Source organism: Eptesicus fuscus, chromosome 6, assembly GCF_027574615.1.
Source record: "Eptesicus fuscus isolate TK198812 chromosome 6, DD_ASM_mEF_20220401, whole genome shotgun sequence".
NCBI classification, from domain to species: Eukaryota; Metazoa; Chordata; class Mammalia; order Chiroptera; family Vespertilionidae; genus Eptesicus; species Eptesicus fuscus.
The window spans coordinates 36,338,223-36,626,580 of NC_072478.1; the positions used below are offsets into that span (position 1 = coordinate 36,338,223).

General features: G+C 40.4%; 4 protein-coding genes, 1 long non-coding RNA gene, 1 other non-coding gene and 2 pseudogenes across 11 annotated transcripts; 4 read left to right on the forward strand and 4 right to left on the reverse strand.

Annotated features, from left to right (window-relative positions):
* Nucleotides 1-16,078: 16,078 nt before the first annotated feature.
* SCRG1 (stimulator of chondrogenesis 1) lies at nt 16,079-23,018 on the forward strand. The gene is made up of 3 exons (XM_028130713.2): nt 16,079-16,216; nt 21,129-21,381; nt 22,844-23,018. Exons 2-3 carry the CDS (start codon nt 21,143-21,145, stop codon nt 22,896-22,898), a joined length of 294 nt encoding a protein of 97 aa, XP_027986514.1. The 5' UTR covers nt 16,079-16,216; nt 21,129-21,142; the 3' UTR covers nt 22,899-23,018.
* Nucleotides 23,019-33,148: 10,130 nt separating this feature from the next.
* Nucleotides 33,149-39,253, reverse strand: SAP30 (Sin3A associated protein 30). The gene is made up of 4 exons (XM_008155239.3): nt 38,622-39,253; nt 36,902-37,027; nt 36,405-36,503; nt 33,149-33,484 (listed from the first exon to the last, which is right to left on the reverse strand). The coding sequence occupies exons 1-4, from the start codon at nt 38,940-38,942 to the stop codon at nt 33,362-33,364; spliced, it is 669 nt and encodes a 222-aa protein (XP_008153461.1). The 5' UTR covers nt 38,943-39,253; the 3' UTR covers nt 33,149-33,361.
* A 1,154-nt stretch (nt 39,254-40,407) lies between these two features.
* On the reverse strand, nt 40,408-58,090 carry LOC114227668 (uncharacterized). 4 transcript variants are annotated; one of them, XR_003613744.2, is made up of 4 exons: nt 57,452-57,876; nt 50,845-51,045; nt 50,010-50,108; nt 40,408-40,492 (listed from the first exon to the last, which is right to left on the reverse strand). It is a non-coding gene; the product is annotated as an uncharacterized LOC114227668 (long non-coding RNA). The 4 variants fall into 4 exon arrangements; XR_003613746.2 differs by lacking the exons at nt 40,408-40,492; nt 57,452-57,876 and adding exons at nt 44,744-46,404; nt 57,964-58,090; XR_003613743.2 differs by lacking the exon at nt 40,408-40,492 and adding an exon at nt 44,744-46,404.
* Nucleotides 58,091-58,132: 42 nt separating this feature from the next.
* HMGB2 (high mobility group box 2) lies at nt 58,133-60,782 on the forward strand. The gene is made up of 5 exons (XM_008155238.3): nt 58,133-58,252; nt 58,834-59,002; nt 59,278-59,423; nt 59,506-59,680; nt 60,242-60,782. The coding sequence occupies exons 2-5, from the start codon at nt 58,853-58,855 to the stop codon at nt 60,395-60,397; spliced, it is 627 nt and encodes a 208-aa protein (XP_008153460.1). The 5' UTR covers nt 58,133-58,252; nt 58,834-58,852; the 3' UTR covers nt 60,398-60,782.
* Nucleotides 60,783-67,879: 7,097 nt separating this feature from the next.
* On the forward strand, nt 67,880-68,024 carry LOC114227680 (small nucleolar RNA SNORA48; annotated as a pseudogene).
* A 5,586-nt stretch (nt 68,025-73,610) lies between these two features.
* On the reverse strand, nt 73,611-204,218 carry GALNT7 (polypeptide N-acetylgalactosaminyltransferase 7). Of its 3 annotated transcripts, XM_028130709.2 has the most exons (13): nt 204,044-204,218; nt 132,281-132,741; nt 100,898-101,064; nt 95,696-95,826; nt 95,367-95,446; nt 92,815-92,997; nt 92,486-92,668; nt 89,619-89,736; nt 86,738-86,860; nt 83,729-83,947; nt 79,642-79,740; nt 78,577-78,705; nt 73,611-73,969 (listed from the first exon to the last, which is right to left on the reverse strand). In XM_028130709.2, the coding sequence occupies exons 1-13, from the start codon at nt 204,167-204,169 to the stop codon at nt 73,832-73,834; spliced, it is 2,157 nt and encodes a 718-aa protein (XP_027986510.1). In that variant the 5' UTR covers nt 204,170-204,218; the 3' UTR covers nt 73,611-73,831. The 3 variants fall into 3 exon arrangements, with proteins under 3 accessions (XP_027986510.1, XP_008153458.1, XP_027986511.1); XM_008155236.3 differs by lacking the exon at nt 92,815-92,997; XM_028130710.2 differs by lacking the exon at nt 92,486-92,668.
* Nucleotides 204,219-227,930: 23,712 nt separating this feature from the next.
* LOC114227679 (small nucleolar RNA SNORA38) lies at nt 227,931-228,064 on the forward strand. The gene has a single exon (XR_003613751.1). It is a non-coding gene; the product is annotated as a small nucleolar RNA SNORA38 (small nucleolar RNA).
* A 27,970-nt stretch (nt 228,065-256,034) lies between these two features.
* LOC129149233 (E3 ubiquitin-protein ligase SIAH1A-like) lies at nt 256,035-257,107 on the reverse strand (annotated as a pseudogene).
* Nucleotides 257,108-288,358: the final 31,251 nt, after the last annotated feature.

Below are 288,358 nucleotides of genomic sequence, written 5' to 3' on the forward strand. Positions count from 1 at the left end.
TGGGACTCGAAATGGCTTCAGTGTATCCCTGGTCCTCATCTCAGGTTGGTCTGACTTGGGCAAATATGGGCTTCATTTTATTTACAAATGAGATGCCATTACTGTTCTCATACTTCCTGAATCTTCAGAAGGATCTGTTCTGTAGCTGCAAGGGACACACTAAGCAAAAGAAATGGCAATGTTAGGTTTTCAGTAACTTTGCCAAGACAGTGAAGGCCAGAAGTTCACTCAGTCAACAAATAATAGTTATTGAGCAGCTGTGCTAGGCACCAAAGATACACAACAAAATAAAATAGACAAAAACTGACTTATAGAGCCAACAAGTGTTTGCAGGTGGTGCTCCTTATTCAAAGGCAAAGGATAGATGGAGCCAAGGAGAAAGCTGCGATCTCATTTCAGCACTGTCTCCTGTGCACTCTGCCTTCCTTGGGTTAGTCATTAGGACATTGTGATTAACATCACAGAGCTAGGAGCTAATCTACTCTGAGACAGTGAAGCAACCATCCAGTATCTAAATCTGCCATTAGAGAAGCATTTTCCAAGTGTTCCTTGGAATCCAGTCCTTCAAAATGCTTAGTTTAAAAAAAAAAAAGATTCAGTGCTTAAACAAGTTTGGCAACACTTCTGCTCTTAGAGATTCACAATGAACTGTATGACCTATTAAATACTAACTGTATGACCTCTATTAGTTTGGGATTCAATATTTGGGCATCTGTCTTTATTTATTTTTTTAAATATATTTTTATTGATTTCAGAGAGGAAAGAAAAGGGAGAGAGAGCTAGAAACAACAATAATGGGGGAGAATCACCAATTGACTGCCTCCCACATGCCCCCCACCGGGGATCTAGCGCACAACTCGGGCATGTGCCCTTGACCAGAATCGAACCTGGGACCCTTCAGTTCACAGGCTGACACTATCCACTGAGCCAAACCAGCCAGGGCTGTCTTTATTTTTTAATTACTTGCTTAAGTATTTAAAAATAAATTCATTCTTCTCTATTAAAAGTTATTCTGCGCCTAAACCGGTTTGACTAAGTGGATAGAGCGTCGGCCTGCGGACTCAAGGGTCCCAGGTTCGATTCAGGTCAAGGGCACATACCTTGGTTGCGGGCACATCCCCAGTAGGGGGTGTGCAAGAGGCAGCTGATCGATGTTTCTCTCTCATTGATGTTTCTAACTCTCTATCCCTCTCTCTTCCTCTCTGTAAAAATAAATAAATTAATTAATTAATTAAATTAAAAAAATAAAAGTTATTCTGTATCTCTCTTAAAGTCTCCTCATTCCCCAAATTGTCCATAAATCCTGGAAACTTATTTAATCCAAAGGGAGCAGTCTTGTTTCAAAGTATCACATGGAAGGAACTGGTTAGTCCATTAAAAGTTCTGATTTTAATCACTTCTGCATGGTGTCACTGTTGAAAACTGGTTCCAACAGGCTCAAAAGAGTCCTTGTCCTGCCCTAAGGTTGTCCTTTCTGCTGCAGAACCCTGTGTAGGCAGCAGGCTGTCACTGAGGACAAGGACTCTCAAGATGACAGCTTATTGGAATTATGCTCACACAATCAGCCACTGTTCCCAAACACGACAGCTCTGCCCAGGGGGCCCCATATAATTGGGTTTCTAACCACAGGGGCACACTGTGCCTAGAACATGCTGTCTCCCACAAACCTCAAGGCCCTGGTGTTGAGCCTAAGTCACTGAACCAGACTCCCTCTTTTTTCTTGGGGGAACTTGAATGTTTTTTGCTACCAGGGGACCTCTGTCAGGAATACCCCAGCCATTTAGAAAGCTCTAATTAAGTTGAATCTCAAAAGGGAAGGAGATAGGATCTTTAAAAAAATAAAAATAAAATAAAACAAAACAAAGCAAAACAACAATATATATATATATATCAAAGAGGAAGGGAGAGGGAGAGATAGAAACATCAATGATGAGGGAGAATCATTGGTTGGCTTCCTCTTGCATGCCCCCAGTGGGGATTGAGCCCGCAACCTGGACATGTGATCACGGAATCGAACGGTGACCTCCTGGTTCATAGGTCAACACTCAACCACTGAGCCATGCTGGTCAGGCAGGAGATAGGTTCTTGATCCCTTTCCTTCTTGAGGATGCTTGGCCATAGGTGAGTTTAATTTAGCACCTATATTAGGTTTCAAATCACTATGAATGTTTCTTGGTTGGAATGCTTAAAAATAATGACTAATTTGGCCCAAGTTTTGATTTGAGAGGTAGCTAAAATCTGGAAGGATATAGAGCATGGCACTTATAAAGTTTCATGGGAGCAAAGGATGGAAAAAGATTCTAGTATATTGGAGGCAGTCAAGTATCTGAAGGTTCCCTGGTCACATGGGGGAAAGATGAGCAATGATAGAGACAGAGGAAGATTTTCCCCTATTATACTTTTATATATTATAAGAGGTATTATCTATCTCATACATCATAAGGTGTGTTCTCCTTCAGAGAGAATTAGACTTCCAAGAATTCTCTCTTGAATTTCTTCCACGAAACTAAAAAGCCCTAAAGCCCTCCAGGCTTCTTGAAAAGCCAGTCCTCATCTCAATGATACAGACTCTTATGGTAATGAATAAATCTCAGAAACTTTTGGGTTGGGGAAGAAAATCCAAGCAGTTACCAACATGGCTTTAGACTCAATTTTTGGACACCAAAAAGGCCGTAATTTCTATGGAGAGGAGAAATACATTGAACAAGTATGATATTTATAAAGTCCCTTATTCTCCCTGGTAGTTGGCCTTCTCTATTTTCTCAAATATTTTACATTAAATACCTTAAGACACAGAATAAAATGTAGCATACACTGTTAAAGCTTTCTTGATACCAGGATATTTTATGCTCAGCCTTACTGGACCAATCAACACAAGTCACTTGGTCTATAAGGTGGTAACAATGTGGGGGCAATTTTTATTAATTCATCTAAAAAAGGAGTCTCTAGAACAGTAGCATGAAAGACAAAGACTAACTTGCCATTTGATACAAGATAGTGCTATAGAAAGGCCTTTTATTTTTTTGTTATGTTTAGGTTTCTAGGGACACATTTGCCTCCCACTCTAATGCACACCCATATCCTATGGAATAACAAGTTGTGTTTTAATAGGATTATGCTGTAGGTAAAACACATCATGTGTTTAGAAATGAAATATCCAGGGAAATTATTTTCATTTCTTACTATTTTGTGGCATTTCATGTGTTCTGTCTGATATGTAGACACATAAAGGGAGCTGGTTTTAGTTATCTAATACTGTGTTGTATTTATTACTTCAACTTGCGTATGCTTTTATTTGGATTTCCAAACATGTAATTTTTAACATGTTCTATTAGTGAGGTAGCAATAAAGGAACTATTTGTAGCTAAGTTAACACTTACAAATTTCCCTGCTTGTGATGTAAAAGAAATGGCAACACCAGACCACATATTTCAAAGAATATTAAATGTAAATGTTCTATATTTAAATTTCCCTTATTCCATAAAATATTATAGATTCATTGTTTATACTTTTATAAAAAATGGTGCTTGATTATGAACAGATTTGTCACTTGAAAGTGTTTGTTATTTTTAAATAGCTATATTTGAGAAGTCGTATAAAAGCCAGATGATTACAAATCAACAATTGTAATCAATCTGAAAACTAAATGTTAAACAGATACTGATCAACTTATTTGAAAACATATGCCTACACAAAACCTGCACATGAATGTTTATAGCACCTTTAGTCATAATTACAACTGTAAGCAACCAAGATGTCCTTCAACAGGTGAAAGGATAAAAAACATGTGCTATATTATTATTATCTAATCTAATAATAGACAAATATGCAAATTGACCGCACCTTCGCTACACCTAAGCCACGCCCACCAGCCAAGCCACACCCACCAACCAATCAGGACAAGTATGCAAATTACCCCAACAAAGATGGCGGCTAATTTGCATATCAAGACAGCGTCCAAAGAAGCCAAGAGCTGCAGAAGGGAGTAAAGCTTTGAAGAAGCAAGCAAGCCGGGGAGGAGGAGAAGGGCGGGGCGGAGGCGGGGCCGGGGGCGAAGCGAAACGCGGGCGGGCTGGAGGAGAAGGCGGGGCGGGGGACAAGGGAGGAATGGAGGCGGGGTAGAGTGCAGCAGGAAATCCTATTGCAGGATTTTTCCTGCAACGGGAAAGCTAGTTCAGTAATAAAAACAAATTAATTATCAAGCCCTAAAAAAATACATGAATGACTCATTTTTAAAAAATATATATATATATTTTTATTTCAGAGAAGAAGGGAGAGGGAGAAAGAGATAGAAATATCAATGATGAGAGAGAATCATCAATCAGCTGCCTCCTGCACACCCTCCTCTGAGGATCAAGCCCAAAACCCAGGCATGTGCCGCAAGCAGGAATCGAACCGTGACCTTCTGGTTCATAGGTCGATGCTCAACTACTGAGCCACACCAGCCAGGCACATGGATGACTCTAAATACATATTGCTGAGTGAAAGAAGCCAGTCTATACAAGCTACATACTATATGGTTCCAATTATGTGGTGGTTTGGAAAAAGTAAAAGGATATGAATGGTAAAAAGGATCAATGGTTACTAGGAGTTTCAGACAAGGTGAGGGCTGAGTAGGGTGAAGCACAGGAGATAGTTTAAGGCAGTGAGACTATTATGTATCATAATGTAATGGTGGATACTTGCATGGTGGATGCATGTGACAGAAACCCATATACCTTCACAGCACAAAGACTGAACCTGAATGCATAAAAGTATATTTAAGAGATTGGGTATCACAGGATGGAAGGCAGAATGTGACAAAACAATCTAACTATTACAAATGAAAGAAACCACCTCGCTAAAGGGTGTGGTGGTGGGAAAGGTGCTGACATGAGTAACTTTGGAAATGGGGTCTATAAAACTGAAGTCAGAAAACACTGTACATAAACACTGTACTCTGGTCAGTAAAGTTATTTATTGCAGAATATGAGTTAGCAATTCTGATACTGTTCTCTGTGTTTGTATACGGGAAGTGAACAACTAAATGACAGATGGTGGGAGACAGGCTTCTTACTGTTGGAGTGGGAGGTTACAGATAAGGGGAGGAGGCTAGAACATTTCATGTAGTAATGGATTGGCGTTGGAGACAACATAAACTCATGTTTAGCTTGATATAGGTATAAACGGTTACACAGAGAAATATAGATAGATATGGGTTCGTATATACAGATTAGTATACACATATATCTTTCCTTGCTCTGTCAGCTGAGAGGGCCTAGAAGTTGGGACACAGCAGAAGCAATGAGCCCACCTAGTGCTTCATTAAAGCAACAATTTTGCAGGCACCAGGGTTCCTTGGAGAAATGGATGATTCTAGGACTGGAACAGGAAATGTGCAAGATAAGCCTGGAGCATCCTGTAGTGCCAGAAAGTAAGGAAGTGTTTGGGGGATAAAAAAACAAAACACCTGATGAGAGTGCATATCAAAAGAACACAGGATTAGTGATGTTGAGCATTTTTTTCATATGTCTCTTGGCCATCTGTATGTCCTCTTTGGAAAAATGCCTATTCAGGTCCTGTGCCTATTTTTTAAAATTGGGTTATTTGTCTTCCTTTTGTTGAGCTGTATGAGTTCTTTATGTATTTTGGAAATTAATCCCTTATCAGATGTGTCACTGGCAAATATATTCTTCCATATAGTGGATTCCCTGTTTATTTTGATGATGGTTTCTTTTGCTGTGCAGAAGCTTTTTATTTTGATATAGTCCTATTTGTTTATTTTTTCCTTTGTTTATCTTGCCCTAGGAGATATATCGGTGAAAATTCTGCTATGTGAGATGTCTGAGATGTCACTGCCTATGTTTTCTTCTAGAATGTTACGGTTTTGTGACTTACATTTAAGTTCTTTATCCATTTTGCGTTCATTCTTTTTAAAATATTTTATTGATTTCAGAGAGGAAGGGAGAGAGAGCTAGAAACATCAATGATGAGAAAGAATCATTGATCGGCTGCCTCCTGCACACACCCTACTGGGAATCAAGCCCGCAACCCTGGCATGTGCCCTTGACCGGAATCAAACCTGGGGCCCTTCAGTCTGCAGGCCGATGCCCTATCCACTGAGTCAAACCAGCTAGGGCTTGAGTTCATTCTTGTGTATGGTGCAAGTTGGTGATTTAGTTTCTTCCTTCCTTTCTTTCTTTCTTTCTTTCTTTCTTTCTTTCTTTCTTTCTTTCTTTCTTTCTTTCCTTTCTTTCTTTCTTCCTTCCTTCCTTCCTTCCTTCCTTCCTTCCTTCCTTCCTTCCTTCCTTCTCTTCTTTTCTTTCTTCCTTTCTTTCTTTTTTTTTGTATGTACCTGTTCAGTTTTCCCAATACCATTTATTGAAAAGACTATCTTTACTCCAGTGTATGCTCTTGCCTTCTTTGTCAAATATTAATTGACTGTAATGATGTGGGCCAATTTCTGGGGTCACTGTTCTGTTCCATTGATCTCTATGCCTGTATTGTGTCAATACCAGGCTGTTTTGATTATAATGGCTTTGTAGTATAGTTTGATATCTGGTATTGTGATTCCTCCAACTTTATTCTTCTTTCTGAAGATTGTTGCTGCTATTTGGGGTCTTTTTTGGTTCCATACACATTTTTGGAATATTTGTTCTAGATCTGTGAGATATCAGATATCACTAATCATCAGAGAGATGCAAATTAAAACAACAATGAGGTATCACCTCACACCAGAATGGCTACCATCAATAAATCAACAAATGACAAGTGCTGGAGAGGATATGGAGAACAGGGAACATTAGTACACTGCTGGTGGGAATGCAGATTGGTGCAGCCTCTATGGAAAACAGTATGGAATTTACTGAAAAAAATTTAAAATGTAACTGTCATTTGACCCACAATCCCACTTTTAAGAATATATCCTAAGGAGCTGGAAACACCAATCAGAAAGAATATATGCACCCCTATGTTCATAGCAGCATTATTTACAATAGCTAAGATCTGGACACAGCCCAAGTGCCCATCAGTAGATGAGTGGATAAAAAAGCTGTGGTACATTTACACAATGGAATACTATGCAGCTATATCAAAGAAGGATTTCTTACCCTTTGCAAATAGCATGGATGGACCTAGAGAGTATTATGCTGATTGAAATAAGCCAGTCAGAGAAAGACAAATATCACATGATCTCACTTTATAAGTGGAATGTAATGAACATAATAAACTGATGAACAAAATAGGTCCGGAGGCATGGAGACATGGAACAGAGGGAAATGGGAAGAGATTAACCAAAGAACTCATATACATATATGCATAACCAATAGACACAGACAATGGTGTGGTGAAGGCCTGGGGTGCAGCAGGGCATGGGAGGAGGGGGGTAAAGGGAGAAAATAGGGGACATCTGTAATACCGTCAACAATAAAATAAAATTAAAGAAACAAAAACAGCCGAAACCGGTTTGGCTCAGTGGATAGAGCATTGGCCTGCGGACTCAAGGGTCCCAGGTTCGATTCCAGTCAAGGGCATGTGCCTTGGTTGCGGGCACATCCCCAATAGGGGGTGTGCAAGAGGCAGCTGATCGATGTTTCTCTCTCATCGATGTTTCTAACTCTCTATCTCTCTCTCTTCCTCTCTGTAAAAAATCAATAAAATATATTTTTAAAAAAAACAGGTGATAAACAAAAGGGCTCTCAATGGCTAAAGATGGAACAATTTGAGCAACAAAAAAACATTAAAAAAAAATACTGAATTATAATCCAAAGTATAAAATAAATATCTATGAGTTCATACTGATGTAAATAAATAAATTAGGGGAAACAGACAAATCTCACATGCAGAAGAATTTTTTAAAATGTATATAGATAGTCTGCCCTCAAGGAGGTGGACCATAACCCTTCCTCCACTCCTTAGGTGTGAGCTGGGCACAAAGACTTCCTTTCACAAAGTGCAGTCAGAAAGGGAAAGAAGAGCCACTTTAGAGTGGAGAAACCTACCAAACACTGCTCCAGCCAGGTGAGCAAGGTTCCTACTGTCATTGATAAGTTATGTTCAATGTATGCTCCCTTGATATGCTATGATGAAAATAGCACTTTAACTATGGGGTATCCCCCCCCAAAACACATACTCCAAGTTTAATACTAAGATAAATATTAGACAAATTTCTATTGAGGGACCGTCTATAAAACACCTACCTAGTACTCTTCAAAACTTGTTAAGATCATCAAAATCAATGAAAAAGTAAGAAGAAACAGTCACAGTCTATAGAAGCCTAAGAAGACATAACAAGTAAAGGTAAGGTGGTATCCTGGAGGGAATCCTTGAACAGAAAAAAGGACACTCATTTCTCTCTTTTTTTAATATGTTTTTTTTTTTTATTGATTTCAGAGAGGAAGGGAGAGGGAGTGAGAGATAAAAACATCAATGATGAGAGAGAATCATTGATCGGCTCCTTCCTGCATGCCCACTACTGGGGATTGAGCCCGTAACCTGGGCATATGCCCTTGATTGGAATCAAACTGTGACCTCCTGGTTCATAGGTCAATGCTCAACCACTGAGCCATGCTGGCCTGGCGAGGACACTCAATTCTTAATAAAAACTGAGAAAATTAATAAATCATGGACTTTAGTTAATAATGTATCAATATCAATTCATTAATTATAACAAATGTACCACATTAATGTAAGGTACTAATAAAAAATCAACTGGATGTACTGTTAGCAATTTTTTTTCATAATTCAAAAACTATTCTAAAATTTTAAACTCTATTAAAAAATGATATTGAGAATCATACACTCTTTGAAAGTGGAAAATGGAAGGGACTATAAAAATCATCAATTAAGCCCTTTATTAACAAGAGAGAAGACTGAGGATTTACAGAAGGATTTAATAGCCTGCACTTCAGAGATGGCCTAGAGAAAGTGGTGTCTACTTGCTGAACTACATCCTTAGTGACACTACACATCTATCATAGTACACAGTAGACCCTCGATAAGTAACCATTGAAAGGTGAATAATTCCCCAAAACCTAATCTCTATGCAAGTATTTCATCCATTGCTCACTTATTTATTGACTCATTCATTCATTTAATAAGTATTTACTGAATGTCTGGCACTACGATTTTACTTCTAGAATAATAATCACTTAGGAACTCTACTCAAATGACTGACATTTTGGCAATTTTCCACATCTGACTTTGTAGAAAACTCTATTTAGCTGATTCAAGTTTATATGTCCAAGGAAGACTTTGAAAAACTATCTCATAAAACAATGTTGTTCGCATTAAATAAGCCAACACTTCTAAAGTGTTTAGTACACTTGGCAATGACATTATTATTGGTAGTATCAATACTGTTATTGTTATCATTGCCAACCAACCAGATGCTTGTACCTGTGGAAAAACTTTGGGAAGCTTAGGACAAGAACTCAGGATCTGCAAACGATCACATGTTGGCACACTTAAGAACTCCTTTGATCTTTCTGGGTTTGATAAGTTGGTCCTTTCCAACAAACCACAAGATTATTGTTGGGATCCGGGCTGTGATTTCATTCACTGTTAGTCCAATGTCCCTTTTAGATTTCCAGAAAACTAAAGGGGTTATGTTCAGGTTTCTTTCCTTCTTAATACATTTCACTCCTGATGTTCATTTTACTGACTTTATTTCTATTGTATTTAAAGATCCTATTCTTCAGGGTGTCACAACCTCTATGTAGAAATGCTGTGAAAAAGCCCAGCACTCCCGGTGGACGTCATCCTCTCCAAGCCCAGGTAAAAGAGGTCTTGTGTTTACTGTTCTGACTAACAGTTTCTGAGCAAGAAGACTCCCCCTCTGATCATCATCACAGCCACCGCTGCCTGTCTGAAATCCAGCAGTTCCCCAAGTACATCAGACCTTCAAAACTGCTTCCCACTATGAGTGCCTCTAGAAAATAGTTCTCATCCAGTAGTTGTCATGGCATCAGCTCAACATCTTACACAACAGCTCCTGGGGGATCCGGCTCTTTCCTCAAGGGCCTCACTTGAGACTCCTCAATGGAGTCTGTTTCCTTAAGTCTCACTTCGGTGGCAGAAAGCTAAGTTTGGGGAACAGAGGTTATCTTGTTCCACCCAGCTGCATAACCCATTCTCAGCACAAATGTTCCAAGTTCAGAGAAAATCTTAAGGAAAACTTTAAATAGTTTTAATAAAAAAGAATACTCTTTTACTGAGTTCAAAAATAATAAAGTTTGATAAAACAGGTTAATTGTTTCCTTTTAACTTATTTTAAAGGAATTTTAAAAGGCAATTTCGTCTGTAGCTCATTATGGTTTCAACAAACATGCCGTGAATTAGGTTTCCATTAGCCTTATTATTAGAAATCCTTTTGTCAAGGAGACTCACATAAAACGGGTCCTACCTCTCTCCTGGGAAGAACCCATGAAGGTTGAAACCTGCTGCTGCTTCTCGCCACACCGCCACTCTCGGCGCCTCCTGCAGGATTTAAGCCTGAGGGAAATGAGAGAAAGGGGTCAATTACGGAACACAGGAGCAGCAGATTCTAAATCAGGTCATATGCATGAGCTCCCAGGTGGAAATGAGGGGAAGAATTTATGTGTTCCCATTTTTTTTTTCCTCTCACAAGATTAAGATGTTGGATGTCTACAATTATTTAGATGCAAAATATCTGCTGAGACTTCATCTGATTAGAAGGATTTTAATGTTGTTATTGTTTGTTTGCTTTTTAAGAAATGCTAATCAGCTCACTTTTCAAATGTAATACCAGCACTTTTTTTAATGCCAGTACTTTTAACATAATTGCTTAAGTTCTAGATCAAATTGCTTAAGCTCTGTCATCAATTTGTGGGGATTTCCTATTTGTAACAAACCTGATTAGACTTGATATGATAAAATATACCTATATAAATAAAACATGCACACATAGAGAGAGAGACTGCCATATAAAAATACAGCAGGACATGTTTTCTAGAAATCTGGACAGTATGTCTGAATGGCCTTACCTATCTCATATAAAAGGTTTACTTTGGGAGGCTATCTCAGAGACAGATGGTCTCCAGAGCAACATAAATCGGGGTTCAACAAAAGGTCTGAGTTATAGGCAATCAGGAGAGAAAACAAAACAAAAATGCTGAAGTTTCTACATACAAGAAAACAAACAGTGGTTTCAAATTGGAGCCCTAAATTGAAAGTCACAAGGGCAGCCTCTGCAATCGCAGGTCTTGGTTTGCAATCAATTGCTTCTCAAATGGGCAGCTGCATGGAATAGACATCAGGATGAATAGCAGCAGGCACTTTTTCATTGATTTTTATTTTTTTAACCATTAGAAAAAATGTTTTTCTTTATTGATTAAGGTATTACATATGTGACCTTTTTCCCCTATTGCCCCCCCACCCTCCCACTCATGCCCTCACTCCCCTGGTGTCTGTGTCCATTGGCTAGGCTTATATGCATGCATACAAGTCCTTTGGTTGATTAGAGAGAAAGAAAGGGAGAGGAGAGAGAGATAAAATATCAAAGGGAGAGAAACATCTATTGGGGATCGAGCCTGCAACCCAGGCATGTGCCCTGACAGGAATTGAACCTATGACCTCTTGGTGCATGGGATTATGCTCAACCAACTGAGCCACACCAGCCGGGCAGCAGCAGGCATTTGAAATTTTAATAATGTTGCCCTAGCTGGTTTGGCTCAGTGGATAGAGCGTCGGCCTGCGGACTGAAGGGTCCCGGGTTTGATTCCGGTCAAGGGCACATGCCTGGGTTGCAGGCTCAATCCCCAGTAGGGGATGTGCAGAAGGCAGCTGATCAATGATTCTCTCTCATCATTGATGTTTCTGTCTCTGTCTCCCTCTCCCTTCCTCCCTGAAATTAATAAAAATATATTTTAAAAAATTTAGTAATGTTCAACAATTCTCCCTTGAAATGATGGGAAGCCCAATTAGTAATAAGTAAATGTTTGACAGGCAACAGGGACTAGGAAACCAAGATCCAAATGTGCTTTTTAGGGGCAATTTTTTTCTAAGTAACTAGGAACATTATCCAGAGGCAGTAGGTAATTACCAAAGAGGTCTTGGGTACCATATGAAGCAGGCATGCAAGAAACACAATGCCAGGTATATTTCTGGTATTGTATAGATTTGAATTCTGCTTCAAATGAATATAAAAATGAATTCAGCCCTAGTAGATTGCTCAGTGGTTAGAGCACCGGCCCTCAGACCTAAGGGTGTAATTGCATAACTCAATTAGTTATTTAGTTGACATTTAGTTGACCAGTTAATTCTAACATTCTAGCCCATTCTTTTTTTCTGTGCTCCATGTACATTTAACAAACTGCCGAGAGAGAAACCAAGATGGCGGCATAGATAAACACCTAAACTGCTGCCTCCCACAACAATTTCAAAACTACACCTAAAAGACAGAATGGACATCACCCAGAACCACAGGAAAGCTGGCTGAGTGGAAATTCTACAACTAGAAGTAAAGAGGAAAGCACACGGAGAATCAGAACTGCAAAGGACTGAGGTACGAAGACGCGCATATGGAGAGGAAGGGCAGCTGAGTGCCTGGCTGGCGTTCTCTGGCGGGAGAGGGAAGGAAGCCTCCGACTGCACTGAACCCCAGTTCCGACTGCACTGAACCTCAGTTCCAGGCGAAACGCCATGGACCCAGGCTCATACGGGGGGAGTCTGGACTGTCAAGTAGAGAGAAAGGCACATGGAGACTCAGAGAGGAAGTCGCGGTGGGCAGGGGTCTGGAGGTACGCATGCATGAGTGCACGCATGACTGACTGCTGAGGTTGCTGCTAGCTATCCCTAGGGGAAGGGAGTCAGAAGCTCCTGACTGCACTGAACCCCAGTTCTGACTGCACTGAACCCCAGCTCCGACTGCACTGAACCCCAGTTCCAGGCGAGCCTGGGGAATCTGGACTGTCAGGAGGAAACTCAGGGGAGCGCGGAAGGCAGAGGTCTGGAGGCGCGTGCTTGCAAGGGCAGGGCTGATGGGAAGCCAAGACTGTCTGCTCAGCCCTGAGACTCCGCCCCATCCAAGCTGAGCACAGAGGCTTTTGCAATTTTGCAAGTCTGGTCCTATAAGGCTATGTCCAGCACAGGTCTCCCGGTGTAGACACAGCTGATACACATAGCCAATTGGCCTGGAGGTCAATTCATCCCAGTGATACCAACAACAATCAAGACTTAACTACAACAAGGCTGTACACACAGACCACAAAGGGGTGCACCAAGAGTGTCCACCTCAGGTGACTGGGAAGGCTGACCCACTGGGCCATATAGGAAACTAGCACACAAAGCTACCCTACCAACTCAGGGAAGCAGTGAAAATGCGGAGACAAAGTAACAGATCACAAATGAAAGAAATAGAGGAAAATAAATGACTGGATATAGAATTCAAAACCACAGTTATAAGGTTTTTCAAGAATTTCCTAGAAAAGGCCAATAAATTTAGCGAGACCCTCGAGGATATGAAAAAGGACCAACTAGAAATTAAACATACATTGACTGAAATAAAAAAATAATATACAGAGATCCAACAGCAGACTAGAGGAACACAAGAATCAAGTCAAAGATTTGAAATACAAAGAAGCAAAAAACACTCAACTGGAAAAGAAAAAAGAATCCAAAAAGTTGAAGATAATGTAAGAAGCCTCTGGGACAACTTCAACCATACCAACATCAGAATTATGGGGGTGCCAGAAGAAGAGAGAGAGCAAGATACTGAAAACCTATTTGAAGAAATAATGACTGAAAACTGCCCCCCGCCCCCCACGGTGAAAGAACTAGACTTACAAGTCCAGGAAACACACAGAACCCCAAACAAAAGGAATCCAAAGAGGACCACACTGAGACACATCATAATTAAAATGCCAAGAGCAAAAGACAAAGAGAGAATCTTAAAAGCAGCAAGAGAAAAACAGTTAGTTACCTACAAGGGAGCACCCATACAACTGTCAGCTGATTTCTCAACAGAAACTATGTAGGCCAGACAGGAGTGGCAAGAAATATTCAAAGTGATGAGTAGCAAAAACCTACAACCAAGATTACTCTACCCAGCAAAGTTATCATTCAGAATGGAAGGTCAGATAAAGAGCTTCACAGATAAGAAAAAGCTAAAGGAGTTCATCACCACCAAACCAGTATTATATGAAATGCTGAAAGGTATTCTTTAAGAAGAGGAAGAAGAAAAAGGTAAAGATAAAAATTATGAACAACAAATACATCTCTATCAACAAGTGAACCCAAAAATCAAGTGAATTAAAAATCTGAGGAACAGAAAAAACTGGTGAATATAATAGAATCAGGGGCATAGAAGGGGAGTGGACTGATAATTCTCAGGGGGAAAGGGTTATGGGGGGGTGCAGGAAGAGACTGGACAAAAATTGTACACCTATGGATGAGGACAGTGAGGGGGGAGGTAAGGGCAAGAGGGTGGGGTGGGAACCGGGTGGAGGGGAGCTATGGGGGGTGGGGGAAGGAGAAACTTTTGTAATAATCTGAACAATAAAGATTTATTAAATTAAAAAAAAAACTGCCTACTAAACATTCCCAATTCCATCTAGGGCTCTATAAATCCAACATTCATTCACTAACTCATTTCTATCTCCCACACCTGCTCCATCCCAAACTGCTCTTTTTGCATTTTTTCCCCTCAAAGATGAAGAACAGCATTGTTCATCCAAGGGTCCAAATTTTTGAAATTTAATAAAGTCTCCTATCCTTCTCTCAGCTACCTCTGCCCTAAACATGAACACCTAATTGGTCACCAGATCTTTTCAGTGTTGCTTCCTGTCTCCTCTCCTGTATCACCGCAGGAGCTCCCCTTCTCCCGTTTCCAGTCTCTTTCCTCCCACACCATAATTCTTTCATTCTCCAGTCAGGGGTTCGACCTCTTTAATATGTGTCATCATCTTTCCATTTACCTTCAGGATAAAATCCAAAACTTTTAGCACAGTATATGAGGTACTTCATCAACTTGTCTCTCTCTCTCTCCCTCTAATCTTATCTTCCACCATCACTAGTTCCAGGACACAAAACTACCTGTGATCCCCAAACTTGTTACCCAGTCCTTCACCTTCATGCTTTTGTCAATACATCCTAGAATGACCTCTTTTCCATTTTCTGTCTAGATAATCCCTGTTCTATTATAATATTTCCAACTCCAGCAACACTATTCCAAATTGAATTTTTAAAAAATATATATTTTATTGATTTTTTTACAGAGAGGAAGGGAGAGGGATAGAGAGTCAGAAACATCGATGAGAGAGAAACATCAATCAGCTGCCTCCTGCACACCCCCTACTGGGGATGTGCCCGCAACCAAGGTACATGCCCTTGACCGGAATCGAACCTGGGACCTTTCAGTCCACAGGCCGACGCTCTATCCACTGAGCCAAACCGGTTTCGGCCCAAATTGAATTTTTTAAAAACCCGGCAACTGAAGGATAGTTCACAGACGCTACAATTCCAGTACACTTTGCTCAACACAGAATGAAATTCCTTTTGTGCCTTTATTCCTGAGACACAGAATAGATTTCTTTTTTAGTCATTGTACGTTTTGCTTTCCATTGGCTGGTTATGAGATTTGGAATATACTTTCAACCAAAATGTTATAACAAGGGATCTAGATGGTGAAGAAAACTTGGTGACAAAACACAAAGAAACCATGAAAGAGGAATAGGTGCTCAACTGTTTTCCTAAATCATATTAGCCATTTCGCCATCTCCTTCTCCCCCTCCTTCCCCCTCTCCCTAGCTCTCGGTCCCTATCTCTCTGTTTGAGTGTCTCTCTGTCTGCGTCTCTCACACACATATGTGCCTGTGTACACACACTTTGCTTCAGGTAAAAGAAAAAAATGACTCTCTGTGTGTTCTTTATAAATCCCTCGGGTTTAATATTTTATTGCCCCAAGTCTGCCTCCCTGAGGTTCTTGTATAGACTCGTTATTTCCCTCTGTAAAGAAGCTGTTTAGTCCATCTTCGCCTGGTGTGTAAGAACCCCAGGGAGGCAGTTCTTGCAGCCCAGTCTTCCCCTCCCCTCCCCGAGAGTCTTGGCTGGAGCAGCCAGTCTGTCAATCCCAGGCGGGAGACAAGGCAGACAAAGGTTCATTTGTGAAGAACCTCCTTCCAGCACCTCCTCTCTTCTCCTTCTGCCCAAACTCACCCAGCGAGTTGGAGCATTTTAAAAGAGTCCTCTGACAAGAAGACCAAAAGGAAAGAAGAAAAGGGTATGTAACTTTTTTTCTTAAAAACCATTTAATGTCATTTATTCTACTCCACACTATCGATTAGAGCAGAAATGTATTTATGCGAAGAGAAAGACAGACAGACAGAAAGAGACCCTCTAAAGAGATGATGTATGTACTTTGAAAAACAAATGCTTCTTAGTATAAAGGAAAAAAAATCAGGTTAAGAGAATAGATACTGGGAAAGTCACTTAATCATGAGGCTCGGAAGAGGCAGCTTCCTCTCTGTTATTTCTTATGAATACACAGGTCCACTCTGAATTTGGTCCACACAACAGGACCTTATTCCACGACTCAGAACTATTTGAGGATGATGAAGTATATACTTTTTTTTAAAATGCAGTAGCTATATCTGTATATTTTACCTACTCAATATGAACTGCAAGGTCTAAGAACACAAATGTCTCTTGCTTTTTAAAAATCCTGATTCCTGAAAAGAAACTGGTATACATGTGTGATACAAAGAGGGAATTCATTGAATTCATCCTTGGTGTTCCCATCATGGAACACAACAAGGTGTCTGTACTGCTAAGATAAAGGGAACCCTTTTTCCCTTTGGGGGGTTATAAAAATTTCTCTTTAACATTCCTTAACTTAGGTACACAGTCTATGAAAAGCTCTCCCAAATGCTGGCCCTTTTCTCCATGATGATGATCTATTGTGACCAGGAAAACATTTTAAATGATGCAAGACTGAATAGCAATATGATTTCCTAGCATTCTTTGAGCATCCTGAAGGCAGGTCGCCTTCAGGGAGGATACGGACTTCATTTGTCCACTGATGAATGGCTTTTGGCTATTTGGGCTGATCATGTCTGTTTTAATGATGTTTGAAAGGCTTTTCCACTTTCTAATACCACTTTGATTCCTTTAACATACCCTTAGAGAAGTTTCACTCCAGGACTCAGTCATTCTAAGATAAACCTCTTGTATCACAGTTAATAAGAAAGAGAAAGAATTTTTCAAACAACAGTGAGTTTCATCCTCCAAGAAAGATGATGGAAAACATGACAGGCTGGACAGCAATTTTAATCTCTTCCAGCTATAATTTTAAATGTCAGGTTCTGGGCTGTACTTTTCATTTGCTTTAGCAGCTTTTGCTTCTCTTTTGCTGTGTTTTGAAAGAAATCTGAAAATGGACTGCCCTTTCTGTCTAATTCATCAACTCTGTCTCATTCCACTTTTTAAAATAGCAGTTCCCAGAACTGACATCAGCTGCCTATATGAGCATTGCACCATAAATGTCTCAACACTTAAACTACATAGCCCTGTTAGTTTTGGCCATTACATGAGATAATTTTTCTTTCTAAGTCTCCATTTAACTCCAACCATTCAAAAGCTTGCTAGTGCCAAATACCCTTTACACAATCAAGATTTGCAATTCCCTACCTATATGGTGGTGGCAATGATTTATTGCTTAATTGGAAACATTTTGCCTTTAATTCTGTATGCTCTGCCTTGATCTTTTAAATATTATGCCATTAGCCCTGGCCAGTGTTTCTCAGTGTTTAGAGTGCCAGCCTCTGCACTGAAGGGTTGCGGGTTGGATTCCTGACCAAGAGCACGTAGCTGGATTGCAGGTTCAATCCCTGGCCCCATGCAGGAGGCAACTAATTCTCTCTCTTCCCCGCTTGTCCCCTTCACTGTCTCAAAAAAACACACAAACACAACGAAAAACAAAAAACTAATGGAAAAAATATCCTCAGGTGAGTATTAACTATATATATATCTATATCAAGTGGAACAATGGCAATATATATGACATATATTTCCCATTAATATCATGCCAATCTATTAAATATTGGGATATGAATGGTATCATACATAAGGAACAATATTAATTACATAAAATTTAGCCCAAAAATCCAATAGATAACTAATTGAGGGTCCCTTGCTTATTCCTTCAGATATTCAGCTTTTAGCTTTGTTTTCTTTTATAATTTGGATGTACTCCAGTAGGAATTTTATGTGCATGTACTTCAACTGAAAGAGAAAAAAATAGAGCAGTTTGCTTCAAACTTGCCAAAGTCATTTCATCTTGTTGGAACTTGAAAATATATGGTCTTGATGGATTGCCAAGGACTAAGGTTGGTGTCTTCTAATGAAAAAAACCAACCAATGTATCACAGGAACATTCAGACATTGTCCCACTGGCTAAATAAGAGTTAAAGCTATTTATCTGCACTTAAGTAAAAGAAGAAGAGAGATGTCAGTTCAAACATGTAATTTCTAAAGTGTTAAAAAAAAAAGAACTACCAATAAGTGTTTGCCAGATGTGGAACTTTCCATCTTAGTATGTGACTGAGACTGTGACAGAAACACTATTTTATGCTCTGGCATGAACACAGTCAGAAGAGGTGTGTGGTATGGCAGCATACAGACTTACTTTTCCTGCAATTTATTTTTCACTCCAGTGAATATTTTTTGAATACTTACCATGAGCCCAGCATTGAAGCAAGCGCTCTCAGAAAAGAGGCAAAAAAGAAAAAAAATAGAAGTTACAGTCCTTGCCTTTATGATGCTGGCATCTTCTCTTCCAGTCCTCTGAGTGTTGGCTCAGCCTTAGTCAGTTCTTTGCCTCTTCTCTTCTGAATCTATACTGATTACCCTGCCAGTCCCATAGCTAGAAATACTATCAATAAATATCCTGATGACTCTCAAATTTGTATTTCCAGCCCTGACCTTCAGACTCATATTCAACTGCCTACTCAACATCTTTACTTGAATGTGTAGTAGACATCTCAAACTTGACTTGCCCAAAAATTTACTCTTGCATTACCCCCAAACTGACTCCATTCAATTCTTTCTCAGCTCAATAAATGTCAGTAGCATTCAGGTAAAAAATGTAAGCGTTATTCTTGATTCTTTCCCTCTAGTGTCACATCTTCCATCTACTTTTGCCTCTTTTATTCTACTTCCAATTTTGTCCCACCATAACACACCTTCAAAGAGCTAAAAAAAAAAAAAAAGCTAAAAAAAACTTTTCAAAAAGACATAAATAAGATCATATTACTATTCAATAAAAATCTTCCAATGGTTTCTCAATCTATATATATAAAAGCCTAATATGCTAAGTGTCTGACCATTTGACCGTTCGACCAGTCGCTCTGATGCGCACTGACCACCAGGGAGCAGATGCTCTAACTGGTATGTTAGCTTGCTGCTGGGGTCCGGCTGATCAGGACTGGGTGAGACAGGCCGGACATGCCCTGGAGCCCTCCCATGGTCCCTCCCCAGCCCCGATCGTGCACTAGTGGGGTCCCTCAGCCTGGCCCGTGCCCTCTCACAATCTGGGACCCCTTGGGGGATGTTGGAGAGCCAGTTTCGGCCTGATCCCCACAGGCTGGTATAATCAATAAAATCTAAAGGCCTTATCATGTCCTATAAGGCCCTTTATGATCTTTCCAAATCTTCCTTCCTGGTTCTAGGTAAATCCATAAAATGACCAATTCAATAAGTGGTCAAATGGCTTTCTGTGAATTTCCCACTCCCAGCTGTAGCCATATACTCCATATGGTTCACTGGCTTATGAAAAATGCTGACAATGACAAGGCATTATTTAGTCAAATTCACAGTTCTTGCAGTACAGATTATATACATATAGAGCTATGGAAATAGAGAGCAAGGGAACTGTTAGAATGATATGGGCTATATAAGAAAGGTTTCTTAGGAAAGATGAGTTTGAGGTTTGTCCTTAATGGATGGTTTGATCAGAAATTAATGTAAAGGTAAGAGGTTAGCGGGGGCAACAAGGCAAAGACATATGTGTAGGATTGAAGAAGTTTCAGGTCTGATGGCCTACTAATTGCAATAATGAATGATTTGTGTGGAGGAGAAGTGGAAGGAAGACTAGAGGATTAGCCCTAAGAAATTCACAGTCTTTTAGATAATATGAAACTTCTGTAGGCGCTTGCTCAGGATTAAAAATATGTTCTCAGCCCTAGCCGTTTTGGCTCAGTGGATAGAGCATTAGACCATGGACTGAAGGATCCCGGGTTTGATTCCAGTCAAGGCCATATACCTTGGTTGCAGTGTCAATCCCCGGCCGGGTTGGGGTGCGTGCGGGAGGCAATCAATCGATGTGTCTCTCTCACATTGATGTTTCTTTCTCTGTGTCTGCCCCCCTCCCTTCCACTCTCTCTAAAAATCAATGGGAAAATATCCTCAGGTGAGGATTAACAACAACAACAAAAAAGTGTGTTTTCAGAGAAGCACTTACTAATACTAGAAAAGTGGGCCAAGTATTGTATTAGCCATTGGGTATGTAGTGATAAAAAATAGACTGCCCTGGTAAAGCTTTCCATCCTAGAAATTTGTCAGTTTTATCACATTAAAAAGCAATTTTTCTGCCTGTTCAGTGTGGTTCAATGGTTGAGTCAACCTATGAACCAGGAGGTCACAGCTCGATTCCTGGTCAGGGCACATGTCCGGGTTACAGGCTCAATCCCCAGTTGGGGGCATGCAGGAGGCAGCCAATCAGTGATTCTTTCTCGTCATTGATGTTTATATCTCTCCTTTCCCTCTCCTTTCCTCTCTGAAATTAATAGAAATATTTTTAAAAGCAATTTTTCTCTATTGAATATACAAAAAAAATTACTTTGAGTACTTAAAAATGCAAATTCTGGATCTTACTACCACCTCTTTCCTTCATCCAGCATTTCTTAATCAGTATTTCTTTGTGGAACCAAGGCATTTAATTTTTAACAAATATCCTAAGTGATTTTTATTGTAGATGGTCTTTAAACTACACATTGAGAATCACAAAGAAGAGAGTAGAAAAGATCAACTCTTTCTACCCAGGAGTGTATGAGAATGCTAAGAAGTTTACGTTCAGACGAATTCCATCTTTAAAAACAAATTAACACTAACACATTTTGGTTTTTCTTCTATCTCAGGGCCAAAAGCCAAAATGAAATTTATAGTACTTGTCACCATTGGGCTAACTTTGCTGCTAGGAGTCCAAACCATGCCTGCAAGTCGCCTCTCTTGCTACAGAAAAATACTAAAAGATCGCAACTGTCACAGCCTTCCAGAAGGAGTAGCTGACCTGACAAAGATTGATGTAAACGTCCAGGATCATTTCTGGGATGGAAAGGGATGTGAGATGATCTGTTACTGCAACTTCAGCGAATTGCTCTGCTGCCCAAAGTAAGGAAATGTAATCACAAAATATATTGCTATGAAATGTATGGATAACGATTCTTTTTTGACACCTTTATAATGAGTTTGCTGAAAATAATCACCCTTTTTAGTAAAATCCTGTTCAAATCTCAGCTATTTGCTAGAATCATCACCATTGTGTATAGAACTAAATGTTTTCATTTGAGAAACAGAACTTGGCAGATTTTAATAAAACTAAATGAAATCCAGAAAATTAATAACACTCCAATCTATTAAAATCTAAATTCCCTATCAGATTTTACCACAAAAAAAATCTACCAGCAGCAGCGGTCAGCTTCAAGGTTGATATTTTAAACCAATCTGAAAACTAATAAAAGGCTTTAGATAAAAGATGTCAGCAAACAGGATCAAGTAATTAACTGGATCGAAAAGTTTGGTAATGGTCAAAGAAAAAATTTCCAGCTCTGTGTATGAGTTAACCAGAAATAAACTAAATAAAAGTTTCTCACTGACTTGGAAAGTAGATGTATTTTAAGTATAATATAATAGTAGATAAGTCAATAAATATTTCCAACGCTTGATTTTAAACCCTTGGTTCCTGAGAAATCTTTCAAATACTATGATCTTGGCTATTTCATACCTAAATTAGCCTTTTCAAATTACTTGTCATCATATTTTCATTTTTCTAAGAAACCTGTAAGGTAGAAGAGGCAGATATAACCATCTGATCAAGGAAAAGGTACAGAGAGATAAAATGTCCAGCACCATCCTACGTGACTAGTTAATATCAGCACTGGCACTAGAACTCAGGTCTTCTGATTTCGACCAGATTTTTTTTTTTCTACCAAGCCAGTTGGTTCTTAGTGTGCGGTTCTCAGAACAGCAGCTTCACTGTCACCTGTGATCTTGTTAAAAATGCATATCCTGCCTGGCTGGTGTGGCCCAGTGGTTGAGCATCAACCTATGAACCAGGAGCTCATGGTTCAATTCCCAGTCAGGGCACAAGCCCAGGTTGCAGGCTAAATCCCCAGTAGGGGGCATGCAGGAGGCAGCCAATCAATGATTTTCTCTCATCATTGATGTTTCTATCCCTTTCTCCCTCTTCCTTCCTATCTAAAATCAATAAAAATGCACTTAAAAAAAAAAAAAAGAACATTCATTAAAAAAAAGTGCATAAACATTCTTGGGCCCCAGATCAGACCTACTATATCAGGGACACTGGAGGTGAGGCATAGCAATTATGGCTTAACACTCTTCCTAGGCGATTCTGACGTATGACGACGTTTCAGAATCACTGTATTAATGATGATATCAAGAACTTGAGTTAACTGATTCCACAAAATGATTTAATTTTTCCCAGACCAAATAAATGAAATACCATCTAATATTAAAGTACCATCTTTGCTTTTTTGTAATTGTAAGACTTGAATCCAATTTACAGAAATGCGTTTGTATTTATTTCATGATATAATTTTATATATTTTTTCAGAGATATCTTCTTTGGACCAAAGATCTCCTTTGTGATTCCTTGCAACAGTCACTGAGAATCTTCATGTATTCCGGAGAGCACCATCGCTAATCTCCCAGAAACTAAATTTCTACTTTCTACCCATGCAATAAAGCACAGATTTTATAAATTCTCACTTGTCTAAGACAAGTAAACTTGTGTCAAATAAGTAGTAATAAAAATTAATTCAATTTAATGTTTCTCTGTGGACTTTGTTGGCACTGGTTAAAAATATTGGCTAGAAAGTTTTCATCTATGAGGTGTTAACCACGTTCAATAAAAGAATTTTGTTCTGCAGATGAACAGACATAATGCTGGCTCAAAGAATGAGATCTTTCAGTTCTTAGTTGACAGTTTTTGACCATCTAATACTTAATGGAAAGAATCACATATAAATTGAGATTCTTAAAAGGGAAACTAGGAGTTTTCTAGTAAGAGGGGGAAAGGAAGCCAGTACTTGAGTATATATTATGCAGGCCAACTATTTTAAGTACAATTTCATTTTATTCTCTTAAAAACAGCAACAACAAAAACCTTCAAGGTAAGCATTCTTAAACCTATTTTTCAAATGCTGACTTAAGTTTAAGATATTTGCTAAAAATCAAGGCAAGAATTTGAACAGGTCCCTAATTCCAAAGCCCATACACTATACACACTCACACACAACAGCTGTATTCTTAAAACTATGATGCATATGCCCAATGTATCAATTTTTCCTGAAAACAGCTCATATTAAAAAATCACACATAATGGATGAGAATTAAAAAGTTAAATGAGTTTTAAAAGGAAATAAAACAGATGCCTTCAAAAATATTTTCCAATTGTCAGAGACAGTTTTGGACTATGCCCTCATACCTTAGGAGGTATGCATTGACTAGTGGCCTTAGTGGTGATTTCAGAAAGTTCTTCATGCAACAAAAATTGATTAAATGCTTGCTAAGGGTCAGCTATTATTAAGATGTGGGCACATAGTAATGAATAAGATGGATTGCCTCTCGGAAATTGTATAACAAAAGTATAATAATTATATACAAATTATTTATAAATGTGAAGCCTGCTACAGAGAAGAGGTATAGGATGCCATACAAAACATTGTGGAGAAAGGTTTGAGAAGCACATTACCTGTAGTAAACTTAGATATTTCGTGAATAAAAGTTACATTATTTAATGGAAATAGATCCTTTGAGGTCCCTAATCTGTTTATGAAGACCACTCCCAGGACAGTATCTGGCATCTATTCAATATTCAGTAAGTGTTACTGTGCTGGATCAAACAGTTTTGAGGTAGTCAGAATTCAGTTCCTCTTAAAATTCACACAAACGTAAGTTACAACCTGATTTCAAATAGTATTGCCTCTTACAAAAATGCATGAAGTGGAATTGTTTTAAAAAATCAAATTTCTTATCAGTATAACATGCTTTGATTCAGGTTTCTTCCTCCCCTGAAGTGACTGGTATTAAAACAGGACTAACTCAATAATGAATGTCGTATGTCCTTTCTGGAACAGTGCATAGAATAGGTAAATAAAGAAAATCAGCAGTAAGCCAGTTTAATTTTCTACTTGGTATAAACTCCCTTTAAGGGAGAAAAAAAATGTGGTAAAGATTCAGTATCTCAGCATGAGGGTATATATGTGGCAAGAATGGCTTTTGAATAAGTTTTCCCTTATTATTATAATCAAAGCCTGATGAGAAAAATAGTATTTGAAAAAAAAGCTAAATATTTAATAAATGGAATTTTACAATTATGATTATTCTTCATCATAGTCTCTCTTTTCAGGAAATAACTTTGTAATATGCAATTCAATGGCATTCTTTTATAAATGGATTACAGAACCACACATTCTTCTTTATACTACTAAATAAATGTAAAAGCATGAATGTTCACACACCTTATTCAACATTTTTCTGATGACGTCAAAATGAAATGTTGGCTTTTAAAAACAACATTTTTAAAAGCCAACATTTCATTCAAGCATATTAATGAATAGATCCTTTATTTTTTCAATGGCTTTCAGTTACAAGAAAAGACAACTAAAATTTTATAAACATTTGCTATTGTTCCAAATATTGTCTTACAACTGGATGAGGTTGATACTATCATGGTTCCTATTCTATAGCCAAAGTTTCAAGGTTTAGAGAGATTAAGTTTAGAGTTATATTAGTAGAGCAGGAGAGCCAAGTTTTAAAATATGATCAGTCTTCGCACACTCTCCCTCCAGGGAGCACACCTATGTTATTCCCTTCCTCCTCTCCCCCTGCCAGTATCCCCTAATCTCCAAGGGACCCCATGAAACTTGCAACCAGTGGAGCAATGGACAGCGGTAGCTCATCCCAGGCTAACCCCCTGAACCTGTCTCCAAGGCTCTCTTTTCCCCCCTTTTCTCTGACTTCCCGGTGAGCCAAAGCAGCCCAGTCTAGGCTCTCCTATTGCTTCTTCTATGCCCTTCCTTGTTTCACTGCCCTAAGTATGTGTTTGCTGTGCTCAATAAATTCGTGCTTGCTTTTCTAAAAGATAAAATAACAAAATATGGTCAGTCTTCCTCTAGCATCTAGAGTCTTAACCACTCCATCATTTAATAGCATCATCTAATCTATTTTCTTTTTAGGAAAGCAAACCTTTACTTGTATGGGACACATGATTTTACATTTCAGATAACTCCTATATGCTAAATACTTACTGAATAATAATTTCTGAATTTTCTATTTGCTTTTATATATCCTTTTCTTACTGTGAATCCCATGGTGCTGAGCACAAAGTTACAGTAATACTTACTAATAGCTCATGTCTTCTTCTTCTTTTTTTAAAAAATATATTCCATTGACCTTTCACAGAGAGGAAGAGAGAGGGATAGAGAGTCAGAAACATCGATGAGAGAGAAACATCGATCAGCTGCCTCCTGCATACCCCCCACTGGGGATGTGCCCGCAACCAAGGTAATGCCCTTGACCAGAATCAAACCCGGGACCCCTCAGTCCCCAGGCCGATGCTCTATCCACTGAGCCAAACTGGCTAGGGCAGCTCATGTCTTCTTGATAACATTTCTCTTTTCCTCATCATAATCCACAGGGATTCCTTAAATATTTTTGTTTGTTAGGATTAGGTACTAATCCTAAAGGACTATTAGTTTGGGGAAGCATGAGACTTGGTTGGAAAGTTTGTAAGGAGGACATTCCGAGAAAAGGGAAGTGTGCAGAAGGCCACCCGTCCTGTTTACCGGAATTCTGACTTAGGGGAGACTTAGGGGAGAGCCAAAGGCGGTGCCCCTAATTATTCCTTGACCTTTCCAAACAAGTCTGTGCATGTGCAGACCCCCGGGTGTTTACTGGAATCCTTATGCTTAATCTTTGGGTGTCCTTGATTAAAGGACACTACAAACATATGTGTCTTCCCAATATTACTTACCCTACTGATTGTATCTAAAATATAAACTTGATCTCAAACTGCTGCTACAACAAAAGCCTAACAAGGCAGGCAATCAAGGCTTTCTGGTTCCTTTAGCCAGTCAGTCCCTTAGGCCTCTCTTACACAGCAAATGTGTCGGAGTAATCCATTCATCCGTCGCTCAGGGTCTGCTGGTCAGCCCTGACATCCAATATAATAAAAGCCTAATATGCTAGGTAACCAGTCATCCGGTCATCCATTCAACCAATCAAAGTGTAATATGCTAAGGCTGCTCAACCGCTCGCTGGGGCAGACAGTTAGACCAGTCGCTATGACGTGCACTGACCAGCAGGGGGCATACGCCTAAACTGGTAGGTTAGTTTGCTGCTGGGGTCCGGCTGATCAGGACTGAGTGAGATGGGCCAGACATACCCTGGAGCCCTCCCGCCGTCCCTCCCTGGCTGGCCAACCTCCCACTTTCCTCCTTAGCCCCAATCATGCACCAGTGGGGTCCCTGGTCCTGGCCTGCACCCTCTTGCAATCCAGGACCCCTCAGAGGATGTTGGAGAGCCAGTTTCAGCCTGATCCCACAGGCCAAGCCGAGGGACCCCACTGGTGCACAAATTTGTGCACCAAGCCTCTAGTATTAGATAATTGGAAGCAACATGAAGAACCAAAACAATGAGCAACAACTATTGGATGAAGGGAAGGACAGATAAGAACATTTACAGATCATTTTGCAACTTTAATTCCTTATAATTGCCAGCAGGTACATTTGAGTTCTTTCCATAACAAATCATTTTTGCAAAATATTATGATATGTGCTTTTAAAATGTAAATAATTCACCCAGCTGGTGTGGTTGAGTGGTTGAGCATCAACCTATAAACTAGAAGGTCACAGTTCAAATCCTGGTCAGGGCACATGCTCAAGTTGCTGGCTCAATCCCTAGTAGGGGGGCATGCAGGAGGCAGCTGATCTATGATTCTCTCGCATCATTGATGTTTCTATCTCTCTCTCCCTTCCTCTCTGAAATCAATAAGAAATATATATATTTAAACTTTATGTAAATCCATGTAAATAGTAGCCAAGAGAGCTGGTGTGGCTACACTAATATCAGACAAAATAAAGTTTAAATAAAAAGGTTCAATTTGCAACAAGATATAAAAATTATAAACATATAGGCATCAAATAACAGAGCCAGAAAATATATGAAACAAATATGGACAGACTTGGAGAGAAATACACAGTTCTACAATAACAATTAGAGATCTCAATAACTTATTCTAAATAATAGAAAGGCATCTAGACAGAAGCTTAATAAGGAAATAAAGGATTCAACAACACTATAAACCACTTAGACCTAACAGACATACAAAGAGCACTCCACCCAACCAAAGCAAAGTACACATTCTTCTCAAGTGTACATAGAGCATTCTTTAGGATTAGTAATAAAAAAAATTCTCTCTAAATTTAGAAAAATTGAAATCATACAAACCATTTTCTCTAACCATGGTGAAATGAAGCTAGAACTCAATAACAGGATAAACACTGGAATACCTGCAAATATATAAAATTAAATAGTGCATCCTTAACAACTAATGAGTCAAAGAAAAAATCACAAGAGAAATCAGAAAATGCTTTGAGATGACTGAAAACAAAATGTACCAAAACTTATTGGATGCAGTGAAAGTATTCAGAAGGAAATTCATAGCTGTAAACACCTACATTAAAATAGAAGATCTCAAATCAGCAACCTAACTTTACACCTTAAGGACCTAGGGAAGATTTTAATCCAAAGCCATTAGAAGGAAGGAAATAATAACAATTACAACCAATATAAGTGAAATAGAGAATAAAAACACAATAGAGAAAATCAGTGAAACCAAATTTAAAAAATCAAAAAAATTGACAAACCCTTAGCTAGACTACTAAGAAAAAGACACAAATGGTTGTGCACTGCTTAACAATGAGGATACGTTCTGAGAAATGTGTCATTAGGAGATTCTGTTGTGTGAACTTCGAGTATATTTACACAAACATAGATGGTATCACCTACTACATACCTGGGTATATGGTATAACCTATTGCTCCTAGCCTACAGGTCTCTACAGCATGTTACTGTACAAAACAACATAAGATTAAATCAAGCACAAGAGAAAATGACACAATCAAGAGACTCGATAAATATGAGATGTGTGAGGTTGCTGCCAGTGTAACACACCATACTGTTTTACAGCAAGTTTTTACACAGCAAACTTGTTTTTATAAATACAAACAGTATACTCCAAAATAACAATAAAAAGTAGAGTAAATACATAAACCAGTAACATAAAGGTTATGGCAAAAGTAGGTTTACATTTGTTTATATGGAAAATATTGCAATAATTAATAAATAATAATACAAGAATAAACTCAGTTTTGCATATTCACAATTGTAAAGCTACTTTTGAACCACCCTTGGTTATCATTATCAAGTATATGTACTGTACATAATTGTATGTGCTATATATTTAGTGACTGGTAGCACAGAAGGTTTGTTTATACCAGCATCACATATGTGAAAACCTATACACAAAAGGACATATACAGTTGACTCTTGAACAACATGGATTTGAACTGGGTAGGTCCTCTTGTAAAATTTTTTTTTCAATAAGTACTATAAGTGTATTTTCTTAATAACATTTTTTCTCTAGCTTACTTTATTATAAGAATACAGTATATAATACATATAACATACAAAATGTGTTAACCAACTATGCTATCAGTATGGTTTCTGGTCAACAGTAGGCTAAGTTCAGGATTTACAGAGTCAAAAGTTATATGTGGATTTTCAACAGTGAGGAGGGTCAGTTCCCGTAAGCCCTGTGTTGTTTAAGAGTCAAATGCATTTCAAGGCTATTCACTATATACACATCCTCAGAAAACCACTGAATTGTATACTTCAAAAATGGTTAATTGTATATTATGTAAATTTTGCCTCAATTAAAAAGGCCTTATCTGTATATATAAAAGCTAAGCAACCATTACGAGCGGTCGACTGAACAACCAGTCAACTGGTCACTATGATGACACACTGACCATCAGGAGGCAGATACTCAATGCAGGAGCTGCCTCCTGGTGGTCAGTGAGCTCCCAGAACCAACCTCCCATGGCCGGCCAACCTCCTGTGGTCCCTCCCCTGGGCCAGCAGGCCCTGATCGGCCCCAATCGCCAGCCAGGCCGAGGGACCCCACCCGTGCATGAATTTGTGCACTGGGCCTCTAGTGTAAAAATAATAGAGCTTGTTTTCTTAAATATATTTCAGGTACTAATTTTTAGCTTTTTCCTAAATTGTTCCGTAAAAGATAGTTACTAAATAACTTACTCATTTCTTGAACCCCTGCTACTCATTGTTTTCTTTCTTTTGACCCAAAGGCAGTCTTTCTTCTAATGCTCTAACATTAAAAGTAACCTCTACCCTTACTTATAGAGATATGAGTTTGCATTGAAATTTTGTTTTGATATAGAGAAATAAAAGGATTTCTAGTGAATTCACTATTTCTATACCCAACAGCAAAGAATTTAGAATTTTAGATAAAATAGATGTTTTTGTTGCAGTTTCTTGAGTTCCTCAGCTTTGATGAGGTTCTTAAGTTCTCAATTTTTATGTTTTAAACTAGAAGCCCGGTGCATGAAATTCATGCATGGGGGGGGGGGGTCTTTCAGCCCAGCCTGCATCCTCTCACAATCCAGGACCTCTCGGGGGATGTCGGGCCTAAACTGGCAGACATTCCTCTCGCAATCTGGGACATTGCATGCACCAGTGACCATACTTTTCATACAGGTGAAAGGCATCTTGCTGTTGTATGGGCAGCTACATTTTTTTGCCCTGATTATAAAAAGTAGTACATAACATGACCCTTCTGAGGCAGTAGTACCATTTTCCCCATCTTATGGGTGGAAAAACTGAGGCAGAGATAAGTTAAGTAATTGGCTTTGTCACACAGTTGTGTCAGGGCTGACCACAAAATGTGCAAGCCAGAGTCCATGCATGTCATTGCTGCATCATCCTGATTTTTCAGTGTTAGAGTAGCCTTGCCAGGTTTTAATTTTTAAATCTAAGAGACTGTTCCCAATATATAGGGTAGGGTCTTTAGGCCTGGCCGGCGATCAGGGCCATCTGTGGGGTGACCAGTGGGCAGGGCAATTGGGGGCCCCCACTGGCACCTGCCTTGGCTGGCGGCCTGGCACTGCCCCGCTGACTGGCCCTGCCACCACACTGCAGCTCCCCTGGTGGTCACTGCACATCATAGCAACCAGTCGTTCTGCCATTCGGTTGATTTGCATATTAGGGTTTTATTATATAGGATTATTCTAACAAGAACTTAATTTTTTGGGTAATCAACACCCAGAACTCTTATTGACTCTTTATCCAACTACATTTTATTTAAATAATTAGCTATATGAAAAGAACATTGCTAGTCCAAGGTTATATTCATAGACACTTTAATGTCAGTAAATAAACTTTTTTCACAAGAATGGAGTGTGTTTTATAGGAAAAAGTAAGTCAACAGTCAAGTTTTTATTAAAAAATTAAGTCTTCCCTTGGCTGGTGTTGCTCAGTTGGTTGGGCATCGTACCATGCACCAAAAGGTTGCCAGTTTGATTCCCAATCAAGGCACATGCCAGGTTGCTGGCTTGATCCCCGGTAGGGGGTGTGCAGGAGGCAGTTGATTGGTGCTATGCTCTCTCATCAATGTTTCTCTCTCTCCCTTCCTAAAAATAATCAATAAAATAGATATTTTTAAATTAAATCTTTGCAGGTTAAGGTAAAAATACTTTAAATAAGAAACATCCCTTATTCTTAGAATTTAAACCTCCCAACATAGCTTGTGTTTCAACCAATCCGAAGCTAGTTTATCTAGCCATACTAACCTTTCCCCCCTTTCCTTTAAAAAAAGTTTAATGGTAAGATCTATCCTGAAAGAAATTCAGTATTAACTCATGTCTACATCACTGGGGTTAAAACTTCCAGCCACCCAGATCCGTTAGAGATTCAGAAGCAGCAGACGCCCAGCTGGGGGGTGGCTTACGGAGGAGCAGCTCCAGGCATTTCCGGGGCTTAGGAACAGAGGGAGCCAGGGGCTTGGCGTCTTAGGTGGAAGATGGCCCTACACTGGTCTCTTCTGTATAAAGTCCTCTGTGGTCCAGTGACCTCTATCTATAGCTGTAGAATACGTCTGCACAGTTCCTGTAGGTGAGTCTAAAGTTTTAATCTATGCATTCAGAGAAATATTTTTATATGCTGTGTAATTTATAACAAAGGATTTTTTTTATTTTTATTTTTTAGCTCTGTTAACTCTGAATTCACCCCTCCTCCTCCACTGCGTATTTAAAGCATGTATTCATACTATGGGCAAACATCCTCTGAAGATAATTTTCTTTGTGCATTGCTGACTGTTCAAGCATAACAAGTATTATTAAAATTAAATATTAACTGAAACAAATTTGGAAGTAATACTTTATCTAAATAAACCAACATATCTTGTTGCTATGTGGTTCATTTTCATATAGCTAAGAAAAAAAGTTCTCACAGAGATTTCTGGAATGTGAGATAGTGTCCCCAAAAAATGTACACACACTTAAAGCTGATAGCTCAAATTCTGTTTCTTTCTTTTCAGATTTAACCCATTGGAATTAATAATCATTCAAAGTGTATATACATTTTTGGGGATACCCTGTATGAGAGGAATCTATAATACTAATAATTATCACAGCCTCTGCTCATCAATGAAAAAACAAGTAAATCTTTAGTCATAGCAAAAAGACCAATTGCTTTGTTGCTCATCATTTTCTAGCTGTTAATACACTGAGAACACTAAAAATATAGACTCACCTTCTAATGAACCAGTACTTTAAATTTAGCTACATCAGTAGTTCTTAACCATGCTGACTTTGCCCCTCAAGGAATGTTTGGCAATGTTGACAGATATTTTTGGTTGTGACATCTTCAGAGTGCTACTGGCACTAGTGTGTGGACTCCAGTGATGCTGCTAAATCTATAACACACAGGTCAGTCTCTCACAGTAAGGAATTATCAGACCCAAATGTCAAGTTTGAGAATCCCTGAGCTACATTACTAGTCTCATCCATTTCCAGCCTAAAATCTACATCACAATCTCAAAATTCTTCACTGAAGCTGTTTTGTTTTAATGTACAAGATGTAAATTTGATTTGTAATTATAAGACCTTGGGTAAGCAATACAATCTCAGGAAGAAGAGGTTAAAAATATTCAATAGAAAACTGACAGAGTGAAATATAAAATAAAATAAAATATAAATCAAACCACAGCTATGTATGACCAAAATTTAAAGATCTCGTTAAACTTCTAATTTGCAATGTAAACAGTACAGGACATGACTGAAAATTAATGGGTATTGCAAAGGTTCATTCTATATTCATGGCATATAAATACCTTTCCTGTAAGACAAAATTTAAAGAAACAGCTATAACTAATTCTGCGTTCTTATTTCAACTTTCACTACTGTGCTTGCCTTTGCTGGCATATTAAGTTTGCTTTGGAAGGAGGTAGGCATTAAATTAAACTGTTTTTTCTTCCTGATACTATGTCAAGCAACAATAATAAAAAAAGGAAATAATAAAGAAGTTGCATTCCAATGGAATTCTATTTTTTTAAACTTCTTAGCACTAAAAAGCACTTTTAGGATATTTAGAGTATTCTTAATTCCAAATCAGATTGTCCCTTAATCTGTTAATTTCTTAGAATTAAAAAAAAAGGGGGGGGGGACGGACAAGGGGTAACAAAATGCTTTTTATATTAAAGTCTCAATTAATACAGATCCCTGAAAGTCATCTTAAAATAAAAATCAAGTTTCACAAAATAAATACACTGAAGCAACTATAATAGTAATACTTTTATTTAAAATACTTGTTAATCTAGGAAAGCTTCTTTACATGAGTTTCCAACTAATTATTAGAGTCAGAAACAAGGAAAATAAAACCAGAGAAAATCCTCTGTAGAAAAAATACACAGGAACATTTATTTCTACATGTGAAAAACAGTAAACAGTCTTAACATCTGCATATCCAAGTCTTAGTCTCAATTCCATCTCTCCTAGTGAATACCACTATCAACCTTGACATCTGATTTGTTCTTGTCATTCTTCACTGAATAGATGAAATATGTTAAGGTGTCTTTTTCATTCACTGGAATAGACCTAAAGTGGCAACCAACTATCTATGAAGAAAAAAAAAATTGAGGAAATTAAATTATAGGTATTAACAGATTTCATAAACTAGGTAAAAAACACTTTCATCAAAAGAAAAAGTACTATGTGATAATAAGAACTATTTCCATTTAAAAATAAATTGTATTCAACAAAATACCAACAGGACAAAAAGCATATAAGAATAAGATGTTATGAACAAGAGACAGTGTGATTTCAAAGGACCCTTCAGGCAACTCAATTAAATTAATTAGAATATATATTTACTTTTATTTTAAATTTTATAACTGGAATCTAGGTTAGAAAGCAGTATTTTTACTTTTTAAACTTTAAATATCAATGAAATAAAACAGAATGTAAGAGTCCACATGTATCATGTAATGGTTTAGGCCCTATTCATAGAAAAAGAATAAATATAAAGTTGAAAGTTTGGTACTATAGAAACAAACCATGAAATATGATACAAATATGTTTGCTATGAATTATGTTCATTCATTCATTAATAATATTCTCTGTTAAGGGGTCTTGAAAATTTTTCTGAATAAAAATTACAAATGGAAAATGATAGGAAAAAGAGGGATGTTCACTGAAGAATGTTTTCCTAATTTCTTGCTTTTTCACAAATCTAACATGTACACTGCAACTACCAATAGAACTAAACTGGGATGCTCAAGAGCATATCTAGATTCTGGAAGATAAAACTACTTAAAGAAAGGTTATCCAAATGATAAGTAAGAGACTTAAGGAGGATCATTATTCAATTCTGGAATCACTTATAAATATCTATATTTCTGACTAAATAAACTATAACACTAATAGGCTATTTGTTTACTTTTTTATTTATTGAGTTTAGAGAGAGGAAGAGAAAAAGAGAAAGGGAGAAAGAAAGAGATTTGTTGTTCCACTCCTTTATACATTCATTGGTTGATTCTTTTATGTGCCCTGACTGGGGATCAAACCCACAACCTTTGTGTACCAGGACAATGATCTGGGCTACCTGGCAAGGGCTACATTCATGGCTATTTAGATTATGACTATTTCTCATTAAAAAAAAAAAAAAGCTCTAGGAAAAAAAGTAATTATTTAGATTAGATTATCAAAAACTTCAGGTTTGGTTTACACATTTAAAAAAATTATTTCTTTGGTTCTGATTTGTCCTAAAACAAAGTACTTCCACTCGATTAGTATATGTATATTTTGGTATCGTTTCATCATGGAAGATAATAACTATATTTATGTTATACTAATGTGCTATATAATCCAAACAGACTAGATATTTTAAATCAGATTTAAAGACAACTTGATTTTTGTTGCCTAGCCAAGAAGAAAGAAAAAATTCTGGTTAAGAAATTAATATATTGGATCTTAATGTTAAAAAGCATTTCATTCTGCCAAACAGCTGTACCTGCTATTCATCCTTTATCTTATTCAATATGCACATTTTAGAAAATGTTGGATTATTAAATTAAATATAAAGAATATGAGAAAAATGATTTATATATTTACATTTTTATTCTGCCTAGATTAACATTTTTATTTTAAATTAATTAAAGTATAAATATGTAAATCAATAAACATCTTAATATAATACTTAGACTACCAATAGAAGTACAGACTTCTTGGTTCTATTTTTCCTGAGAACACACACACATAAACACACACATACACTCAACTTTTCAAAATTCACTAAAGGACTAGAACTCCTACATCAAAACAAACTATTTAAGTAAAAGCTTGGACACAGTCTTTGCATCTTCTAGATGTGAAGAAAACCTGGATGCCTAGCCCCATTCACTGAAAGGCCACTTGTTCAATACCGGATAGGTTACAGGTTCAATTCCTGGTCTGGGTGTGTAAAGAAGGCAACCAATCTGTTTCTTTCTTTCTTTCTCTCTCTCTCTCCTCCCCCCTTTCCCTCTTCCTCTCTCTAAAAAAAAAAAAAAACAAAACAATAAAAAGATATTTTTTTTAAAAAGAAAAGCTCGGCTGGCTGGTTGAGAACTGACTTATGAACCAGGAGGTCATGGTTCGATTCCCAGTCAGGGCATATGTCCAGGTTGTGGGCTTGATCCCCAGTAGGAGGCGTGATTCTCTCTCATCATTGATGCTTCTCGCTCTCTCTCCCTCTCCCTTCCTCTCTGAAATAAAAATATATCAATAAAAATATATTTAAAAAAAGAAAAGAAAACATGGATGTCTAAAATAAAACAAACTAACATTAACAAGGGCAAATTCTGAAACATTTAAATCAGAAAGTTATGGAAATACTGTTTAGGAGCTTATATGTAGACCTATTTCATTAGAAACTTTAAAAAATTCTGATAAAGACATCAAAGTTTATTAATTTATTTTATTATTCCTCAATTAGATGTTCAATAAATATTTGTTGAGTAAATGAAATTTTAAAATAAATTTTTAGAATAAAAAATTAAATATTTCAGAAACCTATAATTAGAAGATGCTTAGCCCTGACTGTTTTGACTCAGTGGATAGAGCATCGGCCTTCGGACTGAAGGGTCCCAGGTTCGATTCCAGTCAAGGGCATGTACCTTGGTTGCAGGCACATCCCCAGTGGGGGTGTGCAGGAGGCAGCTAATGGATGTTTCTCTCTCATCGATGTTTCTAACTCTCTATCCCTCTCTCTTCCTCTCTGTAAAAAATCAATAAAATATATTTAAAAAAATAAGATGCTTAGAAAACTATATACAATCCATTGAGTAGTCATTACGTAAAGAAATTTGCTAAGAGTCAGACAAAATTTCTAGGTAACTAGATTCTTCCACAATAGACTTCTTAAAAATTAACTTGAATCTTTCTAACTAAAATATATTGTTTTATATACCCGTTAACAATTGCATTAGCATGTAATGACTCCTTTTTTGTATGAACAGAGTCCTTTAAAGTTTTAAATAGTTTAAAACTCATAAATACCTCAACAAGTTGTGCTTTATTAAGTCCTGGTCTGGTTGGTAGTTTGAAGTGTCTTTTGTATCTCCTAAGTGTATTTACTTGTAATTGGTATAAATCAACCTAGAAAAAATTAACATATATGAATTAGTTCAAGCAATTTGTTAAAAACTTATCTTTGATATGCATAACATTTCAATTACTGCACAATAAAATTTTCACTCTATTATTTTATAGAATCAAAACGATAAATGCAATAAACATTTTAATCTTTTGAGGATAAATACTAAAAACTGTTTAGGGGGAAAAAGTAAGACCACAGAACTATAAGAATTGACAATTAAAAATATAACAAGTCAAATTGTGTAACTGTGTGTTAACTGGCTATATTTAATTTTGCTTTCATTTCCAGATTTTTCAAATGTTTTAAGTACTTTTCAAATGTGTTCATATCTTTTTTATAAAAGTTTCAGAATGGACTACTTAGGATTTACATTTAACATGTAAAAACTTTCCTTTACCTCAGGAGTATCAATATCTTGAACTGGTGAATCTCCTCCATCATCATCACTCCCTTTTCTCTTTCTTCTGTTTCGAACACTCTGAATTAAATTTTTATGATAATCACAAATGTAAAGATGCCTTACCTGAAACAGAAAAGTTTCACATACTATTTAGAATTACAGTAAAATACATCTATGTATTAGTAAAATACATAGACCACAGTGAATCATTTAAAAAACAACAGTCAAAACGGCATTGTTAAGGGAATTTTTTTTTCTAAAGTCCTGCACACAGTTAAAACATGCATGTCTGGCCATACTGTTAAGAGGCTTGGGAAGTGGGGTGGGGAGGGGTGACCGTCAGGAAGGAAGAAAGAAGGAGAAATTCCAACCCCCTAGACTTTGTCAGTGAGTTTCAACTAGATGAGTTAAATCATGATGTTTTGCTAACAAGGGGAATAATGATGTTGCCCACGATTTTGCTATTTGATAGTACTTTCTCTATTTAAAGAGCATATGTTAGTAGCATAATATGTTTCCTAACCTTTCTTCCTAATTTAATACTTCAAATATAAAACTATTCCTTTTTACAAATGAGCTATTGATTTTCACAATAACTATATTTAGATTTGAAATGATAAAGTTTCCTGAGTATTAAATGCATTTACCTGTAATACGTTTCCCCAACCAAAGCAATGGGAAATTATTCGAGTGTACCTAAAAAGTTTCTCATGAACATGACTGAAGAACCGTTTAAACAAGCAGAAGGTATCACAAACCTTCCAAAATGTTAATTACATATAGTTTTGAGAGCTGTATACTAACATGTGAAATCTCGGGCTTCATACAGTAACAGCTACTTCTTTAAAAAAAAACACAAACAATAAAGGACTGAGCTAACAGGCTTTTTACATGAACTTTTTTGCTAAGTGCAAGTTAAAAATGAGCAGGAAGCGTGCTAGATTCTGACCTCTTGTTCTTAATTTACTGCCTGCCAGAGCTCCGGAAAGCGGCAATGGTTGTTTCTAAAAGTCTCATCGACACAGATGGTCGAAATAACAGACGTGCAGAAGGGACGTTAAAGGAAATCCTGAGGGCAGGGCACAGCCACGGAGACTACGTGCTCCCCACGCCGGCAGCAGCTGCCCCAGAGGCGGACACCGCCGCCACCGTTCACAGCCCCGGCTCCCCGCAGAGCAGGGGGGCGCTCGGCTACCCTCTCTCTGTGCGCTCAGGGGGACAGGAAGCGGGATCTTCCTCGACTGCAGCGTCAGGTCCCTGCAGGATTCCCCTTTCCCGAGACCCGGGAACCTACTCCCTGGGGCCAAACGCCAGCTCGGGGCAGCACAACAAAGGCGCCTCCATTCCAAAAAGGAGCAGCGGGGCTACAAGAAAACTACTCCAGGCCCTCCCTCCGAGCGCTGGTTCCCTTTGTTTCGTTTCCAGTTCTCAGCGAAGGGGGGAGGGAGAAGACAGGGAGCGGGAAGGACGCGGGGGGCGGGTTGTGGGAGGCTGCGGGGGCGAGGAAGCGCAGCGTGCGCGTGTGTGTCTTTCGGGAGTGGCGGCCGGAGTTGCTGCGACTTTGTGGCTTGCTTCCTACCAGAGACCCCCCCACAACGGGTGTGCGCTGCTGACAGGTCCGGGGGAGCTCTGAATGCCCGGCCTAACAGCCCCAGAGTGAACCGCCCCCGGGTCCCCAAGGGGGCGGGCAGGGCCGGGCCGTCCCGCCGTCACTTACGCTCTTGTCCAGCTCTATCTTCACCTTCTTCTGGGAGATGCTCTTCTGGATCCTCTTGCTGAAGCTGGCGTTGCCTGCCGCCCGGCCGCACCGCTCTCCGTCCTCCCGCAGACAGCACAGTTGTCCGGGGCCCGGCCCGGCCGCTCCTGGGGGCCCAGCCGCCGAGACTGCCCCGGCGCCCGGCACCTCAGTTCCTGCACCCGCTCCGGCCCCGTTCCCGGCCGAAGCGGCGGCGGCGGCGGCGGCCGCAGCGACCACCGCGGCCACTGCAGCCGCCGCGTCCCCGCTGCGGCTCATCTCCTCCGGCGTGAAGCCGTTCATGCCTCCGCGCTCCGGGGCGCCGGCGCCCACAGAAATCCCCGCTCCGCCTCGCCGCTCCGCCTGGCTCCGGATACTCCGGGGTCTCGGCGGGGTCGCTCGCACCTGGCCTGGCGGCGGCAATTCACTCTGCACCCCGAGTCCTTTGGCAGCACAGCCGAACACCGGGCGCCTCCCGCCTGCTGGGGTCTGCGGGCTCCGGACAGTGGACAGTGCTTAGGGTCGGGAACCAGAGTCGGGCGGCGCCAGGAGCTGAAACCCAGCTCCCTGTCACATGGAGACTCTACAGCAGTTGGACCGCTGCGTCTCCGCCTCCCTCCGGCCCTTGGTCCAGCGCAAGCGCAATAAGCCCTCTACCGCCCCGCCCCTTCCATTCTACCTCAAGGCACGACGGGAACTGTAGTACTCTTCTGGGCAGTCAACCTAATCTCTGTCCTGATCCCGCGCCACGCGGGTGGGAGGAACTACTTATCCTAGCATGCATTGCGCCGCAATGGGCCGGACGTTTTATTATTTTTTTAAACCTCGGGGAAAACAAGGGGCGTGTTGTGGGGGTGTGCTACGTTTTCCAGTTTCTAAGCCCTTGGGGGAGGTTGGTTGGTTGGTTGGTTGGTGTTTAGCTCCTGGAATTTTGCAGAGTTGGCATTCTAGACGACGAGGTCACTCAACTCCGGAAGCGAAGTGCAAAAGGAGGCGGGCAGGGGAGGAGGAGAGTGAGGGTGCTGGAAAAAGTTTCGGGGTCGTTATCGTATTTGTGATAAAAAGAGTTTTCGGTGTGACCACGCTTTTGTGGGAAACCCGAACCAAAGACAACTCGGGCGAGCTGGCGCTTTGCGGGTCCGGGAGGTTCCGCAGCAAACACCGGGGCTGAATAGCCGTCCCATTCATTGACGCGACTTAAGAACGCCTGCTTAGGGGCAGGCTCCTCACAAATGCCTGGGCAGAAGGCCGTTTCGAAATTTTTTGCATGTCCATGCAAGGAACGCGTTTTATTCTTGGGCTCACAAAGTCTGCGGCTTCCTGAGGTGGAGCTACTGACTAGTTGACTATAACAGGCCTTATTTTCGCCGCCACCCCCAATCTTTTTCATTTCTCCTGGAATGGACCTGGAGAGGGCGGAGTCTAATGTTTTTAAAAAGGGAACGTGGAACCCTACCAATACCGAGTTAGTTTGAGGGCTCCTCAGAAAGTTTCTGCAGGGGAGAAAGAAACCGCGTTTCCTGGGTTGTCGCACGCGCGTGTTGGCGGTGTGTGTGTGTGTGTGTACATGGTTGTGCGTGCGTGCATGTGGGCGCGTGCTTGTGGAGAGCCGGGGAGAAGGATGGGAGTGGCACATACAAAAGCTGCACCTTTGCTAGTTACTGCATGTCCTAATCAGTAAGTATACCTTGTTTAAAAATCCCATTGTTTAAAGAAAATACAAACCAACAGGGTTTTGGTGGTGCTGTTTTTGAAAATTCACTTAGACTTCCTGAGTAAATTTAGTGATTTTTTTAAAATGTAAATGTCTTCTGTCCTGAAATTCAAAGCCATCCATTCTGTGTGCTTCCGTTCTACGATATGGCAAAGGAAAACAAAAGAATTAAAATATTACATAAATTGAACAGTCAAAAGAAAGATGCGAAATGGTAAGTGCCTTGTGTTATCTTTTCAATCTGCACTGGGTGTCCACTAGGCATATTGTGGCTATTGAACACTTGAAATATGGTTATTGCAACTGAAAAATTGAACTGTTAATTTAATGTTTATTTTAAATTTTAAAAACTGATTTCAGTTACTGAAAACTTTTAAGTATGTGTGGAACAACCAGAATGTATGAGTCTATTTTTTCAACTTTATGAAATCTAAATTCAGCATTGGAATTAAAATATGCTGTAAGTATCAACTACTAGTGGGATTTCAAAGACAGTAACAGAAATTTAAAACAAGGAATATTGAATAGCTTATTAACAATTTTTATGTTGATTACATGTTGAAATGGTCGTATTTTTGATACATTGGTTTAAATAAAATATCAAAGTAAATTTTACCTGTTTTTAATGGGGCTACTAGAACACATAAAGCTACACACATGGCTGACATATTTGCATTAGATAAGGCTGGCTTAAAGTGTTAAAACACAGAATAATACTACCTTGTTTATGGATATACTAGGGGCCCAGTGCACGAATTTGTGCACCTTGAAAGGAACCGTGAGGCTGTGGTGGGCACAGGGGCGGGTCTCAGCCCATCCTCCGCAGCCCCACCTGGCCCTGTCCCCTGTCTGCTGGCAGCCCCCGCTCCCGCCACTGCAGCTGCTCTGGCATGGAGCCACTGGGGCTGGTGCCAGCAGCAGGTGTGAGCGGGGGCTGCTACCCCGATCGCCCCTCAGGAGCAGGGGAAGATGGAGAAGCCCTCAGGGGCGATTGGGGCTGGCAGCCGCCGCTTGCACCCGCTGATAGCACCAAGCAATCAGCACTGGCACCGGCAGCAGGTACAAGCAGCGGCTCTGGCGCTGGCTGCAGGTGCGAGTGGGGCCAGCACCGGCAGCGTACCGGCAGCAGGTGTGAGCGCCGGGTGGGACTACAGCCCATGGGAGCAAAGAATTTCAGTAACTACCAGAGGCTCAACGTGATGACAGTGACCAGTGCCCCGCCTTGGTCTGGCGCCCCCATTCATCTGTTCCACCATCCTGCCGTGGCTGATGCCCACCATGTTCCATGCTCTGTTGCCTGCTGCCGACGCCCGCCATGTTCCGCATGCACCGCCTGGTGGTTAGCGCACGTTATAGCAATCAGTTGTTTGGTTGTTCCGCCATTCAGTCTATTTGCATATTAGGATTTTATATATAGATTTTCTTTTCTTTTTTTTTAATATTATTTTATTGATTTTTTACAGAGAGGAAGGGAAGAGGGATAGAGAGTTAGAAACATCAATGACAGAGAAATATAGAAACATGGATCAGCTGCCTCCTGCACATCCCCCTCTGGGGATGTGCCAGCAACCAGGGTACATGCCCTTGACCGGAATCGAACCTGGGAACTTCAGTCTGCAGGCTGATGCTCTATCCACTGAGCCAAACCGGTTAGGGCAATATATAGATTTTCTTAAATGGTAAATATGAGAACATATGGACAGGATGGATACACTCCAACTTCAGGGTTGTGGTCATCTCTCAGAAGGGAGGCCAAAGGATAGTAGAGAGATTCAAATAACTTGTATCTGAAAGGTCATCATCTCACTACTACTTTTTCAGTGATAGAGCCCTACTAAGCTTCTTTAGATGTTTTAAAATATCAAAGTGAATATTGAAGGGGAAAGCACAGGTAGAGAGCTGTGAGGAACACTGTGATCTTTCCTTCGCCAGAGGGAAATTCAGAATTAAAACTAGTGTGGCCAAACACTTTTTAAAAAAATATATGTTTTTATTGATTTTTAGATAGAGAGGAAAAGAGGGAGAGAGAGAGAAACATCGATGACAAGAGACACATCTATTGGCTGCCTCCTGCGTGCCCCCTACTGGGATTGAGCCCACAACCTGGGCATGTGCCCTGATCCAGAATGGAACCCGGGACCTCTTGGTCCATGGGACAACGCTCAATCCACTGAGCCACACCAGCTAGGCAACGCTTACTGTTTGTTTTTTTTTTCTGGTGAGTTACTATCCTACCTTATAATAGAGAAACATGCAAATTGACCGCACCTCTGCTATGCCCACAGCCAATCAGAGCGAACAAGATGGTAGTTAATTTGCATATGCAGGTGCTGAGCGGCCTGGGTCCAGGAAACATCCTCCGGACCCAGGCCGCTCCTAGCCTGTAGGCCCGTGCTTAGGTCCTGAGCGGCAGGGGTCCCAGAACGCCCCCTGGCCACTCAGAGCCTATGGGTGTAGGCGCCAAGTAACCTGTCGGGCGGAACATCCCCGGGTATAGCGACGCGGGGATGTTCCGCCCCGCCCCAGCGGCTTGCAAAGGCTCCTGCACAAAGTGGCGGTTTGGGGCCACGCCCCCAGCCAGGCGCCCAGGACTGGGGGCTGCCGCTGGCCTCCGGGGTGTGCCGAGACCCTGGCGGCCACTGCTGGGTGCTGCCAGGGATCCCTGCAAGCCCCCAGCCTGAGCGCCTGGCTGGGGGCGTGGCCCCAAACCGCTGCTTTGTGCAGGAGCCTTTGCAAGCGGTTTGGGGCCATGCCCCCAGCCAGGCGTCCAGGACCGGGGGCTGCCGCTGGCCTCCAGGGTGTGCCGAGACCCTGGCGGCCACTGCTGTGTGCTGCCCAGGGTCCCTGCAAGCCCCGAGCCTGAGGCCCATGGTCAAGGTTGGCTGCTGGCCTCCCCAAGCCACTTACAAAGGCTCCTGCACAAAGCGGCGGTTTGGGGCCACGCCCCCAGCCAGGTGCCCAGGACCAGGGGCTGCTGCTGGCCTCCTGGGTTTGCCGAGACCCTGGCGGCCACCGCTGCTTGCTGCCCAGGGTCCCTGCAAGCCTCGAGCCTGGGGCCCATGGTGGGGCTGGCTGCTGGCCTTGGGGCGTTTGGGGACAGGGATGTTCCTACTCCGCCTCAGAGGCTTTCCAAGCTCCAGCACCAAGTGGCAGATTGTGTCCATGCCCCCAGCCCAGTGCCCTCCACAGGGGGATGGCTGCTGGCCTCTGGGGTGTGCGGAGACCCCGGCAGCCACCACCGGGTGGCAGGGACACGCCCCTAGCCCAGTGGACACAACCCAGGGGCTGCATGAGCTGCAGAGGATACACCTTTTTAAAAAAAAATTTTATTGATTTTTTTTTTTACAGAGAAGAGGGGAGAGGGATAGACAGTCAGAAATATCAATGAGAGAGAAACATCCATTAGCTGCCTCCTGCACACTCCCCACTGGGGATATGCCTCCAACCAAGGTACATGCCCTTAACAGGAATCAAACCTGGGACCCTTCAGTCTGCAGGCCCACGGTCTATCCACTGAGCCAAACCAGTTTGAGAGTAAATACCTTTTCTGACAACTCATTGGCTAAGCTCCCTGTAGGCCACCAATTGCAGTGTTCTTGGTAATTTGGGTTATAAGAATCCAAGAAGGTAATCTAGGGTTTTTCCACCATACTCTTGAAGGAAAAAATGAAGGTCCCTTGAGGGGTCCCAGATTGGAGAGACTGCAGGCTGGGCTGAGGGACAACACCCCCCTGCTACCCCCCTTCCCCGCCGTGCACGAATTTCATGCACCGGGCCTCTAGTCTTAAATAATTTACTCCAAAAATAAAATGACTTTGTCTTGGCATTGCTACCCAAAAGGAGGAAAATGCTATTTAAAAAGTTATGACCGGTTTGGCTCAGTGGATAGAGCGTCGGCCTGCGGACTGAAGGGTCCCGGGTTTGATTCCAGTCAAGAGCATGTACCTTGGTTGTGGGCACATCCCAGGTGAGGGGTGTGCAGGAGGCAGCTGATCGATGTTTCTAGCTCTCTATCTCTTTCCCTTCCTCTCTGTAAAAAATCAATAAAATATATTTTAAAAAAGTTATGAATCACTGACTGCATAGAACAGAATACCTATTTAACAGTATTATTAGTTTATTTTTCTGACAATAAGAAGGCTGAGGCAAGATGGTTCCTTATATTGCTTCTGTAGTTCAATAATGTCAAGGATGGCATCTATGATTTTCTTGCTTTTCCCTCATGCTACTCAGGATTGGTTTGAACCAGCAATAATCTATCAATAACTTCTAATCAAGGTATTTTTTACAGTAAGAAGGAAGGAGAGAATGATTATTGGACAAGCAATTAACAATTGTCTACAATGGTCCAATGGTCTATATTTTTTTATTGTTGATGCTATTACAGATGTCCATTTCCTCCTCCCATTGCTCCCCTCCCCCCAGCCAGCCACCCACCTTCACCCCATTGTTTTCTGTGTCCATGGGCTATGCATATACTATGTTCTTTGGCTATTCTCTTCTAGTCACCCTTCCCGTCCTCCCCTCTGAGATATGCCTCTGGTCCTATTTTTTTCATCAGTTTATTTTGTTAATTAGATTCCACATGTAAGTGAGATCATATGGTATTTGTCTTTCTCTGACTGGTTTACTGGTATTTTGCTTAGCATCATAATCTCCAGATCCATCCCTGCTATTGCAAAGGGTAAGAGTTCCTTCTCTGTTACATTTACACAGTGGAATACTGCAATGGTCTAGATTTAAGAAATAGGATAGAAGGAATAGAACAAGACCATGCTACTTAAAATTCCTGAAACAGATAAAAAAAAAATCTTTCAGAAGTTAGCAGAAATGAGTTATGGATTTTAATGAACGTTTAAAAATAATTCTACCTTTTTAAACTTAGAAAACATGTTTAGGTGTTAATTAAATTGACAAATTCACTCAGTAAATATTTGTGCCAATGACATTAGTATATCATTGTACTAGGTCCTATGAGAGATATAAAACATGATACTCCCTGCCTTTAAGAAACTTCTACATAACTCTGTATTATACTTTCTACTTTATAAAACTCTTTCACAGGCACGAAATATTTGGAAATCATAACTCTTTAGAGAATAAATTTTTATCTGGTAAATAGTAGTTCCTCTAAATCCCTTCCTATACCTCTCTGGCTTTTTACCACTTTAATGTTCTAGGGCAGAGTTCAGCTGCAGGAATCTGTGTCCCTTTGCATTCCAAAGGTGGAAGAAAGTCCTACCCAGTGTAATTAGGGCAATTTGGAAGTGCTTGAGAATTATCAACCTCCCATCTCAGCATTCCTTATGCAATATTATACAGAAACCATTTTGCCCCTCACATGGGATAACTTTGAGGCATGTATTTCATACTATTTCCCTGAATTTTCCAGTGGGATTACACTCGTCGTTACTAGTGGCAGCTGGCTTAGTAAAGCACCCTTTATTTACTGCCTTCCCTTCTTTGTCTCACGTCCCCACCTCCTACAGGTGTTTCCTGAATCCTCCAGATAAACTACCTGCACTCAAATCCTTGTCTCAGGGTTATAGTGGGCATTTCCACTAGGTTATTTCCACATACCCACCCCTCAGCTATGTGTCAGTTCAATGGGTGGGCACATGATTCAAGCCAAGCCAATCTGAATTCTTCCCAGGCAATTTTGTTCAACCTGAAAAAGGGAGAAAAGAGACCTCTCCTCTCTTTTTAAAAAAATTTCCCCATTATTGTATTTCTAGTAGAACAGTGCCTGGCACAAAGTAGGAACTTGCTGATTATTTGTGGACTATTCAATTAATACAATTCCTACAACTTTTTTGCTGCTAACCCACATTTATGATAAGACATTAACTTTTAAATGTATGAAATACTCTTGTTACAGTATATCATAGTGTCACAGCATCATCTGTAGTAGTTAAGAACATGGACTCAGGAGCCAGATGCTTGAGAATTAACTCTGCCACGTGCCAGTTGTTAAACTGTGCTTGTTATTTGTTGTCTCTCAGCTCTTTTCTCCTTCTGCTCTCTCCTCTGTGTTGCAAGGGTACTGGAATCCTAAAAGAGACATTTCCCAGATTCACTTGCCAGTTGGTGTCACGTTCAGTTCTGCTAATGGGAGATTAAAAGGCAAGAGGAGGATAGAAGGCGTTTTTCTTCTTCAGGCTCCAGAAGCCTCAGCAGCACTGTGCTTCTCTACTCTGGCTCTCGGAGTGGGGGGCCTGCTGAAGTCAGCTGGCTTCCTGCAAAGCAGCCGCAGAGATAGTTCTAATCCTGCAGCAGTTATGTTCCAAAAGCTCAGAAGGACAGCATTTTGGATAACACTACTTTCTCTTTTGTTCCCCCAGTGCTAGAATAGTAGCTCTTCTGGTAGTTACCTCTGGATAACAATACCTCCCCCACCCCTTCTTGTTCCTCCAGCCCTTCTGTAAGGATTCCCTCAATAATAGAAGTAATATTCCCTCTGAAATAACCAAAGTGGTTTTTCTTTTCCTGACTGGATACTGACTGATAATGTGACCATGGGCAAGTAATTTATTCTCTTTGCTTCTGTGACTTCCTCTATAATATGAAATAGTATGTCTATCTCATTAGCATTATTAGGAGGATTAAATGGGCTAATATTTTTAGAGCACTTAGAACAGTGCCTGGCACAAAGCAGACACTATGTTTGTTAAATGGTATTTTTTCAGACTCTATTGTTAATGCAAATGGCATTAGCAATATAATTTTTAAAATCTAAGGTCTTGCTCCATATACCATCCCTTTGTACAGCCTGCCCCATAATCTTCCCTTGCTTATCACTATCACTTCCCTACCTATCATGCATGTCTTATCCTTTGCTCAGCTCTTCTGTCATAAAACAGCATGTATGTTTTTCAGTGTCTTTCTCTCACTTGCTTTAGACAAAATAGACATTTTGGAGATTAGTAGAATTAAATGTTTTTATGAATATTGTATTATAGGATGCTGCAGTGGTGAGAGGGGTATGCAGGGTGAGAAGCAACACTGGAAGTAGAAGACAATCCTATATAATAAAAGCCTAATATGCTAAGTGTCCGACTGTTCGACTGTTCGACCAGTCCCTATGATGGGCACTGACCACCAGGGGGCAGACGCTCCGACTGGTAGGTTAGCTTGCTGTTGGGTTCTGGCCGATCAGGACTGTGCAAGACAGGCCAGACACACCCTGGAACCCTCCACAGTCTCTGCCTGGCCCCGATCGTGCACCGGTGGGGTCCCTCGGCCTGGCCTGTACCCTCTCACAATCCGGGACCCCTCAGGCAATGTCGGAGAGCCAGTTTCAGCCCGATCACTGCAGGTCAGGATGAGGGACCCCACTGGTGCACAAAATCTGTGCACCGGGCCTCTAGTAAGTTATATTAGAACCTGAAGATGAATCTAGAACCTTCATAGTGGTTCTAGATTCATCTTCAGGTTCTAATATAACTTACTAGAGGGACCTCATGTAGGAGAAAACCTTGAGAAATAGATTCTTTTGGTTAAATTGCGTATACACTAAGAGTATCTTACACTTGTATGGAGTTATTTCATTGACTTCAGTTTTGAGATATTGAAAATATACTTGTTTTTGATCTCATACTCAGCAGGGAGAGCAGACTTAGATTCTAGGGCTACATTTACTCCATTACCGAGATCCTGAAGACAAGGCTCTCCCCACCCAAAAAAAACCCACAATCACCCAAAGTAGGAATGCGATAGGCTTAGAGATTACTGAATAGACAGAATTCTGCTGTCATTGTCCAGAGAATTTGTTTCAGAAATTCCTAGAATTTCTGTTGAAGTTTAACAAAGTAAACTTACTGTCCTTTAACCTTTTAGCTTGTCCTCCAAGATGTAAATACTTCTCTGTCTTTATTAATTAGTCCAATCTTCAATTATGCATAAGTGTATTTTTTAGTCTAATAGAATTCTAGGTTTTAAATATAGATAGATAGTTTTTAAAGTACATCTGAAAATCTCATATTGTTTGTGAACATATTTTTGAATACAAACTACTAAGCATTGTGACAAAATTTAGGGAATAAAGTATAAATATGTCATGAGTGTTTATACCAGAATTTGCAATTTTCAGTCATTACCAAATTTTAAACTGTCATTGGCTAGATAGAAAATCAGCATAGTGACATCATGTTACCTAAGGCCTATTCTCTGGTAGGCCCGGCCAAATCATTAGTGCCAGGACACTTTTCTTTAGTCCCCAATGTTCAATTCAGGAATTCATGCCAGTACATAAAGATAGCACAAGCAAGCACAACAACATTGTTCTGCATGTCCTTCCTTCCCTCCTCTTTAACCATAGACATAGAGCCTTCCTCAGCCCAAGAAGTAACCCGCTTTTGCAAGTGGAGTGAGCAAACATGTTCTGATCTTCGCGCTAAACTGGTAGTTCCGAAAAACTATCACCAACAAGGAAGTATATCACTTACACCAGAAGATAGCCAGCACACATTCCCTGCTAAGATCGAAGTAGAAATTTACTCACTTGAAGCAGTCGGCCCGGGCCCACTTGCAAGTGAAATCTGACTGAATTGACTGCTTGCAGAATGGACCAGATCTTATAATTTCCTTTATTAGATTCCATGTTCCCAAGACTTGGAGAAATGATCTCTCTGTTGCTGCCTCACTTGTATGATCAGCTGTATCCACTGCTTAGAACTCTTCATCCGACCTAACATCCCAGTTATCCTCAATAACACAGAGTTTCTGAGGATATTAGAAAAATATTTGCAAGTAATCCTTGCAGTTTCCTTCTCAGAGACTGAGTACCAATGTGAAAGGCTTGGGAATTTCATATTGAAGTTTTATCAGTCATTAATCTTAGCTATAGACAGGGAGCACATTTGCTTGCAGTTGCTGATACTTACAGAGCACATGTGCAGCTTTACCTCGCAGCCCTCATAGAAGATGCATTGCAGAAGTAGGAAGTCTCAATGTTAGATAAGGTAACTATATTTGTTAACAGGATAAATGAAATGGCCAAGAGAGGGTCATGACAACTATTTCCAGGCAGTCAAGTCTCTTTGGCCTCATTCACAAGGGTTGGTTATGCTCTATCATAACCAGCAGTTAACTAGTAATTTCCACTCTGTCACAGCCCCATCACTTGCCATTATTCCTTCCGCCTATTCTTCATGATCTTGCTAAGAATAATCCTCAAATGTGCCTGGAATTGTTTTCTGTATCAAAATGCTTCTTCTTCCCTGAAATTGACTTAGCTGCTGGCTGTCAGCAACAGTTTTACAGGATGAGGAGAGAAGTGGCAAACACAGCCCAGTTCAGGAAAATCAGAGAAGATATACTAGTACTTGCTGCATTCTGAGCAGAGTACATATGTGGCTATCTGAGGAAACATGCAGTTTGGCTGCCGGTCACACTCCTCAAGTGAGTTACTTGCTCTATACGAAGAGCTTCTGGAGAATGGCCCAAAAGAGGGAAATGGTGATACAAAGACTTTAAATATGTGCCATTAGAGTTCTCAGGTCATAGGCTTGAGTTTGAGCCTGATCTCAACAATATCGTTACAAAGCAATTATTGAAGACAGGAACTGGTGGATCTATGAGTACAATGCAGAAGCTTATAGCATGAAGCATAACAAAAAGATGACTCAACTTTTTAAAAATAGGTAAGTTATACTCACTTCCTCTCAAATGATTCCTTTATTTTCGGAATCATATTGTATTCTTCGGCTTTCATTGTTAAGGGCTAAATTGTTCTTGACTATTTTGAATGCAGTGCTCTGCAAGTGAAAAAATGTCATAGTCTTAAAAAAACAACCAGCATACACATTTTTAAGAGTGTGTGTGTGAACTTAGGTTTTCATTTCTCTTGGGTAGATGCCTAGGAGTGGAATCTCCTAGTGGGTAAATGTATATTTAAATTTTGAGAAACTACCAAACTGTTTTCTATAGTAACTATCATTTTACCTTACCACTAGAGATGTATGTGTTCCAATTTTACCACATCTTCAACAATACTTGCTTTTTTCTTTTTGATTATGGCCATCCTAGTGGGCACCAAGTGGTATCTTATTGCTTATTAGGGTTTTTTAATTAGCATTTCCCTAATGATTAGTGATGTTGCATGAATTTTCATATGCTTAGTAGCCATTAATCATTGGTTTTTTTAGCATAGACTAATTTGAGACTTGTATCCTATGAATAGGAGGATAAATTTTTGCACATGCACATATCTAAATATAAATATGAATAGGAGGATAAATTTTTGCACATATCTAAATATAAATTTTTGCACACCGCAAAGTATATTATGCTAGGCATATTACAACTTAATACAGATTATTACTTTTATCACTTTCAGAACAATGAAAGACACTTATAACAACTTAACTCCACTTATCCCTGTTATCTTTTGTACTATTGTTATATATTCCATTTTCACATTATAAAAACCCACAGGACATTATTATTATTGCTGTTTTAAACAAATAATACTCTTAAATTGTACATACTTACCCTGTATTCTTTTTTTCTTTCTTAGGATTTAGGACCATTTTCCTTAAGCAATAACTTCTCTCAGCTTTTGTTTTTCTGAAAACATCTGTATTTTGCCTTAATTCTTGAGAGTTTTTCCCCTGGATATAGACCTTGAGGTTAGCATTTCTTTTCTTCAGTAATTTAAAGATGTCATTCTATGGTCTTCTGGATTTCCTAGTTCTGTTGAACAATTAGAATTCAGACTTAGTGTTGCTTTTAAAGTTTACTAGGTCTTTTTTCCTTTTGATTCCTAAGATTTTCTGTGTTTAGTTTTCAAATTTTTTTTTAAAAATATATTTTATTGATTTTTACAGAGAGGAAGGGAGAGGGATAGAGAGTCAGAAACATCGATGAGAGAGAGACATCGATCAGCTGCCTCCTGCACACCCCTTACTGGGGATGTGCCTGCAACCAAGGTACATGCCCCTGACCGGAATCGAACCTGTGACCTTTCAGTCCACAGACCGACGCTCTATCCACTGAGCCAAACCGGTTTCGGCAGTTTTCAAATTTTTTATTATGACACACTCCAGATAATCTTTTCTACTAGAGCAGATTTGATCTTGCCTTTGTTAGGCAGAATCAACCCCTCTAGTAGGTAGAAGGATAAGGGTATGATTATCTAAAAACAGTGAGAGATTGAGCTGTATGTATCCAGGCTGGGTTATAAAGTTTTAGTAAGATCCAGTTCACCTCTGGCTTATTCCTATTCCTCAGACATTGTCACATGGGTTTTTTGTTTTTACTTTCAATTTTTTAAAATTATTGATAGTGTTACAGATGTCCCCCATTCTACCCTCCACCCCCCTTCCACCCAGCCTCCCTGCTTCCCCACTCTACCAGCCCCTGCCCTACCCCAGGCCTTCTGCCTGTGTCACACTGGCTTTTTTTTTTTTTTTTAACATTATTTATTTATTTCAGAGAGGAAAGGAGAGAGAGAGCGAGAGTGAGAGCAAGAGAGAGAAACATCAATGATGAGAATCATTGGTCGGCTGCCTCCTGCACACCCCCTATTAGGGTTCAAACCCGCAACCCAGGCATGTGTCCTTGACTGGAATTGAACCTGGGACCCTTCAATCCACAAGCTGATGCTCTATCCATTGAGCCAAACCAGCTAGGGCTGTCACACCGGATTTGATTGGGGTCTTGGCAGTCTCTGTCACCTTAGCCCTGAGAAAATTCATTCTGCCCTTTGGGGGTTTGAAGCTTGTCTCTCCACATTCCTATCTACACAGCTTCAAAATACAGCAAATGTTTTCAGAAAGAGACCAGTGATGTGCTTTTGGAGGCCTTCTCACTCCAGCCAGACTTTTGTCTACAAAGTTCGACGAAATCCTAGATTTCACTTTGTCTTTTAGAGGCTTCTGACACAATTCTCTAGCCTCTCATACCACCTGAGAATTCAGCCTATCTGTGTGGAAAGTAGATCATTATATTCATTTATGTGTCCTCTAGTTTCCAACTGATTGTGTTAACACCACATAATTGCTAAAAACTTAGTAGATTCTTCCCCTTTATAAAAGTCCTTATACTTGGGCCTAGTCAGATTGATTCTTGTACCTAAAATGTACAAATTGTCCCCCCAGATCATCAACATACCTATGAAGCGCTCTTCCCTGTCTGGAATTTTAGTTTGGATTATTTTCTGATTGCTTCAGAATAACTCCAATGTATTTTAAAACATGAATTTTGCAATCGGTCCACCTCCCCACCCCCGCCCTGCCCCAATTGTGGCAGGGAGGCTTTCAGAAAGTAAATAACTTTTTTGGTTGACATTTAGTTCATAATGATTCACAAAACCTAGGTAACTTTTTGTGTGTTTTTTTAAATATACTTTTATTGATTTCAGAGATGAAGGGAGAGAGAGATAGAAACATCAATGATGACAATCATTGATCGGCTGCCTCCTGCACGCCCCACACTGGGGATCGAGCCCACAACCCAGGCATGTGCCCTGACTGGGAATCAAACCGTGACCTCCTGATTCCTAGGTCGATGCTCAACCACTGAACCACGCTGGCCAGGCAGTTAACGTTTTTTGAAGAAAAACAGAATAACATTGCTTACCATTTTTTTTTTTTTCATTGAAAATGCTACCAGTGGGATGAGAGGTTTTTTACTTTTTCTTATCCTGGGATTTTCATTTCATTTATTCAAAAATACATTTTTTTTAACTATATCACTAAGAAGTTGAAACTCTAAAGTGAATATGCAGTTAGCCCTCAAGACCAGGGATCTCCCCCTAAGTGGATGTGCCTGTTTGATAATTCTTCAGTGTGCTTATCCTACTCTTCTCACTGTCTTTGAAACAACTTGAAAATATTAAGATTCATCTTTGAGAAGCTATTATATGGGCAGAGTTATGGTTTCAGTTTTTTATATTAACTATGCAACTTGAGAGAACAATATTTATATGCAACTAATCTTAGGTAGAGTATACTGCATTTTGGCTAACTATATGAGTTAATAATTATTGAGAATTTATTTACTACTCTGTGGTGGTGGTGGTGGGGTTATCAAATCGTATCTAATAAAAGAGTAATATGCAAATTGGCCATCACTCCAACACACAAGATGGCTGCCCCCATGTGGACAAAAGATGGCCACGACAAGATGGCTGGCAGGGGAAGGCAGCTGTGGGTGATCAGGTCAGCAGGGGAGGGCAGTTGGGAGGGACCAGGCCTGCAGGGGAGGGCAGTTAGGGGCGACCAGGCCTGCAGGGGAGGGCAGTTAGGGGTGACTGGGCTGGCAGAGGAGGGCAGTTAGGGGTGACCAGGCTGGCAAGGGAAGGGCAGTTAGGGGTTATCGGGCCTGCAGGGGAGGACAGTTAGGGGCGACCAGGCTGACAGGGGAGGGCAATTAGGGGTGACCAGGTCGGCAGGGGAGGGCAGTTAGGCAGGCTGGCAGGGGAGTGGTTAGGGGGTGATCAGGTTGGCAGGCAGAAGCGGTTAGGGGCAATCAGGCAGGCAGGCAAGCGAGTGGTTGGGAGCCAGGAGTCCTGGATTGTGAGATGGATGTCTGAGGTGGGATCGGGCCTAAATGGGCAGTTGGACATCCCTCGAGTGGTCCCAGATTGGAGAGGGTACAGGCTGGGCTGAGGGACACACTCTCCCTCTCCCCGTGCATGAATTTCGTGCACTGGGCTTCTAGTATATATATAATATTCTCTTTCACTCAGGATTTTGCTATCTGGTTTTATTATCAGACTAGAAGCGCAGTGCACGAAATTCGTACACTGCTGGGGGGGGGGGGTGTCCCTCAGCCCAGCCTGTACCCTCTCCAATCTGGAACCCCTCGAGAAATGTCCGACTGCTTGTTGGGATTGGGCCTAAACAGGCAGTCGGACATCCCTCTCACAATACGGGACTGCTGGCTCCTAACTGCTTGCCTGCCTGCCTGCCTGCCTGATTGCCCTCAACCGCTTCTGCCTGCCAGCATGATGACCCCCTAACCTTTCCCCTGCTGGTCTGATTAACACCAAACTGCTCCCCTGCTGGCCCGATTGTCCCCAAATGCCCTCCCCTGCTGGCCTGATCTCGCCCCCAACTGCCCACCCCTGTTGGCCTGATGGCCTCCAACTGCCCTTCCCTGCTGGCCTGATCTTGCTCCCAACTGCCCTTCCCTTCCAGCCTGATCGCCCCTAACTGCCTCTGCCTGCCTGATCACCCCTAACTGCCCTCCCCTGACGGCCTGATCTCACCCCCAACTGCCCTCCTCTGCTGACCAATTTGGTTCTGATTGGTCGGTTTCTATGCCAGTCAGCATCAAAAGCTCTGCCTCCTAGGCAGCCATTGGCTCCTCACATTTTACCCAGATTTGGTTCTGATTGGTTGGTTTCTATGCCAGTCAGCGTCTTGGGGCCTATCAACAGGGCCTGATCAGAGGTGGAGGCCTGGAGAGAAATGGAGGTGTGGCTGCTGGCCAGGCCGGGAAAGAAAGAGAGAGGCAAGTGCTGATCAACAGTTGCCACAGAGGCTATGGATCAGACCCTGCTTCTCTCTTCAGGCCTCTCTCCAGACCTGATTCCCAGCCCCCTCAGCAGTCAGTGCTGGGCTGCCACGGCAACCCAGTGCTGACTGCAGGACTGACTTCTGGTTGGTCGAGCCACTGGTCATTGTGGATGTGATGGACCCAGGGTTTATATAAATTAGGATTATGAAAAGTTCAAATTCTTAAGGTAACTGACTGAATAAGTGATAGGAATTTCAATAGCTAGCAAAACCCAGATCATTTATTTCTACACAATCCTGCCAGATTGACACTGCTATGGATGAATTAGTTTACAGAATAGCTACTTACACTTATAGGATAGGGGACCTACTTTGGAAATAGCTTCAAGCCTAATTCATAATTATTTTATTGCTAAATACTTATGTTGTTATAATTTGTGAGGTGCTGAACTCTGGCAAAGTCTGGCAAATAAAGTGCTATATTGGTATCATTTAGGAAGGGGAAAACTCTGGTAAGATCATTTTATTAGAAGACTAAGGTAACAGAGCAATATTGTATATATAAAGTTTGGTCTATATAGTTCATTACATTTGGATAGCTATAAACTTTTATGTAATCAAATACTGTTGTGAAGTAGCGGGGTTCACAACTAATTGGTGTTCATAACCAAAGAATTTCCTAGAACCCAAGTTATCTTTTAAAATTTTAATTATAATCTCTTGACCACCTAATTATTACAAAAGTTAAAATATGTATTTCCCCACATTATGATTACATATTCACAGAATTATAGAATCATAAATTTAAAAGTTGAATGGCACTAGATTCCCCAAAATGTCATTTTATAATTTCTCAATCAAAAGCCTAGAAATATTAAGTAAACTATTCAAAATCACAAGCCCTTGCTAGATTTTGATTTATACTTTTTTTTAAAAATGAAGAGCAATCACTTCCCTCTTTATCATCTTTAGAAAGATGCATTTTAATAAAAATAAACTTCAAAAATTATTTTAGAATATATGAAATTGATGTGTTCCTGAAAAGAAATGGTTCTAAAGTTGAGTTTTAGAAATACAATCTTATTTTCCCATTTAGAACTATAACAAGATTCGAAATGCAATGAGAAACACCTTTAGTATTACCTCTTTATAGGAATTTCAGTACTCTGCTAGTCATTTGTATGCCAGGTAATTCATAAGAGTGAACTAGGCTTCTTGTGTATTTAATCCATCTTTTCAGAACTGCATTTGGGATTAGATTTTGTTGTTTGTTCTACCAGATTCTGTATATAATTTTTATTTTTAAAAAGGGTTATTCTATAACCAACAACCGTCTATATCACACGTAGACCTTACTTCACTTTTCACTTCACTGTGCATCTCAATGTTATTTCTAGGTCAGGAAGTACAGCATGAGAGTGAAGTCTTGGAATCAACGGTAAAAGTAGATTAAATATAGAAATGTTTTCCTGTTCTCTGCTGTGATGGAGTCAAGAATGAATGTAAATTGGCTGGGTTGTCTTCACCTGTAGGTTGTAAGGGAAGGATCTATCCCAGGCCTTTCTCTTTAGCTTGTAGATGGCCACCTTCTCATTGTCTTTTCACATAATCTTACCTCTATGGCTGTATCTGTGCTAAATTTTCCCCTATTTATAAGGACACCAGTTATATTAGATTCAGTATGACCTCATCTTAATTAATTACATCTGCAATGAACTTAATTCTCCAATAAGGTCAGTTCCAATTGTGCTATAAAAACACACAAAAATTCAAATTGACCAAATCATACTACATTAAGTAGCAATAAGCAGATCACTAATGCATTACATTTTTCAAATTTATTTTTAAATTCAGAAACATTAAATACATGCATACTGTGCAACTAATATGTGTTTCCAGGGAAAATACATTTTAAAGAACCTAGTTTTTCTTTAGTAAATCTAGATTAGCAGTTGCTGGTTCCGAGTTTCTATTATGATGACTGGTTACCAACGAAGCTGGAGCACACAGGCCCCAAAGATCCCAGCAAACTTACTGAGAAAAATAAGACTATTCAAAATCTGTCAAAACCAACTGTCAGGGCAACATATGGGCCAGTACGAAAAAAAAAAATTGCCTTCAAAACGAAATACACTACAGAAATAGCCTACTGTCAAACCTGTGACACTAGAAAGCGCCAAGTTAAGGTCGTTTCGGTGCGCTCGCACTAACGGGGTGAACCTGGGCTCGGAGGAGGTCGGTAAAATGCAGCCGTTTGGGGAGTATGTGCAAGTGGGGTGGGGAGCATCATCCGTGTTGCTTTTATGGGACTCTCAAATGGATCTTTTATAGTAAAAACTTAAAAAAAAAAAAAAACCACTACACTATCACATTAGAGGGAAGAGACAGGGAATAACAGGGTGACAGCTGGGCCAGCCAAAGGTGCGGAGGTCACCAGGACCGCCTGGCCGCGCCGCGCCCGCCGCCGGGAATCCCGGCCCGGAGAGCGGGGTGGGGCCCGGGGAGAGCCGCCCGCCTCCGCCCCTCCGGAGTCCTTAGGCGCCCCGGTTTGTCTCTCGGTATTTGACACCCGAGACAAAGGGGGAAGGGAGGGAGGAAGCTTCCGAGGGAAAGTCCGCCGGCGGAAAGCGCCTTACTTTTCAGATCGGTTTGTAACACCCCTCGGGAGGCGGGCGCCGCAGTCCTCCCGCGCCCTTGCCCAGGTTCCCCGCCAGCTCTCGTCTTCCTGGAGTTGCACTCCAACCTCAGCGACCGCGGGCGGAGCTGGGCAAGCGGTCCGCAGGGCAAGCGCCTCAGTCTCCCCCCAGTTATCCTTCCGACGGGGCCGAGGAGCTCTGGGCCGGGAAGGCGGTCGGAGCAGGCGCAGGGCAGGCTGCCTAGTTACCTCAGCGACCGCAAAGCGAGTCGCGGCCGCCAGCCTTTGCCAACGACCCTCAGGCTCGCGACTCGGTATTTTTAAATCTGGCGGGGCTTTCCCTTTCGGGCCAACCGCTCCCTTCCCCCCACCGTTTACTGCCCTAGCCAGTCAGCGTCAGGCCCGCCATTTTTCAAACCCTCTTCCCGCCGCCAATCAGGATCTAGCAGGACATTCCTCCCCCGACCGGTTCTAACGGGTCTGGGAGTTAACGACCTGGGCGACCCACCGAACCTGCTAGGCTGGGGATGAGGGGACGGGCCCGGCGAGATTCCGACCAATAGGAGACCTCCGCTGGGAAGGGGCGGGGCTTCCACGAGTTTGAATAATAACCTGGCCCAATCACAGAGGCGGGGTGTGGCCTGCGGCGCAGCTCGTCAAGTTGCGGTGGCGCGGAGAACTCTGCAAAACAAGAGGCTGAGGATTGGCTTAGCGATAAACCAGTTCACGCCGGAGCCCAGCGAGGGAGCGTCTCGGTCGGACCCGGCCGCTCGGCGGGACTCTGAGGAAAACCTACCACCAGGCAAGAATCCCCCTCTGCGCCCCTGGGGTGTGGGGGCCCGCTGTTCCCTCCCCTCAGCCTTCTCGCCGGCCTGGACGCTGTGGCTCTGGGGGTTCTCCGAGGCGCGCGGAATCTCGGGTGCGGGCCGCGGAGGGCCAGGGGCTGTGTTGGGCGGGCGGGAAGCTCGTCCGCGCTCGGTTCCGGGAGTTTTTTAAAATGTCGGCCGCGAGACAACTTGGAGTGGGGCTCGCGATATGGGAGTCGGAGGACATTTCTGTCAGTAAAGGGGTTTCGAGGGCGCCCGCTGCGTTCCCTTCCTGCGCCCGGGCCCGGAGCGGGCGTCGTCGTCGTCGGCGTCTCCGGCCTCCGGGAGCGACGTAGGTCGGTCGCGCGGAGACTCGGTTGGGACGGCTGGGGCCGGGCCGCGGAGGACCGTGTTCGCGGAAGCGGTGTCGCCGCGGCCCCAGGGCGGGTGGGCCGGCGGGGCAGTCGGGCTCGGGCGGCCGCTCTCGCGAGGCGGGACGCGGGCGGGCGGGCGGGCGCGGATTTGGGCGGGAAGCCGAACCCCGCCGGCGCCCACCCCCTGGCTTTCGCCCGGCTAGGTGGACGCCGTCTGTCATCATGGGTAAAGGAGACCCCAACAAGCCGCGGGGCAAGATGTCCTCGTACGCCTTCTTCGTGCAAACCTGCCGGGAAGAGCACAAGAAGAAGCACCCCGACTCGTCCGTCAACTTTTCCGAATTCTCCAAGAAATGTTCGGAGAGATGGAAGGTGAGTCGGGAATACAGACGCGAGCTAAGGGTTTTCAGGTGTGTTTGGGGGCCAGGACATGAAGCAGGGCAGTTGACTTGTAACTTTCAGCTCTCTCTCCTGATGACTGGCTCGAATATTCTGTTTAGAGTTTTAGGCAGATTACTTTAGGTGTCTGCTTAAGAGTACTAAAGCAAAAGGCTGTTAGCTAAGGGAAATGGGGCCGTTTAGATGGGCTTTTGGATGTGTATAGCTTAGTTTTGCTGTGTTTGTAACTGCCCTCGTCATGCCCACAGACCATGTCTGCAAAGGAAAAGTCGAAGTTCGAAGATATGGCAAAGAGTGACAAAGCTCGCTATGACCGGGAGATGAAAAATTATGTCCCCCCCAAAGGTGACAAGAAAGGGAAGAAAAAAGATCCCAATGCTCCTAAAAGGCCTCCGTAAGTTTTTTGTTCGTTTTTTTAACATCGCTCAAATTGCCCCTTGGTTTTTCAGTTTATTAACTCTGTTACTTCCTTTCAGATCTGCCTTCTTCCTGTTTTGCTCTGAACATCGCCCAAAGATCAAAAGTGAACACCCTGGTTTATCCATTGGGGATACTGCAAAAAAATTGGGTGAAATGTGGTCTGAACAATCAGCCAAAGATAAGCAACCATATGAACAAAAAGCAGCTAAGCTAAAGGAGAAATATGAAAAGGTACACTTTTTAAAGCCAGGGTTAAAATTAGGTAGATATTTTCTGAAGTATGTTAGAAGTAGATAGATAGTAAGTGGTAGAAAGTTGGGAAGTGTAGATAATCATGTATTAGTAGCTGTCAGCTGTGCTTTGTACAACTTAGGCAGAACAAACTAATTGAGAAATCTCTCTTTTGACTGAAATCAGTGTTATGGCCCTGGTAGGTTCCTGCATAGAGACTCATTTGTGGTTATATAGGCCTCTTAGTTTGAAAAAGTGGAGGGCCAAATGTACTTTATGTAGATACATCAAAAATGTGAAGTTGAAGGGGCGGGGGGGGGGGGGGGAGCTAAGTGAGGTAAATGTATGTTAGTAGTGAAAGTATTGACATTGATCTCATACCTCCCCATAGTTTTACATCATAAGCTTCCTAAAGCCTAGAGGGAACAAATGCTGTCAAAAATAATTTTTTAGACAGTTGCCAGGGTTATTGGTCAATAATCTTAAGATTGTTTACACGTAGTGGTTTTCAGTTGAGAAATGACACCGGATGTTGATTTTCTTTTCTTGACAATATTTCAGGATATTGCTGCATACCGTGCCAAGGGCAAAAGTGAAGTGGGAAAGAAGGGCCCTGGCAGGCCAACTGGCTCAAAGAAGAAAAATGAACCAGAAGATGAGGAGGAGGAGGAGGAAGAAGATGATGATGATGAAGAAGAGGATGAAGATGAAGAATAAAGGCTGTCCTGTAATGATGTGTGCGGAGTATGTGTGTGTGCTCTCAGGCAATTGTTTTGCTAAGAATGTGAATTCAAGTGCAGCTCAATATTTAGCTTCAGTATAAAAACTGTACAGATTTTTGTATAGCTGATAAGATTCTTTGTAGAGAAAATACTTTTATAAAAAAAATGCAGGTTGTAGCTTTTTGAGAGGCTACTACATACAATTAGATTTTAAGGCTTCTGATGTTAAATGTTTCTAAATATTTAATGGTTTCTTTAATTTTTTGTGTATGGTAGCACAGCAAACTCATAGGAATTAGTATCAATAGTAAATTTTGGGTTTTCTAGACTGTTGCATTTTGTTTTTTTAAAAAATTTTTGTAATAAAATTATGTATATTATTTCTATTGTCTTTGTCTTAATATGCTAAATTAGCTTTCACTTTAAAAATATTTAGGGTCTGGAACCCTGTCAACTTCATTGCATTTCTGCCTCATCGTTCTTACACACACCTGAGTTAGTGAAATGTTTGGTTAAAAGAAAGTCAGATACACACAAGTCATCTACAAAGTGTTCTTTAAATATCGGATCTGGAATTTAAAGAACTTTAAAATTGTATGCAGTTTACAAAATGAATGTTTTTTTGACATTTCTATTCTTTTATTAGCTAATTTGTCCACAACTCAGGGTTGTAGTTTTTTTTAACAGTTTATCTTAAAGGCAACATTAATAATATGAAGCAGAGGAGCTAGTACAGTGAATCTATACCTATAAACAAATTTTAAAACATCATTAGTAAAAAGTTTTACATTTTCTGGTAATGAACTACTCAAGGTAGAGTACCGGGGTTAAATCTTTTGAAAATTGTTGTGGTCTTAAGCTTTAGAATTCTGGGTAACTTAAGAAAGCAATTGATAATGAATATTGTGATCTATAACAAATTTGACTAAATTTCACTAGGATTTATACAAGGGAAAGAAGATTTTTGAGAAATGTTCATTTGAGGAAGCAGTTTATATTTGAATTTAGGTATTTTGAGTAGTTATCAGGCTATTAGTGAAAGCTGACCATCTGTTGGCTAAATAATGTTAATTTTATAATTAAACCTGACAATCTTGGTTTCCTATCAAGTTTTAAAATAGCCAAAATTCATATCCAACCATGGGAGCCTTGGTTGTCATGCTATATGTGGAATCTATTTGGTAAGGATTATTTCATAAAGTAAAGTTTTAATTAGAAGTGAGGCATTAGTATAGTGACCAGAGCAAATGGACTCAAGTAGAACTAAACCCCTTTATAATTGCCCAATAGTAATCCTAATGGTTATATATTCAAATGGATTTTTGGTGATAGAATGAAATCTGATTTTATATTTTAAAAAATATTTTCTCTCATGTGACTTAATACTAAAAAATTGCTAATACTGTATATTTTAGACATCCCTAGGTCTGGATCCCAGTTCCCCAGTTCTACCAAATATTAGCTGCATGAACTTTACCTCAGCTTGCTTCTCCCCATTTGTAATTTGGGATTAATACCTACTTCACAGTGTTTTCATGATTAAATGAGAATGTTATAAAGTATTTAAAAAAAAATACAGAAGAAATGTTTAGGAGTTTTTAAAATTGAACCACAGGAAAAGTCTTGTTTCCCTAATGATTTCTAAGTCTATAGTTAGGTCAATGAGTCAGGCTTATCAGGTTCCTTGTTACCTTTTTTTACCTTTTGAGGAGCTTTTGTGCCTGCTTTCATTCTGTTTTCTACATAAAATATGTTTCCAAGTTAAGAATGACTTGATCACGAGCTGCTCCAGAATAAGCTCAGGGTTTCAGATGAGTCATGTTTTGTATTTTGTAAGGATGGATCAAAATTTCAAATCCCTCTAAAGATTAGATCAGTAAGTTTCCAAGACTAGGTGACTTAGAGTAGTTATATTGGAAAGTACTGAAATGGTAATTAGAATGAGGTTCTATCCCAGACCAGTATGTACTTGGAGGTATATTTATGAAGACCACTTTTTCCCTTTTATAGAATAGGTAATATCTTAATGGTACAAAATGTGAAAGGGCTATGTATTGGATAGTTTATATCCTTAATTCCCAGCTACATGATTCTCCCAGGAGGCAATCCCAGTAATGCAATAATATATCCTTTAACATAATAGGTCTATATATTAATATTCCATAAATTGAAGCTTACTATACATGTTATGCCCCTTATTCTCATCATTGTAGAGATTGTTCGTACACAGTCATTTAAATAACTATCTGCATAGTATCCCATTGAATATAATTTAACCAGTTCCCTAAAGTTAGGTTTTTGCGTTTTGTTTTTTGCTTTAAGGATAATGTTGCTGTGAATATCATTGTAGGTGATTTCAAACAATCCTATAAAAATATTTAAAAGTTTGTACATTTTGCCCTGGCCAGTTTGGTTCAGTGGATAGAGCATCAGCCTCCAAACTGAAGGGTCCCGGGTTCGATTCCGGTCAACGGCACATGCTGGGTTGTGGGCTCGATCCTCAGTGGGGGACTTGGGAGGCAGCTGATCGGTGATTCTCATCATAGATGTTTCTCTCCCTCTTCCACTCTGAAATCAATAAAAATATATTTAAAAAAATAGATAAAAATAAAAGTTCGTACATTTTAAAATTTGCTAATTCTGACAGCTAAAATCTGTACTTGGTTTATGCTAGAAACTGCTCTTCTGCTTTTACCTTATTGAAACCTGCCAAAATTTTTCTCAGAGGTTGTACTAATATATAATATATATTCCACAGCAATGAATAATAGCTTACCCATTTCCTCATTTCAGCAATGTAATAGTTCTCAAATTTAATCTTTGCTACTCTGACACATTAAAAATGGTTCCTATTAGGAATTTAGCTTATAATTGTTTAAAAGTCATTTGTGTTTCCTGTGGTTTTCTGTCTCATTGGTTTTTAATTGATAATTTGTGGGAATTAAGGAAAATGACCCTTTGTGACATGCATTGTAAATATTTTTGTCTTTGTTATTTGTCTTTGATGCTTTTATCATGCAAAGATTTATTTTTATGTAGGCAAATTTATTTAGTGGCCGTGGGAGGCCTTCCCCACTCAAATATAAAAATTTGTTTTCTTTTAAAAAATTATTTGATTCAATATTTGATCCTTTAGGAATTAATTTTGGTGCAAGGACCAAGGTAGGGGTCAAATTCATTTCTAGATAGCTACTGCTTCTGATCTTTTAATCTATAGAAACTGGGTGCTGGGTTAGAAGATCCTAAGAACTTTTACATATCAAAGCAGTCACTTGCAAACTTGCTCAGATGACAGTGTGCCTTTTGTGTTTGCTTTGTCTTAGGATAGTATGACTAGAACATTATCTTAAACCTGGCTTTCTATTACTATATATGCCACTGAAAGTGTTTTTTACAAAGCAGCAATGATTTTATTTCTTGGGGAATAGCAAGAAGAAAGCTAAAGGAACTGTGTTGCCACTGTATAACATTCAGTCCCTTTAAAAGAAAACACATCTCTGGAAATAATTTGTGGACTAGTTTTCATGAGATTCCTATTGGAGACTATGGATGAGGTGAAGTGAGGAGCAAGAAAGTAAGCTCTATAAGGACAGTTTTTTGTTTGTTTGTTTGTTTGTTTTTTGTATACTGGGGTCCCCTCTTACCTGGTTTCACTTTCGAAGTTTCAGTTACCTTTGGTCAAAAGTATTAAATGGAAATTTCCAGAAATAAACAATTCATAAGTTTTAAATTGCACTCCATTAAAAAAAAATTTTTTTTTTACTGTTGATAGTATTACAGATATATCCCATCCCACCCCCCCTTTACTCCCATCCTCCCAGGACCTAAGCCCCCACCCCTACCAGGTTTTACCACCTTATTGCCCATGTCCATGGGCTATGCTTATCTATACTAATAAAAGCCTAGGTGGCTCTTGTGTGATGACATCACAATATGGCCACCACAAGATGGCCACGTGCACAGTGGAGGCGGTCACTCTGTGTGGTGAGTCCTGGGAGTCCCATGGCTCAGTGTGGTGTGGAGGAGGCCGGTCCTGGTGGCTCCACTGCCTCGCGCAGAGGAGGCAGGTCCCAGCGGAGAAAGTGGGTTGCGTCAGGGGAGGGCAGTTGTGGGTGATCGGGCTGGCAGGGGAGGGCAGTTTGGGGGCGTTCGGGCCAGCAGGGGAGGGCAGTTAGGGGTGACCAGGCCAGCAGGGGAGCAGTTAGGCATCAATTGGGCCGGCAGGAGAGCAGTTAGGAGGCAATCAGACTGGCAGGCAGAAGCAGTTAGGGGCAATCAGGCAGGCAGGCGAGTGGTTAGGAGCCAGCAGTCCCAGATTGTGAGAGGGATGTCTGACTGTCGGCAGTCGGACATCTCCTGAGGGGTCCCAGATTGGAGAGGGTGCAGGCTGGGCTGAGGGATACCCCACCCCCCGTGAACGAATTTTGTGCACGGGCCACTAGTAAGTATATAAGTTCTTTTCTTGTCCCTCCAACCCCACATCAAAGTATGTCAATCCTGTTCCATGCCTCCATGCTTTGGGTCTTATTTTGTTGGTCAATTCATTTTGTGTATTAGATTCCACAAATTAGATCATGTGATATTTGTCTTTCTCAGATTGGCTTATTTCACTTAGCATAATTGTCTACAAGTCCATCCATGCTGTCCCAAAGGTAAGAGAGCCATCTTTTTTTATAGCTGCATTGTATTCCATTATGTAAATGTCCCAAAGCTTTTTTTATCCACTCATCTACTGATGGGCACTTGGGCTGTTTTCATATCTTAGCTATTGTAAATTGTTTTGCTATGAATATAGGGGTTCATATATTATTTCTGCTTGGTTTTGGGGGAGTTAGGATATATTCCCAGAAGTGGGATTGCTAGTTCAAATGAAGTTCCATTTTTAATTTTTTGAGGAACTCCATACTGTTTTCCATAGTGGCTGCACCAGTCTGCATTCCCAATAGCAGTGAACTAGTGTTCCCTTTTCCTCTGCATCCTTGCGAGCACTTGATTTTTTGATGATAGCCATTCTGGCAGGTGTGAGGTGATATCTTATTGTGGTTGTAATTTGCATTCCTCTGATAATTAGTGACTTTGAGTATTTTTTCATATGTCTCTTGGCCATTTGTATGTTCTTTTCAGAGAAATGTCTATTCAAGTCTTCTGCCCAATTTTTAATTTGGATTGTCTTTCTTTTGTTTAGTTGTAAGAGTACTTTATGTATTTTGGAGATTAAACCCTTATCAGATATATCATTGGCAAATGTGTTCTCCCTTACAGTGGGTTCCCTTTTCATTTTGATGGCAGTTTCTTTTGCTGTGCAGTTTTTTATTTGTATGGAATACCATTTATTTACTTTCTCCTTGATTTCCTTTGCCCTAGGAGCTGTATAGCAAAAATTCTGCTACGTGAGATGTCTGATATGTCATTGCCTATGTTTTCTAAGATTTTTATGGTTTCATGCCTTACTTTTAAATCTTTTATCCATCTTAAGTTTATTCTTGTATATGGTGTAAGTTGGTAGTCAGGTTTCATTATTTTGCGTGTGTCTGTCCAGTTTTCCCAGAATCATTTGTTGAAGAGACCGTCTTGACTCTATTGTATGTTCTTAACTCCTTTGTCAAATATTAATTGGCAGTAATAGTGTGGATTTAGTATCTGGCGTCTCTGTTCTAATCCATTGGTCTATATGCCTGTTCTTGTACCAGTAGTAGGCTATTTTGGTTATAATGGCTTTGTAGTATAGTTTGTTATCTAGTATTGTGATCCCTCCAACTTCATTCTTCTATCTCAAGATTGCTGCAGCTTTTTGGGGTCTTTTATGGTTTCATATAAATTTTTGGAGTATTTGTTCTAGTTCTGTGAAATGTGAATTGTAAATATTAGCAATGAATTCAAATGTCCAAAGAAAACATGTCTACAGGTAAAATTCTGCCCAAGGTTCACCAATTTGCCCCTTTTATAAATTGAATAGTATAGGTGAATATAAGATTATTAATATTTACTTGAAATAGGGTTGTTGAGAAAAGTTTATGTATGCCTTCCAGCTAAACATCTATCTATATAATAGAGGAATATGCAAATTAGCCGGGACACCATAACACCATGACCAAACAGCAGGACCTGAGGCTGCATGGCACCTGGCTGGGGTGAGGGACCTCAGGCCGTGCCCCCCGCCTCATGGGGCTTGACAGGGGACCTCAGGTTGTGCCCCCTGCCCAGCAGGGCTTGACGGGAGACCTCATGCTGTGCCCTTTGCCCCAGCAATGGGCCGGGGGACCTCAGGCTGCGCCTCGCGCCCGGCAGGGCTTGATGGGGGACCTGAGGCTGCACGCCCCCCCCCGCCTGGAGGGGATTGATGGGGGTGGGGCCAGCCGGGTCTGGGTCTCCTGCATTTTCGAAGCACATGCAGATGGTGGATGGGGACTTGACTCTAGGTCCCGTGGCATGCCCCAGACTCTGACAGGGGGGAGATTTTCATATACATTTTACTAATTTCATCTCTGACACTTCTATTATAGAGAAAGGGCAAATAGCAATATTAAAATATTTCCTCTAATTAATTCCCTTTTAATGTGCATGAATTTTGTGCACCGTGCCACTTGTTATTTTTATAGTTGTCTAAGAAACTCTCCTTGCCCTCAATGGAAACTCATCTATCTTCTTATCCTGTAGTGTAAACATAAACATAGACATTATTTCTGAGGTTGTAATGGAATTACCTTGTGCTCCTGGGCCTTTTTTCTTAAGGATTTACAGTGCAAACTTCTCTTTTAGTGAGCCTCATCCTGGGACTTACATCTACAGCATAGTGGCTCAGGCCCAACCAGCATGGTTCAGCAGTTGGGCGTTACCTATGAACTAGGAGGCCGAGGTTCAATTCCAGGTTAGGGCACATGCCCAGGTTGGGGCTCGATCCCAGTGGGGAGTGTGCAGGAAGCAGCCAATTCTCTCTCATCATTGCTGTTTTTATCTTTCTCTCCCTCTCCCTTCCTCTCTGAAATCAATTAAAAAAAAAAAAATAGTGGCTCAGGAGCACAATTAGGTTGCCACATTAAAAGGAAAAAATATTTTCTAAGCAATATGTAGCATCAAATTTCAGAACTGGAAAAGAGCTTTATATCAATTGGACCAGTCTCCTTCAGGGAGACATGGTGGTCAACTAGGAGAATGTCCTAGGGCAGTGGTCGGCAAACTCATTAGTCAACAGAGCCAAATATCAACAGTACAACGATTGAAATTTCTTTTGAGAGTCGAAAACCGACTTCTGCGCATGGGCTACGAAGTTTCAATCGCACTGTACATGCGCGCCCGCATGTGGTATTTTGTGGAAGAGCCACACTCAAGGGGCCGAAGAGCTGCATGTGGCTTGCGAGCCGCAGTTTGCCGACCACTGTCCTAGGGCAGCTGGTAAGAGAGAGTCAAACATTAATTCATTCAAATTTATGTGCTATTCTTTGATTCTCCACATTTTTCTAATCATGATGGGATCGCTACCCTCTGGCAATGGGCAAGGAGACACCTCATTAGTGGTGTTGCTCTTATATCAATCAGAGGAAAAGTAGATGTACAGTCCTTAGTTCATCCTAGCTTGATGCCTGTGTCAGTGGCCAGAGCTGTTTCATGCCTGAGGCACATAAAATGAAAAAAGAAAAGAAAGAAGAAAAAAAAAAGATGGGATCACTTATACAAAGAAAAAAATACTCATGTACAAAAGGAAAAACAAGGTTATGAAAGAAATTAAGAGTAAAGTAATAAAGCTTATACCTGGGAATTGGTTCAGAGTTGGGCTGTGTTTCTTTTTGGTTCAGTAACATCAGACAAGTCATGTAACCTTTCAGTTTCCCCATCTGTAAAATGAGAATTTTTTTTTTTTTTAGTATTAAATAAGGCATTGCATTTTAAACACTTGTCCTATTGGCCAGAAAAAGTAAATAGCCAATAAATGTTAGTTAAAAAATACATACCAATATTTATGGGTTAATATAGTTTTATGATAAGAATATTAGATTTAGTTCTGAGATTCTTGATAATCAAGGTGGAGAGGAAAACTGCAGTTAACATGGAAAACACTGATAGAAATTTATCCCACAGGGTTCTGAGGACATGGAATATTAGAGTTATGACTTTGGCTCCAATACTAAATTTGTAAGCTTGGACAAGTTTATTTAACCTCTGTACCACATATAAATAAGTGACTGGATGTTTAATTTTAGTTGCTTTTGATTTTACAGAAAGTGTTTGTTGAATAGTCTTTTGGGAATTGTCTTTGTCCCTCAACAGTATCTTAATGACTTATAGTATACTAGAGGCCTGTTGCATGAAATTGGTGCACTGGGGTGGGGGGGGGGGGTGTCTCTCAGCCCGGCCTGTGCCCTCTCGCAGTCCAGGACCCCTTGGGGTATGTCCGCCTGCCAACTTAGGCCTGATCCCCTTGGGCAGTCAGACATCCCTCTCGCAGTCCAGGGCTCTCACAGTCCAGGATCCCTTACACCTTACCGCCTGCCTACAGCAGAGGTGGGAGAAGCTCCCGCCCCCACCGCTGAGCTCACCAGCTGTGAGCCTGGCTTCTGGCTGAGCAGTGCTCCCCAGCGGGAGCACACTGACCAGCAAGGGACAGATCCTGCATTGAGCGTCTGCCCCCTGGTGGTCAGTGCGCATCATAGCAACTGGTCATTCCGCCACTCAGTCGATTTGCATATAAGGGTTTTATTATATAGGATGACTAGTTCATTCATGTTCATTGCTTTGTAACATTCCATTGTATGATTATATCACAATTTGTCCATTCCCCTGGTGTTCCTGGGGCTTTTGCTATTGTAAATGGCAGTGCTATACAAACTTCTGTGCAGGTCTCCTGGTGGTCAAGTGCACTCCTCTACAGTAACCTCTCCTGTAAATTCCAGCTGTCTCAGGGGCCCCAAACTCACTCTTCGCCTCCTTAGCGGTATGACCACTGTTTGAGCTCCACGTTCCTGTACCATGTTTGGTAGACAGACATGGTGAACCTGGGGTTTACCTGCTGTGCTTCCCTTCTCTCAAGTATCTCAGTCGGCTTTGCCTGTTATACAACTCCTGAAAACATTTGCCCCATATATTTTGTCCAGTTTTATAGTTGTTTAGGACAGGAGTATATGTCCAATACTCATTACTATGTATGGTCAGACATGGAAGTCTGTTGATCTCTATATTTTACTGAAAGTTTTAGTTTTGCTTTGTGCATTTGTTAGTACAGCTAGAGTTTACTTGCTCATATCAAAAGCCAGAGACAAATTTCATAATTTAAAGAATACATTCTTCAAGATGCACTTATTAGTAATTTTATCCAAGGGTTAAATTGGACCACTGAAGATTACATCCTACACATGCTATATGAATTGTGTGATAAACAGTTTATTCCCTTATTGAGCACTAGTTCACCCCCAGTTTAAGAGGAAGCTTAACTTTGAACTTCATTTCTTCACTTGTAAAGTAGGAATAATATCTCATATATGAAGCACAGGTATACACACACACACACACACACACACACACACACACTTATAGAAAGTCTGCAGTGTAGCTGTCTTAAATCTGATATTGACAGATTTTAAAACTTTGAAATGAGGTAATAATAGCTAAAATTTATATTACCCTGAATATATGCAAGAACTATTCTAGTACTTTATGTATGTTAACTTATTCAATCCTAGTAACAATCCTATGAAATAAGCACTTACAAAAGGGAAAACTGAGGCATAGAGGTTAAATAACTTATCCAAGGTCACACAAGTAATTTGTAGTGGAGTAGGGATTCCAATACAAAGTCCATATACTATACTACTATTCAGATGACCAGATGGAAACATCATTCTATTATGAAAATTGCAGAACCCTTTATCCCACCTCTGCTCAGATGCGGTTACCAGGCCTGATTCACTTAGAAAACAGACATCCAACAACCTTAATTATGGGCATTTCAAAATTTTAAAAATGAAAACTGCAAAGCAATTATTGAATTTAGAAATAGTCCCTCCTTTAATCTCTAGGGATAGCATTCCCCTCAAATCATTCTGACTTTTGTCCATTTTCTTGCAACAGATTGATTCTCATGAATAACATGCATTTTTATAATGCTCAATACTTTCTAAAAGTGTTTTTAAATGGATTGTCACATGCACAAACTGTTGGCCTACTGAGTATCTGGCTCAGGTCAGGTACTTGTCATATTTTCTACTGAATTATAAGTGGATTTTTTCCCCAATTACATTCTATCCAGAAATGAAATTTATTTCAAGATCCCCACGAGAGACTATCTTAAGAAATATGTGAGCCCACATTTACTCCAGTCTGGAGCTGCCAGTTTTTCTTATTTTTTAGGCATAGGAGCTGAGAATTGGAAGACACAATAGCAAAGTCAGTTTAGAGCAAGTTTCCCAAATCAACAGGGTCACTTACTTGGATGTTAGTAGCCAATCTTCTTGAGATGCCATGTGTTGTGCCACAAGGTCCTATGGCCTATTTCTAATTTCATTTTCGTAGGCTTCCCTTCTTTCTACTCAGTCAGTTGTAGAGAATTTTGACTTAAAAGACATTTTTGCTTTCAATAGGCAATTATATTGTAGAATATACTGTCAAAAAAGATGTATGTTGCTGGGGTTGTTTTTTTTTTATAATTGGATATGGGACTTAAAAAAAAAATTGCTACACATAAGTAACCAGAGGCAAAAATAAACCTTTGTTTCCTTCCTACACATACTGGTAGGTAAGGTCTGAGTATTCTAAGCACACTCTAAGAACTCAACCCCAAACTCAAGCACAAACTCAATATATAACTATGGCTTATGATATCTTAGCTATTCTACTTGTTTATCTTATGAACAATCCAGTTATTACTTCAAATGTGCAGTGATTAGATTTAGAAACGATTACAAGTACTGAAAAAAAACCCCATGAATTAAAATACAGTATTTTATTTTTTCTCATCTAAAAAACAAGCAACCCAGAATTAAGATATACATAAACTTCTCAAATTTATCCCTAATAAAATTCTGAATATTTATACAATTTCTACAGAAACATACAGTGTATCAAAATCTGCACAAATCAAATTTATAAAATGTGTAGAAATGCATAGTGATATTATCAACTTACAAAGCAAGGATATGGGAATTATTTCCAAAGCGGCCTACAGTAGAAAATAGTCATTATGGCAGCAGCTTCTGATGTTTTTTTTTCTTTTGTGTTTGGTAAGGTTTCTGATTTCAATATAGAGAATCATTTTCATAGATTATCTTAACGAATTGCACAAAATATCTATTTAAAATTTACATGCACAGTTTATGTGCCACCTTTCTTAGGCCTATGCATAGTTAACAAGGTTATAATTTATTCAACAAGAAAAATGGAGCCTATTTGCAAACACACAAGTAATTGTAAGTACCAATTCTCTTTCTTTCTTATAGTTGATTTATTTTGCAATTATTTAAGCATATAAATTTACTCCTTTTTAAACATCTCTAGAGATGAATGAAAGTTAAAATGGTTGATTATAGATCAGTAGCAAAATACAAATAGTTCAAAATTATAAATAAAATTCTGTTTAGGATATTTAACTCACTCTCCAAATTTAAGGACTAGCCTTGGAAGAAACAGATTTGTAGACTTTTAAACAAATGTAGGTGGTTTTTTTTCTTTTCTTTTATGAGCTTTAATTAAAAGTATTTCCCTCTGGCAGTAGTTTGTGAATTCCTTTCATTGTAATGATATCATGATTATAGGATCAAAAATGCTTAATTTACTTGCCATTTCCCAACTCATGTTATTTGCCCCCCACTTAACATAGCATTTTATTATTAAAAAAAGTATATTTTTATTGATTTCAGAGAGAAAGAAACATCAATGATGAGAATCATTGATTGGCTGCTTCCTGCCCGCCCCCTACTGGGGATCGAGCCTGCAACCTTGTGCCCTGACCAGGAATCGAACTGTGACCTCCTGGTTCAGAGGTCGATGCTCAACCACTGAGTCACGCCGGTCAGGCTTATTAATATAGCATTTTAATATTTTGAGTAAGAAAAGAGTATTTCGTTAGAAATAAAAACCTAACCAATCATCTCCAGTATTTGGTTTTCCTATACTGTCTTAGTAAATGTTTAAATCCAAACAAGTCTTCTATTTACTGGAAAAATACTAATAGAAATATACTTCCTAAAAAAATTAATAAAGACTGGAGGGGGGGAAATAAAAAAAATAAAGATTAGGGAACTAACACTTAATCTAACAGAAAGGAGTTCATATTTGTTAATGAACTGTATTTTTAAATAGCCTTTTTAAATTTTTAAAAAATGTGCAGGGAATTTCATTTGGATGAAGATATAAATAAAACATCCATTCACTCTTGGCTTGAAAGGTTGCACAGCTTAGGTTATAATACACAGGAGCTTTGTAAGGCTTAATTTAACAAGGGTTCGAAAATTCTTAATTCAGAATGAACCTTTGATGTTGGTTTACAGCAGTGTTTTGTTGTTTTTGTTACCTCCCCTCGCCCCCATTTTAAGATTTGAAACTGAGAATTATAGTTTTCTAAAATGACAGGTATTGGGGGAAAGTAAATTCCAGAGGTCAATGGTCGATTTTTCTCTAGTTGGCAGACCCTTCTGCTCTCTTAGTTGGTATTAACAGAGGGCAGTGGGAATGCCAGCAAGTAAGGAACTTAATGCCATACAATCTTCAATTCCTATGGGAATTCTTTGGGATTTCTTGTTATTTTTTTCAAGCCATACAACATTTGATCTCAGAGCAAATGGTAGCACATAAATTCATTTCTGTGTAGTAAAAGTATTTACTGGTGACCATTCCATCATTACCATCCTATACATTTCATTGAAAGCTCTTGAAATATATACTGAGAAAATGAAAGAGGCACTAAATGTGTTGAAATTCACCTTTCAAAAAAGCAGCATGACTGTGAAGGAAGGCCACCTTGGCTAATAACCTGTGGCAGTGCTTCAAAAAGATGTAAAATTAAATAAAGACACAACAGGTTGATAATCACCAAGTTATATATGAAAGTCTGGTTACTCCAACCTTTTTCAAGTGTGTTAAAAAAAAAAAAATCAAACTGCCTGTCAGACCCCTGAGTGTAATCCCAAAGAAGACAAAGATGCTTTTAGCTCTGTTCTGAACAGATACAAATGCACAAATTACCGACATCATCTTAAAACAAAACAAAACAAAAAGATGTAAACATCTATAAAGTTTAAGGTAAAAGCAGTTTTGTAAACAGTAACTGCAGATGACAATGTTATTGTAAAGTCACAGTTTATCAATGTCCTTCAAACCTATCAGGAGGTGCTGGGTTTGGAGCTGTACAGAGTTAATAATAGTTGCAGCAGGTTTCAGGCGGTTTTCAGTCCTGTGAAAATTTATGTGTCAGTAGGTAGGTTATTGGTTTCTTTTATTCTTTCTAAACACTATGGATGTTATTCATTTCCCACTTCTGAGTCATTTTACTGGAGTCACAATTGGAGAGAAACACTTGATGGAGGACATCCGAGCGGTCTAAGCACTTTCCGGAAGGAATGTGAGTAAACCTGTGCAGGTTCTGGAAAACACAGAAAAAAAGTTTTAAATTTGTACTTTTTTGATGTTACTGACATTAGAAGAAGTCCTTATTTGGCTTTCATACGAAGTTAATTCAAATCAGTAGGCCGTCTTGACGTTTTGTTGATGGTTTCCTTTGTTATGCAAAAACCTTTTAGTTTGATGTAGTCCCATTTGTTTATTTTTTCTTTTGTTTCCCTTGCCGGAGGAGACATATCCAAAAAAACATTAAGAAGAGCATGTCAGAGTTTAGTGCCTATGCTTTCTTCTAGGAGTTTTATGGGTCTTACATTTTAAGTTTTTAATCTACTTTGAGCTTATTCTTATATATGGTGTAAGAGAGTGATCTAGTTTCATTTTTTTGCATGTACCTGTGCAGTTTTCCCATCACCATTTATTGAAGAGACTGTCTTTACCCCATTGTCTATTCTTGTCTCCTCTGTCATAGATTAATTAATCAAGTAGGCATAGATATATTTCTGGGCTCTCTATTCTGTTCCATTACAAAATAGTCACAGGGATATAAAGTACAGCATAGGGAATATAATACTGTAATAACTATGTATGGTGTCAGCTGGGTACTAGACTTATTGGGGGGATTAACCATTATACTATACACCTGAAACTAATATAATATTGAATGTCAACTGTACTTGAAAAATTTTTTTTGGAAAAAAAAGATAATTCAAGCAAGATGGACAGGCTTCAACCAACCAACCATACATCAGACTTCAAACTTTTCTTGATCGTCAGTCTTCTAAGTGCTTTTATTGTTTATATAAAGACTTACAAGTTATAATGTACTGCTGGTACCGCAAGTTCAGTGCATACAAACCTAAATTCATTATCTTCCCCTCCAAATCTATTTTTCTAATTCCTATTCTGACTAATGACAATATCAGCTTTCCAGTCCTCATGATAGAGACATTCATGTTTTACCTTCCTTCCCTTCCTCACTTCCTCTCTCTCCCTCCCTTCCTGTTGAGCAGTCACAAGGTGTGATATTTGCAATATCACTGGTGTATATACCCTTTCCCATCCCCATTGCAATGCCTTAGTTTAGCCCTCATCATCTGTTGTAGGTTTCTTCACATACTTCAAGGCTTCTTACAGGGTGGTCCTCAGACTATCTCAGATTGTATCTGTAAGGTCAAAACTACTTTCGTAATAATACCAAGACCCCACTTGCCGTTTTCCTCGTATTGACTTTTATCTGACGGTGCAAAAGCAATGGTGGGTAAAAGTGCCGGTGCCTCAGCATAAGTTAAGCAGAGTCACTAAACTGCTCATAGTCACATTCTAACAGTTAAAGAAGGAAATGCCAGTTTCACTTAAGAATGTCCTCGATGAAGCTGTAAAACTTACTAGTTTTACTAAATCTTGACCCTTGAGTATACTTTTAAAAATAGTCTATAAGATGAAATGGGAAATATGCATAAGACACTTCTGTATAGTGATTACCACGGTTATCTTGAGGGAAAGTACACATGCAACTGTTTGACTTGAGAGTTCAACTAGCTGCTTTTTGAATGATTTGTCATTTTTTATTTCTAAAATATATTTTATTGATTTTTTACAGAGAGGAAGGGAGAGGGATAGAGAGTTAGAAACATCAATGAGAGAGAAACATTGATGAGCTGCCTCCTGTACACCCCCCACTGGGGATGTGCCCGCAATCAAGGTACATGCCCTTGATCGGAACCGAACCTGGGACCTTTCAGTCCGCAGGCCGCTCTATCCACTGAGTCAAACTGGTTAGGGCCATGATTTGTCATTTTGACTAGAAAGGTCAACTCACAGACAAACTACAATTATTCAAACTTTGTAGACATTTTCATGAAAAGGAAGTGAGCCTGTCCCTTCAAGAAGAAAAACAACAATCACAAAAAATAAATCCACAAATCTGACAGTATTTGTTGCCATTGCTACAAGTTGAGTTTTCAAGCAAAAATTAAGAATTTTTGAAAACTGGCGACCACCACCGTGAACTTGATAGCTTCCTAATATGTATATTTTTGACATTGCACAATGAAATGTGTCACCATTTACATGATCATGACTTAGTGAACCATGATTTTCTAAATGAGCAATGCATGATGTTACAAAAGCTGACATGGGTAAAAAATCCACTCAAAGACCAATGGATTTTAACATAGAACAGTGTTCACTTATATGGTTTCAGATTTTAAATGACAAATAACTTAAGAAACTATCACTTATAGACTTGTGTAGTAGCATCAAGGAATAGCCAAATTATCTGAAAATGCTATTAAATTATTCCTCTTTTCCAACTGCATGTTTATGTGAGGCTAGATTTCCCTCATCTACTTCAACTAAAACAAGATATAATTTCAAATGGAATGTAGAATTGGTATGAGAATTCAGCTGCCTTCTACTAAACCAGATAAGGGATTTGCAAAACTATAAAACAATGCCTTTCTCACTTTTTTGAAAAAGTTATTATTCATTAAAAGTATTATTTATAGCCAAAACCGGTTTGGCTCAGTGGATAGAGCGTCGGCCTGCGGACTCAAGGGTCCCAGGTTCGATTCCGGTCAAGGGCATGTACCTTGGTTGCAGGCACATCCCCAGTGGGGGGTGTGCAAGAGGCAGCTGATCGATGTTTCTCTCTCATCGATGTTTCTAACTCTCTATCCCTCTCTCTTCCTCTCTGTAAAAAATCAATAAAATATATTTAAAAAAAAGTATTATTTATATTAATATGCAATAGGGCTAATATTAGTTTTATATAAATTATAAATTAATACATAAATACCTGTACAATTTATTGGATTAACTTCTAATTTTGGGTATTTTGTTAGCTATAATCTACATAAACATAATCTGTGTGAGAAGAGTTTCAATAATTTTTAAGAGTGTAAACGGAATCCAGAGACCGATGCATTTGAGAACTTGTGATGAAGCGTTTCAGTTCATATTTCACAATGTTTCCAGAATTATTTTCCTAAAAATATCCATTGTTTCCTATCACTACATTCCTCAAATAATGCCAACTGCTCTCCTAAACTTACAAAGTGAAGTTCAATGTTCTGTCATATGGAGGGCAATTCTAAACATGATTCCTAGAATTTTTCTCTACACACTTTCATGCCATGCCTTTGCTCACCCATTTGTCTTACTTACTCTCCATGAGAAGTCTCTTTATACTTCAGTGATACTGGTACAATGATACTTCTTCTATGAAACTCATCAGAAATAATGCCTATTAATCTCTCTTCTGCTGTCTTATGGCATTGTGTTTATTTTAATTTCTACCTTTTCCCCTCCTTCTCTGCTATTGTAGTATGATGTGCTTATTTTTTGAAGTCACTACATCATCGGGCCCCAGTATTCAGGAGTGGGCAAAAGTAGATTTCACTATCCACTTTCATTGGTCATTAGTTAAATTATCAGCCATCATTACCTAAAAGATAAATTATAAGTAAGGATATGAAATAATAAAACCAACAATAATAATAGAAATAATAATAAATAATACAAGAATAAACTCTTTCATGTACTCACAACTATAAGCCTACTTTTGCCCACCCCTGTATGTTTAGTAACATCTGATGCACAAATGTATATTTAGTGCTGTGCCCTTTAAAATATCTAAAATATGCACATTTCATTTTTTATCTATTACTTCTCAATGGTAATTTCTGGTCTTTCAGCCTTCTTTTACTACTTTACTAATATTGTTCTCACTGACCCCATCACTTATTGCTATTATTCATTTCTTTGTGGAAATAAATGCTCTGTTCTTCAAGATTTATGCTGATCTTCTCCTTCCTAACTTGTTATAAAAAAATCAGCAATTGACGCACTCACCACTTTATAGTAATTATCTATGAATGTTGATGACTGGGAATATTAAGCTAGGTCATAATACATACCAACAGAGCAAACAAGTGCTTGCATGACAGTCAGGGTATGGTAACATATATTAAATGAGTAAAAATAAAGTTGAGGTTGCCAGGTTATTTCAGATTGGGGCAGCTTTCCGAACTTTATGTTTTGCAATATATTTATTTTAGCCAAGTGCATACTTTGAAAATTATACATAAATCCATCAATATGATGGAATCCTCAACTTGGCACAGAACTCTTGAATATTCACAGCTAAAATAGAAAAACTGTTCCTTCCCACAGTGTCAACTAAATATGACTTTTAAAGCAAGAAACAGGCAACATTTATCTAACTATTGTATCTATAAAACGATAAGTAACGAAGGCCTAGATTTCCAAGTGTTATTTGTCTGTCTCCAACGCCACCTGCTGGACAACATGAAATATAAACACAGTATTTTTTGTTACATATATTTGCCCTCACAGAACACTGATTTCCCGGGTTACTGACATTAGCGGGTCTTTGCGGATATCTCATGACCTCATTACATGACAATATTGCACCAGAGAATAAAAATGATGCTTCATTATGGAACAATGGAGTCATTAGTGCTCAGGAAAACAAATGACTAAATGAGAGGGCAATGCAAGTCAATTTGAATGCAGGTTTTAAGATTTATACATCTAAATTCCACAATGTAGGTGTTATTAAAATGAAATAGCATATAATTTTATTTTGGAAGTTGAAATGCAGAATACCTTGAAGTACTGCCATTCCTTATATTCATTTAGGTTACAGTGTGTAATCATGATTTTTGATCCATCAGGCCCCTTTGTCAAACACTGGTCATATTGCATGAGTTGATTTGCTTCGTTGATTCGGAAAAGCTATTAAAAAAAAAGAAATAAAAAAATAACAGAGGCACCTTCTCTGCTGATACACAAAAGCTAACTCAATGGCTATCTTATTTTTTTATAATATTTTTGTACATTCAGAACTATAAATCCAAAGACCGGAATTGTATTCATTTTGATGTTAATGAACTAACAATGGAAGGATTATGCTCTTTACCCTCTTAGATACAGAAGGGGTCATTAACACATATTTATCATGTACCAACAATGTGAGAAAATACAAGTGAAAACAGATCTGATGTCTTACAATCTAAATTGGAGGCAAGAAAAATACATAAGAAAGTAGGAAAATATATTAGGGGAATATACATTACTGGCAGTAACATTCCAGCTTATTGGGAGGAAATGTGGAATTCTGGATAATATTTACAGATACAATTGTTAGGGAGCTAGGCATGCAGAGTTATAGACTCACACAAGAATACATTCTAACTAGAGGCTGGTGCCTCTCTGTCAGTCGGACAGCCGCAGAGCGGGGAGAGGCTCCCGCTATTGCCGCTGCCTTGCCAGCGTGAGCCCTGCTCCTGGCTGAGTGGCGCGCCCCCTGTGGGAGCGCACTGACCACCAGGGGGCAGCCCCTGCATTGAGCGTCTGCCCCCTGGTGGTCAGTGTGAGTCATAGCTACCGGTTGTCCCGCTGTTCGGTTGATTTGCATATTACCCTTTTATTATATAGGATAGAATGTCTTCTATTAAATTCTAGATTGTGACTGCTTATGTGAAAAGCAGTGCTGCTATTATACCCTCATTTAACTAAAAGTTTTAGCTCAGTTTTTTCTTTTTTTACAGAAAGGTTTACTTTACCAAACAAAGAAAATTACCAAACTAAAAACCAAAGGAATTCCCAAGATCAACAAGCCTGGCAGCTCTCACTGCAGAACCAACTTAAATATGAAAGGAGGTAATTTACCTGGTTCCCTCCCATCCTGTGGCAGGGTCCTAGTTCAACGAAGCCTCCATTCGTCCTTCCCATGCTATCAATGCAGTAAGCAGATTCAAAGCCTCTGATCTAAAAACAAGGAACAAAGAACCAATAGCAGGCAACCGTTTAGTTTTTATTATGCCCTAACATCAGAGTAAAAGAGTTTCATGTTAAATATTGCAGTTCATAGTGGACATATGGGTATGTGTAATGCCAGGTTATTACTGTATTTATTGTTAGTCTTGGAATAGCTTAGAACATAGTAGTCACCTTTGAAATAATTGAGGGTCTTTAACTCAATATTAGAATAGGCTCATTCTCAGGAAGGGCACTGGCCTATAGATTTTGATAAAATACCACAGAAGAAAAAAAAAGAAAAGATAGTAACTATTAAGTACAATCTCAGACTCAGATAATTCACGTGAATAAGAAGCAACTAGAGTTACCTGACCACAGTGGTCACAGACACTGGCCCTAGATGTCCAGACCAGAACTGAATTTGTAGGGTAACTCCCAAATGGCTGAGAGGCACTTTGGTAGCTGTCTGCAGGGACCTAAGGGGCGAACGTTATGGCAGCCGGATCAGGCAGTGAGACTTTTCTCTAAGGATAAGGGAGATGAAAAGCCAACACAGTTTCCATCTTGGAAATGCATATTTCTTATAAAGATAACCTTTTCCCTTTTTAGAAATATTATATATCTCAGTTATAGATTACTATATGTTTTATTCATTTAGTCAGTATATACCCGTGACAATGTAAGAGCTTGAGAAGATACAAAGAGAAGCAAAAGGAAGTCCTGGTCCTCAGGACCCTCACGTCTGCAGGGAGGCTGAGGGGTCAAGTCAGTCAGGATGGAGGGATGGACGTTAGGAGGAAGAGCCCTCTCCCATAGCCGCCTGGAGAAATTCTGAAGCAGCTGGTGGGTGTTACCCTGAATGTGCAGGGAAGGCTGAAGAGTGAAACGTAAGGTGCCAGAACAGGAAGCGGTTAAATTCAGATTGAGACTGTAAAGGGAGGACAGAAAATCCCATCTATTTACTCACTTAGGCATTTATTTATTCATCCAATATGAAGTGAGTACTGTGTCAGGTATGTTGGAGGCTCTGATACACCCATGAATGAAACAGATAAAGACCCTTACCCCAGTGAGCTTATATTCTAGGGAAGAAAACAGAATTTAAGCCCAAGCCACAATAGAGTGATAGGCGCCGTGAAACAAAAGAAAAAGAGCAAGTTAATGAGGGCCTGTGTGGCTAGGAGTGTTTGGGGGATAGCAGGTGGCTCTCACTGAGAAGGTGCCATGGGAGCAGACTTGAGGTGTAGAGCTACGCATGCAGAGGGAAGGCGGTCCAGGCAGAGGGGGCAGCAAAGGCTGCCTGCAGTAAGTAAGGAGAACAGTGGGGCCGGAGTGAGTGAGGAGAGGAGTAGCAGATGAGGCCAGAGAGGAATAGGGCCAGAGATGCAGGCCCTAGAGGCTACTGGAAAGGACTGTGCCTTCCCTTTGAGGGACAGGAGGTGTCACTGCAGGTTTCTAACAGGAACACGATCATTTTTGAAAGACCACCCTGACTGCTGTGTTTAGAACAGGATGTAGGAAGGCAAAGCTAGTCTCAGTGGCTTAGACGAGAGTAAGAAAGGATCAATCAGAGTCGAACTAGATGTAAGTGAGAGAGAAGGAAAGGATTCAAAAGAGACTCCAAAGCTTTGGCCTGAGCAATCAGCAAAGATAGGCTGGGGAGGGGAGACAGGGAGGTCACTGTTGGATGCGTTGAGTTTGAAATGCCTATTAGTCAAATGGAGAGGTCCAGTAGGCAGTTGGATATACTTGTCTGAGCTCTGGGAGACAGATTTAGGTTAAAGATAGAAACTGGAGTCACCAGCATGTAGATGGTTTTAAAGCCACCAGACAGACAAGATCACCAAGAGAATGCCTTCCTTTTGCGGCATAGAAGGCACTATACTAATTAGGACAGTGGTCGGCAAACTGCGGCTCTCGAGCCACATGCGGCTTGCGAGCTGTGGTTTGCTGCTCTGTTGACTAATGAGTTTGCGACCACTGGGATAGGGGCTTAATCAGAAGGAACAACAACAGCCTGTAATTATTGGAATCGAGAGTCTAGGTCAGTGATCGGCAAACTCATTAGTCAACAGAGTGGCAAACCTCGGCTCCTGAGCCGCATGTGGCTTGCGAGCGCAGTTTGCCGACCACTGAATTAGGAGATTAAAAGATAACCAAAACTGGGGTCTGAACTGCCAGGGGCTATGGTCTGGTTGGGAGTTAAACACAACTTGCTGTAATAGCTCACAGAGGTGAAATAAGGGTATAAGAAAAAAGGTACTAAAATAAGAGGTGCAGAGAGAGTGGCATAGAGTCCTTTGTTGGCTTCTTGGAATTTCTTAGGAACGGACCCTGTCCTCTGTTTTCTCATCCAGCCCATGAAACAACCCCCTGCTGATGGCTCCAAACACACACTCTTAGATGTACCTTTGGCCTCTGTTCTGGGTTTCAGTAATACACGGCTTAAGATCTACTTGACAACTCCACCTGGGCCTTTCACAAGTCCAGAACACCAATAGAGAACTTGCTATTCCAGACCCCTCTCACTCATCCTGGCTACCAACTTCCTAATCTCAGATGCCACTTGGTCCACTACTCAAATAAAAAACAAAACTAGATGTCATCCTGGCCCATGTCCTTCGCATACAAATCCATCAGTGACCTACCTCCAGATCTTCACTTTGTATGCTTCTCTCCATCTCTGTCTTCACCACTCTCGTCCAAGCCCCCATCACTTCTCACTGGAAGTACCCTACTGATTTCCTAAAATGTCATTATTGTTTCTACTCTAAATTCTCACAGCAGTGTGATTAAAACAACAGCATAAATCAAATCACGTTACCTTTCTGTTTAAAAACCCTTGCATGGCTTCCTACCACCCTTACGATAAAAGTCCTCCCTCCTCACCTGCCTGTCACTTCACCTTATTAAACCTGCTCTTTTCTGCTCAAGCATGCAAAGCATTTCCTGGCTCAGAGCCTTCAAACTCATTCTTTTCTTTACCTGGAACACTTCCCTAGCTCTCTGATTTCAGATCTCAGATTAATGTTACCTCCTCAGAAAAGCCTTCCCTACCCTATCCTTATGTCCTCTTGAACATCACCTAATTTCCCTCATAGCCTTTACCACCATCTATCATTATCTTCTTTGTTTTTCCTGTTGTTTTTTTTTTTTTTTGGGGGGGGGGGGGGCGTTGTCTCTCATCCACTAGCATCTAAGTTTCCTGTGGAAAAGGACTTTGTTTGTCTTGTTTTCTTTCTATATAGAAGAGTGACTGGCTCAGCCAATATTTGTTGGACATATAATCAAGCAAAAACATATAGATGTGAAAGTTCGTGGCATGTTTAATACAGCGACGAGGCAGCACCCATATATATGGGTGGGTGAATCAGAAATGCACCCAGTTACAAAGGCAAGTTTGAAGAAACAAAGAAATGACAACAGAGATCAATGACTTTGATTTTAATTATTTCCAGTTACCATTCATTCATTCATTCATTCACTTGACAAGCTTTTTGAGGGCCTTAGTACATGGTGGTCTCTGCATTAGTTCACTGGGACACAATGGCGAACAAATACTGACTGGCTAAGAGAGAGGCAATTTTCAGTGTTATGAGAAATCATGCAAAAACCACAGGACTGAGTCTTTTGATGGAGTGGTAAAGAAAAAGAAAGACTTTTCATTGAGAAAAGCCTACAGTGGTAATTCCTACATTGAAAGCAGTAATAATAAGTTGTAATTAGCCAAGGAAGGGAGTCAGATTGAGGGGTAGAGAAGTGGCAGGAGAGAGTGGACAGTGTTCCAGACTAGAGGAGCCATATGTGCAGAGAGGAGAGGACACACAGTCAGCTGCTCAGGGTGGTTGTAACTGGGAAGGTGGGGGAGGTACCGGACAGATTTACCCAAACTTTCCCTCAAGATTCTTCTCCCTCGTACATTTCACCTTTCTCTGCATTCTCCCAAACTCGTCTCCAAACACATGCACTTTGATATCTGAATATCACTGATACTTACTTCTCCCCAGTCAACATTTTTGGGTGGCAAAGGGTAGTGTGAGGTGATATCATAAGCAATCTCTTCCATGAACCATTTGAAACTTTTGCAGTTGTGATCTTCTCGAAATTTTTTCAGCTCAGAGATATCCCCATATGCTAACGCCTTGGATTCAGGACGACTGGCATAGAAGTAGTCTTTATATTCATCCCACCAGACCTCAACAACTCTAACATAATTCTGTGGAGAAAAAAATTAATATCATTATAACAAATACAAATATTTGTAATGTCATAAACAGCTTATCTTAGACATCTGCAATATGACCAACATATGACAAACTTATCTCAATAAGACCTAATATTTAAACAAAAATGCAACTGAGCTAATGACTCTAATATGTCAACTACCAAGGATAAAAATCATCATGTGTGTTCAACTAAAAAGTGATGGACATAGACTCTTAGCTGCAATAAATACCTATTCTAAGAGAATATATTCTGTCCTGCTCCTAAAGGAAGAATTTGCTACCTAGAGGGGGTTTATGAGAGGCTGGCTAGACACTGGTGCTCCTCCCAGAATTATCTCCATACTACTAGCATATGCAGGGAAAAAATCCCATTTCATACAATAGTTTTGTTTAATAAAAACACATCTTTGTAAGAAAAAAATCCCATTTCAGAAACCATCACGAAAAACAATAACTTTAATAAAACACATCTTACAACTATAAAAGGACCATTTTACCATAACCCAGAATTAACTGGGTATTTTCCCCAGATGGTGCACTTTAAGAAAAAGTAACTAATGAACAATAAAAATCAGTTGACATTGTGATAACTGACAAAGACCTAACTTCTAAGGTTTTAGCGAATGCTGCATGTAGGCATGAATATATGGGACAGATTTAGTACATACTCAATCTAGTCTCTTGGTCTTCTCTGGCAGCATCAGCAAACTTTGTTGTAAAGGGCCAGAGAGAAAGCATTTTTGGCTCAGTGGTCCATAGATATCTCTGTTGTAACTACTCATCTCTGCTGAGAAAGTAGCCATAGACGGTGTAAACAAATGGGTGTGGGTTGTGCTCCAATACAACTTGATTTACTAAAGGGCTGGATTTGGCCCATTGTTTTCCATCAGGAGTAGGAAAATCTAGCATTCTTTTACATTTTTTTTCTACACTACAAGATAACTATCAAAGGGTGAATGTGACCTTGCAGGCATGTTATTGCAAAAGCTAGTGGCTTCAACCAAGTCTTAGGCAGCAGTCTCCTAAAAGAGCATGTAGTATAGCTAAGTATTTTGAATCCTTGCAAATCTATCCAAAATTAGACACAGTCCATGTCTTCTAGATGCTAATGAATGTGAAGAATTAAATGCACACAAATAAGGTTATAGCAACAAAAAGAAGGAATATTTGTTTGGGGTGGAAAGGGGCACCATGGAGGGATGCTGGATGGTTCAATCTTGAAAGAGTGGTTAATTAGGTGGGTATCGTATTGAGGGCAAATGAAGATGGCAAGTCATGGTGCATTTGGAGTCCTCCAAGTAGTTTGCCACAGGAGGAATGAATGCAGGATTCAGAGAAAACTGGCCTCACTTTCGTTTTAAGATGAGAATAATCATAGTCTTTATCTTTTAGTATGTTGTGAAAATTAAAAAATTAACCTATGGAAAGCATGTAGATTTGTGACTGATACCTAATAACCAATCAAAAAGTGTTAGCTATTATTATTATTATTTTTATGGACTTTGAGTTTTATCCTTTATATGAGAGTCATCAAAAGGTTTTAAACAGGAAACAGACACAAGGACATTGAAGCTGATGACAGAGAGCCAAGTGGGAGGCTGTTTAGTGTCCATGGGAGACATCTGAAGACCTGCACTAAGCATAGAAAGGAATGGACTTAAGAGATATGTATGAGGCCGAACTGTCAGGGCTTTATCAGGTGAGAGGTGAGTTGGACAACCCTAACATGCCCCCCAAGTTTTATTCATGAGCCAATAGAGAACACAGGAAAAGGAATCACTTTTGAGAAAAAGTGTAAAAGTTTGACTACGTTGAGTTTGAAATATCTAAGAGGATAATTCTAGAAGACAATTAACTATAAATATCTGAAGCTCAAAAACAAATGGGCTAGATTAATCCACAAAAACCATTGGCACCCTGGTGGTTGAAGTGCATGGTGCTAAAATTGGAGAAAAGGAAGTGCCTGGCACATTCGGGAATTCTCTAAGAATATGCCGAACATGACACTTATTGGGTAGTTTTTATGGAAGCTACAATTACTTTGTAGAGTGCTCTTGACTTGGTTAAGGACTCCAGAAAATGAAGGGCATCAGAGGGCTCTTAGAACTTACGACAGCAGCCCAACAAGACTTTCAACAGAGGCCGTTATCCTAGCAATGGGACATTTGGCCTCTGTATGGAGCTTCCCTGGTTTGTCCTGCTCTGAGGGACAAAAGATATTAATCTTTCACAAGCACTACTCAAAACTTGATTTTGTTTACTACAAAAACTCCTAATATAATTAATTTTTAAAATTAATTTAAATGTTTTAAATTTCACATGCTACTGTGAAATTAGGCCTTGTGGGATATGGCTGTTTGTCATTTTGATGTATTTTAAATAAATAAATAAATAAATAAATAAATAAATATTAATAAATAAATATTTATATATTTAATATTTATATATTTAATATATATATATATATGTAATATTTTCCTCATTTGTGACTAATAGAAGTTGGTATTTTCATTTCCACTACCTTCCTTTCCTACAGAGTGTCAGTCCTTTGGAATTTACTTACAATGTCTTTATGGAGAACATTCATGAATGGGATACAATGACTAATTTCAAAGAACAATAAGATATTTCATGAGTAAGTCTAGCCTAGAGTAAAAGTGAGGACCTGTGTGATTGCTTAAGAGATTGTCCTGTACTCTGACATGTACTCTGAGTACCACAGCATGTGGTACATAAATGTTAGTTCCCTCACCTTCTCCACTTTCAACCAGAAGACTCACCTTCATAGTTGGAGAAGACCCAACATTAATGGGCGGAGGATTCCCTTGCCAGCCCTCAAGACGGTAGATATGTCCCACACGAGAACAAGGGACAAACAGTAGTTTGCCGCCACACTGCCATATCTATCAAGAAAAAACACATGTGGAAGTTGTTTCAAATGCCAAAATAAATTACGGCTAAAAATTTGTCTTGTAACTGTAAATCTGAAATCTTAATTAGATACAGTGTCCACAGGGAATTTGTAAACTAAACAAATCTTAAAATAACTTGCCTGTTTTCCAAACTCCTATAATAACAAAGGAGGCAGTAGGAAAGCAGTAATATACTGCTGCTAAGGGGCCTTTTCCTAGGTACTTGTAGCTCCAAGCAACCTTTTCGCAGTGTAACCTTGCCAAACCATGCAGACTCTCCATTCCTAACATCATTCATCATTTCCATTGCTAATATAGTTCCCACCTGGGTGATTATAATAATCTCCTGCCTGGCTTCTTCACCTCTAACTTTTCTCTCTTCAATGCTATTCTTATTTATAGCAAGGGATTATTCTGGTTGAAGGGCAGCTTTGGGTCATGTTATTCCCTTGCTTAATATCTTCGATGGGTTTCCATTGCTTATCAAATTAAGTAAAAATCTCTTAGCTCAGCATGAAAGACTCTCTTCGGTATGGTCCTAACGTACCCGTCCACTTTACCTTCTTGGATGTCTGTCTTACTCATACTGCCAGATTCTGCTAAACTGTGCTCCTCACTGTTTCCTGAATACATGCTTCATGTTTCACCTTTGTACCTCCTCCCATTCTATTTGCTTAGAAGTCCCCCTCCCTTCCCTTTGAGGCAGGATAGTAAGAAGCCAGAAAAATTCCTTGGCAGGTAGAATGGGTAAACTGAAATAGACAGCTGATTCAAACTGGCCTCACCCAGCACCCGGATTTTCCTGCCTCCTCCCTGGCATGACCACTCTCTTAAGCATTAAGCCCTCAGGACAGTGAGTTTCTGATCAGCATCACATGATGTTAGGAACAAAGCCTCATGTTTGTTGACCACAGAGACAGGCCTCAGTTGTGTTTCAGCTCCAGGCCCAGAAAAGCAGCAAAACCAGACGAAGAAAGATCATGGTTGGCATCAGGACCAGATGCAATGACCAATGACCCCTAACCTAGCATGGACCAATTAATAGAGACCATGATCCTGACCCTGTATGCTCATGTTGATGGATCAGCATATTAAAGGACACACCTGGAAAGCTGATGAATATTCTATTGAAATCCTCCCCCCAAGACTTCCCTTAAAATTCCTGCTTTAGAAAACAGATAAAGAGACCTAAGACAAAGGACCCAGTGTGCGCTCTCAAGAGCACACACACATCTTCTTTCTTCAGGCATGTATATGTGCGTTCTCTCTCCAAAGCTCTTAAGGGTTCTCATGAGGCTTGCAACCAGGAGAGCAGTGGGCAGTGGCAGCTCGGCCTGGGCTAGCCTGGTCAGTGAATCTGTCTCCAAAGGCTTTTCTTTTGCCTATGTAACTTGTTTCCTGAGCCCACACAGCCCAGCTGGCTCACTTCTTCAGCCTCTGTGACTTTCCAAAAGGCCAAGGCAGCTCTCTGAGCAGCCAGCTCAATTTTCTTGGAGTCTACTTTTGATTTACATGCTAAATAAACTTCCACAATGCTAGAGTTCTTGGCTCTGAATTCTTTCTTTGCCAAACTCAAAAACCGAAAGGCAGCATTGCCAGTAACACCTTTATCTCTACTTATTGATATCATATCCATCTTGCTTGTTCTGCCTCAAATTCTTCCTCCAGCGAGATGCTGTTTCTTAATCACACCAACCAAATGGCATTCTACCTTCTTATCATATTATGAAGTTAAGTATACAGGCAGTCCTCAGGTTATGTCGGACTCGTCGTATGTTGTTTTGTGATTATATTGCCATCTCCCATTTATTTATATAAAAAAAAAAAGTTCCGTCATTTCGACGTATGTACATATGTGCTTTATGTTTTTTATTATTTATTTACCACAAATAAAGTTCAGGAATTGTTATCTTTCTTTTAAATTTTTTTTTTACTGTGTCACTTCATTACTGCTGTGTATGTGCTCCCTGTGAGTGACGTAGGTGCTTATGTAGGTGGGTTCCGACTTATGACGAAAACGAGTTACGAAAATCGCATTACATCCTGCCGTAGGAATGGATCTTGGACGTAACCCGAGGACCTACTGTAATTCTAATCTCTTACTGACTGTAAGTTCCTTGAGAGCAAAGACTGAGTTATGCTTCTTCCTCACAGTGCTAAGCACCAGATATTTAAGACAAGAGGTAGTGCATGTTTGCTTAACTCAAACTGTGATACAGTTCTGTTTCTCTCTTTTGGGAAATGAGGTGGTGTTGGAGCATGGAAGGCATTAGTGCGCAAGGCCTGGCTCAGTGACGGGGGTGCTGCAGGAAGGCAGCTGCACTGTCACTCTGAGGACGCACAGTGGTCGTTGGGATCTGCTTCTGTCCTGAGTCATGTGCTATAGTAATAAAGGGCAACTGTGTCAGTGGGTGGTCAGATGTGACCCCAACACATGCAGATTCCCCAAAGGGCTTCTATAGCAAAAGGCTCCAAAGTCCAGAAAGCTTTGGGTGCGGGGGAGGAGGAGGTATTTTTATTTCTGAAGTCCCCTGGCCTCAATTTTCAGACGAGCCATGTAAACATGTAGTACGTTTGGACCTTGTATTTTGCCTACTTTCCTCCAAAGGCATACATTTTGCTAGTCATTCCTTATAATTTAAAGAAATGCATTGAACAGTTTTTTCCCCCAAAGAACCCAGCCTTTACCTGAAAGTCACAAAAGTCAGTCACTACAGAGAAAACGCCATTTGTTTAAATGCATGGTTACCTTGTATGAGATCTCAAAGTTTTCACCACCCCAAATCTGGAGACCTGGATCATACAGACCCAGTTCAAAGAAGAACTCTCGTTCAATGGCAAATAATCCACCAGCCATGGCTGGGGACCTGAGGAAAAGAAACAGTTGAATAACTATTAAGGATAAGCCCCTTCACCAATAGACAACAAGCCCTTTTGGAACACAATCTAGACAGATAATGCATAGAAGAGATAAAACTGATGGCCAAACATGAAGAAATTTTAAAACCTTGTGAAATGATCTGTTCATAATTCCTCCATGAATTTACTGAAATTTCTAATTGAAATAGAATCATATAGATCATTTCAAATTAGAGCATTGCATCATTTCACCATTAGATGGAGCCTTGGTTCCTGTGTTAATTTACAAATTAAGCCTTTAGATTTAGTGGAAGTAGCATTTTCTCTTTCACTCCTAAAAATACGGAGCCATACAGCCCTGGTCTGCTAACTGCTCCTGCAATGATTCATGAGTCATTATGGGATGAGCAAAACCATACACCATGGAAGTAGTCTGTCGTTTTTTAATTTTATAGCTCAGGGGCTTGCCAAATAAGGGTGTAATTCATCTTAGAACAGTCACAGTTCATTCAGAGTTTGCAAATGCAGCGCAGAAACGACACAGAAGAATTAGACATGGCCATTTACTGTGCCGGGGGTAGGACTGCAGAAGGGCGATCTGTGCGGCCTCTTGAATTTGGAGTTTTTTAGGGACAAGAAAAAAACGACTGGGTAGCTTTTTACGGACAAGCCACTCACATCATTAGATGAGATATGGGACTAATTTATATCCTGTTGCCTGCATCTCCCACCCAAATAACGCATCATGATTCTTGAGATGCCTCTATTAAAGTACCTTTTTAAAAAATGACCACACCTAATATTCACTCTACCACTAGTTCCTATTAATTCTACCTTGAAAACATATCTTGAATCTGTCTACTTCTTTCCAACTTCACTGCTCCCTTCCTGGACCAAGCCACCACTGCTAGGACTGTTGCAGTAACTGTGTAACTTGTGTCCTTTATTCTCTTCTGCCCCCGCCCACAGGCAGAAGGGACTCAACAGGGGTCCCACATGCCAGCTCTCTCCACTCTGAGGCTCTGCTGGCTCCCTCGTCTGAGTTCTTCTTCCCTGCTCCGCTTGTGCCTTCAACTTGCCAAACTCTCTTCTGACTCAGGGCCTTCACCTGTGCTGTTCATGCTCCTAAAATGTTTTCCCTCCTCCTCCATAGGGTTGATCCCTCAACCTTCAGGTCTCAGCTCCGGTGACACTTTGTCAAGAGGCCGTTCGGGCCCTCCAGGATGGATGAGGTTATCCTTTCCATCAACTCTGTTCCGGAGTTATATGTGTAGTTTTCTGTTCAACTTCTGTCTCACCCGCTATGTAAGTGAAACAAGAGAACCTATCTTTTAAAAATTTATTCCCAGAAAATAGTGCCTGGCGCACAGTAAGTGCTCATTAAATATTTGTCGAGTGGATAAATAATGAATCAAGTAATATTTTCAATATTAAAGAAAAATCCCATTGGGGCAACGTTATTCTGTCATACCCTTTCTTCTTAGAGTATACTGCTCTCTAAATATTAGCACTATTACAATTTTGGTTACATTTTCATGTCACATTTATTTAACTGTCATTTAAAATTACTCTATTATAACTCTGCCTTTTTGATCTTTAAATATATTCCCACTTATCTCAGCATATATTTGAAAATGCACCTTAACATAAAAACCAGTGAGTTCTTTCCAGGGAAACCTCCCTTACATTTTTCTAACCCACTTAAAGAAATTTTTTTACTAGTCTATGGAATTGTCAGAAATAAAAAAACATAATCATTACCCCTTATTTTTTTTCTCCCAGGATTATATTAGTCAGGTAAGCAGGTAAGCAGTAAATTCCTGAATTATTCTAAAAAAACTTCAAAGGAAAATTTGGAAAATGTCAAATCAAGCTTAAAGTTCTATAATTTCCTTATGTTTGCCATTTCAGTATCTTGATATTGTGACATGCCCAAGTCCCACCAGCATTTGCATGACAGTGGAAACATCTCCCCAAAACAGAGTTCTAACATTATCAGCAGTATAACAGGGAGAGAGAGACCAAAAGCAGAACCATAAGATCAGAAAAATAAAATTAGGCACATTTAGAAGCCTACACTAACATTTGACTAAACAGTTCTTTTGGAGTCACTCTTGAAAGACAGTCAACTGTTGCTGATAAAGGACCCCAAAAGCACAGAAGAGCGTACATTGTTCTATTAGAAGAGTCACAGGAAGGACAAAGGCTGATTCTGGAATACAGTTTCCTTTTTACCAAGTGCTCTTCTGAGAAGGAAACAATAAAGGAGTGTATGCAACATTTGCCAAAGTCATGTATTTTTATCCATCAGATTTAACTGGTACAAAATTAGCATATAAAACAAAAGGAAGAAAAAAACAAAACACCTCAAATCTCTTGCTATTGCTTTCATTGCTAACATTACATCCAAGGCATCAAAGCGGAGATAAAACTTGGATTACAGGTAATTTATGCATTGTAAATTTACAGAACGATTATTCCTTTTTTGCTTGAATTTGGAACTAATGCCATATAACATCCCCCTTCTCCCCCCCCCCCCCCCCCGCCCCCCAAAAAATGTGGCACCTGCATTTAGGGAAAAATCAATTATAAAGAAGTGAATGTGAATTTAAACCTGTGAAATAGTGCGAGGAAAGAAGTCTTCAGAATCTAAAACAGCACCTACGGTTTTAATAACAAATGTTATAGCTTGGCAAGAGGTTAATAGGTTAGCAGCAAATGGAGAAAAGAAACACATGTAAGTGATTTAGTGATTACCGATATGGTTCAGTTTTTGTCTTTCTGATTCTCTTCTCTTGAGGGGTCAGAGGCACCCGTTTCCAGAGCATACTCCAATCCCATGCTCCTCGGGCATACCCATCTTCGTCACCACCCCCTTGGGGCACAATTTCGTATGTGTTGCCATTTATGACATCTATAATCGGCACAGTGCAAATGGTTCTGTATTTTGTTGATGATAGCAGCAAAGATGAAATGGAAGGGTATGCATGGACCCACATATATATACATGAGTACATGGGGAAGGAAAAAAAAAAAAAGGACTTAGATAAACATTCCACATAAGAAAATAAAGGAGTAATCTTTACCGATAAGGTTCAGTTTTATGTTTTCTTTTGGCCTTTTCCTTGTGGCTTAGAGGAATACGTTTCCATAGTAAACTCCAGTCCCAGGCCCCTCTGGCAAAACCATCTTCATCCCCACCTTGCTGTGGTTCAATGGAATAATCATTCCCATCTATGTAATCTATTAGAGGCACAGTACATGTAGTTCTGAAACATTTACAGAAAATGAAAAAGCATTTAAGAACCCAAAACTGACTAGTTTAGCATGCCTAGATAAATTATCTCTTTTTGTCACTGATTTGGGTTTTTGTTGTTGTGGGGTTTTTTGTTTTGTTTTGTTTTTTTTGGTCTGTTTGTTTTGTTTTTTGCATTAGGGGACTTAAATACCTAATGGGAAGTAGAAGTAAATGAATGGCCTATAAAAGTCAAAGAGCCCGTTTTCATAAGGGAAGGATAGAGGAAGGAGACTGTCCCTCAGCTTACAGACAAATGTCAGGGACAAAGAGCCATGTCTTTTAGCTTAATAGTGTTGTCTCATTTTCACCTTGGTCCTACAGGCAACTTTTTCTTCGTAATTTTGTATTGCTTACAAGATTTTCCTGCCTTTTCTTCCATAATCCTCCATTATAAAATAAGTGTGTGTGTGTGTGTGCGTTTGTGTGCATGTGTCTTATAAAAGGATAATACTGCTCCATTTTTAGCAGTTCTTCCAACTCTTTGTTGCTTTCTATTTCTTTAGAAGTAGTTATGAAAACCTGTTTCTGTACTTTTTCTTGATCTTTTTGTCCTACTTCTTTTTATTGCAACAAACAGTTTTCATTGCAAAGAAAAAAAAAAGAGTACTGTATTGTATTCCTACCCTTTAAAAAAATGAGGAAAAAAAGATCCCTCAAAACCTAAAGAATTTAAGTGTGGCCTGAGAATTTGGAGTAAAAAAAAATCCCTTGCATTTGACTTTAGGAAAATACTAGTACTATACAACTAGGTGCAGAGTCAACTCTACAAAGATAATTTGTTCTCCTGCTTTTTTCATTGCTCATTTTATCAGAGAGGATTTAAAATGCATTTCCTAAAATGGAAATTACAGTGCTTTTCAATGTTTAGAAACCAAGGAGAAGGGAAAAACGTTAGGTGCTTAAAATTTTGATATGGTGGAAGTGGATTTGAGAAGGGTGTTATTCCCTCTGGAATCACTCCTAGGAGACGGTGGAGGGTCACTGTGGGATCTGTGGCATTGCCACAAAATCCTGTGGAAAACCACTTCCTTACTGCCCCAGAGGACTGCTAGTTTCCACCTGGAGAGGTGAAGGTTGGTTTTCTTTCCTCACTTCTCCTGAGTCTCAGATTTCTTAATAAATGGTGCCGTGTAAGATGTCCCAGAGAGATCTCAGTTTCACAGTTGACTGTCTGATTTGGGACAAATTAATTAACTTCTCTAAGCCTCAGTATCCTCTTCAGTAAATGGAGCTAATAATACCTATCCTGCAGGGGTGCTGTGAGGATTAAACCAGACAGCTGGTTTAAAAATGGAAAAATCTACATATATAAAAGCCTAAGCAACTGTTCTGACCAGTCGACTGAACAACTGGTTGCTATGACGCGCACAGACCACCAGGGGGCAGATGCTCAACGCTGCCCCCTGGTGGTCAGTTTGCTCCCACAGTGGGAGTGCTGCTCAGCCAGAAGCTGGGCTCACAGCTGGCGAGTGCAGATGCAGTGGCGCTGGCGAAAGACGCAGCGGGGCCAGAATGAGCAGGAGCGGCGCAGGGCCTGGCCCTGGCTCGGGCTCCTCCCCAGCCACCTGCCGCTTGGCAGTGCTACACCCCTTGGGGGATGTTGGACTGCGAGAGGGTGCAGGCCAGACTGAGAGACCTCACCCGTGCACGAATATGTGCACCGGGCCTCTAGTTGTTTATAATAGGCCTTACTCTTCTGATGATTCAATCCTCCAGAGGGTGTCCTTTGAGACATGCCATTTGCCATAGGGCCATGTCTTATTTGCCTAGGTTCTAAAATAGTCACAATTCTGGACTAAAGGCAGGGAAGACTTTTGGAACCAGGAGATGAATGCTGTCTTCTATTGTTTAAGATATTTCTGTAAATTTCATGGGGATCACCACATTTCCATTGAATGGCTGCCCATTTCTAAACTTAAAGTTTCTATAGGATCTCAAAGCCTTGACACAAGTAAAACTGCTCCTTACTATCTGGAGTAATAATTAAAAAAACAATAAATAAAATTTCAAAGCCAGTTCCTTCAAATCTTTAGAATTGTTACTATGGTGTAGAGGGAGCAATCAATATTACTCTTAGAGAAAGCTTTTGGAGCTAGAGGCAGTCTCTCAACCACAGATGATTCTTGCATCAGACACTGTAGGCTTATAACTGTCTGCATCTGAATCAGCCCAAAGTATTAGTCTATCTCCACCCCGGGAAACAACTGGCTGAGTGATAACACTCGGAACAGAACACTTTATCTGTTGACTGGAACTGAAATCAGAAGAACGAGAATGTTATCTGTCTTAGGATGAGGTTTACTTTTCAACCAGGAAAGCAAAAAAGCAAGGTGATGTTACCTGTCCTTAGAAATGGGAGCTACAAGTGGTGCATACCAGTTAACTGCCACCTCACAGTGGGCATCAAGGTATATCAAAACCTTAAAAAAAAAGAGGCAGGGTGAAGAACACTCATATATGGCACATCATATATCACATACAATTTAAAGTTAGATACCAACATAAGTTAGCATTAGAGTCATTTTTAACATACTAGTATAAGTTTTATCTGTTTAGGCCAGCATTTTCATTTCAGTTTTTAAAAAAATACTTAAAACAAATATGATTGTTTAGTTACCAAATCCAAAATGATGACATTGTAAATATCAATAAGAAGAAATATTTCCTACCTGCCCAAGTTTAGCCTTCTGGGCACCAATACTTCGTGCTTGAATTAAACCTTCTCTTCTCTCATTTCGAAATACCTTTACTAGGCCATTCCATTGCTTAATATAGTCATCCAGTTTTTTTTTTAAGTGTTCTGTGAATAAAAAATTCAATCAGCATTATAAATTATATGTATGTATCTAAACCAATTAAACTATTACTTTTCTCAAAAAATAGAGACAGGCAAAGGTACTTTAGGCAGTCAATGATTTTACACAGACCAGATGAAATGTTTAATCTATAGGGAAATTGGGTGGAGGTAGTATTTGAGTTAAATTTTGAGCCTAATACATGTTGGTCAGTGTGGCTCAGTTGGCTGACATCGTTCCATGCACCAGAACGTGGCTGGTTCCCCATCAGGGCACGTGCCTGGGTTGTAAACTCAATCCCCAGTAGGGGCCGTGCAGGAGGCAGGCAGCCTATTGATGTGATTGATGTTCTCCCTCTCTACAAATCAATAAAACATATTTTTAAAAAATTAAAAAAACATTTTTGAACTTAATATGTCTTCAGAGAACTGGTTAGCATGAGAAAGATCAAACATCTCTCTGAAAATGAAATAAATGATAACTATGCCAATTAACATAAACACTTAAAAATTTTAAATTAAAAAAATTAAAAACTCAAAAATTCACATGTTAATGTCATATTTAAAGGCTTTCAGGCATGATATTTTGTTTGCTTTTGGCAGAAGCAATAGTTCAGGATTTCTGAAGATACACTGCTTATAAATAACATCGTGTGACTTCTTCGGAATCCACAAAGGATGTAGGAAAACATTTGTTTCTGGGCCATCTTTCTCCAAGTATAATCCGTATCTAAGGTTGTACTCTTGGTGTAATGAATATAGTTCCCATCAAGTTGGTAAAAACAATCGAGAGACCCCATTTTCTCTGCATTTTAAGCATCAACAGGAGTATTTATGTATGAATGTATGTATACAAATAAGTATACACACATTTATATCCTATATAATAAAGAGGTAATATGCAAATTGAGCATCACTCCAACACACTAGATAGCCGCCCCCATGTGGACACAAGATGGTCAGCAGTGGAGGGCAGTTGGGGATACCAGGCATGCATGGGAGGGTAGTTGGGGGGGGGACCAGGCCTGCAGGAGAGGGCAGTTAAGGGGGACCAGGCCTGCAGGGGAGGGCAGTTGGGGGGGACCAGGCCTGCAGGGGAGGGCAGTTAGGGGCGACCAGGCCTGCAGGGGAGGGCAGTTGGGGGTGACTAGACATATAGGGAAGGGCAGTTGGGGGTGACCAGGCCTGCAGGGGAGGGCAATTGGAGGTAACCAGGCCAGCAGGGGAGGGCAGTTAGGGGTGACCAGGCCTGCAGGGGAGGGCAGTTGGAGGTAACCAGGCCTGGAGGGGAGGGCAGTTGGGGGCGACCAGGCTGGCAGCAGAGGACAGTTAGGGGCAACCAGGCCGGCAGGGGAGGGCAGTTAGGGGTAACCAGGCCGGCAGGAGAGGGCAGTTAGAAGCAATAAGGCCAGCAGGGGAGCAGTTAGGTGTTCATCAGGCTGGCAGAGAAGTGGTTAGGTTGTGATCAGGCTGGCAGGCAGAAGCAGTTAGGGGCAATCAGGCAGGCAGGCAGGCGAATGGTTGGGAGCCAGTAGTCCTGAATTGTAAGAGAGATGCCAGTGGGATCAGGCCTAAATGGGCAGTCTGACATCCCTCGAGGGGTCCCAGATTGGAGAGGGTGCAGGCTGGGCTGAGGGACCCCCCACCTCCCATGCATGAATTTCGTGCACTGGGCCTCTAGTAATATATAATATTTATATATAATAAAAAACAATAAATATTTGCAATTTGATAGAGAAATTTTGTGTTATAAAAACAAGATACATTTGCCAAAGTTTCCATCTTGGCTTCCCAGTTGCAAGAGAATAGTTTTTGTTTGCATCACTATGAGCCCATGAAATTGGCTCATCATAGCCACAACTAGCTCCTGTATCCTTAGAGATATTTCTTGTGGACACAAAAATTATTTTTAAGTTGTTTAAACTTTTAGCCCATGAATACAAAAACAGATGAAAACATAGCTGTATTTAGTGATGAGCTAGTGGTTAAATGGGCAAATCAGACTGTACTTAATACTTTACTCATTTATAGAGAACTTATAATTATCAAGACACCCACACATGGATATTCAAAACTGAGGAGAAAAATATTTCCCTTTTTCTATTTTGCCATCCACTTTTAATGACAATTATAAACAAAATTCTCATGCTAAACTATATTTTTTCTTCCAGAAAAATCTAAGTAATTTTCCCTTCAACTTGAACTCTTTTTAAAAGCTTCCTTTTTTTTTTTTTTTAAGCCCAGTACAGTTGTTTTTTAAGGCCCTTCTGAATTGCATTAGGCGCTTTTATCTAAATAAATCTGTAACAATTTTTTACAGCCAAAACCAAGTTGATGGTGTGTTCTTCAAATTTAAATGTGTAGAAAGATGGCCCCAAAGGGAAATTAGTGAATGAAATGACTTCTGGCTTCTTTGGGATCTTACGCTATGGCAGACTGTACTCTATTAATGTTCAAAGTGTTCACCCCCTTTCCTTAGGGAGAGATTATCCTCCCCAACCCACTGATGTCAGGCTGGGCCATGCGATTTGCTGTGGCCAATGAGAAGGGGCTGAAAATGACTTGAGGTACTTGTGAGTGGAACTGTTAAAATCCCACTAGCGTGTCAACGCGTCTCTTTGTTCCCTCTGCTTCTTAGGCAGGCAATGTCTGAGACCAGGCTGCTCTGCCAGCCTGGGCCCTGTAGTGAAGATGTGGGGCAGACCAGGGCTGACCTGCAGGGAATGTATTGTTAGAGCAAGAGAACAGTACCATAACCCTCTGTTGTTACAAGCCACTGAGAGTGTGGGGTGCATTTTGCCTTGACCCCACTCAGTCTCAGCTGGCTGATGCACATGTGTACAGGGGGTGTGCTCTATTTAAAGGCCCCAAACCTTAGTTTAAGAGAATACTCTAATTTCCAGAAACCCAAGTGCTATGAGCAGCCAGCTCCTTTGTGAAGTTTTATATTAGTAAAGTATTTTGTCTTTAAAATAAGAAAACTTCTAACTCAAAGTTCTAGTTTCTGAATTTATTGGGGGAAAGAATGAACCAATTTTCACTCCAGTCAGATTTACCAAAGACTCTACACTTTTACTGAGGAGGGGACTGACAGATTTTAAGGTTGTTTTGAAATTGGGAAAATTAGTTAAAGCCCTCTGTACCTCTGTACTCCTACTGCTATAAGCTAAGCAGACCCTGCCCTGTGATGGACTTTACAATGTATAAGAGACCAAATATTAGAGGTTCATAATAACAGAAGCTCTGATCACAAAAAAATTCAAGTAAAATGGACCAAAAAAAAAAAAACTTAAGTCCAAAATTTTATTCTCCTTTTCTGGGGCCAAGCATTTATTTCTGGTGTATCATCACAATTTTTTTTAATAATATGCTAAGATATTACTTGTGTTAATAACATAGGACTTGTTAAAAACCAGAACAATCATAGACATGGGATTTCTCAGTCATTTTTATAGATTTAAGTTTTTCAAAATCTAAACTATTGTTGGTACCAACAATATCACGGTAAAACATATTTTTAAATACAGGGTGGGCAAAAGTAGGTTTACAGTTGTGAGTAAGTGAAAGAGTTTATTCTAGTATTATTATTAACTATTGTATTATTTTCCATTAGAACGACTGTAAACCTACTTTTTGCCTCACCCTGTATTTATCTTGAGAAAGGAATAGTATTTTTAATGACTACATTCCTGTCATAAAAGTTGCAACCAAGGTAAGATGTCTAAGCTAAAGGTATTTGATATGACTGAAAAAGTGCAAGTTATACATTCTCTAGTGTAATTAAAAATGAGTGGTTGAAAAAGTGATTAGCTGAACAAAAATGAGGGGAAAAGGAAATAGGCTATATTTCTATTTCTTCTCCATGCTAGCATATGTGAACAAGATCAAGATCTGGTCACATCCTTGCATAAACAGTAGAGGTTTATCCAGACAGTAGGAGCTCTACACGAAGTTTTGGAGGATGCTTTTGTAAAACCATTTTGAATGGTATTTTCATGCTACCCATGTTCTGTCTTCTCACATATAGTCAGTGGTATTACTAATTGTACACAAAAATTGTTGGCAAAACTTACTTGCCATAAAACAAATATCCTATTGTTACTTAGCCTGAGTTCTTTGATGAAATTTCAAAGGATCTAATTCAGTTTTGTGACAAGCAAAAAAGAATAACTGCCCAGATCTGGGTTTCAGCAGCACAACTACATTTTTTATTTAGGATGCTGCTCTGGGGTCTGAGCTGTAGCATTATCTATTTTTTGATACTCATGTCATTAAGAAGATATATTCTGCTTACAATAATTTATTTAAAGAAAAACATGTTAACTTAAACCCACTTATTGGGAAAAATCAATGCTCAATCTCAAAACTTAAATCCAAAATGACTTAAGTCCAAGATGAACCAAGACTAACCAATGCCTCCCTAAATGCTATAATAATAAAAAAACCAACCCATTTCCTTTTATTCAATATACTAAATCAAATATAAAGCAAAATAAATTTTAGTGGATACTGTCTATTATAAATAAAAATAGCCCATGGTTTCTGGTTAAATTCAATATTGTATTGTTAAAATGCAAATTATAGGCTATTAAATAGGTATATGGATTTTAGTTGGACAACTATGGTTGGAGCACCATGTGGCATTACAGTATATGTGCAATTACATTTTTTCAGTCTTTCAATAAATTACCTCCATGACAAAACTTTTGTAAAATCCAAGGCCCAAAGAATTGATATAGTGTAAGATGGTGGTTGAATACACAGACTTAGAGCCTGTAGATTTGAATCCAGCTATTAATTATTGAGAAAGGAATAGCATGTGACTGTTGCTAAGTTACTTAACATTTCTGAGCCTCATGTGTAAAATGAAGATAACAATATCCATTGCAAGGGTTATGGTCAGGATTAAACAAAATAATCATTACACAATGCTTGATATAGTGCCAACTTGTTGAAAATAGATGCTATCAGTAGATGCTATTACTTTTTAAAGACTAATTATTTTGAAATCACATTTTTTGCAATTACTCATAATTAACTTATTTTATGGACAAAATGTCAATTCCACAGCCATTACCTTTATTGCTGAAATCATCAATTAATACAATTTCTGCTAAATATTTCCTTGGAGTCCTTTTAATGACACTGTGGACTGTTCTCATGAGGGTTGACCATCCTTCATTATGGAAGACAATGACAACGCTGGAAACGAGCAGGTTTTCATCGTAATGCCAATACTTGCACCTGCAAAAGAAACATTTCATCATATTTATATAGCGATAACCTATAATGCTTGGATCCAAACTTATGATTATGTTTTCTGATTGGAATAAGTATTATTGACTTAACTAAGGTAAGTGAATGAAATACAACCTTTTACATTTTATAGAAACACAAGATAGAAGAGAGAAGCTGCTATGAGATGAAATTATTCATAGACAAAGCTACTTCCTAGATAAGTAATTTGTGAATTTATACTTCTTAGCTGGGATGCTTAAAATAATACTTACAGATATCAGGGTTTTTTATTGTTTTAGACAACATGACTTAGAACTCAGTTTATTCTCCTTTTTAAAACTTGAGCTTCTGGTGCAAGGCATTTACTTCACTTGCTATGAATAAGCCACTAAATAACTGTGTTTGAAAGGCTATCCTATTCTAATATGACTAAACTATTAAGAAAAACAATTTAAGGCTGAACCGTGGCATGTAGCAAAAATTAACATGAATGAATAAGCAAAGATCTTGTATTGTTTACAGTTATAGATTGGCTAAAGAGGATCTTTGGCTATTTGACACAGAATTATTTGAAACTGTAACAGGATTAAAGTTGCCAGAAACCTTTTTCTAATTGGAAGGAAACTCAAAACAGGCCTGATATAGACTCAAGGAGCCAGGGAACGCTTGGTGAGTTTCACAGAAGTGTGATATAGAATGCATTTACACATATATATGTGTGTGTGTCCCTGTGTGTATATCCTATGTACATGTATACCCACATGCTATATATATTTTTGTTTGGTTATTGGGGGAAGAACAAGAGAGTAAAAACAAGACAGACTAACAAGAAGGATTTGAGACCCACGTTCTTCCTGCAGGAGTTAACTTTCAGAATTAGCATTTGAAGCCTATGACCTTCTCCTTGATAAGTGGGAGCAAAAGGTTTTCCCTCTCCCTCCCTCCCCCAAAGCTCTCCGTGAACCAGTAAATAAGCTTGATCCCAAGATTAAATTTAAAACCATAAAGGCAATAATTCACTTTATCAGCCTGATAACCCATTCCAGCATTTAGAATAGTAATTGTTATCTAACACAGGGCCTGGTCCAAAGTACAGGGAGATAACCTTTTCTCCAGGTGATTGTTACCTTTCATGATTGTTCTAAACTGTGTTCTCAGAGGCTGTTTTTGTAGAAATGCAGACTGTCTGGTAATCCATCTGCATTTTTCCATTGAATGAGTGAGTAGTAAGTGCCTATTATGCCCATGGGAGCTGGGCACTGGAGCCAGAGCTTCCAGGAAGACACTCTTGGTCTCGCTCCTATGAGCCCACCCCCCTACAGGGGACGCAGGACCCGGAGCAAATATTCCCCTGACTGTGTTGGTGGGAAAACCCTACTTGGCCTCTAGACGTGTGGTCAGGAAGGCCTGGAGCTAGTGTGGAGGGTGAAACCAAAAGGATGATAAAAAAAAGGTACTGAGACCAAAGAAGCGGGAAGGGAGTGGGGAAGAAAAGATGAAAGCACAAGAATGACTCGTGTGCATATGATTCAGAAATTACGAGAACTTTAAAATACATAGATGGAAGATTTATATCTTTAGATGGTATACTTAAACTACGAAAAATAAACATGAGGAAAAAATTACCAAGAAGGCATTTGCTCTATAACAGCAAATAACAGCATATTCTTATTATGTGCCAGGCACTATTCTATTTGCTTTACTTTTATTAACTTATGTAACCTACCACCACCTCTCTGAGTTTCGTGCTATTAATCTCCCATTTGACAGATGAGGGAATTGAGGCTCAGAGATAAATGACTTGCCTAAGATCACACAGCTAGTAAGTCCTGAAGCCAGGAAATAAACCAAGGCTATAGTGAGTTTATAAGAAATCTTGTTAAACATGAACAAGGAGAAAAAAAAAATACTAGTTATACCTATAAAAATATAGAAGTGGAGGAATGCAGATCTTGAAAGAAGATAGTTTCTGGAGAGACACTAACCTGGGCAGAACAAGGTATGTCTGACTTTTAGATGGATAGGGATAATAATCCCCACCCCACCAACAAACTCTAACCCATATGGAGCCTCAGGCAACATTTTTCTGATTTTCTGTTGAGATGAGGCCATTGGGTAGAACACAGAGTAGAGCTTATCATAAACAAAGCCTTGATGTTAAGACTTAACATGGAAAGAAGCACCCATGGTATTGAGGTAAAACCCCCTATTTTGCATCATTTGTCTCACTTTACTGGCATAGAATTGGTCTTCCTTCAAGACCAACTGAGAATAGAATGTCACACTTAAATGAATGGGTTTTGGTACAGACTTTTGACTAATTTCTTTCTGCTGTCTGGCATCTCATTTTCCAAGAGAGCTTAAAAATCCTCTGACCTCAAGGACAGTAGTGCCTTAGCTTTGCCACAGAACTCTGGCTGCAAATGCCCACACTCAGGTTAAAGGCTTGCAATGATTAAAGCCATAAAGTTATTCCTAAAGTAACTTTACAGAACTTTTTCATGGTAGCTGTGTGGGCCAGGTGCTTGGGATCAGAAGAAAAGAAGGGAATAGAAAATTTTCATAGTGACTTTTCTGTAACTTAAAAAAGTAGATTTCAGAACAAAAAATGAAATGCCTGTGAATATTTTACTTGCTTTCTTTCTGTACCAGCTATATTCTTTAACATCTGTAGAATGATATAAAGCCTTGTTGTATTTGGTCTTTTTTTTTTTTAATTTCTTTATTGATTACGGTGTTACATATGTGTCCTTATTCCCCCATTACTCCCCCTATCCCCCCCTCATGCCCTCACCCCCCTGTTGTCTGTGTCCATTGGTTAGGCTTATATGCATGCATACAAGTCCTTTGGTTGATCTCTCTCCCCTTACCCCCACCCTCCTCTACCTTCCCTCTGAGGTTTAATGGTCTGATCGATGTTTCTGTCTCTGGATCTGTTTTTGTTCATCAGTTTATGTTGTTCATTATATTCCATAAATGAGTGAGATCATGTGATATTTATCTTTCTCTGCCTGGCTTATTTCACTTAGCATAATGCTCTCCAGTTCCATCCATGCTGTTGCAAATGGTAAGAATTCCTTCTTTTTTACCGCAGTGTAGTATTCCATTGTGTAGATGTACCACAGTTTTTAATCCACTCATCTGCTGATGGGCATTTAGGCTGTTTCCAAATCTTAGCTATTGTAAATTGTGCTGCTATGAACATAGGGGTGCATATGTCTTTTCTAATTGGTGTTTCTAGTTTCTTGGGATATATTCCTAGAAGTGGGATCACTGGGTCAAATGGGAGTTCCATTTTTAGTTTTTTGAGGAAACTCCATACTGTTCTCCACAGTGGCTGCACCAGTCTGCATTCCCACCAGCAGTGCACAAGGGTTCCTTTTTCTCTGCATCCTCGCCAGCACTTGTCGTTTGTTGATTTGTTGATGATAGCCATTCTGACAGGTGTGAGATGGTACCGCATTGTCGATTTGATTTGCATCTCTCGGATGATTAGTGACTTTGAGCATGTTTTCATATGCCTCTTGTCCTTCCTTCTGTCTTCTTTCGAAAAGTATCTGTTTAGGTCCGTTGCCCATTTTTTGATTGACCTTCCTTTTGTTAAGTTGTATGAGTTCCCTGTGGATATTGGAGATTAAGCCCTTATCGTTGATAACATTGGCAAATATGTTCTCCTATGCAGTGGGCTTTCTTGTTGTTTTGTTGATGGTTTCTTTTGCTGTGAAAAAGTTTTTTATTTTGATGTAGTCCCATTTGTTTATTTTCTCTTTAGTTTCCATTGCCCTAGGAGCAATATCAGTGAAGAAATTGCTTCGGCATATGTCTGAGATTTTGCTGCCTATGGATTCCTCTAGTATTTTTATGGTTTCCCGTCTTATGTCTAAGTCCTTTATCCATTTTGAGTTTATTTTTGTGTATGGTGTAAGTTGGTGGTCTAGTTTCATTTTTTTGCATGTATCTGTCCAATTTTCCCAACACCATTTATTGAAGAGACTGTCTTGACTCCATTGTATGTTCATGCCTCCTTTGTTGAATATTAATTGAGCATAGTGGCTTGGGTCGATTTCTGGGTTCTCTATTCTATTCCATTGATCTATATGTCTGTTCTTGTGCCATGTATTTGGTCTTTATAAACAAATAACCTTAATTCAGCAGACTATGAAAAACAACATTTTTAGGCTGCAAGTTCCTGCAACCCATATGTACTATCATTAATCTACAGTAATATGTGTGTGTATGTGTATACACACTTGTGTATTTGTGTGTTGAAGTTACTCATCTTGCCCCTTTTAAAGGTTGTATCTTACTCCCTTACTCCTGAGAGTCTCAATAAATAGAGTCATTTGGGATTTTCTCCCTTTAATTTTGCACTCTATAATAGGGAATATTCTTTAGGGATAGGAAACAATTTCTCAAAAGTTGGGAAACACTGATTTTTAAAAATAACTACACAATTTTATTTTTAAATAAATTGAGAATCTTTCCTGTGTCCATATAAAACCACTTTTACCCATTCCCATTATAAAAGGGAGTGGGAAAATACTTATAATTTACATGAAGCAGTGCTGCACCCAATGAACAAATTAGTAATATAGGATATAAAATTTAATTTGGCATTCAGAAACCAATATATATTTTCAATGTTAAACCCATCATTCAAGCTCAACAGATTGAGGGGAGTGGTTTTTACCCAAGTAGCAGTTCCTATGTACTTTGACTGGAATGATACCAAGTAAACTCCTTGAAAACTCGCTATGGGAGATTTTATTCCTTATAGTCCATTACACATAGCAAAATAAAGAATCTGAGCATCAAATAAATTTATAAATTAAACTTCCTGATCATCTGGATATGTTCCATTTTGTCAATGTATTTCCCAGAAGAGACTATTATAATAATTCATAATATTGCCAAATAGGTAAGATTACAACCCTTAGTCTGGATATAATCCTTTGAATATATAATTTAAAATTACATTGTCACTGTATTTTTTTTTTTTTTTTTTGCAACCACATCATATTGCTAGCTCACAAGTCCCTGGAACTTTTCTCTCCAAATTACTGTGAAGCCCAATGTTTCTCATTTTTTACTTCTCAGTTGAACTCAGCATACAATACCATGTTTACATTTATTGTTGGTTTAGATGCATGTCTAGCAGGTTTTGCTCTTTTGATAATTCTGTCAATTGCTATATATAACCATCACTCCTCATTTTTCTGTGTGTTGAAAATTGGATTAGTAAGATTGCTATCTCTGTATCTACTGTTTATGTGAACGAATATGAGATCAAAAATAGTGCTTTAAAGCTATGTGTAATCCTTGAGAGGCTGCTATTACTCCACTCACCAACTTCATCTAACTGCACTATCACTGACTGCATTTCTTTACCTGTCCGCAGGGATCTGAAGACTTTACTCAGATATCCTGCATCGAGGTGCGTTAGGATCACACAGTCTCCTGGTCCACTAGTGTAAAGCTCATTCTTTTCTTAGATAGGTACTTAGTTTGGTTTGACTCCTTTTCACAGACCTATGCTGGCACACAGTGACTGGTACTTCTTCTGTAGGTATAAGTGATCCTTCCTAGGATCTAAACAGTGCATCAACATCAAGTTTCCAGAACCAAACGTGCTCTTTCCCCTTTGGAAAATATAAGGCAATATTCTCCCACCTCCAGTTTCCTAAAACCTCTCCTCTTCTCCACAATACCTCTGGATTACTGACGGCACTTCCTCTCACAGTCATCTGGCAAGTTCCTCAATATCTAGTCCTATGAGAGGCTTTAAAGGTCTCAACAAGTTTAATGCACTACTCGAGTACTTTCTTATTCTGTGCTCATTATATTTAAATTTAATTCTCTCTTAGCATGATGGCTATAAAACTTTCAATATGGAGATCACTCCTGCAGAGAGCTAAGAAACATATCTGTATTTCACATACCTGTTTTCTCTCATGTGAAAATCATATAATATGCTCCAATAATCTGCCTACCCTGCCTTTTCTTTACTTTATTCCAAACATATTTTTTAAATAATATATTTTATGGTTATCTTTAGAAGACACCACTTGGAATGCATGTCGGGAATGGCTTCCGCTTCTCCAAAAGCTGCCCGGCACTCTCAGTCCTGCCCAGGCCCCTTTCTCTAACAGTCTCCTTAAACCAGAGTTACTGAGTAGAAGAGACCGCATGTTGTCATCCCCAGTCCAGCAGGATGGACTAGCAGGGAGCCCTTGTCCAAGCTGGGCCAATCAGAGGCCCTCTCCGGGGACTCTGGGCTTCTGAGGCCTAGCTGGTTTCTATTGCTCTTGAATGATATCATGAGGCAAGGGCTGGGCAGCTATTTTTATGGAGAAGCAGAGAAAGACAGAAGTAGTGATGCAAGTTCATAAACCCTCAGAGAGAAAGAGCGTATGATTTTGGTTCTAATTTTTCATTTTCTGATTCAATCAGGTATACTTCCTGACCTTGGGTTCTATGAGATACACCTATATCCTTTCAAGTGGTTGCTCATATCCCCCTCCTCCCCATCTCCCTTTTTAGCGAGCTGAGTAGATTTGATTCCAGCAAATAATCCATGTCTAATATGTTACTTTTGATTTTTTTCATTGTTTTTTTAGAGAGAGTGGAAGGGAAGGTGGGAGAGGGAGGGGGAGAGAGAGAAACATCCATGTGAGAGAGATACATCGATTGGTTGCTTCTCGAATGTGCCCCCACTGGTACCGGGGATCAAGCCTGTAATCGAGGTACATGCCCTTGACCAGAATCTAACCCAAGACCCTCCTTCAGTCTGTGGACTGACGCTCTAACAACTGGGCAACCGGCAAGGAAGCTTTTCACCATTTTAAATCAATAAATTTATTTAACAATTTAAGTATTAATGAAAAGGAGAATAATAAACCTTTCACTTCTCTATTGTGGTTGAAAGTAAAAAAAAAACTGATGAACACAGAATTAATGGTTGGGTCTTGCAAAAGTTTTTCAGGTATAACACCTTTCAGGATATAACTAGGTAACTGAGAAAGTTCAACTGTTTGCCATACTTGTTTTGGAGTAGACTGTGTGGTGCTGTACTTGGAAGGTAAGAAACCAGAATGGGTAGGAAGATAGGGACAGCGGTGACTTTAGCTCATCATGTCTGTGATCTCTACCAGGTCCACCCTCCCAATCAGCAAAATCTAAAAAAAAACAAAAGCAGCAGCAACCAAACAAACAAATAAAAATCATGCCATTTGTGCAAGGTTTTAAGACAAGTACCCCCAGTTCCAACCAGGTAGTTGCACCTAAACTTCTGGGATGGATTTCATTTTCTGAGGCAGAGCGTTGAGATCGAAAGATTTATTTCATGTTGGAGGAAAGGGGGACATTCTTAGCAGAGCAGAATGACCAGGGCCAGAAACTCTCTGGCTCATCATGGCTGGTTGCAAAGGCAAGAAACTGCAAACAGAACTACGAAAACCACTGCTTTATGTGGCGTATGTAACAAAGAATAACACCACTATCTGCCCAGACCACATGTGGCCTCCTGTAACTTAGGGCTCCCTGAAAAGCTTGCACCTGCATTTATTTCCATTTTCTCTACCTTCTCTGAGCTAGCCAGTTTCCTGGCACCCCCTCAGTTAGAGGGAGACAGCTGTCCAGTCGTTAGTCATGACAGCTCAGCTGCCAATGATCCTCAAACACAGACACAGAGTGGTTGGCACTCCCAGCTGCAAAACCGCCAGAGGCTTCCTAAAGGCTCACACCATCCCTGGGCCGCTCAGCTGGCGGTATCTGCAACCATTTTAAAATAACGTGCACACACTCTGGGGCAAACACTGAGTGTGGCTTTAGAGAACACCTCCATCTCGGCCATCCTGCTGATGCTCCTATTCATTCAGGGTTCTGCCAAGCCAACTAGGTATGCGGCGTGAGGGTGGGTCTCCATTGTGAGATACTAGAGAGATACAGGAGAGAACTGCACAGCTGAGAGGTGCCAAGAGAGATCACGCAGGGATGACCGTATGTCCCTTTGGTGAGGACATTAGTGGCACCAGGGACCTCGGGCCAAGGAGTTAGTGAGCACGGGAGTGAGTGCTCTATGTGAGCACAACAGAAAGCCCACTGCAGGGAGCCCTGGAGAGGGGACACGAAAGCCTGCCTGTGAGGAATCAATCCATGGAGACAACGTTCCCCGCATGCGGTCCACAATCCCCGCTGACTCCCAGGACTAGTTGGGAAAGTTTGAGGGAGCTAAAATTCTAGCACAGTGGAGCCAAAGAAATGGTGTTTTTGCTATTATTTATTGTGATATTTGTTATTATTGATTGTGATATTTTATCCCAGAGTTCTAGTAGCTCTTAGAGCGTCCAAGGCACCCTATGAGGTAGGTGGAACAGGCATTGGCATTATTTATTTTATACACAAGGAGACTGAGGCTACATTAGGTTATATGATTGACTGAAAGCCACAGTGACAGAGGCAAGATTTAAAATTAAACCTTTGACTCCAAGGTTCTTTCCCTTAAACCACTGTTTTACTACGAATTACTCACAAATATGGGCTTAAAGAAAACAGGAACATGAATTCCTTGTTTTCTCTTCGTACCTAGGGAATACATGGCCACTAACCGAAATGACTGCACACAGCTCTGTGGATTTCTGCCTGATTTTAAGGGTTGAGCATACGAAATACCTTGGGGCGAACTAACAATGTTGACCTATGTCATTGGGTTGCTGTCTTCAAGTATTCTTTTTTTGAAAAGGCAAACATACTCAGACAGATGTGTCCACTTAATGATCTAAAATGTCAAACCACAATTTAGAAAAAGATTCTGGCAGGGAATCCTAGGACTGGACATATGTTCTGGTACATTTCTTCAAAACTCCCTGGGAAAGGAAAAGGGATATTTCACAGTGTGAGCCATATGTTTATAGCTATATTGGACTCTCATTTCAAATGAGCTTGCATACCAGAGTCTAATTTTACAGAAGTACCAGCTTATCAAACACCAATAAATTTCAGCTGAAACAACCACCACCAGCAGGATTAAGGATCAAGCTTGGGGGCCGTGGCCTGGATATAACAGAATGAACCAGGACAAGATTGCATCTGCTGCTTAGTTATTAATTTGTGCCGCACCTTATTCCACAAAGGACTCCAGGCAGCTTACAGAGACACACAGAATGCAATAATATTATAAAAAGTAAAAGTAGCAGGGAGAAAATTTGCATAAAGAGAGACCGAGAAACAAAAGGAGGAACCAAGAATGAGACATTAAAAATGCATACCAGCCAAAGGACTTGTATGCATGCATATGAGCATAACCAATGGACACAGAAAGGGGGGGGGGGTGTAAGGGGAGCAGGGTAGTCGGGGAGAGGTCAATGGGGGAAAAAGGAAACATATGTAATACTTTAAACAATAAAGAATTTAAAACTAAAAAATAAAAATGCATGGGGGGGGAGGGGGCGGGTTCAAGGACTCCTGTGTGCATAATTCTGGGGCACCATTCACAAAGAATGCACTATGAATGGCACCACCCTGAGTTGGGCAATACGGTGGCCTCGAGGCTGCCCCCTGCCTCTATATTTATTATGGGTAGGCCATAGTTTGGCTTGAATTTTCTAGCAGGGAAATCTGGTCAGGACTGTGTTTAAAAAACCAGTTGTTCAGAGGGAGTACAATATTCTCGGTGTGAAGACCAGATGGGACTTTTTTCTAGGGGGCTTCCTTATGGTAAAGGCAGTAATGCGTTTCACTGAGCTGTGTTTCATGGCGGCTGTCAATGGAGACCAATGGCATGATACCAAAATATAAAAGTCAGTAAAAACAGTTGTGCAGAGACCAAGTTGGGAATTTAAGTTCAACACAGAGTTGAAAATCACACTTTGCAAACATTCCTTAAAATGTTTATTGAGTCATCTCCTATTCCATGCTTCATCACTCGGTGAAAGATTATAAGTCTTCTCAATGTACTCTGATTACTATAAGGAAATCATATTGACCGTACGGAGGACCTGTATTTCCAAAAGCAAATTCTGAATTTTGAAGAAAAGGTATCAACTTACAGTGGTAGCTGGTAACTTTAGGTTGGGGTTAGTAAATCATTTCCCAGCAGAGAAATATTAGATATTGAAGGAGCTACCAATATAAGCTGTCTAAAATATTTACTTATGGAAGTCTTAAACACTGATTGATACTAATGCTTCCACAGCAAAATGAAGAGATGCACTGGATCATTTTTTGAAGGCTCTCTCCACTGTAAAACTCTGAATATAGATGTGCAAAAGAGGACAAATCTATAATGGTTAGCATTTATTAATTCACAGAACAGGCAATTTCTGGGGCTAATAAGAATGCATTAACTATGTTTAGTAATTTATCTTCTTAAAGGTATTAGGAAGCCAGGTTGTTCATTTAGCATGTAACATAATTGATAGACATGAGATGTTTAATAAATATTGTGGAGGAGAAAATTTGGTGATAGCATTTCAAGAAATCATTAAAGTAGTCTGCCTCTTTTCCTGCATTGACTAAATTATCTTCACGTCTCTCTCTCTCTCACATCTTTGCTTCATTACTAATTTTCCAGAAAATCAAACCCTCTTGAGTCACAAAAGTGAGTTGGAGTTAGTTATCAAACGGCTTCTAGAACCCAAATGGGATGGAATTTTAAGTTAAAAACTGAAAGAGTATGTTAATTCTGACCCTGAAAAGGCAGATGCCAGGAAATCTCAAACCACGATTTTGGAAAACATTTTAGTTCACTAAAACCTGACAAGGAAACACAAGGACTAAACACATGTGGACACTGTAAGTGAGGTTTCCTACAGTCAATGGTCATCTCGAGACAGTATATATTACCAATCTGTTACCTTTTCTCCACAGAGGCCCTGGGTTTCTAATATGTCTACAGGCCACATGCAAGGGAGACTATCATTGTGAAAAAGAGAAAGAGAAAAGGAAAAGGGCAAAACAAGTCTGTGTGAGGTGAAAGCTGATGGACCAGTGTGGACCGGGGATATGGCGGACAATGGATGAGAGACTCCAGAGTCAAAAAAAATACTACCAAGTAAAAGGAAACAGTTTTTAATCCTTTGAGCTAGCAATCCCACTAGGAGTCGGTCCTACTGAAATAATCAACAGTGGGCACAAAGACGGAGCCACAGGCTTGCTCATCCCAGCACTGAATATGATAGTGAGGAGCTGGAAACAAACCAAATGTCCCAAAATAAAGGCCTGGGGAAGTCAATGGTGGTCATCCAGGCAGTGGAATGTCTATGTTAAAAAAAGAAGAAAAAAATCCTACTAGGGAACTTGGGTGATTTTTATGTTTTTAAAAATGGTCTGTTAAACATAAACACTTTCCTTTTGCAAAACACTTTAAAATAAAAACGCTACTCAAGTCTGCTACCAGAGAGCAGAACATTACGTGGCAGCTTCATAAGCAGGCCAAACCCCCGATTCTTCTTTTTTTTTTTTTAAATATTTTTTTATTAAGGTATTACATGTGTACATATCTTCCCATTGCCCCCACCTCCACCCCACGCCCATACATGCCCTCACCCCCCAGTGTCTTGCATCCATTGGTTATGCTTATATGCATGCATACAAGTCCTTCGGTTGATCTCTTATCTCCCCCACCTCTCCCTAACCTTCCTGCTGTGATTCTTCTTTTCTTATTGAAACAATCACAGCCGGGCCTTCCCTGGAACCAGAGCGCCACCTTACTCACGGAATGAGACCAAACTCGGGCATTCATTTGTCCGTGACTTGGCTGGAAGGCATCTCTTCTGAGGAGCTAGGGCACATTTTCAAAAAAACATTACTATTTCTACCCATCCTCATTTTGATTCAGTAGTCGGATATTGGACGGCTTTGCAAATTATACTGAAGGTGCCTCTGCATTTCACTCCTGCCAGTCTTTCCCCTCCGGATACCAGCTTGTTATTATCTAATTATATAACCTTCCAGATAGCTGCCGCCGCTCACACCAGCGGAGCGGGAGCCCACACCGGACAGCGCTGCCAAGAGGCCGCTGCTTCTCGGAGCTGGAGCAGCGAGCAGCAAAGATAACCGTGCAAACAAGATGTAAGAGCTCCGCCGGAAGAAAGCTTTTATGAGGGCCAGTTGCCAACTTCCAGAAGTTTATAAATCCAACTAGAAAAGCCGGCTCTTCTGAGTTCCAGGATAATGTTTCCAATATTATTACTAAGTGTGTTTAATGATCACCATTTGAGAAATAAAGTACTGCACGGGGTGGAAAAATTATACCTCTTGAAAACCTACCAAAAGCTGTAAAAATCCTAGGTATTCTGAAGTTTTGTGTTTGTTTTTTTTAACAGTTTAGACAGTCTGTGGCAATCAAGCTATGTTCAATTACGTTTTTCAAGAGAAAAAGAGCTTCAATTCCTTGAAATAACTATAAATGGACATCACTTCGCCCTATAATGTAATGCGTGTAGCTGACTTTCGGTCCCTCTGCCCTCTGAGCGCTCCTGACCCGCCATCGGGCCACCTGCTGACAGCCGGCTGGTGGTGGGGTCCACTCCCCAGATTAGTGTCACTGCCACGACCTCCGACCTCCGACCTCCGTGGAGATCTTTTACACTAAAGGCTTTCATGAAAGCAAAGAAGCTGATTCCCCCGCTTCCTCATTATCTGATGCATTAGAATGCAGAACACTTAAAATTTCATTCACAAAACACCGTCACCAAACATAAAATAAAATAAAATAAAATAAAATAAAATAAAATAAAAAGCACTTTAAAAAAAATCAAGTTGCTAAACTCAAGACCTCAGGAGCAATTTAACGGAATTCTCTGGCTACCTCTAGTCTAGTTTCCTGAAGCTGAGGTCAGTCTGTTAAATCTTGACTGGCGAGCACAGATAACTATAAGGGTTACTGTGATAGTTGAAAGGAAAAAAGAGTTTGTCTATAGTTACCTCCAAATTATTCCCACTTTAGTTTTAAAGATCTCTCCATGAAATAACCACATCCTTACATATTGCCAGTAACAGTAGCTCTGGGCCGCTGCAGAATTGTTAAAAGCGTGGCTATACTTCAAAGTACATTTTATTAGCATTTTATATTTCCAGGCTCTAGAAATATGCACACATTTGTATTATCTTGCTCTTTTCTTCATAGGACTTTTGTAAACAACTTCCCCATAATCAGCTGGGGGATAAATACGTGTACTTTTACTGATCCCAAGAGTATGTGAAAACCCTCAGCATCATGCCTGCAACTCTTGATCCTCAAACACCATTTCTTTTCCTGTGTTATTCCAATTAGACTTCCTGGCCAGTGTCTATTAGACTTTGCTGTATGTTTCTTTGAGACCAAGATTGCAGTAAAAAACAGGTGCGGAAGAATTTAAATCACTTCTCTCTCTTTTTTTAAAACATTTATTTCTTTATGGATTTCAGAGAGGAAGGGAGAGGGAGAGAGAAATAGAAACATCAATGACAGAGAATCATTGATCAGCTGCCTCCTGCACGCCCCATACTGGGGATTGAGCCTGCAACCCGGGCATGTGCCCTTTGTCAGAATCAAACCTGGGACCCTTCAGTCCACAGGCCGACGCTCTATCCACTGAGCCAAACCGGCTAGGGCTAAATCACTTCTCTTGAGGAGGAGGGGCGATACAATCTGAATGAATGTTTAGCAAGTAGCTATTAACATAGTTCATATATTCTGTTTAAGAAAAAAGTCTAGGCTAGTTACCACAGAATTAAACAGATCTAATACAGCATCTAACCCGTTAGGTAAGATGATGCGCTTGAGGTCTGCGAGTACGATGCTATCACATTTACGAGGGATCTGTACCTTTGCATTCAGATTAGGTCTGCTGATCAACAGAGACTATGTCAGCACTACATCTAATAAATATCCCCACAGAGCAGACACCTCCTGGGTTGCACTGGTCACTGACTGCGCGGCTTCTGTGGAGCACATCTTGGCTAGATTCCAGCATCCTTCCCAAGCCCGTTTTAGCAGCAAGACCTCCTGGAGGAGGTGAGGGGTGCGGGGCGGGGTGGGGAACGAGAAAGGAATGATGAATTATGGGGATACACTGAATAATAACTAGGCCAGTTTATTTCTGCTCTTTGAATGGAAGAACTTACTATTCTGTGCTTCTGGGTCTTGACATTTCTACAAGCCATTATCAGATTTTTCTTTTTGGCATAAATTAATAGGTAAAACATATTTGGCCTATTGGAATTACCATTTTAAGTGTTACTGCAATCTGCCTTTACTATAATGGGTATTGGACGACATTCAGTATATATTAACTATATATTGAATATTTCCGTGATTCATCTGTATTCTGTATTCAAATATAAAAACATGCAGTGAATTATTATTCGTGGATTCTGTATTTGTCTACTCCCTAAAACTTATTTGTAAGCCCCAAATCAATACTGGGGGCACTGCTGCAGTCATCCGAGAACATGCACAGGGCGGTGGAAAATGTGAACTACAATTTGAGATGCCTGCATGTAGGTATAAGACCATGCCTCTGCCTTCTTGATTCCAAACTGATACTCTAAATGGTGTCCTTTTCGTAGTCTATTATTCAGTGCCACGGTTTTCTCGTTTTTGTGCTTTTCGTTGGTTTCGCTGGCTCCAAACACAGTGCTGAAGTGCTGTCTCGTGTTCTAACCCTGAGAAGGCTGTGCTGTGCCTTATAGAGAAAATGTGTATCAGGCAGGCTTCCTGCAGGCCTGAGTTCTAGTACTGCTGGCCAAGAGGTCAATGTTATGGTTTAACAGCGTATGTTAAATAAGGCATTTAAACAGAAGCACACAAAACACAACATTATGTATTGATCAGTTGACCAAAATGGGACCAGAGGTTTGCAGGAACCTAACCCTGAATTCCCTCCTAGGAGCAATGCTTCTGTTTTCCTAATCCAGTGCTCATGATGACTTTATAGAACGCAACTACTTCAATATCAAGAACTGATTGCATATCAGAATGCACGTGCATTTTGACATCACATTCACCAATAAGAAAGGACAGTTACAAAAAAATCAGCTATGAAGTTTGTTGCCCTTTTGGACTGCCGACTATAAAGGGAAGTGTGCTAGGTGGATGCATTTCTATTCTATGGGCAAGTGCTCCGGGTTGTCAACGTAACCTGCAAGATGTAAGAGATGGAGACAATCACATTCTCTCAACTAAAACAATTACTATGCCAGAAAATAGAACTTTAATCAGTAAGGTTACAAAAAGTCAGGGTAAGTTGGGAACATTCTGTAACATATTCAGGGATGCCTTGTATGAAATGTGTCCTGAAAACTACAGGAAACTGCCAACAAAATAAAATAAAATGAGAGAGAGAGAGAGAGAGAGAGAGAGAGAGAGAAAGAGAGAGAGCGCTTGATAGCTGAGCAGCGGTAGTAACCAAGCACCAGCCACAGAGAAATGAGCCTGTTTCACTGACAAACCTCCGCTTTAAAAGGCAATGTGGTCTCTCGCTTAGATGTCAGTCTAGGCTTCACAGATTCTTATAAGAAATAAAGGGTAAAATTGGAAAAGAGATTTATGCTTGCAGAAATGACAAAGGTGTTTATTATTATGAAGTGTTTATTTACATATTAAACCCTACAGCCCTGATGCATCTTAATATTTCCTTTATTCCTCTTATTGATGCAATTCACAGACTCAGTCCCCCAGTACCTTCAAGCAGGTAGTTCTTCATCATATGGTGACATCAAGGGCCTCTTTGTGTTTTCTCCCTGTCTTTGGGACTTTCCCTCCTATGTAGTAGGGTGACAGGCTGAGACAATAATGAGGGTAGTACACTCTAAAGATGAGGCTGAATATGACACACCTGGCATGAGGAGAGCTACAGAGGAGGGAGAGTTTCCGGAGGGTTCTTGGTGCCACGCCAGGGATGAGGATGGCTTCCAACCACCGTGACCTCCAGCCAGTGGGGCTCACGTTCCCCACTGTGTTTGGTGGATATTTGCCTTTTATACATACTCTTTATCACATTTAATATCCACAATAACTGCATGAGGCAAACATTATTACCCACATTTGCCAGAAGCTCTCTACATACCAATGACCATTCTTTTCTTTTCAACTGTGTGGGATCCCAGGTATACCTCCAGTGCACTCAAGAACTCGGTGCCCACAGATGCCAGGCAGTGCCCCCCTTTTCCGCTAGCTCAGGCTGCCTGAGGTGCTACCCTGCTGCAAAGGGGCCTGTGATGCTGGCCCCACTGCTGTGCCCACTCGAAGGCAAGGCCACTGCCAAAGATGCTTGCCAGTCTGTGCCAGGGCCATGGTTTCCTGTTGCTGTAGAACCACTGGATGGTGATCTGCACACACTCTCAAGTGTGGAGAACTATCCTCCCTGAGCTCTGCAGACATTTTAGTGAACAGCTCTTCATAGCATCTCCTTAGCCTCCAAGGGAGATTTCCCGAAGCTGGCCTGGGACATATCTAAGTGACAGGCGTGGTACAATGCCCACTCCCTCCACATTGCCCTGGGACCACACCTCGGGGCCTTCTGCTCTCTTCTCAGGATGGGACCTTTCAACTTAGATTTACACAGAGGCCCTTGCTACAAACGGTTGGAATTTTAAGTGGTCACATTTAAAGAGAGAGTCACTATGGGACTGACTGACATACTCTGTGCTTCTAAATAAAATTTCTACTACTATAAAAATGTTTCATAAATGTATGTGGCACATATTACATTTAAAATGACTGCTCTGGCCCTAGCAGATTTGGCTCAGTGGATAGAGCATTGGCCTGTGGAACAAAGGATCCTGGATTCGATTCCAGTCAAGGGCATGTACCTTGGTTGCAGGCTCCTCCCCGGCACGGTCCCTGGTCAGGGCTCGTGCAGGAGGCAACCAATCGATGTGTTTCTCTCACATCGATGTTTCTCTCTGTCTTTCCCTCTCTCTTCTACTCTCTCTAAAAGTCAATGGAAAAATATCCTCGGATGAGAATTAAAAAAACAAACAAATAAACAACAACAACAAAATGACTGCTCTGGTACACAGATATTCCTGATCTTTTATCTGGTTTGGTGAAAGGCCCTAGAAGATGTGGATTCACTCCTGGCCATCATATAATCCTGGAGTCACTACTCTTTGGACTTGAGGTTCCCTATTTGCAGAATGAAGGAACAGTACCAAGTGACCACTCTGGCCCCCTTTAGTTCCAAACTTCTATGAGTTTATGAAATATTTAATACATTATGAGCAAGGTTTGAAGCGTCTAAGCCATTCCCATTGAAAACTGTCATGCAACTCCAAGCGTGTAATCTTATGCCCTCGCCTCCCATCCATTCTGATCAGCCCTTTATCTGGGCCATTGGAGGGGTGAGATGAAAGCAAAGAACTGGACTCAGAGGGCAGCAGTGGAAGAGGCAGGAACTGGGAATGGGAGTGTGGGAGGAATTCAAGGCAATTCTGGAGGGCTTGGGAGAGGGAGAGGGAGAGGAAGTGGGAGAAGAAAGCGTGACAGGGTGCCTACACCATCCCACTCTAAACAGTGCCTGCACCACCTCACTACTCTAAATAGCTGGCACTACTTGCTGCTGCCCAGGTGCCAGAGTGCTAACCATGGCACGGCCTGGAAGAGCTTTTAGAACACAGAACACATTTCTATGTTCTAAAAACCATGAGCATATGTATATAAATATTCATCAAACAGCAGCTGCCCCTGAAAAGGGAGAAGGGGGACTGACTTCTTGGGTGACGTGGCCAAACGGGCTTCCCAGCAGCTGGCACACATAAAGGTTAACGGGAGGAGACGGGCTCAGCGCAGGATTGTATTCTGAGATGCTAGCAGGGTTGAGCTTGGCAATGTGAAACGGCTGATTGTCTTCTCGCTACTCCATCCTGGTCCCCTTCCTGCTTCTGAGAAATCAAAGAAGGCTGAGCCTGTATCCTGGCAGCCAGCCCGATGCTCTGTCTGCCAGGTCGGGCACAGGGTGCAGGGGCTGGAGACCAAGCGCAAGTTTTGCCAAACTGCGGTCGGCTAAAGAGCCGGAATCCCAGCAGGGCTCGCCTCTGCACGGACACTGCACGGCCAAGGCAGTAGACATCCTATCTATTGTAACTTTCCAAGAAGAGGTGTCAGACCTGGCCCAGGCCCAGGCCCAGGGACAGCCAGGCCTCTCAGCCCTTCCAGGAAGCAGGAAGAGGCAAAATCCAAGCAGAAAGCAGTCCTCGGAGCTGGAGGGATAACAGCTGCACGCCAGCTGCTGGCGGCCTGGGCCGTTCTATTCAGGTTTCGTATCTAGAGAAACAGCGTGGGAGACCCGGGTGGGGTGTGGGAGGTAGAGACATACAAAAAATGAGTTTTAAAATGGAAGAGACCTTGGAAGATATCTAGTCTAGTGTTTTCCAAACTGGGTTGAGAAGCCAGGAGGGTGCAAAGAACCCAAGCACAGAGTTTGCCTACAGTGATGGCGAACCTATGACACGCGTGTCAGCACTGACACACGTAGCCATTTCTGATGACACGCGGCCGCATGCCGAGGATGAAACATTTGCTGCTCCTGAGGATGAAACATTTGCGACTAGAGTCTTGGAGTTAGTTTTTTCCTCAAAGTGACACACTACCCGAGTTATGCTCAGTTTTTTGGCGAAGTTTGACACACCAAGCTCAAAAGGTTGCCCATCACTGGTAGGAAGTCGTTTGAACAAAGGATTCTGGGTTTAACACAAGTTAAAAACACTGACAACTCCCTCTCTTCCTCCCCACAATGCTACAAATCCCACCTCTGGTTCTCATATTGTGTTGTAAATAACACTCCCTCCCCGCAGCCTCACCTTGATTGATCTTTTAGAGCAGTGATTCTTAACCAGGGGTGACTGCCGCACAGGGTGACTGACGGGTAGCAAAGTCTGGAGACACTTTGGTTGTCACAGCCAGGGACGGGGACGGGGTGTGTGTGAGTGGTACCTAGTGGGTAGATCCCAGAGATGCTGCTAACCACCCTAAAATGTGCAGGGCAGTCTTCATGACAAAGAATGTCAACAATGCTGAGACTAAGACTTCCTGCCTCAGAGGCGGGGAACTGCTCTGCAATAAGGAGACATAAAGCTTTCCCTGTTCCCTCTTTCTAACCTTTTCTCCTTTAAAAAGTTAAGGTACTGTATGTAGTGTGCGTAGCGCACCCCCTGGCCATTAGTAGAGCATCACTAAGAAGGTGATGCGGGGTAGGAGCCCCATTTGAAACTCAGTGCCACCATCTTCTAGTTCTATGAACTTCGGGTTATCTGCTTCTCTGAGCCTCAGTTCCACCCTCTAAAACCCTGTGGAAAAAAGATGCTGTTTCAGTGTGGTTATAAGGATTGGAGAGAGTGTATTCAAAACCTGGCACACTGCCAGACACACAGTAGGTGCTCAGTAAATGGACAATGACGCTGTTGACCTCCACTGTCATTTACTGAGGACCCCTCTGTCTTAAGGGACCCGAGCACCATCACAGTGACAGAGCGAATTATGTGGAAGTAGAAGACATAGTTTATCCCTCATTGAAAGCGAGTGAGAAATATTTCTCCCAAACCACATAAACAAATGTAAAAAAATGCCCTGGGGCTGGAACCTGCCTTTCTGGGTCGTTCTGTGTCTATGGGATATGTCCTAGCACAGTGGTCGGCAAACTCATTAGTCAACAGAGCCAAATACCAACAGTACAACGATTGAAATTTCTTTTGAGAGCCAAATTTTTTAAACTTAAACTTCTTCTAATGCCACTTCTTCAAAATAGACTCGCCCAGGCCGTGGTATTTTGGGGAAGAGCCACACTCAAGGGGCCAAAGAGCCGCATATGGCTCGCGAGCCGCAGTTTGCCGACCACGGTCCTAGCACACCTGCCTGAATCCCAGCCCTCCTCCCCAGCCCCAATGCCTGGCAGCTGACAGGGAAGGCAGCCCCACAATGACAGAATATAGGTCAAGAACCAGCCAGACCCTAATCTAGGTTGTTTCATTACCTGCTTAGAAAATAGACTCTTCTTTGATCTAAATAAGAATATCTGATGCTACTTTCCGAATATGTTGTTGCGCGCGCGTACACACACGCACACACACACACACACACACACACACACACACCCCCGAGCTCCTGGTTTTTAGGAGAGAGTCTCTCTCCCCCTCTCATTCCGAGAAGCAGCCGGTGTGAACATTCTCCCTAGGACGGCCCTGAGCGTGTTTGGGCTCTGGAGGGAGCTCCTGCCTCACAAAGGATGAAAGCAGCAGCTGGCTGTTCACATTCTCCTTCACTGAAGACTTGACAGCTCTTTCCTTTAAAGTGACGGTTGTGTATCTCCAGGGTCTTAAGAACGTGCAGTTTAAATTCTCAAAGCTTCCTCCACAGCCCTTTCTCCTGGACGCTGATTTGCTCACTGGGACTTGCTATTCTGGAGAATATTGGGTATTTTTCTTGTGATTAAAACGGCAGTGTTCTTTCTAAAATAAGTTACTAAGTTATCAAAAGTGTAATTTTCCTCCTACACATGAACTACAAGATTCAGTGAAGAGAAACCATGGGCTATTTCCCAGTGATACACTACAAGATACAACTGAATTAAATGATATTTTTATATAATTTAAACTCGTGTAGTTAGTTTGGCCTTTTAACTTTTTTAGTTTGTTCACCTTATGTCATAGGAATGGTGAAAGGGTAATTCTGTTTATAATATATACCAAGTGCATTTTTTACATAAAATGAACCAAGATAATTAACTTATAAGTGCATTCAAGAAGTTGTACAACAAATTATTCATATTACTACGTCCACAATCCTTGAGTAAGAAAAACAACTGGGCCCGGCTGGTGTGACTTAGTGGTTGAGCATCAACCTATGAACCAGGTCACAGTTCGATTCCTGGTCAGGGCACATGCCTGGGTTGCAGGCTTGATCCCCAGTGTGGGGCATGCAGGAGGCAGCTGATCAATGATTCTCTCTCATCATTGATGTTTCTATCTCTCTCTCTCCCTTTCCCTTCCTCTCTGAAATCAATAAAAATGTATTTTTAAAAATGAAAGACAATTGGTACTGATGATCCCTGCTTTATTATTTTTTTTACATATTTTTTTTATTGATTTCAGAGAGGAAGGAAGAGGAAGAGAGAGATAGAAACATCAATGATGAGAGAGAATCATTGATTGGCTGCCTCCTGCACGCCCCCCACTGGGGATCAAGCCCACAACCCGGGCATGTGCCCTTGACCAGAATCAAACCTGGGACCCTTCAGTCCTCAGGCCGAGGCTCTATCCACTAAGCCAAACCGGCTAGGGCTGATGATCCCCGCTTTACAGCTCTCTCCAAGGACTTGCCTTTCCCAGGGGGGAGCTGTCAAAAGTGCCCCAGAGATGGAGCTGTGGGCATCAGTTTGAAAGTTAACCTGAGAGGAAGGCAGGCTCTGACATGGTTCATCCACTTATAAAGACTCTTCTCTACCCTCCTCCCCCAATCCTACTTCTGCGGCTCTCCCAAACCAGCCCTTTTAGCAGCTATTTCAGAGAAAATCTAACGGTGTATATGTATGTGGAAGGGCTGAGGCTGTCACGTGGTGTTTTCACAGCCTGTCACGGCAGTAGTGAGGCCTGGCTCTACGCGGGTCAGTCTCTCCTGGATGAGTGGCCAATGTGAGTTCTCACTGACCGCCCATCTTTCAGAATGGCTGCTGTGCTTCTAGAATACATGGAAAGGCTGGGGTTCTTCTTTTTCTTAAATGTTGGTTTATACTTGGCTTAACAACTAACCAGCTAACCAGTTTCATATAACTTACTCAGCTCAAACGTGGAAAACACCTTATGATTTTGCAGTCACACTATGCCCAATGCCCAGCAGTTTTGGCTTCGACTACCCTACAGGTACAAGACAGATACTTCTCCTACCAGGCCATACATATTTTTTGTTCAGGGTAAACCTCTTTTGTTAAATTATGCTAAAAAAAAAAAAAAGAAAGAAAGAAAACGATAGGATTTGAAGGAAAAACAGGGATAGGACCAGACCACTCAAAACTGAGGGAACACTGGGGCCAGAGCCCTCAGGAAAATCAATCAGCACGGTTAAAATCGCCACAGACATTTGCAGTTTGCATCACGAACCTTTAAACCCAGGGATTTGTGTTTTCCTTTTTGTAGGTCCTTGGAGACATTCGCTCCTAATACAGAGTAACGTTACCAAAATTAAGAGTATGATCCAGAGAGAGCCTTTTTCATCAATCAATTTCCTCTCCGCTCCTCGGGCTGCACTGGCAGCTCCCCAGGCAGCTCAGCATAGTGGCAAGTGTAGTGTATCTTCAAGCCGCTAGACGCCTCCCATCTCATACACTCAAGAGAAACACTTCTGCAGGATTGTCGGCGCTGTTCAAAGTCCTCATGAACATGGAGGTCACTTTCACTGTGAGCAACCTCGCCCCTGATCACTTCCACATTCCTGATCACACTAACGTGCGGGAGGAAATCTAGAAACACCAGGGCTTTCACACTGAATTGACACAGTTTCCCTATTTACCAAACACAACGTGAGCCAATGTGCATCAAGGAAACGCACATCAGAGTCGCAGGCTGTGTCTAAGGGCCCTCCTGCATCCCTAGTCTGAGCCGAGTTACCCGAGAGGGTCCTGCCAACCTTCTGAGGGAGGGGCCTGCGTTCTGACGTCCACGTTGCACTGTGGCATGTCTGGGTCTACTGGCAGAGGCTCTCCCTTCGGTGAGGAATTAATTTTGCACTCGGATGTTGAGTGTGACTCGACACGGTTAGCATTAGAATAAAGGAATCGAGAAAAAAGCAAGCGAGTACAAAGGGTTAATAACCTTATAGCAGAGGACAATGACTAAACACCTTGAAGTGACTGTTAGCTCCAGAACTGAGATGCCCCAGTAGGAGAGGGTATAAAAAACACCCCTTAGGAGAGATCAACCAAAGGACTTGTGTGCAAGCATATGAGCCTAACCAGTGGTTAAGGACAACAGGGTGTTGGGGGCATGTGTGGGGAGGGGTGTGGGCTGGGAATGGGGACAAATATATGATACCTTAATCAATAAAGAAATTTAAAATAAATAAATAAATAAATAAATAAATAAATAAATAAATAAATAAAAAAGGACCTACATATTATGCAAGGCTGGGTACATTTCCAAGGACTTTTATAAAATAAAATAAAAAGACTGTGGAGGCTTATGAGGTGGAAAGAATGGGAATAAAAAGTATATAAAAAATAAACACATTTAAAGTGAGATAATAGAAATTTACCTGAACACTATTAAGATTAACTAGTGCTATAATTAAAACATACAGCACTATTAAGCTATAAAGTGTTTTAAAGCAAAGAATTACATGGAATATGCAGACTTAATTAAGACAGAAGAGCTGCTTTTTGTTTATTGTTTATTTATCATTTTATCATTTTTTCTTCCACTTACTAGATTTTATACACAATACATCCTTAAGAGCAGTAATTTTTCTTCACGTGGTATTTTTTACAGTGAGTCTTAGGGTCATGAAAATTCATTTTCTTGGTACACATAGAACCTTATTTAGAAGGTGTGAGCACTTAAAGCATTCAAATCCTTCCATCAGTTCTATCAACATGCCATAAAGAGCATTACAACAAGGTCCTTGGAAATGTACATAGTAGTCATGCAAAGAAATGGAGCCCACCTGGGCGGCTCAGTGGTTGAGTGTCAGCCTATGAACCAGGAGGTCACGGTTTGATTCCTGGTCGGGGCACATGCCTGGGTTGCAGGCTTGATCGCCAATGTGGGGCTTGCAGGAGGCAGCCGATCAATGATTCTCTCTCATCATTGATGTTTCTATCTTTCCCTCTTCCTTCCCCTCTTAAATCAATAAAAAATATATTTAAAAAAAACAAAAAACCACCCCTTAGTCTCTGTGTCAGTGCTCCTGTTGGTGGGAGCACTGGGGGGTAGGGAGGGGGGTTGCAGGGCGGGGGGGGGCGGGGGGGAGAGTTAAGGTTTTCCTGAAATTGCCTGTCAATGGTGTGGAATGTTATGGAATATCTAGTGGTGCCTCCATAAATATTTTCCTAACTAGCCTCCAGGGAACTTATTCTCAATTTCTGGTTGGGGGACAAAGGACTGTAAAAACAAACAAACAAACAACAAACAACATCAAAACCTAGAACCCAAGTTTACAATATTTTCTATCAGGCACACTTTATGCTTTGGGAGCATTGGTGGTGGAGTTTGGGGGGTAGGGAGGCTAAGGGGAGGGGAAATGGAGCTAAGTCTCTTTTTAATAGAGCAACTTGGAAAATGACCAGAGAGTGGGAAGGACCTTATCAACCATATGAGGTCTCCACATTAGAAGAATGTTTTCACTGAGAGAAGTGAGCCACCCTAAAATGCTAACACGAAGAGGGGGGATTCAAGACTGCTGCTACTTTCTAATGGTGGTTTAGAGCAACAAACCTCTGTTTCCATTTTCTGTAGGCTTACTCCATAAATGTGGTACCCTTCTAAAACTTCTGTGGAAACTGGGGTGACTTAGGTCACTATAATAATTTCAATTTGGCTAAATACATCTCGTTGGCAGCCAGGACCTTAAACAAAAGTCAGCTCTGCCCTCATAATTGAGATCATCCCCAAGGACAATGGCTGTATGTGTTTGTGTCTGTGTGTGTGCTAAGGAGGAAGAAGAAACCAGGCATCAGAACACAATTTTTCTTTAAAGTTAACCTGGAAAACCTCAGAACGCACAAGTAGCTTCTAAGAGTAACATTTTTTTAAATCTGGAAAACCTCTGAACTCACAAAAAGTAGCTTCTAAGAGTAAAATTTCTTAGGCCAGTTAGAAAATAATAATTTTTGGACATAAAGCAAGCAACACGTCCATCAAGGGTCATCTAAACCAATTTCAAATGTGCTTCCTACAGATTAGATCAAACAGCAGTTTGAGAGATGAGACATATTTTGGGCAAACTATGAGAGAAAAGGATCGCCTGTTAATAATTGTGACCAGTGTAGTTTAGATGGGGTCATATGGAACCACCATATAATCTGATAATAGAAACTGGGACAAAGTACTGAAATATATATGCATATATGTGATTCATACGTGTGTATGTGCGCACGTGCGCGCATATGATGTGTATTTATTCTGATGGTTTGTTTTAACCACTTTGAGCAAGTCCTTAGAGTTTCAGTGAGCTCTAACTGAAACCCCTGGGTCAGAATATGTAGAAACTGAAATTAAACAAGAATCTATAGCATTTCAATTAAATCAATGTTTTGAAAATAGCATCTATTCTGTAATTACAGCACTACTTTCTAAACAAAAGTATCAAAGAGAGCTTTTAACATGGATTGAGGGGGAAAAAGCTCATGACCATAATTCACCTTAAATAAAATTAAGAGTATAAAAATCAGCATTTTGAAATCAGGTAAGAAGAAAATTATCTGGTGTATAAAGTGTAAGTGTATTCTAAACTAAAATCTCCTTTTAAAACACCCCTCAATTTCCCACAAATGCAAGGAAGTTATTAATAACTAACATTTGCATAGCTCTTAGAATTTTTGAAGCACCTTAATGTCTATTATTTCACTTTGTAAATGCAACTAACATAACTTTCTACAAAATAGAAGTGCAATAGAGATGTAGGTAGGAGGAAAGGTTCAATTTTAAAAACAGATGAATTTGTTCAACAAGTCAAAATATTTAATTCATTTGTTTGAAACAAAATCGTTTGCATTATATGCCTCTGATTGTCTGTCTTCTTGGGCTGAAAAAAGGGCAAACCTAATTTCCATGAATTTGCATCAGCAGTTAGCTCACAGTAAAGAAAATGAAATCCCAAATTTTATTAGAAGAAAAATCTACTATATTCACAAACAGAACTTCCCACCTCTCCCCACAAACAGGCTCCTTGACTGGCTCTGTATGAACTTCTCTAAAGCCAGGGAACCAACTGATTGAGGCAACCCAGTTTTGGGCAGAGAAGCTTGTTCCATTCCATCCGCCCTATGTCTGTCAATGGCACCCTTCTTTGTGTTACTAGGCTTCAAGGCTTTGGATTTAGCTTTAATTCCTCTTTCCACTCGATCAGCTGCCAAGGCCTACTGATGCTAACTAACCCTGTTCTCTTACATTGAGTCTCTTTTTCTGGTTTGTGACCTTCACTGATGTTCCTACTGTAATGCTATTAAGCTTCTAACAGGTCTGCACCCCCAATTCACTCTAGACACCTCTACCACTCTGCTATTCCTAAAGTTCCCTTTATAAACACTCAGTGGGTCTCCCCTGACTACCAACTTCAGTACAGGCTTTGTACATGGCATCGTGGCCTTCTAAACATGATCCTACCTATCAGCTTTGTTTCTCTACACACACTTCCTGATCCAAGTAATCGATACTACTTGCTTTCCTCCTAGCCAATGCCTATCTTCACGTCTTCAATATTTGTAACCTCTTCTTGGGGGAACCTTACTTATCTTCCAGGGTCTGTCCCTGGAGACCCCTCCATGAATCATTTTCTCTTAAAAAATTTTTTTTTAAAATTGATTTCAGAGAGAAAGGGAAAGGGAGATAGAAACATCAATGATGAGAGAGAAACATTGATCAGCTGCCTCCTGCACACCTCACACTTGGGATCAAGCCCGCAACCGAGGCATATGCCCTGACTGGGAATCAAACTGTGACCTTCTGGTTCATAGGTCAATGCTCAACCACTGAGCCACACTGGCCAGGCAATGACTCCTTTTCTGACTCCCCTGTAACTCCACGTGGCTTCCCATTCTTCTGAACCATGCCATGTTGTTCATATCTTTCCTATTGCTTTTATATTATGGTATCATTTCCCCTCTCCAGGGGTAGATGATGAACCCCTTGAAGGCAGGGACTATATTTTTCTCATTGTTTCATCCCCCGATGGGCTAGCACAGTGCCTTGCTCATTGGACACACTCAATATCTGTTGAACTGTGAAGAAAATCATATGTGTTTTTTTTATAGAAAATAAGTGTGAAGGCAAGTGAAGTCATTCTTGGCTCAAGTTTTTAAAAGAGAGGGCCTCCAGTTCATGCAAAATACTGTTACTCACTCTTAACAAGTAATCAACAGCCAGTAAATTACTCAGCCAGAGAATGTAATTCAAAGCTGTAGCATACATAACTATGAGTCATGCTGGCAGCTGGGCAGTTCTGTCTTGCTTGTAAGGAAAAGAACATTCATCTGAAAAGACTATGGAGCAGCCACAAAAACGAACAAGTTAACCACAGTGTCAGATGTCACAGCTGGACAAACTGCCCACAGCAGTGGTTTCCAAGAAAGGCAGGTGGCACATTTATATGTCTGACAGAGGCGAGAGAACAAGGCTGATAAGGCCTATATTCTGAAGCTTCAGAAAGTCAGCAATGCCAAGCCAGTCTCTGAGGGGCTCCTTGTAGCATGCTCTCCACAAGGAATGAGTATGAAGGTATGAAGGAGGGTGTGTGTGTGAGATATGGATGTATGTTTTGTTTTTAACATGGTGCATGTTGCCAGTAAAAGCAGGAAAGTGCTAATGCATATTAAATAATGTACAAAACTTAGGGGTGTTTTCTTTGTTGTTGGCTTTTTATTTTTCAGAGAAAATTCTTGACTGTCCACATTCTCATTCATTAGTAACTCCTTAGAAATTATTCACTACTCTATACTGAATTTTATGTGCTCAAAGAGGAATGAAGCCTATTTCATTTTTTAAAAATTCTGAGAAAGAATCAAGTTTAAAAAATAATCTGTATTCAGTTTTTTGAAAGTTTCTGGGGGTTATCATGTTTGAGTATTTTGAAGTATAAAAAAAGTTTCTCACTAGTACAGAATTTTAAAGAGGGGTTTGCGAGCATCTGCTAAGATGGCCTTGGGTCCTTTGATTGGACACACATACATAGAGGAATGACAAACAGAAATTTGCAATAATCCTATTTCTAGGAACTGTTCCAGTTGTGCAAGAAAAAAGAACATGGGGAACAATTGGCAAAACATGGGAGGAAGAAGGAATGAAGGAAGAAAGGAGGGAAGGAAGGAAGGAAGGAAGGAAGGAGAAAAAAAGGGAGGAGAGAAGGAAAAAGGAGAGATGCACCATGGAAAGGAAGGAAGGGAGCAAGGGAGGGAGAGACAAAGAAAGACAGAAAGGAAGGAAATTGCAGGAGAGCAAGGAAGACTCGGAGAGCTGGAAGGGTTGCAACCGTTGTGTCTGAGATGATCCAAGGCGAAATGAAGGCTTCGCCATTGTGGAAGATGATGCAGATAAGGCGGTGTGTGACATTTATGTTTTCCAAAAAGCAACAGAGACATCAAAGTTAAATAGTAACTGAAAACATTCAAATGTGCCACATCAATATAAACAGCCAATAATAGTTAAGTTTCTAATGTCATTTAAGTATAATGCCAATCCTTAGAGACAGGTATTGTTAGACATATTTTAAGGATTACATAATTAAGGGTTAGAGAGGGTAAATAACTGGTCTAAGATCTCATATCTGTTAATGAAGCCAAGGTTTGAACCCTGAAAGATTTCATCCATCCATTTCATCCATCCATCCATCCATCCATCCATCCATCCATCCATCCATCCATCCATCCCCATCCATCCATCCATCCACCCACCTTTCCCTCCATCCTCTTGACAGATATTAACCAACTGAGAACTACCAACCTCCTAGTTGTCAGTTACTCAAGTAGCTGGTGAAGAAAACAGACATACTCCTTGCTCTCAAGAGCTTATCTTCTAGTAAGAAAGGTAATCAATAAACAACTAAATAAACCAATATCTAGTTACAAAAACTTGATGAATGCTATGAAAGAAATGGCCAGAGGGCAGTCATAGAAAATAAAGCAGGGCATTACCAAATTAGACAGCATGGCTCGAGAGGTTCACCTGGGACCTAAAGGATGGGAAGGCGCTGGCCTCAAGAAGGGAAACTCATTCCTGGAGGAGGGAAGAGCAGCCGCAAGGAACGGGAAGGGCTGACACAGCTGGAGCACCGTGGGCAAGGAGTATCATAGCAGACGAGGTTGGCAAGGCAGGGAAGGGTCCCGGCATGGGGACTGCTGCTGGTTAGGAATGTGGGTTTTATTTCAGGTTCACTGGGAAGGCAAAGAATGGTTTTAGATAAGCTACATTTGTGGGACTGAACACCACACTGGCTTCTGTGTGAGTAAGGTCGGAGGCAAGAGGAGAAATGGAGAGACCAGGAAGGGGGCTCCCGCAGGAGTCCGAGAGAGATGGGGGCCTGGACTTGGGTGCGGGCGGTGGAGATGAGAGAAGGGCACTCAGACATGATCTGGGACATGGTTTGGTGGCAGCAACAAGAGGTCTTGCAGACAGAATGGATGTGAGGGGTGAAGGAGAGGGAGGCATAGAGGATAACTCTAATCCTGGGTACTGCTCTGCCTTGTACGTCATTTGATTTTCTTAGCATGTTTCTTATATAGAAAAGTGAGCTATATTTATACTGGTGTTTGAAAAGATGTATCTTTTGTAAATAACATGTGCTAAAATCTCAGCTTCTACACCGAGCTCACCGTCGGACGGTAACACCGCACTGAGGCACACTGCCACACCTTGAGGTGTGTGCTGGAGAGAGAAGGGGCTCCCACACTACACCACCTGGGCTGGAAGCACAGCTGTACCGTTCTGCTAGGCAAACACAAAGAAGGCACAACCAAGTCTCAGACTTTACAAACACAGGTAAGAACTCTCTTACAGTTTCATTGTGAGAATGAAATAAGATAACGTATGGTAAGTGCAGGCATGTCGTGGAAAGTCAGTAAATGTTAGACCGTCCCCATCCTTTCCCCGTTACAGTGATGAGAATGCCATCAGCAGGCTCTTGGAGAACCTCTGTAACAGAGACGAGTGCTGTATTTTACTGGGACACACTCCAGAGGAGGGACTGCAGATCCTGTTATGGGTTCTAAAGGGTACGTGCAGGGCAGTTCTAGCTCTCTAAGAACCATCTTCACTATGCTGACTAGAAGAGTTGCCAAATAAAATATAGGACATCCAGTTAAATTTGGATTTAAGATAAATAATAAAATTTTTAAGAATAAGCATGTCCCATACACCATTTGGGACATACTTATACTAAATGTTTCTCATTGCTCTCTGAAATTCAGTTTTAACTGAGAGACCTCCATTTCCATTTGTGGAATCTGGCAACCCTATAACAAAGCAAATTTCTACTTTGGGTTAGGAATAAATCGATCCAAGGTTCTCCCTTTATAGTTCCTTAAGATGCTCTAACTCTTGTCCGTAGAAGAGGTTATGCCTCTCACCATCATGGCTCTATACTCCTACACCTTCTACATTTCACATATTTCACTCACCCCCCCCTCACTCTTCCAATAAACATTAACGTCCAAAGTCTACTGAGTAGCACTACATTAGGTACAAAATTTTACTTTGTGGTCGTAAAGAATGCTGCTGTGTGTGTGCGTGCATGCACGTGTTGTGTTAACCTTTTAAAATGAGGATTAATGAATAATGCATCATCAGGAATACATTTTGTGAGTTTTCTAGTAGCAGTGAATTAAATATGCATCCACATTACTGGGCACGATTTAGATCCTAGAGGAGTAGAACCAGTTATTGAATAAACTGAAAGAGAAAAGCTTTGAGTTCATTCAATAACTATCATCTATTGAAAGGTAAGACTTGGAAATCTTTTATTTTAAATTAAACTATATGAAAAGAATTTGAAAGTTTAGCCCATAATTTTATCTATCTGCATGCTCCCTTTGCATACTCAGGAGTTTTGGTGTTGAGGGGAAAAAATGAATGGACACATAAATACCTAGTTAATTGTATTAGGCTGGAGCAGTGTTACTGTTTGCTATTGTTCCACAACAAAATAAGGAGCTCGATCCAGAATGAAAAGCAACACACCAACAAAATTTTGTCATGAAGTTGTCAGTTGAACTAAACAAAGTATTTAATAGTTGATTTACATCCTGGTGCAAGCGCATTTTCTCATTGTGGACTGGTACCAAAAATCTCACAGCCTGATGCCAGTCTGAGGACCAGAGTCTGGGCAAGGCTCATGGGGAAGATCCCAGAATTCTCTACAACATACCTTCCATATCATAGCAGACATAAATGGAGAGCTCTCTTCCTTCTGGCCATTTTGTGGACCAAAGATCCTCTTATTTCCTTGAAATAAAGGCACAGATATTCTCTCCATTCTAAGCATCTGACTAAATCTCTATCAAACAACAGCGGCCCCCGTTTTAGAAAGAAGAGGACGTGTGCTTACTCTTCTTGCCGTAGGTCATTGACGCTGCGGTCCAGGGAGATCATGTCACTTGCCACCATGTTAAATCCAAACTCTTTAATGCTGGCTTGAACTGCATGTTTGAGTTCTGGTCCCAAAACCAATGGCTTGGCATTCTCTCCAGGGCCACCAACCACTCCATGAGGCTCAGGTTCTTTGGGTTCAAAGTTACCGAGGATCCCGGGGCGTAGCACAGGATCCCGGTAGGTGAATGTCTGAGGCTTAAAAGTGAGATACTGCCTCTGCATTATGTCTCTCTGGTTCTCTCCTCCAGCATGGTGCTCGTGTTCATTTTTGGCCTTGTTTTTTCTTCTAATAGATTCTAAGTCCACTTCTACTCCTTCAACATGAGGCCAGGGTACCACAGGTTTGAATCTGTCATCCCCAGGAACTAGTCCATTGCCTCCTCGGTTAGGCATGGGGTTATTGACATCTCTGTCTTCCTATACAAAAGGGAGGGGGATATACAATGAGTACATGAAGGCAAACCACAGCAGAGTTCATGATACCAATTTTCATGTTTTAAAAATGGCGGAGGCAACAATAAAACGGCTTAAAGCATGAAACCAAAGCAGGCCAGTAATCAGGACTTCCCATGAGAAGATTCCTTCCAGGGAGTGAAGGGCATTCCAAGAGATAGACTATTTCCCTGCCTTACCATCCCCAAGGAAATGCATTGTTTACTTCTCCCCTTCTAAAACCAACTCTCTACCAAAAACCTCTTAACAAAGCCCAGTGTTGTGGGGTAGAGCAGTGAAGTTCTAGGACCTTTGACAAAAATAGACACTTAATAGGTCACATCTATAATAATAAAAGCGTAATATGCTAATTAGACCGGATGTCCTTCCGGATGACCTTCGGGATGAAGCTGGGGCTGTGCGGGAAGCCCGGGTCCCGGGTCTTAGAGGGAAGCCAGTGCCGGCAGCTAGGGGAAGGAAGGCCTACTCTTGCATGAATTTTGTGCATCGGGCCTCTAGATGTACAATATGTGGTTTTCCCAGCTGACTGGTGTATGACAAATATAACTCTGTGTCAGTAATTCAGCCATATGGTGGCAGCGGTATTAGATGCCACCCGTCACTAGGCTGGCTACATGCCCCTAATGGCAGAGGAACAAGGCAGGCATATGCACCCAGCAGTCCCAATTTGGTATTTTCTACTCAGTGAAACCTCAGCTGAATTGAGAACTAAGTTTTTTAAAAGCTCTAATAACTGTAACCAAGTCAGTTTGGGCTTTTAAATCACACCCAATCTCTTCCTTTTCCCATTCCAGAGGTGGCCCAGGGGAAAACAGGTTCTGCATGTAAGGAGACTCAGTAAAGACTGCCCCCCGACCCCCTTCTGTGTGGACCCTCCTCATCACGAATGCTGCTCTTCCAGTCCGAGACTCACAGTGCTTTTGCTCCCAAGGTGCAGTATATGAAGTTTCTGCTAAAACAGTACTGTTCTCTGCATGAAGCAGTATTTTCAACCTGAGCATCATCCCAGTGGCTTTAAAATGTACCACTTTCCCACCCCCAGACTTTATGATTTAATTGTTCTGGGCATCCCGATTTTTAAAGGCTCCCAGGAGATTTCACTGTGCATCCGAGCTTGAGAACCTCTAGCTTAAAGGGAGAGCTGCTAGCTATAATTAGACCAGGGGAAGAGGCAAGGTGAATTTATAATGTGAATTTAGAACGACTGCAAAACAGGCTAACTGGTCTACCACCTCACTGTACACTAAGATTGTGATCCTTTAATAGATTCAGAATAGAATAGGTACCATCTGACCAAATGTTTCTCCAGTGTTGGAGTTACCTTAAAAACAGAGTTGAAAGCTTTGCTTTAAAAGGTACAGAAATAAGGCTCTAGGTAGGATGTTGACAGGTAGGTTGTTATGTACTGGAAGTTTATTAGGGACAAAGATCTTTCAGAGAGCCAGTTAATTCAAATGTGAATCTAGTGGATGTTGATGTTTTGGTAAGAACTAGCTAAGAACTGATTTTAGAGTTCAGTAATAAATTTTGAAATTTTACCTCTTTGTTTAGTTAATATAAGCATATAATACAAAATCCAAAGGATTCAAAAGGGCAAATTGTAAAAAGCAAGTTTTCCTGCCTTCCCTTCTGTAGAGGCCATCATAGCCAGCAGTTTCTATGAATTTTTCTAGAGATATGCCTGTATAAACATACATGTGTATATATAGCGAGAGAATTCTTTTTGCACATGGGACATAGAGTTCAACTGATTCATTCATTAAAAGGGAAATCCATAGATGTTATAACTGGTTGAAAGGTAAATTCAAGGAACAGACAAATATATAAACATCAAGAATACAGCAAAAAGGGAGCACTCATGACCACTTCCAGTTTGGCACTGTGAGATTGGAATAGATTGTTGGTCAATTAAAATCTCAACATTAAAAAAAAAAAAAGAGTACTGCAAAGAATTTATAAGTAGATGCAAAACTGGTAAAATTGGTAGCTATCAAGAGGGCAATAACCAATTGCATTCCACAGTACACAATTTCCTTTTCAATGAACAGGAAACTTTTGCATTACTTTCAGTTTTCTATCATTTACAGGGTTGTAAAAGAGCTCAAAGATAATAAAAGGGCGAGGTAACCTTAGAAAGCTGAGTCAGATAGTATACCCAGTAATCTTTTTGGTCCATTTCAAAGTTGTTTCACAATTTTTCTCTGATAACACAAAACTGAACATAAAAAATGCAACACTCAGCCTGATTCTATAAATATGATGCCTTCCTGTAGGCATGTGTTATAGGCAGATAAAGCTTCTGGATCAGGCATTTCTGATCAGCGCACCCTCCAGGAGGGACTTGGCTGGAGCCTGACCTGTGAGCCCTAATAAGGATCAGAGGTGAAGAGGTAAGAGGCAGTCCTGCCAGAAATCTTACATTCATGAAGTCCTGAGGGTTCTTTTGAGAATAACTCTTACTAAGGAGAGGAAGCCAAACCTCACTGTATTAGAGATGCATGCACCGAAGCTGAGAAGTGATTGTGATGTTGGAAAAAGTGTCCATTTCTCCAATTTATCTCCTGGCTCTTTCCAAAATTATACTCACTTATGGCAGTGTTGTAAACAAACTGAAATAGAGAAATCACTATAAAACTCTAAGATATTGGACCCCAAAAAGAAGAAACACATTCTCCCCCTTTTCAATTTTTTACATCAAGGCTCCAGTAAATCAGTAACTGGGGAGGTAAAAAATGAGGGGAAGGAAATGTCAAAAAATATAAAAAAGTAGATTAAACAGGTCATCAGATGTCAACATCCATAACCATAGCATCCACTATGTTGCCTAATATCTCATAGAGGAAAATTATATATTGGAAGAATGTGGAATATGATGGTACATAAAATCAAGATAGCCAAATTATGAAATACACTAGAGGCCCGATGCACGAAATTCATGCAAGGGCCTTGGCCCCGGCCCCCGGCCCTCGGCCACCACCGCCACGGCCTGGGGCCTCTGCTGCTTCTGCCTCGGCCCCCACCCGCTGCAGCTTTGTCTGGAAGGAAGGACGTCTGGAAGGATGTCCAGTCTAATTAGCATATTATGTTTTTGTTATTTTTTTTTTTTTTTAAATATATTTTATTGATTTTTTACAGAGAGGAAGAGAGAGGGATAGAGAGTTAGAAACATCGATGAGAGAGAAACATCGATCAGCTGCCTCTTGCACACCCCCTACTGGGGATGTGCCCGCAACCAAGGTACATGCCCTTGACCAGAATCGAACCCGGGACCCTTCAGTCCACAGGCTGACACTCTATCCACTGAGCCAAACCGGCTAGGGCAGCATATTATGTTTTTATTATTATAGATAGTACAGTGTAGGTTGGCCTATGCCTGCATAAAAATTGCACATTTAAATATTTCTCAAATTCAGCTACCTCAACAAGGGAATATTTAATGGACTCAAACTTCATGCTTATCTTCCTCCAAAAACTATTTTGATCTTTTCTTAACATAAGGGTTCTTTGTCTAAATTTTAACTATTGGTGTTCTCTACAGTTCTGTTAAAAGCCTATCTGTCATTCCACCTTCATTCTGCATTATATTGCTTCTAAACTAGACAACCTGATTTATACTTATCATTCCTACTTCCATTTCTTTAGCCCACACCACACTTCTGATCTTTGGACCTTATCATCAACTGCTTCCTGGTCATTTCTGCTTGTATCAACCTGGTACCTCAATTTAAGAAACCCCAAACTGAACTTAACATTGACCCTACATCATAAACCTGTTTCAATTACTGTCTTTCCTACTTTGGGGACTAGAACCACCATCCACTCAACTGACCAAGTACATACCTGCATTTCATCCTCACTTCCTATTCTCTTGTATCAACCCTACTGATATCCAATCACTCATGAATTCCTGCCAATCCTATCACCTGTATAGCTCCTGCATCTGCCCACTTCTCTTCTCTACCCTTACCTCTTAACAGGATTACCACAACAGCAATAATATTGACAATTACAAATACTATAGTTTAAGTGCTTCACATATATAACTTAATCCCCAGAATTAATTTCTATAATTACCACCCATATTTTACAGACAGAAAAGTTACCTAACATCAGAATCAGTACATAGTGGGGGGTCAAAATTTGAATCTAGGCCGTCTGTCTCAAGAGCCCATGCTCTTAACCAATGCTTTGTTTCGTGTTTCTCATTCTAACACATGCACTGTCTTTCTTCATTATTTTTCTACCCAGCAGCCACAGTGATGTCTAAAATACTTTCTCTTCTTACAACATTTCACCACCAGCCCACTTCCCCCAGGAGAATTCATCCTGCTTAACAAGGTTGATAAGGCTGTTCAGGTTCCCACTTGCACTTATTCCCCGCCCCATACCTATCAGAGCAGGGATTGGTTACTTTTATCAGTAAAGGGCCAAGTGGTACACATTTTAGGCTTTGCAGACAGTAGGGTCTCTGGTGCAATTATTTAAATATAAGCCTGCCATTATAGTGCAAAAGCAGCCTCAGACAATATGTAAATGAATGGATATGGCTGTGTTCCAATAACACTTTATTTACAAAAACAGGCGGTGGGGAATATTTGGCTCCTGACCCCTGCACTAGACTATAAATTCTATGAAAGGGTGCAATCATGCTTGTCACCATTGCATTCTCAATGCTTATCCTGGCATGTAAACCCTCAGTAAATATTTACTGAATAAATAAATGAATCCTGAAAATTCTTCTTTGGTTTGAGAGAGATTCTGAGAAGAAAAAGGAAAGAGATAATGGAGAATATGAAATGGGAAAGGGGAGCTTAGATAAGCTTTCTGGCAATACTTTATGGAGTCAGCAAGAGAATGGGACATAACTTTATATTCTCTGCACAGTATTGTACTCTTAATAATGCTATGTAATATTCAGCAGAAAAAATGAATTTGCTCACTTCTCAAAGCCTGTATGTTATTAAATCTGAAGGGAAAACCAAATATGAAACTTGTCTGTCTAGTCCCAAGTCAATTAAGAATAATCATGTCAAATCTTAATGTTATATGATTCAAAGAATGGCTATGAAGCTGTATAATCACTCAACTCCCCTGAGAAGGAAAACCACTTATTCCTTTCTGAGAGTGAATGAAAATTAGCAGATGCCTTTGTGACTCACTGGTACTGTGATGCCTTCATAAGCACCAGCTGATTTACAGTCAAAGTCAATGAATCACTGGTGACTAGAAATGGAAAAGAGAATCGGCAGATAATCTTCTAAGATCAGTATATTCATAAAGGTGGAGATGCACTAAAAAAATAAAATCATGTATCACCAGATGGAAATATGGGATTATCAGAAATCAGGTCAGTCTATTCACTTTATGCCTTACAATTTACAAAGTTCCTCCCTCACCCCTATATCTTACTTAGATGTGATATTTGTCCAAGGTGGCCATGCCTTTATAGAAAAGATATGAATATGAAGGGATTTAGAAAAATGGTCTTTAGAGCAAATGAAAGTAATATAGACTTGTTTGGATTTGAAATTATAGGTAAACCCTGAAAAACTAAGCCCTTCATGATAAGCTTCTGCAGTCTCACGATCTCTCGAGAAATTACAATTTAGCTATAGGAAGTGGCCACTGCTAACAAGATGTACACGATTTGGTTATCATTCTGCATGAGCCACAGAACTTGAAAACATAATAAGTCAAATTTAATTTTATGATTTAAAAACCCTCTTGATTAAAAAAACACCTTTATTTAGAAAACATCACACCCGCATCCTTTCTCTAGCTGCATGTACTCACCTTAAAGGAGAAGAAACAGGGGCAAAGAGAACAGAGAGGGAGGTGGTAAAAACAAAGAGGCGCTGGGGTTCAGAAGAAACAGGGTGAGCATGCAGGCTGGGCCTTCCCAGACTCTTACGTGTGGCAGGATGTGGGTGGGAGTGTGGGGTGCTCCAGGCACAGTACCTTTGTTTCTCTCTGGTTTCCTAGAGCTGGACTCTAAGTTAGTTTGTCCCCTGCCGACTTTATGCTAAAATAAGTCTGAAGACCATCCAGTTTTGCTCCTTTCAGAGGACGGAGAGTCCACCTCACTGGGAGCCAGTGGCCCTACTGCGCATTGGAAGAGGGGCAAGGGTCAAGTACTTTGTCTTTACTTAATCAGGGTTTCAAATGGATCGACCCAAGGTTAAACAGCGGCCTTACCAGTCCTTGAATAGTTAGGATGTCCTCCCTTATGGAAAAGTACCCTATTCCAAGTACACTTAAAGATCTGTAAACTAGGAAGAGATTGAAGGCCAATCAATGGTCATGTCTCTGTTGGCAACTAGGGCAGAATTGAAAATAAAGAAGGGTGTGGCTTATCAGTACGGAAAAACTATTACATTCTCATAGAAGAATTATCTCCTAAAAGAAACAACTTAGGGAGAAATTCCTATTCTTTTTCCCCCTAAATACCAGGCCAGGTTATAAGCCAACAGGTAACAGAATGGAGAAAACAGCATGGCTGACATCACAGTAATTGCTCCAACAAAAGAAATCAGGTCAGCAACTCTAGCACTATATATTAGACTTTGGCGGGGTAACCACTGGTTCAAGGCTAAGTACTACACAGTAAGCCAGCCCAACCCAGACCTACCCTAGGAACTGAATCACTGAGACTCTAGACTGTGGAGAGCTGCTATTACATAACAGCTAATGATTACTCCTTTTTTTTTCCCCTCTCAAAATTTATGATATACTATGGCAACCACAGTTACAAATGGGTAAGTTAGGGCTGCAGTTCTAACCACCTATTAGAAAGTTTTACCAGGTTCATAAAAGGGCACTTTGAGTCAATTAAATACCACCCCTCCTTAACCAAATAAGCAAAATATAAAATACAGGATATAATACAGATCTATCCTGTACTATGGTGAATAAATGGAAATTAGTATGTGTCTTCCTAAAATGTTGGCTGTATCACATTTTTGAACATTTAATCAGTCATCTTAATAAGAGGGAGATTTCCATAATAAAGGAGTCTCCCAATCAATCTCCCAGTTATGCAACTAGTGAGTTAGCATTTGCGGATTTGGATTTTCATTAGGTATTCTTTTTTAAAAAATATTTTTTTATTGATTTCAGAGAGGAAGGGCGAGGGAGAGAGAAATAGAAACATCAATGAAGAGAGAGAATTATTGATCAGCTGCCTCCTGCATGCTCCACACTGGGGATCGAGCCCGCAACCCGGGCATATGCCCTGACTGGGAATCGAACCATGACTTCCTGGTTCATAGGTTGACACTCAACCACTGAGTCACACCAGTTGGGCATGAATTTTTTTTAAAAATATGTATTTTATTGATTTTTTACAGAGAGGAAGGGAGAGGGATAGAGAGTTAGAAACATCGATGAGAGAGAAACATCAATCAGCTGCCTCTTGCACACTCCCTACTGGGGATGTGCCCGCAACCAAGGTACATGCCCTGACCGGAATCAAACCTGGGACCTTTCAGTCTGCAGGCCGATGCTCTATCCACTGAGCCAAACTGGCTTCGGCGGGCATGAATTTCTTTATAGAATATATATTTACTTAAAATGTTTTAGAGAAAAGAGGCTATACTAAAACGAAAAACTTTTGAAATATAAAACTATTGCAATTTTTATGTTTGATCTTTTATACTGTAGATTATTCCAGTGACTAGGTATAGTTTGAAAGTGGTTTTGACAGTGATATCACTAAGCATGGGTAGTAAAATCCATTACATTTCCTCAAAAGTAATATTACAATTTAAAACAAAATTGAGTTCAACTAAAGTAAGTGATCAAGTTGCTTAAAATTATGATAAAATTTTTAAAACCATGTCAACACACTGCATTTTTTTAAAGGTATCAGGGTAAACGGCAAATTTGTGAGTAATAAAAACTGTCAATTTTCAACATATAAATTAAAATTACAACTGAAAAAAAGGGAAATTTCACACAAAATCTATCTCTGTGTTCACACTACAATCTCTAATGTTCTACTGTGAAGTGTGAAATTAGCATTTCAGTACCCACTGGTTCAGGCCAGCAGTTCTAAACGCAGGGATGGGCTCCAGGTAACCCCCTGCCTCCTTCCAATCAGGTGAATGTTAACTAGCACTGCTCTTCCGGATCTGCCTTAGTATCTGTTGACATATTTCTCCCCGGTTAGACTGAGGGCTCTCTGAGGATTGTGAGAGTGTATTAATCTGTGTCCCAAGCACCGGGCAGACAGTGGGTACTCAGGGCATGTTTCTTCATGGACTAAGGAAATGAAGAACACCTCAATATAAAACTGACTTTGGATCCACTGTCTTATGTCACTGCTTGGCTTGGTTTAAGCTAGCATTCTGGGAATCCAAAAGAGATAACTAAAGAGCATTACTCTCCCTGCACATCTAAAATTTGAATAATCCTTTTTTTTAGTTTCTTCTCTTCTTTAGATTTGGATAAATGATGCATATCTGCAAGTGAAATCTGGAAAATGAGCACTTTGTTTAAACATGAGAAAGTTAATCTTCAGGTGTTAGTCTTGGTCCTCTAGGCCAATTTATCTTGTAAATGATTTACTGCTAAATTTGGTCATTGTTGTAAAACAGTAATAGGATAGAGATTCTAAGTCAGGTCAGAAAAATATCAGGAAATACTCAAAAGAAGAAACGAGCAATTAAAAGACCAAAATACAGGTTAATGTCTACAGTAGGAGGAAAATACCAACAAACTGATTATTCTTTTACTAAAGCATTTATTTGTAAGACTGTGTAATGGCCAGATCAAAGTTATAGTATTATCATCGACAGCTAACCAAAAAGTCTATGAAGCACATGAAATTTAAACATATTTGTTAAATCAAAATAATATCTGTTTTTCAGAGAATTTAACAAATATTTGTGCCTCAGCTCATGGACTGAATCATGTGTATACTTTACAGGTTGAAAAAGTCTTTATTGCAAATATTTAATATTAAATTTTTTGCTGAATCAAACATGAATATGAAACAAGTGATCAATAAATAATTTTGTGCCCTAACCTGTTTGGCTCAATGGATAGAGCGTTGGCCTGCGGACTGAAAGGTTCCGGGTTCGATTCTGGTCAAGGGCATGTGCCTTGGTTGTAGGCACATCCCCAGTGGGAGGTGTGCAGGAGGCAGCTGGTCGATGTTTCTCTCTTGTTGATGTTTCTAGCTCTCTATCCCTCTCCCTTCCTCTCTGTAAAAAATCAATAAAATATATTTAAAAAAATAAAATAATAAATAAATAAATAAATAATTTTGTAGTATATATCAAAAGGTGATGAAGCTTTCTTGTCAAATTTATGCTATTATTCAGTGGTAGGAGCACAGACATTAAGACAGGGCTATATATACAAGGTACACCAATTAATTTAAAAGCCCCATCTCCCAAAGGTAGTAAAAGGGAAATTATAATACCTCTTAAAATATAAAAAATATATTAAAATATATTTAACATGCATATTTTAAAATATATCATAAATGGATACAGTGGATAGATTTTAACTCTCTGGGAGCTAAGTAATGACTGAATTCTAAAAAGAAAGCTCCTGAATATTTTCATTCTTAAAAAAACATAACACAGAATATTTTAATAAAATTGTCAATATTTCATAATAAATACCCTACACCATTATTCCCACAAAATGACCTAAGAATAAGAAAGGTATTGGGGAATGAAGGAGCAGAAAAACATGAAAGCAGAGCAATGACAGAAAAATTATAAAATAAAATCTGTGAAGATTTTTAAACACATGAATAATTTATGTATGCATATATATTATGCATGCACATGGTGAGAGAAAATATACACTTTAAAACCAAATAGCTTAGTAGGATGAGAAATAAGAATAAGACCCTTCCACAGAACATCACACCATTTCATCAGGTGGAGAAAGGAGGAACTACTTAAACGCTGAATTGATTGAAATGAGGTCCCATCTGCTCCTCTTCTGCCCACACATAATGTTGTGGAACTTTCAGCTTGTGCCAACCAACTCTACTTTCTTCCTAGAAGATCTAAAACTCTCCTTTCAGCCCGGCCGGCATGGCTCAGCGTTTGAGCATCAACCTATGAACCAGGAGGTCATGGTTTGATTCCCAATCAGGGCACATGCCAGGTTTGCGGACTCCATCCCCACGGGATTGGGCGGGGGAAGGGAGGAGGGTTGGCAAGGGGAGGGCTGGTGAAGGAGGCAGCCAATCAATGATTCTCTTTCATCACTGATGTTTCTATCTCTTTTTCTCTCTTCTCTGAAATCAATAAAAATACATACATATATATATATATATTTAATAAAAATATATTTTTAAAAATCTCTTTTCATTCTCTTTACTAGATCAACTGTAAATATTTTAAGAGAGCAATCCCAGCATCAACCCTTGGGCCCACACTGTTAACACTTTTTTTTTTTTAAACCAGGAAAGTGCTTATGTAGTCCCATCCTTTGAATCTTGTTTCTAATCACAATGAATTTCATAATGTAATACCAGCCAAAGCCAAACCATGTAATTCTAATTCTGCTTCACATTGGGCAACCCAGTGAAAGCACCTAATGATTTCCAAAGCTTCCTGAAAACTTTATCAGAAATTATATCACCAACAGAATCATCAATAATTCTTAAGATAGTAAGGAAAAAACATTTACTGAGTGAGAGCAGAATGAGGTCAAATGTGGTATTTGTGTTTGGAGCGAATGTTTGTAATACCCTTTTGAAAGCTGAAAAAGCAATGTCCTATTATCCCTTGAGGGGAGAAATTCTAGGATGAATACATCACGCCCACATGAAATGTTACTACTTTTTGCAGCTGGAAATGCATAAAACAGCTTTTCCTCTAGTGCTTCCTTGCTCTGCCCTGGAGCTTGGCTTTTGTAACAGCTCATAAAAAAGTATTGCGATGTGAGCCTTTGGAACACGTACATTTTGATCGGGATAAGAATCTTCTCTTGCAAATCTAAAAAGAAAAAAAAATCACCTCAAAAAAAAAATTCCTCAAAGTTTTCAGGGCAGATATATCAATTTAAAGTGTGGAGCAACATTTTACTACCATGTCATGACTAGAAATTCATTTTAGGAGAGAGTGACAAGGAAACATAACTATGTGAGACAGAAAAAACACATTCAGAGTAGGTCACGGTTATTTATGTAATAAACCTGACATTTTACTGTTGGGCTATCAACAAGCCTGATCTCAGGAGCGAATGCTCAGTCAGCGATACCCTAGTTTGTCATGAGTGTTATTTGGCATTCGGGTTAGTATTTATCTGATTCATTAAAAGATAAAAGAACTATCCTTTCAGTTATCCAAATATTTATTACAGGCCCAATATCTGCCAGGCACTCTCCTGCCTCTGAGGGAGTGGGGGCGGGGATGCTTGAGAAGGCGGTAAGTGACATGATCTATGTTTCAAAAACAGCAGGCACTCCCCAGCACATACATGGTGGGAACGGTTGGTAGGGAAGGGCATGAGCGCAAGGGGGTTTGGCTGTCATCCGGGATGGAGGCAAAGGCACAAAAGCATAAAAGAACATGGAATATTCAGTCAACTCCAAATGGTTTGATGTAACAAGTACAGGGAACATATGGGATGGTGGCAGGAGATGAGACTGGAGACACTGGCAGTGCCTCTTAGGAAATGCCAGGAGGTTCAGACTTTATCCTCTTACAAATGGCAGCATGAGAGGGGAGCATGCCAGATCAGGGCTGAAAGCTGGAAAGAGTATTCTGATGGAGCAAATGAACGGGAAGAGGAGCCGAGATGTTTCAGACGGAGAAGGAAAATATTTAGAAATAGAACACTGGGAAAAGCAACGTGGGAGAGAATTTCAAGAAAGGAGTGGTCAACCGGGCTAAGAACTGCAGACAAGTTGTTAAACTGATGAGAACTCCCAGGCCTGAGGCACGGGCAAGGGAAGTATTCTAGTCTCAGCTCTGCAGCATGGCTCCATCAGCTCTGTGATGCACAACGCTGGGGGAGGCCCCAGGAGCTGGGTAGGAGATCAGGCTCCCAATGACCTCCTCCTCAGCTGCAGAGGGAAATACCCTACTATTTCCTATCCTCTAGAGTGCTAGAGGCACTTCTGAGACCCTCTTGTTCTGCCCTAGACATTTGAAAGGAATGTCTAACTGATGGATTGACAAACGTGTTGAGTACCTTCTCTGTACCAGGCTACAGGGGTACAAGGATGAGCAAATGCATCCCTGCTCTGTCCAGTGGGGGAGACATATAATCAAATAATCATACAAATACGGTGCTGAAAGAGCCTTTCAGGGGGGCTGATCCAATCTGGGAATTCAGGGATGGTTTCCTTGAGAATGACGGGATTACTGAGCAGGAGCTGAAGGATGAGGGGAAGGTAACTAGGTAAGGAGAGGAGGGAAGAGTATTCCAGGTAGAGAACATTTTGTGCAAAGTCCCTACAGCAAGAAGGCCTATGGTATGACTTCACTTCTATGTGGAATATAAAACAGAAAAGGAACAAATGAACTAACAAAACAAAACAAAAACAAACTCATAGATTCAGACAACAGAATGTTGGTTACCAGAGAGGGTGCGGGATGGAAGAGAGAAAACTGGATAAAGGGGAGTCACATATACAGAAGGAAACTAGACTTTTGGTTGTAAACAGGCAATACAGAGACACCAAATTATAAAGTTGTATGTCTGAAATTTATATAATATTATTACCAACTAGTGGCATGGTGCACAAAATTCGTGCACGGCGACGGGGGAGGGGGGGGGAGAGGGTCCTCTCAGCCTGGCCTGCACTCTCTCCAATCTGGGATCCCTCTCACAATCCAGAACCACCGGCTCCTAAGCGCTCACCTGCCTGCCTGATGCCCCTAACTGCCTATCTGCACTCCCCTCCTGGCCTAAACCCCCTAACTGCCTATGTGCACTCCCTTCCTCTTGGCGCCTTCAGACCCCAGTGCAGGAGTGCTGAGAGCTCTCCGCCGAGGCCCCGCCCCTGTCCTGATGCCCCCCCTCTGGGCCAGGTGGTGCCGCGGGCCTGTGCGCTTCCACTGGGGGGCCACCCCCAGCAGCAGCCTCACATCCTGGTGGCGCAAGTCCCCACCCCTGTCCCCGCCCCCCAGCTCCTGTGCGTGCACACCTTAGACTGGTTGTGACTCAGACACCATAATGGACAAATGAGCATATTCCCTCTTTATTATATAGGATGTCACCACAATAAACTTAAAAGAAATAAAGCTCTTGCTAAACAACAACAAAAAAAGGCCTAAAGTAAGTAAGAAGGACTAAGTGTGGCTGGAGTGCAGTCAGGGGGACCTGGTGCAGGTGAGGCTGAGGACAGGTAGCGGCCACGCCAAGCAGGGTCTGGTGTCCAGGGTAACGAGTGTGGTCTCGATACAAAAGCAATGGAAAACCAGTTCACAGTTTTAATGCTCCTGGAAGAGACAGCAGCATTTTGAAAAGAGCCTGAAGGAGGCCAGAGTGGATGAAGGCTAATTAGGAAATGAATAAATTTAATGATGGCCTGGATATGTCTGATGAAGGAGACGGAGGTGTTGGGGTGGCTTTAAGGTTTCCAATTTGAACATCTGGAAAGAGGAAACATTGAAAAAGGCCGAAATTGAAAATGACCAATTGCTTTTCGGATACGCTGAGTCTGACACATTCAAGAGAAGAAGGAAACGTATATTCTGTATCTCAGTGAAGTGGTCTGGACTGGAGACTAGAGATCTGGCCGACATCTTTATGCAGCTAATAACTGACATACAATGGAATACTACTCAGCCATAAGCCAAGATGAAATACTGCCATGTGTGACAGCATGGGATCTTGAGAATATCATGCTAATCAAAATGAGTCAGACAGAAAAAGTCAAGAACCATATATTTTACTCATATGTGAGATATAAAAATGAAAGAAATGAACAAGACAAACAAACAAAAACTCATGGACACAGACAACAGTATGGTGGTTACCAGAGGAAAGGGGGTGGGGAGAGGTAAAAGAGGAAAAAATATGGGTCTAATAATATATGGTGACAAATGGAGACTTGACTTGGGGTGGTGAATACACAATGTAATACACAAATAATGTATTATAGAATTGTACATGAGATATATGCAATTTTATTAACCAATGTCACCCCAATAAGTTTAACAAAATTAAAAAACAAACAAAAACAGGCATTCTCAGTCCTGCCTGTAGAGTTTGGCTCATACTGCCAACCCTGGCCTCCGGCACTGCCCTGGTTTCCTCCTCCTCGTTCTTTTTAGGTTCAGTTCCAATTCCATTTATAACGACTCAGCCCCTGCCATCTGTTCTAGTTCCAGGGATATTTTTTCTCTTATGAATTTCTGCTCCTTAATACGTTTATAATCCTCTAACTATTCTATGTGTTAGCTTTTTCTTCTGCAACCAGACTAAAAGCTCTAATTGAGGAGAGTCTCATATAGTAATGTATAACTTCTTGTCTCCTAAATTCTCTGACATTTCGATTTCCCTTATTCCTACACCCATATACAAAATAATCATACCTATTCAACAGGAAACATGATGTCTCCTTGGCTCCATATTTCTAAAGGAGAATGTAGTTTATGTTTTTTTTTTTTTAATGGGTCTTGGAGGGGGAGACAACAAAAAGGTTGACTTAAAAAAATAAAATAACTGGACTTTGTTAAGTATGTTACATGCTCCAGTCCTCATAACAATCCTATGATGGACTCTGTAGTTTTATTTTCACATTTTATAGTAGAGGAAGTCAAAGACTAGAGAGATGAAATAGCATGTCCAATGTCACCTAATTAGTAAATGCCCGATCTAGGACTTGAACCCTCATCTGTGTGGCTACTAACCCTGAGCATTTAGCCACAATGCTAACTGCTTGATGATGACTTTTCCTTTTAGAAATTAAAAAAATTAATTTGAGGGGCTTAAAAATGTCCAATTGATATACACTTTAATGGCTCTTTATTCCGCTTTCGATCACATTATAAAGTCTGTCTTTGGCAACTTCTTAGACATAAGAAACAGCCAATTCTGACAATCTACACAATGAGATATGCCTGGTCAAGGTTTTGTTTTGTTTTTGCTCCTTCAGTGTATTAGGTGATGATTTCCCTTGACAGCATACGCAATAGGAGGAAAGACATTTTGAATTAATTTTACACAAAGAATTAAATCAGTCTCCCTCTTAGGTAAACACTGACGTGTTCTTTTGCCTTTCTGAGCTGTTTAGACCCCCCACTAAAGGATACGCATGTCTTTTTGGGATCAAAAGTATTGTTGGGGCCATGGAACAAAATCAAATTGTTCACGATCAAGATCATGATTATGGCTTCATTGAAATTCTACTCTAACCAAAAACTTATCAAATAAGGGCTCCATGAGACGACAGAAAATAATTACATCATCAGAGAGGAACTTAGACATTTCTCAGACATGCAGCTCACACAGAAGACCAGAGCTTCAGTGTTTTTCCTTTCATGGGTAAGAGGTAACATTTAGGGAAAAGGAGAAGGGGTGAGCCCTCCTAATTTAGTCTCTGATTTATCATGCAGTGAAGGGATTATACTTATATGGGAACATTAAAAATATGATGCAGTTGTACCTCAGGTGCAGGTTCGATCCCCAGTCCCAGCCAGGCCGTGTGCAGGAGGCAACCAGTTGATGTGTCTCTCTCACATTGAAGTTTCTCTCTCTCTCTCTCCCCCCTTCCCTTTCACTCTCTCTAAAAATCAATGGAAAAAATATCCTTGGGTGAGGATTAAACAAAAATGATGCAGTTAACTTAAAATTAGCTTTCCATTTCTTTCCAGTTCCATTTCTTTTTAAAAAATTATTTTATTTTTTATTACAGTTGTATTCAACACTATTTTGTATTAGTTTAAGATGTATGGCACAGTAGACAGATAGTAATATAGGTTAAAAAGTGTTCCCTCCAATCATTCAAGTGCCCACCTGGCACCATCGTTACTACAATATTGTTAACTATATTCCCTACATTCACATGCCTATTTTGTAACTACCAATTAGTACTTCTTAATCCCAACACCTTATTTCACCCCAGCCCCCAACACCCCTCCCCTCTGACCTCCATCATTTTTTTTTTTTTAATTCTCACCAGAAGATATTTCCATGGAGAGGAGAGGAGATGAGAGGAAGAAGGAAAGAGAGAGAGAGAGAGATGTGGGAGAGAAACATCAATTAGTTGCTTCCTGTATGCATCCTGATTGGGGATAGAACCTGCAATCCAGGTACGTGCCCTGTCCAGGAATCAAACCAGTAACATTTTGGTTTAAGGGACGCTCCAACCAACTGAGTGACCTGGCCAGGGCTGACCTCCATCTGTTTTTTTCTCTGTGTCTATAAGTCTGTTTCAATTTTATTTGTTCATTTATTTTGTTCTTTAGATATATACCTCTTATACACACTCTGTATAAATAGCATCATATGGTATTTGTTTCTCTCTGTGTCTGCCTTATTTTACTTAGCATAATACCCTCTAGGTCGATCAACCAAATTAAAAAGTGGGCAGAAGACCTGAATAGACATGTCTCCAAAGAGAACATACAGATGGCCAATGGACATATGAAAAGATGCATGAGAAAAAATGCAAATTAAAATCACAATGAGATATCACCTCACACCTATCAGAATGGCTATCATCAATAAATCAACAAACAAGAGTTGACAGGCCTGGGGGAAAAAGGGACCCCTCATGCACTGTTGGTGGGAATGCAGACTGGTGCAGCTACTATGGAAAACAATGTGGAGGTTCCTCAGGAAAAAAAAAAAAAGGAACTGTCTTATGACCCAATGATTCCATTTCTGGGTATATATTTGAAGGAATTCAAAACATCAATTCAAAAGAATATATGCACCCCATGTTCACTGCAGCATTATTTGCAATAGCCAACATATGGAAGCAATCCAAGTGCCTATCAATAGACAAGTGGATAAAAAAGTGGGGGCAAATATATACAATGGAATATTACTTGGCCATAAAAAAGAAATCTTACCAGTTCCACTTTTTTTAAAAAATATATTTTATTGATTTTTTACAGAGAGGAAGAGAGAGGGATAGAGAGTTAGAAACATCGATGAGAGAGAAACATTGATCAGCTGCCTCTTGCACACCCCCTACTGGGGATGTGCCCACAACCAAGGTACATGCCCTTGACCGGAATCGAACCTGGGACCTTTCAGTCCGCAGGCCGACGCTCTATCCACTGAGCCAAACCGGTTTCGGCCAGTTCCACTTCTTAATCTTGCTAACCACTACCTGTTAGAAATTGGAAATAATGTTCTAACTTTATCATAACTACATTTTCATAACAGCTTTACTTCTTTCTACAACACCTTATAAATAATTAGTGATCACTTCATTTCAAGAAATTGTTTGGCGCTTTGGGAGAAGGAACCATAGCAGCTGGTGAGCAACAGGAAGCAATTCTATCAATTAGTAGAGAGAAGCCAGTCAAGCAGATATGCTAAGTTTGGCTGCTCTGACACTTTCCAACCCACCTCAGGTGGTTGCCAAAGTGGTACAACTGAAATCTGATACCCTTTTGTAACTAAGGGTAAAATTCTGACAAATAATATGCACAGTACTTAGAACAGCCAAATTTAACCAAACACGCCAGTTTTATTTTGCTACTATCTTCTGTTGATACTAAGTAACCCAATATTATTTTTTTTCTTTAAAAAATATTTCCTTCTTTTACCTTGTACAATGAAGGTAAGCAACACAGTTGTCTTGGTATTTATGAATGAACAGAAAAGGAAGTTCCTGCTACTATGGCACACACCGAAGACCATCTGCCCAGGTGTCAGTCAAAGCATTGTCAAAGTTAGCATGGAACCTCCAAAGGCTTGACAAGAAAAATAGAAGAGATAAAACAACAACAACAACAACAGGAAGTAAATCAATTTATCACGGAAAGTGTTTTATTTTATGCTGATTTCCAAGAAGAAGACCACAATGAAGATGATAATCACAGGATGAAGAAGAGGTAGAAGAACCCTTACAATGTAACCAGCACGGTTCCAACTGCATGACACCTATCTCTTTTCATCCTTGCATCCCATTCTGCAGATGAGAAAACCAAGGCACATAGTTTAAGTAACTGGCTGAAAGCCATACACTGAGGGGGTGGTAGAGGCAGAATTCAAACCCCGGGTCTCTGACTCCAGAGCCCATGTTCTTAACCACTTTTCTCTCTCCAGAGAAGGAGGCAGCCACAAGTTTTTCATAACTTTTAGGTCTATAAACTATCCTCAAGATTTTTAATATGCAAAAACCTCAATATATTCTTTATAATCACTGTTACTTTTAGTATGTTCATTTCGATAACAATGTCCTTTATTTTGAAACCAATACAATATTAACCAAAATTACTAATAAAATAGTTTAGAAAGGGCTAAGCTTCTGAAACTACTAAACTTACAATTAGTACTTCAAAAAATAGTAACCTACAGTGAGGCCCACTAGCCTAGGTAAATATCAGGCTGTAGAAAAATGCAATATACCTTAGAATGGTATACTCATCTCATGTGATTTTATTTCTACAGAGAAAATAGAAAGAAGTTCTCTCCAGTTCGTCACTTTAGCATATAGGAACACTAAACTGAGACGCTATGCTTGCAGTTCTGGTTTCGCTGAAACATGGAATGGTTTTCAAAAAATCTGTTTGTCTGCCACTGACAAAGGAAGTAAATAAAATAAGGTTTTCAAACTGACCCTAAGGAAGAGTTACCACCATTCCCACTCCCTGAGGCACCAGGGTATTCCTGGCGGGCATCCTCAGTTGTGATAACATGTAGGTCTCATTTCGATCATGTTTTCAACAAATTTCTGGCACTTTATTTCAGGCTATGCTTGTTGCTAGGCTTCTAGAAAGCCAATCGGCAGGATGACTTCAAGAAACATAAAATAGTTTTTTATAAACATACATCAGTGGTTCTTAACCTTTTTAGGGTGACAACGATCTTGGACCCTCTCCTAGAAAAAAATATAAACAGTATAATGTTGGTAGAGTCCTTTGTAGAACCATCTGGCTGTATGTATCAAAAGCCTCAAAAACATTCATCCCTTCTGATTACAAAATGTCAGAACTGGGAATATGTGCTAGAGAGATCATTCTAATTACAGAAGATTATGCATAAATGTTCACTGCAGCATGTACCACCAAATACACTAGAAACAAACAGAATGTCTATAGTAAGAGAAGGCAAGAAAATTATGTTGTACTTTAATGACTCAATAATACAGAACTATAAAACTGTTTAAAAATAATTATTATGGAAAATCCTTATGATATAATGTTATAAGGATTTTCCATAATAATTATTTTTAAAAAGCAGGATAGCCCTAGCCGGTTTGGCTCAGTGGATAGGGCGTCAGCCTGAGGATTGAAGAGTCCTGGGTTCGATTCCAGTCAAGGGCACATGCCCAGGTTGCAGGCTCGATCCCCAGTAGGGGGCATGCATGAGGCAGCCAATAGATGTTTTCCTCTCATAGATGTTTCTCTCTCTCCCTCTCCCTTCCTCTCTCTGAAATCAGTAAACACATATTAAAAAAACAACAACACCAATTACCAGTTTTACTAAATTTTTTATAAAAAGTGCAAAAAAACAGAATGCAATGAATTCAATTATTAAGCACTCAATCATCAATTATCAACTGCTTAAAAGCAAAGAAGAGTGAATTGTATCATATGACATCTTCTAAAATGAGACATTCCTGAGGCGGAAGCCCCAGTCCTACACCCTCAAGTACTTCATATGAAGACAGACCTCTTTTTAAAAAACAATAAATCCTTTATTATACTTTGTTCTCTACTGACCTCTCCTACTTATATTTGGTCCCAGTTCACCTTCAAGATACTTCTTTAAAAGGAGTTATATTTTAAAAATTTTAAATTAAAATTTTAAAAGAGGTTAAATTAAAAGTCCTCATCTTGATTTTTCTCCAAAGCAATAGGTATTCATAGTAAATTAGAAAGAAGGAATGGTTGAATTTTAGCATTAATTTTGAGGTCATTTAAAAAATTATATTGTCTTTTAACTAACCACATATTAAAATATATCTGACATGTGCCTAATTTTAAAGCACTTCATTTCTAGATTAGAAAATACTGTAAAGCAAAGAAAGTATGTTGTTGGGTGCTAAAATTCAGTGCATTGAGAAACGATTAAGTTTAAAAACTATATAACAAACATACTGAAAGTATTTCAAGATCCCCCAATCAAAATGAAGGCCAGAGATATACCTCCAAACTAAGAAGCTAACAAATAGTTCATTAACAATATACAATTCAATCAGGCATTTCTTCTGCTGAGGGCATCCCTCACACACTAGGGATGAGGTACACCAGGCACAAGGTACATGACGGGCAGTGATCAGTGACACCATATTTCATGCCTTGTATCCACAGATCCAAGTGAAAGTGGGACTCTGTGAACCGGGTGTAACAGAGCAGACAACCCTCTGCCTCCAGCTTCACAGAGAGGACAGGCTGTTGGGAGAGGTGGGGAGCAGGCTACAAAAGCGAGTACCTTTCTTCATAGGAAATCACGGGATGAAGGATGGATGCTGAGTGTTGAAAAAGAATGTTTTAACAAAGAAGGGTTTTAAGTACAGTTATTCCTAGAACTGAGAATTTGAGAAGCAATAAGTGCTGAGGCTAGAATAAAAAAAACTTTGAAGAATGATTCTCACTGTGAAAAAAAAATTATATTACGTACTATTGACAAAAAAGATTAGAGTCAGAAACTGGCAGTCTGGTGCTTTGACCTTAGCAGTAATTTTATTTAAAACACTGATGGAGGTCAATGATAGAAGGAGACGGATCTTAGCTCTAAATAGGAGTCAGAAATTCTAGTTTCCAGTCCATGTCTTCCACTAATTAGCTATAAAGTTTCAGAGAAGTCACAGTTAACTCGATGGCAAAATGGGGGAAATAAGAAGTCTCCAACCTCAGAGCCGTCAAGAGGATCAAGAGATAATGCCTGGGAGAGCACTTTACGTGAAAAGACCTATTTCAATGTAAGAGATTAAGGACTAGAGGTGGTGTAAAATTTCTAAAGAAGTGTTCAGCAGGTAAGAATTTTGACCATTTCATACCCATAACTTAAAAAAAATAGCTCATTTTAAAACAAATCAATACCAAATATAAGTATGGGTTATAGATTACTACAATCATGTTATCTTCTCTGGGAAACATACCCTCCATTATTGAGAGGCCGCTAAACATGTGTGGATGCTGTAGAACATGGAGACTGTGGGACCTGTGTTATGGATGCATAAGGCGGTAAGTAAAGAAGGTAAAAGACAGCATTTAGAAACTTTAAAGCAATCTGATAGCTTAATTTTATGTCTTCTGAAACCTAATTAAGGCTGCATTTTGCATGTTTCAAAATTTCCATTTTTCTATTGATTCACTTGTATTATATCGAAGTATTGATTTGTGACTGGATAAAAGATTTAAAAAAAACACACACCATACAAACAAACCACAAATGTGGTTCCTTCACACAGAGAGTTTGAGAAGCAGTACTATAAAGCATAAAGTGATGAAAACAAAGTGTCTGGCTCTTTTATGACTCATGGTAAAATTTAAGTCTATCTCTCACTAGATCATCTTTTTGAACAGTAGTAATTAAAGAATAGGTGGAGTCAAATCAATCCAAATGACACAACATTGAGGCAACTGCATTAATTAATTAATATCCTTGCCTATATAATAAAGTCTGATGTGACAGCAAAACTTGCCAACATTTGAGAAGTGGATTTTAAAGCTTTATTTTTCAAATAAAGTCAGTCAACTTAATAACTATTTAATAGTTAATACTATTGAATTATTATTGAATATTAAAGCTTTTAATAAGTCAAATGCTAAGTAAGGAATATCCCAAGTCTGAGTCTAAAAACTGCTACTTTAGAATGTATTTTTGTTATTTCTATTGGTGGTTCCATAACTTCAATTAGACACTTTTAAAAATCACCCTTCTTACATATACACAATAGAGTATTGGCCATAAAAAAAATGAAATCTTAGCATTTATGACAGCATGGATGGACCCAGAAGGTATTATGCTAAGTGAAATAAGTCAGTCAGAGAAAGACAAATACCATATGATTTCACTTATATGTGGAATCTAAAAAAAAAAAATTAACAATCTAACAAAATTGAAATAGACACATAGATACAAAGAGCAGACTGGTGCTTGCCAGAAGGGAGAGGGGTTGGAGGGACTGGGTGAAAAAGGTGAAGGGATTAAGAAATACAAATTATAGTTACAAAACAGTCATGGTGATGTATAGGGAACATAGTCAATAATATTGCAATACTAGTAACTATGGATGGTGCCAGGTAGGTACGGGAAATATTGGTGAGAGCACTTTGTCTGACCACTGTGCTGTACACATGAAAATAATACAAAATAATATTAACTGTAATCTGTAATTTTTTAAAAAATCACCCTTTCCAATTGAAAAAAGAAAATGATCTAAAGACCTTAACAGGCACCTCATCAAAGAAGATAAATCATTGGGAAAGAAGCACATGAAAAGATGCTCCTCATCATGTTATCAGGGAAATGCCAGTTAAAAGAACAAGATACCACTACATACCTTTTAGAATGATCAGAACCCAAAACACTGAAAACACCCAAGGCTGGTGAGGATATGGGTCAATAAGAATTCTCACTCATTGTTGGTGGGAATGCGAAATGGTACAGCCACTTTGAAAACAGTTTAATGGTTTCTCTTTTCTTTTTCTTCTTTCTTAAAATAAGGTGGTTTCTTATAAAACTAAACATACTTTTACCACATGATCCAGCAATCAGACGCCTTGTATTTACCCAGAGCAGCTGAAAACTTGTATTCACACAAAAACCTGTACACAGATATTTATAGCAGCTATAATAATTGCCAAAACTTGGAAGCAACCAACATGTCTTTTAGTAGGTGAATGGAGAAATAAATTGTAGTGCATAAGGACAATGGAATCTCTCAGTACTAAAAAGAAATGAGCAGTCAAGTCATGAAAAGACATCGAGAAATCTTAAGAGCATACTAACTAAGAAACCAGTTGTAAAAGGCTACATACTATATGATTCCAACTATAAGACATTTTAGAAAAGGCACAACCTTAAAGACAGTGATGTTGGTGGTTGCCAGGGGCAGGGGTAGAAATGATGAACAGGTGGCATGCAGAGGATTTTTAGGCCTATGAAAATATTCTGCCTAATACTGTAATGGTAGATAGGTTTCATTATATATTTGTCAAAACCCACAGAATTACAACACCAAGAATGAACCCTAATATAAACAATGGATTAGGGTTGATAATGATATCTCATTATAGGTTTCACTGATTATAACCAATGTGGGGGATATTGATAATGGGGAGGTTATAAATGGTGTGGGGTCCTTGGGACATATGAGAAATCTCTGTACCTTTCTTTTAATTTTGCTGTGAACCTAAAAGTGCTCTAAAAAGAAAGAAAGTCTATTTAAAAAAAAAACACCTCTAATTTTATTTTATTTATTAATTAGCCTCTCACCAAAGGATTATTCTCTGTACTCTTATGATTGACTAGAAGCCCGGTGCATGAAATTCGTGCATGGCGGGGGGTTGTCCCTCAGCCCAGCCTGTACCCTCTCCAATCTGGGACTCCTGGAGGGATGTCCGACTGCCTGTTTAGGCCCGATTGGGCCTAAACAGGTAGTCGGACATCCCTCTCACAATCCAGGACTGCTGGCTCCCAACTGCTTGCCTGCCTGCCTTCTTGATTGCCCCTAACCGCTTCTGCCTGCCAGCCTGATCACCCCTAACCACTCCGCTACCAGCCTGGTTGATGCTTAACTGCTCCCCTGCCAGCCTGTTTGCCCCCAACTTCCCTCCTCTGCCAGCCTGGTCACCCTTAACTGCCCTCTCCTGCAGGGTTGATCACCTCCAACTGCCCTCCCTTGCAAGCCTGGTCCCTCACAACTGCTCTCCCTTGCAGGCCGGGTGCCTCCCAACTGCCCTCTCCTGCTGGCCATCTTGTGTCCACATGGGGGCAGACATATTGTGTGTTGGAGTGATGGTCAATCTGCATATTACTCTTTTATTAGATAGGATAGCTCTGTTTTCTTTGAAAAGTTTAGCTCAGGATTGCTTGCTTCTTTATTTATGTTGTCTTTTATTATTGGGCTGCAGAATAACTTCATAAAGAAGAAGACTATTCCTAGCTTCCTACTGCCATAACCCTAGTACCCAACAGATCTGCAGGAAGTTGTTGATGAAAAGAAGTAAAAATAGAGCCAAAGTGACCAAGCATTTGGAAGCTGGTGGCTCCTTAAGAGAAGGGACCATGACTCGTTCATCTTTGACTGCTGAGCATCTAGCACAGTGCTAGGAACAGCAGGGGCCTCCAGTAACTGCTTGTTGAATAGAATGAATGAATGAACTAACGAATGAGTGAATGAATGAATGGGTGCACTGGGCAACTGCCAAAATGTAAAAGTACACACAGGCTTTTCGCTCTCTACTTAAAATATTTTAATATTTACAATGAATTCTGAGCAGAAAAATTTTATTTTGCTATTATTATTTGTACTGGATACTATCAATCCTTCTACAATCAACACAATGAAATAGTATAGCTCAAACTAAAAAGAAACAGGAAATCTAAGTGGCTGAGAAACTTGCCCAAGTTGTTCTTTCAAGTATAGAGTATTTCCTGCAAATAGCCCTTCATTAAAACACACACACATCCTTCTCAATGGCCAGTGCTGGATGTTGTCTCTATAGCAAAGGAAACAAAAAATTCAGGGAGAATTTTAGGCAAGTGTGATGCTATCATGTTCTTCATAATAAAAGAAAATCCTCTCAAATTGACTTTAAGATAAAGCTTTTGAGCTTTCAGAAAACCTTTCTCATGTTTCCTCATTTAGAGAAGTAGAGTAAAACCACTCATCCAACCCCAAATTCCAACAATCTCGTCTAAACCTGAGCAGTTGAATATGATTCATGTTTTTAAATATCAGAAGCCATTTTTCATTCACAAATGAAATTATTTCTAATCTACAGAAAACATCTATGCTAAGATTTGAGGATAAACCAGAGTTCGTAATCCATCTTTATTCTCATTTAAGCCTTTTAAGAAACTCTGCCAAGCCCAATGAATAGCATAAGGTATTGGAATTTAATTCATCTTCCTACCCTATCTCCAGAAGCCAGGAGAAAATTTAATGAGGCGATTCAGTTAGAGAAATTAAGGTTATTATGAAATTTAATCAGAGAACTCTCGGGAGCCTGATGACTGTATGAAGGTATTTTATAAACGACTGTCACCACCCTTAGCATTTTTTTTTTTCCTTTAAGGCAGAGCATCTAACAGCATCTATAAGCAAGGCTGCAAATTTATTGGCAAAATCCTTAATGACAGAACGAAGTCCAGCTGCAAAATATCTGTGCCTCACCAAATTGGAACAGAAGTTCAATGTCTCATTGAACAGACCGTCAAACCTCAGCGGGAAGGCAAGGGAGTTGGGGGGGAGGGTAAGAGATCAACCAAAGGACTTGTATGCATGCCTATAAGCCTAACTGATGGACACAGACAATGGGGGTGGGGGGGGGGGGGGGCGGTGAGGGCATGTGCTTGGGAGGTGGGAGTGGCCGGGGAGAGGTCAATGGGGGAAAAAGGAGGCATATGTAATATTTTAAACAATAAAGATTTTTTTTTTAAATCTGTGGTACATTTATACCATAGAATACGATGCAGCAGTAAAAAAGAAGGATCTGTTACCCTTTGAGACAGCATGGAGGGACATAGAGGGTATCATGCTAAGTGAAATAAGCCAGTCAGAGAAAGACAAGTATCACATGATCTCACTCATATGTGGAATCTAAGTAACAAAATAAACTGATGAACAGAGTGGATCCAGAGACATGGGAGCATGGAACAGAGTGTGGAATCTCGGAGGGAAGGTGGGGGAGGGTGGCTGGGAGGGAGGTAATCAACCAAAGACCTTGTATGCATATATACATAACTCATAGACACAGACAGTGGGGTGGTGAAGGCTGAGGGTGGGGGGACCGGGTGGGCTGGAGGGGATCAATGGGGGAAAAAGGGGGACATATGCAATACTTTCAACAATAAAGAATTATAAAAAAAAAAAAAAAAGTTCAATGTCTATTAAATTGCATCCTCACTGTGGGGTAGAAAGGTTTAAGAAAAAATACCAATGGCAAAATCACCTCCTCCTATCATTCAGGCAAAGAAATGTAGAAGACTAACACCTGAATCTTTGGGCAATTCAGATATTAAATCCAACTTAAAGAAGGGTATGCGATGTAATTTTAGTTGTTTTTCTTTTCTTTTGTAGAAAATTGTTTTAAAACGCACAACCTAAAGCATCCTTTTCACTTCAACCTTATACTCTTATAGATGTGAGATATTTACTAGTTAGTAAGGCAAATTAACCAACGGACAATTGCCACAAGAAATGAAAGTGATATTTTTTTAAATTAAAGTAGGATGTATAAAACACTTCATTTATTTAGTTTCTATTGCTTTGGAATTGTTTATTACTTACAAGGTTTAAGTTTACCTTTGCACTTTTTATGAAGTGTTTGCTGAAGTAAATCAGTGGTTGAAAAAATGTTATAGGAGGGAAAAGTTAACATACTGAATCATCTAACGTAGAAACAACATATGGCCATCATTCTCAGTAATCAATGAAGCCAGTCTCAAAAAACGGAATGTCTGTAAAAATGCAGTCGATATTGTCTAGCCAATCCTAATTATTACAACAGTTTCAAAAGAATTATAGTTTTATATGGCTCTATAATTGTAACATTTCATTAAGTAGAAATAAGCTTCTCAGTTAATAAAAAAGGTTAAGTTTTACTGTATCACATACCTGAAGAAGTCTTGCGATTGGCACCCTATCAATGACAGCTAAACCTAAAGCACTATTACATTTCTATACTCAAATGACCTTGCTTCCTGAATTTTTCATATCAATCCCACTTTCATGTAATTTTATCCTTCTCATAGGTGAAGGCGTAGGGCATGTTTTAATTTTATGCCTTTGTAAGGTTACCCAGAGAAACGGATTCACACAGGCTTCTTTTTTTGGTTTGGTTGTTTCGCTTGTTGTTTTAAATGTAAGATTACTGTCTTTACAGATAGAGGAAGATACTAATATTACTGCTGCTGCTGGAACTGTAATCCCAGCCCCTGGACCACCTCTAGAACTTTCTTGAGGAGCCAAAGAGCCGAGCCCCCGAGACGTCTTCAGAAGGCTCTTTGTTTTTAAAGAGCCTTGTATGTATCCTGCCTTTTGTCCTGAACTTTATTATCTAAAGGAATGCTCCCCTAGCTAGCAGCTCAGATCCTTACTCAATCCAGTTCCCATAAGACTCGAGGGTATTAAGCAGAGAAGACCTGGGGTTTGAGGGGACTAATTCAGAACCTTTTGGATAGTCAGATCTGCTTCTTCAACCTATTTTCTTTGTGCACCCACCACATCCCTAGCAGACTCAGCTCTGGAGATAACAGAGACAAAAGTCATAGCAGCTGCCTTCTGGGTGCTTCGACTCCGGTGGGGGTGGGAAAGAAAGCGGGGAATTATGATAGGGCTACAGAAAGGAACGGGTCCACGTGCCTAAACCACAACTTGGCTTCGGGAACTGGCATCTGGCCATCACTGAGGCAACCAATGTATTCCTGAAGTACGACCATGGGCTAGATGCCAGGGTGTGCTGGTACAGCCTCTGGTATTAGAGAGGTGATGAATACTAGTTTGGAAAATGCTGTCCAACTATTGGGGCTGGAAGGAATGTAATGAGAAAAAAAAAAATCCATGAAGCTTAAGTTTAGGAACAAATGAAAGACAAGGGAGACAGGTTACTACTTGATTCCATCGAGGCATTCTACACATGCTCGGCTGCCAGGTGCAGTAACCTAACTCTCTACCAGGCCTGAGAACTCGATTTGGATTGCTGGCTGGAGCAGCTCGAATCAGAGTATACATACTGTGTACATGGACCAAGCATTTCACTTTTCCTCAGGGCTCATCTGGGTCTATCCAACCCTTTGTTGTTGTTTAAAGATTTCTTAAAATCTGGTATTTCCTGAGTGCCCGTAGTGCCCTGTAGACTCGATTTAATCACACTGAGATCTTGCTCTTTCTCTTGGAACATACTTCGTGTTCCATGGGGAAGGCCAGTTAGAGATAAGCCTGAAACTACTGCAACCTTAGAGAATGATCTGGGTCAAACCACAAGTTAATGACTTCTCCAAATAAAGCTTCTTAGGTTATCAAAAGCCAAAGGCTAAAATACTTATCACAATATGGACTCTTTTAAGAGTTTTTAAAGAGCCTTGTATTTATCCTGCCTTTTGTACTGAACTTTATTATTGAAAGAAAACCCTTGAACTTCTACTAAAACATCAAGATTAAATGATACAGCCTAACAATTACATCTTAGTTTTACCTTGCAACCCCCCACCCCCAAAATATTGGGTTGCATGTTTTTTCCTAGCTATTCTGATCTTTTTTGTGTGAACCAGATATTGTTTGAGATTTATGACATTTGCCTGGAGCAATAGAAAATCCCCTCTATTAACTTTATAAAGTCAGACATACATTAGGAAAGTGCAGGGGTTAACATTTCAGAATCACGTGGTGGAAGAATACATTTCAATTTATCCAAAAGACCTCCGACTAAAATCAAAGTTGCTATAAAAAATTATGAAGAATCCTTTTTAGTAATAATAGGAAATTCATGTAATTCATTTAATGAGAAAAAAGACTTTTAAAGCTAAAGTTGGAAAATACAACTAGATTTGATGTGTTATATGCTTATTGGTGCTTTAATATTTATTGGAACAGAGGTATTTTTGTAAAACTCGTAATACTAAGTTTTATTCCAAATTTTTTGGTTGACAGACTTTCCAAAATTACAGGTTCCTTGTTTGATTGTGAAGAACAGTACATAATAAAATATTAATCTGGAACACTTCTAAGACAATGTATAATTATTCATATATGTCCATCATAGTCCAATTATCTTAGAGACTACTGCTCAATGCCTGACCACTCTTACAAACATTGCCATAGAAATCATAACTCTTTTTTCTTGCCAGCTTCAGTCTAGTTGTCCTTAACATTCTCAAATGGCAACTGCTTAGCTGCTAATGAACTCAAGGTTTATGGGGAATAGTTACTCACTGGGGAAACCTGAATAGCACACAGAGCCGAGGGTCAGGTTTATCAATTTTAATTCTGCAATAAAAACATTGTCCAGCATAAAAAAATACTACTGGATTATAAGAGAAATGCTATTTTTTCTTATTTAGATAAAGGAACTTGAATACTAAGAACATATCAGAGCACTCCCAATGAAAAGTCTTCTGTTTACCATTTGGTCAACTTAAATTATAACTTTTATCCTATATTTATTATATTAGATGTCAATTAGGAGCAACTGGTACTCCCTAGAGCATTATGTATATGACTATATACACTTGCCCAAAGTGAAATTTTTCCTAAATTGACCAAGTATGTTCAAAGGGAAAAAGAGGGTTGTGGTCCCACGTTTTAATATTTTCCGTAAAAAGGTGTCTTAAAAATTTGGCTCCTGCCTTCAGTCATAAGAAACTTATTTTGAAGAAATAATTATTCTCTATTTAATGCCCAATGGTAGAGGAACAGAAGGAAATATAGACGGAACTGTGAGACACTGAAGTCATGCTGCCATTGTCTTTATGCTATTGTCTTTGTAAACCCAACAGGTAGATCTCAAAATATTTTTAATCACTTTGTCATAGCATGTCACATCTTAATACGCTATTACATTCCAACCAAAAAAGTCATCATAGCTAGTGAAAGAGAAAAGTCAGTGAAGTGAGTCAGAAGACAGTGGCAGACCAGAAGGAATCTCTATGTGACCAGGAGTTAACCCCTTGATCTCTCTGGATCTCAGTCTAAATTTTCCATTTGTAAAAAAAGAATTAGAGATGGTAAAAAAAAAAAATCAATGGTGGAGGGGATGTTCTACTAGGTAGAACATAGAAAAATTTTAGGGCAGCAAAAATACAATGTAAGATACTATAATGATGGATACATGACATATTAGTCCAAATCTGTAGTAAGTGTAACACTGAGAGTGAATCCTAACGTAAACTGTGAACTTTGTGTGATTGTAGCATGTCAATGTAGTTTCATCAATTGTAACCAACACACGGCTCTGGTGGGAGATGTTGATAATGGAGGGTCTCTGCAGGTTTAGGGAGGGAGTGAGCAGGAAGTATATGAGAAATCTCGGTACCTTCCTCTCAATTTTGCTGTGAATCCAAAACTACTGTAAAAAAATCATCTTTAAAAAAGAACGACAGCCCTAACCAGTTTGGCTCAGTTGATAGAGGGTCAGCCTGTGGACTCAAGGGTCCCAGGTTCGATTCTGGTCAAGGGCATGTACCTTGGTTGCGGGCACATCCCCAGTAGGGGGTGTACGGGAGGCAGCCGATCGATGTTTCTCTCTCATCGATGTTTCTAACTCTATGCCTCTCCCTTCCTCTCTATAAAAAAATCAATAAAATATATTCTAAAAAAAATAATAATGAAAAAGAAAGATAGCCTAGCCGGTGTGGGTCAGTGGTTGACTGTTGACCTATGAACCAGGAGGTCATGGTTCAATTCCTGGTCAGGGCATATGCCTGGGTTGCGGGCTTGATCCCTAGTGTGGGGTGTGGAGGCAGCTGATCAATGATTCTCTCTCATCATTGATGTTTTTATCTCTCTCTCACTCACCCTTCCTCTCTGAAATCAATACAAAAAAGAAAGAAAGAAAATCTAGATAATCTATACTCAAAACTCAATTGGGAGCTATATAACCACCCTGATTACTGTTAAAAATCTGTTTAAGCAGTCTGGAACTTTAAAAATGCTTTCTAAAAGTCAAGTAGTTATTTGCAAGGCACTATAGATGCCATTATTTCATTTAATAAGCCTTGTTAATTACTTGCAATTTCTGTTGACTTAAACTGGTTTTTAATAAGCAAGGATATCAATGAAAGAACTATGAAAATACTTAACTGTTAAATTCATTTGCCTTAAATAAAACCGTTGGATGATCTTTTAAGTTTAGTCACTTCATACAAATTAGTGTTAAAAAGCAAGCATTAAAAAAAAAAAAGCGAACAATTTTTCTCCATATTGTCAACTCCTCTAAAATAATCTGCCATTACCTTTGGGTGACCTCTCTGAGATTTATGGTCTTTCAGTCAGAGCTGCTCTTGTCAGCTGTATGTGAGAGAGAAGAAAGCTGTTGTGACTCACCCTATAAAGAATCCCTATAAAATTACAGAGCAGTCAACCATACTGCCTGCTGGTATCTGGCCATCTTGTCATTAAAGAGATGAAATTTTAACCTGAAAACTGAAGAGTTCAATGTGTTTTTCACACTTTAAAACTGATAGGCTGAAGAACTTTTACATTAGGTCATGTTGTCCAGAGACACATTCAAATAATTGCAACAGACCTGATTGCTATTTTGATATATATATTTTAAAGGAACATTTTACAATTTAATTCTTGAACATTTTGGTGACTCTATCCAGTTAAAGCTCCAAAGGAATTTCAACAATTTTTAGTACTCTGCCATCAAATAGCTTGTTTATCCTCCCCACGGTTGAGCTTTTAGAGTTATAAAATCTATCTTTTCTGAGGTTGTAATGTCATAATACATGCATTTTTGAAGCATTGCGACTCTTTATGCCTCCTGGATCTTTCTGCTTGTTTATAAGAATTTCATTGTTATTCATGTGCAGATGGCAGGTGGCCCTATTCGGGGTTTTCTATGAACACTTCTTTCTAGATAGACCAGTATGTATGCTGTCTTCAAATCTACTCCTTCCCTTGGTGTCCACCATATTTTGATCTTGATATATAACTTTTTTTAAAGTAGTTTCAAAATAGCAGTCCATAATGTTAGACATCAAGAGAATGGAAGTACATATAAAATCCACACAGTGATGTCCATCATAATGAAAAGTCAATGAACAACAGCACTTAGACAATGTGTGTGCACATGCACACACTTGCACACGCACTATTATGGTATTTGACATTTGATTTTCTGGCAATCTAAAAATTCCTTTTGTTGCCAGTCCCTTTCTTGTTACTGAAAATCTATGTATAATATTAGTATGCTTTCTTACCCAGTATGTTAAAAATGATGAGATGCATGGTAGAGCAAAAAGGATGCCAGATTTGTCACTGGAAGACTCAGGTCTGTATCATTACTATCCACTACTGGGCCTGTTTAGTCATAGGTAAAATAAAAAAAACAAAAACTGAACTAGCTCAGTAGTTTTTAATAAACGGTACTGGTAAGAATCACCTATGTTTTTTAAAACGCACATGCCCAGCCTCATACACAGAGAATTGCTTTTAAAAAGAATAGTTTATTGATTTTTAGAGAAAGGGAGAGGGAAAGAGAGAAACATTGATGTGAGAGCAAAACATCAATGGGCTGCCTCCTACAAGCCCCCTACCAGGGATCTGGCCTGCAATCCACGTATGTGCCCTGATGGGGAATTGAACTGGCAACCTTGCGGTGCATGGATGACGACGCCCAACCAACTGAGCCACACAGACCAGGGCCACACAGAGAATTTTTACCTCAGTAGATCTAGTGGGGATTCAGACAGGAACATCTATTTTGAAAAAGTTTCCAGGTGGCTCTAACATGAGCACTCCTAGAGGTAAGTACTCCTAGAAATGGTTATTTCTGATACAAGAACAACTAAGATAATCTAAAATTTAGAAGATGATCACACATGTGGCTAATGAGCACTTGAAATGTGGCAAGTCCAAAGTGAGATGCTGTAAGTATAAAATATAAACCAGATTTCAAAGGAAAACAATTTAAAGTATTTCAATATTTTTGTATGGATATAATAGATACTAGTATATTGGGTAAAATATGTTCAAGTTAATTTCACTTGGGTGTTTTAAACTTTATAATATATATTTTGATTTCAGAGAGGAAGGGAGAGGGAGAGAGAGATAGAAACAATAATGATGAGAGAGAATCATTGATCGGCTGCCTTCTGCATGTCCCACACTGGAGATTGAGCCCACCACCCAGGCATGTGCCCTGACCTGGAACTGTGACCTCCTGGTTCATAGGTCGATGCCCAACTATTGAGCCATGCTGGCTGGGCAGGGGTGTTTTAAACTTTTTAATGTGGCTACTAGAATTTAATTTACATATGTGATTTGCATTTATTTATTTTTTTGGATAGCACTAGAATTGAGTTTCAGTCAAGTATTTTCTGCAGAAAAAATTAATTGTTTTTAACATTTTAATTTTTTGCTGAAGCATCAAAAAAGTATGTGACTCACAGAACCAATGTAAAAGAAAAAAGAAACAGTGTAAGCCATTTTCTGCTCTCGGTGGCTTCTGATAGAATTTGTGCAAAAGTGACTACTTCTCATTTTGCTCTGAGTATGTTTACGAAAGAGTCAATGAAGGTGAATTTCCGACGGCTGAAATTCTATCCACCTCGAACACAGGCTCCGTGCCCACAGAGACTCCAAAGCATAGGTTTCCTGGCATTCTTCCTGCCAGGAAACAGCACTCATTCTTCTGGCGGGAGCGAGTCATGTTCATGCTGCACTGTTTCTGTGTAAGCAGAATTCAGTAAGTACTTCTTGAATTGCTAGGTGCCCAGCTCTGCCTGAGAACAGAGGTCAGGAAGTTTCTGTGCTCACACCCTGGAAGGGAAGGCCAAGGAAGGGTTAGCAGATGGGGCAGGAAGGAACCTGCTGAGAAGGCCTCAAGGTCACCTGAGATTCCTGAGCGAGGCAGTGATGGAGGCGGGGGAGATTGCCAGAGATAGGGAGAGCAGATTAGGTGCCCGGAGGTACTGGCAGGTGCCAGGTGGTGGAAGCGCACGCCTGCGGTGTTGATAGTGAAATCAGGCTAAGTAACTGCTTTTCTTTTGGCTCCACGTTACTACACAGGAATGTCAGCGAAGGTGCGTGTTCACAACATCAGAGAGAGTTTGAGTTATTGGCAATGAACTGTATTTCTCAATCCCACTCTTGGGAGTGAGTGAAAACAACATCGAGATGGGACAGGGAACCAGTGTAATACGGAAATTCTACTTCTCCCGCCCAGCTGGAAAAAATGACTGAGGAAGAGCTAAGGCGTGGGCTGACCTACTTCAACCTCATTCAAAATGTACAATAATACAGGACACTTTGTTTCTTGCTGAAGGGAAGAGAGCACACAACATCAGCTAAGAATACTTGGAAAAAGAAGAGCAATGATGGGTGATGGGGGAGAGACTTGCCTTCCAGATATTAAAATAAATTTTGAAGTCACAACAACTAAGTTTGCCACCAGTGTAGACAGGTGACAGGTTAATGAAACAAAGTTCAGAAACAGACACAAATACAGGTAAGAATTTAGTATTTAATAAAAGGTAGTACTCTGAAACTTTGGATTATTTAATAAACTAGAGGCCTGGTGCACAAATTCATGCACTGTGAGGTCCCTTGGCCTGGCTGGCAATCGGAGCTGATCAGGGCCATCTCGCCCAGTCCAGGGGGAGGGACCACAGGAGGTTGGCTGCAGGAGGTTGGCTGTGGGAGTGCACTAACCACCAGGGGGCAGCTCCTGCATTGAGCATCTGCCCCTTGGTGGTCAGTGCACACCATAACAACTGGTGGACTGGTCATTCGGTCGACTGGTCATAAAGGTCACTTAGGCTTTTATATATATATAGATTATATTGGAGCAATTGGCTAACCATGTGGACAAAAGACAGATCTCTAAACTATTCCACCTACCAAAATACATTCTGGAAATTAACAAAGACTTAAATGCAAGAAAAAATTCATGGAAGTGCTGAAAGAAAACAAGCTTAAATTGAAGGACTTTCTAAACATGGCATCAAAGGTAGAAAGCAAAACATCATTTGTAGGTTTGATTGGAGAAAAAAAAAAAAGCTTGAATTTCATACTGCCAAAGCCACCATAAAGTTCTGTTCCAGATGGCAGGCTGGGTATAGCTGCCTCTCATCTTCCTGAGAACCCACGTAAAAGACGGAGGCAAAGAGAGGAAAACCTGAAACAGAGGAGAGAAAGGCAGAGGGCAGGAAGGAGTCTCCCTGGAAGATAGGAAGCAGGTGAGAGCTGGCTGGAAGGCGATTTTTAATTTTAAAATCAACTTCACTAGTAATTTAAAATATGAATTAAAAACAATGAGATTTCTTTAACTATAAAATTAACAACATCTGAAATGATAATACCCAGTATTGGCGAGGTTTCTAGTTACTGGTAGGAAGAGTAAACTTATGTAAACTCTCTAAAAAGCAAATTAATTACCGTATTTTCCGGCGTATAAGAAGACTGGGCGTATAAGATTTTCCTGGGTTAAAAAGTTGTCTTATACGCCGGAAAATACAGTATACACACACACACACACACACACACACACACACACCGTATTTTCCGGCGTATAAGACAACTTTTTAACCCAGGAAAATCTTATACGCCCAGTCTTCTTATACACCAGAAAATACGGTATTAGAATTGTATATACCCTTTGACCCAACAATTAAAAATTCTACAAATAATTAAAATCCTAAGGAAATCATGAAGGGATGGAGAGAAGTCGATGGTTTCCAACTTCTGTAATGTCTGCTATGGGCCGGACCCACAATGACTTGTGCTTCTCTTTCAGAGAATCTCACTCACCCTGGATGTCTGAGTAGCTTTCTTTAGTACCAGGCCACATTTCCGACAATGCGGACGGACCAGGAAAAGCACTTTAATGTTTGCTTCTCAAGTTTCCAGAAATACAGAAGTGTTACCTTTGCCCAAAACCCCACAAAAAATACCAGGAAAGACAACAACAATTAGTATCATACAGTACCGAGGTTGCTATGAAATAGCAATGATCATGATAAGAAAAAAGAAAAAGCAATGACTATTATGAACTTGATAAAGATAGGATCTGTGTGTATGTGTGCGTGTGTGTGTGTGTTTAAGAAAGATTTTTTCCTCTCGTGTGTGTGTGTGTGTGTGTGTGTGTAAGAAAGATTTTTCTCTTCCTCTCTTTAGAAGGTCAGACATTCATTTACAATAAAACTGTCACTTTTCTCAAAATTTCAAAAGCTACTAAGAGACACAGAAGCATGAAAATTCTCTACTTTCCTATTAAGGGAAGGCCACACAATGGCACCCTAATGGGAGTTGATAAAAAGATGTTTGTGGGGTTCTGGACGTCCTGGCTGAAACATTACTAAGCACCCAAGCCAATTAACACGGAAAGTTGTAGGACACAATCAGTAACTACTATGAAAAGGGTGCTTTTTCTAAGATGTCCTCTTTGATATTATTTGCTGGTGGTCATCTGCCTGAATGGGAGTTGGCAATTTCTCTAAGTTAATACAATGGTAGACTGAATCCTATAGACTGAAAATGAGTTTCTAGTTTGGCTCAGTATAGAAATAAAATATAACCCAGTTCTCTTTGCTCAAAATAGACTGCATTCTAGTCATACCAATAGCTGTGCACTCATTCAAAGCACTTGAATTTTTTTCTTTATTTTTATCTGGATTCCACAAGGTGCATTGGGAACAGCAACTACTTTGCAATTAATCATACGTGGGTTTATATTAATATTTTCATCTTCCATTTTCTACCCGTGTGACTCTGGCTAAATGTGTAATGAATTAATTCATTAATTTAATAATCCTAGCTTATACTGAAAAGGATATGAGGTGGTCTATTTAAAAACATATTGCAAAAATAAAAAAAAATTTAATATCAGGCAGAAAAGAGAAATGAAGATAGGAAAATTGGGGAAAAGAAGATACGCACAAAATTCATCCTTATAGGTATTATATAGTTACTAAGAGTAAGTAAAAAATTTGGCTCTGAACTTTAAAGACAATAAAACAATGTCAAAACTATAATTTATAAAACAATTAGGAAACATACTTATTCTGAACAAATTTATTTGAAGTGAGTAGTATCACAGATCTTTTTAAAAAATATATATATTTTTATTTATTTCGGAGAGAAAGGGAGAGGGAGAGAAAGATAGAAACATCAATGATGAGAGAGAATCAGTGATCAGCCCTCTCCTGCACATCCCCCATTGGGGATGGAGCCCGCAACCCGGGCATATGCCCTGACTGGGAACCTAACCATGAACTCCTGGTTCGCCGGTTGGGCACTATCACTGACCTTGAAGGTTGATTGTAAGAATTAAATCCTCTATGAAATCCCTAGCACACAGGAGCTGTCTCATGTTCTTTCGCCCCCTTTCTCTTAAGCTTTTCTGTGGTACATCTCTCTATTTTAAGCTGAGGCTCAAAAGTGATATTTAAGAAATGCTACTCTAATCTTTTCTCATTCAGAACATTAATTTTATCTCACTGAAATTAAAAGCAACATTCAACACACTCTATGATATAGAATCACAGGATTATGGAATCTTTGTACAAAAAAAAAGAAAGAAAAGGAAATAACTATATCCTGCAAAATAATTTCCTTCAACATCCTTTATGAGAATACGTTCACCTCCCACTCCTTAGCATACTCTAATGACCAGATAGGCATAAATAAAAAAAGAATAATAAAATTGCTACTAGCAAGTTGTGGAGAATGTATGCTATTCAAGTAACTAGAATAACAGTCTTGCATATAAAATCCTAAAATAATATGTAGGAGGTTGTCAACTCTCCAGTAGTGTGTAATTAGGATTCCCCAGGATAATACGTCAAGTGAGTTCATCATTTAAAAAACATTTCAGTGTAGAAACCTACAGATTTTGGAAAGCAGTATCCGAGAACAAAGGGGTCTTTGAACATGGCAGCACATATGACACATAACGATAACGGAAAACAATTTTAAGACAAATGAATCTGAGTGGCTTTCTTTCTGCCTTAAATCATCAAGGGGAAATCTGGTTTGCGGTAATGGAAAGACCTGACATGACATTTCGCTCTCTTGGCATGAAACTGTCATGTTACAAAAGGTGAGTGACTTTCAATAGAATGCAATTAGGTTAATTCCAAAGGGCTGCTTCAAAAGTTAGATATATAATTGGTTAGCTAAATGGCTTCTTCATGTACAAATATAATTTTTATAATTTCTTCAGCTTTATAAAAATCTCTCACTTATCTAAATGGTTAGGAAATGCGTTCTTCAGGTTTTCAATGTTTGCAGCAACTGAGACTTTCCTGTTCTATAAGTGGATTGCCAATTTTCTAAGACTTAGAAATCCATAAAATGCGAAAACTGTTCCAAATTAATTTTAACATTTGTTGACTGCAAGAAACATGGTATATCCTTTAGTGCCTCACAATCACTTAGGATAATCTGTTATTGTTTCAGAACTATGATTCACATCTAACCCAGTGGTCAGCAAACTGCGGCTCGCGAGCCACATGCAACTCGTGAGCCGCAGTTTGCCGCTTTGCTGACTAATGAGTTTGCCGACCACTGCCCTAGACTCTGGATTCCAATAATTACAGGCTGTTGTTGTTCCTTGTGATTAAGCCCCTATCCCAGTGGTCAGCAAACTCATTGGTCAACAGAGCGGCAAACCGCAGCTCTCGAGCTGCAGTTTGCCGACCACTGATCTAACCAAATCCTGCCAGCAAGTGGCTAATTGCAGATTCTGATTTGGTCCTCCCTAGTCTCAACCCTATTAGCACCTCTCTCCCTGCTCAAAATAGAAGATAACCAGATTTAAGACATAAATTCTCAAGAACTAATTTTTTTAATTGAAAAAATTAACGTGGGCAGAAAACAGGTGAAGCAAGTTTTACTCTCCTTTGCTGGGTAAGGATAGTGCCTGGGGCGGGGGGCGGTGATGATGTATCAGACTCTCATGGGCAAGCCTGGGCCCCAGTAGGAGGGACTGAAGGCATCTGGGCTGTGCTATGGCACTATGCGGTCTTCTGTGATGAAGATGATGATGGTATGAACATCACCTTCTGAGCCGCTCACAGGAGGACATTCTGAGAAGGGCCACACAGAGATGTATCTACTCTGAGCAACGCTGTGAACACTCCTTTAAGAAGTGGTCTTCTCCCCAAGCCCTTTTCACTACAGAAACAGGTTCAGTAATGTCACTGAAGCAAGTGAACAGCAGTGTTAGGGAGCGTATTCAGGGCTGAAAGGCTGAGTACTGTTGACTGATTTGCAGCCCCCCCCCTTCACCGCCCCCCCCCACCGCCACTTGATAAACTTCCTACCTTCCCTGGGTAAACTAAGTAAGACTACTCCCCCTTTTCACATTTTTATGAGTCTAAAAACTTAATACCAACCAAAAAAAGGGAGAGCTTTTCCTTCAGATATATATATATTTTTTCTGAATGGAGAGGATAAATAATAATAGCCAAATGCAAGAAGAAATATTTTACTCTCAACTAAAAGTGTTGGCTTGTATAGGCCACTTCTCTTCATTGTATTATTTTTCCACAGTTGTGATGTTATGGAAATTTGAGTTTTTAAGTTAGGGTGTATATTCCTGGAGACTTCTCACTTTCCTCCTTTCCTTCCTCAAATCTTCTGCTACACCAACCTGCATCTGCTTCCTCCTTCCTCTAACCACTCCCCAGAATGCCACAGGGTGAGGGAGGCCAAGAATTAACATGTAAACCATGCACTAAGCTCCATTTAATACTTTCCGAATCCCTGTGAAGGTGGTACAATCTCCACCCTACAGATCGGGGAGGGCGTGGCTCTGGAAGATTAGGTAAATATGCCCCAAATCACCTGGGAGCTACTGTCAGAGGGTGGATCCGGGCTCAGATCCGGCATCTTTTGGCTCCAAAGCCTAGCCACCTCCCGGCATTGTGCACTCCACTTCTTCACCTCCACCTTCTCTGCAACCCGAGCCAGGACATCCCTGAGTCTGGGCTTGGGGATGACCCCGAGTGAGATGGAGCAGCGCCGAGGAGAGCACACCTCGCCCTTGCCTACACTGCTGCTGGTACAATTCCCAGCCAAGAAGCAACTATGGTGAGAGCATTTGTTCTTTTTTTTTAATATTCGAGAACATTAGGTACTACGGAATCTAGGCTCAAAACAAAGTAAGAACATCTGATGACTAGTAGTATAATAATTTTTCATCCCTTTACAGGAAAGATTTGAGAAAGAGGAGAAAGACTTTTTTTCTGAATTAAGTTGGTTAGGAAATGAATTATTTGTATTATGCATGTCTGGTCCAGAATTTATCAAAACCGTTCCTAGCCTCTATTTTTTCCTCATATACATGACATTTCTTTACTGTTCTAAGAGAAAATGTTATAATAGCCTTCAGATGCAATATAAATTTCTTAAAGCTTAGGTTATAGAAATTTTTCATAGCAGTACTATTTTGTTTAAGACAGGAATAAAATTTCAGTGATAAGAGTTTGAAATTCTGGGGTTATTTTTCAGAGCCTGCAAAAAAAAAAAAGCATTCATGGAATTAGATCCCTACTACTTATATCCTGGACAATTCGGAATGACAGCTCCTTCTGCAAAAACCACAAAAAAGGATGATCTAAAAATTTCACCTTCTCTGAAACACAAATAACTCTCAAATGTACCTCTAGAAGTCTGGGCAAAGAACCTAGCTTTAATATACATCCATCTGATATTTAAACAACAGGAATGAATAAAGAGAACGTTAGAAAGCAAAGCAAAGTCCACAATATGGAAAGGGCTCTGAGGCTAAGCCATTATTACACTATTGCACCATAATCATCTAACTAATTTGTTATCATGACAACCAAAAAACAATCTTCATATTACCAACAAATAGTGCCTATGTCTGCTCCAAATTCCAAGTACTTTTTAAAAGGTTATGTGCAACACTTACAATGCTTCCATTTTAAACAACTTTACTAGTAATACATCCCAACTTCAGATTCTCTCTATTAAAATGTGAACTAGGAAACTGTAAGTTCTATGTAACTTAATGGGATGCATTGTGCAAGAGTTAATTTTGCCCTATTAATTATGGAATTGTCAAATAACTATAAATATCTCATTCACATCTGAAAGCAAGTAAACAGAGTTCTTAGTTATTTCCATATTAATTTGAAGACAGCTACTCTTGGCGCATTTTAGTTTTAGGGTTTAAATTAAAATGTCAACAGAAGCCACATGGTGATGTGTATTCTTTTCCCTCATTACTAAATCCCACATGACATTTTTTAAAGCTTCACTGGATTCCATGCCAGATCTAGCGTCTACTATCTAAGAGACTACGCATATGAGTAAATCAAGCAGAAGTTCCTTTCCCTACTTCATCCAAGTCATCAACTGATTTGCATAGCTGTGTAAGAGGAACAACATTCATTGTAAGCATGGGGTAAAACAAATTCTTAACAGTAATTACAGATTGTGCAAGAGATCTATCGGAGTAAGGACAACTATGCTCCTACACTGAGAAATTATCTACAGGATCTGGTGCTCCTCGGGAAGAAAACAGGTCTCTGAGTTACACTCAGATACTGAAGGCGCAAGGAAGTGTACAGAGTGGTTATGTGCCACTTGTGTTTCTTTGCAGAATGATCCCAAGATCCTGGAGAAGTTACCAAGTTTACTCCAGTGAAGATGGAGAACCAACTCAAGCATTTGAAGGTCTTTGGGAACGGACAGACATTAGGTCCAGAGAACTGTCCCAAATGGGAAACACTTCCAAGTTAGCCTTGGACTAGAGCCAGTCACTCAGATTCCCTTCAGTTTTTGGAAGATTGCTCTGCCTATCCCTTTTATAGTAGTTTTTTTTTTTTTTTTTTTTTTTTAATGAATCACAGACACTAGAAATAAACCAATTCAAGAAAGGCTCAAGGAAATTTATGAAGGATAATTTCAGAATGGGTTTTGAAAGGAAAATCTAAGCTGCATCCCTCATCTATGAGGATGAAAGAATGGAAGTCACACTCTCTTGCAAAGAAATAGCTGTGGCATGGGTATAAGACAGAATCCAAGACTGGGCTGACCACTATTCTCTCAAGAACTGTTGGACTCTAAACCTTCCAACACGAACTTTCCAAAGGAAAACCTTTTGTACAGTACTGTACTGTGTAGGGTAGTAAACTATTATCTCTCAGCTCCAAACCCACCCTTCTATATTCTGCTCTACAGTCTGGAACTCTGCAGACATTTCTCCTTTGCAACTGTCTGCCTGTTAGGCTTCAACAACAAGGGCTTCTAGAAGGTAGAAGAGATCACTGTTCTTTGGTTGCTGTCAAAGTCAAGACGCTTCACCATGGCAGTTGGAATGGTTCTAGTTTCTAGCACTTATCCAACCCAGCTCCATCCTCCAAACAGCCTCATTACATTCCAGAGAGCAATAGGCAACTGGCCAGGGCCTTCCAAGGCCATCCCTAGAGATCTGAACCCCAACTTGCAGGGCCCGTCCTGTAAGCTTCTAAACTCTGATAATCCCAACTTCTTTATTTTCCCACCCCCTCCACCCTAGGGGTGGTAGCTCTTCTTGCAATCACTATCTGTGTTTCCTCAGTATTCCCATTTTGCTTTGTCATTTCTCCACTACACTGTGCCCGCTGTAAGACCTACCTCTTAATGCTGCTATGGGAATCCAAACTTTGGCTACCTCCTCCAATGACCCATTACCCTTTCCATGGTCCCTTGACTGTCAGCAGTAAAGGGGCCTGAGAATGACTTGGTGATACCACATCTTCACCGGCCCTGAGGAGCCCATACCTCCTCTACATTCCTGGGAGTGGGTGAAGCATCTGATGCCGGAAGTAGGGACTGTTCCAGCTGGCAGAAAAAAAGACAAGAAACCACTGGTTCTATTCACACCAAATAAGCAAAAGAGGAAGAATTTTAATAACCCGTCATAATTCCATGTGATATAAATTTACTGAACACCAATATTAGAAAGCATTGCTTCTTAAAAAAAAAAAAAAAGAAAGAAAAAAGAAAGCATTGCTTGTTGATAATGGGTACAGACAAGAAACTCAAAACCTGGTCCAGTTGATGTGAACTTAGCAAACAAGTTTGAAATGAGTTTTGGAATCAACAGTTAATCAAGTAATAAAAAAATAAATTTTATGTTTGGGTGAGAAGACCAAACCTACACCTGATACCAAGAGCATGCTGACCTTTTCAGAGAAGAAAAAGTTAGGTGGGACTAAAATTTGAGCTAATGTGACTTTTGACCCTTGTTTTTACTTTATCACTAAAAAACATATGCTATTACCTTTTCAGAGAAGAAAAAGTTAGGTGGAACTAAAATTTGAGCTAATGTGACTTTTGACCCTTGTTTTTACTTTATCACTAAAAAACATATGCTATTACCTTAGGGCAGTGGTCGGCAAACTCATTAGTCAACAGAGCCAAATATCAACAGTACAACGATTGAAATTTCTTTTGAGAGCCAAATTTTTTAAACTTAAACTATATAGGTAGGTACATTGTTATTAACTTAATTAGGGTACTCCTTCAATCGTACTGTACGTGCACGCCCGCACGTGGTATTTTTAAAAATATTTTATTGATTTTTTATAGAGAGGAAGGGAGAGGGATAGAGAGTTAGAAACATTGATGAGAGAGAAACATCGATCAGCTGCCTCCTGCACACTCCCCACTGGATATGTGCCTGCAACCTAGGTACATGCCCTTGACCAGAATCGAACCTGGGACCCTTGAGTCTGCAGGCCGATGCTCTATCCACTGAGCCAAACCGGTTAGGGCTCCGCACATGGTATTTTGTGGAAGAGCCACACTCAAGGGGCCAAAGAGCCGCAGTTTGCCGACCAATGCCTTAGGGCAAAGACTACTATTCTTCCAAATATCCTTTCTCTCTTTCTTGCTCATTAATTAACCACCTCTTAACGACTGATTTTCAGCTATGAACATGGCCACCCAGAATAAAGATTTCCAACTTCCGTTAGATGACTACTTTTTGGCCAATGGAATGCAACTAAAAGTGATATATGTACAGATGGAGGAAGCAAACGCCCCTTTCTGTTTCCTTCCTTCCTACTGCTGGAGTGTGGACAAGGTGGGTAAATCTCAAACCACACACCTGAGAGCCACTCTCTGGGAATCTATATATATAAAAGCCTGAATGACTGAACGACCGAATGACCGGTTGCTATGATGCGCACTGACCACCAGGGGGCAGATGCTCAATGCAGGAGCTGCTTCCTGATGGTCAGTGCACTCCCACAGCCAACCTCCCGCGGCCGCCAACCTTCTGTGGCTGGCCAACCTCCCACGGTCCTTCCCCAAAGCCGGCCGGACCCCCTGATTGGCCCCGAACGCCAGCTAGGCCGAGGGACCCCACCCATGCACGAATTCGTGCACCAGGCCTCTAGTGACAGAATAACAATGGAGAATGTACATGGTCCCTGATGATGTCATACAGGGGGCTATGAAGAGCTGCCGGATCAGTTTGGGTGTTTATGTAAGGGAGGGGAAACCCTAACATTTTAGATGTCTGTCTGTTACAGTAGTCAAATCTGTATTTTAATGATATAAACTCCAAATATTTAGTTACCACGCCTTAACATTCACATTGAGCCAAAAGAGCCAACTGATCATTGAACTTTTGGTCTGCTCTTCCTGTATTTCCCAGGGAGGGTTGGGATAGTGGTGGAAATTGTCTGTTTCCCAGCAGATACCACACAGACTTCCAGAGGCGCTGTGCACCCTGACTACGGAGTGAAACTGGTCAAGACAGATGATGTTAATTTTGTACACAGAAGTTTCTTAGAGCAAAGGAAGAATATACAGGATTACTGCAGGGAGTTTCCAAAGGAAAAGGTGGCCCTTTCAGTGCAAACTTTATTAGACTCATATTTTAAGAAGCTTCACTCAATCTTGCCTATGCAGAAAAATGCACCCACATAACATACAAGGTATGGCTTTGGCATTTTATGTGCCTGCAAAATGTTTGTAAAAGCATTTATTTGGAAACCTGCTTTGAAATGAGTTTCTAGCACCTGAAACATAATTTAAACACTGAACATCTGTCTATTGCTATATGAACATAAATCTAATAACTATTAAAGTCATTTGTCTCCCAACCAAAGTCAAGGAACCACTTTGCTGGGATTCCCTGTGACAACAGAGAAATTCAGAGATGTCCTAAATTAAATTACAGCAGGCCAGAGAGTGAGAGAAAGAGGCAAGAGCTGTGGACCGATCAACAATAGACTGCACACATTCCTGCCTGTATGTTGGAGCTTTGAAACAAGTTCCAGGCAGCTGTCTAGAAAGAAGCAGAGACCACCAGCTGCCACCCTCCTGCATATGCATGAATTTTCAGAATTGTTGCCCACAACCAATAAAAAGTAGTAACTATTTCTTCCTTATGGACTGTGCATCTATCCCAGAACTGCCCCCACTTCACCTCCCCTCCCCCACTTATCTGTAGTCAATGTCAATTATTTCAAAACCACTTACATTTGTCTTCCCCAGAACATAATGCATGAAAGAGCCCACTGCCTTCTCCATCCAGCCCTGCAGCTGGGGGTTTCAGCCGCATGCGCCAGGACCAGCTCCTTTTCTGGCTAGCATCTGGCTCCATAAACCCTTTCTTTCAGAAAAGCTTTTGGTCTGTGAAAGATTTTTGTTTAACACCCATCCTACCTTATAATAGAAAAACATGCAAATTGACCGCACCTTCGCTACGCCCACAGCCAATCAGAGCAAACAAGATGGTGGTTAATTTGCATATGCGGGCGCTGAGCGGCCTGGGTCCAGAAACATCCTCCGGACCCAGGCCGCTCCTAGCCTGTAGGCCCGTGCTTAGGTCCTGAGTGGCAGGGGTCCCAGAACGCCCCGTGGCCACTCAGAGCCTATGGGTGTAGGCGCCAAGCAACCTGGCAGGCGGAACACCCAGCCGCTTGCAAAGGCTCCTGCACAAAGCGGCAGTTTGGGGCCACGCCCCCAGCCAGGTGCCCAGGACCGGGGGCTGCCGCTGGCCTCTGGGGTGTGCCAAGACCCTGGCGGCCACTGCTGTGTGCTGCCCGGGGTCCCTGCAAGCCCCCAGCCTGAGCGCCTGGCTGGGGGCGTGGCCCCAAACCGCCGCTTTGTGCAGGAGCCTTTGCAAGCGGTTTGGGGCCACGCCCCCAGCCAGGCGCCCAGGACCGGGGGCTGCCGCTGGCCTCCGGGGTGTGCCGAGACCCTGGCGGCCACTGCTGTGTGCTGCCTGGGGTCCCTGCAAGCCCCGAGCCTGAGGTCCATGGTCAGGCTGGCTGCTGGCCTCCCCAAGCCACTTGCAAAGGCTCCTGCACAAAGTGGTGGTTTGGGGCCACGCCCCAGCCAGGCGCCCAGGACCAAGGGCTGCTACTGGCCTCCTGGGTTTGCCGAGACCCTGGCAGCCACCGCTGCGTGCTGCCCAGGGTCCCTGCAAGCCTCGAGCCTGGGGCCCATGGTGGGGCTGGCTGCTGGCCTTGGGGCGTTTGGAGACGGGGATGTTCCCGCCCAGCCCTAGAGGCTTTCCAAGCTCCAGCACCAAGTGGCAGATTGTGTCCATGCCCCAAGCCTAGCGCCCTCCACAGGGGGATGGCTGCTGGCCTCTGGGGTGTGCGGAGACCCCGGCAGCCACCACTGGGTGGAAGGGACATGCTCCTAGCCCAGTGGACACAACCCAGGGGCTGCATGAGCTGCAGAGGATACACCTTTTTAAAAATATTTTTTATTGATTTTTTTTTTTTTTTTTTACAGAGAAGAGGGGAGAGGGATAGACAGTCAGAAATATCAATGAGAGAGAAACATCCATTAGCTGCCTCCTGCACACTCCCCACTGGGGATATGCCTCTAACCAAGGTACATGCCCTTAACAGGAATCAAACCTGGGACCCTTCAGTCTGCAGGCCCACGGTCTATCCACTGAGCCAAACCATTTTGAGAGTAAATACCTTTTCTGACTACTCATTGGCTAAGCTCCCTGTAGGCCACCAATTGCAGTGTTCTTGGAAATTTGGGTTATAAGAATCCAAGAAGGTAATCTAGGGTTTTTCCACCACACTCTTGAAGGAAAAAATGAAGGTCCCTTAAGGGGTCCCAGATTGGAGAGACTGCAGGCTGGGCTGAGGGACAACACCCCCCGCTTCCCCCCCTCCCCACCGTGCACGAATTTCGTGCACCGGGCCTCTAGTATAAAAGAAATTCCTAAATACAAATACTTAGCAGATTCACTGGGCTGCCGAGACAATGGAGCAAGATGTAGGTGATTGCCTAGCAGGGGCTATAGGATTTTTTCTGCAATTGTAAAATACTGTGTTTTATAATTTACAACAGACCTGAAATCATTTTTGATAAATAATACAGCAAGATCAGAGAGCGGTGTCCCATTGGAAAGCAGTAATGAGAGTATGACTATTGATGTCAGTGTTTCGTAAAATGATTGCACAAGTTCCTCAAGTCTGAGGATCAAGAATGAAGCGCAGGTCTCACTGGGGGGTCATGGCCAGGGAACAATGAGTATTTGTCAACTGAAAATAAGCCACTAGAACTTGAACCTCTCTTTTTTAGGAGAGTAAGACCAGAGGCTAATTAGCAGGGTCCCAAGGGAGTAGTGTAATACAGGGCCTGCTCTCCAGGAGCTTAGGGACCAACTGGGTAAGCAGCCATGTGCTAAAGAGTATTATGGCCATTTATAATCATGCACCATAATGAGGATCCTTTCCTGAGACTGGAGATATCAGTGTGGTCTAAAGTTGTTAAAGAAAGCTTCAGAAGGATATAAGAAGATTTAGATCAGGCATCCTCAAACTACGGCCCGCGGGCCACATGAGGGTGTTTTTGCCGTTTTTTGTTTTTTTTTTACTTCAAAATAAGATATGTGCAGTGTGCATAGGAATTTGTTCATAGTTTTTTTTAAACTATAGTCCAGCCCTCCAACGGTCTGAGGGACAGTGAACTGGCCCCCTGTTTAAAAAGTTTGAGGACCCCTGATTTAGATAGCTGATGCTATGCCAAACAGGGACATAGAGTCATGGCCTAAAGGCAGAATTCAGCAAGCCCAGGCAGTTAGATTCCTGCCCTGGAGACAGGTGCACCTATCCATAAAGCACTGGCTAGTAACATAACCCAGGTAACCCCTTACTCTGATTCAGCTATTAGCAAACTCTAAGACTGAGTCAGTGACCCTCCCTGCCTCAAAGGGTGGGCTCTGTAGTCAGCCTGGGTTTGGCTCCATTACCTACAAGGCCAGTGACCCCAGGCAAGGCATTTCACTTTTCTAAGCTGAAAATCTCCTCATCTGAAAAAAATGTCAGAAGATTAAATTGAGAAGATAAACATGCCTAACAGAGGGCACAGTAAGAATTCAATAAAAGTTCCTTATTAGTACTTGATGTTTACCCACCAATTTTCAGACACATTTTTGGCTCCCTTCATGGGTAGAAAGAGACAGTGCTGACCTGTTGCATAAGTATAAATAAATATGCAAACAAAACCTGTGTGTGGACTCAAAATTAGACTCACAGTCATAGAAAAGAAGCCACATCACTGTCAGTGAAATAGGTGTAGTCTAGTCAAGAGGTGACTAAACGAAAGGGCATAATTTTCATTCTTATTTTTTAAAATATGAATAATTTGGAGGAAAATATTTGAGATAATACAGAAATGGCTGAGTTATACGAGTAGAAAGAAAAATTCTTCACAACAATGGGAACAAGGTTAATAAATTAACAATGTATTTACCACACAGCATAATTAACCCCATGGCAGTGACTTAGATTTCTTAGTACTTAGTCTTTAAGCAGAAGCTTAAAAGCTTTAGAGTGTTCAGTAACTGCAACTCAAAATTAAGTTGTGGACTTTCCCAGGGCGAAGAATAGGAAGAGGGTGAAATAAATCACTGCCAAGAAAAACTGTTCTTTCAGTATTGTTCTCCCTCAGATCACTTCTGCTTTTCTCCACTTAACTGTTGGTTTAGCAAGGAAGCACAAATTAGTTTCAACAGCAACTTTTATAACCATCTTATAAAAGTCAGAATCATACCTATACATTTTGAAAGCAGCAAATGAAAAACAATTTTGCAAATGTGTTGTACACAACAATGTAGGAATTTCTTTTTTCCGGATCTTTAAACCACTCAATAATAAAATTACCAGATGTTAAAAGATTTATTTACAAAACAGTATATATCCTAGAAACAACATAGAAATTAAAATATTTCTACAGTAAAATAAAGAGGCAATCTACAAATTAATCTTATCTAATAAAGATGGAATATGCAAATTGACCATCACACAGTAACAAGATGGCTGCACCCACAGCGGAGGCAGGGATCCTGTAACACAAGATGGCTGCGCCCACAGCAGAGGCAGGGATCCCGTAACACAAGATGGCTGCACCCACAGTGGAGTCCGAGTTCCTGTACTGAGCCTTAATGAGCAATAAGCAGGGTCTTAAGGCTGTGTGGCACTGGGCCAGGGCAGGGGACCTGAGGCTGCGCCCCCCGCCTGGTGGGGCTTGACAGGGGACCTCAGGCTGAGTCCTCCACCCCGTGGAGCTTGACAGGGGACCTCAGGCCGCGCCCCCCTACCTGGAAGGGCTTGACAGGGGACCTCAGGCTATGCCCCCCGCCCAGCGGGGCTTGACAGGGGACCTCAGGGTGCACCCCCTGGCCCGGGCTGGGGGAACCTCAGGTCATGCCCCCGCCCCGGCGCCGGGCCAGGCGACCTGAGGCCGTGCCTCCCACCCAACGGGGCTTGACAGGGGTGGGGCCGGCCGGGTCTGGATCTAGTCCAATGTGGGTGGGGCCAGTGGGTCTGGGTCTCGTGCTATTTCGAGGCACATGTGGGCAGGTGGGGACTTGACTTTGGTTCCCATGGCGCACCCCAGACTATAACAGGAGGAAGATTTTCATATACATTTTACTAATTTTCTTTCATCTCTGACACTATTATAGAGAAAGGGCAAATAGCAATATTAAAGTATTTCCTCTAATTAACTCCCTTTTAATGTGCACAAATTTCATGTACCGGGTCACTAGTGTGTGTGTGTGTGTGTGTGTGTGTGTGTGTGTGTGTGTATCATCATGATAATTAGCTTTCAATAAGATGGATTATAGGTGATTTTTAGTTTCTTATTTGCTTTCACTTTTTTATATTTTCTACAATGAACATACATTTACTAGTACATTCAGGAAAAAGGACTACCATATTTTCCGACTGGGCATACAGAAGATTTTCCTGAGTTAAAAAGTCGTCTTATATGCTAGAAAATATGGTATATTTTTTAAAGTACACAAATGATAGCATTTTCCTCTTTCACCATATTAGAATGTTTGTACATTGAAGGACATGACATGTAAGCCAAATGCCTAGAGGTCCAGGAGAAAAGACAATATTCAACCCCTTTTCACTTGTAATTCAAAATAATGAATGCATAACAAATTTGCATAACTTCATTATTTTCATTCTTTTAACTGTTCTCGAAACTATGTACAAATTATAACTGCTCATACAAGAAGGGAATGAAGGGAAAACAACCTGTGTAAAACCGCCAGTTACACTCTGCACTAGGAGCTCTGATAAACTGAACCTGATGGAAGCAGAAGAACATGGCTCTGAAGTAGATTTTATGAGGAAAGGAGGCTTGGAGAGGTTAAGTCACTAGGTGACGCCCACTAAACTATTCACAGGGTTTCCACCAGGATTTTAACCCGTGTCAGAGTCCATGTCTACTTCTACTATACAATGATGTCAACTTTTATTTTTAATCCACCAGGTTGTCCTTAGGGAGCTGTATGTTATACAGTAAGTAAATTAAACATCAATATAACTTCCTCAGGATATTTAGTATTCATGGGGATTAATATTCAGAGTTTTCAACCCAATTATTTTTAAAAAGATGTATATGGTTTAGATGCCCTCATCCTTCCTACCCCTCTCCCCCAACACAAATGGTTGGCCTAAACTATCACCTTGTACTACAGCAAAGCTCCCTCTTTTTTTATTTATTTACTAGAGGCCCGGTGCATGAAATTTGTGCACGAGGGGGAGAGGGAGGCCTGCACCCTCTTGCAATCTGGGACCTCTCAGGGGATGTCCAACTGCCGGTTTAGGCCCAATCCCGTGATTGGGCCTAAACCGGCAGTCGAACATCCCTCTCGCAATCCGGGACCGCTGGCTCCTAACTACTGGCCTGCCTGCCTGCCTGCCTGATTGCCCCTAACCACCTCTGCCTTGGCCCCCACCGCCGCGGCTTTGTCCGGAAGGATGTCCAAATGACTTAGGAAGGTTGTTCAGCTGTCTGGTCTAATTAGCACATTACTCTTTTATTATTATAGATTATTATAGGTTTTAAAATATATTTTAACTAGAGGCCCAGTGCATGGATTCGTGCACAGGTGGGGTCCATTGGTGAGCCAGTTTTGGCCCGATCCCTGCAGGCCCGATCAAGACAGGAGGGAGCCGGATCCTGTGCGTTGAGTGTCTGCCCCCTAGAGGTCAGTGTGCATCATAGCGACTGGTTGACTGGTTGAATGGTCAACCAGTCACTTAGGCTTTTATATATATAGATTAATTTCAGAGAGGAAGGGAGAGGGAGAGATAGAAACATCAATGATAAGAGAGAATCATTGATCGGCTGCCTCCTGCACGCCCCCTACTGGGGATCAAGCCCTCAACCCAGGCATGTGCCCTGACTAGAAATCGAACCATGACCTCCTGGTTCATGGGTTGATGTTCAACCACTAAGCCATGCCAGCTGGGCACTCCTCCTTTTATTAGCACTTTCTACTCTACTTCCTACACACAAACTCTAATAAGGAATACTACAATCAATGTCAGTAGACCTTCCCTAGGAATCTTTTTTATTAATTATGGACCTATTTGGGTTTTTCAAATTCTCCATAAGACAGTGACAAAAAAAAAAAAAAAAGAAAGAGAAGAAAAAGAAAAACCACTAAAATATCAGATTATTCCAAAACCATGAGATTGCCGAATTTCTTGAACTTAGAGTTTATGTCTCTTACTTGACTAGCATACAGTTTGGGTAACCACCGAAACTGTTACCATTTACACAAGGACAAGCAGAAGCAGGAGATGGGAAGGCTCTAGGCTTACACAAGGAAATGAAAACCTCCCCAGCAGCCCTGATTTGACCTTCACTACTTCCTGGTAACCAGCCTACAGTACGAAATTCTGAGTTTAGTATTCCTGAGCTGCAGCTTGTGCTAAATCTCCAAAATATTTTAATTCATTAGGCTGAGTGGGACAGGAAACATTTAAGCAGTGTTACAAAATCATACAATGTAGTGCCTGTATTCGTAGATAATCATGAAATTCGCTCAGTAAATTACAGTAATCCAAGTCCTAACCTCCCCAAAATGAATTTTCCCACTTTGCTTTTTGCAAGTTACTGATCTTTACTCCTAGCCGTAAGTTAGGCATCTAAATGGCACTGTCCTTTCAGGATTCCAGGTGTCACTCCGTAAACATTTAATGAGGTCATGCCCACTACTACATGTTTCCACAGAGCAATGAAGAGAATTCAATCAGCCTAAGGCTTCTCTGGGCAAGAAATTGATTTGTAAATGATAATAAGCAGGTTGAAACGCAGCAAATTTCTCATGCTTTACCATAAACCAGTTAAAGCATGGTGGGTTTTGTTTGCTGTTTTACTTTTATGGGTGTCAGTCATCAATTACAAAAAATATGGTTTTGAAAAAAAATTTTATTGAATTGGGGTGACACTGGTTAACAGAATAATATAGGTTACAAGTATACAATTCTAGAATACATCATCTGTATGTTGTATTGTGTGTTCAGTACCCCAAGTCAAGTCTCTTCCCATCATCATTTATGTTTTTAGATATGTATTTGCATATCCTAAATAAAAACAGCCAGGACTATTCATACTGGCCCATGGATAGAGGACATAAAATAAGTAAATCAAATATATATTTAGATGGAAGGAACTAGGAATAAATCAGGAACCTGACTTCATGATGCGTTGTGTATGTTCTCATCATTTTTACTACTTAACTCTGAGAAGTGAACCAATGCTTACAGTCACCGATGAGAGGTGGTAGAAATAGAGAGGAGACTGATATTTCAACTTTCAGAATATTAACACTTCAAAGCAACAATAACACTGCTCTAAATCTGTTGTTCATTTTTTAAAAATTTATCAGAAAAATGTTCCACTTAGAAGTTTACATGTGATTTGATTTTCATCGCTGCATAGATGAGGCAATTTTTAATTGCCCATGCCAACCAAGGAAAACTTGCAGTCCTTGAACAGAAAATCTCTTGCAAGGAAACCAACTTTCCAGTCTTTCTTCCATTCCTCCTCGCTATTTCACAGGAAGCAAACGCTTCTTGAAGAATTCTATTTAAACAGTGAGGCACGTTTCCAGATCTTAGCTATTGTCAATTGTGCTGCTATGAACATAGATAGGGGTGCATATATTCTTTCTGATTGGTGTTTTGGGTTTCTTAGGATATATTCCTAGAAGTGGAATCACTGGGTCCAATGGCAGTTCCATTTTTAATTTTTTGAGGAAACTCCGTACTGTTTTCCACAGTGGCTGCGCCAGTCTGCATTCCCACCAGCAGCATACTAGGGCTCCCTTTTCTCCACATCCTCAGGAGCCCTGGTCATTTGTTGATTTGTTAAAGGTATCCATTCTGACAGAAGCGAGGGGATACCTCATTGTCATCTTAATTTGCATCTCTTGGATGATGTTTTCATTTGTCTCTTGGCCATCTATATGCACATCCCATGGACACAGACAATAGTGTGGTAAAGACCTGGGGTGGGGGTGGGTGCAGGCTAGATGGGATCCATAGGGAAAAAGGGGGACATCTGTAATACTTTCAATAATAAAGATAAATATAAAAAATAATAAATAAAAAGTGAGGCATGTGACAGGAGTTGTGGGAAGGGGGTACACAGAGATTACCAAAGGAGCATAAAGTTAAAAAAAAGTTCATTATACCTAATTTAGAAATATATTACTTTCTCATTAGGCCTGAGCCATCACAAGAGTTATGGGTATGACAGAGGACTGTGAAGCTTCAGTTATCTTTAATTAAAAAGAATTGGGACTATTCAGAAAATGCAACCCGAGTGTGTTAGAAAATTATGAGTAAGCTGCTAGCCTCATCCGTCAAAGGCTACATGCTGTGTGCCCAAATGGCAGGCTTGGCTTTCCTAGCTCCCATGGTTTATCTAGCTACATGACTGACATTTTTATTTTATTTTATTTTATTTTATTTTATTTTATTTTTTTATATATACATTTCTTCACTTATTTCAGAGAGAAAGGGAGAGGGAGAGAGAGATAGAAACATAAATGATGAGAATCATTGATCGGCTGCCTCCTGCATGCCCCCCACAGGGGATCGAGCCCGCAACCCTGGCATGTGCCCTTGGCCGGAATTGAACCTGGGACCCTTCAGTCCGCAGGCCAACGCTCTATCCACTGAGCCAAACCGGCTAGGGCATGACTGACATTTTTAACCTTGAAGGAATCATTCTCACATTTAGGACTCAAAGAAACTGACCAACCACTCAAACAAATGTCTCACAATCAAAGGAAGGGAATCCTCTGTCCAGAGGGAGAAAAAAAAGTAGTTCAATAGGTTGCAGTTATTTTTATGAAGTCCTGAAGGAACAGTAGGAAAGGTATCAAAATTCATTAAAAAACAAAAATAATGAACAGATAGCTATACATTATCTTTGCAATTATCTTAAGTTTCAGATTTTCTATAACTTTAAAAACCTATTCCTTGTCACTTACCATTTTCTTTTAGCTACTCTTTCTGCATTTTATCAGCCCTTCCAAGTCATAAATCATCGCATAAGAGATGTTTACTTTTAAACACAAGTACCTAATATTTAAGATTAAAAAAACACACGCATGCAAATCAGAATACATGCTTCAAGCCACTCACTTGATCGTCAGGAAGTAATCTTTGCCAACATATAACAAAGATTTTAACATTTACTTTCCTCTTGGTGTTAGCAGTTAATTGAGCAGAGGTCAAGGACGCTACCGGCCTCTTATGAAACATGATTGTACTACCGTGAAGCTACTTATTAAACTGTCGGCTGTGATTTTCTTCAACTTAGTCACAAGTATAGGATATGCTCAGGCCAGAGTGGCTGGCACTCTTCCTGCGGTAGCAATTTATGGAAAGTAAAATGAAGCCACATTCATGAAAACTGCCCTCAGAATTCCAGGAAGATGCAGGGGAAAGTAGTCTGAGAACACTGATGTGGCCTCTACACACTTTCACCCATACTTCGGACGACACCTGTTTCCCTCAAGAGCAGGACTGGAAAAGGGGTGGTATTTGGGGCTCTATTATCTCTGAATGTTTGAGATCGCTCTTCAAAATTTCCAAAGTTAACAACTGTGCTACATTTATTTTAAAATGCGTGCTGGGTTTTAGAGTCTAAATGTTAACTATGGAAAGAAGAGTAAGAGTTATTTTAATTGCACACAGAAAATGTACCAAGGTATTTGGAAGTCACCTTCTTTTAGCACATTTTTAGGATACAGAATTTTAGAAAACCAGTATCTGCTAAAAGCATTTTTCTCTTTACCACCCACTAGAACTTCCCTGGACTGTGAGCAACTTTAATTGGCCACCACAATAAAAACACTCTCCTTCAACCTTCTTTTACAAATACTGGACTTAGAATTTCCTCTGAGGCCACCACGCAGAGAGCAACAGTTAATGAAATTGCATGCCTATATTTCCCAATTCTACCAATCTTTGCTTAAATGTTAAAATGTAATTATATATTTTAAGTGATCAAAATTTCCAATCTCGACAGTGGTGTTTTAGCTTAAAAATGAAACACCCCACCATAGGAGAAAAATCTGCACGGTAAAGTAATAAGATTTTAGTCATTTCCAGGCCATTACATTAAAAAGCACTTTGTAGTCATTTATTCTGTACCATAATTGAGAGCTTATTTGCCAAAAATCTAATGGGTTTTTTATTCATTTTAAATCACCCTGGCAAGAGCCAGCAGACTTGCAAACAGTGGGTTTTAAATGCTTTCTTTCAAAAGTAAAAAATGAAACATATCTATCAACAATTGAATCTAAAAAAACACACAAAATAAACCAACAAGCAGAACAGAAGCAGACTCATTCTAGTAGATGCAGAGAACATTTTGATGGTTGCCAGATGGAATGGGAGTTGGGCTGAGGTGGTGAGAAAGAAAAAAAAAAGGTGAAGGGATTAAGAAGTACAAATTGGTTGTTACAGAATAGTCATGAGGGAGGATTAAAATACAGCATAGGGACTATAGACAATAATATTCTAATAACTATGTGTGGTGTCAGATGAGTATCAGATTTACCAGGATAATCACTTTATAAGTTATATAATGTCTAATCATGGGGGTGTACACCTGAAATGAATATAATACTGAATGTTGACTGTAACTAAAAAATAAAAATGATTTTTTAAAAAAACCCTGTAAATAGACTGTAAAGGTAACAAATACTAAGATGTACATGGGACACCTTCCTGTATTAGAGATTAAAAGACTTATCTTGTCGGATTAAATTTTAAGAAACATGATGATCAGATTGTCTGATAAGAATTTCCAGAAGAAATATTGGGGGTAGGTTGGATTTAAGTCATTCCAAGTAAGCATAACTAAAACCTATACTTAATAAGCCAAATACTTTAAGAGTCCCATGCTCTACTGACTGACTGAGCTAGCCGGGCAGGTGAGCCAAATATTTTAGAAAATGTCTAAATTAGGTACATGGGTTGATATTAACAGAGAACCACAGTATAATATACTGCATTGTAAATTTTTCTAGGCAAATATTTTCCATCACAAATACCTGTATTTCATAGCAACATTAAACAATCAAGCAAATAAAAATATCGTAAATTATTTAACCCCACCAGGCTGTTTCTGAGTCATTTTTTATTTATTATTTTTTAATTTCTTTATTGATTAAAGTATTACATATGTGTCCTCATGAGTCATTTTTTAAATGTTTATACAACTGACTAATAAACTATAAATCTAAATAGAAATAGAATCTACATATCATGCTCCTCCCTTCCAATTTTCTATATCTGAATATCTCTGTCAGGTATCTTTTATATATTAACTAGAGGCCTGGTGCACAAAAATTCGTGCATTCGGGAGCAGGGGAGAGGGGTCCCCTCAGCCCTCCCTGTGCCCTCTCGCAATCCGGGACCCCTCGGGGGATGTCTAATTGACAGCTTAGGCCCGCTCCCCAGGGGATCGGGCCTAAGCTGACAGTCAGACATCCCTCTGGCAACCTGGGAGCCCTTGGCAGGTGGGCCTAAGCCGTTAGTTGGACATCCTTAGCACTGCCATGGAGGTGGGAGAGGCTCCCACCACCGCCACTGCGCTGGCCAGCCATGAGCTGGCTTCTGGCTGAGCTGCACTCCCCCTGTGGAAGTGCACTGACCACCAGGGGGCAGCTCCTGCATTGAGCGTCTGCCCCCTGGTGGTTAGTGCGTGTCATAGCGACCGGTCATTCCCAGTTGTTCCACCTTTAGGGTCAATTTGCATATTACCCTTTTATTATATAGGATTCTGGCAAAATAAAATTTGCGTGACTCACTTAAGTATACTGATCCATTTGTTTTGTGCTAGGGCAACAGGGGACTATTTCTCCATTACAGATTTTAATAAACTATAAATGAAATATTCAAATTCAACAGACTAAAATTATTAAGCACAACAGTAAATACTGACAAGTAATGAACCTTTAGAGCACTTCAAACATCATGGCTTACAACTTTTTTATAAAAGTATAACTGTACTGTAGCATTCTATTTTTTCTATTTAGCTTTTCTAAAAAAGTTTATAAAAAGAGAAATTCTCACAGAAGCATAGAGACAGTGCACTGATGTTACGGCATCACTTCTTAACCAGTGTTCATTCCTAAAATTCTGTAAAACTGTTTCAAAGGGTCTCCTGCTACATTGAGAACCCGAGTCCACTGTTTCACTTCAATAGCTAGACTCAATGCTTCAGACTTAACAAGGGCTCCAGCTGGAGAAGGGTTAGGCATCCACACAGTTACAAAAGCAATTTGCAAACCTGCCTCACATGAAAGAGAACATCTCATCACAGGTTGTTTTGTTTTTGTATGTTTTTATTAAAAAGGAAACTCAAGATAATTACAGATAGTTTAACCCTTTGCACTTGCTTGCTTTTTTCTCGATTCCTTTATTCTACTCGGGATTTAATTTTTTAAATGCCCCAGATTTTACAAAGCGCGGCAGTAGAATAAAAAACTGGAGTTTCTTTTCATACAAACTTATTTATTTGGATTTTTTTATATTTCAAATTATTGATACATTCAAAGAGTATAAAAAGAGCTGCTACCGATGCTAACCGTGTCGAGTCACACTCAACATCTGAGTGCAAAAGGTTAAAAACCAGAAATGCTGATATATCCACCTTCTCATAGAGTGACAAAGTTTTGGTAATTTCCCAGCTAATATCTATTTAAGACACACTTATTCTTTAATTAATACCAATTCTTCTAATAAAGTATACACATACTACTAAATATATATTTTCATAGTAAGTACCTCAATACTTAAGCACTAACCCAAATCATAAAATATTTTATAAAAACAAGAACTACAAATTATGTCTAAGCCAAATAATCATTAATCATGTACATTTACTGTTGAAGAGAGTAGCATACCCTTTGAGGCCCAAATGTATTCTTAAACCCAGGGACTCAATAGAAGATTAAAGGTGGGGAAAAAAAAAAAAACTTAGGTCATCTATTCCATTCTAATCTAGAACAGAACTGCTCCCAATGGTATCTGATTTAATTTTAATTCATCCAGTTTAAAATATCCTTGGTAATAACAAATTCCAATTGCTTTGCTTGGAAGCCTATTAGCGGACTAGTTGGTATTGATATAATACTGCAGCTAATTGTACCTCTCGGTTTGGGAAACCAGGGTGCTCTGCAGCAAGTCCATCAACCTAATTAGATAATGCAAAGTTAATTTTTCCTCAAGTTGCAGTGTACCAGCTCTTATACTCAGTGAACTCAATCAGGTCTCCCTGTTGGCATGTTTAAATGCTTTCTCAGGAGCAACACTTAAAAATGCAACAGAGGCTGGGAAGCCCAGAAGAGAATTTATAATGGGGCAGAAATGAGGACATTTCTCATTTTGAAATATTCAGGATTCTTAGCCACTGGAAGTTTTTCCCTCTCCAAGAAAGATGTAAGCCCTGGGTAATTGCAGCTCCACTTGTCTCAGCATTGCTTTCGGGATCACTAGGCTAAACTGGAGTGCAGCGGCAGACCTCATTTTTTTAGCTAGCATTACTGAAATGCTGAGCATACTGTTTTGTTATTCTGTTTTTTCTTTCCCAACTTCAAATATTAAAGTGTTGTTCTAAGCACAGCTTTACAAGTTACTGGATTTCAGACTAAAAGAGTACAAAAATGCCTAATGTGTATTACAAGCATATTTTTAATATAATGTCTACATTACATATAGCATCTATATATATAAAAGCCTAAGGCCGTGGTCAGCAAACTGCAGCTCGCGAGCCACATGCGGCTCTTTGGTCCCTTGAGTGTGGCTCTTCCACAAAATACCACGGCCTGGGTAAGTCTATTTTGAAGAAGTGGCATTAGAAGAAGTTTAAGTTTAAAAAATTTGGCTCTCAAAAGAAATTTCAATTGTTGTACTGTTGATATTTGGCTCTGTTGACTAATGAGTTTGCCGACCACTGGCCTAAGGGGCCGTTCCACCATTCGACTGGTAGCTATGACATGCACTGACCACTAGGGGGAAGATGCTCAAGGCACAGGCATGGAAATATGGAACAGACTGATGAATCTCAGAGGGAAGTGGGGAGGGGAGAGGGTGGGAAGAGATTAACCAAAGATCTTATATGCATACTAGAGGCCCATTGCATGGATTCATGCACCAGGGGGGTCTCTTGGCCTGGCCTGTGGGGATCGGGCCAAATCCCTGCACTGGACCTCTGACATCCCCCGAGGGGTCACAACTACATGAGTATAATTCAATTAAAAATATATAGATTGGGGCAAAAGTAGGTTTACAATTGTGAGTACTCAAAACAGAGTTTATTCTTGTATTATTATTTACTAATTATTGTATTATTTTCCATACAAGCAACTGTAAACCCACTTTTGCCCCACCCTTGTATACACATATGATTATACAGACACAGACACAGACACAGACACAGAATGATGGTTGGGGGGAGGTGAAAGCAGAAAAGATACAACCCCAAATGGATTATGTTCCTCTTCGGTAGTTAGAGTTTTCTAAAAAATACCCGTCCTTCACCCCTTGAACTTCTGTCATGTGATCCAGTTTTCCTGGGTCATCTTATTTACTGATGCCAATGAAGAGGCTACTGTAGTCCCTCTCAAATACCACTGGTTAGTTTGGCAACAGGTGAACTTACTTCCACAGCCACTTGCTACATCCTTAATTCTAATCAGATCTTGCTCAAATATTGTAGCATCTGAAATTGTTGATGGGCCCACCCTTAAGGAGATTACCTTTTGCTCCTGTTTTCGAGAGGGCAATATTCTGTAAAGCATTTTACCTCTGCCTGGACCTTCTTAGCACCTAAAATAAGGCACTTTCCATGTTTCTTTTTTCCTACCCATGTTTCTCTCCTCCATCCACATGAGCTCCCTTAATCTATCAATCTACTCCCTGAGCTATAGACATCACGTTCCTGCCAATGAGCTAGGCCCTCTGCATCCAATACTGACTTCTATTCTGAGTTCCATCTACCTGGTGAACACCTTCACTTGACTGACCCAAGTCTGTAAAATACCATATGCCCAAACCAAACCAAAGTTTTGTTTTGCAGCCTCCAAACCCACATGTTCTCTACACCTGTGCTTCTCAAAACGTGATCCCTGGACCACTAGCATCAGCAGCACCTGGCAGCTAGTCAGACATGCAAATTCTCTGCCCCACCGCAAACCAACTGAATCAGAACATCTGGGCACGAGGCTGAGTAATCTGTGTTTGAACACATTCTCAAGGTGATTCTGATGCCTGCTGAAGTTGAGAACCACTGCTCCAGACAATTCTGGTCCTTCTAAAGGCAGCCTTCCTTTCCTATGCCATCCAGTAGGACTCCTCCTCTCATCAGCTACCCTGGGGAATTCTACTTTCATACTATCTCTCTCTTCATATTTCATGTTCTCAGCCCCTCTCCCTGGTTAGGTCTCATCATCTCTTACAGAGACATTTCTCTCCACATTGAAATCTAGCCTGCACTTGATTCCAGATTATTCCTTACTAGAGGCCCGGTGCATGAAATTCGTGCACAGGGGTGTGTGTGTGTGTGTGTGTGTGTGTGTGTGTATGTGTCCCTCAGCCCAGGCTGCACCCTCTCCAATATGGGATCCCTCTCACAATCCAGGACTGCTAGCTTCCAACTGCTCGCCTGCCTGACTACCTGATTGCCCCTAATCGCTTCTGCCTGCCAGCCTGATCACCCCCTAACCATTCCCCTGCCAGCCTGATCGACACCTAACTGCTCCCCTGCCGGCCCAATTGCCCCTAACTGCCCTCCCCTGCTGGCCTGGTCTCCCCTAACTGCCCTCCCCTGCTGGCCTGGTCACCCCTAACTATCCTCCCCTGTAGGCCTGGTTGCCCACAAGTGCCCTTCCCTGCTGGCCCAGTCACCCCTAACTGCCCTCCCTTGCCAGCCTGGTCGCCCCCATCTGCCCTCCACTGCAGGCCTGGTAACCCCTAACTGTCCTCCCCTGCAGGCCTGGTCCCCCCCCAACTGCCCTCCCCTGCAGGCCTGATTGCCCACAACTGCCCTCCCCTGCTGGCCATCTTTGACCATATGGGGGTGGCCATCTTGTGTGTTGAAGTGATAGTCAATTTGCATATTACCTCTTTATTATATAGGATTATATAGGATACCCTGGCTCTGACCATTCAGTGTTCAATTGTTTAGGGTTCAGGTTCTATTGATCTTTCTACGGTCCTCTCTTCCATCCCTCCACTCCCTCCTCCCATCTTCCAGCCATGCAGGCCCCAGGATTTGCTTCAATCTTTCATGCTTTTGCTCACAGTTCCTTCGTCCCTGCCCTAAGATGAGCTCTCTGACGGCAGACGAGATGCTGCTTGCTCTGTGATCCCACAGGACCCAGTGAACTTAGTTAATACAGTTTTTGTCACACCCATTGCAATTGCTATTTGTGTGTCTGGCCCACAAACCTGTGGCCAAACAAGTTATTACTCATTTTGTTTATCTAGGACCAGCTCACAGAGTGCGATGATCATATAATTTGTCATCCAACCCAGAGCCCTGCCTATATCTGCAAGCTCATCAAGTACTGTATTCCCTCCAAACTCGCCATGCTCCAGTTACATTGGCCTCGTCCCTCCCTCCCACTATTTTTTTTTTAATTGATTTTTAGAGAGAGAGGAAGGGAGAGGGAGAGGGAGAGAGAGGAAGAGAGAGGGAGAGAGAGGGAGAGAGAGGGAGAGAGAGGAAGAGAGAGGGAGAGAGAGGGAGAGAGAGAGAGGGAGGGAGAGAGAGGGAGAGAGAGAGAGAGAAACATTGATGTGAGAGAGAAACATCAATCGACAGAGAAACATCTGTCGGCTGTCTTCTACAAACCCCCTACTGGGGATCAAGATCAAAACGTGGGTATGTGCCCTGACCAGGAATCAGACCCCACCACCTTTCCATGCATAGGACAAACCAAGTCACTGAGCCACACCAGCCAGGGCACAGACTAAAAGGGTACAAAAAATTGCCTACTATGTATTTTAATCATTTTTCATATAATGTCTACATTGCACATAGTATATATTATATATTATCAAAACTACATGATTAGGATTCATTCTGTTTCTCAAACATACAGGCCCCTTTTTCAAACTCCGAGGCTTCACACTTGATGCTCCCTCTGTCTGAAATGCTCTTCCTCAGAACTGCATTACAGGCTCATACTCTGTGGGCCTCATTTCAGCCATCATCTTCTCGGACCTTCCCTGAGTGGTTCCTGCTGCCCCTTTCTCTTTCACATTGCCCTGTATTGTCTTCACAGTGATGGTCGCTATTTGAAATGACCTCTCTGTTGACCGTCTCCCCTTCTGTAGTCTGCAGGGTCTCGTCTATGCTATTAAAAACCATAGGCACAGGGTAAGGCCAGAGAGCAAAGCTCTGAAGTCAGAACACCTGGCTCTGCCACTTCCTAAGTAAAGGACCTTGGGCAAGGCACTTACCTCTCTGTAACTCATCTATAAAGTGGGGATTATATCAAATTTGCATTAGAGGGCCACTGTTTCAATGACACAACATAATACATCTAGAATGGTTAGCTGACACAAAGTAGGGATTCAATGTATGTTCTCTATTACCGTTGCTATTATTTACTACTCTATGGCATCTCCAATGCTTGGGACAATTGATACTTAGTAGGCAATCAATATTTGAAGTATTTGTTGAGTGAATTAGTGACTCAAGAGTTGATGAAAAAAATGAGTGCCACCAATCCCTCAACTCCTCTTCAAAACTTCCAAGGAGCTTTTCTATCTTGCTGGATAAAACCCCACCCCAGTTCCCTAGCCTACTACTTAATTCCCTGCAAAACATGGTCCAAACTTGCTTTTCCAATCCTAAATCTACCACTTTTCACCAGAAAACCAGACTTCTTTCTAGTCTCACCATATTCCTTTAGTCTAGAACACTGATTTTCAACCTTTTTCATCTCATGGCACACAAACTAATTACTAAAATTCTATTCACGTCAAACAATGCTTTTTTTTTTTTGCCAATCTGACAAAAAATAGATACAATTTTGATTCATTTGCACGGGACAGCTATTGTTTTGTTGGCTGTTGTCATTTTATTTGACAATCTAAAGGAAAGAAATCAGAGCCCCTGACTAAATAGTTATGTATTGTATTTTAAAAATCCTTGCAGCACACTGATGAAAAACCGCTGGTCTAGAATGATGTTCCCTTCATCGGTACCTGTCAAAATCCCACTGATACTCTAGGTCCAGCCAAATGCCATGATCTTCACTCTTGCCTCTGAACATACACATCCTACAGCTGTGTAAAATCTCCTTTTTATGAGTGTTCCATATTCACACCATTTATCTCACTTATGAGAGGAGATTGGAGTTTGTGTTCTTGCCTTCTCCAGCATCCAGCCCCAGTGCCTTTCAGGGAAGAAAGCCCTCAATACGTTATTTTGAACGTATGGATGGCTGGAGGTTGGGAAGTACTGTAAAAACACATCAAAAGAAAATTGCTGTTAGTACAGATATAACACCTACTGTGTGGTTGTCAGGTCAAGACCTAAGTAACATCTTTGTGATGTCAAAACTTTCCATCTCTCCACTGTTCAGTATACTATCTCCACCGCCTATAGCAATGGATGGGCATATGCCAGTGATGGGCAACCTTTTGAGCTTGGTGTGTCAAACTTCGCCAAAAAACTGAGCATAAGTCGGGGAGTGTGTCACTTTGAGGAAAAAACATTATTTCGCAAATGTTTCATCCTCAGGAGCAGCAAATGTTTCATCCTTGGCATGCGGCCGCCTCAGCGGCCGCGTGTCATCAGAAATGGCTACATGTGTCAGTGCTGACACGCGTGTCATAGGTTCGCCATCACTGGCATATGCTAAACAATAAATATCTGAAATATTCCTTGAGTGAATGAGTGCCATGTTTATAACCTATCTTCCGATTCTTACAAAGAAGTTTGTCCACACTGCTAATATATATTCCACCTTCTCACCGTTCTCCCTCTTCCACCATCCATTCTAACTATAAAATCATTTCTTTCATAGCCTCAAGCTATAGCCATTTTATCCTCGAAACTTTCACTTCTATACATGTGAGGCAAAAGTAGGTTTAAAATTGTATGTGAAACAGAGTTTATTCTTGTATTATTTCTTAATTATTGTATTATTTTCCAAGAAACAACTGTAAACCTACTTCAGCCACACCCTGTATTTAACTTCTTTTTCCCTTTTGTCAGATTATAAATGCATTCTTCTGGAATGAAAATCAGAATTCAAAATCGGTACAAAGACAACGATCTAGGTTAAAGTTGAAGATAGTCATTTTCTTACATTCAATAGCTATTTAAAACTTGATGTCCATCTCTTTCAGTAACTCTGAAGTTAGAATTTACAAATACTCTGTTTACAAATGGCCCAGCCTCAGAATTCTGATTTTCATTCCCACGATGCATTATTTTTTCTCTCTTGGACTCCAATTTACTATTAAATGATCTAATGCAGCTTATGCTAAACCCAAACTGTCACCCACACCTTATCTCCCATTCCATGCAGCTAGGCGAATACACAAAATAGTTATCCAAATTTGACTGTTCAATAGTTTTCATTCTTTCTTTACTAGTAATTGTGCTCTCCCTGAATAGCTTTTCCAAATCACCAACTGGTTTGGTTATTAATGGAACATATCCTTGTGATAGCTCTCATATTGTTTCCTTACACTGCTTGGATGAGGAAGAGGGGAAGGAACCCAGGCCATTGCCTCTTTCTCTTCCAGTAGGATGTGATCCCTTGAGAGCAGGGACTTTTACTTCACGTGTTCTTGGTATTTTCCAATGGGGTCTTACTGGGGGGAAAGGTGAGGGAGTAACAGGTCTGATGGCTGACTTTTGACCACTAAGTGGGAAACAGTTCCACAGAATGGACAGATACAGCAATTCTCAGGAATGTTTGCATATCCAGGTGTCCTGACCTATGGGGGTGTCATGAGTGAATGGTTGTGAATGACTAGCACCTTGGGAGACACTCCGTGAGCAGAAAACATGAATCCCGCCTCCAAATGGCTCAGTGAGTGGTTTACAGGCGCCTTTAGGAAAGGTGAAAGCTTCTGATTCTTGACTCAGAAGAATATATGTGAATATAAAAGTCTGCATTAATTTCAAGAGGTCTACAAACCTTGAATTTATTAGACTTGGCAACGGGGAAGTTTTTTTTTATTGCAGCATTGGGGGAGGACAGCGAAACAGAACAAAAACCAATCCCAGGCATTTTGCCTGGGGAACTGAGGCAAAAGTGTCCACTTAGGACTTCAGATACCATACTCTCTTGCTAAGTGACAGCTCCATCCCTAATAGTATACGTGGCACTTCCCTTGGAAATAAAATCTCATGGCCAAGGGCAGAGTTTTTCAGGTTGCAACCAATCATCATTGAGTTAAAATGGCTTTCATAAGGTGGAACGTGACAGGGTAATCCATTCACTCATCCTGGTTTAAGTGATACTCATTTCAACCAGTCTTAGCTTGCCCAGCACATAAAACTCCTCTGCCTGGGAATGGTTCCTGGATTTGTCCTACTATTTACGCTCTGAACCCAAGTGGCAGTGATGGTTTGACTAAAGTAGCAACTGCACAGAGAATCATCAGCTCGCACCAGTACTGGATGTGCTGTATTAGAACCACTAACGATCTTTCAACATTTCCATTACAAACCTCTATTTTCAGAGGCTTATGACTCAACTTGAAACACTCAGTCAGGAATAAATCTGGGATACACAGTCTGGGAGGTAATATAATTTATTTAATGAAAGGAACTTTTTGTACTTTGCAAGTGCTAAACAGATGGTATTAATCAATGCTGACCTTAAAATATCTAGAGGACAAAGCCTAAAAAATATAAGCTTTCCCATAACCATAAAATAGGACATAAGAATGTATGAAATTTGTCTTCAGAACTTTCAGTAATGCAACAAATAATCTATCATCCTAAGCCTCCTGACGCCGCCTTCTCCATCACTCCCGCATCCAATCACCTAGTCCTGATGCCTTTGTATCTTTAATAGCCCTTGAATCAATTTACTTTTCTCCACTTCCACTGTCACCCTGCCAATCCAAGCAACATCCTGTCCCACCTGAACTGTTATAACCTCCAGCAGGATGCCTACTATCTGCTCTTGCTCCAAATCAATTCATCCTTTCTGCAGGCAGCCAGGGCAATCTTTTCAAAACACAAAGCTGATCGTTGTCTCTCTGCTACTTAAAAACCCTTTAATGGCTTCCCCACTGCTCTAAAGACCTAATCCTTAGCATGGTGTACAAGACCCACACTTACCTTTGCATCCTCACCTACCGATCCTCTCTCTCTGCATGTTCTAACTATACGGATCTTCTTCCAGTGCCTCAGTTCACCATGCTGCCTCCTACCTCAGGGCCTTCTCCCTCTCTGGAGTGTCCCCTCCCACTCCAACAGCTACTTTTTCAAATCTTCAGATTTCAACTCAAAAACCCTATCTTCAGGTAAGCCTTTTATGACCAAGCTCCTCCATTTTCTTCTCTCTCTCCGCTCTCCCCCACCCCCCCACCCCCCACCGCCAGGTTTTTCTTCACAGCACAATTGGTATTGGTTGATTTATGGAGCCTTGACTAATGTGCCTTTTTTTTCCTTCTTCTTCTTTTGACTAAACTGCAAGATTTAAGGTTAGGGGCAAGAAGTGTTTCCTCAACAACTAACACTGATATAGAGTAGGCACTCAAAAATGAAATGTTTGTTGACTATAAAATCGTACACCACAGAGGACAATTTGAACAGAGTACAATTCACACCATTCACCTTAAACGGCAAGAGGCCCCGCGACTGAAGGAAGATAAATGTGTTGCTCTTGTCTTGACCACAGATAATGCATCTTGCAATAGTGCCTAGGCTGATCTAAAGCAAGGAAGTAGGCCAGGTTTTAAAAAAAAAAAAAAAAAAGGACCAGGTTGCAACAGGCTTTAGTACCTGGAACACTGCAAGTACAAAACAAGTGGCACGGCACAGGGCAGAACCATGAGTATAAGTTTGCTGGAAGCGAGGCAGAACCTATATTTGATAAACTGGATTCCTGCAGCCTATCTCAGGCCATTTATAGACATCCAGAAAAGTCCATATGTGGGTCAGCATTAAAGGAGAGGCAGGCGTCTCACAGTGGGTGGAGGAATCTACAGTTATAATCAAAGGAAAAGAACGTGGGGGTAAGGGAAACTGGGGGGTCAGAATCTTCCATAAAGGAGATATTTTTTTAATGCTTTCTCTCAGAAACTCTTAGTTTAGTTTTTTAGTCTTTTAAATTGATTTTTAGAGAGAGGAAGGGAGAGAAAGAGAAACATTGACGTGATAGAGAAACGGCGATCAGTTGCCTCCTGAAGGCGCCCCCAACTGGGGATCAAAACCTCAACCTGGGTGTGCGCCCTGACCAAGAATCAAACCTGCCACCTCTTGGTGTACTGGACGATGCTCCAACCAACTGAGCCATACTGGCCAGGGCTTAGTTTGGTTTTCATTAATGGGAGACAATAGTTCTTTTATTTATGCTCTTATGACTTATAATCTGTATTCTATACCTTACTGTTTGCCTGCAAAGTTAATAAAAAGGTTTGGCTTTTCTGATCCATAAGCATTCTTTTCAATGTTAATTATGTTTGAAAAGTCTTAAAGCTAGCTTCTGTCTTTGGCAAACAAAATTACATTGGATCCACTGACAAATTAATGATGAATGAGGATACCTTCTGAGAAATGTGTCCTTACACGAACCTAGATGGTATAGCCTACTACATATGTAGGTCATATGGTATAACCTGCTGCTCCTAGGCTACAGGCCTGTATAGCATGTTACTGTACAAAACAACATGAGATTAAATCATGCCCAAGAGAAAAATGATGCAATCAAGAGACATGGTAAATGGGACATGTGTAAGGCTGTATACACACATTATATGTGTGTGTGTGTGTGTATATTATTGATTTCAGAGAGGAAGGAAGAGGGAGGGAGAGGGACAGAGAGAGAGAGAGAGAGAGAGAGAGAGAGAAACATCAATGATGAGAGAGAATCATTGATCAGCTGCCCCCTACTGGGGATCGAGCCAGCAACCTGGGCATGTGCCCTTGGCCGGTATCAATCCCAGCACCCTTCAGTCCATGGGCCAACGCTCTACCCACTGGGCCAAACCAGCTAGGGTTCAGGCTGTTTTAGAGCAAAGTTTTATTTTTAAGAAGAAAGAGCACACTCTAAAATACTGATAAAAAGTATAGTAATACATAAACTAACAACATAGTCATTATCATTATCAGTATTATGAACCGCACGTGATTGTATGTGCTACGCTTTTATACAATTTGGCAGCACAGGTTTGTTTGTGCCAGCATCACAATCACAGGACCCGCATGTTGCACTGTGACATCACCATGGCTACCATGTCACTAGGTGAAAGGAATGTTTCAGCTCCATTATAATTTTATGGGACTACTGTCGAATATGCAGTCCCTAGTTGACTGAAATGTCATTATGCGGCACGTGACTGTAATTTTGACCGAAATCAATGTATCACCACCTCCGAGAGCTATGAAATGGGCGCGGTGGCTCGGTACTTACATATCAGCACAAACAAAATGTGTTGGGGGGTGGGCATTGGTGCTGACGCTCCACCCCTGGTCTAGACTTGCCATCTGAACTGGGGGGCATTTTGAACACGGCTAGTTTTGTCAGTTCTCCTCAATTTCTCTCCCAGAAAACGGGGTTTTAACATTTCTAGCTCTTCGTAAAAGGCCATTTAACTTAAAACAAATACTCTCAAACAACTGTAATATTCAATTTTTTTTTTTTTTGGCCAATGAGTCATTTTGAAAGTAAAATCATACAAAGGCTGGCACCAGTCCCTGAGAGCTGACAGGCTTAAAACCACAAAAGCAAAATTTGCCCCCCTCACCCCCCCATGAACTTTAAAGTAGATGGCTTGGATGGGAACCCACCACCGATATTTTAAAGAGATTCCACTACCGTAAAAACTTCAGATACTAAAACGTAAGAGTAAACCCAGCCATCATATAGGCAGGAACTTAATAAGGAAATCTCCTCCTAAGATTCTTATTCAAGAAAAAAAAAAAAAAGCCTCCTCGCCCAACTCCCTGATGCTAACTTTCCCGAAGAAGAAAAGTTAATAAAGGAGATCACACAGATGCAACGCAGAAAATATTTGCAAAAGGCACTTCACAACGGAGCACAGCTCTTCCAGAGGCCCCCCGGCTACTTGGTGGCCCCCAACTTCCCACGCCCTCCCTTACCTCCCAGGGCAGCCGGCCCAGGGGACTACCCCAGGGTCCGGGGTCGGGAGGGAGGGGAGTGGTTCCTTTGGGGGTAAGGATGTCCGGCAGGAGGGCGAGGCCGGGAAGCCCGAAGACGAAGCTGCAGTAACCGCGGCCCCATCCCAGCTCGGCCCGGTAACTCCAGTTCCGAGGCGCCCGACTCAACCCTCCCAGGCGAGGGAGTGCCCAGGCGGACACGCGCTCCGCGGGCGGCAGACAAACGCGTCGCAGCGGAGCTCAGCGCCCCTCCGCGTCGGGCTGAGCGAGCGGGGCGCCGGCACAAGTTAGTTTCCCGGCCGAGCAGTCCGGTCGCAGCCCGGGAAGAGGAACCGGCCCCGGGAGAAGGGCTTCCCCAGAAGGGGGGTGGCACGGGGGGGGACCCGGCCCCAGAGCGGGAGGGGCTGCCTCTCTCCCCGCATCGGGCCAACCGCCCCTCCCGTCGCCAAGGAAGCGGGAGGCAGGGCCGGTCCAGGACGAGGCCTCGCGCGCCCATCGCACCCCGGCCACCGGCCACCGGAGAGGCGGGGGCGGCGACGCTGCCCGTAAGAGCCGGAGGCGGAGCGCCATCTCCCTTCCACCCGTCCACCCGCCCCCCGGCGGCGGGCAGGCAGGGGGAGCCCCGGCTGCAGCACCCCCGGACGGGCGGGGGCGGAGGGAGGGCTGGACCGAGGGGCCTGGGCCGGACCGGTGGTGATGGCAGCGGCGGCATCTCGCCTCCTCCGGGCCTGCCCGCGCCACAGGCCGCAGCCTGGACCAACCCCGCATCCCCCGCCACGACCGCCGCGGTCCCACCCCGAGGAGTCGGGGGCTGGGCGGCCGCGCCCCCCGCCCCCAGGGACCCGATTTGCTCCCGCTCCGCCCAGAGGTCCCGGCGAGGAGCGCGGCCGCCGGAGCCGCCGCCGCCGCAGCGCGGGGTGCTCGGGGCGGGGAAGCGCGGGAGGAAGGGGCGGCGAGGGGGCGGGCCGGCGGCGGGCAGCGGGGACCCGGGCGGCGGGGACCGAGTGCGTGGGGCTCGGCGACCGCGATCGCCCGCGCGGCGCCCGCACCACCTGCGGAGCTGCGGCGCCCCCGCCGCGCCCGACCCCGCCGCTCCCGCTCCCGCCACTCGCGCGCAAACAAAACAAGTTGCAGGTCGCCGCCACCGGAGGGGGCGGGCGGGTCACTCACCCTCATTCTGCTCAGCGGGCTCGGGTCGTCCAGCCGCGGGGACAGGGAAGACCAGAGGACCACCAGCCCCAGGAAGCTTCCCACCAGCAGCAAACTGCGTAAGATGAACCCAATCTTCAGCCTCATCTTCCTCCGGCGGCTGGAGACACACAGCCGGGCGCAGCCGCCGCCACTGCTCTCCCCTCCCTCCTTCCCCCTCCTCCGGCTCTCCTCCGCCCTCCCCCACCCCTGCCGCCTCGGCTGCCGCCCTCCCCGCCGCCTGCCCTTCCCAGCTCCAGATCCGGAACTCCCCTCGGCTGTACCTTCCCGGCCCTGCCCTCCACCCCCGCCCCGCGGCCCCGCGCTCCGCGCTCCGCGGCCGCGGTACTCCCCCTCCGCCGGCGGCCTCCGCAGAGCGCCAACCGACCCGTGCGCCTCGCTCTCTCCGCTGCCTCTCTGTCTACCTGGCCGCTTCCAGACCCGCAGCCCCCTTCTTCTCTCCCCCACTGGCCCCACGAATCTCCTTCGCTGTCCCCCGTTACCTTGGAACTAACTTATACTTTCCCCAGGTCTTGCCTGGTCCTTAGCTTTAGCCTTTGCCCCACAGCTCAGCTCGTAAAGCTTCCAGATTCCCAAACTTTTATGGAAATGATGGGCCCCAGCTCCCCGGTCGCCCGTGCCCTGCAGGATCCCGCATCCGCCGCCCCCGCCCAGGTCCTAGAGCCGCCCGGCTGCCCCTCCCTCCCTCACGCCCGCGGCCCGAGCCCCCTGCCGCTGGGTTTGCAGGAAGCGAACCAGGAAGTCGGGGCTACCGCCGCTGCCGCAGCAGCTCCACGTGGCTGATTTATAGCTAGGAGGATTTTTTTTTTCTGTGTGTTTTTTTTTTTTCTCTCTCCTTATTGATCTTGCTTTTTCACACGGCTCCTTAAGGAGGTGGATTTGTAACCAAAAGGCCCAGGTGGGATGTGTAAATATCACTGGAGTGGAGGAGCTCACTTGGAAAGTCGGTATTTCTTGAGCTCTCTTTTGAGCCAATGACAAGAAAGGCAATCGGACGGCAGTCAGCAATATCAGCCTTGTTCGTGGGCTGGTAAGTTTCTGTTCGGAGGACCAGATTTTTGCCACTTGATGGAGGCGCCTTGATTTTTGTTTTTCAAACGCCTTTTTCGGCCTGAGACATGAATTATACAGGAAAGGATACTGAGAAGTGTCTGGCCACATGACTCACCCTGAAGAAATAGTTTTTGTGTCCGTATCTCCCAGGAAAAAATGTCAGTCACTTTATTATATGGCCAAGTGTATGTAATTACCTAATTAAGGTAACATACCCGAAACTGCCTAATTTAAGTTGAACAGAATGTTTAATACCCTTAAGCTTTAGGATAGTGAAAGTTGATCCTTTTTCCTAATATCTCCTATTTGCTAGCACTTTAAAACAAGTAAGCCCTGGTTATTTAACTTTCTGGATGAAGTAGGGAATTTGAATCATCAAGATAAATAAATTAATAGTACCAAACTAACTTCCCCTGTTTCATTGTTTGGGTTAAGTCTATTGGGGAATTCTGTAAGTGCCAACATTTACAAATTTCCACAAAATACTTGAGATGATATCCACATGCACAACATGGGCAAATGTAGAATGGATGACAGTATAATTGGATATAATCTTGGTTGGCTGAATAACTGTACATAGTATTTCACAAAAGCCCAACATTCAGAGCACCTGGAAGAGGGGTATCAGGTGTCTTTCACAAATGATTGTCTGACTCAACACTGTTATCAAACACTTGTTAAAAACCAGTTGCTTTTAGTATAAGATAATGGAGACTTTAATGAAGATCTCTTTTTATTTTGGTGAAAAACAATCGAATATTTGACTAATAACACGTTGAACTTACTGGGTAATGTAAAAAGCTAATGCCCCACTCCTGGGTGAAGACTCGGATCAATGTTGGAACCCAGGAATCGCCTATTAATAAGTAACCTGGTGATTCTGATCCAGCTAATCTGGGCACCACCTTTGGAGAAATTCTGAAAGGAAGGGGTGCTGAGGAAATATTACTTAGATAACCTTACAAGGCAGGAATGAGGAGGTCTCCTTTGCAAAGTAGACAGTTCCTTAAACCGAGACTGGGCTTGAAACAGGCGACCTTCAAGAGATCTTATTCTAATCATATGAGGGAATGATTCCATTTGAAATCAGCAACCAAAGTCCACGGGAAGTCATTAAACCTTTCATCCGTGCTCTCATTTTCACAGAGGAGACAGGTTTCTACCTCTAGAAAATAGGAAGCTTTAGTTTCACTATTATGAGCATGGTGGGCAGGTGGAAAAGCGAAAGTGGTACTTATCACTAATACGATTGGGATGGTTCTTGGGCAGGAAACAAAGTACTATTTTGGGAAAATTCTGCTACCCCTTTAATTGTACACAGAGAATTTAATTTATGTGTGCTAGGACACAGAGTTAGGCATTGAGGAATGGGCATATAGTTGTAAAAACCATCTTTCTCTGCGTCTTACCAATGCTTAAAAGAAACTAAAAGGATAAGAAACTGTATGCCCATTGTAACATTTCCTGGGAGGCACCCTTTGTGGAGTTGACACAACTTTGTTTAGAAAATGAGCTACATTCAAAACTTAGGTCAGGGTCAGTCACTTAGCGTCTCTGAACCTAGGACTCTTATCTGCCAAAGAGTGATTACAGTACTCACCTCACAATATTGTCACAAGGAATAATGGAGGTCAAGTACATATGCAAATATACAGGTGATGTGATAAGCAAGGCTCAGTTGTGTATGGCATAATTCTTTTTTTTTCTTTCTTTATGAATGCTACCATTATTCTATGACAGGGATTGTTATGCTGGAATACTTCTGGTTTCTCTAACCCAGGGCTCACAGAGGGTAGACTAGAACTGAATTTAAGAGACATCGGAGACGGCCAAGAGACCATTGTCTTCTGCCAGGTTATGGGTCATAAGTAGTGGATGGTGACATGGTACCTTCCAGCTGTGGGCTCAGAAGCAAGACAGTGGGAGAGAAGAGACTTTTTGAGTGCCTAGCGTGTACAAGATGCTTTACACTTGTTATTTTCATTTCATTTTGACACGACCCGAGTGAGGTCGGTATTACTGTTTTCAAGCTAGGATTCAAAGCAGGCCATTCTGACTTCAGAATTCTTGCCACTATGTGCATACTCCTTGCCAAACGGTATTAGCTTTTTGGACCTGGATTATAAATAGGTGTTCTCAGACAGGATGCAGAAGGTCAGAGCCTAAACATTTTTTTAGTTTTTCTTTTTCCCCTACACCTGCTCTGTTAAAGGGAACCCCCCCCCAAAAGGAATTGTGCCCATGCTTGGGTTGTGACTTAAAGGTGTAGTGCACTCCCTGGGGCTCTTACCACTCCTTCCTGCCAAGCTGAACTTCTGAGTTTCTAAATGTATCTTGAATCTCCTTGCCTTCAGGCCTTTGTACAGGGAGTTCTTTTTGCCCAAAATGATACCTTAACAAAGTGCTTTCCCACACTCTCTCTCATGTCCCCATCCCCCATGTCCCTCCCCACCAACATACTGGGAAAGGTACCCTGGTAGGTATTTCCTTCCCTAATAATCACCACAACATTGTAATTGCTTCATTGCTTTTTTCACTCCCAGATAAGAGTATGAGGGTAGAGCCTTGCCTATCCAGTTCATCATTGTATCCATTGTATCCCTATGTCTAGTGTATACAAAGGGTTCAATCAATATTTTTTAATAAAATGCTGAATAAATAATTGGATTGAGGATATAAAGGGAAGGTGAAATTTCGAAGAGGGGTCAGGGCTATTTCAACTACTTTTTCTCCTTAATCTGGAGGTTTTATTTAATTAGAAAAGTGATTATTTTACATGTCTGTATCATCATTAGCTGGTAGGCTATTGTCTCCTTCTTACTCTGTATCCTACTATGGCTATTCAGGACTAAGAAGAAAGTGATTGTTTAATTTAAATTCAAATTTTTGTATCTACTGAGATTTCAAACCAAGGAAAGAAATTAAGTTGTATTTAAATGGGAACATGTAGCCATGGGCAATTACTATCTGCAATCAAATCTCAATTTTAACTATGTCTGATTGCCAAAAACTCTGGTTAAATTAGAATAGGTGAACTATAAATTAACAGTTAAATATCCCATTGCCTATTCTGTAAACCATTTAATCACCTCTTTCAAGGAAGAACACCAGTGGTAGTGTTTTTAAGTTAAAGATGTATTTTTATTGTTTAGAAAAGAATTAATATTTAGATATTTTTAAAGTGTTTGTAGTTTAAGTTTGTGAAAAAGATATATTGATTTTGGGGTGATCACTTTGTAATTTACATAAATGTCTAATCACTATGTTGTATATCTGAAACTAGTATAATATATTGTATGTCAACTGTAAATGAAAAATAAAATAATTAAAAAACATATACTGATGTTGTAGAGTGTTTGTTATCTCTTACTGTATAACAAATTACCCCAAAATTTAGCACTTTAAGAAACTAACTTTTTATTTCATGCAGTTTCTGAAGGTCAGGAATCCAGGATTGGCTTAGCTGGATGGGGATCAATGGAGGTCATGTTGAAGTCTTGAAAATAGTATTGGGAATCAAATATCTGGGTCAGAAAACTAGTTTTTTCCATTATTATTTGTAGTAATTCAATTACCATTATGATATGCTGAAGTCTTTCAGTAATAATCCAAATCTTAAAAACTGCTTCTTTCTGATTATCCTGGGGAAAAAACCAACTCTATACTCTCTTCATCTGTAAAATGAAGAAGTTAGACCAAATGATCTTTAACATCCCTTCCAACAGTGAAATTGTGAGATGGTCCTGTGATGTTAATATATGGTCAGCACTTTTAAATTTGTACTTGTGTGGAATACAACAAAGTCAAATTTTGCCTTTGAAATTTTTTTTTCCTGACATGGATGACTATTTCTATCATAAGCTTAAGAGACAGATAACTCCTGAGTTGTGCTCATCTGGAATAAAAGACTGTTGTCACTACGGCTTCCATTTGACGAGGTGAATGGTCTACAGTGTTTTGAAGGCAAAAATGCTTATTTAAAAGTCCTTTTAGATTTAACACTGTAGGACACTACCTCCTCATCATTCGGTACTGTTTTCGGACACTCACAACCCAAGTGCTTTTCTGATTTAATCATCTGTTTAAGAGGTGATTGAAACGAATTTTATCTCTGACCACTCTTTGGATCCTCTTCAGCAGCTTCCCGTTGCTCTTAAAATTAAGCCCAAACTCCCCATTTATTACAAAGACCTTTGTGGGTGAGCTTGCCTCTGCTTTTCTCCACAGTCTCATAGCTGGTCAGTTACCTCCCCTTTGTCAATTTAAACTACAGTGACATTGGCCTTCTCTCCATTTCTGGAACAGGCCAAGTCCTCATTCCTAGGCCTTCATGCACAGTATAGTCACACAGAGTGACTATACGACATCTTAGTCAACACGGACTGCACATACAAAGGTGCTATACCATATAGCCTAGGTATGTAGTGGGCTATACCATCTAGGTTTGTGTGAATGTACTCTATGATGTTCCCATAGCAAAATCATCTAAGGATGCATTTTTCAGAACATATCCCTGTCATCACTGTGTTCCCTTACCGGGAACTTTTCTTAGTTTTAGCACCAACACCCTCCTACTAATCTCCTGATCATCCTTCTGATTTCAATTTATGCCTCAATTCTTGTGGAGAGCGGCTACAGTGTTTGGACAGGTTCAAGCCTCGGACTAATGAGAAGGCACAGTCCTCTCATGGTAAAGTCACGTGCAAATCCCAGCTTGGAGGGCAGAGCCCTCCCAGCACAATTATAGCCAGAGTTGTAAGCTTGAACCTATGGTCGAACATGTGGCCCCACGTGCCTGAGTGATGTGGGCTTAATAGAGTTCTGGTGCATGTAATTGAGTAGATTCGAAACTCACGAGAACGTTGTAACCACACCCTTACTTTGCCTCGTGGAATCTGGCTATAAAATAAAGAGACAGCTTTCAGGCGGTGGGGCTGTTGCTAGCTCTCCATCAGAGAGGACAGTGTCCCACCCAGACCCAGCTTTCATTCTCTTGTCTGTCTTTTCTCAATCCTTCACCGCCCCCTCTCAGGCTCACCGAACCTGGATGAGCTGGCTCGGCACAAATTCTTTCAGAGACTTCTGATTCTTTTTAGAGCACACCCCTTGGTAGTTTAGGAACCCCTGCTTCTCACTCTCAGAGCACTCTGTTTACTCTCTCCCATGGCCTCCAGAGCCCTACTTTGTAATTGCTTATGCAATGGTCTGTCACCCTCATTAGACCACGTTTTCTAAGGGCAAGGACCATGTTCTTCTTATTGGCTTTGCATTCCTAGATATTCACAGCCTGCTCAATATTTGAGAGTGAACGAATGAAAATATATTTCATATGTTCACTCCGTGTTGTGAGCATAGGCAAACTTGGGAAGCATTGTGTCATAGAGGATGTATTGCATATATGTACATAAAGAGAAAATGTATGTGTTCACTCTTCAGCTGTTAGAAAATAACTAAAGAAAAAGTGAAATCCCCAGGCATCAGTAAGATGTAGTATGACAATTGGAAAATAAAAGGTTTGGAATTACTGGTTATCTACTCCCTGTCCAACCTCTAATTCCTGGATCATTTAGGATAAGCTCTCTGCAGATCTCTCTGTAGTGTGTACCTCAGTTTGTTTCTATGCACTTCTGTGTATTTCCTCTGAAAAGGCTTCTAGGCATAGTCCATGGCTAAAAATAACTCATCTTTTTTTTTTCTTTTATAATGAATCAAAAAATATGTCAGGTTGCCCTGTCACTAAAAGCTAAAAATCTTATAAATTGAAGCTCCCTTCTTGTTTCTTAACTGTCTCCACTCCACCCCAGCTATGAAATTCTTTAGCTTGGTTCCCTAATCTTTTTTTCTTTTATTTTTAAATATATTTTTATTTATTTCAGAGAGGGAGAGAGCGATAAAAACATCAATGATGAGAGAGAAGCATTGATTGGCTGCCTCCTGCATGCCCCTACTGGGGATCGGATTGAGCCAAAACCTGGGCATGTGCCCTGACCCGGAATTGAACCTTGACCTCCTGATTCATAGGTTGATGCTCAACCACTGAGACACCGTGGCCAGGCAGTTCCCTAATCTTCATAGTTTTAGTGTCTTTATATAACTTGATAATGTGTATGGAAGTGGAGCTACTTTTTCTTGCCCATGCTTTAATAATTTTAAATTAACCGATCTTAAAAGGCAATAATCTCTAACTGCTTTACAGAAGTATTTTAGGGGTAGGTGGCTTTGCCCTATTTAGTAGCTGGAAAAGGAGGGTTCACTGTTGTATATTTTGATCTGACCAAAGTGTGTACTGTAATTCCTAGATTTAAAAAACTGATCAGTTTGAACCTACCAATCTGCTCACTGAAGCAGAGGTTTATATGCACAAATTATAATAGGATTTGTAGTAACACCTTGACAAATTTCAGCTATGAAGACTTTTTCATGTCATTTAACCATACTCTGCTGAGAACTTGAGTCTTTCTTCAATGAATTTCATGAAATTTTAGCACCGGAAGGGAAATAAGAATTCCATTAGAGGCTAGCCAGATCTCTCATTTTACATGTGACAGGTTTGGGGTCTCTGTCCCTCTTACCTAGCTTCCTTCCATTTCACCCCTGTTGCATCAAAGTTATACTTGAAGAGATTATCAGTATTATCAAAAGAGACTAGTTTGTCTTGCAGGTATCAAGTTCCCACATGAAAGCATGTGGGATTCTGGACAATGCATTTTGCTGAGTCTCTGGCATGACCACAATGGACACAGCTGGATCATCAGGATCTCTGTAGGGATATGAAGACGTGTAGATCAGAAGACAGGACTGAGGCAGGCGGGGCATCCTCCTGCTTGTCCAAGGCCAACTCTCCAGCCTACAAGGCACATGATGGGAACAACAATGAAGTGCTTTGCACATCTTCTGAATGTTTTTTGGTTAGTTGTAAATAAGCTTGGATTATTTTTCGTAATGGACTATGCTCAGAAGCCATTTCAGACATTTCAGAGGAGAGAAGCAAAGTTGCATACAAATAAAGTAACTGAGGTACAGACTACAGAGAGATTATCCTATGTGATCCAGGAGTTAAAGGCTGGATAGGGAGTAGGTATCTGGTCATTTCAAACCTTATATTTTCCAACTACATATTGTTAGAGCTGGAGATTCCATCTTTTCCTTGGTTATTTTCTAACAGACGGACAATGAACAAGTACATTTTTCTCTCTCTTGGAATGTGTGGCTCTATGTTAAATGACCATGTGGAGAGTTACACCAGGGAGATGTGAGCCAAGAATGCTGCTCTTCAGAGGAGCACAAAATACTGTCATTTAGATAACTGCACCTTTTGGCATATTGCAAAGAGTTTTGAAATTTGAATTTTAATTGTACTTCTCTTTGGAGAATGGTCTTTGAGGACTTATTCAAACTACCTAAAATGATTGAAACAAATCGAATCATTTTCTATGATCTTTTATTGTATATAGGTGTTTCTATTTATTCAACATATTTTTGAACGTGTATCATGTGCTAACTATTGTTCTATATGATGTGATACAGTAGTAAACTAAAAGCAGAAATCCCTGCCTTCGGAGTAAATCAGGTATGTACATTATTGCAATCAAATAAACAGGTAAATCACTTATATGCCAATCATTTTTCCAAGAGTTTACAAAGATTAATTTCCATAGCATAACAAGATAAATCCTATGGGGTGAAATATAGCAGGGACATGGGATTTAGGATGCTGGATGGAAGTGAGGGAAGATTTCAATTCTAAATAGTCTGAGGAGTCTCGTCGAGAAGATAATATTTGAACAAACCAGAAGGGATGAGAGAATAAGCCAAATGGATTTCTGAGAGGAGATGGCTCCAAGCAGAAGGAGGCAGCAAGAACAAAGGGTTTAAGGAAGAACATTCCTGCTAGTTTTAGGAAAAGCAAGGACATAAGGAGAGCTTTAGCTGGTAAAGTGAGGAGTGATCATTTGGGCATAGTGATGACTATGGGTTTGATTTAGAGAGAGATGGGCAGCCATTGACAGTCGCATGTCCTAACTTACATCTAAATAGGATCACAGTCTCTGGTTTCTGGGTTTGGTGTGGAAAGGCACAAAGACAAAAGCAAGGACCAGGTAGAAGCCTATTTTAATAGTCCAGATGGACCATGGTAGTAGCATAGACTAGGGCAGTGGTCAGCAAACTCATTAGTCAACAGAGCCAAATATCAACAGTACAATGATTGAAATTTCTTTTGGGAGCCAGATTTTTTAAACTTCTTCTAATGCCACTTCTTCAAAATAGACTCGCCCAGGCCATGGTATTTTGTGAACGAGCCACACTCAAGGGTCCAAAGAGCCCCATGTGGCTCGCGAGCCTCAGTTTGCCGACCACGGGACTAGGGTTATGACAGTGGAGGTGGTTAGAATTGGTCAAAACGTGGACATATTTTAGTTATTCTTCAACCATTATGGTCCCAAATAATTGAGTTTTTTGTTTTGCTTCCATACTCTGTAAGTTGTTAAATTAATCTATAGGACAAACATTGAAAATGCCCTTGCAGCACACATTATTTTAAGAAACTATGTAAGTGATTATTCGGCAATTTGTTTTAGAGTATCATATATACAGCAGAGTTTCAAATGGAACAACCTTCTATTTGGAAATAAAATCTCCCATACAACAGTGGCAGGTTAGGTGCCAGGATCAACTGATCTGATGCAAACAATTGAAAATGCCAGGTAAAATGTTTCAAATCTTTTTTAATGCATCCATGGGTAACAAGATAAAACAGAATACTAATGTTAAAAGACTGAGTAAAGGAAGTAAACGGAGCTGGCTTTTGCCTTTAGGGCTTTGGCCAAACCTCAAGTGCCTGAGGGTCATTTATATTCTGAGTTCAAGGGTTTCAGAACAGAAAACAAATGCAGTGCTCACCCCAAAATGGGACCTAAAAATGTAGAATCTCATTTCAAAAGAGAACAAAAACTGACTCAGTCCCTTTATGCCCCGAAGAGAAACCTCCCAGTACACATACCCCACACCATCCACCTAAGAAATTAATGATCATAAATTGGCCCGCATGCTGGTTTGCAGCCAGAATCACACAAGCTGCATGGCTAGAAAGACGTCAAACCAAGAATTTAGTTTAACGCGGTTCCATACCACCCATGTCACCTCTGAAAAGCAAGTACAAATGTAATTTTGAAAGAATCCTCCGCACCTCACGCTTTGGAGAAGGTTCTGTTCCTGTGAGCCCTCATGAAAAGGCGTCACTCACACTTGAAAATTACTGAGCACTCAAGGCCCCATAGGGGAGGGCCAGCCGAAACAATATATTGCGAAATATGCTGCTTAAAAAAAATGTAGCCTTTTTTACAGGGGTCCTCAAGCTTTTTAAACAGGGGGCCAGTTCACTGTCCCTCAGACCGTTGGAGGGCCGGACTATAGTTTAAAAAAAACTATGAACAAATTCCTATGCACACTGCACATATCTTATTTTGAAGTAAAAAAACAAAACTGCAAAAACACCCGCATGTGGCCCGCGGGCCGTAGTTTGAGGACGCCTGCTTTAGAATTATCAAGCAAAATATAAAATAATCATGGTTAATATGTTTCGAGAGATGAGAACTCTGAAGAGCTAAGTAAAATTGAGAAAAGATCTAATTTCCAGAAATAAAAGATATAAATACAAATTTTAAAATATAATGGATGGTTTAAACAGCTCATTAGAACTGTTGTTGAAATTTTCTCATCTCTTGTCTTCTGGGCTCCTGGTACCTTTCCCGTCTGTTAGGCCACCCCTTCTCAGCCTCCATCACTGATTCACTGAGTCTATTATCTAAAAAGACAGCATCATTGAGGAGTCAGTTCTAGTTCTTTTTCTTTCCCTCCGTTTTTATTCTTTGCCTGGGCTGACCCATTCATCAGGTTTTGATGATGTTAATCATTGCCACACTCGAGCTGCCAATGCAGACTTGTGAGTGAAGTTCAGTATTTTCCCACCCAATCGTCTGTTCTTCCTAGGCTCCCTATTTAGCCATTGACACTGAGAAAGAAGTTTCCATGACATCTTCAATGATTTCTTCCACTTTTTCTTCCAGCTTTCTTCGTGAACAAGTCAGGGCCACTCAGTCATTGATAGTTCCTTTTGCATCTATTCTCCCTGCTATGATTTAGGGTCCCTTGCAGTTTTTCCATCACGTTCCTACCTTTTTTCTAATACTAGTATACTAAGTTCAATTGTATCACTCCTGGAGCAAAAACCATTGGTGGTACACCCTTAAAGGTGGTAATGCATTGCATCCTGGAAAGTATAATCCCCACATGGTGTGAGTGACCTGGTTGCAGTCCATCCCGAAGGTTATAGGTTTCATGGACTTTCTAACACGGAGTGTTAGAACACCAGGTAGATGGTGGGGAAGGAGGAAATCCCACAGCATCTTATTAGATAAGTCCTTGACAGAAAATTTGTCTTATAGGACAACATTATGTTCAGCAACCTACTCCCCTGCTTTGGATTTGCAAAGTGGCTGTAAGTGAAATCAAGTACATTCACACAACTGGTTGACCACTAGATAAATGACCTCATCTCAAATTAAGTAAACTGAAAAAGTCAAAATCAGGCCCCGAGAAGAGGTGCTGCAAAACAAGGGATCAGGAGTTTGGAAGTTTTTAAGACTTGGAGGGAGAACATGAATCAATCAGGGCAGGCTGATTGTCATGACACACAACTCCAAAATTTCAGGGGCTTGGCCAACAGTCCCTTCCTCTCTGTGGGTTGGTTGAGGGGTGGGGAAGGGACTCTGCTATTTATATGTAGTAGCTGATGAGCCAGATTACCATACTTTATTTCTGATACCTTGATTTGAATTTTACAGCACCTAATTCCTATAGGTGTGATACCAATACTAGTGAATTAACGATGTTAGCGTTTCCTAAACTTTGTTCCTCTTTGTACTATTTATACCATTTTAGTCATACCTAGAGTAGTACATTATTATTGCTTTACTATTTTTAATTAAAATTACATACTTTTATAAACTTAAATTTAGCTTTGCACCAAACTTAAATTTAATGATACCTGTAAAATCACAGGGTTGTGGTGTTACTTTTTCTACACATCTATAATAATAAAAGCATAATATGCTAATTAGACCAGACGTCCTTCCGGATAAAGCCGGGGCTTCGAGGGAAGCCCGTGTCCCGGGTGCCAGAGGGAAGCTGGTGCTGGCAGCCAGGGGAAGGAAGGCCTACTGTTGCACGAATTTTGTGCATCAGGACTCTAGTATTAAAATAATTATCAAAATTAAAAATATTTGCATTCTACTTAATCATCCTTTTTAACCCCATGTTTAGAAGTAACTGACCTATGTGTTATATTTACATATTTAATGCTTTAGGGTCAAGCTTCTTTCTATGTTTGGGGACCATGAACTATACAGATTTTGCCTATCTGACAGAATATCTATTTTAGGATTATGGTCTAGTTTTGTGATTTATGTTCATATGTAGTTACCAAAAAGTGAATTTTTATAAGTGCTATATATACATTAAGGTATTTTTAATTAATTAATTTTTTATTGTTTAAAGTATTACATGTCTCCTTTTTTAGATTAATGTATTTTTTAACAATTTTTTAAAACAATGAATACTCTATTTCTCCCACACACATCCCATTTTCATTGAAAGCCCACTAATAGGACATGGAATGTTTCTATAACAAAACATGGTAAATTAGTTAACATATGAAACTTTTTAAAAGACCAGAACTTGGTTTGCACATAGCTTAAGTGAGTAAAATAGAGAGGTATCTATTGTTGTTGTTTTTTTGAGATTATAATCCTAGTCCCAGAGATGATAAGTAACAACAACAAAAGTTGGTCGTTAATTTTATACTTTGGATGAAGGTTTCTTTATTTTTTTGGATGTAGGGCTCTTTATGCATAACAAAGAAAAGACAATCTTTGAGTTTTAGCACAGAGGGAACTGTAGACTCTACTTTGAGGAAATCCTTAGGGTAGAGATCTGTCTGGGATGATTTATGCGTTGTCTAAAAGGAGGGGTGTGGTTCCTTAGTTATTTCTGGCTTTGTGGTTATTATTCTTAAGTTTCTCTCTTTTTTTTTTTTAAAGCCAAGTATTAAAAACGGGGTGGGAACAAGGCAAGACAAGGTGGAGTCAGCAAAAGAATAATTGGAAGCCCGAGACAAGCAGAATGATTTAGTAGGTGACATTAGATAGGTTGGGGTGGAAAACCTGCAAGATTTTCTTCTGCATTTTTAAAAGAAAACAAAAATCTTCAGCACAAATCCCATCTACAAAGACTCCGGAGGATCTACCTCACGGAACAACAGCTGATTAATGCACATTAGCATTCCTTCTGAGGCACAGACTTTTGGAATAAGCCCTTTCCTGAATGCTGATGACCACAAACACATTAGCTGAGCTATTCGTTATTATCACAAATTAGATGTGACTAAATTTCCATTACATATACTCATTCTATCGTGTGATTCAACCATTGGGTGGATTTTAATTACTGAACCAAGAAATGAATAATTGGAAAGGAGGACATCTAAGAACTGCCAATCCTTCTGCTAGTGAGGAACTATGAATTGCTTTTCTTTTCCTTTTGATATCTAACAAGAAGTGTTTGTACATCCACAAGATAAAGGTAAAGAGGAAAAAAATAGCCTGGCCGGCGTGGCTCAGTGGTTGAGTGTTGACCTATGAAGTAGGAGGTCACGGTTCGATTTACTGGTCAGAGCACATGCTTAGGTTTCGGGCTTGATTCCCAGTGGAGTCATGCAGGAAGCAGCCAATCAATGATTCCCTCATCATTGATGTTTCTATCTCTCTCTCTTCCTCTCTGAAATCAATAAAAAAAAAAAATAAAACGAAAATTAAATTTAAAAAGAGAAAAAAATATAAAAAATACTTAGGATTGAGGGCCCATAGCAAATGTCCCATTTAACCCCCCTGTCTCACATGCTTGAATTCTAACCTATATTATATGTAGCTTCAGTGATCAAATGTCCTGGTATACTATTTTCTCTCTCCTTTGAGAGTATCTGATCTTTTCTGTGTTTCATATATGACTTAAACAGCCTACTTCATGTGCTACTCTAATTGCCTCATCTTGTTTGAAGTCGGATATAAATGATGAATAATAAATGGTAAATTTGGCCTCAGATTTGACTGACCTCATTAGACTTTAGATGAGAATCAGAGAGACCCACAAATGTACATTTTAGTTGTTTTGGCACTGAGGGATAATGGCTACAGTTCATAAATAAAATCATAGAAATGATTCTTTCTTGCATGGACTGCCGGGGAAGCAACGGACAGATGTTCCCCTTGGCTCGCTCTGGTCAGTACGCTGGAGAAACCACTGGGCTGTGTTTCCCCAAGAGGCAGAGCTGCAGATCGGTTAACACGGTGACAGTTCCAGCTGCATACCCAAGGACAGACCTCACTGCTCTGTGCTAAAGGCTATTGTTCGATTTTTGGTCTTTGCAGCTACATTGCATACATAACAGTCATTTTCAGGGGCATCAAAATACCTCTCCTCAATTTATCATAGTGTAAGACTCTCTTAGCTTCATAAACTGTGATATGAACACACTAAATTAGACCATTTTGCTTCTGTTGTTGGAAGAGGGGAACCAGGACAGAGTAACTGGCTTGAGTACATACATACCGTGCTCATCATAGGATGGGAACCCATCTCTACACACTCCCAGTCCGGGTTTCCCTTTACTCTGTGAAAATTACTATTTCAAGGTGAAGACACGATTCATTTGTTCAGTGTAACTGAGTAGCTGTACACTGAATATGGGTGCTGGAGAGTATCAGGGGTAGACAAGAGAGAAAAACGCTTTGCTTTCACCAAGTGCATAGGCCCAGAGGGAAGGTAGACATTAAGTTATATAATGCGTATTGAAGAGATTGTGTACTTCAGATCTAGCGCACAATGCCGTGGAGGCACCTAATGAAACCTAATCCAGTTGGTCAAAAAAGGCCTCCTGAAAGAAATGGTGCTTAAGAGGAGACTGACAGGTGTTGCCGCATCAAGGAGGTAGGTGGGAAGGAGAATGTCCCGAATGCCTGAGATGAGAGAAAGGAATAGAAACAAGTCCTTATAGTTGGTGTGAGGGTTCCAGGGTGGGCACTAGCTAAACCAAGGATTTTATTTAATTAATTAAATCTTTATTGTTGGAAGTATATGTCCCCCTTTTTTTCCTCCATTGACCCTTTCTAGCCCACCCCCTCCCCTGCCCCAGGCCTTCACCACCCTATTGTCTGTGTCCATGGGTTATGCATACACGCATACAAGTTCTTTGGTGGATCTCTTCCCACCCACCCGCCCTCTCCCTCCTTCCCTCTGAGATCCCACAGCCTGCTCCATGCTTCTCCTAGGGACAATGGGAAAGGGAGGAAACCAGACTCTCAATGGGTGGATCTGAGAGCCACAGAGAGACTTAGCATTGGCTAAACATCCCAGAGTATATAGATGGTCCAGCTTAGAGTCCCTCACCTCATCTTATCTGATAATGCTAAGAACACACATATACCTACCTTCCTAAAAGTAGACTGGAGGAAAGAGAAGTCAGTACTCTCCGACTTGATGCTATCCTTCAATTTATTCAATACATGTCTATTGAATAGCTGCTCTATTCAAGGGCATATAACACCTTGTACTAGGCACTATTGAAGATTCAATGAGCAAGTGATTACGTAACGTCTGCCTACCCATTACACTCTTGAGTTGTGATTATTGGAGGGCCTTATTTATAGTAATCTGCTGGGAAGATAAGACAAAACAAAATGAGACAATGGGGCCTGTCTATAAACATTATGCAGAGTGCTTAATGTTTCAATAAGCAACTAAGTTGATACCAGATTAAATCCAAGGATACAAGAATTTTTGGCTTTTTTTTTTTTTTTAAAGATTAAGAACAAAGTTTAGTGTTATGCTACCAAATTCCTTTTTGCTAAAAAGTATGAATGCATATCACATGCCAGACAAAACTGAGGACATTGTTCCTGGCTTCTGAGGAGCTTACAAACAAGAAAAGAAATAATGTATGTAGACATATGAGTGATAGACATATGAACAAATACATTATCGTTAGATGTGCTACAGGAAAGGAGTTAAAGCAACATGGGCAACTTTGTAAACCTACTTAATTTTTCCCCTCACACTGCAAATATGAGAGAAATGCTTTTCTTGCATTTTTTCTATTGATACAATTTTAAATAAAATGGTTGAAATCCAACTCATTCCTGTTTTCTCCTAAAATTTTCTAAATTAGAATAAGATGTCAAATGAAATTATAAAAGTGATCAATCATTTCCTGTTTGGGGAGTTAATCTTTTGTTAATGAGAAAAGGAACACTGCATTCCCCAAACAAAACTGTTTTAATCATAAGGAGACATATTCAGTATAATTAGACAGTTCTCTATCAGCACAGATAAAGGAAAATCAACCAATGGACTAGGCCCTGGAAAACTTTATCAGAATGCCATTTTCTTTAAAAGACTTAAATAACCTATTTATCGTTTCAAATGCATTTGTTTAGCTTTTGTCTTACGTGCTACACACTGATTTTCATATCTCAACGTGAAAAGGTTTCTGGTTGCATTTAAAACATGCAATGATATAAGTCTCACCGCTCATACATGCTTTCATTGATTTATTCATTCAGCAAATATAGAGTGAGTAATAATGCCAGACTGAGGAGACACCATCCTGCTCTTAGAAGTTTACCGCCTGGAAAATCTGAATGGAATGATTTACGGTAATAGAAAGTATTTCTTTGGCTTGGTCATTCTCCTCACTACACCTTTAATAAAAAAAACTTAAAGTTACACTTTGCAAGTATTTTCAAATATCCCTTCTTTTTTTCCATTGGAATTGTGTGAAGACACTCTTTTTCTGAGTATCTTTCATTTGTGTTCTGCCACTATGGCTCACATTATAACTTAGCAAGGAGATACTCTGCCATGCTCCCTCTAGGTGATTCCTTATGTTGTGAGAAAGGAAAGGAGAAAGAAGGAAAGGGAGATAGGAAGGAAGGTTAATGAGCATAATGACCAATGAAATTATGGATAAGGTATTATAAAAAATAATTAAGCACAGTAGCAATTTGGGAGCATAGAAAGACGTGAAAGGGAAATATAGATAGAAGTGTACAACAAGTCAAAATTATTTTTTTAACCAAGGTTGGGAAAACAGAAGGTTCATAATTCGCCCATGCAATCTAAGGAAAATCCTCAACTATAGAAGCTAAGGATTGAGAAGGTCTTAAATTGGGTATGTTATCAAGAGGAATAACTAGTTGCAATTTTTTAATGCAGCATTCAGTAAAATTTCAGCCACCAACTGTCCTTGTGAAGTTTACCAAGTGACTAAGAACTATGTCTTGCCTAGAAATAGGATAATTAAATAAATGACAGCAAAAAATATGTGATGTCTGATTTCATGAGTCATTTGCTGCTTAATAACAAAAACAACTCAAGCAAGGAAAAAAAAATACTCCAAATCTATTAAGTTTGAGGTTTTAGATTTATTTTGCTTCTCTAATTCTGAAATTTCAGCATTAAAAATCAGAATTTTTCATTACAGTTCTGTCTTTTCAGACTCAAGCCACAATTTATTGAATTCATTGTATTATATATGGAGATTCCTAAAGTGCAGATTGTTTTACTTCCTAGGTTTTTTAAAATGGTGATTGCAGTCCTCGCTGGTTTGGCTCGTGAATAGAGCATCGGCCTGCCAACTGAAGGGTCCCGGGTTCGATTCCAGGCAAGGACACATGCCTGGGTTACAGTTTGATCCCCAGTAGGGGGCGTGCAGAAGGCAGCCGATCAATGATTCTATCTCATCATTTTTTAAAAAAATATATTTTATTGATTTTTTACAGGGAGGAAGGGAGAGGGATAGAGAGTTAGAAACATCGATGAGAGACACATCGATCAGCTGCCTCTTGCACACTCCCTACTGGGGATGTATCCGCAACGAAGGTACATGCCCTTGACCGGAATCGAACCTGGGACCGCAGGCCGACGCTTATCCACTGAGCCAAACCGGTTAGGGCTCTATCTCATCATTGATGTTTCTATCTCTCTCTCCCTCTCCCTTTCTTTCTGAAATCAATAAAAATATATTTTAAAAAAATGGTGATTGCACAGGTAGAAGGTGCTATGAATAAGAATTTACATCTGCATACAAGTAGGCCTTTTTAAATCGGCACATCATTTTAGATATGCATTCTCATGGTTCAGGATCAGTGAGTTAAAAAAGGAACTTTGCCATTCAGAGTTGTCACAACTTGCATTTATTGATCACCCACAGTTTGAGCACAAGTGGTTTGAATAGTCCCACCATCTCACTCAATAACTCACAACAGCTCCAAGTAGCCCTTTCCCTCTCGTCTACCACCCATTTCAAAGCTTATTGCATAGTTTTAACTAAGATTCAGGAAAGTCCCTTCTTATTTGTATAAATTTAAAGATGTATTGGGGAGATCATTTTGTAAGTTATATAAATGTCTAATCACTATGCTGTACACCAGAAACTTACATAAATAATATTGTATGTTAACTGTAACTAAATATTAAAAAATTATTTTAAAAAAGAATCATTGTTTCAAATCATAAAATACAAGAAAATTATAAATTGAAGGACTGAATACTAGAGTTTTGTAGGAGTGGTTTCATCAGAACATGTGTTCCCATTGCCCAGGGAGACTAAGGGGTATGCTATGTAGACACTACTGTGTGTTCACCAAACTCCATTCCGTTTCCTTCCTGGACACACAGCTTTACTACAGTCCCCAGAGTCTCCTATTGGGGTCATGTGACTGAGTTCTGGTCAGTGGAAATTATGTACATGACTTGCAGGCCTAGACCTTAAATACCATTTTGCACAGGCCTTCAAGTTCTGTCTTTTCCTTTAACTGTGAACAGAATTCAGGGAAAGACTGAGGTTAAGGGGATGGAAGAGGCAGCCTGAGGAAGTGTGTGGAATAGTTGCACCCCCTTCCTCCCATTGCATTTATATTGGACTGTGACTTGAACAAGAAATTAACCTATATTGCATTATACCTCTAATGTTTGGGATCATTTATCATAGCCGTTAATACACAATGAATAATGCAGTCAGTAAAGGGAGATGGTAGGTAGGAGAATAAGAAAGCAAATATCCTTGCTTTATAGTTTGCCACTAATGCCATATTACTCTGCGTGAAATGAATATGGCAACAGCAAAACCACATAATCTAAGTGCCAGACATAAACAAAAAGTTAGCAAACCAATATATTAAGGTTTCCCCAAACATATAGCTGCTAACTTGCCCTTGGGAATCAATTATTCATTTCCTCCACTCAACATAGCCTCCTTGATTAACTAGTTTTACTACCCTGCATTCCCTTCCCAAGTTGTTAAAATTATTTTCTGTTTTTTCATAAGTTGTTGATAATCACTTCTTTGAAATTAATGAATTTGCAAGGGGAGGAAGATAGAAGCAATTATTTCAGCATAGAAATAAAAGCCAGCTTTGAAAAATTGTAATTTTGCTATTGTTAAAAATTAACATTTCCTCCTTTTTTTTCCCTAACAAATATTGCAATGTTTCAGTGCTATGGTGCTCAAAATCAGAACAGAGATGATGCCACAGTAGACAGACCAATGGATTGAAATAGAAGACCCAGAAGTATATTCAAGCATATATAATTATCATTTTTTGTATACTATGTTTATATCTATACATAGTATATATCTATATCTATATCTATATCTATATCTATATCTATATCTATATCTATATCTATATCTATATCTATATCTATATCTACCTATGGATAGGTTTCTGAGCCTTCTATTTGAGTGAACTTCTCCTGATCCCTATATTGTGTTTTATTTCCTTTTCTATATATATTTTTAAATGCCATACTGTGATAGCATAGTCTCCAAAGTGGCTCCCAATGTTACCCACCTCCTAGTTGACACTCTGTGTGGTCTCCTTCCACTTTGTACCAGGTTTGTGGGTAGTAGAACACAGCAGAAGTAATGGTATGTCATTTATATATATATAAAAGGCTAATATGCAAAGTGTCCCCATGGGAGTTTGACCGGGAGACCAGGAGTTCTATCACTCGCTATGATGTGTGCTGACAACCAGGGGGCAGTGTGGAATGAAGGGAGGCCCCGGCTGGCAGCTGGAAGGCCCCAATCAGCCCTGATCACCCGCCAGGCCTAGGGACCCTACCTGTGCACAAATTTCATGCACCAGGCCTGTAGTTAGATTATAAAAACTGTGGCTTACATCTATGTAGACATTCACACTCTTTTTCTCTTGAAACACTGGCTGTGGGGAAGCAATCTTCCTGTGGGAGGACACTCGAGCCATCTCTTGAGAGGCCCACGTGACAAGGACCTGAGGATTCAGCAAGGAACTGAGGCCTGCCATCAACCATGTCGGGGAACTTGGAAGAGGACCATTCCCCAGTTGAGCCTTCAGATGACCACAGCTGAGCCTGAACCATCCAGCTATGCCACTCCCAGAGTCTTAAATCTCAGAAACTATGTGAAATAATAAATGTTTGTTGTTTTAAGCTGCTCTGTTAAGTTTTGGGGTAATATGTTACATGATAGATAATTAAGACACATAGCATATAAATAAAGGCAATATGGGTCAATGATTAGTAAATTAGATGATTTGACAAATTTTGACATTTCTGTTTCATCTTAATTGTTTTCCTTCAAATTAATTCTTTCAGTGAAATGTGTTAAAAGTGGTTACCAGCAGGACATTAGAAATGTTAACATTTAGTTTTGGAAACTAAAGTGTAACCACAGCATTATTTTTTGTTTTATTAAACTCATTAAGCAGTAATACAGTGTATTTGTTTCTATTAAAAAACATGTTATTGGACTCTTTGGGAAAAAAAGCTACTTCAAATTAGTCTGAAAATTCTCACTTCTTTCTAGCAATGTGTAATCTATAATAATCTATAATAATAAAAGCATAATATGCAAATTGACTGAACGGCGAACAGCAGAATGACCTTCCAGATGTCCTTCCGGACGACCTTATGGACGAAGCCAGGGCTGCAAGGGCCAAAGCAGCTGGGGCTGTGAAAGCCTACCCTTGCACGAATTTTGTGCATTGGGCCTCTAGTAACATAATAATTGCCTAGTAGAAGTTCTTGACAATTGGAGTGACTTTAAAATATAGTTAAGCATAATATTATACACAAACAAGTTATTTTACAGTATTTGAAGGTAGTTTAAGATAGTTTTATTTCTTGTGAACACCCTCCTTTCTATGACTAAGCTTGCTTGCAATCTCTGCCATTATTCTTGGTGTAAAAATAAACTTCAATAGCGTACCTGTGTGAATTCTAACAACTTCTGAATTAGTGAAGCCCCAAATAATGAAGCTTTATAATGTGTAAAGGAACTGGAACAGCTAAAATCTCAAATTATGAGTCAAGGAAATAGTTCCAAGCAGTGTGTGTTTCTGCCAGGAGTACACCAGCAGTGTTCCCCACGCTTCATGGAGGTTGGACTCCAGCTTTTGGTACTAAATGTTTTAATCTTGGCTACACTTTCTCACTCATTTACCCTCAACTAGAATGAGTAGGGACAATTGATTTTTTCAATGTAGAAAAAGAAGGAAAAAAGATTGCTACTCTGCAACATTAAAAAAATAAAATCCCAGATGAATCAAGGGCTTATATATGAAAGGCAAAACACTAAGAATTTTAGATGCAAGCATAGAGATTATCTTTATGACCTTGGAAGAATTTCTTCATCAAAACACAAAATGGGCAAATCACGAAAGACAAGATTAGAGAATTTGACATTGTTGTGAACTCTCTCTTGCTCTTACTAACAAGAACTTTTAGAGAAAGCAATATGACTGATAAGCTCCATTATTTTTGCAATTTTGGTGTGAGCTTTAGAAATACAGAATCAGATATCTGGTTCCAAATAAATTTTTTTTTTGTAATTCTTGGTTTTAATGGTTGTCATACCCTTATTTTTCTCATTTATAATTTTCTTACATCCTGAATTTTCTCAAGTATTGTTTTCCATTTGTACTATAGTATCTTTGTAAGTTATACCAAAGTTAATGGAGTAGGAAATAAATAAAAGTTGAACAAACCATTAGATTCAGTTTATGCTCCAAACAAATAAGTATTTATAACTCCAGCCTTCCAAAAAATCATAAAAAATGTATAATAAACAATAATTTTTGGAGACTTTATGGCAGTCATGAATGCAAATAATAGATAAATCTCTAGTTACTTAGTTCGGCAATATCTGAACATCCTACAACCTCAGACACAGAATGCCAAATCTACCAGGAAGAGATAATATTTCCTAGTTACCTACGGATTCAATTTGTCAAATTATCTTATTAATTTCTATCAGATTGTGTCTTATATTGCATGTGCTACATTGGCAGAATGACATACTCAGACTTTACCTAAGCTTTCTGGAAGCTCTCTCAGAATACAAAGGAGGATAAGGGCCCAGCTTTTGTTCTTCACAATTCAATTTTGTGATCCGATGCAGGAGTTACAAAGCTTTCATCAACAATTACTGACTACTTTCATTGTCGCCCCAATGCGGGGGTTCTGAAAGACTGTTTGAAATTCATTCAAGGAACAGAGGAGAACGCACAGTGCAGCCTTCTGTACTGAACAAAGAAATAAGAGAAAAATATTCACTTCTATCAAAGGTGCAAGCAATAAAGCACCAACACAAACAAAACAGCCACAAACAGAGAGCCTGTAGAAACCACGGAAGGAAGCTCAAAATCAGGTTTTTAGAGGTGAATGGTATAAAGAAAATGCAACGTTATTTGCAACAGAATTTTTCTAAAAGAAAGACGAGCCTGAATAGGCTATTAGCCAGGTCCTTCTTCACAAGCTGAGTTCCAGACAGTGGTTTAATTTACAAGGACTCCAAAGGTAACGTGTAAACACTGAGCAGAAGCGTTCCCCCAAATGTGCTGCTACTGTCACATTCAGGCCTCCCCAAACCACCCGCAATCGGTAAATTCCTAAAACCTAATTTATTAAAAAACCATGAGTGTCTCATATTTTTCCCCATAAAAAATGGATGAGATGGATTATGAATGAAGGTATATGAGAAATATTCCAAGGATTGCTTAATAATCACTTATTGCAGTTCATGCCATTTTAGCAGCTGAGAAAAATTCCAATCCATGCCCACATCATTATAGACTTCCTCATTACCCTCAGAGGCCTACGTATTTTATGTCAATATCACTCTCCTCCAAAAGCATGACATGATTTACTTCTTTAAGATTAAAGAAGTGAAATGTCTAATTAGGAGATATATTCAAGATTTATGATGACACCTGACAGATAATGTAAGAACTTCCTAAATTTAATGCATTATCATAAGTTGTTCAATTGATCATATTAGCATAAATGTCAAAGTAAGATTCTGAATACCTGAAAGTAATATTACTTTGGGAGGGAAGAATATAATCAGTAAATAGTGCTCCTGTGAAAATCATTATGGTGGTTCACAAATTTCAGGCTGTCTCTCTCAATACGTGGCAGGGTTGTATTTCCCTGTGTGCTTGGCATTGGGTGTGGCAAGTAATTTCTCTGAGTAGAGAAAGTGAAAGCTCTAAGAGGCAGTGTCCCCTTCACCACATCCCATTTCCCTTTGGCTTTCTGACTGACAATATTTAAAATGGCATGGCTGGGCCAGCTGGGACCTCTGAGGGTTTATGAAAGACAGACACCTACTTGCTACCTGCAATAGAAATATAGCGTAAGCCCCTCCTACAAAGGCGTGTCTGTGGTTCCCTGTCTTTGGACCCTAAGAATTGGAGGCAAAGAAAGAAATGTGGACTTGGAGAAATCTAGAGCCAGCTTGCTCCCTGCAGGTTCAAGATCAACCATCCCAAATAGAAGAAGGAAAAAAAAGGAAGAAGAGGAAAGAAAGAAAGATAGTGTAAACAAGAAATAAGTAAATGTGTGCTTTAAGCCACTGAGGTTTTGGAGTTTGCCACTGTATCACAACTCAGCCTATTCTGTCACAATACCATATACAAGAGTATATAAGAATAGATCCTTGGACATCATCATCAAGAGTGAAATACAGACTGGTTTCTGGCCTTGATTCTGTTTTACAAAGAAAAAAATTGCCAGTAGTTGCTAGGAGAAAGATAACCCAAATTGTGCCAATTTATTTGAATTTAACAAAGATGTAACTGGTGAAGCAGGGGGCTAGATGGTGCATAATATAATACATAATAGCTGGCAGAGTGGCATCCATATCGGGCAGCCTACTGAGTATTCATTTGCATTTATTAATATTAAATGAATAAAAAAATATTAGGAGGTTATTTTTAAAAGTAATTTATTTCCATTCCATTTGGACTCTGATATTTATCCTCCTGACCAGAAATGGGCCAGGGCAGCAACCTGGGAGTCTATTTACTTACTTACTTATTTATTTTTAAAATTCAAATTCTATTATAGATACCACTGACTTTATTGGAAGTTTATTATTATTTTAACTTTATGAAGGAAGAAATATTACTGCTCCTTTTTAAAGCTATGTCCACATTATCTAGAATAGTGCCCAGAGTAGATCCAAAATATTTTTTAATGAATGAATGAATCTGTATTTTTGCTAGAAATTTTCATCTACTGGAAGGTCAATGTTAGTTAACAGTCTGATGTGGCTCTTTCCAAACCCAAGTACCACTTTAAACTGCAATAACAGAAGTGTCAGATCTAGGACAAATGAATAATATAATTCATTCTACTCTTCTTAGCCTTCTGGAGGATAATATTTAGTTAATTCTAGTACCACATAACAAATAGTCATTAATAACTGCAGTATTTCCTTAACTTTTTTTATACCATGGTGAAAATAATATTTGTAGGATGTAAATATTATTTGGCCAAAAAAAAAAAAAAAGCCTTGCTGGGCCACTCTTGCTGAGGGACTAAAAAGCTGTCAAGAACTACCATGTTTCTCTTTGAGAATCCTTTATTTCTAACAAAAGTTGCTGTTTAAATGCTGATAATGAAAGAATATTTATATGACAAGGGAGAGAGACTTTTTTTTAAACTAAAAAATTGCTGAGGTCCATGGGAGAGGACATGAAAAGCAATGTGCTGCTTTTACACACACACCAAGGCTATGACACCTACAGAAAATGATAATAATTTGGCACATCCTGTAGCACATGTTTGCAAATAGCTCTGCTCTGTTGCTTCAGGAGCAAAACACCTGGGGTGGAAAGAGGGGGCTGAAAGCCAGAGTATTCAGAATTATACAAGTCACAATTAACTCAGGGCCTCCAAGGTCAGGCACTTTGCATACCTTGAACTAATTTAATCTATTTAACAACCATATGGGATGGGTGTTATTTTATTTTTTTACTAAGGAAACTGAGGCTTAGAAACATTTAATGTTATATCCAGGTCCATGTAAATGGTGGAGCCAGGTTTTTTGTTCGTTTGTTTCTTTAATCCTCACCTGAAGATATTTTCCCATTGATTTTTAGAGAGAATGGAAGAGAGAGAGAAATATCGATGTGAGAGAAACACATGGGTTGGTTGCCTCCTGCATGCGCCCTGACCAGGGCCCGGGCCAGGGAGGAACCTGCAATGGAGGTACATGCCCTTGACAGGAATCGAACCTGGGACCCTTTGTCCACAGGCCGATGTTCTATCCACTGAGCCAAACCAGCTAGGGCAGAGCCAGGTTTTGAAAGTAGAACTGAGCCCAAAGCCCTTGTTGTTTTCTCTGCAAACAGGAAGACATAAAGGGCTTGTGTGTATACTAGAGGCCCGATGCACAAAATTCATGCAAAAGGCTCAGCTCTCCCAGCCCTGGCCGGCCCTCGAAGCCCTGGCTTCATTCGGAAAGTTGCCCGGACGGTTGTTCTGCGGTTCAGTCTGATTAGCATATTAGCTCTTTATTATATAGGATATAGGATAACCATCTCCAAATGTTAAGGGACCCTCTGTGGTAGAGAGAGTGGAAATTTCTGATGCTCCAAGAGGTCAATCTAGTACCTATGAGTGGAATCATGAAGGAAGACAGACTTTACTTCCAAATATGGAAGAAATGATTATCTTCTGAAGGTAGAATTTCCTCCCCCAGATGGGAATCAGCAAGTGATTACATCTTAGGGGAATTTTAGAGGAGATTTCTGCTTGGCTGATCTCTGCTTTAATCCCAGCTTCAAGTTTCATGATGTGATAGTATGTAAAAAGCATGAGAAGATTGAGTTAGAAATACTGTTTCTCTTGCACACATTTTTTTGAGGAGGGATTTGTATTTTAGACCAACTGCATGTGGATAAAGAGCCCATTTCCAAGAGAGAAGTTTCAATAGTTCTCCAAAGAGTTTACAAGTGTCTTTCTTAGAAGACTGCCCTATTATTCTGGAGCTTCCAGGACCTGGTCAGTAATACATTCATTCTGAAAAATCCAAATACAGTCTCAAACCTTCACCTTCAGCAGGATTGGAATAGAACAAAGAGGATTCTTTCCTTTCCTTAATCCTTCCCAAAGAAGTGAATGGACATCAATTAAGAAATCTCAGAATACATTGATTGTCCTACTTTGGAGAACAGTTTCAGTAATTTTTAATGTAATGTCATTGGTGTATGGGTGTGTGTAAGAGAAAGCACTGTGCTTATGTTCAGATTTCCTCCTGTGTTTTACTGCTTTTTAAGGGGGAAATAATACCCTTTTATTATCCTACCACCTCTTACATAAGTACACTTCCATTTTCTGCTTTAGAATAGCAACTATTCATGTGAATCAAAGATTGCCCAGGAAGAATATTTTCATCCTTGAGAGAGCTCATGTGGATTAAGATAAAGCATTTCCCACTGACCAGAGAAATTGTAGAGCTAGGCAGTATTCCTGCTGCTATACACCTTTATTGTTCTCTCTGCCTTTGCCCCTTTTCTCTCTTTCTCCTCTTCCGTGGGCAAGGACAGCTGATGCCCCATTGAACTTCCAGCTTTGTGAGGAGTCTGAGATGATTTTGGAACTGCAGCTGTTAGCTATTTGATTCTTCCTTCCACAAACTGAAGGTGATTAAGAGCCAAACCTAAACCATCACAGGGAAAGAAATTGTAGATAGAGATGCGAACTTTTAATCATGCCCCAAGATCCCCCTTTTCTTTGCATAGAGGTGTCACTCATTGTAAGAAAGGGAGAATGATTGAAAGCACAGAGAGAGTCTAGTCAGTGGGTCTGTATTCCAGATAATTGTGTCCTTAATAGCATTAATTACTTGTTAAATGAAGGTGAGCATACAAATATCAATACAATTTGCAGAAAGATGTCTACCTAGATAAACCATCTGTATAATTTATCTTCTGTTCTATCTTTCCTACAATAAAAAAAAAATCCAGGTACATAGTAGGTGATCAATAAATGCTTGTTGAGTAAAAAATGATATAGTAGGACTGGGAGATAATGGTGGTACAGATCATTGTAATTTCACAATCTTTGATATCCATATTTTGAGACAACTCCTTGATCAATGAAACTATCTTAAAACTGAAGTCCTTTTAGTTCAGTAGATCCATTGGTAAGGATTCAAGACAGACTCAACACATACCAGATTTTGCTTGATAATAATAGGGCTAATGATAATTTCTTCTTTGATGAGCCCAGAAAATAGCAGTGTTTAACAGTATATATTTCAAGATTCAAACTGCTAGACTCCAACTCCATCACTTACCAGCTTGATCACACTGAACAAGTTTCTTATCTGGGTTCCCTCATCTATAGCAGGTTCCCTTACCTATCAAATGGGGATAACTCATAGGACCATTAGGAAGTTTCAAAGGGAAAAATCTTTTAAAGTACTCAGCATAGTGTTTGACACACCATAAGTACTAAATAAATGTTAACCATTATTATCATCATTAATCTACCTTCTATGAAATAAAAGAAAATAAGATATGGAGAAGTATAACACTAATAAATAAAAGGGAAATTTGGCTGCCTTTTCTATCTCTGCACTTTTTTTTTGAGGTTTTTAGATAGCTGTACATGCTTCAATACTTATAGGAAAATAAAGTACTAATATTACCACTCTACAGAGATACACACAAAATGCTTTGTAAAATATGATAAATCTAAGGCTATTTCATTTTTCCCTTCCTCAAAGTTAAGTTTTATGTTTTAAACATACACTCTTTAGAAAATGCAGTCACTATCTTTTATTCAGTACTAGAATCTCTGTTATTATGAAGTCTGTAGACATAATGCCATTGAAGTTTGTAAATGGATTGACAGGTGCTTCGAAGAAGCATGGGCAGAGATCAGAATATTATCCTAGAATGTATAAAAGAACACTATGTAAATAGAGTGGGAGATCTCTTTGTATAGAACTGACAATTCACCACCTGTACATGAGCAATCTTCCCCACACTAAAGTTATTCAAGTTCAAGACAATCCCTGATGAATTAGTCGATTCCCATGATGTGGGCCAAAGAGCAAGGTTACATACATCCTCACTGAGAAAGCGGTGTCATTTTTTATTAGTTTTCAGACTCCTTCAGTTAGATTTCCACGGGGGTGTGTTTTTTAAAATAACATTTAAATTTAACTTTTTGTTCACCTTTCTTGCTACTTGTTTTTGTCTAGCATGGTTTTTATGCCTTCAGGTACATATGAATTATTTATGCATCCACATGATTTTCTTTCTACATCTCCATGCTGTGTTTTAAGTGAAAAGTTATGAAGGAATATTAAATAAAGAACAAAACCAAGGGAAATGCAATGTAGTTATGTGTGTGTACTGATAATGCCAACCATCAAGTATTACCGGATTCAGCTGAAAAAACAAAAACAAATATGAGATATTCTGTAACTTTCTTCACAAGATGCTTATTTCATATCACCCTCAGGCAAGATTACTTCCTAAAAGACATCGTTCTGTAATATAACCTTTGCTCACCTCTAATCTCCTTGGCTCCCTGCTCCCAATACCAGGTAATTTCACCAAATCATAATCCATTTTGTTAGCAGTATGGGGAACAGGACTAAATGAATGTTGGATCATCTATTATGCCAGTGGATAAATTGCAAAGTGCCATTTCTCCAAATCAAATGCATTTGCAAATCAAACCCTGCAGTAGCTGCAGAAAAGTAGACATTGCTAGGCTCATATTTTAAGTCATAAATCTTCAGAGTGCCTTTTAAATCCACAGATACAATTATATATCTCTTTCTATGCTGTTCCAGAGGATAAAAGAAATTGCTATACTTGCACTATTCTATCGTAACAATTCATATCCTTACCAGACCTTTCTCAAAGACCCATCTCCCCCTTAATCTTCTCCAAAAGCCATAAAACACATGCTTTTTTTTTTTTTATGATAGAGAGACAGTTGTAGTCTGAAATCCCCAACTTTGCATTTTCATCTTCAAAATCTCCTCTCTGTAGGGAGTAAGTCCCTTCCTTGGGATCCAAGTAAAGGAAAAATGGAAATGGTATTTCAAGTCTAACTTGATCTTCTGTCTGTATGTCACCCAACACCTGTTTCTTTCTTCTATCCTCACAGGCAGCCACAGGACTTTTGTGTTAAAAATTATACCTCATCCATCACAGAGTGAGAGATCAGAAAAAATGCTGATCAAGACTGTTGTGAAAGGAACCATCTGCTGACTTTCAACTGGTTCTAAGATGGTGCAAAGATATACATTTTAGGGGCTTGTATTATAGCATTAAGAAAACAAGATCATCGGGCATTAAGTCGACTGTAACAAATAATGAGTGGTTATTTTCTCTAAGACCTAAACCTACTCCTATATATTTAGTGGGACATTGTTTTATTTTTCCCTTTGTCAATGAAAGAAAGCATTCTCATGTAAAAATGACCTCTAAAACAACTGTGCAGTAATGTGGTTAGAGTGGTGTATTTGGAGTCTGAAAGTCAAGAATGGTCTTGCTGTGCAATCTTTAGCAGTCCTCTTATTCTCTTGGTGTCCTGTGAGTTGACTTATCTTTCTGTAATACATCACTTTTTTCCACTACAGTAAGAATAGGAAGAAATCTTTGAGACCTCTTAGCATAGTGTTGTGGTTCTTTTTGTATGAAAATGTTAAAATTTTTTTTTTTTTTTTAAGGACCACATTTATTTACTTTCAGATATCAGATACGTTGTCCCTTTGTATCTACAATTTCAGTTACTGACAATTTCAGTTACTGACATCATTCCATATTACTTTTTGCCACCCCTATAAAAAAATCAGATCCTGAATAGCCACTATAGGTCTTTATGTTTTTCTTTAATGTAAACCTTTTATGATAAGCAATTTATTTTAACTTCTTTTCTAGATGGTTCATGTCGGAAAGTATACTTTCTAAACTCTCCTCCAGGGATGAGAAAATGAACTAGAGTTGGTAACTCTTTCTGCGTACAGATTTTCAAAACTCCCATTGATCCACTGTGCTTTTATGTTAAATAAGGAATTCAAACATCAGCTCTAAAACAAGATGGCTTCAGCTCCAGGGCTGAGGAGGCCAGCCAGCTGCTGGGCAGTTTTGATAAACCTTCCCTCTGTGGATGATCAGTTATCCACCCACTCTGGGACAGCGCGGGGTGATAACCAGTGGGGGATTGATGGAACTCTGCAGGTCCCACAGGGCAGTCTGGCTGAAGCATAGCAGTCATTCTCACAGAACCACTGTCACAAGCCCCACAGGTCTGTGGTTCCACACTGACCCAGTGGTCCGAGTGAAGGAATTTTTTTTTCCCCCTCCAGAGACAGACAAGAGAGGAAAACAATAAGTTAAATGTGTGTTGATCACACAGCTATTTCCCGATACATACATTTTTAATACTCTGAAGGGAATGAGTTACTCCGGGCAAACAGACCTTCCCTTCAATCAGTAGAGATCAAACTTTTTCTGTAAATTCTCTGGAGAAGCCTGACCGGCGTGGCTCAGTGTTCTGAGTTTTGACCTATGAACCAGGAGGTCACGGTTCGATTCCCCATCAGGGCACATGCCTGGGTTTTGGGCTAGATCCCTGGTGGGGAGCTTGCAGGAGACAGCCAATCAGTGATTCTCTCTTAGCATTGATGTTTCTATCTCTCTCTCCCTCTCCCTTCCTCTCTGAAATCACTAAAAAATACATTTTAAAAAATTCTCTGAAGAAGTTCAGTTTAAACCTGTCTAGTTAAGGACCACTGTCATTCATAGAGAAAGCACAGGAATGTGAACATGTGATTATCAGGGCTTTCTTTTTACAAGTTGTCCCCAGGTACAAAGGGGTGGGATGAGATGGGGAGACAGGAGCAGGAAAGCGCGCTTGCTTCGGCTTCTGTGGCCCCATTTTCCAGGACTTCTCAGCCTCTAAGTTCCAGTCTTTTCGTGGGTCAGGAGGCTGAGCGAGAAGCAAGTTTGGCCTGGCGGGTGCAGTGGTACATACTGTACCTTAGCAGCAAACTGCCCGTGTGAAAAAGGTTGCTTTCTTCTCTTTTCAAGGTTTTCATGAAATCACTGGAGGATGGACTGCATGCGTTTCTTTGTTGTATTGTTTTTACAATTATTGACCTTCAGAGCTCAAAGAGCTGATCTGATGATTCCCATTCTGGGGTGTGTGTGTGTGTGTGTGTGTGTGTGTTTTAAATGTTTTGTAACCAATGTATACATGCAGTTAGCAGCAGTAATAGTCTCATTTTACATTTGTGTGAAGTCTCTTTATACTAACAGCAAATGCAAAACAGGTGCTGAAAGAAGCCTACAGCAACTAGAGCAGGGATGACACATGGGTAGCTGTTATAGTGCTTTAACAATTAAGGGTTAGCTGAGAAGCTTGTTGAACTCCGGAGACTGCTCCGTGTCATCATTGTAGAAGGGCCACAACTCAGCGGACTTGCCTGGCCACGTCTTGTCCAGAACTGGAAACGCCCTTTCAATTCATGTTTCCTCGTCCCGCCTGCTCATTTTACCAAATGACATGATTATGCAACTCTGCCAAGTTTCCACTCGCCTTCTGTTACCAGGTTTATTTTTGTGTGTTTTCTATTAAACGCACTCTGAGCCCAACCCAAGCCATCAAAGAAGTCACACATTTTTGTAAACTATGCGAAAAATCATATAGGTCCTTAGTTAATAAAGTTATAGTGACCTTAGCTACTGTAATCCTGTGTATTATCAGCACTGAAATACTATTTGGGAGCAAGTTAACAAAACAGACTCAAAATCTGTTGAAAATCCTTTCGAAGACCCCTTTCAAAATGCCAAACGAATTTTTACCAACAGCAATTTATAGAAGGGTAGAAGCTAAATTTAATCTCTTCTTCCCAACACTGAAATTTCAGTTCACTTCTTTTATTCTCTCCTCCCTGCCTTTTAAACAATTTGTCTTGGATGTGATTTCCGTTCCATGTGTACTATGCCTGCTCTCAGTTAAAGGCTACAATTAAGTCTTTTGTTTGTTCTGTCTGCAATTCATTCCTGGCTGGGATGAGAGCTAAGACAGCACTTCAGCAGGTTCTTCCCACAATGAAGATGAAGGGAACAGCAGATGATTACTAGCTGTTCTAATGTGGATCGTCAGACACATGACAAAACAAACTCACCTTCATCTAAAACGGGATGTAGGGTTTTATTTCATCAGCCACCTGTCAAGCTAACGCACTTATAAATTCTAAAATAAGTTTTTAATCTTCGCATTAGTGTTTCTTTCCATCTTCATTCTCAAAAACCACATCAAATTTTGAACAACACACCCTTTTTTGGGTGCTGTATACTAGGTGCTTTCACTTCTAAAAAGCAATAAATAGACTATGTTCAAGTATTGGTTTGTTTCTGCCCGTCTGGTTTATGAAGGTCAGAGTTACCACTCAGTTTAGCATGTTTCAGAACTAGGTGCTGGGAAAACACCCTTCTTTCTGGTTATTCTCACGCAACAGTCTCACGCATGGGTCATTGGAAAAATAAAACGGACCTCATAATGTTAGCTTAGCAAAAGATTAGGTGTCTATAGTAAATATCTAAAAAGTCCTTAGTTATCTGAAAAACAACAAAAATCTTTATTTTTCGATGAAACTTATTTATTAACTCCTCTACAATTAGGCAACCAAGACCTAAACTCTGGGAAGATTTTAAGATTATAAAATGGGTCAGGAAGTGGGAATGAAAGGCAGCTTCGGGCCCTTTGTTCTGTGTTTCATTAACCAGATGAAAAAGGGGGTATAGGCTTTATCTCCTCAAGGACACAGTCTCTCCATTCAGTTCCTCTGCGATTGATCGCACAGACTTCACGGTTCTCTGCCTGCGATGGAAGGCCCTGCACTGTGACCTTTTCTTACTTATTTGAACTGATTTACTCATACATGCCTCCACTTCAGTCAGACCTTCCTGGGCTTATGCCTCTTTCTTTGCTTAGGCGCTGCCCTTTTCTCCACATAATGCCGTCTGGAATTCTGCTTCCTGTAGAGTTCGGCTCACATCAGTCTCTCCCTCCTCTGACCTTCAGAACTTAGATCCATACCGTTTTACATTTTTAATTTTATTTTTATATGACTTTACATTCCATGCTTCTTACGAACTACATTTTATATTTTTATATCCACCACCAGCAACACAATCATTTATACATCTTTTTATTTAATTGAAGGGTCAGAAATTGTAAATGGGCTTGTTTTGTTCCTCTGGTGATTTGAATTGGAGACTAAATGCTATGGACTGAACGCGTGTGCCCCGCCACCCCCAATGCACACATGGAAGCCCTAATCCCCAGTGTGATAGTATGCAGAGGTGGGAGGTAACTAGGTTATGAGGGTGGAGCCCTCATAAATGTGATTAGTGCCCTTATAAAAAAATGCAAGAGAGGTGATGTCTCTCTCCACCATGTGAGGATACAGCAAGAAGGTCCATCAACCACAAAGAGGGCTCTCACCAGGGGCCTGACCTCGCTGGCACGCTGATCTCAGACTCCCAGCCTCCAGAAGTATGAGAAATAACTATTTGTTGTTTAAGCCACCCAGTCTATGATATTTTTCTTATGCAGCCTGAACTGACTAAGATTCGAAGCAAACGAATCAGTCAGACTATAGTCAGAAAACCCAAAGTTGGTGGTGTAGTAGAAATGATTTAACACAGGGAACAAAGGTGTTGGGAGAGCAAAAAAGGCAAACAGTAAATAGTGATGTTGGATATTAGCAATAGGAAGAAGTTGTCAACACCTCCAGGGCTGAAGGGACAAAAAGAGGAGGTGGTTTCACTAGAGTTTAGGAGCTGGGTCTGCTCAGCAGGAAATGAGGCTGCCAAGGGTAGGGCTGCCCTGGGGAAACCAGGACCATGGAGGAGACACGGCCACCAGAAACACTGGCCAAAGCCAGGAGAGAAGGAGAGGCATGCTCTGGCTTCTTCCTATCTCCTACACTCCAAACTCCTGCCAATGACTCTTATTGGCCAAATTAACCAGAAGCCAATTGGCAGAGAAGCCAGGCCAGTGTGTTTTGCAGAAATCAACCCTCTGTTGTACAAAACAGAGCAGGGGAAGCAGATGAAAGAGATCTAAGAGCGAAGAATAACACAATGATGGGCCAGAATTGAATAAATTCAAAGCTGTTCTATATGTGGTGAAACTACAAATAGTTCAAAATAATTCACAAGTAACTTGTTTCCAATATCTTTACTAAAACTATTATTTCTGACTGATCACAACTTGTAATTTAAACTTCTTAAATAATAATTTATAATTCCTTTTATTTTATTATAAACTAGAGGCTCGGTGCATGAAATTCGTGCATGGGGGTGGGGAGGGGAGTGGGGGGGTTGTTGTCCCTCAGCCCAGCCTGCAGTCTCTCCAATCTGGGACCCCTCAAGGGACCTTCATTTTTTCCTCCAGGAGTGAGGTGGAAAAACCCTAGATCACCTTCTTGGATTCTTATAACTCAAATTACCAAGAACACTGCAAATGGCTGCCTACAGGGAGTTTAGCCAATGAGCAGTTAGAAAAGGTATTTGCTCTCAAACTGGTTTGGCTCAGTGGATAGACCGTGGGCCTGCAGACTGAAGGGTCCCAGGTTTGATTCCTGTTAAGGGCATGTACCTTGGTTGGAGGCATATCCCCAGTGGGGAGTGTGCAGGAGACAGCTAATGGATGTTTCTCTCTCATTGATATTTCCGACTGTCTATCCCTCTCCCCTCTTCTCTGTAAAAAAAATCAATAAAAAATATTTTTAAAAAGGTGTATCCTCTGCAGCTCATGCAGCCCCTGGGTTGTGTCCACTGGGCTAGGGGCGTGTCCCTGCCACCCGGTGGTGGCTGCTGGGGTCTCCACACACCCCAGAGGCCAGCAGCCATCCCCCTGAGGAGGGAGCTGGGCTGGGGGAGTGGACACGAACTGCCACTTGGTGCTGGAGCTTGGAAAGCCTCTGGGGCAGGGTGGGAACATCCCCGTCTCCAAATGCCCCGAGGCCAGCAGCCAGCCTCACCATGGGCCCCAGGCTGGGGGCATGCAGGGACCCTGGGCAGCATGCAGCGGTGGCCACTAGGGTCTTGGCACACCCCAGAGGCCAGCAGCCAGCCCCCGGTCATGGGTGCCTGGCTGGGGGCATGGCCCCAAACCGCTGCTTCATGCGTGAGCCTTTGCAAGCCGCTGGGGGTGGGGCGGGAACATCCCCGAGTCGCTATAGTGATGCGGGGATGTTCCCACCCACCAGGAGGCTTGGCGCCTGCACCGATAGGCTTCGAGTAGCCAGGGGGCGTTCTGGGACCCCTGCCGCTCAGGGCCTAAGCGCGGGCCTATAGGCTAGGAGCGGCCTGGGTCTGGAGGATGTTTCTGGGACCCAGGCCACTCAGCGCCCACATATGCAAATTAACTGCCATCTTGTTCGCTCTGATTGGCTGTGGGCGTATCGAAGGTACGGTCAATTTGCATGTTTCTCTTTTATTAGGTAGGATTAAAGAAGAAATACCAAGTCTCTTTTATATCTTTGGCCTGCTTCAAAAAGATTGTAACTATTGTGGTATCTAACCGTAATCTTTAAAATATAATTTATGGCCCTAACCGGTTTGGCTCAGTGGATAGAGCTTCGGCCTGTGGACTGAAAGGTCTCAGGTTAGATTCTGGTCAAGGGCATGTACCTTGGTTGCAGGCACATCCCCAGTAGGGGGTGTGCAGGAGGCAGCTGATCGATGTTTCTCTCTCATCAATGTTTCTGACTCTCTATCCCTCTCCCTTCATCTCTGTAAAAAATCAATAAAATATATTTTAAAAAATAAAATATAAATTATGAAATATGTCTCCTAACAACCTAGTCCTCTAAATTCTAGCTGCTCCCCCACTTATATCTATTTAATGAATTTTCCACCTGTTAACATATCCAAAACTAGTCTCATTCTTACTAGCAGATATTTTTCATTTGAAAGTAATAGAAATCCAACTCAAACTAGCTTAAAGAAAGAAGAAAACGAATTGACTTAATATACTAGTAATTGGAAAGTCTAAATCTTGTATTTCAGGTATAGCTGGATCCAGGAGCTTAAATGAGATCACTTAAAAATCTCTCTCTCTCTCTCTCCTCTCCCTCCCTCCCTCTCTCTCTCTCTCCCTCTCTCTTTCTCTCTCTCTCTCGCCCCCACACCGCCCCCATGTTTTGCTTCCCTCTTTTTAATTTAATTTTCAGATAGGCTTCATGTGTGACATGTAGAACTCCAGGAAGAACTCTGAGAGCTCTGCTTAGATCACATGCCGACCTAGAGAACCATTCACTAGAACTAAATCTAGAGTGGATTCTGATTGTCCAGAAGTAGGTCAGGAAAATGCCACTTGGAGTGGGGCTGAGGGTGTGATCTTCCCCATCCAGACTTCATTACAGTTTGAGAAGGAGGTTCTTTCCAAAGAAAGGAATACTGAAAAGATTAAAACATGTATTCACTATACTCTTTCCTTTTGCTAATACCAATTTCTTTAACATTTTTTGGTTTTGTTATTATAATTGTCAACCATTCAAGTTAAAAACCACCTGCTCTCTATCTCTTGCCTCCAGATCCAATCAATCACTAAATCCTATAGTTTATTCCTTGACAATAATTCTATTATCTGTCCTTTGCTTTTATTTTCATTGCCACGACCTGAATTTAGACAAGATTTCCTCAACCATGGCACAGACGGTATGAGTTGGATAATTCTTTGTTGTATGGTGTTCTCTGCATTCTAGGATATTAATTGCATGCCTGGTCTCTATCCAATGGAGGCCAGGAGCACCCACACTGTGTGACAACCAAAAATGTCTCCAGATATTGCAAATGTCTCCTAGGGAGCAAAATCTCCTCTGGTTGAGAATTTTTGATTTAGACATTTGTTATATTACATTTGGGCTATTGTGACAGTCTTTTAACTAGTGTTTCTAGTCCCATTATCTATCTTACTTTTGTTTTCATACGGTATTGTCACAACAGAATTATTAGAGTACCACATTGTTGTAAAAATCTTTTAATAAAATTTCTGTCAATTTTTCTCTATTACTAACTGAATAAAGACCAGATTCTGACTTCTGTATTGAAACCCATAACCTATTACTATTCAGCTAACCATAAGGGAATATTTTTCCACTCAAAGGGGAACACTCATTGTTCCCTGGTTTTGCTTGTGTTTTCTAAGTTGGTGGTCCTACTGCTTGTAGGCAAGCAGTGTCTTCTCTCAACTCAACTTGTCAAACTCTCACATTCTTACGTGTCCCATAAAACCCACCTCCAGTGCTACCTTCTCTTCTTCTCCAGGAACTCTTCCTCATATCTTCCTCCTCTGTCCCCACTACACCCTTATCTCAGTACATCTGCTCTCACTGCTTACAACACTCATTACATTTTGGCTTTTGTCACTCATTTGACTCATAGCATTGCTATTGTTTATGCTAATATCTTATCATTGCTACAGAAGGAAAGAGATTGAGATGTGTGTTACTATCTCTGGCATCACCACTTAGCCGTGCCTTAGGGCAAGTTATTCACTTTCCTGTGTGCTGTTCCTTGATAAGTTTAATGGAGATAGTCACACCCATCCTGCCTATCTCACTTGATTTTTTTGAGAATGAGATAAATAAGATGAATTAATCTCATAGAGATAATAGAAAGGTCGACATAGTTCTTATTTGAAGCCTCATAAGATTCACTGTGACTTGTTACACAGATGGTCAATATATATTTGGGAATGGGTGGGGAAGTGAGAAGAATTATTTGTGGATGTGACTGGCATAGAGACCAATCCAGTATTTTGTACTTTCACTTAGATATTAACTTGATTATCATAGTTATAATGATGGTAGAAAAAAAATGAAGGAGTCATGGAAAGATAAATGGTGCAGTCAGTTTCACAATCAATCTGTTAGGCATAGATTTACCAAATGACCCAGGAATCCCACTCTAGGTATTTATCCCCCCAAAATGAAAACATATGTCCATCCAAAAATCCGTACAAGAAAGTTTACAGCAGTATTATTCATCTCAGCCATATTGTGGAAACAACCCCAAATGTCCATCAGCTGATGAATGGATAAACAAAATGTGGTATATCTTTTCGACAAGTTATTATTCTGCCACAGAAAAAAGAATGAAGCTCTGATATATGTGACAACGTAGATAAACCTTGAAAACATTATGCTAAGTGAAAGAAGACAGTCACAATAAATCTCATATTATATCATTCCACTTATATAAAATGGCCTGAATAAGTAAATTCATATAGACAGAAACTAGGTTAGTGGCTGTTTAGGCTGGAGAAGGCAGAAGATAGGGGACAAAGGAATGAGATCTAAAGGGTACAGGGTTTCTTTGTGAGGTGATGAAAATGTTCTAAAATTGACTGTGCTGATGGTTGCAAATAAGTATAAATATACTAAAAAAACACCTAAACTGCACACTTTAAATGGGTAAAGTATATAGTATATGAATTATATTTCAAGAAAGCTGTTATTTAACAGAACAAAACTCTAAAACCAGCCATCCAAAAAAGAGAAGTCCACAACCTACCAATATTTAAATTTCTTAAATCAAAACAGGTAAGTTCATCAAAGACTAGATGTTAAGCCCAGGGATTGTGTTAGGCATGTCTTTGGTGTTCGTCTTTTGTTTGATCCAATTCATTCCTTTTCCCCTGGCAGAAATTGCTTTCTGCTTTCTCTGCATCTGTCTTCTTCTGACGCTGAACTTGGTGACTTATAGATCCATAGAATCCTATTAACTTGCCAATACTAATTCTCCGTTTTTAACTTAGCTACGTCAGGTTGTCAAAACAGGTAGTTTTACTATAAAGGATTATACCTATGGTAGGGTACAGAGGAGAAACTCCCATGCTTCCGAACTATAGGGAATACTTGAACGGCATCCATTTCTGCCAACGCATTTAAGTTGTGGCCAGACAGTTACATAAAAGAAACTTTTGCAGACCAGGAATTTTTTTGTTGCCAGAGTTATCCTGTCTTTGTGCTCTCAGACACATGCTAAGACCACCACTGAACTGCTGAAGAGATTTCATTTCTCTATGTAATACAGAGATTGTTCTACACAGAGGCAATTCCATTTTTCCAATATATTTTCTCCTTTAAGCATAACAGGAATGTGTGAGCCTCCCAACCCTTTCCTGTGGGTGGATGTTTTAACCTATGTGAGTTAATTAGGACGTTTGATCTCACCACCTCCTTTGCAAACCTCCTCTCTGGGGTCTCTGACATTCTAGGTTTCTTGTCTGACATGATGCCCTCTCTGTTAGCACACTCAGTGACTGACTCCTCTTTCCTTCTTGGTGCCAGAGAGAATGGGATGGAGAAGATGCCTCTACTTTCCTCTTTCCCCCTTGGCCCTTTAGTTTCTTCAATCGGAAAACATCAGATGACATGGCACATGTAATATTTGTCAAAACACGGTAATAGCAATAACTGGAAAATAAATATTGACATTTATTGAGCACTTGCAGTTCATCATTAACTATCCTGGCTGCCTTACTGAATCTCAACAACTCTGAATATGGACTATTACTGTGCCTGTTTTATAGGTGAGTAACCAAGTTTGAGTGAGATGAAGCCACTTGCCACAGGTAGAGCTAAGTCATTAGCCTGGGTAGTCTTACCCAGGCTTTTAACCACTGCCAAGGTTCAAGTTTACGTGGTTTGGAATTTTCTTTGTACATGCGAGGGAAATGACCATATGATGCAGCTTTCACAACGTGAGCATCCATGTGTTGGACTCTTGTGCTTGTCCTCCAGGCCTTCTCCACGTCCCTCCACTCTGCTTTGTGCACCCAGAGATTGACCCCTGGCTCTCTTACCCTTTGACCTCAGTAGGGAATTGGTGGGAGGAAGGGGAGAGAGGTCAACTCCCTCCTGCCTTGTCCCCGATCACTGGCCTAGTCTCCCCACCACAGGTGCCAACCTCCTGTCAAATGGCTCTCTCCACCCAGCACTCTCGTCTCAGGTGCTGGTAACCATTCTCTCCTGTTGCTTAGGGGCGGCGACACCTGCTGTACTATCGCCAGCACTAATCTCTGTGGTTTCTCTACATCCTGCCCACACCTTTGCAAACAGATCCTTTATTCAACTCTCCTTGAATTTCCCTGTTATGAGTATGCCATTTGTTTCCTACTGGGACCTTAACTGACCCGGTCCTTATGGGCGTTCCCCAATCCCTGACCTGGTTCCACCTTCAGTTCACACTGCTTCGTGACGTGGCCCCTGGGTAAACTCTGCTTCTTTCCACAGAAGGGGATGTTCAGTTCTGGTTCTTTCCTGAATCCTGCAGTGTCAACAATAGGTGTGGGAGGGCGGTGGGCCTGGGGAGCAGGGGAGGGTCCACAAGGTTCCTCCAATTCTGGTTCAGGCTCGCCACCTGGGAGGGCTCTGGGTCTGCTGGCACCTTATTAACTCATTGCACCTCCCAAGGACATACAGTAATTATGTTCTCAGTGACAACATGGCCAAACCTAATTTGAACAAAAATATTTCTCTTATTACTAGGCTGTGGCCCAGACTTGCAGAACAGTGTGTCTTCATTATTGTACCTAAAATCATCAGATTACGATTTTTCCCCCCTGCTCTGTTTGGGGCTCTAGAAACATGAACAGAAGCCTCTAATAGCTTTTAGTGGCTCCCTAGAGAATGCTACCAACTGTGATAAAATTATTTTGATTCAGAATTTGGAGGTGGGGATTTAGAAAATTGCTCACCAGTTCTTCCTCGTTTGGAAGTAAATTGAGATGAACACTTTTGCTTCTTTGGTAATGTCTTTCCTCTTCACCTCCCCCCTCCACCCCCACCCCAAATTCTGAATATAAGAGTAAATATGGCGTCCTAGGGAAGACCTTCAGAAATGTACCTAATTCAGTTTTGAAGGGTCAAGAGGTCTTCTTGCAGGAAGTTACAGGTGTTGGCCAAGGATTTCCCTGGTGGAGGGAATAGTCTGTGCAAAAGCACAGAGGCAGGAGAAAGCATGAGAAATTTGGGGAACCGAACACAGGACTGCACGAACCCCAGGGTTTATGCAGTTCAAGCTTCCTCAGATAACAAGGATGAGAGATCAGACATGGCATCGGTAAGGCCACATGGTTGTGCATAGCTACCATCTGTTCTGGTTGTTAAGCTCACTCCTGCATTGCTATCTATGCACACACATATAATGTATTCTATATAGGTATTCGTGTTCTTGGGTCCTTGCTTTACAAGGTTATGTCTTTAATAGTACTCCTGCTCTTTAGTTTCCATCTAGACTTCTAACTCGATTACTGTATTCTCATGTACCATTTAAGATGACCTCCTCTCCCCTGACAGCCTACAGTGTTTTTTTCATCCATGTCAGCTCCGAGGCATCTTGAACCTTCCTTTTCTGCTATCAGAATAAGTTTCCCTCAAGGATCTTTGAAGAACTCGCTTCAGACTTTTCTGCTTAGAGGAAACTCCTTTTGCGCCTGAGAAGACGACAGCTGGCTGTCTTAAAAGAAAGCACCGGAATGTTTGAAGACTGTTCCAGAAATTGTGCATTCATTTTTGGTTTTAATTTTAGCCCTTGAATTACGTATCTAACATAGACCAATTTGCAGGAGTAGCAGATATCCCAGCTGACTTCCGTGGCAGGCTGTGGCGCTCTTCCTATCTGCCGCTCTCTGAGCCAAACAGCTGTGCTTCGGATCTGCTGGGCAGGCAGCTGCAGTGTCTGCAGCCTTTGCAGAACACTTTCCTGCCTCGATGCCACACCTGGAAGCCCAGAATGTCACTGGACGCGCCAAACTAGGTTGATGCATACCACAGACAAGTCCGTCATCGCTCCTTCCTGGACACACTGAAACTCACAGACATCTGTAAATGATTTGCTGAAAGAAGTACATCTCTGGTTGAGTTAGAGTCTTAATGTAAAGACATATTCATGTTTGGGAAATTCTTTCTTTGTCATGGGCCAAAAGATTCATCTCTAAGTCTATGAAGACTGGTAATATCTCCAAGCTTGATGATGATGATGACAAGCTCCAAGTGTCGTTGTCATCATCATCATCATCATCATCGTCATCGTCATCATCATCATTTTCATTTGCTGGAAAATCAGCTTTGGAAACATAACAGAATGAGCATCTGCACAGGTTCAGGTCCCAAGGAGTGCCTTTCACGTTCCACTCTTGTTCTGAGAGTCATATTTTCTAAGACTTAGCTTTTGCCAAATCCATACCAGTAGAAAAAAGCTAGAAGGTTCCTTCTGCTTTGGCCTAGTCTGCCTGCCAGGCATTAATGAGTTAACCCAACAAATATTTTTGAGTCCCTCCCCTGTGCCGGACACACACTGCTGATAAGATCCTGCCTCGGCTGTGATTAGTTTCAGACCAGCTTGGGAGGGATATTGGAGAAGGTGCTAGTCAACCCACATTACATATTTGTAAGTTGATCCCCTTCTCTTCAGTGATTTCAGGAGAAGACTTTTACAGTATTTAGGATCCTGAGAAAAACAAGCTACTTTCCATAGAGCTGCAGACTTTGGGGGTTTGAAAGGGATTTGGCAATCCTGTGGTCATATTCCCTCAAGGCTGTCTTTTTCCTTTCATTCCCAGTGACTTACTATGGTATACATATCTGTGGTTATTTGTCTTTCTGCCTTCCCCTTATCACAGGGTAAGTTCCTGGAAAGTGGGCTGGGACATATTAATTGTAGTGTTCCGTTTAGTAGCAGGTGTGCTTACTGTAAGTGCTCAAAATGGATTAATAAATTATTGAATGAAAGAACAGTTCCAGGGAAGTATGTGACTAGCTCAAGGTCAAAAATTAGTGGCAGACTGAGACTCAGATTCAAATTCTCTGACTGGTTGAACCAATGCTTTTTCTATTTCATTATTTGTATTGAGCTTAGAAACTGAACAAGAGTTTACTTTGAAAGAGACTGGAGTGGGTGGGGGGAGTGTGGGAAGCAGGTAATAGAGATAAAGTGAAACAAAAGGATGCATTTTAAACTTTAAAGATAACAATTTAGAGACTAGGCTCGAGAGTACCTACGTTTCATTCCTTACCAAAAAAATAAATTTAGTTTTCCCTATAAGCCAGGAGCTAATTTTACTTTCTCATCATTTGCAGTAATTTCCAAGATAAGTTATTTGACGAACTGTGATTTTCTATTAATTAATTATTTATTCAGTAATTCTTTTTCTACCCTTCTGTTGAAAATCTTTGGGCACATTCTCAGGGTCTTAGCACTTTTCAGAGCACAATTTAAAAATTCCTGATGTCCACCCAATGAGTCATTAACCAAGAAACTGAGATCCAGAGGTCCCTGTGACAAAGATTGTGGGAAACGGAACTCGAGAAGACCCTGAACTTGGTCGCCAGCCAAGTTCTCTTTCTGCAGATCTCAAGATACTGCTTTAAAGATAGTATCTGAATTTCTGTGTGTACCTCATTAATACGTAATTAGGACCACTTAAGCCCAGTAATGAGAAAGCCCAAAGGGTGAGAGGCCTGCGTCAGACTGACAGGCAGGCCCAGGCAGACCAGCTGAGTCACCATGAATTATTGCCTCCTCTTAGTGAAAGCATCTGACAAATCGAGGACTTATGAATGGGGTCAAATGAAATTAAAAAAACAAGTGCTTGGTATAATATGGGAAAGAAGCAAGAAGGATTTTGAAAAGAAACAAATGTTCTAAATTTTTCTGATGAGGAATTTTAGGAAGAAGAATCTTGCTAATCTGAGGAAAATTTTTCTGTAATGATGCCATTTTTATAAAAAAATTAGAGACATAAATTGTGAAAGGGTATATATATATATGGAATTCTTAAAGAAGTTGTCTTGGGGGGAGGAATTATGTTTACCATTTTAATTTCTGTTACTTCTTCTTTAAATAGTAAAGACTATAAAATGCCGGAAACAATCAACAAACAACAAGCACTGGCGAGGATGTGGAGAAAAGGGACCCCTCGTGAACCATTGGTGGGAATGCAGACTGGTGCAGCCACTATGGAAAACAGTATGGAGTTTCCTCAAAATATAAAAAATGGAACTGCCTTATGACCCAGCGATTCCACTTCTGGGAATATATCCGAAGAAACCTGAAGCACTAATTGGAAAGAATATATGCACCCTATGTTCATTGCAGCACTACTGAGAACAGCCAAGATTTGGAAGCAGCTGAAGTGCACAGTAGATGAGTGGATTAAAAGCTGGGAATACTGCTCAGCCATATAAAAGAAGGAAATCTTACCCTTTGCCACAGTATGGATGGGCCTGGAGAGTATCATACGAGTGAAATAAGCCAGTCAGAGAAAGACAAATATCATATGGTTTTGTTTGTATGTGGAATCTAATGAACAAAATGAATTAACAAACAAAATAGAAACAAACTCAGAGATATAGAGAACAGACTGACAGCTATCAGAGGGGAGGGGTGTTGGAGGTGGGTGAAAAAGGTGAAGGGATTGTGAACGGAAGGAGCCACATGCTAACCTGACAAGCTCAGGGGAGGCCTGCGTGGCAGTCTTGTAAACTCAGAGACCTGAAATAACCACAAAGGATGGTTTGAAAATTAAATATTTAACTACAAACAGGTTATAGTGGGCAGTCATGTCCTAGGCCGATATCTTCCCTGACAAAGGTCAACTTAGATTTTCCTTACTGAGCCCATTTGCCTTTTTGCCTCTAAGATAACATATCTGTGAGATGTCTGGGTAACTTGTAACTTCCTTCTTTTGCTGGAGCCCCTGGGGCACAACCAAATGTGGTGAGCGCCAGGACAGATACTTCAAATTCCTTCATTATCATGTTAATTGTTCCTGTACCCATCTAAGTATGTGTCCATCATTTTGCTTTTTATCCAATCCCAGGGGTTTCCCACCGTTTGACTTTATCCCACCTCCTTAATCTGTCACCAATGAATTTCATGTAGCCCACCTATGTCCCTCCTTTGATGGCAATGTATAAATACAGATGTAACACACCATTTCTTCGGAGCATTATCTCAATTCATTGAGGTTCTGCTTCCCGGCATATGTCGACATTTTGGCTCAAATAAACTCACTAAAATTCTTTACAGGTTTCAATGGTTTTTTTTTCGTTAACAGGATTAAGGAAAAAACAACCCCAAAAAACTCATAGATACAGACCACAGTATGGTGATTATCAGAGGGAAAGGGGGTGGGGGGAGGTAGGAGAGGATAAAGGGGGGACAAATGGTGATGGAAGGAGATTAGACTTAGTGGTGAACACACACTACAATAGACAGATGATTATTATAGAATTGTACATGTGAAACCTATATAATTTTATTGATCGATGTCACCCTGATGGATGTTTGAATTAGTTCAAATATTTAGATTTATAAACACTATGATAAGCACCATTTTAAGTACACCTTTGTTTTCTGGTCTTATTATTTCCTTTGAACTGCTTTTTGCAAGTGTACTTACTTGCTAGTTCCTTTCTAAGGTTTCCAGATATTCTTTTATGTTTCAGAAATTCCTTTCCCTACTCCAAGATTTTATTAATGTTTATTATTGAATGCTTTAATTTTCTCTATATAAATCTTTAAACCATCCTAAATTTATTTGGGAATGCAACATGGGTGGGAAATCTAACGTAACTTAGTAGTTCTCCAGTTGTCTTGCTGACTATGAAAGAATCTGTTCTTTCCCTGTTGTTTTGGAGTGCTTTCCTAATCATACTAAATTCTTATATTGGATTTAAAATTAAATTGGATTTAATTTTTAGATACAATATTTATTCCATCCATCTATTTGGATGCAGTACTACAATGCTTTAATTTTTGTAGGTTTACAATAGACAATACCCAATAGGAAAATCTCTTATTCTAGCTAGGTTTAGGTAGTTTCCTGTATGTGCTGTAGTAATTCCCCTTTGTATGTCTCAACTTTTAGTGAAAATATTCACACTTAACAGCCTATGTTATCGATACTCTCAGGAGTGAAGAGAATGTGGTGGCAGAAGAAAGTGGATGAACACATAAAGCTTATATATATTACGTATCTTATTTGTATAAAAATATGTATTTACACACTGTATTTACAGTTTTATATCTGCTTCCTAAAAACAAAACATTATTTTAGAGGCATTCTCTCTAAAGATATATATTTTATCCTTTATAAAGTTTATTTTTATCAGATGTATAATATTTTATCTTGCAGATGTCACGATGTTTTATAAAGTAGCATGAGAAGACTCCATTAACAACATCTCATAGAGGTCAACTAGGGATGACGAATTTGGAAGTATTAGAGAATTTGAAGGTGTCAGCAAAAAGGTATTTCTTTCTGTGCCTAGAAAATACAGTGTTTGACCTAAATAGTTCTCAGATTCATCTGGCTTTTTGTAGGTTCACTCTGAGAATTATGTGCTTGAGTAGCTCATATTAATTGACAGGTCCACCCTAGTTACTTACCTTCTATAACTACTTTGTGAGTATCGGCATGTTGTAATTAATGTTAATTCTTATTCTCCTTCTACTTCAGAAATCTTGCCGTTTCATTACATTGTTTAGGAGTGGCCCTGCATTTATGACTCAGGAGACACTTCCATCTTTATATGTGTATATTTAAAACATTTAACTTTATGATCTTTGATGAGAGCATTATAAAGAAGTCTTTCTCCTTCTCTAAAATCTTATTTTCCAACATTTGTTTTTAAAGTTGAAAGGGATTTTTAAAATTAACATTACCACAGCTCAGACAGGCTAGGTGATCTGCAGTTTCTAGGATTATAATGCAAATCTTCTTGCTCCACGTTTAATGATATTTTTTCAAATTCCCCTTTAGTGTAGTAAATTTGCATTCTTTGTATAAACTCCACTTATGCTTAGAGTGATGGATTTTATATGCTAACATCTTATTTGTGATTTGTATTTATGATATTTACAAGTGACATTGGTCTACATTTTATTTATATTATGTTTGCCAGCTTTCGTGTCAAAATTAGCTGCTAAGTCTTCAATATTTTTTTATACCCTAGAATGGTTTATGTGGCACAGAAATGATTTGTTCTTTATTTGCTAGATTTGTTTTAAAAACATTCTAGTCCTTCTATACTTTTAGGGCTGTTTTTTGTTTTACCTTTAAAATTTTTTTGATGGTTTTTCATATATTAAGATTTTTTTACTTGATATTGAGTCAGTCTTTTCCCTTGGAAATTTTTCATGTGATCTAGATTTTTATATTTATTGAAGCAAAATTTTACTTTATCTTCTATTATAATTAAAAAATAAATCTTGTCTATATCAGACATGCTGCATTCTAATTTCTAATGCTATTTATTTTGTGTCTGTTATTTTTCTTGTCAAAAGTTTGCTTATTTTATTTGTCTTCCCAAAGAATAATAATTCTTCTTGTATTAGGTTCTTTGCTTATTGTGCTTGTTGTGTTTGGTGCTTTTTTCATGGTGTTGGTTTTCTTTTCTTTTTTTTTCATAGGAGACAGTAGAATATTGATTACAACAAAGATGATTTCAGAACAAAATAGACCTCATAAATCAAATCTCCAATGGACCACGAAATATGGCTCTAAATCTCATCATCCCTGTATGCCAAGAATATGAAGGCAACTTAGAAGAAATGTAAATAGCTAGCAAATATTAAAATGTTAACCTTATTAGCTGTCAAACACAAAATTTATTATCTTAATTTGCATAAGTTAGCAAAATATGAGGTTACAACCAAATGGAAAATTACTGGGTTACTATGTCCACTGAAACCTCCAGAAAGCAATGATAAAAGTATCAAGACCTTAAAAAAAAAATAGAGTCTCAAGAATATCAGAAAACAGAAATGTTCACAGGTTATTAATAAATAGACAAAAAAATTTACCTGGTCAAAATGGACAAAGCAAATATCCAACTTCAGGAAACTGGCTAAAATTAGTCAATCCTCACAAAATTTACCCAGAATGTAGTTTTTCCAAGATGGTTAAAGTAGTGATATGCTTAGATGATCATGTGTGTCGGGATGTGAGTGGGTTATGTAATTACATGATCCAAAATCACATGATTTCAAACTAAATGTGTGTAAGCACATGTAAATACGTATAAAGGACTAGAAAAATAAAAATATTCAGTCATCTCTGGATGGGCAAGTTACAGGTCTCTACTGTGTGTGCCATTTTCTAACTTCCAAAGTCTATATATTGAGAACATTTTAAAAAATAGTATTTTAAAGACAAAATTACACACCTCTGCAAAAATATTCAATACAGTTGACCTTTGAATAACCCAGGGATTAGGGGCTAACTCCCACAGGATAACTACTAGTAGCCTACTGTTGGCCAGAAGCCTTACAGATAACAAATAGCAGATGAACATATTTTTATGTTATATGTAAATAACAATAAAGTAAGCTAGAGAAAACAAAATGTTACAATTATAAGAGAAAATACATTTACAGTACTGTACATATTTATTGAAAAAGATCCACATATAAGTGGACCTGTGCAGTTCAAACCTGTGTTCAAGGATCAACTGTTTATACGTGTGTGTGTGTGTGTGTGTGTGTGTGTGTGTGTGTGTGAGAGAGAGAGATAGGAACATCAATGGTGAGAGAGAATCATTGATTGGCTGCCTCCTGCACTCCCCATACTGGGGATCGAGCCCGCAACCCGGGCATGTGCCCTGACTGAATCCAACTGAGACCTTATGGTTCATAGGTCGATGCTCAACCATTGAGCCATGCCGGCCAGACTCAACTGTATGTTAAATGAGGGGAAGGAGCTGCTTTTCTAAACACGCACACTAACAGGAACAGATAGACCTGGATATACATTTGTGGTTGACCTGTGTTTCCTTTTGCCACAGAAATGGTTACACAGCATGTCAGATAACCAATGAAAGAAACAATGCTTATGTAGGCGACACAGTCGTCCAAACTGAAAATGGGTACAGAAGTAAACTCTGATTCCAGAATTGTTGGTAGTGTGCGATAAGGGGAAAGCCCAAAGAATTTAACTGACTTTCTACAGTTAGGGAACCCACAATGGCTGCAAAAAATCTTCAGAAGGCAATTTCAGAATCCTCCCAGCTGCCTCAGGGTAAGGAGCAGCAGTTAGCTCTATGGTGCTAGTTGACAGCATAATAATAGCAGTTGGCATTTGTTGGGTGCTCATGATGTGCAAAGCACTGTTCTGGTAACTTACCTGTACCCAATTTAATCCTCTGGGGTAGCTACCATAACTAACCCCACTGTACACACTAGGAAACTGGGGCCTGAGGTCACACAGCTAGTTAAGGGGATTAGAGATAGGATTGGCATGTGGTCCTTGGAAGTCTGGCTGCTGAGCCCAGACTCATAATCACAAGGCTATGAAATATTAACTCATTTTTGTTTTGTTTTTTAAGGAGAAAAAAAAAAGTGATCAGCATTTTAACTAATCAGTCTCCTAAGAGTTGTGAGAGTTAAAATGTAAGCAAGAGGGAGGGGGAAGACTATGTAGTGCAAACAGGCCTGTACCCATTCCTGTGCTGCACTTCAGAATAAAACTCACCACGTGTCCAAACAGCACACTGCCTTCTGTTATAAAGCACAGAGTTGAATAGGAAAATAACTTTGGATTTTAATTAAACTTAGAGCTAAAGCAAACACAAAACAGTTTTAAATTTCTTAGATATTTTTTAAATAAGAATTATAAAAGACCAAAAATATTTCCTTGCAAACCACCTTTCTAAAAACACTGATTTATTAAAAATGTTTCTTTAAATATTTTATTGATTTATGAGAGAGAGAGAGAGAAGTAGGTTTGTTGTTCCACATATTAATGCACTCATTGGTTGATTCCTGTATGTAACCTGACCAGGAATTGAACCTGAAATCTTGATGCATCAGGATGATGCTCTAACCAACAGAGCTACCTGGCAAGAGCACAAATGATTTGCTTTTAATTACAAATACTGTGTAAGATGATGCCTTTCTTTGCAAAATCAATAAATACAAATTTTAAACATGTGGTTTGTCCAAGATATTTAAAAAGAGCCTAGTTTCTGTCAGTATTTAAAACAAAAATCAATATATCCTAACCTTTCAAAGAATAAGTTTGAATGTATGACTCAACTGGAGAAAAGAAAAGAGAAATAAACCGCCATCTTATACTGCTTTAAATAGCTTCTGATAATTCTTTCTATGTTACCTTCCTTTCTGAAACACTTATGTTAAAAAAAATAGCTGAATTTAAAGTATTTCTAATGAACTGATTAATGGAAAGAAAAAAAAATAGAACACATATGTATAAACTTTACCACAACTAATTATGCATTCAAAAAGAGACTAACTTTTAAAAGGAACCAAAAAAAGTGGGAAAAGCCTGAAAACTCAGATTTATTTAATGGAAAAACGAAATTAGCAAATAGACACACACAAAAATAAACACAAACAGCAGTACTATGTATTGACTCAAAAAGGGAGAAAGCAGTGGTCTAGGACCACTCAACTTGGCTTTTTAGTTAAACGAAAAACAAAACAAAACACACACACACACACACACACACACAATATCTTTCAACAGTATATGTGATCTATAACAAACACAAATTCAGAATTATTTTACAATGCTTCTTTTCTTAATATAAATGATGCCCATCCTGGGTGAGTATATATCCTATATAATAAAAGCCCAGTGACCAAATGGCAGAACGACCAGAATGACCGCTTGACCAGTTGTTATGACACAAACTGACCACCAGTGGGCAGATGCTCAATGCAGGAGCTGCCCCCTGGTGGTCAGTGTGCTACCACAGTGGGAGCACTGCTCGGCTGACTGGGATGAGTGGCTGCTCCCACTGCAAACCCTGGGCCCATGGGCAGGAACCCAGGCTGCCATCTTCACCTCCTCCTCTCTCCCTGCTGCCTCCTCTGGATGCCTGAAGGCCGTGCAGTGCTGCCTCTGGGCACGTGGAGCTGACCCTGGAGGCTTGGAGGCGGGTTCTTGGCCCCCGTGGGACTGAGGCCTACTCCGCTGCCTCTCAGTGCTATTGTCCCTAGGCCCAGCCCCAACCGGGTCCCCTGGAAAGGCGAGTGCTCTGGCTCCACAAAGATGCTAGACCAGGGAGCAGCTGCTCAGACAGTGGGTCCACAGCCGCTTGGCTGACCTGGATGAGCGGTGCTCCCACAGCCGGCGATCCCTGCAGGCCACGCCCCCCACCAGTGCATGAATCCTGTGCACCGGGCCTCTAGTATTTATATAATAGATATTGTGCATATATATCTTTTTCTGGGGTTTACTGTTGACTTATTTTAAATATATTAGTGTTACAGCAGGCAACTGTTTCCTGCATTTAGCAGCCTTTCCTGTTATTTACCTTCATGTGACTGGCTCCACCTACCAAAAGTCTCAAGTTTCCAGGCAGGATGGCGCCTATTCTCTGTGAGATTGAAGGCAATGTTTTTAAACACAGGCCAGAACATGTTTGATTGCCCTTTCATCACCGGGAAATAGTTACACTGATGCCGACATGGCCATTTTCTGCAAAATGCCGTGCAATGCTGGCGTCAAAGACTAGACAGTCACTCTTCCTAATGGTTGTTTCAATGCCCTCATGAATAGATTGAGGAGTGGCTTCCCAAGTCCATCACCGCCTATGACCATTTAGCTCAAGTCGATAAGCAAAACGTTCCGCTTGCTCGGGTGTTCCTATCAGCTGTACAGCCGCAAAGAACTGCGGGGCCTGCCGTGCTTCTCCCATTTCTCCAAGACTGACATGACATGAAAGCCGAAGCAGGCCTGCATCAGCACCCGGTCCACAGCCCCTGGAAGACTGGCATCTGTAGCTAGAAAAAGTACACTGAGTGGCCAGATTATTATATGATCTCTGAACGCATAATAATCTGGCCACTCAGTGTATATCCTATATAATAAAAGGCTAATATGCAATTTATCCCCTTGACCAGGAGTTCGACCAGCAGGCAGGCCGGCCAACCACCCATGTCCCCTCTCCCTGGCCAGGCTGGCCAGATCCCATCCATGCACGAATTCATGCACCAGGCTTCTAATATATTTATATATATATACACACACACTGAGTGGCCAGATTATTATGTGTTCAGAGATCATAATAATCTGGACACTCAGTGTATATGCGTTCCCCGCAGCGTGGTGATGGACGGGTGCTGATGCCTCAGAGGAGGCAGGACAGCATCCAAAGAACCTGGCCACTTACAGGAGGCACCGGGCAGGTGGAAAGCCAAAACTCAGAGGTCTTCCTGAGTGAGGCAGAGGTATTTCCCATCTAGAAGAGGCATATTTACAAGGGAAAAGTCCTGGATTGGCCCATTTCTCCATTGCCAAGTTGTGACTGGATCCCCAGGGGTCTCAGCAGTTTAGACGACGTGAGCTTTGGGCCTGATTGCTACAGACAAGACCACTGTGACACTGAAGAATGGCTGGTCACTCACAGTCAAAGCAGACGGGACACTCAAAGACTGGCCAGGTCATTGCTGGACGCGGTGGTGCCGTCAGGACGGGCACCCTCTGGAAAGCTGTGTACCTGGAGGTCATTTCTGTGTGTCTGGAGGCTCATTTCTGTGGAGGGAGAGCGCACCTCGGACCCGGCCAGGCTTATACTCGTTGTGTCACTGCCTGGGACCTGGCCGCCGTGGGCAGAGTCACCGCCTCTGCCCAGTGCAGACACTAACCAGGCACTCTGGGCAGCCACCGCCGCTGCCAACGCCGCCCGGCTCCCCGCTTGGTTTCCTCCAAGTTTATGATTCTTGTTTGAGTCCCTGTTTGCTTACAGGATTACCCTGTTTTGTCAATAGTGATTGCTGGCGAGAGGCAGCCACGTGTCCTTGGTGTGGGGTCCCTTATCTTTCCCACCAGTGCCCACCTGGGGCCCCGTCCTGCTTTGCTGGCACAGCCCCAAACCTCTGCTGTAACAGCTAAAGGCCGCACCGCCTGCTACTTGGCACCCGCTGGGTGGGGGAGGAACACAGGGACGCAGGAGAGTGGTTAGCCCTGCCCAGACGTTCCCAGGCAGCGGTATGTTTAACCACCAAGGGCTCCCCACCCTCTTAACCTTGAACTGCCCGCTCAGCACTTTTTCTTTGATAAGATAATCCCTTTCCTGAGCTGATTCCGCCCTAGTTTTCTCCTGTGTTGTTGCTTTGAGTATCGGATCCAGTCTGCTTTCTACTTCTCAGAAATGTCTCAATTTTCTTTTCTTTTTTTCTTCTGCTGATGTGGGGCTCTTTCTTATGTTTGGGGGCTGCTCTGGCTTTATTCTTTTTTAAGTCAGGGGTTCTCAAACTTGAGCCTGCATCCGCATCCCCTGGAGGTCTTGTTAAAACACAGATTTCGGAGTGTGTTTCAGTGGATATGGGGAGAGGCTGGAGAGGCCTGCGATTCTAATACATTGGTGCTGATGCTGTTGGCCCAGAGAACCACACTTTGAGAACTGCTGCTTTCAAATAGATCTTTCATTCAATGAACCTTTGGACAACAGGTGTGCACATAGTTTACTGTATTGTTCCAATCTCAGAGTTTGGGGTCCTTTTAAACCAATGTTATTTTCTAAAACCTAGAATTTTGATAATTGAGTATTAGAAGCTGAGTATTTTAGTATCCAACTAAAATACTAGTTTTAAGGTGATGCATCGGCACACCTCCATGTTTCCTGTCCATTTAAAATTATTACCAATTTTTATATCACTCCTGAGTGATCTTATATCCCTGTTTGCCTTCCAGAAGTCCATGTTTTCAAATAGTGCAAATTGTGAGTGAAGAAAGAAAATGCTGGTGTGTGTATGTGGGGAGAACCTTGATATCTTTGCATATATGAATATGTAGTATTTACTGACAGAGAAGAATTTGAATATCTACACATTGTTTCAGAAATCTACATTTCCATAAGAGTAGAAGGCCCCCAAATGCTGTGTATCAGGCCTCATTCTACTTTGACTCAGAAAATTTAATCATCTCCTGAAGCCAAACTACTCACAGTTTTCCCAAAGTAGCCACTGGTACATGAGAAATCCAAACAGAAGGGGGAGGCTAAATATATATTGCTTCCTTTTGTCTTACATCCTGTTTCTCCTTTCTTCTTCAGAATTTATTTTCAGGCCCAGGCACACGTGTACATGCCAGTTTTCAAGATTAAATGCTCATATTCACTTCATACTGTTTTTAGAGAGTGACTCTAAATGCATGAATGCATTTAGAAGAATTACTGGTATGCATGTATGTGGATCATCAGGACTTAAATATAACACACACATTAACCTGTCTGGCTTATTTTAACCTTGAGACTTCTCTTGTACATTATAAACAAGACAGCCTTCCTTCTTCAGAGTCTCCTTAACTTAAATATTTCAATGTATTCTGAGGTTACCTTATTCCCACTACCTGTCATTGAGTGCTAAGCTCACACACTGTCTATTTTAAGCTCTAACTACTTTAATTTAAATTTGCAAGCAATTATTACCCCCTTGAATTTGAAATGCACTTTTTTTAAGTGCAAAAATCACACTCAAGTGCATCAGCTTATGTATAAATATAAACAACCTTAGAGTAAAGGAAATCTAAACTAACCAATCTTGTATTAGCTGTGGTCTGAACATCTCACACATATATTTAAAGCTGCAACATTCCTACTATAATCTACCAACTAAAAATACTACCTGTGTGCTTGAGGGTAAGTTATGACTGTCATAAGAACCACAATTTTAAAACTTGATGTTTGTGGGCATAAATCTCAGCTCGGTTTCTGGCTAAGCCATAAAATTAAACAGAAAAAAAATGTTTTGGAGGCTTCTTTGCATACTGTGATGAGAGCATTTGGCCTGACTCTGAGCTATTAAAGTCACCATCTAATTTTTTTTTCAGATATAGCTGTGTATGAAGATGCCCCCTAACACAGGATACCAACTAGATGTAGCTACCCTTCAGCATAAGCACTGTTTGATTGCAGTGTAAATACACAGAGACAGACAGATTAAATGGTCATTGATGTATGAGGATTTTCTAGGAGAATAGAATGAAGAAAAGGTATATAGCATCTTGGAGGTCTTTGTGCACTATTTGCATTTATTTTGAGAACTGCAATGAGCATGAATAGTGGTGGCTTTTTGTTCTGCTTTGTTTAAAGAATTTAGAGCATCTAACTATTGTCTTGGAAAAGGGGCTCAATCTCACGGAACACCAGTGTCCTGACCTGTGAAGTGGAGGTAATAATACTCACCATTCAGGGTTTTTGTGGAGATTGAATAAGATAATATGGGTGAGATGCTTAGTACACACCTGTACATGCCACATGTAGGTACTTCATAAAGAATGGGTAGTATTGTGGAAGAAACGGAATCGAAGAAAGAGAATAATGATTACAAAAGGAGACATAAGTCAAGTTTGGGCTGATCCCATGTGCCTAATATATTGGACGACTCTCTAAAGAATAATTTCTTGCAAAAATCATATTAAAATATATAACTGAGGAGGGAGAGAGAATGAATATTTATTTGAGTGATCACTTTGTGTTAAGCACTATCTAGGTATATTAGCTATCTACTACTGTAGATACAAAATTTAGTGACTTAAACTTATTCTCACAGTTTCTGTGGGGGAGGTAACTGGGCACAGCTCAGGTGGATCCTCTGCTCCAGGGTCTTTTATAGGTTATAATCAAACTAGTGGCCTGGTGCACAAAATTTGTGCATGGGGGTGGGCCCTCAGCCCAGCCTGCACCCTCTCCAATTGGGGTCCCCTTGGGGGACATCCCTCTTGCAATCTGGAACTGCTGGCTCCTAACTGCTCACCTGCCTGCCTGCCTGATAGCCCCTAACTGCCTCTGCCTGCCTGCCTGATTGCCCCTAACCCCTCTGCCTGCCTCCCTGATTGCCCCTAACTGCCCTCCCCTGCTGGACTGATCTCACCCCCAACTGCTCTCCTCTGCAGGCCTGATCTCACCCCCAACTGCCCTCCCCTGCTGGCCTGATCTCACCCCCAACTGCCCTCCCCTGCAGGCCTGATCTCGCCCCCAACTACCCTCCCCTGCAGGCCTGATCTCGCTCCCAACTGGCCTCCCCTGCCAGCCTGATTGCCCCTAACTGCCTCTGCCTCGGCATCACCACTATGGCTTTGTCCGGAAGAAAGTCGGATGTACAGAAGATGGCTGGTAGACCCAGTCTAATTAGCATATAACCCTTTTATTAGTATAGATTATAGGCCAGCGCTGGGGTCTCATCTGAAGGCTCTACTGGGGAAGGATTTACTTCTAAACTCACATAGTTGTTGGCAGAATTCAATTCCTTGTGGGTTGCTGAGACTGCCCTCAATTCCTTGTCACATGGGCTTCTCTAATGTGGCAGCTTGCTTTATTTAAATTAACACATACAAGCCAGTGAAGCAATAGAGAAAGTTTGCTAGTTACAGAAGTCCCAGTTTTCTATAACCTAGTCATAGGAGTGGCATCCATCACTTTTGCTGCACTTCATTGGTTAGAAGCAACTAATAGGTCCCACACGCACTCAAAGGGAAGAGATTGCACAAGGGTGTGAATACCAGGAATTGGGGATCATTGGGGACCATGTTAGAGTCTGTCTGCCATAGTAGCTAACATGGAAATAATAGAAATTGTAATTATAGCAAAAAATGAACTGAGTACCGACACTGTACCATGCACTTCTCTAAGCATTTACACTTATTATTCATTAATCCTCCCAACAATCTTATGAAGTAGAAGTTATTATCTTTGTTTTCATAATGAGGACACTGAAGCACAGAGAGGTTAAATGATTTGCCTAAGGTTGTACAGCTAGTGTGTGGTCAAGATGGGGTTGGAACCTTGATATTCTAATCCCAGTGTCCTTATTCTTAACCCTTATTCTACTTTGCATATACTCTATAGCCTTATAACATAAAAATTATAATTAGTAATTTATTGACAAATTGGTTGATTTTAGTCTATTTCTTATTTTATATATATATATATTTAAGGAATTGTCAGATTATTAGTAATATTATAAGAAATTAAAATGTTCTGAGTAGATGAGATAATGTTTGTACTGCTAAGTCTGTATTATTTTCCTTCCCTTGTTTTGGCAGCTGAGATGGGCAAAGCAGAATTAGGGTAACACTGCATAGGACAGCTACTGAGTGATTCAAGATTTAACTATCCTAAATAATAAAAGCCTAATATGCAAATTGTCCAACCAGGAGTTCAACGGGGAGTTTGACCACTTGCTATTATGTGTGCTGACCACCAGGGGTGGCACAGAACATGGCAAGCATCTGCAATGCGGTGCTGGCAGCGGGCAGCAATGGAGGCGCTGCTGGCCCCAATGGGTCCTGACAAGAGCGGGACCATGGCAGGATGGAGGAGCAGGTGAGCAGGCGGCACCAGGTCAAGGTGGGTGGGAGCGGGGGCACAGTCACCCCGCCAATTATTCTGCAGATAGAAACCAGTGGCAAGGGGATGGGGCCACTGCCTGACTCCTAGGCGCTGAGGGAGCTGGGCAGGGGGCCGGCCCCCATCGATCTCCCCGCAGGAGGGATGGTGGAGCAGGTGAGGGGGCGGCGCCAGGCCAAGGCGGGGTGCGAGGTGGGGCTGCGGGGCTGTGAGGCTGGGGGTGCAAGCTGGGGCCTGATTCCTGTAAGCCACCCCAAGGGACCCCACCCATGCATGAATTCGTGCACCGGCCCTCTAGTGTTTCTGTATTACTAGCTTGCTGAGAACCAAAAATGCTCAGAAATATTTGCTGGGCACAGAACAATATCCCTAAGATCCTGAGATGATATTAGAATTTCTGCTTTAGAGTGGCACCCAAATAATATTTGCGTAAGTCATTGGCTTTGGGTGAATGGATTTCAGTGACTGAGTTAAGTGGCACTTGCTTAGAAAGTGATTGTTTTGGTCCCTATTAGTGCTTAGTTACAATTCTGAGTTACCACTTGGTAAATTTGATGTATATAAATTGACCTTTGCATACTATAAAGAGTCCCCTTAGTTTTATGCCCAGTCTACTCACCTCTGTTATTTTTAGGCCACTTTCATGCTTTTTGCTGTGTGACCTATTCCTTACTGAATAACATAGAATGGAGATATCTATATGACTCCAATAGAACATTTCTTCTACTCAATCATAAGGGTGTGGATCCTCTGAATTGTACTATTTCCTCTTGTAGGACACTTGGTTATTAGAATAGACAGGCAATAATATTTTTTATTTTCAGTTAATCTGACTATCTATTATACATCTTCATTAGTTTTGATAATTGAAAATTGGATTACATGACCAGATAGTGTATACATGCATGTACGCATGTGAGAATATTGGTCATGAAGAAGAAAAACAAATTTATTAATTATCTATAATAATAAAAACATAATATGCTAATTAGACCAGATGTCCTTCCTGTCGGACAAAGCCGCAGCAGGCAGGGGCCGCAGCAGAGGCGGCAGAGGCCCCCAGCCGCGACGGTGGCGGGCGAGGCCCGGGGCCAAGGCCCTTGCACAAATTTCATGCATCGTGCCTCTAGTTCTTTAATAAGTCTGTCTTAATTCTAGACCATTATTGGCTATTAGTAAATAAAACAGTGTGCATTATGTTAAAAAAATAAACTCAGAAATAATTTTATATGGCACAGTAGATACCTTTGGGAATGATGTTATAGATTGAATTGTGTCCTTCTAAATTCATATAATGAAGTCCTTTTCTCCAAATTCAGAGGTAGGGCCTTTAAGGAAATTATTAAAGTTAACTGAGGTCATAAGGGTAGGGCCAATATGACTGGTGTCCTTTTTAGAAGAGGAAGAGGCAACAGAGATTCCTCTCTAAGCTGGCCGTCTGCAAGCCAGGAAGAGAGGTCTCATCTGAAACCACCCTGCTGGGATGTTGATCTTGACTTCTAGCCTCCGACACTGTGAGAAATAAATTTCTGTTGTTTACGCATCCAGTCTGCGGTATTCTGTTATGGCAGCCCTAACAGACTAATACAGATGCCTATCCAGCTAAACTCTCCATCTCCTACAGCACTGTCCTCATTGCCTACTTTCTCTAAGTTGGTAGCAAGTGAGCCATGCAACCCTGACCCCTGAGCACAGTCATATCCATGCTGTTCACACTTGATCCAAGCTTGTCCAGCAGATTCTTTCTTGTGGGAATTCAAAACAAGGACTTGGAAACTCTAGTTCTAGTTTTGATGAGATGACTTTACAGAGAGAGTATTTGAGGCCCGGGCTGTTGTGACCTTGTTTATGTTGACCCAGAGAAAGTAGGTCTTTTGGGAGAAAGAAAAAAAAAAAATAAAGCTGATGTGCAGAGAGAAGAAATAAGAATTAAAGAAAATGGTCTCAGAGAGATAGGAGGGACCTTGGCTCTGAACTTTTTATAGTTTTGCCTTTCAGTCTCTCGAGACATTCTGCTCAAGTTTTGTACTTGGTTTTCATGAAAGACCTCTGATTCCTTATAAAAACTCCTTTTTACTCCAGCTATCTCTTGGCAGCTTCTGTTTCTTGCAACCTAAGGATTTCTTAATAAGACATATGGGAGCATGTATAATTAAGGCCAAAAGCATGAATTAAGTAGAAATCCCTTAGTAAAACAAGTCAATTATGAATTTGCTAATCATACCCCTTTGCTGCGAAAATAATAGGAATTTCATTTTTAACCCATGGCAGTTATAGACTTCTATTTAGTTCAGTGATTTTGATTTCTTGTTCATATTAGACTTCTATTTAGTTCAGTGATTTTGATTTCTTGTTCATATTTTACATTATAAGTTTTTCTGAGGAAGAGCCTGTCTGTGATCTATAACAAAGATAGGGAGAATATATTCCATTTATTCGTTTTTTTAAGCTATTGAGTATGTACTTTGATGAAGTTCTGGACTTAATCTTGGACAAACAAATTTGAATTGGACTCCACTTCTATCTTAAGTATTTCATGATACCTGGTGGAGATAGACAGAAGGGATGACCATGCAAACTGCTCATTATGTAACTCCAGCGGGCACATTCAAGTTTACTATGTACAGTGCTCCCTGGGGTGTGTAGTACACACCGTTCATAACTGAATGTGGAGCTCTGATATAGCTAAGCATAAGGCTATGTGATTACTGCTATAAAATGTATGAACAAATCATGTGGGGCATAAATAATTCTGCCTGGGAGGGGAAGAAGATAAGGAGGTCAGTGAAGTCGATACTGAGGATGAGACATTTAACATCTGAATACAGCATAAATAGAGGACGAGAACATTTCTATCATGAGGGGAAAACAAAAATAAAGGCACAGTGACATCCAAAAAATGCATGGAGGGAATAGCAGAGTAAGGATGTTTGAAAAGTTGCTCATCCATAAAAGCAATAAGAACATTGGTAAAACTGTTAAATCAACTTTTTCAGAACTCTCAAAATTAACTAAAAGCTTATAACGACCCAAGGGATGTTTGTTCAAGGAAAACAGCGGAATCTCAAAAAAACAGCAAAGCTTGTGACATTTTAACTTGCCCTGATCCCATCTCCCTCTCCAACATCTGCTGTAGCCCTGTACCCTTGAAAACCAACAGATTTATAACTATGGTAGCTATGAAAACCAGTGACGTGGCACACACTCGAGCGGGGAGGGGGGGGCAGTTTTGGAGCTCCCCAAAAGCTTCATCCCCAGAGAATTGTCACTACTTGACTTGTTGCAGATCATCAAAGAGCTCTATTCTCAGGGCTTTAAAACTGTTATTTGAGTCAGTGCTCTCTCTGTGTGATGATTCCTACCCATGAAGCAAGTTTAGCTCACAGGATAAAAAAAAAAGTCAGTAGATGTATAAAGAAGATATGGTACATGTATACAATGGAATACTACTCAGCTATAAGATGAAATACCGCCATTTGTAACAACATGGATGGATCTTGAGAATATCGTACTAAGCAAAAGAAGTCATATGGAAAAAGACAAGAACTATATGGTTTCATTCATATATAGGGCAAAAAACAGAAAACAACACATGAACAAACAAAACAAACAAACAAATACAAACCTCATAGACACAGACAACAGTATGGTGGTTAACAGAGGGGTAAAGGTGTGGGGGGATGTAGAAAAGGGTAAATGGGTCAAATATATGGGGATAGAAAGAGACGTGACTTTAGGTGGTGAACACATAACACAATATACAGATGATATGTTATAGAGTTATACATGTAAAACATATAATCTTATTAACTAACTAGAGGCCCGATGCATGACATTCATGTAAGAGTAGGTCTTCCTTTCCCCGGCTGCCAGCACCGACTTCCCTCTGGCACCTGGGACCCAGGTTTCCCTCTGGCTGCAGGCACCTGGGACCCAGGCTTCCCTTGCAGCCCTGGCTTCGTCCGGAAGGTTGTCTGGTCTAATTAGCATATTATACTTTTATTCTTATAGATGTTGCATTAATAAATTTATACAATTTTTTAAATAAAAAGCATTTAATAGAAACTGCTTCTAGGAAGTCCAAATGTTGGTCTTACTAGAGAAATACTTTAAATCACTCATTATAAATTCAGGGTGGGGCAGAAGTAGATTTATAGTTGTGAGTATGTAAAACACAGAGTTTGTTCTTGTATTATTATTTATTAACTCTTGTATTATTTTTCATACAAACAACTATACACATACTTTTGCCCACCCAGTATGTTCAAAGACTATCCCTCATTTAGGATATCACAAATTATTATGAGAAATAAAATACACCAAAAAATTCATGAAATAATGAGTTGAACTTTTCTGTACTGCAGGATATGTTAGTACCTTTCCTGTGCTAATAAAGAGTGATTATGTAACAGTAGTATATTACAGGCATTTCCCCAAATCCTTTGACTACAGAAATAAAATGTCAGAAAATGTAGCTTATAGGAACAGTATTGATTCTTTACACATAGTTGAGGAAATATAAATTGAATATAATTCTATATAATAAAAGCCTAATATGCAAATTGACTGGACAGCAGAACGACCAGTTGCTATGACATGCACTGACCACCAGAGGGCAGACACTCAAAACAGGAGCTGCCCCCAGCCCACAGGCCCCAGGCCAGCCAAGGTGGATGCCAGAGGGGGCCCCTGATCGCCCTGCTGGTCACCCCGCAAAGGGAGGTGACCAGAGGCTGCGGTGGGGGGCGGGGCTGGTGAGTGGGTGGTGCCAGGCCGGCCAATGCAGGTGCCAGTGGGGGACCCCTGATCGCCCTGCTGGTTGCCCCACAGATTGGCCCTCATTGTCGGCCAGGCCTAGGGACCCTACCCAGGCATGAATTTTATGCACCGGGCCTCTAGTCTTCTATAATAGGGCAATTACTAAGGTAGAAACACTCTCTTATCTAATTTGCATGTTGCCAGTACAATGTCTTGTGTATCCTACATGCTCTGTGATTGTTTACTGAAGAAATAAATATAAGATGAAAAACCTGAAAGAAAGAAACCAGTTAGAGGAATAGTATTGGTAATAAAGCAGGATAAAGATCCCTGCCTATCAGCCTCTCTTCTCTATACCCAGTCTGGCTATCCATACATCCCTGCACCTATATTATTTGCCATATCTTTCCCACCTCAGGACCCAACCTGATCTTATCCCATCCCAGGCCTCACAAAAGCACTTTGAATTTTATCATCACCATTTACTATTGCCTATTTTCTGCTGGTACCTAAGCCAAGTCCAGGTGAACTTGAAGGTGCTATTGAACTCTCAACTGGGATCTGACGCACTGACACCTCAATTCAGGTTTCTAGGACTTTGCTAATCCCAACTCTGGAATATCAGCCCCAAGATGCAGGCTTTCCTCCACTTCTTTCCTCTCTGTGGTTCATCGGTAAGGAGGGATTAAATGGGGGTGCCACAGAAAAACCCGTCTCAGCCTAATTTAAATAGACATTTCAAAGAAAGTTCACTGGATTAGCCTCTGGGACTGGCCGAGGTTGTAGGTTCGGCTCTTAGGGCTAGGCTTGGTTCTTAGGGCTAGGTTCTGCCTTCAGGGCTAGTCTTGGACCTTCGGTGCTGGGCATAGCTCTTTGGCACTAGCTTGGCTTTTTGAGGCTACACTAGGCTCTTTGAGAAGACTACCTCTCTATTCCTAAGTAATCAAATGAAGTAAAACTTTCCTTAACAGAGCACAGGGCTCTGCAGACCTAGGCTCCGCCTTTCAGGACTGAGCTAGGCCCTTAGGGACTTGGTTCGCCTCTGAGGGGCTTGGCTCTGTCCTTTGGGACTGGTCTAGGCTGTAGGTTCAGCTCTTAGGGGCTAGGCTCAGCTCTTTGGGGCTAGGCTTGGCCATTTGGGATTAGGCTAAGCTCTTTCAGGCTAGGCTCAGTTCTTAGGCCTAGGCTTGGCCCTTTGGGGCTAGGCTCGGACTTTGGGGCTGGGCTCAGCTCTTTGGAGTTAGCTGAGCTCTTTGGGGCTAGGCTCAGCTCTTAAAGAGTAGGCTGGGCTCTTAGGAACTAGAGTCATTTCATAGGGTCTAGCTTTAGCAATTAGGCATAGGCTTGGTTCTTAGGACTAGGTTCGACTCTTTGGCTACACTCAGATCTTTGGGACTAGGCTCAGCTCCTTTGGGCTAAACTCGGCTATTCTTGGCTCTTAGGACTAGGTTCTGTCCTTCAGGGCTAGGCTGAGACCTTTGGGGCCGGGCTCTGCTCTTTGGGGTTATCTCATCTTTTTGGAGCTATGCTCAGCTCTTTGGGGCTAGGTTTAGCTCTCAAGGGCTAGGCTTGGCTCTTAAGAACTAGGGTCATCCCTTAGGGACTAGCTTCAGCTCTTAGAGATAGGCTGGGCTTCAGGGTTCGGCTCGGCTCTTTGGGGTTAGCTTGACGTTTTGGGGCTACGCTTGACTCCCTGAGGCTAACTCTCTACTCCTATAAGTAATAGAAAAAAAAAATAAGAAAGTTCACTGGATTAAACTGATGTAGATAATATCTCCTCCAAACACTTGTACAGTTGACTCTTGAACAATAGGGGGATTAGGGTGTGAACCCCTCATGCAGTTGAAAATCCACGTATAACTTTTGACTCCCCGAAAATTGTACTAATAGCCAACTATTGTTTGAAAATTTACTGATCACATAAACAGTCTTTCAGCACATATTTTATATATTATGTGCATTACATACTTTATTCTTACAATAAATAACCAGAGAATCTAAAATATTATTAAGAAAATTATAAGAAAGAGAAAATATATTTACAGTATTTGTTGGAAAAAAGCTAGAGAAGGGCACCCACCCTAGTCTTAAAAACAATGCAATATTATCTACCAAAGATGTTATTGGTAGATAATAAAAGTACTAGTATTTTTACTGACAAATGGGAGAGTGCTGAGATTTTAAAGAAATCAGTGAAAAGAAAAGAGTAAGAAACAAGTACTAAAAGGAAAAAAATAAAGGCATTGAAAGTGTAATAGTTGTGATGCAAATTAATCTTATGTAAATGTAGAAACGTACTAGGAGTTCTTAGAGTTCTCTGATAAATGTGCATTGAAGCAACAATAGTCAATTTTCCAGGAAACATCTTTATAGCATATTTGGATGCAGACCTTTTGAATAAAGCAATCAAAAATGTTTGTTCTGATAATGAACAATAAAACTGCAACTTAAAGAAACTAGCAATTTAGAGAGAGCAGCTTGACCAAACATGAAGAATGTGAAGAGAATTCCAAACGTTTGCTTTCACTGCCAGAGTATCTGGAACATTTTAAGAGCACTGCTGGGAGACCTATTCTTGATATGTAATTCAAGTTCTCAGCATATACCCCGATCTCTTGGGGTACTTGGGAGAAACTCGAGAGGTCCAGATAGTTTTTGGAGTAAAATCACTGTAGAAGAGTGAAAAGTGGTCACTGGATGATTGGCAGGGCAGACAGCCCCCTTTTCCATCAATTAATGGTAGCCATTGGCTGTTATTTGCCTTTCTGAGAAACAGGACAAAACTGATAAACTTCAGGGGCAAAGCAAATACACCTCATGGTAAAATAAAGCATATGGAGCATCTCAAATCTCAGAGTTAGGGAAGGTGCCAAAAAATATTGAGGCAACAATTACAACACCATGAAGAGAGAATAAGCAAGCATTGGGTAGGAAGGGTGGGGACAAAATAAACTACATCTGGTGAAAGCAGACAGGGAGGCTGAAGAAAAACACGATGACTATAAATACAATATAGACACATACATATGCAATTGCTATTTCTGCATGTAAACATCAAATCTGACTGCTATTTATTGAACAGAAATTCAGTAAGGGATGTGTCACATTGAAAGGTTGGGATGCTACCGATGTCTAACTATTTGAGTTTAAGATTGAATTATGCATTACTGAACCTGTCTCCGGTGTGATGTTACTTTGAGATGGGGTCTTTGGAAGGTAATTCTGTCATGACGGCAGAGCCCTTGTGAATGGATCAGCACCCTTATAAAAGAGGCCTGAGAGAGCTCCCTCGCCTCTTCCACCATGTAAGGTTACAATGAGAAGATACCATTTATGAGGAAGCTGGTCCTCACCAGACACTGAATTCGCACACCTTGGTTATGAACTTTCCAGCACCCGGAACTATGAAAAAGAAAATTTTGTTATCTAGAAGCTACTCAGTTTATGGTATTTTGTTATAGCAGCCAAAATGGACTAAAACCCCACTAATTTTTAAGGCCTCATATAAATTCAGTTGAATACGCAAATGAATGCATACAAACAGGCATGCAAGTTCATATGTGCCTGTTTATATACATGAATCACCTTCCTTCACAAGTTGGATTCCCAGGAAAGCAGACTCTGAGGTGGATTTTAGTGGGCAGGATATTCATTAAGGAATATTTTTAGTATCAACTCCTAAAAGGGGAGAGGAGGAAGCAGAATAGGGCAGATGGAGAAGTTGAGCTGTGGTGCTGATCTAATGACAGCCTCATCCGAGTCCATGGGCACTTTGGAGCTAGAATGGCCCTTCAGGATGGTCCTCAGTTGTATCAAGGTAGCTGGGCCTTTCTACCCTTGCAGTGAACCATCACTGGATAGGGGCTGTGGGCTGTCCTGGGAAGGGGCTTTGCCTTCGGTAAGTCTTTCTTTCCAGCAGTCCCTGAAGGAGCTGTCAACGGAAGGTCCCCAGCACTCCCAGGAGCCGAGGTTGCTTCACTGGTTACAGGGGATCTGGGCAGAGGGTCACGAGATCCACCACCGCTCCCCTAGAATTAGTGCTTTCTAGCAAAACATGCTCTAGGTCCACCCATGCTATCGCCAATAGTAAGATTTCATTCTTTTTTTATGGTCGAGTAATATTCCATTGTATATACTGTATGCATCACAGCTTTTTTAGCCACTGGTCTATTGATGGTCACTTGGGTACAAATATCATATGATTTCACTTATATGTGGAGCCTAAGAAACAATCTAAAAGAACAAACAAAAACAGAAACAGACTCAGATACTGAGAACAAACTGATGGTTGCCAGAGGGGAGGGTGGTTAGGGGTCTGGGTGGAAACGGTAAAAAGATAGAGAAGTACAGATTGGTAGTTACAAAATAGTCATGGCATAGAAAGTGCAGCATAGAAAATATAGTCAGTAATATTGCGGTAACTTCGTATGGCGCCAGTTGGTTACTGGAAATATCAGGGGGAACACTCTGTAAAGTATATGATTGTCTAACCAATATGCTGTACACCTGAAACTAATACAACATAATATTGAATGTAGTTGAAAAAAAATTAGTCTTTTCTATACATTGTTCTGGAAACAATTGTATGCAATGTTCCTTTAAAAAATCATTTTCTTCTGGCTAAACTTCAATCTATATTTAGTTCCTAAGCCTAGTATCACCCTTTATTCTCTTCTTGAATATTTAAAATGTTCATAGAAAATGTCTTTCACCTTGCTGGATTTCTTATCAGTCTGGACTCTGTTGACAAAATTATCTCTTGCATGTTGTCTTTCGATATTTTACTCCAGTATTTTACTTCTGTTTTTTCTAGTTTGTACTTGAGGAATATCTTAGCACTTGGGAATATTTACTTTGCTCTTTAAAATCTTTGGCTTTGTGCTGTCTGTATATTATATTTTAATAGGTCCCCCTGTTTTCCGGCACATTGAAAGGACAGAGCCTTACTCCCTTATATCATTTCTCTTACATTTTCAATTTCTTCCAGTCCTGACAGGGAGGTTCTTGTTTCTCATTGCCTAAACTCCCAGTTCATAAAAGTTAATTAATAATTGAAATAGAAGTCCCTATTTGAGTATATTCTGGGATTCAGGCAAGTCTGAACTCATAGGTTGGGCTGTAAGAAGTTTATCTGCATGAAGTGAGGTCAAGGCATTTTGCCCTGAGCCATCCAGAAAGGAATGGAGGGGATGGTCAGGTTTGTGTCTTTGATTTCATACAGGGTCCCACCCATGGATGAGTCTCACAGAGGGAGGGGCTCCAAAGGAAAGCTGAGAGAGCAGTGATCACAGGGACACCACTGGCCCTGCTCTGGGGCCAAGGCCACAAATATGACCAAGTGGGGAGCTGGGTCTCTCTCGTCTTCAGGGAACTCACTCGAGCTCACGGAGGACTGCAGGACTGAGAGTTGATTTGCCAGTTTGAAGATTTGCTTGAAGATTTGCCAGACACCAGGAGGCAGCAAGCTTGGAGCAGAAGCCTGGTGGCAAACTGGTCTAAAGAACTCTTCATAGCAGGAGGGTTAAGAGTGATTTTAAGTTGTGCACTGTGTGCTTCCTGCATGTCCCACCTCTCTCCCCTCCAATGACCTTCCGATCTTTAGTAACTTCCATTACCCTCCCAAACAGTGAGTGGGACTCTTACTGATTTCATATTACATTGGTGGATATCAAGGAAATGAGGGGTGTATTGTACTTCCAGATCATTGTAGTGCAGGGTGGAGAATGCAGGAGACCAGGAGCCAGAAACCAGAGTTGCCTTTGACAGTATAAGCCCCCAGGAAAACCACTGATGTGTTGGAGATTGGTTGAATATCCTCTGGGCATGAATGAGGGCCCAATATTAATTATATTTAAATTTCAAGGAGCAGGAGACCCTAGATGACCTCTGGATAACACAGAAAGCCCACTGCTGCTTGGCATTCTGCTGGTGACCCTGATGACCATGGTATGGGTTGAATTGTGTCCTCTAAAATTCATATGTTGAAATTCTAATCCCCAGTCTCTCAGAATATGATCTTATTTGGAGACGGGGTCATTACAGGTGAAATCAGTTGCGTTAGGATGAGGTCATCCTGGAATAGGGTGGTCCCTTAGCCCAACATGATGTGTGTCCTTATTAAAAGAGAAAACGTGGACATAGATCGGCACACAGGGAGAATTCCACATGATGAGACACAGAGAGAAGACATACATCTACAAGTGAAGAAGAGAGGCCTGGAACAGATCCTTTCCTCACAGCCCTTAGAAGAACCCAACCCTGTTGACCGACACCTGCCTCTCAGACTTCTAGCCTCCACAACCATAAAACCAGACATTTCTATTGGTTAAGTCAATTGGTTTGTGGTCCTTTATCAGGAGAGCCGTAGCAAACTGATGCAGCCACTGAGATGAGTCCTGATGCCAGTCACCTCACACTTTATCTTTTTATAGTTGGTGTTATAATTAAAAAAATTAGTTTTAAAAAGTGTATCTGATCCTTTTAGTCTTCTATCATCATATATCTACACATATGTGCTATTTGTCTTAAATCTTCTTACTAGAAGTTTTGCATTCTCCATGATTGTGTGACATTGTTACAACTCCTAGATTTCCTATGAACTCCCTCTGCCCTTTTGCACATTGATTCCTCAATTTTTACCTTTTCATTTTATCTGATATTCTTATTTCTATTCTATAATTTACACCCTTTGGCATTTCTTTCTCATCTTGATGAGTTACATCCACTGCAGACCTAGAATTCTTTTCTTTTCGTTTTCTCTCAACAACTTCGAATGTTCTCACCTCATGTCATTCCTTTTCTAGAAGTTGCAAAGCTATTTCTTTTGAAGCAGATATGTTTTGATTACTTTTCTTTGGTAAATATAGCCTTTGTTCAAATTTAACTATTTTATTTCTTTTCATCCTTTCACATCCTGAAGTCCATTTAAAAATTGTAAATTATCTACATCTCTCCTGAAAATCCCTTATTATGAACTTCTTTCCTTGGATCCTTTTTTTAAAAAAAACTTTTTTCTTTATTGATTAAGGTAATACATACATGTCCTTATCCCCCCAGAGCCCCCTTCACCCCCCGGATCCTTTTTATTTTTATTCTCATCCTTGAATGTAACATAGTTATGCCTGAGTCCCTGAATCTCTCTTTCCCCTCCCCCCACCTTTTTAATGACAAGTTCTTCATCATTTTGCATAGAGATGTTTTCTTTGTGATCAAAGTTTCTCATAAATATTTTCTTACACTATTTCCCCCAATGAATCTAGTGAAAACAAAGAGGCAAAAACCAGTAAAACTATGTCTTTGGGGGGCGATCTCACAGTTATTTGAATTTTTCACTTTTCATTGAGTAGTATTAGTTTAATGCCAATGCAGACTATTGAGGAAGTCATACTGATTAGCCATAAATGCCACATAGTAAAAACAAAATATTTAGAGTTTATTCCTTTTCAGTATGGTGCAATAATACTTTTTAAAGTACGACTAAGTTCATTGCCTCAATATTTACCTCAAGAAAAACCTTTTACCTCATGATGGCTTTTATTGTTAGTTTTTTCCTTATCTTTTTTTTTTTTATTTTTTTATTTTTTTTTAACCACTGACTTATACACTTTATTTTTTTGTTGTTGTTGTCATGATTGATATTACTTTTATTTTTATTTTTTTTTAAATATTTTTATTGAGGTATTATATGTGTACATATCTTACTATTACCCCCCCCACCCCACACCCACACATGCCCTCCCCCCCCAGAGTTTTGCGTCCATTGTTTATGCTTATATGCATGCATACAAGTCCTTCGTTTGATTTCATAACTCCCCCACCTTTCCCAAACTTTCCCCCTGTACTTTGAAAGTCTGTTTGATGCTTTACTGTCTCTGTATCTATCTTTTTGTTCACCACTTTATAATGTTCTTTACTATCCCTAAATGAGTGAGATCATGTGGTATTTTTCTTTCATTGACTGGCTTATTTCACTTAGCATAATGTTCTCCAATTCCATCCAGGTTGCTGCAAATGATGAGAATTCCTTCTTTTTTATGGCAGCATAGTATTCCATTGTGTAGATGTACCACAGTTTTCCGATCCACTCATCTGCTGACGGGCACCTAGGCTGTTTCCAAATCTTAGCTATTGTAAATTGTGCTGCTATGAACATAGGGGTGCATATATCCTTTCTGATTGGTTTTTCTAGTTTCTTCGGATATATTCCCAGGAGTGGGATTACTGGGTCAAATGGGAGTTCCATTTTCAGTTTTTTGAGGAAACTCCATACTGTTCTCCACAGTGGCTGCACCAGTCTGCATTCCCACCAGCAGTGCACGAGGGTTCCTTTTTCTCCGCATCCTCGCCAACACTTGTTGTTTGTTGATTTGTTGATGCTAGCCATTCTGACAGGTGTGAGATGGTACCTCATTGTTGTTTTGATTTGCATCTCTCGGATAATAAGTGACTTTGAACATGTTTTCATGTGTCTCTTGGCCTTCCTTCTGTCTTCTTTTGAAAATATTCTGTTTAGGTCTGTTGCCCATTTTTTTATTGGATCATTTATCTTCCTCTTATTGAGTTGCATAAGCTGCCTGTAGATGTTGGAGATTAAACCTTTATCAGTGATAGCATTTGCAAATATGTTTTCCCATGCAGTGGGCTTTCTTGTTGTTTTGTTGATGGTTTCTTTTGCTGTAAAAAAGCTTTTTATTTTGATGTAGTCCCATTTGTTAATTTTCTCTTTAGCTTCCATTGCCCTAGGGGCAGTGTCAGTGAAGAAGTTCTTGTGGCATATGTCTGAGATTTTGTTGCCTGTGGATTCCTCTAGTATTTTTATGGTTTCCCGTCTTATGTTTAAGTCCTGTATCCATTTTGAGTTTATTTTTGTGTATGGTGTAAGTTGGTGATCTAGTTTCATTTTTTTGCATGTATCTGTCCAGTTTTCCCAACACCATTTATTGAAGAGACTGTCTTGACTCCATTGTATGTTCATGCCTCCTTTGTCAAATATTAATTGAGCATAGTGGTTTGGGTCGATATCTGGGTTCTCTATTCTGTTCCATTGATCAATATGTCTGTTCTTGTGCCAGTACCAGGCTGTTTTGAGAACAGTGGCTTTGTAATACAGCTTGAAATCGGGTATTGAGATCCCACCTACTTTATTCTTCTTTCTGAGAATTGCTGAGGCTAGTCGGGGTCTTTTTTTATTCCAGATGAATTTTTGGAGAGTTCTTTCTAGGTCTGTGAAATATGCTGTTGGTATTTTGATGGGGAGTGCATTGAATCTGTAGATTGCTTTGGGTAGTATGGACATTTTAATGATGTTGATTCTACCAATCCAGGAACATGGTATGTTCTTCCATCTGTTTACGTCTTCCTCTATCTCTTTTTTCAGTGTCCTGTAGTTTTCTGCGTATAGGTCTTTTACCTCCTTAGTTAAGTTTATTCCTAGGTATCTTAATTTTTTTGGTGCGATGGTAAATGGGATTGCTTTTTTAGTCTCTCTTTCTGTAAGTTCATTATTGGTGTATAGAAAAGCCATAGATTTCTTGGCGTTAATTTTGTATCCCGCTACATTGCCGAATTCATTTATTAAGTCTATTAGTTTTTTGATGGAATCTTTTGGGTTTTTTATGTACAATATCATGTCATCTGCAAATAAGGACAGCTTCACTTCTTCTTTTCCAATTTGTATGCCTCTTATTTCTTCTTCTTGCCTAATTGCGATAGCTAATACTTCCAGTACTATGTCAAACAGGAGTGGTGAGAGTGGGCATCCCTGTCTTGTTCCTGTTCTTAGGGGAAATGGTTTTAGTTTTTGCCCATTGAGTATGATGTTTGCTGTGGGTTTATCATAAATAGCTTTTATTATGTTGAGGTATGAGCCTTCTATTCCCACCTTGTTGAGAGTTTTTATCAAGAAAGGGTGTTGGATTTTGTCAAATGCTTTTTCTGCATCTATTGATATGACTATGTGATTTTTATCTCTCAATTTGTTTATGTGATGTATCACGTTTATTGATTTGCGGATATTGTACCATCCTTGCATTCCTGGAATAAATCCTACTTGGTCATGGTGTATGATCTTTCTGATGTACTGCTGGAGCCGATTTGCTAGAATTTTGTTGAGGATTTTGGCATCAATGTTCATGAGGGATATTGGCCTGTAATTCTCTTTCATTGAGTTGTCTTTATCTGGTTTTGGTATTAGGGTGATGCTGGCTTCATAGAAGGAGCTTGGAAGTGTTCCTTCCTCTTGAATTTTTTGGAATAGTCTGAGGAGGATAGGTTTTAGTTCTTCCTTGAAAGTTTGATAAAACTCTCCTGTGAAGCCATCTGGCCCCGGGCTTTTGCTTGCCGGAAGCTTTTTGATGACTGCTTCAATTTCTTCCATAGTTACTGGCATGTTGAGCTGTTTAGAATCTTCCTGACTGAGTTTTGGAAGGTTGTATTTTTCTAGGAATATGTCGATTTCCTCTAGGTTGTCCAGTTTGTTGGAATAGAGTTGTTCGTAGTATTTTGTAACAATCCTTTGTATTTCGTCGGGGTCTGTTGTTATTTCACCTCTTTCATTTCTGATTTTGTTTATTTGGGTCCTCTCTCTTTGCTTCTTGGTGAGCCTGGCTAGAGGTCCATCAATCTTGTTTATCCTTTCAAAGAACCAGCTCTTGGTTTTGTTGATCTTTTGTATTGTTTCTTTGGTCTCTATGTCGTTTATCTCCGCTCTGATCTTTATTATTTCTTTCCTTCTGCTTACACTGGGCTTATCTTGTTGCTCTCTCTCTAACTCTTTGAGTTGTTGGGTTAGGTAATTTATTACCATTGTTTCTTGTTTTTTGAAGTAGGCTTGTAGAGCTATGAACTTCCCTCTCAGGACTGCTTTCATTGTGTCCCATAGATTTTGGATTGTTGTGTTTTCATTGTCGTTTGTTGCCATGATGTTTTTTATTTCTTCCTTGATGTCTTTGGTAACCCAGTCATGGTTTAATAACATGCTGTTTAGTCTCCAAGTGTTTGATTTCTTTGGGTTGTTTTTATTGTAGTTGATTTCCAGTTTTATGCCACTGTGATCCGAGAAGATACTTGATATGATTTCTATCTTATTGAATTTGGAGAGACTTTGCCTATGTCCTAACATATGGTCTATCTTTGAAAATGACCCATGTGCACTTGAGAAGAATGTATATTCTGTGGCTTTGGGGTGAAATGTTCTGAAGATGTCGATTAATTCCATCTGTTCTAGTGAGTCATTTAGGATTGATGTTTCTTTGCTGATTTTTTGTTTAGAGGATTTGTCCAATGGTGATAGTGGGGTATTGAAGTCTCCTACTATGATTGTATTACTGTCAATCTCTCCTTTGATATCTTCCAGGAGTTTTTTAATGTATCTTGGTGCTCCTGTATTGGGTGCATATATGTTTACCAGAGTTATTTCTTCTTGTTGGATTTCTCCCTTTAGTATTATGAAGTGGCCTTCATTATCTCTTGTTATGTCCTTCACTTTGAGATCTAATTTGTCAGATATAAGTATTGCAACCCCAGCTTTTTTTTCATTTCCATTTGCCTGGAAAACCTTTTTCCATCCCTTTACTCTCAGTCTGTATGCATCCTTTTTTTTGAGGTGGGTTTCCTGTAGACAGCAGATATCTGGGTTTTGTTTTCTTATCCAGTCTGTTACCCTGTGTCTTTTGATTGGGGCATTCAATCCATTTATATTTAAAGTTATTATTGATAGGTACTTATTTGACGCCATTTTTATTCTATACCCCTGTGTACCTTCTTTGCTTCCTATTTCTTTCTTTTTTTTACAGCAGACCCTTTAGCATTTCTTTCAGTGCTGGTTTGGTGGTGATAAACTCCCTTAGTCCTTTTTTGTCTCTGAAGCTCCTGATTTCACCTTCAATTTTGATTGATAGCCTTGCTGGGTACAGTATTCTTGGATTTAGACCCTTCCTTTGCATGACTTGGTATATTTCATTCCATTCCCTTCTGGCCTGATGAGTTTCTGTTGAGAAATCAGTTGCTAGTCTGATGGGGGTTCCTTTGTATGTAACTGTCTGTCTCTCTCTGGCCGCTTGTAGGATTCTTACTTTGTCGTTGGTGTTTGCCAACTTAACTATAATGTGCCTTGGCGTCGGTCTTTTGGGGTTCATTTTGCTTGGAACTCTGTGAGCTTCTTGGATTTGTGTGGGTTTTTTCTTCCCTATATCAGGGAAGTTTTCTGTTATTATTTCTTCAAACAGGTTTTCTATTCCTTGCTCAGTTTCCTTTCCTTCTGGCACCCCTATTATCCTGATGTTGTTTTGTTTTGTATTGTCCCGAAGTTCCCTTACGCTCTCCTCAATCTTTCTAATTTTTGTTTCTAGAAGCTGTTGTAATTGGGTATTTTTTTCCATCTTGTCTTCTAGCTCACTTATGCGGTCCTCTGCTTCATCTAGTCTACTCTTGATGCTTTCTATTGAGTTCTTTACAGCAGCGATGTCACTTTTCATTTCTTCTTGGTTCTTCTTCATTTCTTCTTGGTTCTTACTCATATTGTCGAATTTGTCTTCCATCCTTTTCAGCCACTTTATGACCATTTCTCTGAATTCTTTCTCTGATAGGTTGTTTGCCTCTAAATCGTTTACTTCCTTTTCTGGTGATGCCTGTTTCTCTTTCCTGTGGGGGCTGTTTCTTTGTCTCCCCATGGTCTCTCTTCTCCGGATGTCTGGTTATATAGATTTCTCTCTCTGGCGTTGATTTAAAGGTATAAAATACAACACAACCAGGCACAACAGACAAGGCACTGAACAGAATTGTATTCACGATATTAATAACCTCCAATAAAGGTAACCACCAGAGAAAGACAAATTAGGGAATAGGAGTGGAAGAGGGAGAGTAAAAAGAAAGAACAACAACGAAGAAAAAAACAACAACAAAGAGTGTGAATCTGAACTTGGGAAAAGAGCAGAAAGAAAGAAAAGAAATAACAGAAAAGAAAAAGAAAAGAAAAAAAAAGTAAGAGAGACAAGAATGATACTAAGAGAGAAAAGGGGAACAAACTATATATATGGGGAGTAAACTCCACTAGAACAACCACTATTCCCAGCAAATTCCAGCAACACGAGCCTGGAGATTAATACAAACTGCAACAGCAGCTAATATCAAGTGAGGCAAGGGAAAACAAAAGTAAAAAAACAAACAAAAACAAAGCAAACAAAAGAACCAACCAAACCAACAAAAAGAATAATCTAAACAATCTCATAAAAAAGCATAAAAATTCAATCTAATCAACATTCAAGCAAACAACAACAAAAGGCCCGAGAGAAAAATAATTTTTTAAAGGTAGCGTAGAGAGAGGTTTGTATGGATTTGGAGCAGGGGGTTGGGAATTAGATATATAAGTAGGGTGAAGTTTTAGCAGGGAGTAAACTGAAAAAGTAGGGAAAATCTAAAGCCAGAAAGGGTTAAGATAAACTGGGACCAAAAGGGGAAAGGTTAGGAGAGTGATGGCATAATGTTAGCTTTGAGATAGGGTAAAGCGATTGTAAGGGAAAGATGCAAATCGAATGTAGGACACTAATCCAAAAATAAAAGAAAGAGAAAATCAAATGACATTAAAAAAAAAAAAAAAAAGTAAACTAATAGTAATAATAGTGCTGATTGAAAATAAAAATGTAATAATTAAAAAGGTGAAAATCAAGTGAGGAAAAAGAAAAAACTATTAGTTTCTTAAGTAAAAGATGCAAAAAATGAAAATAAAAAAATATGAGAATAAAAAATTTTAAAAATTGAAAAAAGAATTGAAAATTAAAAAATAGGAAGACTAAAATGTGCAGTAGCGGCTGTCATTCACTTCCTCTATTATTCTGTTTGTTACGCCTTTTTCCCAGTCTGGGCGGTATTTCAGTTCAGCTTCATTCCAGGGCTCCTCAGTGTTGGAAGCCAGTCCTGCTTTTTAAGCCAGCCCTATCTTAATTTCTCGTATTTATTTTTGATTACACCAGAGACAATTAGCGTTTCAGCCCCTGGGTGGCAGTGTTTCTGAATTGACTTCCGGGCCTCTCTAGCTCTTTTTTCTTTTTTTTTTTTTTCCCCCTTCTATGGCACTCACTACCGGTTTGTGGAGATGTGCGCCTCAGAGCTGCCTCTCTGATGGTCACAAGCAGCTCTGGCCCCAGGTTCCGAAAAAACACCTTCCCCCTGCAGTCTTTCAGGGTTTCCACCTGGTTTACCTCTGTATTGGGCTTAGCAATCAGAGTCGGAAAGAGCCCAGGTGTGCGGACCGTGGGTCCGTGCCCCAGACTAAGGAGCCTGCACTCCTTTGAAAATTCTTAGTCTGACCCTCCTCATCAGATTAAAATGAGTTGCTTTCAAGAGGTCACTTCTGTTAGCAGCTCAGAAGACCCCCCTCCTCATTCACGGATCACGGCAGTTCCAACTGCCGCTGATTTTTCTAGGCACAGACCTCCCGGCTCCTGCCGGTCCTGCGGCTGCCGTGCTTCCCTCACCCAGCGCCTCCCTCACCCACCGCGGGGATCAGAAACCGCAGCTTATTTCAGACAAAATCTGACCTTTCCGTGGTGCAGTGAAGAGTTTCTTTGAATCCAAATGTTTGCGCTGATAGGGGACCGGTGGTCTGGTGCTCCCAGCAGTTCAGTGTTTGCAGTTGTCGCGGAAAGTCAGGTTTCCACCAAAATCCTCCTTTCCTTGCAAGATGGCGAGGCGCCGGCGGCGAGCCCGCAGCTCCAGGAGGGGACCCAGCCCCTGTGGGTGCTGCACGGTCAGAGGAACACTGCCCAGCACTCCCCCGCCTTCTCCTGGAGTTTAGCTGTCCCTTGGCTTGCCCACATACACTCCCTCTGCGAGCCTCTGCTGCTCCGACTCTCCGCCCCAGGAACAGACTCCAAACCCGACTCTATTCCGTCGCCATTTTCCAGGACCCCCGACGCCGTGTTTTTCAGTTTTTTCCTTATCTTGAAGAATATTGAACCCACAGTAGAAAGAATAGCTTTAAAAATTTAAAAAAAATTGAGCCCACATTTTATCTTAACGATCTTAAATTTTTTATGAAAGTATTGCAGGCATCACAGTAAAAACCAAAAGCCTTAGGAGGCTATTATATTTTAGTGTCTCAAGTTCAAGAGGGAATGTTAATTTCACTTACCAAAGAAGAGTTCATTATGACTCATTATGGTTAAGACCTTGTAACTGTGGAGCTGTGCAAGTGTGAAAATATGCTGTTATAGACAAATTGAGAATCAAATCCAAATATACCTGCTTGAATAGATTGTGAATATGAGTGTCTGATGAATTTCCCTTAAAGGTCTTACTTAAAAATTAAACTCAGATTTAGACTTTTTAAAAAAAAGGAATGTTACCCAATTTTGCTTCTGAGATTATCTTACTAGGTCTGTTGCAGCTGCTTTAACTATCTTAGGGTTGAGCTGGTTAAACAAAAAAATGTAATCTTTCAAATGGTAAATCAACTTTATATTTTTAAAGACATGATTATGTCATTGCAGAGGCTTTTGATGAGAGGAATGATAGATTTAGAAGAACAAGGGAAGATGGCCTGGAGAGGTAGAAGCTAAGACTTTGGAGTTGCCTTGGGGAAGGGGCTCTGAGGGCAGGAGGTGGTCGCTCATTTTTTCATACCCATGTAGCTTTGAGGCTAGAGACAGTGTTGGTGTCTTCCTTGCTTTTCATTCCTATTTCTGTATAATTTCCTTTGAGTTGTTGAAATCATGCTTAATTGAGACATATGTCTTTTGGCTCTGCTAGCCTCTCTTAAGATGTTCTCATTGATATGACCTCCCATCACTCTCCAGTCATTTATTAATGAGTTCTTTGTTGGTCTAAAGTGATCTTCTCACTCCAATTTCTACTATTACATATAAATATAGGACCCACTCCATACGTTGGCCCCATTTTCTTGACTTCCTTTCTCTGGTGACTTTCTCCTCTATTTCACCTCTACCCATTTACATCCTGGAGCTGAAAACACCTAATACTTGTCTACTTCTGAATCACAAATCTGATATCCACTAGGATTAAAGCCTCTTATCTTTCCAGATTTCTTGTTCAATTACTTGTACTATGTCCATACTTCAAACTCATGTGGGCATCAACTCTATTGATAGCTTGAGCTTTTCTCTAATCATTAACCTATTTTATCTTTACTTTCTTTCATATCTAACTTAGATTCTATGAGCCATCATTTCAATGTATCTCTTCCTAAGATTCCAAATTACCTCATACTTCTGTTTTTTGTTATACTTATCAGAGAAAACTTCAATGCTAGTTGTCCATTTTCTCTGTTTCTATTCTCAGGGAGTTAAGAAGTTTTAGAGAAAATCTTAGAATGGGGTAGATATCAACCATCACATATTCACGATTAAACAACTTCAACTGGTCTTTCAACATTACCTGGAAATCCATCAATGCTACTCTGATTAACTTGTTTACCCATTCCTTGCAAGGTCTATATCAAACCACTGTTCTCAAACTTCCAACTCATCAATCCCATCTCTTTCTCACACTTGGGGCTAGCCCTGCCCTTTACTTATACAAAGAAAATAGAAGCAATCAGAGGGAATGTTCTCAACCTCCTTCTATATTTCTTCCTCTCTAAGGTAAGTCATTATTCCTGTGGTCAAGATCACAGCTTTTGCTGATTCAGAAAAATTATGTTTTCTGTAACCCATTCTCCCCTTTGTAGTCTCAACCTTTCCTTCTTTGATGGACCCCTCTGTTCGGCATTGAGGTATCTGTGCTCAAGTCTCATCCATTTATGGTTCTTATGGACCTAGCCCAGTTTCACTTTTCTCTCCTGTACTAATCTTCCCTGAACAGAAAACTTCCTGAAAGATTTGCTGTCTACACTTACTCTAATCACCCCCTTACTCCTTAATCAACACACTTTGAAGCTGTTTCTGTTCTTTTGTTGAGATGACTCTTTTTGCCATAAAAAGTAATCTTCATGCCACTAACCCAGCAGGCTTATTTTAGTCCTCCATAAAAACTTGGCCTCTGAAAAGCCGCTTTTCTGATTTTCCTCTTATCTTTTTTTTTGTTTTGTTTCCTTACTCCACATTCTCTTCTTAGATAATCTCATCCATTCTTATGTCTTCCCAACCAATGCTCCAATTTAATATCATTATCTCACAAATCTCACTTTTGGGCTAAATATGCAACTTTCCAACCAATAAATAGGGTGTCTCCAAGAAATGTATACATACTTATTATACATTATTAATTCCAATGGGTTAATAATGGAATTAGTTACTCATAATAATAATGGAATTATTATTCTTTTCTTTATGAAAAGAAAGAAACATCAATTGAACTATTAGCTTTTAAAGTGTGTATACATTTTGTGGGGGACACCCTGTATATATCCAGTATATCCAAAGTACCTCAGATTCAACATTTCTAAGTTAAATACAACCACAACCAACACCACCAACAACACTACCCTACCAAGCCTGTTCATACTACAGTTTTTCCTCTCTCAGTGAATATATTTACTACTCATCAATTTATAAAAAGAAGCTTAAAATGAAGAACTCATCTTTGAGATCACCATCTTCTTTAATCCAATTTATGATTAAATCCTGTTAATTCCATGTCTATTTTCTTCCACCTCTAGTGCCACCATCCTAAATCTAAGCTATTATTATTTCCCTCTTAAACTATTACTAGAGCCCTGGCTGGTTAGGCTTAGTGGATAGAGCGTTAGCCTGTGACTGAAGGGTCCCAGGTTCAATTTCAGTGAAGGGCACATACCTTGTTTGCAAGCTGGATACCTGGCCCTGGTTCAGATGGATGGAGGAGGCAACCAATCGATATGTCTCTCTCACATCAATGTTTCTCTCTCTCTGTCTCTCCCCCTCCCTTCCACTCTCTAAAAATCAATGGGAAAATATCCTTGGCTGAGGATTAAGAAAACAACAACAACAACAAAAACCCACAGAACTATTACCATAGCCCCATAACTATTTCTCTACATCTATTTCTGCTCCTCTCTAATCCCTTCTCCAAGTTGCAGAAAATGTGATCTTTTAAAAACACACATTTGTTATTACTCTCCTGCTTAATATCCTTCAATGGCTCTCTATTGTTTTGAGAGAAAAAGATCAAAATCATTAACATGGTCTGTCAGGCCCTATGGCATCTGGCATTCCTTCAGTCTCATCTCTACCACTTACCCTCTTAGTCCCTCTGCTCCTGCTGCAGTGACTTCTTCAGCTCCTCATATGCACCATGATTCTCTACCCGGGCCTTTGCATGCATATTTCTTGTCCTTCTCCATTCCTCATTCTAGCCTCCTTTACCAATAACTCATTTTTGTGGGAAATGTCTCAGAATAACCCTTTTAGAGGCCCGAGGACCTTCATTCTCTGCTATAAAAAATGTTTTCTTCTTATGAAAAACAGATGGAATCTGAAATGTCCACTGTCTGTTGCTCTGAGCAAGTTATACCAAAATCTGTGATTCTCTTCTCCAGAGGAGAAAACGTAATACCTGCAGAATGTCTTGTCAAACACATTCTTTTTTTTATGTTCCTGTTTCATAATTTGGAAATCCTGTTATAATTTCTTTTTTTAATAGTGTTGACAATTTTTTAAAAATATGGTTTTATTTATTTTAGAGAGAGAAGAAGGGAGAGGGAGAGAGAGATAGAAACATCCATGAGAGAGAAACATGGACTGACTGCCTCCTACAAACCCCCTTCTGGGGATCCAGCCCCCAATCAGGGTATGTGCCCTGATCAGGAATCAAACCTGCAACCTCTTAGTGATGAGTCGATGATCAACCACTGAGCCACACTGGCCAGGCATAATTTCTTGATAATAGCTGATTTATACTTAAATGTTCAAATTCAAATTTTTGGGAAATCTCCCCAAAGAGAGAAAATTGCATTAAAATAGAAGTAATTTATTTGTGGCTATAACCCATTAATTATTAAGAGATGCTCTTTCTCCTTGATTCTCTTTTTGTAATATCTGAGCCGAACCCTTTGTGTACCTGAATGTGTATGTGCTTCATGCAGTCCTTTCCAAGGTCCATCTGTAATGTGGTCCGGGTTCTGTTGGTTGTGCTCACAAAACCTGCCCTTGTTTTTCTTCACTCCTCGAGGCACACATGCCTTGTATTCACAATGACTCACTTTCTCCCCAGTGCAGCTATGGCTTCCCGGCACTTCAGGGTTATTGCCATGTGGCCTGATTTTGTGCTCTTAATGTTCCTTCCGTGGATCTTGCTCTGTCTCTACTCTTTGCATGACAAATGCCTGCTCAGCCGGCCTCCCCTGAAAGAGTGGGCTGCCTTCAGCATGACAGCAGGACTTCGGAACAAGCTGCCTTCCAGACTGATGCTGAAGATCTTGCCCTTCCATCTGCTTTCGGGAAGAAAAGTGCAAATGTAAATCTGACCTTCAATTCCTACGTGGCATTTCGGGAGTAAACAAAATGACTAGGTATTTTTGCAGCATATTAATTCTCTCTCTAATGCCACTCAGTGCATGATAACAGGCAATTTATTTAATGAGCTTTTACACCACACAGTCTAGGTTTGCACCTTTACCTCATTTATGCAGCACCCAGCACCCCACCTACATGGCGAAGAATTCATTTTGGCTAGTTTGAAACTCTCTTACCATCTGTTTCTTCCCACATTCCTGGCTATTTTCCCTTTTAAAAACATCTCACTTTTAGCCCCTGAACTTGACACACCTGTTTTTGTTATTCTTGTACTAACAACTTGGATTCCTTCTGGTGGAGGTTCTCTCTGTCTTTTTATGAGCTGAGTAATTAATTTCTTCAGTGACCTGCTTGGCTGCTAGAACCTCATCTTCTGTACAGACTTTACTGGCTGCTGCCCCCACTGCCTGCTGCCCATTCCCATCACTCAGGAGGATCCAGACAGTGATGGGGCCCAATTAGTTTTATTTTTCGGCCAAGAAATTGGAAACACAACTTTCCTGGAGGCTGACGTAGTTTGGGATGAGTAAGTTTTGAGTATGAGTAAATTTGGGATGTTTGCTGTACCAAAAAAGACTTTGATCTGTCATTATTTTATTTTTTCAGAACAAGAAGTCCAACGTTTCAAATCAGAAACGGCATATTCATTTATAGGAGAATGTTAAGTTTTAGAAATATATTTTGTTTGTTGTTTGAGTAGATTGGCGGCACTGTGTTTAAATTATGATGAGTACTTCAACGCTTGTCTGACCACCTAGATGGATGAAGGTCCCAATGTAACCTCAGGTATGACCTATTTGTGGCTGCTGCTGACCTGGGTGTAACCTCTGACTCTCTTCCCCCACTCCTGTTTTGATTAAGGTGTATGCAGTGACAAACAGTTCCTTTATTTCACTACTGAGTACAACCTTCTTGCCACTTTCCTCCTCATATTACCATTCCTGTCATCACTAAGGTACATTGAAGTCGAGGTTGCTTTGTAACAAGCAGCACCTATATCTGACTGAGGCTATTTTGTTTCCTTGTAATATGTGAAATGGTCTCACGACTGCCCTGAAATGCCCTCATTCCTGTCATTCAGACTTGAGCTGCCCACTATTTCAGCCAACACAGTGGTCTCATGCAGGGCTTATCAAATTGTTCAGTTGCAGCTCTGTGGGGACCAGGATACCGTTTTTCTTATTCTGCTGTAGAATTTTTAATTTATCATGTGAGGTTAAGGAAGTACCCATTAAGAAGATCAACCATGGAGCTTTTAATTTTTACTGTGAACTACCACTCACAAATGCACAGTGATATATCTTCACAGAATTACAGGTTACTATTAGTCCCCTTCCCTTTAAATTCAAGGCCAGCTTAGTTGTGCAAAACAGATGGCCGCTACCCAGAGGGCTTCGTCCATGGTCCTCCAGTTGTAACCTCCATGAACCTTCAACTCTATATACCTTGAAACTTCCTTTAGATTGTATAACCACGAACATCTGGGGGCATTTTGTTTGAATTCAGTGAAGTTAGAGCTATAGAGAAACTGCAACATTTTTTACTCTAATCAATTCAGAAATTGCATATTTTAGGTTCCTCTGGAGAATTCATTAAATATTCAGCTATTTTAAAACTGATGGTTGAAGGGAAAATTGTGATAAGTAACACTTTTGCTATAAGAGACACTCCAAAACTTCAGTCTAGAATATATTGCGTAGGAGGAAGTGGAACAAGCAGTCTCTCACCTCCGGGTTTCTGAGTTTCCCCAGATGTCTCCTGTGCTTAATTCCGCGCCCCCTCCCGCCCCCCCTCCCCCCCCGTAATTACATTAATGTTTCAGAAAAGATGACGAAGATCTAGAGATTTAGTCAGCATGACGACACTGTCAGCGAGTGAAGGCTTTACAGGTGTGACTTCCAAACAGACTCTTCAAGAACTTGCTGTGACCTCTGTTGACAGCTGCTAAGTGGATACATTTGGAGAAAGGGTAGTGACTTGTGAGAAGAAACAGGACCCTGGCAATCCACTGGACTGGATTAGTGAATGTTTCTATGAAAAGAATCTATATAGAAAGTATTTATATACAGAAAGACTTAGAATTTTCTCATTCTATTTGATATCAAAGAGCTGTATTATTTTCCCCAGGAATGTGTATGTGTGTGTGTGTGTGTGTGTTTCCATTAATTGGGTTTAAAATGCATAACTTGAATGCTAATAGAATGCTAA

What these genes read in the sequence shown, in the direction of transcription:
- SCRG1 (XM_028130713.2), top strand. Translation starts at nt 21,143, where the DNA reads ATGAAATTTATAGTACTTGTCACCATTGGGCTAACTTTGCTGCTAGGA. An exon ending in GAATTGCTCTGCTGCCCAAA is followed by an intron (nt 21,382 to 22,843) that starts GTAAGGAAATGT and finishes ATATTTTTTCAG; the next exon opens with AGATATCTTCTTTGGACCAA.
- SAP30 (XM_008155239.3), bottom strand. Translation starts at nt 38,942, where the DNA reads ATGAACGGCTTCACGCCGGAGGAGATGAGCCGCAGCGGGGACGCGGCG. An exon ending in AAGATATTGATACTCCTGAG is followed by an intron (nt 36,504 to 36,901) that starts GTAAAGGAAAGT and finishes AATTTTTTCTAG; the next exon opens with GTTGATTTATACCAATTACA. An exon ending in ATAAAGCACAACTTGTTGAG is followed by an intron (nt 33,485 to 36,404) that starts GTATTTATGAGT and finishes TTTTCTTCATAG; the next exon opens with ATAGTTGGTTGCCACTTTAG.
- HMGB2 (XM_008155238.3), top strand. Translation starts at nt 58,853, where the DNA reads ATGGGTAAAGGAGACCCCAACAAGCCGCGGGGCAAGATGTCCTCGTAC. An exon ending in AATGTTCGGAGAGATGGAAG is followed by an intron (nt 59,003 to 59,277) that starts GTGAGTCGGGAA and finishes TCATGCCCACAG; the next exon opens with ACCATGTCTGCAAAGGAAAA. An exon ending in AATGCTCCTAAAAGGCCTCC is followed by an intron (nt 59,424 to 59,505) that starts GTAAGTTTTTTG and finishes ACTTCCTTTCAG; the next exon opens with ATCTGCCTTCTTCCTGTTTT.
- GALNT7 (XM_028130709.2), bottom strand. Translation starts at nt 204,169, where the DNA reads ATGAGGCTGAAGATTGGGTTCATCTTACGCAGTTTGCTGCTGGTGGGA. An exon ending in GCTCCCATTTCTAAGGACAG is followed by an intron (nt 92,998 to 95,366) that starts GTAACATCACCT and finishes TAAATGTTTCAG; the next exon opens with AACTACATGTACTGTGCCTC. An exon ending in CATAAAACTGAACCTTATCG is followed by an intron (nt 92,669 to 92,814) that starts GTAAAGATTACT and finishes AACAAAATACAG; the next exon opens with AACCATTTGCACTGTGCCGA.